Source organism: Phaenicophaeus curvirostris, chromosome 18, assembly GCF_032191515.1.
Source record: "Phaenicophaeus curvirostris isolate KB17595 chromosome 18, BPBGC_Pcur_1.0, whole genome shotgun sequence".
In the NCBI taxonomy this organism is placed as follows: domain Eukaryota; kingdom Metazoa; phylum Chordata; class Aves; order Cuculiformes; family Cuculidae; genus Phaenicophaeus; species Phaenicophaeus curvirostris.
Window position 1 is genome coordinate 4703609 of NC_091409.1, and position 288358 is coordinate 4991966.

At 38.0% G+C, this 288358-nt stretch overlaps 4 protein-coding genes across 8 annotated transcripts; 2 read left to right on the forward strand and 2 right to left on the reverse strand.

Moving 5' to 3' along the window:
- The first annotated feature begins 19334 nt into the window (after positions 1 to 19334).
- On the forward strand, positions 19335 to 124772 carry PHACTR3 (phosphatase and actin regulator 3). Of its 3 annotated transcripts, none has more exons than XM_069871975.1 (13): positions 19335 to 19516; positions 75704 to 75865; positions 76725 to 76802; positions 80852 to 81034; positions 85712 to 85915; positions 89667 to 89931; positions 90878 to 91125; positions 96407 to 96560; positions 116519 to 116574; positions 120741 to 120802; positions 121632 to 121772; positions 122363 to 122439; positions 123859 to 124772. In XM_069871975.1, exons 1-13 carry the CDS (start codon positions 19408 to 19410, stop codon positions 123872 to 123874), a joined length of 1755 nt encoding a protein of 584 aa, XP_069728076.1. In that variant the 5' UTR covers positions 19335 to 19407; the 3' UTR covers positions 123875 to 124772. The 3 variants fall into 3 exon arrangements, with proteins under 3 accessions (XP_069728076.1, XP_069728077.1, XP_069728078.1); XM_069871976.1 differs by having other exon boundaries at positions 19337 to 19516; positions 89670 to 89931; positions 123859 to 124770; XM_069871977.1 differs by lacking the exon at positions 19335 to 19516 and adding an exon at positions 49633 to 49795 and having other exon boundaries at positions 123859 to 124771.
- Positions 124773 to 124818: 46 nt separating this feature from the next.
- Positions 124819 to 151678, reverse strand: SYCP2 (synaptonemal complex protein 2). The gene is made up of 45 exons (XM_069871982.1): positions 151545 to 151678; positions 150701 to 150841; positions 150335 to 150465; positions 149353 to 149455; positions 148766 to 148790; positions 147764 to 147849; positions 146849 to 146937; positions 146396 to 146430; positions 145632 to 145774; positions 145499 to 145551; positions 144943 to 144988; positions 144619 to 144714; positions 144083 to 144143; positions 143305 to 143453; positions 142412 to 142486; positions 141858 to 142013; positions 141153 to 141252; positions 140673 to 140791; positions 139819 to 139914; positions 139616 to 139688; positions 139455 to 139512; positions 139014 to 139144; positions 138612 to 138709; positions 138013 to 138131; positions 137204 to 137234; positions 136843 to 136907; positions 136684 to 136741; positions 135947 to 136002; positions 135367 to 135415; positions 135079 to 135253; positions 134661 to 134728; positions 134250 to 134429; positions 133092 to 133278; positions 132430 to 132677; positions 132141 to 132311; positions 131303 to 131393; positions 130574 to 130735; positions 130122 to 130249; positions 129432 to 129526; positions 129243 to 129342; positions 128366 to 128424; positions 127944 to 128022; positions 127438 to 127494; positions 126923 to 127026; positions 124819 to 126072 (listed from the first exon to the last, which is right to left on the reverse strand). Exons 1-44 carry the CDS (start codon positions 151566 to 151568, stop codon positions 126955 to 126957), a joined length of 4338 nt encoding a protein of 1445 aa, XP_069728083.1. The 5' UTR covers positions 151569 to 151678; the 3' UTR covers positions 124819 to 126072; positions 126923 to 126954.
- A 2840-nt stretch (positions 151679 to 154518) lies between these two features.
- PPP1R3D (protein phosphatase 1 regulatory subunit 3D) lies at positions 154519 to 158608 on the reverse strand. The gene has a single exon (XM_069871858.1). The coding sequence runs from the start codon at positions 158014 to 158016 to the stop codon at positions 157093 to 157095; it is 924 nt and encodes a 307-aa protein (XP_069727959.1). The 5' UTR covers positions 158017 to 158608; the 3' UTR covers positions 154519 to 157092.
- An 809-nt stretch (positions 158609 to 159417) lies between these two features.
- FAM217B (family with sequence similarity 217 member B) lies at positions 159418 to 167457 on the forward strand. 3 transcript variants are annotated; one of them, XM_069871690.1, is made up of 4 exons: positions 159418 to 160252; positions 161350 to 161452; positions 161548 to 161633; positions 162014 to 167457. In XM_069871690.1, exons 1-4 carry the CDS (start codon positions 160233 to 160235, stop codon positions 163197 to 163199), a joined length of 1395 nt encoding a protein of 464 aa, XP_069727791.1. In that variant the 5' UTR covers positions 159418 to 160232; the 3' UTR covers positions 163200 to 167457. The 3 variants fall into 3 exon arrangements, with proteins under 3 accessions (XP_069727791.1, XP_069727790.1, XP_069727788.1); XM_069871689.1 differs by having other exon boundaries at positions 159419 to 160252; positions 161344 to 161452; XM_069871687.1 differs by having other exon boundaries at positions 159420 to 160257; positions 161344 to 161452.
- The last annotated feature ends 120901 nt before the right edge of the window (positions 167458 to 288358 follow it).

The window sequence follows — 288358 nt, forward strand, 5'->3', positions numbered from 1 at the left end:
CACTGTGGTAAAATGGTAAAATATATAACTTCATCTAGAGATTAAGTACAAATTTACCTCTTGGCAAATACCTAACCGTTTAAGCATTATAACAGATTTATTATTGGTATTCAGTATGCATATTCAAGGCTAACCTTTAGGCTCAGCTGCTTAAATTACCTAAATATCTTTAATTAGGGACAGTCAACAGGTCCAGGCTCAGCTACAGAGAAGCATGTTCCACTGCGTAACACATGAGGTGTTTCCCATAAGTCATGGTGAAACGCCATACCAAAATCAGCATGAACTTTAGATATTGACTCCATCAGGGTCAGGATTTCAGTGCTCTGTTTTCAGCAGCTCAGTCTCTACTTCCCTCTCATTCATGCTGAAGAGATAACGGAGGTACAATTCACTCCAGCATCGTACCAAATTATGGGAATCCCTATACAGTTACTACAGTGAAGAAAACCCAAGAACTTATGCATGTAATATTCCTTCTCCCTTTGACCTGGGAAAGGAATAAGAAAGCACAAACAGTCTGAATGCTTCTGCTCTCTGCGCAGTGTGCTGGGTACATCTTTGCAAAAATCTAGACCTCAGTGATTCATGGGAATTATTCTCAAAAAGTAATTCAGACCAATGAACGGCAACTTACTGTAAATAAAGATATTTCTACCTCCACTTAATGGCAAAGGGGAAACGTTCTTCTGGAAAAATGAATTATCGATATTATGAAAAAGAGGTACCTCTTAGTGTACTGATATTTATGTGCATTTAAATAAGAAGAATGTGCAACACTTGCCCCAAAATAAAACCAGTTTAATATTTCAAGAGTGAAAGGAAAAGGGCAGAGGCATAGAACACATTTGGCAACAGATCATTAGCCAATACAGATCGCTGTCATTTCACAACTCAAGAATTATTTCGACGCATTTTTACCCTCTAAGGCTACAGGCATACCTGGAAGGAAGTATCTGTAATATTTTCCTTCAGGGTTAAGATCCTATCTAGAAGGCTTTCATAGCCAGAAAAAAGCATGTTTCTCAATCAGATAGAAAAAGGCTAGAAATTTTAGTTATACTGGAACACACGCGAGCAATTGTCTGCTTTGAAAACAGATACAATAAAGTAGGCTTAGAATGCATTGGAATGAAGTCAAGTAACATTCCAAGTATATAACTGGGTAATAAATGGGAAAAAAAAAAAGAAAAGTTAGGTAACCAGACCAAGGTTAGATAAGCCACATGGATTAATTCAGGGCTTGCTGTAATTTTGCTAAATTTTAGCTATACAAAACGTTACTGACTTTTCTCATCTCTCTTTTTCAACTGGGGTAATCTTGTTTCATTAAAAAATAATTAATAATTTAACTGGTAATCTCGATATACGAAAAAAATACAAACAAAAACCTGTAAGAGTGAGAAACAAAAATATTTTCTTTCAAGAGAAGAATTTAAAATTGGAAGGAAACTAATTTTGGAACAAATTCAGTTTAAAAGACTTAAGACCTTAATAAAACAATTTCCATTCTCTTCCAAACTGGATTAGTAAGATCTTTGCAGACATGCAAGAACTCCAGCCAGAGGCAAGCCGTGTTGGGACAGAGAGAACAGACATTCAGAAGGAATGCTGCCATCCCACTTCAAACAGAAAATTTTTCACAGCGAGAATTTTGTTTTAAGAACAGATACGGACAGACAAGAACTGTGAACAACTAGACCACTAGTCAAGTAAGGAAATGTTATGGAACAAGGCAGAAGACATGACTCAAGTAAAAAAAAAAAATAATTTGGAGAAAGAAAATCCCACAGGTATTGGAGGATAGAATAAAAGTTACAGGAACTAAGGGAAAGGAGAACATTAATAAATATTTCCTCTAAAAATACGTCTACTTAAGACAAGTGTGGTAACCAAATACATAATCTTGCCAAAAGCAATTTACAAAACATAATTTAGAATGCCAATTTTATTTTATGGCAAAATAAATTAAAATATTATGAACAGCAGCCTTCCTCAGACAGTAATCTAAAGAGTTTGCAAAATAAACTGCAATGCTATGGCCTCGTTGACTAGAACAATAATCTCTTGCTGGTTTATCTCTCCGTTATATTTGAGACATTTCCAAACACTTAACAAATTAGTGTATTTCTTTCAAACCTAATAATTACTTCCCATGCGTATGAGCAGCACAGGTTGCAACTCAATTCTCCAATATAATACCAAAAAGCATCCTCTCCTCCCCACATGCCAAACAGTGGAGTTGTCCGCAAAAGAAACAAATAAGAAATTAGGTTACGGGCTCAGGATTTCTTGGAATATATGAATGAAATCCCTTCCTTTACAGTCAGGTCGACACTTTCTAACCCAAATCTCTTGACTGTAAAGCAGAAAGAAACACAAAACATGAAATTCTATAGACATTATTAGCTTAAAATGCTGCGAATATGCTAGCATCATTGTTCATCAAAAAGTAGGAAAGCCAAGTTCTGAAAAGCAATGAGCACAAAATTAAAAAACTTAATTATTAGCTAGCCTAGAAAGGTGCTCTGACTTAGGTGCGATTTCTACTGCCTTTACTCTTTCAGTCATAGCAATAAAGACTTGAAAACAGATAGAAACGAATCTAATAAGGCTGGATTAAAACAAACAACCAAACTACAGAATTCAACCAATTTTTATTTTAAATATAACAGAAACTACCACAGTTTCACACTTCCACAAAAATACACCTTTTGACAATAACTGGGAAAGAGTGATTCTGCCAAATTGTGCTTCTGCACAGGTAGGCTCTTTTCTAGGCACTCAGCTTTATCATATTAAATCTTTCAGATTACAAGAAAGTACTGATAATTTACAATACAAAAATAAGGTTTTTTAAAAGGAGTTGGATACTTAGAAACAAAAAGAAAACCCCTCCTTTTTTTGGTTTTAAACCCTAACTGAATTATTTACAACCATATAATTATTAAATCTCATTTGGTCCAAATAGAAACCATACCCAAACAAATACAAAATAAACTTAAAATGGAACACACCCCTCCCCAAGACAGTAAGCATTTAGATGCCTCGTCATGCACATAATCAAAAGATGAGAGGAAAAACATCAATCACAATGAAGTTAAAGCATATTAAAAAAAATATACCATACCACAAATTCCTTTCCAGGCTTTGTGTGCAGCTTAGTTAGCCCTCACATAAACTCACCCTGAAGCCTTGCTGCAAGGAACACTTGATGGTGCACACCAGGCCATCCTAGGAAAAGCTCTACTCCATGCAGGCTCTCGGTTAGCATGCTTACTTTATGCTTTTAGCCAGCTCTTTCCAGAATTCCTTTTCAACTTCACTTTGCAGGACATTTTCTTCATTTCTTCCCCCTGTTTTTCCTTTCTGCCTGCATCGTGTGTGCAGGGCTCTGCTGTGACTACTTAATTGCTGGATCCAGGTGCTACGTGAACCAAATCAGAGAGCTGATTGCAGTAAGAAATACAGCTGGTCCCATTCTCAAGGGAGTTAAAAAAACTAGTAGGATCTTCAGTTAAAATCACAGTGATGAATAATTCTAACCCTGTCTTAAATTTAAGATTTCAAACTTTTTAGCACTTCATGAAGCGTTTAGATGAGATGATGGCATTCATACTTCCATTTTCATAAGAATCACCCCAAATCCTTTACAGCTTGAAAAGTTTCCAGCTTGGGGTGGACTCGCTGCTGTAAGACTGTTCTGTTAAGAAGCTGCGTGTTCTCCCCCTCCCTGGCTTGTGAATTCGAAGCGACCTTGCCATGGCAGGCTCAAGCAAAAGCTCTCCCTGCCAACTTGTTTTTCTGCCACAGGTTTGCCAGTTGCTCACTATTTACAGTGTACACGGAATCTTCTTTCCAGGAAGGGCTGTCAGGATAAGAACAACATCTCCTGCCTAAGACACAGGCTTTGGAAGGGTCTGTGTACCACTTCTCTTGTCCTAGATTGCTGCTGGATGGTACCTGTTCCACTGAGGAAAGGGTCAGATTATACTGGGGACAGGAGAGAGAAAGAAAGAAAACTAGTCTTTTTTTTTTTTTCTTTTTTTTCAGCAGCATAACTTGCTCTACCCAAGCCCACTGCACTCTCCAGGGGTAATTAGTTATGCCCTCAGGTTTCAGACTGTGAAATTGAGGTTTGCCCACACAGCTGAAATTGTTTTCTTGCTACTGCACTAGAATGAGCACAAACAAGGCCACTGTTTGTCCTTAATGTTCTTGAAGGATATGTGCTTAGTACATAGGATAGAGATGAAAAAAATGGGAGAGAAAAGAAACCTCAGGAACTGGGTTTTCTGTAAGATCCATAGGTAAGCTGCATCAGTCTACACCAGTGAAAATTTACATTTCTTTAAAAGCAAGGCAGGCAATCAATGCTTTCAGCACTGCCTTGGAAGTTTCCACTGACTGATTTTCTGCTTTGTGGCTTCTCTCTTCTGCAAAAAATAACCAGTTAGGATCAGTACAGAACACTGACCAGGCCCTTTCACTGGTCTCTTCAGGAACATAACCCTCTTCTCCCTGGAAAACGTAGGGAAGAGGGAGAAAGCTGAAAGGGCTAAGCAGGCTGAGACATGTTATGCATGCCCCTTTTGCCAAGCAAGCAGTGGTCAGGCACAACATGAAATTTGAGCTGATGAACAGCTCTACTTCACTGAAAACATGTTTTCCTCCTTTACTAAGCAGACTCTGAAAGAAGAATAACTAGCTAGAAGTTTGAATGCGTTATTTTATCCTAGTGGGGCTAATCAGCCCATAAATTTTGGTGGTACCCAAACATTATCATGTTATTTTACTTTACATTTTATCTTACATTTACACATATGCAAAATAACAATGCAGACATGCAACTGGTACTACTGTGAATTATCACTCAGACCTAAAGGCTGTAGAGCTATGCCAGGTTCAAGACTATTGACACCGAAGGGCAATGAATTCTAACTGTTCATTCTCCTTGATACAAACAGGGATGATTTCTTCTAGCACCTTTCATTAAAATTTTCTCTCTAGCAATTCCACTAAATGGCAGCATCAAATCAACAAATGCTCCCTGTGAATATAAATAAAGCAAACATCGATAAAGACTCAGAAAGAGCTAGCTAGTCGGATGTATGTGGCTATACTAATTGCCTTTGGCATAATGTTTTGCCTGTACAGTTTTGCAAGAAAGCTTGAAATTTTAGCAGCTGGAGAACTAGGCTCCAAATTATATACAAAACCTTTAATATTCAGTGTAAAAAACTGATGGCAGTAAAACTTCCATTACTTTACTCTTAGTCAATATAGGTCATACATGTAAGACTAAGAATTTTTGTGATATAAATCTTAATGCAATCAGAAATAACTATTTTTTAGAAAATGCCTGATTATCCTTAACTGAATTTCCTAATGAATATATAATTTTTTAAAGTATCTTTTTCATATAAACCTACAAACTGAAATGCCAAAGATACTTTATGGGACACACCACCAGCACAGATATGTAGTTAATGTAGCATCTGCCTTACTTAACATTTGTTATGGATAGAAAAAATTTGTAGGCCTTCGGTTGGGTTGCTATCAGATGCTTCCCATCTCTATTATTTTCTTCCTGCCAAAAAAGATTTTTAAGAAGGGTTCTTATAAAAAGGAAGTAACATACGTGATGTAAAAACTTCTGCATCTCTTTTCCAATAGCTTCAACAGCTGGATGGAGAAAAGAAGAAGGAAATATGGAAAAGGAGGGTGATGAGTATTAAAGTAAACAATTTAGCTTTGCAAAAAGTAGGTTTAAATGAAACTGCTTCATCGTCAAGTCTTAAAAAAGGCCATGTGAGTAGTTGTCTATACTATCACTTATCACACAGCTAAGCACTATAGACTATTTTGGCCCAAAGTCATGATAAGTTGTCTTAGGTCATGAGAAAAGTGTGAACTTTAATATATTTCACCTCACATGGCAAAAACTTGTGCTGCAGAATTTAGGCCCAGGCAACTGTATTGGAAACAAACTCAATACTTAAGTCACAGCTACTAGTTTATTCGGAATTGTTTTTCCCAAGTTGTTTAAACCTCCATGTTCTAGATCTTACCCCACAGAGGACTGGAAAAGACTGAGTCATAAAGTTTGTCACCTTTTACTGCAGCAACCACATCATATACTAGCATTAAAAAAAGAAATTTTTTGCTTGGTTTTGTATTTAAACTTGAGTTTTTCAGTGTTGTTGCAACCCCTCTGGTGTGTGTCCCTTATGTTTCTACAAACACCATCCAACAGCTTGTTTGGAACCCTAATCACAAAACAAGACCCTTTAAATCTCTCCTGGAAAATGCTCTTCAATTCTTTCCTCATTGCAATAAACCCACTGCAAAACCTTGCCATCTACAAACATCACACAGCCCACATGCTAAAAACTGCAAATAAAACAGCTCTCAAGCAGTAACTGGTTATTCTATGATTCTATGATTCTATGAAATTAACTTCAGTGCATCCAAAGGGAAATCCATGCAAACGTGAACAAAGTTTGTAGACCTCAGAATTAAAAAAATAAAAATACTTGGATAATTCCTAAAAAGCTTCAAGAGTTCCTAGAAAAAAAATAGGAATATTCTTACAATACTCTCAGAATTTTTAATAACACTTTTCAACCTGAAATACTGAGAATGCCTGAGGAAATCCCTTGCCCGCTGCAGGATTTCTTAGCAAAATTCTAGACACTTCCTTTCTCCAAATTCCAAGAATGTCCTGGAGAAATCAACTAAATGACAGGGACTCACAGGAGTAGGGCAGCTGCAGAAATTCCTAGAAATTCATTAAACACTAGAGTCCTTCAAATGCCCCAGGGAATTCCCACGAAATTCCATAATCTCCTAGAAATTTCAAAAAAGGACAGGGAAGAGTCCTAGACAGCACATGAAAAATTCCCAGAGAGCATCAGGACATTCTCAGAGAGCACCCAAAAAAAAAAAAAATCCTAGAAAGTTTTGAGGAAATTCCTGGAAACTTCCCTAGGGGAATTCCTAGAAGGCACTTGGCGGCATTTCTAAAACACATCACAGAAACTTCCAGAAGGCATCGTGGAAAATCCACAGAAAACTGTCAGAAAAATTCCTAAAAAGTACCTGTGCAAAGTCCTAGAAAGCAAGTGGGAAAATTCATAGAAAGTAATCTAAATGCAATTAAAAATATTTCAACTGACCATCCTTTCTTCCCCTAATGCAGCATTTTTCAGAGGATGGGAAACTTCTTCCTTTCTGGCTCTGTGAGGGATAAAGCGTCACCAACAAAATCCTTTAGACTTCACTTGGAGAGCTACTTCCTTGGGAAACTAAGGCCAGATTTTAGGGGTTTTTTTAAACCTTTGTGCATTAGTGGATTTCACGTATTTGCCTGCACACCTTAAAAAATGAAGAGCTCCATGAATTTCATCTATGTATTTAGGAGTCTAAAAGATTAATTGATTATGAATTCTGAAACAGATCACAATTTTGGTATTTTCAGCTACTTCTGAACATAAAAATTGTTCAACCGACTTCTTTCTGCTAAAGCTAATCCAAAAGAAAAAGAGTTAAATACAAATTTTTGTTAATCTGCATGCAAATCAATGCAGTTGTACAAATCAGTCACCCAGATATATGCTCCAGTCACTAGGGAATATACAAAAGGTCCCTTCTGAAGGTGTGACCCTCAAATCTTTGCAGGTTTATTAACTTCTATGAGAGTTTATGGATTTTAATAAAATGCTCACACTTCTTCAGTCATTCAGACTGTAAGCTGAATGCTGTTTATGCTAACTTGCTTAAACAAATTGTTTAAGTTTTACATTTCATCACTTGATTTACAGCCAGTAGCACTTTTCATACGGCCAAATGATGTCCCAGCTAAGCATTCTGGTACTGTAAAAGTAAATAGAAATGTAGTCTCTCTTATGAAGTTTCATCATAGCTGGTGAAGAACAAGTACAATAAAGAAGAAATACACAGGAACACCTGTGATAGTAATTTTTTTTTTTTTTTTTTGATAGGTTGGTTCAACTGACATAGAGCAACGTGGGCTTTGTCACTAGGTACTTCAAACCAAACCTGCTAGTTAAGTTTTCAAGTTTAACACTGGTATAAACAGGCTGGCAAACTAAGTTGAGGATCTGCAACTCAAGTTAGTTTTTTTTCCAGTCTGGTCTGTTTAGCTTTTATGTGATGCCATTATCGTGGGTATGGCCTTCCACACCTCCATTACACAGCTGGCCCTAATATTTAATCTCTTCAGAATCCAGTTTACTCCTGTACAGCTGCTCTGACTCAATAATGCTGACAGAAGTAGTAAAATTTCCCTTCAGTATCATAAGTGGCTCTGCCTCTCAGCACCAATTTATTAAGTAAGGAAACACCATTCTGCAACAATCCCTTTGCTGACCACAGCTGCACTAATCACTTGCTGTAAACACAATTGTGGACCTGATGATGAAAACTTTAGACTTCTGGGCTGTTCCTTATCTTCTGAGAATATGCTTTCTTCTACAATCGCTGCCAAGTTATAAGCTACAGCCTTTCCACCTTCTGCTCATACCACAAGCTGCAAAACACGAATGACTTACATGTGAAAGTCCTCTCAAAAAGCACAGAAGAGCTTTAGAAGGACAATTCATAAACATGCCAAGGTCTCTAACAGTTAATTTTGGAAGGGAGGGGAAAAACCCACCTCAAGGCACGGGCACTTCAAAAGAAAAGAATAATGCAATTTTCTTTTCTGGAGGAATATGAGAAATGAGCCATATGAGATCTACAAAAATAGTGTCTATCAGACAAGGAAGCATGAAATACTAGGATCAGAAAGAAACAAGCAGATTCATTCATGCAAGCATTTTCCCTTTAAATCACCACATTAATCCACCCAATTCATGGCTTGCTGAATCATAATGATTTGAGGCAAAAGTTTATCTAAGAACTAAGCTAAAATGGAATCAGATTCACCAAGTGTTACCTATACAGCTTATATCAAAGTATCATCATTCCGTCTTATGGCAAAACCAGCCCATACATTAATTACTATAGAGGTCTTTTCCCCATGCAACTCTGCTGAGCAAGAGATAAATGTTGATGTAAGAAGTCCTTACCAAGAGTAATAATTGCATAAAATGAAATATTGGAGGTGCTAAAATCTTTGCTCAATATACTCTATTTTGTGCAAAACATAAGAGGATTCTTTAGAAATGTTGTGAAAAAAAGCATTTCGTATTTAAGTTTACATATTATTTCTCTATTTGGCTACCACACCCTACTTTGAAGCTCTAATCACATAGTGCTCTCTAGTGGCTGTCAGTCAAGAAAACCTTTGAACGTTTTAAAACATGGAAAATAATAAAAATATTCAGCTGCCTCTGTAGTTAACCACAACTAAGTGAAAGAACAGCTCTTCTGACAAGGAGCATCAAATCTGGTACACAGGTAGCCCTGTCTGCAACAGCTTGTAGAAATGGGCTTGGAATGCCTTCCGTTACAATTCATCAGAGCTGACATTTTGAATGTGAACCAGAAAGTTAAAAAAATCCTGTTTAAATGAGAATAAATGTGGCATGTTAGTATATCTCCAGACAAGTTGACCTTACATCCTGAACAACTGACTGAGGAGTAAATAGTGACTTCAGGCACAGACTCAGGTAACACAGCGCAGAATAAAACGAGAGTAACAGATTCCTTCTCTCCCCTTGCTGAGTGTCACCACATTCCTGCATGTTAAATAAATTGTTGTGAAGCTGTTTCAACAAACTTTATTGCCTTGTCCAGAAACATGAGCTGGTCAGTGGATATGAAGAGAGCTGGCATCACAGTTCATAAAATTATCTGTTAAGAACTTATCAAGTCTTGGGAGAGAGAAGGCACTTGGTTTTGCTTCAGCCTTCTGCACTGACCCAAGTCTTGTTCTTTCTTAAGGACTCCATAACACAGCTGTCTGGAACCTGTACACACCACCCCCTGCTAATAACAAGACAAAAAGTAACTGTTAAAATAGCTTACTTGAATTTTTACTTTATGTAGGGATTCCTTTAAAAAACACATTCGGGCACATTTTCAAAACTGAATGGCCAAATATTTGTCTCTAAGTATTTCATGTTGTATTTCTTGAGTGCAAGGTGTACAACAGGCCAGAACAGCGCATCCAAGCCAATTATACTTTTCATTAGTGTTGAAATATAAAGCATCCCAGACAACTAGCCCACATTCCATTTCAGTACCAAGTCAGAATGGGAGTTCAGGGAGACATACTCAAAAAACCCCAACAACCAAACCCACCCAAATTATTTTTAGATTAGTGTAACTCTAAAACATAAAAACTTGTGCCGTCACCAGTGTTGAACTTAACCTTGTGACCAAGAAAAAAATAAAATCAAGGAACAATCCAGTGTGATTTATTCCTAATATATAGAACATTATTTTCTTAACCATTCAGAAAGCTTTTCTCTACAGCTTTTTAAAATGATGCTTTATTTCTTACTACATTGTAAGCTTTGTAATATAATTAAAAGATGTGTAAAATCCAACATGAATAGGTATTAAATCTAGTCTTTAGAATCCTAGATAAAGTAAAAATGTGATTAAATGTGCCAGTACTTCTCAACCTCCATTATCACAATAGAACTCCGTAATAGTCTGGGAAATTCCTGGATATTAATGCAACAGAATTACTTCTGTCAAGAGGACTTTCTCAAGACCTCTTGAAGTTCTGGTATACAAGAGTCTGACAGGAGACTATTATCCTCTGCCCATAATAACTGAGGCATTTCCATAACCATTGGCCTGTTGACACAGCTGTTGTAAAATATCTTAGTAAGATAAATGATACTTCAGTATTTGTTACTTTAGATGCATAAATAAATAAAGGATAAATAGCAAAATTGCCCTTTAAAATAATTACATAATTCCTATGGTTCCCTGGTAGGCACACCAATAATTTCCTCTATATGATAATGCTTCATCAGTGTATCCTCTCAGCCCTGTCAGATATTTATTCAGCCAAATAAAGCACAAATTGCCGAGCACAAAACCACTACTGAGCGTTTGCAGTATCATCCATTAGCTCCATGATTTCCTTGACAGCACAAAGGATAGCAGGCTGCCAATTACAATTAAATAGAGGTCCTTATGGTCTCAAGCAGAGCTCCTTATTGCACTGGGTAGGAAAATGCAGGTTAAATCTCAAGAGTAATATAAGATGGACCCAAACCTGGTCCTAGTAACTATCTTTTACAGAATTGGAAATATCTCTTTAAACAATATTTGCATGACATTTGCGTTGGGCAGAATACAGACAACGTGACTTTCTTACCTTGTCAGCTACTCTTCTGCTCAGGAAATCCAGTAGGAGGCCCACGTGAAAATTTAAGAAGTACATACTGTATCATTCAGATGCACATATATAACATCTTCACAAATGGAGAAAAAGATTCACTTTGACAGCTTTGGTTCATAACGCATAAATAGACACAATTTTTGTAACAGCCACAAAACCAAGGGAGAAGACAAAATATTAAAAGAATTCATGACTACTGAATGATTTTTGAAGCGAGCCAGCCCACTGGCATCTTCCCTGACTGATCTAATTATATTGATTTCCACTTTTATTTTTTCTGAGGGCAAGGGAGTGGGGAACCAGGACCTCCCCCACCCCCCCAAGTTTGCTAGCTCACTAAGCAAGGGTGTAATTACCTAATTATAAATGTTGTGGGTTATACAATCTCATAGCTGCATAGATATGTACCTCCAATACACATGCCTATGTACGGCTAGCAAGATTTCTAAGAAACACTGGAAGCAGCTGGGGCTGTTGTCCTTGCTGTGTACAAGTTCAAAGCCATATCCAATGCCCTTCAAATACATTGGTAATACTTCCTTAAATCCACTCCTCGCTACAGCATTTCTGAGTGTTTCCTGAATTCACTGGTGAGTGATGAGACTGCTTTGTTAGAACATCACTTTCAGTGTAATTACATGACACCAACAAACCCCATAAAACATTCTGGCACAACACACCCCTGCTGAGCTTGTAATTCTCAGCCCCACCAGCTGTGCTGCTGCAACTCCTCATTTCACCATACAGGAGATCCGATCACTGACATAAGCCAGGTCAGAAGAAGCACTAAAGAAAGAGGACTGGGTGGTAACGTCCGTCTTTTTATTTGTTCAATTTATACCACAGTCCTACAACCATATTGGCACAATGGAGATGGCAAACTACAAAGCACAAAGAACAAGCAAGTCGAAGTAGAACTTCTCAAACCAGGTTACTGTTGAAGTCAGCATGTCATGTAACTCCCAGACTCTTGTGTTTTAATAGATGCAGTAATCCTAGTGAAGAAAGAAGCCTTTAAAATACGAATCAATTAACTTGTACGTGCTTATAAAATTTGGTTCAGAATTTGGCCTTTAAGAAGTTTATCAGAAATAGTGTTTGCAAAATCCTACTTGCACTTTTCTTCTAATGTGGCACTTGGCCTAGAAAGGGGCTTTGTAACAACAATCTGAATTTTGACCTCACTGGAGAATTATGACAGGCAAATTCTGCATTTTATTGTTGGATAAAGATGTTAAAGGATTTGTTTCCAAAATACATAAGATGAAAGCTTCAGAGTCTGAAAGTGATGACCTGATTACGGTCTACTGCTGTTTGGAAACCAGGCTGGTAAAGGGTATTTTACACTACAAAAATTTCCATGATTGAATTGTTCCGACAATAATAGCAACAATAAAGCAACAATAATTGTTGCTTATGATAATGTCATAGTCTCCAGCTTTAAATTCACATAACAGAAGATTTGTCTAGATTTGTCTTGGGCTAACTTTTCAGGTTAAAAGTTTACTATTAGAACTGATCCTAGAAAAAGAATCACTATCTCTGTCCATCACTTACGTTGTCTTTAAATTAAGAAGCCTGTCCTTCCAAAATTTGCAGCAAGATGGCATCTGCGCCATTAAGAAACAGCACAGTAACCTGCAGTACAGTAGATAAGCAGATTGTTTTAAGATTGCTTGCTGTCATGGCAATATACATAACTGTCCAAAAAATAAAATTATTCTTAAAAAAAAAGAAAATTAGCTCAGTTTTTTTGCTGAAGAATGATTCCTCAGGAAGACTATATCTGCAAAAGAGCAGAAACACAACCTCCATGCCAATAATCTTACTGCACATCCATATTTTGCCTAAATGACGATGCAAACAACTACATAAATCCTTACTTTATCTCTTAGAAAGCAGTAATTTCACTATATAGGAGTGGTATTCAGTCCCCTTTTTCCTTAAAATAACCCAAAAATTCCTGGAATTTATTTGTCGCTGTTCTGCTTCCCCTTTACAGTCTTGCTTCAGGAACTGGTGAGCAGGACATGGAATGGATGGAACCATCCCAAGGTTTACTCTATCTCAGACACATCTAACACTAGGTAACGCATGGAAACACTTGGACAAGTGGCCACTGCATTCCTCTCTGGGGAAGCTAAACCAGCAAGATAAATTATCTTAAATCAGCTTCACCAACACTTCTGTTACACTATGTAGCCCCTAAGTATGTGAACTGGAACTTCTGGGGAGTCATGCAATACACAACTTCAATCTCAAAACAGATACTGTGCTGCTAAGCTGGTCCTTGCTTATTATGAGTTTTAATCAATTTGATATTTCATTCTTCTATCTTCAGTTGCCGATCAGCCCTAGACTTCCTATTTCCCTCCCACGAAGATCAGCCCAGCTTAGGTTCCAATTACATCAGGTTGCCTCTCCTGTGAGAAGCTGATAAATCCTGACTATTATAGTCTTCACTAGATTTCAGGTCCCCAAGAACTCCAAACTGATCTACTGAAGGAAGCTCTGTCACTATTTTCACGTATCCTTGGCCCCTGAAGTATTTTAACTCTCCAGCTGCAGAATTTCTTGTGTATCATGGTCAGTGTGTGAAATACCAGCCAAACTCCTGTGTCACATAAGAATTGAAACTGATACACAGATTACATAAAAATGCCATTCAAGTAAATGTTGAAACTTATCCTAACATGAGCTGCATCAAAATTTTGTCCTGCAACTCTGTCGAAGATTTCTCAGCTCTCATCCAATTAGCACAGAACACAATTTTTCTCTTTCCAGTTCTGCTGACAACTGAATGATCTTTGCTATTTGAATGAACTTGAAAAAATTATACGTCAAAGTTATTCCTGATTTGGTAACAGCAAGACAAGATCTGAATCCGAATGTACTGTCTGAATACAACACATAATAAAAAGGACATATCTGATAAGGGTACAATTTGTCTAAACTTACCCCTGAAAACGTGAGCTAAGTAAAATACAAACACTTCCAACAGCAAAGCATAAACAAAACTTTTCCTATATATTATAAAAATATAATATATATATAACTATATATATATATAAAACTTTTTCCTATATATTTTATATGGAATATAATGGAATTTAAGTGCTCAAAATAGTTATTAAAATGTCTACTTCCTTTCTAAGCAATTTATCACTTGCAAGGAGAAAGCAAACACCACTGCAATGATTATAATATACTTGTCTTCCTTGCACTATACTCCCCTATGACTGACCCTCTGAGAGATGGAACCTGAGATCCAATGATGTGAGATATCTGGAAAGCAAAGGAGCTGCTGCAACTTGCATTCTGTCTATATTCTAGTTATACTGTATATGTTCATCTTACTGAAATATGCTGATATAAAAAAAATAAGCACATAATATACTAAATGTAGGAGCGTTATGGTGATTACTAATACTTGAAACACACATCTACAAATATGATTTACTTATCAAAAAGAGTCTCTTTATTCCATAATATAGAAAATATGGAGTATGTTGAGAAAGGCCTAGGCTGCAACTATGGATAAACCTAAGTGATGTGTTATTTTCTAGCATCTATGTAACCATCTTATCCTTACATAGATGGTTACTGTTTGTCAAGAAGACAGGCAGCTGAACTGCCTCCCTTTACATTTTTTCCTGCCTCTTTCTTTCCTGTTCCTTCACTTATAAAATGACAGAGCAAGCTCTAGAGCCGTGAGAGGAAGGAAAGATGAAAATCAGATGGGTGATTCCTAGCAGAGCTCTTGAGTATCAGAGATGTTAGAAGTGAACGCGTACATGAAGCCACCAATAAACATGACTTGATGCGTATTCATTGTTTTATTTGCCTTTCAGAGTAGCAACTACATCATCACGCTTTCAAGAAGACATCTTTCAAGCATCTGTACTTACAACGTTGTGACTGCTGGATGATACTTACATCTCCTCTCAGTGACATGTACTTATCTTCTTGATAAATAATGGCTCAAAATAGGCCCTAAGTCCTCTTTACCAAGAAAATACAAAATACAAAAAGTAAATAGAGACAAGAGCCTGATTTTGAGCATGGGAATGCTCATCTTTGTTGTTACTGTATGCATACTGAACTCCAACAAGCTGCCATAAGATCTAAAAAACTAGGTTAAGACTCACAAGCAAAAGAACAAATGCTTTCTGTTAGTGCAGCTAGCAAAACTCCTGTGAGCAGGGCTATTTGTCCCTTGGTCATCAAAACAATTATAACATGAAAGCTGATAGGGTCAATCCAAATGTATCCTGAACTCATTTTTCTAAATAACAGCACAGAAAAAAAGATGAAAGTTATGCTCAGAAATCACATATAGGCTTCAGATTGATGAAAATGAGGTTAATATTCTGCTGATTCAAGAGAAACAGCACTGACGTGACTCACCTCTTTTCTTCCTCCTCAGAAAATTATTCCTTTCTAACAAAAGTTAGGATTTATCTTTCTAGAACTAGATCATGAAATGGGAGTTCAGCTGTCTATCAAACAGAAAGCAAGTTATTCAAATCATGCATATCACTTATATAATGGCATTTAAAAAAATTTTGTCAAGGGAAGGCATATCAAATGGACATGCATTGCTTTGGCTGTGGAACATGCATCAAGCTAGATAAAATTCATTTTTTCTTTTGTGCTTCTTGTGCGGATATTTTATTACAAGCAATATTTTTCTGCAACTGAATAGAATCCAATTGCAGAAGTATTTGCCACTAGACTAGAAAAATCTCATCATAACTTTTTGTCATAAATATCAAGGGCTAGAAATCCTCCGAGAAAAAAATAAACAGATCAGATCATTGTTCTTGCTGCAAAAATCTTGCAAACTTTTTTTACCACATGACTGCTACGGTGAGAAAATAAACCAAATAAAAGGAGACTCGTGCTTCTACTGAAAGTTATTCCGATCCTGCAAATATTTTTGTTTGTGACATTTAGATAATTATATAAAGTAGTAAAGTGGAACTTAAGGGCATTCTTTCAAGTGCCAAGTACCCACAAGCTAGAGCCAAGTTTAGTTCCATTCCAATTTCAGAGAGATTTACAAATCAGTGTATTTACAATATATTGGTTGCCTCCATCAGCTTCTATTTACTCCTGTGAAAATTCTCCATGCCTTTTGGCATTGGTCCTTCAACATGAAGGAAAGACTTTGCCTCACATTTATGTTCCCTGTCAAAAGCTTTGCCCCCTGAAGGAATGCAGGGCCAGCTTTAAGGCATCAAAATGAAAACTGCAAATAGATGCACCATCATCATTACACTTGATAGTACAAGATAAGCAATGATACTTTTTATGCAAGAGACATTATTTAGCAACAAAGGTCTAAGTAATTAAACAGAATTATTTTTCTTCTGGCATCCTCTCCCCCAAACCTGATGACGGTTCATTGGGAAATAGCAAGGTGGCCTAAAGGCAGCTCTGTCAGCTGGCAGGCACCTAGGATTTATTCCCAGACTGAGTTGCTTGATGCTTGGTTTGGCAGGAAGGGGAGAAAATGAAATGTTTTAACAAAGTTAAAACAGCAAGGCAGATTCCAGCCTTGTTTGGCTGATTTCTATTAGACAATATTTTAGGATCCAAAGGAAGCGTCTGATGTGTCCTCTATAGAGGCAATCCATATGTGAATCGGTTAAAAATACATCAGTCTCATCTTGTCTGCTTCTATATGGTACTAAAGCTGTCTTGGAGATATTCTTTCTTGGGTTGAAAGCATTTTGATACACTTAATCTTGTACAAATGCTTAGATTTGATATGGAACTTTTCAAATGTATGTTTTATACAAGAAATCTGTATCATTCTTCGCTGCAGAAAGCAGGGACATCAATTAGTAAAAAGAGACTTACAAAGAATTCACTAGAAACCATCAGCATTTTCTAGTATGACTGAAAAGCTATATAGAGAAAAAACATTTAAGACTTGCTACTTCCTCTCTTTTTAGGACTAAAACCAGACTTGGTTTATTATTTCACTAAAAAGGGAAGATTTCTTACTTGAAAACTGGACCCAGTACCTGTGTCAGATTGTGCTATCTGTTTGCATGGAAAAAAAATCTGTCATAAGCAATTGTTAGAGTTCATGACTCCCTTTCAAAGTTGAGTCATGGCAACTCAAAAGCTTGACTCGAGGGGGAAAAGGAATACAAAATACATCATGATCTCTTCAAAGCATCCCTTATATAAGTGTTTTGGATTTCTTTGTTTGTTTCCTTGGGAGTATTTTATACCATGATAAAAAATGGTTCATTTAGCTGTCTTTTTGGAATGATGATGTGTTGATTGACTGGCAAGACTTAAAAGAAATTACAAAAACTGACACTGAAAATGTGTCAAGATGGCCATGTTAAGATCTCAAAACCCCCATCTCACAGAATGCCCTTGCTACCTTAATTTATTCCACTGCATTATGATACAGCTTAGATCACACTACCACATGCTACTTTTTGCTTAGGATCTACCTTATACTCAGTAAGAAGGGATAGTACCCATTGAACAGGAATCCTTTTCTTCAATTTCTGTTCTTCTGACAATATTCAAACTCACCATTAGATGCAGCAGTGTACCCCAGCCACGAGCAGATGAGACCAGAACAGCCATGCTCAGGCCTGGTTTAAACAGTCTCTGAAGTACTTTCTCACCAAGCCCTATGCCAAGCACAGTTCCAAAAACTTCTTATTTTTGAAAAGGTCACTAAAGCAACCAAACCACAGGGAATACATAGCCCAAAGGTGACTTCCAAATGAGATGTGTGCAGGTGGCTAGCTTTGAAATGACTGCTTCAAGAAAAAAGGTGCATACGTTTCTCAGTGTGACAGATGTGATGAATTTTGGGTTTTCTCCTCCTCCTTCCCCCCCCCAAATACAGCAAAGACACAACCCCACAGAGCTGTGTCATTTTACAAGGCTGGTAGTGATAGAGCTAGAAGGTATGGGTATAAACTGGAGAGGGGCAGATTTAGACTAGACATAAAGAAGAATTTCTTCACTGTGAGAGTGGTGAGGCACTGGAACAGGTTGTTCCATCCCTGGAGGTGATCAAGGCCAGGTCGGATGGGCCTTGGGCAGCCTGACCCAGTGGGAGGTGTCTCTGCCCAGGAGTCGGACATGGATGATCTTTAAGGTGCCTTCCAACCCAAACTGTTCTATGATTAGCTCCTGCTCTCAGAAATTGCTAAACACATTTGGTTTATATAAGATATGCAAAATGTTTCCCATGTATTTCTGTAAAAATAACAAATGAGTGACTGCATTAATGGAAAATTTTCCGACAGAGTGTTTCATCCCTAAAATTTTGCCAACTTATACCTGTCTCATGATGGGAAGTTGGTCAGCATCACCTGTAAGTGTTGCACCCGAGTTGCTTGTAGGTACCTCTATCCTTAATGCCTGTTTCATGGAATGGCAAAAGTGATGTTGAACACACACTCCACAACCCTGCCCCACTATAACACACGCCAGGAGAACCCACAGGGTCCCAACAAGCACCGACGGAGCGTTGTGTAGGACTTTACTAGGAGAGCGATCCAAAAGCATCCCTGGTTTTCACAGGTCACAACTCCAAGAAGACCCCGCCTGCAGTCTGGGTGCAGCCCAGCAACCCCTCTGCCGGCACCCACCGCCAGACCGGGAGGACTCACCCTTCATTTCAGGAAAAGCTCGTAAAACCCGAGCCAGCGCGCCCCCCGCGCACACCTGCGCGCCCCCCGCCTTTGTGCGGTGCAGGTGCGGCTCCCCCCACCCCGCCCGTGACGTCAGGCGGCCGCTCGCGGGGCACCATGGGAGAATCCCAATGTTTTCCAACGGATGCGCTCAGCCCCGCGGCGGCTTGAGGCGACTCCGGGAGCGGCGCTCGGGGGGGCGTCCCGGCAAGGGGCGTTGGGGGGCCGGGCGGGCCCCATGGCTGCCCCCCGTCAGGCGCCCGGCGCCGCTCCCTGAGCCCCCGCGCGTCCCGGGGAGAAGATGCTGCCGCGGCTGGTCCTGCCCGGCTGACGCCCCCGGTCCCCATTGTCCCCCCGGCTCCATGAGCGCCTCCCCCCGCCTCTGAGCTGCCCGCCCTCCCCCTCATGGCCGCGTCGGAAGAAGGGACCGGCTGCTTTCTCCCGCGAGGCAGGTCGCAGAGCGACCCGAGCATCCTCAGCGACCCCGCGGGACCCGGCGCCGGGCAGCACCCAGGTAGGGCCGGGCGGAGCGCCGGGATGCTGCGGCGGCTCCGAGCGGGGGGCTCCTCCGCAAAGCCGGGGGGCTGGCCCAGGGCTCCTCCTCCTCGCCCCGCAGCCCCTTCCCCTCGCCCCCAGGCCGCCTCTGGCTTCCCCCGGGGCCACCGCTGGGACCGAGGGTCACGCTGAGCTAATGGGTTTCTTTGGTGGGGCGGGAGGGGAATAAGGGCTGATAAAGCGAGCTGTTTGCGTGGGATCTCCATGGAGACAGGGGAAGCAAAGTCATAATTAAAGGATTTCTCCCCACAAGAAGGCAATTTTCACTTAATAGGGAGAAGCGAAATCTCCTTATGAAGTGTAGGCGCATTGGGTGCTGCCGGGGGACGGAGTCCAACCGCTGGGACATAAACCGCGTATTGTCATTAGATTATCGTCTTCTTTAACCGTGGCTGATGATGCTTTCAGCCTAACTTCTATTTGAGGAATAATTCTGAATATCTGCGGGTTGTGACTCAGTAATTTCAGATGGCCGGAATCAAAGCAATGATGACCCCTTGAGAAAAAAGAAAAGAGATAACTGAATCACTTTGATGTGATGTGATCGCACGGAAAGGCACAACAACAAGCTGGAAGCAAAGGCTAAGAATCAGTTTACTCTCAGTTTATCTGAATATATGGTCATACAAGAGCTGGAAGGTTTCCTTATGAGAAAAGCAGTAACCAGATCAGTGTAATGATGATCAATGGGGTGTTGATCATCACTGCTCATTATGCTGAATTCTAAACCTAGAAATGGGTTTGGGGTTTGGGTCAGGCGCTGTCAGCCTGGAAGAGATAGTCCCTGCATGGAATTTTGAATTGAAATTTGGTTCCAGGCTTTTTCAGATTACTAAGTAGATAAAATATTCCAGGCTCTTTTCATAAACCTGCTATTCTGCTTCCTTCTGAACCAAAGAGGATATTGGTATTTGTTACTATTTTAGGTTCTTCTGTTTATTTTTCTTATCAAGCAATTCTGAGCACTTTGCTCTGGACTGAAATACAAATTAAATTAAGGCAAACAATAGATTATTTATCTCCGATGTCAACTGTTCTGATACCCTAAGTAAAGGGAACAAAGGACTCTTCTAACATGAACTGCTCTACTCACTCCCAAAGGGGCAATCTTGACTGAAAGAGGAATGTATGTTTCTGCCATTTGATTCTGGAAGCTGAAGTGACTAATGAAAGAAAGACATATGCAATCTCAGATTCAGTTCCTCTGTATTATTTTCTGCTAATTAGTTATTTTGACCTTTGTGAAATATACAACAAAGAAAGTACACAACATGTCTGACGTACAAAGATCTAAACATTATTATGCCTTTTGTAAGGAGAAAAAAACCTAGTAGCTACCTACTAAGTAGCATGTTTTTCCCCCTAATACAGACTTCATCAGATAAGTGTCCCATTGCATAGCAGAAGCTATAGTAATACAGTAGAAAAGATGTTTTTTATGGTGTTGTGTTGTACATAAAATACTTTGAGAGAAACAAAAGGTGATAAATACATGTGTTTTTTGTCCGGGTAGATATAGTTCATAGTAGCGTTAGCACATTTGGTAAGCTTTTGGGGTTTTAAATTGTTTATCAAAGAGTACTGAATGGCTGTTTGCTTCAAAATGATAATAAAATGAACATAAATGACTTAACTGTGGTCTAAAATATTATTTAAATCCGGTAACCACTTACTATGAGTAATTTCATTCAACCAGCTACTCAAAAAACTGAAATACAATTTATACTACTGTAAGAATTATGTATGCTATATGACATAATTGTATTTTAGCTTCTTTTATTATTATGGAAATAATTATATCCTTATCATTGTAATACCAACCATCTATAGACTCTTAAGTCAAAGGGAAGTCTCAGGAGTGCAAAGTGACACACATTGAGCTTGTGTTTACATCCCAGCCTTGCTCGCATACAAACCATGCAGAGAAGTAAGTTTGAACATGTAGGATTCTTTGTTATTTTAAAAACTAAATTAATTTTCATTAACTCTTAAGTCATGTGTTTAATTTATACCGACAAATAAGCCAATAAAGCAATACAGATATAACTGAAGGATCACTACACAAACATTCCTGCTTTTATATGGCATGTGAGTTATACTATATTCCTAGTGGAGATGCACTCTTGTTTTGCAGTATTTTCTTGAATGCATGATGTGGACAAGGATTATTCTGCACCAGTTCATTTGACTGTGTCTGCTGTAGGAAAGTATATTGAGGTAGAAAATGTGGTAAAAGAGGAAGCCAGCCTACATTCTAAAGATTTTTCTGGTGTTGATGTAGGTTTGTTTAAAGACATAATTTATATTGCTCTCCTTGACCTATACAATTACAGTATTTTTTTCAGCCTAGCTTTGTACAGGAAATTTCCATGACATAACTGAGAAGGTAGAGATGGCAGCATATGGTTTTTCATGTATTTACCTAAGAAAATTCTCTGATTCAGTGCTTCCTTTTCCTTTGTCTCTTGAAGCACCAGCTTAACAGTCGCATTGACCGTACACAGCATGGTTACAAGACTTTCTGTCTCTCTTGCACAAGTTCAGAATCTTCTATCACTGGACCATATAATCCCTTTTTAGCTGATACTGAGTAGTGTAATCATCAAATTTGTGGAACCTTGGATAAGCAGACTGCAGATGGCAAGAGTTAGTTCAACTTCTTATTGCTTTCATTTGCAAATTTTTTTTATGAACTATTGCTTGAGGTCAAGTCTCAAAGGGAGTTTCCCATGTGAGAACAAAACTGTTTTGTTTTGGTTTGTTTTGTTTGTTTGGTTTTTGGGTTTTTTTTAAAGAGGACTTCCTCTTCTTCCAGACAGATCAGGGAATAACTAAGTCACTTGAAGGTTTGAATATTGATTTTTTGTTGATTTTTGAGTTCTGGACACTTAGAATCCTGATTGATGCCAGCAGAAGTTGCAATTACTCCAAGCCTTGGACAATCAGGGCTCACAATAAAGCTTCTTATCTAGTGCACTTTTCTTTACAAAGCATTCACAAAGCATTATAAAGCTCGTTTATAACCTTAATTTACTATAACAGATGTAATCTTTGCAGACTACAGTGAATTTTATCACATGTAAAAAGCTTAAAAAAATAACACGTGCCACTATGATTGTATTAAACATTCCTGCAGTAAATAAGATAAACAAGGTGTCAGTAAACTAGACTAGAGGCAATTAATAGCCACTTATTCTAAAAGAGAGATACAACTTCACTGATTTATATCCTTCATATGCAACTTTAAATAAACAGCAGCTTCTCACAGTGATCAATTAAGACATCACAGTCATGGTCTGTGAAGAAAATATGGACTTCAGTATCTGTGTAGGCTCTACTGACAAACAGATAATTTTATCCAGCATCTCAATAGTACATATAGTTCCTATTGGCAGTGTAGAGAATACTGGAAATGGTATAAGAAAAATAAGAAGGAATGACTGTTTCTTTGTTTTAACCGAATCAGTTATTTTCTCATTTAAGACAAAATAGTGCATTTCAACCTGTGGGCTTAGCTCTGAGCTGAAAGACTGCTGTAGAGAATACCACATCCTGCTATAACATCAAGGAGAATTTTTTGAGGCAGTTAAGAAAGTTTAAAAATTATAAAATACTAGTTAAATTCTAATTTAAAATATTAAAAGGTAATGGAAGTTGATTTAGATGGCAACAGACAGCAGTCACTTAAGAAAACATAATGCAAAGAGGGATTTCATTAGTTCCAGAGGTCCTAGATTTTCCTTTCCCTTTTGTCTTAACCTTCCTCCATCTTTCCAGATCAAGAGAGAAAGAAAAGTCTAAAGGGGACATGCATGTAAAATTCAGAACAGATTTCAACTTCACCATCTATTTGAGAGACAGTTGCAGGAAACCAAAATATTGCTCTCATTATATCCTTCCAGCAGTCACAGGGCATAGGAAAGATGTCAATCTCATTTGATTTGTAGTCATAGAAGATAGAGCTCCACAGACTGTGGAAGAGCACGACATGTCAAAACTCTGTATTATTTGAGGAGATACAGACAACCATGACAATGTGTGAAAATGTTGTGTCCCCCCCGCTTAATTTTGAGATAATCTGTTTTAATTTGTATAAATGTACATTTATGCCATCATGTTTTGCTCTCTATGCTGCTACTTTTCCTCCCTGGAACCATGTAATTAAAGGATGCTTTTTCAGGATTGGCACCACTGAGTTCTTCAGTGGATCCTGCCAGTGGTTCAGCGCGTCTTCCTTCTCCTCCAGTGTAGCATCTGCACAAAGACAAGGAGCTCTTGTGGTGCAAGCAGTATTGTTAGCTATTGTTAACAGCTATGTTAGCATAATCTCTTAGCATTCTTGTTGAAGGCTGATGAAGGGGGCTTCTCAGCCTCTACACTCTTTGCTCTGCTGTTCTTCAAGATCTGACAAGTTAAAGCTACTTCACAGTAGATGTGCTAGAGATGTACAATTGTGTCGCTGCCAGACACTTATTCCCATTTTATTTCTATTGATACCATTTGTAATCAGCAGCACTGTGCACTGAATTAACTCAAGGAGATTACAGCTGCATAAAACTTAAAGCTCCTTTGTCACTGTTTCTAGTTATCATAATTCAAAAGTTTTGTAGAGGAAGCATTCTTGTAGGTATTCTTCTAGGACGCTAAGATGAGAATTTAAGTGTTACGTTCCTTTTATAGTGTCTCTCTTTGCACTGATGGATGACCTGTAACCCAGGGGAGCCTCACTGGCAACATAAGGACATCAGCCATCTAAGTAATCCCTAGGGAAAATCATAATGCAATAAAATATCAAATATAGGAATACTCTATACTAGGGCTTTTTTTTTTTCCTCCTTTTTAAAGCGCTAATCTACCCTGTGTCGCTCCCTTCATATGCCTACCACTGATTTCTCATAACTGTTCAGTGTTGATTTATGCTGCTAAAGATTGTAGTTAAACACTTACTACTGGTATATTCGTTCTTAAAACAAGTTTGCCCAGTTGGAGTATTGTGCCTAGAATAAGGTGGCTTTTTAGCAGTTGGAAAGCTATGCTCTTCCCTCTTAATTATCAGGACACTACACTGGTAAACTGTATGATGTTGGAAGCTACTGGCAGGGGATGTTTGAAAACTCAAAAGCACATTAAAGTAAAGTAGAGTAGGCTTGGGTGGCAGATGCTTAAAAGGAACAAAGGGAAGGCCCTTCATTGTATTTCTTCTGAAACAAGAAGTGTACCAGGTCTCCTACATCCTTTCCCAACACTATTAGTTTATGAACAAAATCAACTAAGCTAGTCAGTGCTTTTGGTCTGGTTTATGACTCAACCCTATTTTTCATATATATTAAGCTTTGTGATATTTTGAATTCCTTCACTCAAAGTCGCAGTGTTTCTGTTCAAATCCAACCAAAAGGCTCCCAGCAGAAACTTTCTGTTCCACATATATTTAGTTCCTTGTGAGATACCATGGGGAGTATATGCAGGAATACTCAGTAGAGGCGAGAGACATGCAGAGTATTAATTTAGATTCCAACTTAATATCCCATTTCCTTTTACATTGGAATCCAAGTTTCAGCCTATAAGGCTCCCTAGAACTTATGTTATTTGTGGGAATGTACAGTTAGTGCTTTTTATCACATAGCACGAGAAAAATCATGACCGTATTATGAAGTACTACACTGCTAGTTATCCTTTAACAAATGGGCCACTGGGCTTTAGGGAGGGTCTTTTTCTCTCATCAAATCCCCAGTCCTTTGCTGGTCTGGTCTAATTGTATCCGAAGTCCCTGTGATGCAGGGAAACTTTACTGGAAGGGCAAGCTCCATTGTTTTCTCTCTCCCTCCTACCCCAGCAGCTCTCCTCCCTGGTGCGTGACTCACCTCGTAGGCACAACAGCTCCTCACCAGCATTTTCCTGATGGGGAGATTAATCTCCCCATTTCTGGAGAGGAGAATGGGCACAGTGCACTTGGGCAGGCTGCACAGATCTAGTCTCACTAGACGTAGATTCTTTTGCTCTCAATGCATAATTGTGGTACCACACATGTTTAGATTTGTGACAATGGCGTGGTGTTACGTTGCATGTTACTCAACGCGATGCACGCTTAACAAAAACTGCTTTTTGCTGGTTGCCTGGGTGTTTCAGGTACTGAAACTCTTAAGTATTTAGTTTACTTCTTGGGATTCCAAAGAGAGCTTGGTGAACTTATGTTTTAATGCTACTTTTGCAGCACTTAAATGAGATCTGTTAATAAGTGTGCTATTCATGCTGAGGGCTGGTTTTAGGCTTTTCCAGGGTTTGACTGTTCCCAGTGTTTGAGGACTTGTATTTAGCCAAATATTAGAGCTCTGTAAATGAAATAGAGACCTGTAATAGAGAGAAAAAAGTGTTTTACAGTTCTCTCCTTCTCCTAAATCCTAGGTTGGCAGGTAGTTTGAATGTTGCTGAAAAGATTCTTAAGCCTTTCTCCAAGAAGTGGAAATACTGATTATACATCATCATAACCCAGACTGGATTTATGAGAGTGAGGTCATTATATATGAAATACCTGGTGGTGTTTTATGAACTTCTTTTGCACCTAAAGTTACTTCTGCATCCTTGAGTATTAACCAAGGGTAGTGTTTTCCTCCTAGCTTTACAATCGTTGTCTTCTGAGCAGAAGGATTGCTTTGAAAGATCTAACTTTGAAATGCAGAAGCGTAAGGGACCGTCACAGTGCAAATGTGCGCTCTGCTCCCACACTACAGAGAGCCAGCACACTGTTATTCTGATATTCCAGATGCTTGTTGATTCTCTTAAACTCAGTGCTACTAGCAAAACCTGTGGGACACATAAAGGACTGGATCTAAACTTGAATATCAGAGTTAGAGTAGCTAGTGTATCACATATCAGTGAAAAGCTTTTCATTAGCTTTCTAATCTAACAGTTTCTAATATCCCTTGCTGAATCACAATTTTTTAGTTCTAGAATGTCTTAAATAACTATATTTCCCCTAGTTCCTGGGAATTCTCTCACATGCTCGAGAAAGAACCTGGTTATGTGTGCACAATTTCTTTCTTCACAGTCAAGTTGGCTGCAGCAACTATACTCTGGCATTAAAAGCTGGATGACATTGCATGCTGTGCAAACAATGCAGGATTGTTTTTTAAAAAAATTATTTTTATGTTGATACCTAAATAACACATTTGCATCTTATTTAAGAAATTCTTAGGTCTTACGTACACAATCATCAAAGGCAGCTGTATGAGTGAAAAAAGGCTTTTTCAGAGTTGCAGTATCTCATACATCACACAGAGAAGTATTACAGGTCTCTTGTATGCTCTCTACAAAGGGCGTTTCTGTTTCCCTCCTTAACTCTTCAAATGTTTTCATGCATCATAAAAGAACTATCACAGATTACAAAAAAGGATTCAGGCTCAGATTCTCCAAACAGATGTCTAGTCTGAGAAGTACCTATAGGCTAGATCTGAAATAATGCATGATTGTGCCACTTGCTGTGCAGCATATAAAGAGAAACTGTTCCCACTTTAAGTAGTGTGCCATCTAATTTGAAAGAGACCAAAAGCAGTGAAAAAAGCCAAGTGTTTCTTGTATTTTACATACAGGGAATTGAGCTGTAATTAATTGCCTTCTCTGAGTTTCTGTAGGAAGCCAGTGGCACCACTGGAAGTTGACTCTGTATTTTGTAAGGCTCAGTCCCATATCTTAAGCACAGAAACCATATGTAATGCTGCTTATGTATCTAGGTGTTTCAGAGTCTGCTAGTCAACTCATGGGAAAAACTGGAAGGAGGAGAATATCTTGCATAGAAAAGAAAATCTGATCTCCTTTTAGGATTGGATAACTTTGATTTCATATGTATTTGTTTTTAAAATGTAGCTGCAGTTTTTTGTTCTATGGCTTTCAGTGTTTCATATTACTAATAATGGAGAAATTTTAGGCAAGTACGAGGAAATCTGGTGAATTAAGGGGAAACAAATTTCTGAAACTCTGCTGTTTGCATTATATTACACTAGAACAGAAGGGACATGGTTCAGTCAATCAGCTTGTCTACTGAGTACTGAAACCCTGGCTTATCTTTTTCTTTTGATGTTAGAGGCTTTATTTTAAAACAAAAGTAAACTCCCAATTTGATCGCATACATTAAGTACAAATACTCTGACCTAATTTGCTCACAATAATTTGTGTACACAATGAGTTGATACTCTGTTCAAATAAGGATAAAATCATATGTCTGTCAATTAATAAAAAAATCTTCACACTTTGGCTATGAATGAAGATGGTTTATGATTAGTGACTCAATGTTCGTACCACAATTTGAAGATGTAATGAGTTATGTAATGCTTGGAGTCATGTTTATCTTGAAACTTAACTGTTTATTAGTTAAGTAACAGCATTAACCTTTCAGTCTTTAGTTTTGGAGCTCTGTTTCAAGACTGCCCAATTCGTGCTGTAATGAATGGGCTGCACCATTTATTTATTTATAAAACTACAGCATTTTTTAACCAAATTTGTGGCTTTGTATTTTTAAAATTTAATACATGGAATTGATTACTCTTTCTTCTCTAAGCAGGCCAGATCTATAAATACCAAAGAATAAGTAAAGCTGAATCTTATACCTTCATTTTGCTTCCAAATATATCTAGTTTGTATGCTAATACAATGGATTTTTCATGCCCATTGAATCCCATGCTTTTGTTTGAAATTCGAGTTGATTTATGGTCTAATGTATACACAATTTATAAACATCTTGGAGAGCATATCATATAAGCACTTGACGTGGGTCAATAGCTTCATGCTCGAATCTACATAAATATTTCAGTGAGATGATCTTAATCAAATGGTATCTTACCTTGCCCTCTGTAGTACAGTAATATCCCGTAATCACACATGGTTCATGCACGCGGACCTGTGATTATAACTCAAGAAATGAATGTCCTTATGCCTGAAGTACTTCATGTTTTTTGCATATAATGAAGAGATGGGTCATGTGTTAGCTTCCTTATTCTGTTTTTCTTTTTTTTTTAACATCCTCAAACTGTTCTGTTGCTGCATAACCTGTAACTGGACGTAGATCACTGTACTGCATCAAACCAGTGAAGGCTTCAGCCTTTTTCAAGGGCTGCTACATCCCTCAGGCCATGCAGTCTTCCTTCTGCCTTGCCCATATTGATCTACCATGAATGTCTGTCACATTCCATTCAAATGCTCACAGAAGCCGGCATATTACCTCTTAACTAAGCAGTCTGTGCTAAGGCTTGTTTTTTTTATTCTTATGAGAACTTAAGAAATGCTGCACTGGACCAGAATTGTGATCTATCAAGGCTAGGACAGTGTTCTTGACAGGGCCAGTAGGAGATGCAAAGCAAAACAAAGGGTGGCTGAATGAGCACATGTGAACACCAAATTAAGTATTCAGGGTCAGTCTTCTCTGTTTGACTTCTAATAACATACACAAGTGTTGATGTTTTGGGCAAGTTTGCTCAGCATCTAGAGCCTGCTCAGGCAATACATTAGTAGAAATCAGTCTCCAAGAGAGTTTCTTAGCTCCTATATGTACTTTTTAGTTATTTTGTCATGAATGATATCAATCTGTGTGAAATATTTAGATAGAGCAAACATTCTCAATGAAAAGTTAGTTACTATTCTGCAGAATTAGACACTGTTCCCTATTTCCAGATCTTGCTGTGTAAGCGATGTGATGAAATTGCTCTGCAAAAAGCGACTGTCTAAGCCAGAATACCTCAGCGTCCAGAGTTAAAAATGCTTTCAGTTATGTATGATGGGCAGAGTTGGGGAAGATGACAGCAAGTTTAGGACTGGAGCCTGGAAAGTTTTCCACACGACACTTAGTGTCACAACATTATTTCAGCTGGATTTGAGAACTGAAGTCAGGGAACAGAGAAAGGAAAGATGAGAGAAAGATTTCTTCTCAGCCAGCACACATGATGGTCAGCTATATAACAGCCACTCCTAAACATCCACATGAGGGATCACAGGATGACTGTAAGCATTACAATGACTCATTCCCTGCCTTTTGAATAAGCGTGGCAGTGCGGCAGGAGGATTTGAGAACCTTAAATCTTGACCGTCCCAAACTGTTCCAGCAGTAGAGAGAAAATGACAGTACAAGCGAAAACCACACTCACTCAACAGTATGCCAGGGTAGGAAAGTTGCACAGGCAAACCTTGGAAATCACAGTTGTTGAGAATGTTTGACAAATTCGTTTCTGTAAGCTTACGTTCTCTCCAGCTATCTCAATTTTCAGCCTCTTCTGGGTTGCTCACAGTGCATGATAATGTATTTAACCCAGATCAATTGGGTTACTCTGAACTTTATGCTTTGCAGATGGGACTTGTATAATTTTCTAAGGTCTGCATTTATGATAGAAGAGTATTTATTTTTAATTATAGCAGCTGTGCAATTTGAGTAGCAGCTTTTTGGGATTGAGGAGAAAAGTGTCATATTTTCAGATAGAGCAGTTCAGCTGAACTTCAGCCAAAATGTTTACTTCTGTAACAGTTGCTCATTTGACTTTGCTTTATGTTACAGTGCCTAGAAGCAGAGGGTAAGTACTCTTGTCAGAATACCGTGCAGAGAAAGCTCTAGAAAAACTAAAATGGAGACTGGTCTTTCACTTATACAAATTCTCCACTTGTTCACCACAAGTTTAAATGCTTAGTTTCTTGTTTAACTCAGAACATTAATAGAAAAATCAGAACTGAGATAAACTATGTCACTTAAGATTCCACGTATGAGATAATTAACTCCAGAGAACCTAGCAAACTGTAGCACTTCTTCCTGGAAGTGAGGAACATATGTGAACTTACTGTCATCTGGGAATCCCCTATATTTAGTAACATTACAGAGGTCATAGAATCATAGAATCCCCAGGTTGGAAAAGACCCACCGGATCATCAAGTCCAACCATTCCTATCAATCAATAACCATGCCCCTCAGCGCCTCGTCCACCCATCCCTTAAACACCTCCAGGGGAGGTGACTCAACCACCTCCCTGGGTCCTGAAGAACATACTATTTGACTGTAAACTCCTGATACTAATTCAGAATTGAATGGCGTGATACAAAAAATTACATCCTCATTAAACTTATGACTCTGCTAGATCTGTAATAGGAGCAAATATCAGGAATTGCCTGAGGCTGGTTTACTAGAACCCTCACAATAGTGGTTAACTTAACAGATGACATGATCAGATGCGTATTTTCTTAATGCAAACATAGGGTATGTGAACAACAGCTGTCAAGATAGATAACAAATAGTCTTTCGAGTGTTATGGTGTACATTTTCTGCTGTAATTCAACCAGAAGCATAAACTGAAAGGAAGCCAAGTCAAAGAGGTCATTTTAATAAGTAGAAGTACAAAGAAGCATTCTTCAAATATCCGTAATATTGTGCGTAGATGGAAACCTTTCAAGAAGGGGCCCTAACTCATAATGGCAATGCACCCTGTATTTCCCTTCTTTAGACTAAGAAAGCATTTTTGAAGACAGCACAGGCAGATCTGGGAAACAGGCATTCCCCCATCTCATTGAGTTGGTACTTTTGTACATTCTCTTTTTCTCTTGTGAAAGAGCAGAGCTTGTGGCAACATTTTTACTTTTCATTCTGTTTTTTCCCTACAATTTTTTTTTCCCTTTTCTGCCGTTTACTCTGAGTTCATTCTGTTAGCTAGCACTTTTCTTCTGCCTTAGCAAATGCAGGAGCTTCCTGCTCCAGATGGCTTTCCCCTGAATTATTCCTCTGGAAATAGAATGGGTGTTACTAGTGTAACAACAAAGAAACCGACATGCCTGCTTCCCTATAGTTTCAGCATTTTGAGCCCTCAATTTGACCTTGAACTGTCAAAAGTCTCATTTATGACCTATGACTTAAGATTGGATCCTCTGTTGTCTAAAGAAGTGTCAGGCTGAAAACTATTCCCTAAGGGCAATCATAGTGTCTCTCCTGCGTGGATGTTTTGGTGCGTAAGCAAAACTGACCTCACAGTGAGACTTTCCTACAGGCAATACTTAACAGGGTCACTAGTGTCTTTTATTCAAAAACTACCCCGTGTTGAAAGTTGCTCGTAAGCTCAAAAATTATTGTGGGTGACATGAGGTGAAAAGTGGTTAAATAATCCTTTATTCTGGAAGAAAAACCTTGGTAACAAAACCCAGAAGAAGGTATTTTCAGTAACTTGCTGTTCCATTTATATTTTTCTCACTCTTGCTCTCATAACACTACTTCTAGGATGTGTTTAGGTTTTATTCCAACACACCAAAGGTCTCTAGTTCCACCAATCTCTTCAAAAAAACCTGAACTATGACCTGGGGCATTATTTATCTATCTTATTTGGGAGATGATGTTTTATAAAATCAGCTCTCATGTCCTGGATCTGCAGGAAATTCATTCCACTTCCTGTCCTGGAATGTAATATTTATTCCTCTATTTCTTTGTCTGTTGAGCATTTTAGGTGTATCTTGCAGTAACTTATTAAAAAACAACAACAAAAAACCCCTAATACCACCCAACCCAAACAAAACCCACACTGCCAAGAGTTTATGCATTTTGAGGTCACGGTTAGTTTGGTTGCTCTAATGAAGTGATTTTTAAAAGAGTTAAGTTACTGAATATACTCTGAGCAGCTTAGACATAATGAAAATATCAGGAGAGAAATACGCCCTAGATTTTTGAATGGGTGTGTATGGGATAATGTTTTCACTCTATCTGAAAGGATAGATCTCTCAGAAGGAAAATACACCTTTATATATAAGTTTTTCCTTCCCCCCACCCACATTCTATTAAAAGAAATGGAAGGCTACTTCTGGTGGGTTTAATTAATTAGTTTTTAATTTAAATTCCCCTTCCATCCTCCCTCAAGAAATTCCCCTGCAATTTGCCATCACAGCTTTGCAGAAACCTTTTTTAGATCTTGGTAGCTGATGTAAAGTTGTCTGAGAAGAAGACCTACTTTTGAACAGGTTAATCTAAATATACATGTCCAAGTAGAAGAAAAGCAGAAGTAAGTACCCTAGGTCTTCAAAAGTGACTTTCGTTTTAAGTAGTTTCTTGAAGAAAGAGGAGAAACTCAGGTATTGCATCATGTATTTTCAGAAAAACTGAGTTTTAAACACCAGTAAGCTTTTTTCCCCCCTGCTTTATGTTAATTAACTGATTTTTAGCCTGATAGTGTCTGTTAAAATGAAATTGTACAGACTTAGAAATATCTTTTCTGACAGAAAGAGACAAGTCTAAGCATATTAGGGCCAACGGGAATGCACGCAGTTCAGGGATTTTGTTGTTGTTACAGATCATAATATTCTCATAATGCAAGAGAGCTTACGGAAATATGGCATAGTCTTATTTTGTCTGACGTTGTAAAGAAAGAAAGATTTAAAGGATTAGTCTTGGTAACGTATCTGTTACTTTGCAACATATTGTGATATAATAGAAAATAATGCAGTGCATATCCTGAACATGAAAGAGAGCCTCTGGTCAGAATCTCGTTAATGCCAGAAATGATTTAAAGCTAGCTAACAGTCCCAGTTTTCTGTCCCAGAAATGACAACAGACGATGTGACACCGCTTATTCTAATGCTCCATAAGATCATATAATGCGTTTGATTAAGATATCATTCAACATGACTAATTCCTCAAGATTCACTTCTCTTCATTGTTAGAAATCTGAGCACCACACAAAAAAGCAGGATTAGGTTTTAGATGGAAGCTACTACTTTGACAGGGAATGAAACTATCTAACTACTTTCTTTTCCCGTGTCTGTTGAGAGGAGGCAAAGTGAACTGTTTAAGTAAGCTAAGCACCTAATTTACACATTCATTGGACACAAAGCTTCACTCCCTGTGCTAACAAATCACCGTAATGGAGTGTTTGCACACCCACACACAGTTATACACATGCTGTTGCTCAGCTTGCACCTGCAATGATGGTGAATAGATGTGTAATTGCATGTATAAGTTGTTGAAAGAAGAGCTACTAGGCAAGGTCTATATCGCTGTAGTAAGTGGCTGCTTTTTCTCCACATTGCTGTGGTTGGCAAGTTTTGGGAAGCTGTTTTACCACATTAATCCTTCTTTTCTATTATACAACTCTCAACGACTTTTCCTAGGAGCCTGTATCATCAGCTCTACAGATGTTGGTATTGAGTCATGAAAGTGTTGGGTAACTGCTCCATGGACTCTTGTCTCTTGCAGAGTCAGAGTTGTGAGTCTCCAGCTCCTATCTGATAGGCTCAGAGCAAGGGCAAGTGCTAGAGGGCCGAAGTTCAAGCACACTGAGATCTTGCAGCTAGAGGAAGTTGTGGGTAAGAGGCCAAAACCTGGTACTAGGGGATTCCTGTGAGACTAACAAATATTATGTGCTGAAATCTGCAACATTTCTAACATTTCTCCTAATGCTAACGAGAGTCCTGTGTTCCTGGCTTGGTGCTTCCTGTGGTCCCTAAATACCACAAATCTTCAGGAGGGGCTAAAATGCTGAAGTCCTAGCACTTCATTAGTATCCAAGTCACGTTCCAGACTTTAAAATCATCACTATTATTTGCAATTTTTAATTATACCTTGTCAAAATCAATTTTTTTTGTTCCCGCATCTCCCATGTAACATACATCTACACACAAAATAAAATCATTGATAACTCAGATGTTTTGTATCCTCCAGAAACAGCACTGAGATTCCTTTGTACACAATTACACATTTTGCCATTGTGAGAAGCCTGACTGACCCAGTGCTCCTGCTCTCATCTTCCTGTTTCAGTAGCTTTCAGAAGGTATGACTTCAAAGCAACTGTTTCAGAATAGTGCATCTGGAGTGCTTTAAGCAGCAGCTTTATTTCATTGTTGTTCTGCCCATAACGCACTCTGCCTTCTGAGATATGAAGAAGGCTTCATCTATTCAACTGCCATCTAAGTCTACTAAAGGTGCCGCCCTTGTTATTTAGGATTATTTCTCATGACGGATGGGTTATTTACAGCAGTTGTTTCCCAAACATGTACATAGGGCCATTTTCATAAATTGTCAGCAACTTTGGGATTACCAGTATTATGGTTTATTTGTTTAATCTTTTCCATTTCTCTCCAAATCCGGGAATTCAAAGTGGCTCCAACGTCAGAATCCAGAAAAAGTGATGTTTGAATTGCAATTATTTTACTCTTTTTAGATTTTTTTCTGAAATTTAACTATATATTTTTAATGGGCATTTCATATCATTGTTCATCTGTCCATCATATCACTGTCCATCAGTTTGTTTGAGGATAATGGAAACTCACAGTTGCACATCTAAACCAGTGCATCACTGCAAAATTATTTGCAGTATTTAAATTTATAGACACAAAATCGTGATTCTTTCTCAGGTTTTGTGCTGTCACATAAACTGCATCCATTGAAAAACAATTTGATATGCATAGTCACAATTTAACTGTAGTATCTCCTAAGCAGGCTATTTTATATAAGTGAAAATAATAGTGTAGGACAAGTAGATGTTTTTTTCTAATAAGCAAGCTATTCTCATTACCCAGTCTTAATAGTATAATTGCATTCTGTATGGTCTCTCCTCAGCAGTAATTCTGGTAATTACAGTCTTTGTGTGGTCCAGGTCTTGATGGGAAAGAAAGGGGTCTGGGGTTTTGCTGTTGTTGATGTTGTTGCTTGAATCTGAATTTTAAAAATATGTAGCTAGATTTGTCTGCACTGCAGCTATGGTCAAATTCTAGGATAGGGGAGGGGAGCCATTGGGTATTATTAATTTTTCAATTTTTAGCATTGTTGCTGAAAAAAAAATTGGAGTCTTTATGGGTGGGGGAGGTAGGAAAAGGAGAGGTAACGACAGGATTGGATTTGCCACCCATTTACCTTTATATTTTGTTGTCTTTTCCTGTCAACTCATTAGTTGAAAAGCACAACCCAAAGGGTAGTCTGTGTTTCCCACGTTTTCTTTCTCTTCGTGGCTCATGTGCTGTCACATCCTCAAACTAGCTCTGTGTGAGCTTAGGAGAAGCCAATTTAGAACATCAACTTTGGCCCTAATATCCCTATGTAAGAGCTTGCTCAAACTTCTGCTGTATTTAGGAGTGAATTTCAGCCAATAAAGTAAAACTGTAAGAGCTGTTTCTTTAAAACAATTCGGAATGCAGAGCCAAGAATGAAGCCATTTGGTCATCACAAGAGATAAGAACAAAGCTTTTAAATTCAAGTGCATTTAACTGTGGAACAGTCTTGCACAATTGCTTGGGCAAATATAGTCTGATAGTCCTTAAGAAGTATTACATAACCATCCTAATTTTCCAATTTTTTCCACTAAAAATTACATTTACAGTTGTAACACCTGTTCAAGTTCCAGAATATTCTTCTCTTCCTTTTCCTGAAAAAGACTCCAGAAAACCCAACTTCAACCAAAGTTTGGCCCCCTCAAAAAATAGAGAAGAGCCAGGAAATTATGTTTGTAAGTAACTTAAGTTATTGCTAATGATTTTATACAGAAAGTGCTCAAATATTCAGACCACAACCAGCATTAAAACACATATAACTGTCCTAACGGAACATCCAGGTTTTGAAGGGGCCTGAATAAGCAATCGTCATTGTGTTCCTAAGCCCTGATGGGAGGGACTGGAAGGACAGTTTCACTGCAATTGCATGTGGAATTCTTTTTCTGTGAACAACAGAACCTCATTGCTTCTGGGAATACTACAGCCACTTCAAGAAAAAATATAGTTTGCAATTTGTTGGTTCATGATGTGCAGTTTGTTTACTATACAATAAGAGATTTAATGAAATGGCTTGGGAACTGAAACAGAATTTTTCAGCTATTCATAATTTTGTAGCTGATTTAACCATTCACCTAGAAATGCAGAGCAAGTAATTGCACATGTTAATGGCAATTACAATAACTAACAGGCATAATTAAGTGGTTTGCATATGCACTCATGGGATTTTTTGTGCATACAAATGATTTGTGTATTTCAGCATCTGATTTTACAAATTTTCTTCATTGTATGTAAAAGAACTCTCTTTTATATGTTGTCGCCATGCCTGTTTCATTTTGTACAATATATTATACTAAATGTTCAAAGCACTTACGCACACAATTACCACTTAAATGTATTTCAACCAAACGATTGTAATTGATTGCTTAACCAGATTGGATGAATAGTGCTTTTTTTTTATTTTAATCAAAGACTGATTCTTATGTGTTTGTCTAGTTTTCTGGTAGATGAGGACTGTCTTATTTACTAGAAATACACAAATTTTAGAACCATGAGTCTCCTTTTCCTTTTTTCCTTTTCCTTTCATTTTCCTTTCTCTTCTTTTTTTCTAAAGACTGAATAAGTCATGCTACTAAATGATTACCCCATCACTGCTCTTTAAGTTCTGATTTCAGTTTCTCAACAGTCACTTCATTTAATCTTGTCACAACAGTTTTAAATGTGGCAAACAGACTGATTCTGAATTGGTAAAGATAGGTTATTGCACGTTAGTTAAGACAGGGAGTGCTTATTCTGGAGTTGCATACCTGTAGGGCATGAGCATCTCCTTAGAAGCAGAAAAGAACATAGTTGTTCCCATTTACAAAGTGTCAAATTTTAGTTTGAGTTGCACCTGAATGAACGAGAAGCAGAGGAGCTTATCTGCTTTCACTTACTCATGGTTTCTCCACACCTAAGACTTGACAGTTCCTTTCCAGACTAAGCCAGGTTGAGTTCTACAAGAGACCATGACTGATGTGATGTTTTGTTAGGGTAAGGGTTTTTCTCTGTAAATCTTTACTTTTAGAAAATTCTCCTGAGATTAGCCTTGAGGTATCTGCATAATCCATTTCACCATGAAATGGAAAAAAAGAAATGGGAAAGGATCCCTCAGAGAACCAGCTTACATAGGAGGACAATCCAGAAAGTTTTAGCTGTATCAGTTGTATAGTTTGGCAGTTTGATAATGTCGCTAGACTTTTTTCAGGGAGCAGAATCACTCATAGCAGAAGAGACAGAACTAGTGACGGTTGAAGAGATCTAATGATGACTTTTGTCATACAAATTAGGTATAAATCCATTATATTCTGCTTTCATTTTATTAATTAGCTATTGATTACCAAATACACTATCAATTAAGCCTGTCTCAAGAACTTCTTAATATCATCCTGTTCCTTTTATTCATAATAAATATAACAGTCTCTGATTACATACCTGAATCATTAGAATAGATTTAGAGGATACAACATAGTCTACCTCTTTGAAGTATGACCCAAGGCTCTGATGACCGAATCAAAGCATATTCTAATGGACAGACCAACTACGGACATTGTGCATCCTCAGTCATCTCATCCAAAGTCATAATGGCTATGGTTCAATGTAAAATAAGTCTCCAGGAATGTCTTAATATGCATGTGTCCCAGAACACATAGAGTCAGCCTGTGCTGGAGTGAAGCGTGGAATAAAACCCAATAGAAATCCACGTTTGTTAAAATCACAAATTTGTATTTCAGAGCATTATCAAATACATAACATATTTAAATTCTCACAATCATGGAACCAAATGGTCGTGTTAGTCTGCAAACACACTCAACCGATTCAATCTATTTGGTTAATTTCTCCTAAAAGTTAACACGGTCTCTCCCATTTAACAAAATTAGGCAGCATCTGTACAAAGCAATATTTGAAAAACCAAGCATATGTTTTGCGTGCATGCAAATAAACTTAATTAAGAGTTGCACTCAGTCATAGAGTGAACTGACATGAGGTATTGGACTAGAATTGAGCAATGCCACTCATATTTGGCTGCTGAACTCACACAACACACATTTTGAACACTGCAGAAATAATCTAGCAAGTGCAAGTTGATGGTAGTGCCAGGAAAAGTGTAACAGAATCAAAGGGAATATGCAGATAGAAAGAAAGAAGCTATAAATATATTACTCATCAAGAATTGTTTGTTCAGCTATAATGGATATAATTTTATTCAACTAAAAAGCAAGGGCTGTTGAAACAAATTTGTCACTCTATAACCTTATTTAGTAACTACTAACCTTCTTAAACTTACTGACTTCTCACCCAGACAACCCCTCCAGATTTTTGCCTTCATTCCCCAAGATGACTTGTAATAACTTTCAGATTGCATTTTACTTAACTGATGTGGACTTGAAACATGAACGATTTCTGTCCTCAAAAAAATACAGAAATAGCTAAAAATGAGAATTAGAGAGAAAGTCCTCCTTCTTTTTATAGTTACAGTTTGAATTCCATGCATGGCAGTAGCTCTAAGGCATTGAAGCTATTAGATCATTTTTAGGTCTACCTATTATGTGAGCTGTTTTAGAAGAGAGAAAAACCTACTCAAATATATTTAAAGATAAAAGCAAAACATGAAACAGCATTTTGAGTGTATGCCAGCCTCTGCATCAATGACATTCATGAGCCAACTGCATTCTAAGACAAGCACACAGAGCCTGAATTCACAGCCCGAACCATTACAGCAAATACTGCCAGATTTAATGTATGCAGTTGTTTAATCTCCATTGTAGTATTGAAAGATGGCAATCACACATCCTGGCTACAGCGCTTCATTTTTTCATTAGTTTACACTAGTTTTTACCAGTCACAGCAATCTAGTGCAAGGGGTGGCTTTATGCTCAAATGGGAGAAAGTTCTTGTGAGGGGAAGCCAGTTACGTGCAGTATGACGGGTACCAAACATACTTGGCCACTGTAATTCCTAATGGGCTAGATTTTCAGCTACTGCAAAATGGCTTCTTCGGTGGAATCGAGATAGTTAACTCAAGCTGAGGAACTGGCGTGTTCTCTTTTCTTATCTTTCACTTTCTCCCACATACACCCCCACTAACATTAAAATGTTTAAATTGCTCCTGCTGGGCAGAGCAGGAGAGGAGAAGCAAGGTAGCTTCTTCTCAGAGTTAACTGCTTTATTCTCCATTTTAATTGAGCAGATAGGTCAATGTACACTCACATTTTGGGAAGCAATCTTGAATGCCTGTTGAAGAACCAGCCTGGAAAAATCATGTAAATATGTATAATGAAACATAAACTGAGCAGAGTACATAAAACCCTCTAGTCCATTGGTTTTGCAGAAGACCATTAATTCTTAGAATGCAGTCGTGAATATCATGTCTACATCTGAGTTTGAAGCATTGCAATGCCTGCTGCACCTTCTGTGGAGGTCTGGGGTAATAGGACATCCCCCTGCAAATGATGCTTGGTAGTACAAGCTCTTGGGTAGTGGAAAATACCTGCATCAAATAACAAAGCTGCTTATTTTCTTCCCATATTCTAGAGGCAAATATTTACCTAATGAAGAGGTAGAGAGACAGCCTGTTATTTTTTTTTCCCCTGAAGTCGCTAAGAGTATCCAATTATGTATGTTTTTCTATGATATTTGTGCTTCCATTTATTTCAAAGGGATTTGGGAGTGCTTAGTGCTTTTCAATATTTTCAACACTGTGTATAAGAACAATATGGAATTCAGTCTTTGGAAACCACTTCTGCACAGGGTCTTATGAAACTCTGTGAGATTAGAAATAACCACTGCATATTAACATTCTACTAAAAGGACTGCTTGTGATCCAACATGCTATTTATTTCTTTTCTTAAGCTTTCATAACCTTTGAGTATAGGGGTCATACATATATAAAATATATATAATATATGTACACTGACTACTATTTTTAGCCAAAGGTATTTCTGCTTCAAGAAGCTCCCATAGCATTCTGTTTGGCTTTTTCCTCTGATCTATTACAACCTCTGGGTTGACTTAGGGCAGCAATGATGTCTTCCTGAAATACTTCCTTTAAATCACACATCTGTGAAACAAGAAATTGAAATGTACAGGGACTCTAGAATAAATCCTTATCTTTATTTAATCTTTCATTACTGCTATGCAAGTGAGAATAGAGAGATATTTTTGCCTGTGCTCTGCATCATGTGATTTTAGACACAAAGACCTTCATGATGTAGATGTAGTAGAAAGATACTTAAACAGATTTCTTGTTAAAAAAAACCCCATTCACTGTATTTTTCTAATACAAGAACATCTGTGTTTTCAGGAACAGAAGTCACGTGTTACTAAAGTAAAAGCTGGTAAGATCCTGTCATTTCCATTGAAGAAAACACTTGAACTTCCATTTACTTCAAAGAATCTCTATATGTACTCCTGGCCATTTTAATGGTTCTCTCTAGTAAATCTGAAGGCTAGAAGATCAGTTGTCATGGGAACTGGCAACATATGACTCAAGAAAACAAAATTAAATGTTGGCTTGATGTCAGCAACTAATCTAGTGCCCTGCCAGCTAAAATCACAGTTAACATGAACCATGCCTAACAAGCTGTGATTTGAACAGAGTTGCAGCCAAAGATTAAGTTTCTCACCCCATGAATAGGAGAACATTTTAAAAATTGAAACTAAAGAGGGAACCCAACAAGTTTGGGAACAGTGAAACTTAAAAAAACACTGTTGATAATTGTTAAGTTAGAGCCTTAACAGCTATAAATCAGAGTTTTTTCTTGGACTTCAAAATTACAATATCAAATTAATTACCATTTCTAGATGTCTTAGTATTTTCTGAATCCATAGGATTGATTTGTTCTGGGACACAGTCCAAAAATTGTTTCAAACTGTGGTTTTAGTGCATCTGTTATCTAGAAAATCCAATTCTTATGCTATAAGCTATTTTGCAAAGGAACATCTTTAAGCATATCATCTTCAGACCTGGAATTAAATAAATACTCTTTTTTCCTAAAGAATCATATTTGGCTTCTTTTGTTCATTATCAGTAGACCTGAAGGCCTGAAGGGCTACATTAAGGACTGTAATTCAGAGAGTATGTAAAAAATTGTGTATTCTACACAGCGATGGAGAATACAGTCTTAGTTAAGAACAATCCACTAATACTTGGCTCCTCCTAGTGACTGTTAAATTAGCCCATATGGCATGTAATTGAAAATATTAGTCTTGAAATAATATAAGAGTGTGTTTAGAGCTTGTTTACATAAACAAAGATTATGAAAATCCATGCAGTTACACTTCTGAAAGTACAGTGGATTAATTAACTATTAAAATCTATGTGGACACTGTGTCGAGAATTAAAGTGAGCTCAATTTAATTTAGGTTTATTCTTTTCCAAAGTAAATGAACTTAAATTGAATTAAGATTACTTTAATTCTAAGAGTGTTCATGCAAATGGTTTAATTAAGCTACGCCGAGCATACATGGTTAGATAATTTGGATGAGATTTTGTAAGAGCTGCCGTGTAAAAAAGCCCTTAGATTCACATAAAGGACAACTTTTAGGCTGAAATGTCTTTACGTGCACTACTGTATCTGTCTGTTTACTTAAGTAAATATACAGTGATTAACTCTTCTCTTTGTGTTGGGATTTCCCATATACAGTATGGACCTGTTCCAACAGTTCCATATCCTTCTTATGTTGAGGATTCCAGAACTGGACACAGTATTCATAGAATCATAGAATCCTAGAATAACCAGGTTGGAAGAGACCTACCAGATCATCGAGTCCAACCGTTTCTATCAAATATTAAACCTCAGCACCTCGTCCACCTGTGCCTTAAACACCTCCACGGAAGGTAACTCAACCACCTCCCTGGGTAGTCCGTTCCAGTGCCCAGTGACCCTTTCTGTCAAAAATTTTTTCCTAATTTCCAGCCTAAATCTCCCATTTCCTCTTGTCCTGTCCCCTGTCACCAGATGAGGTCTCACAGGAGAGGAATAGGGGGGCAGAATCACCTCCCTGGATCTGCTGGCCTTGCTTCTTTTGAGGCAGCCCAGGATACCACTGGCCTTCTGGGCTGCGGGTGCACATCACCCGCTAATCTCTAGGTTTGTGAAAGACTACATACATCTGTTTAAGGGAGTGAAAATGAATGCCTGCCTCTGTCTGCTTACAGGGGGGTGTACATGCATTGTGTTACTTATGACATCTTTCTTCTTTGGAAGATGAAGTTGAGGAGCAGACAAGAAGGAGAAAGAGATAAAAGCTTTTGTTGTAACAATGCAGCGTCCTGGTTAATGAGTGCATTCTGAGACATTGCAGACATGCTATAGACTGCTCCTGAAAAGTTAATTTGTGGCTGGCCTATCTTGAAGCGAAAAAGGCAATTGTACTACAATATCATGTCTTCTGAGATTGTGCAATTTATGATCTTTGTTCGAGACTGTGCCTAAAGGCAATATTTAGCCCATATTTTGTACATAGGCAATTGAAAGAAAAATAGATGCAAGTGCAATGCACAATTCATCTGGCTTTTCTTCCACCACACATACAGATAACTATACTGTGCTTACTAGGAGGAAATAATGTTACAAACTGTGTCTCACAGCTAACCATTTATGTTATACTCCACATAGAATGTTCAATGAAGAATAGAGTTAATGAGTAAAAATTACAGTTTAGATGATTTTTCATAAAATCTTCTCAATCAGGATTGCTTATTTCCAACAAGCATTTTATTAATTCAGGATTTCTCTATATTTTTGATAGGAGTTTTGACTTTTTAATGAATCAGGGTCCTTTTTTTATAAGTTTTGTGTAGTCCTGAGCTGACCTTGGTGCTGAATATTGGAGTGGCCTTCTCTGGTACACGTTAATATGTCACTGGTACTTCCAGTGTATTGCTATGGGGAGATATATCATGTTGGTATATCTTACTCTTAGCTGATTAATGTAGAGCCAGTTTCAAATTCTTACAGCAATTTTTGAGAGAGGCTGATGAAGAGAGGCCCAAACCAGCACTTCATGAAAGCGTTATGAGACAAAAATTCAACAATTCATGACATGCTGATAGGAATCTCTGTATATGCATAAAAATATTAGCCAGTTTTAGTCCTCAGAGCAGTGAAAATATGGTTTCAAGGCTACGGCCTGTGCAACATACAGTGTGCTTATATTCAGTTGTTTAATGATGTATCCTGTATATAGAGGACAAAAGTCCATGTTTTCAGAACTAACTGCAAACAAAATACATACTTTTATGCAGTGTGTGAACTGCCTTCTCATTGATTATTCTTCTGAAAGAGCATCATGACGTCAGATGAAAAAAGCAAGATAGCCTGTGAAGTGAAGGTTATATAATATAAGAAACAGAACAACATCTTAGAGTGATTTACCATCCAGTGTTACTGCTTTTTTCACTTTCTTTTATGTTGGCCGATGAAAAAATGGTCATCCATGTTTCAAGTGATATGCTCTGTGGTGGTGAATATTAGAAGTTACAGGGATCTTATTTTAACAGGCAAGAAGAGACATATGCATTGTATGTGATATTAGGTAATGTCTGTAAAGCTTCCCTCAGAGATTTAGTTGGCGCTCAAACTAGCAAGTTCAATTCAAAATACAAAAATTCACCTAAAGAATCAACAATTTTTCCACTTCTATGGTTTTTTTTTTTTTGTGCTGAGACAAAATGAACCTGACTTACCATTTCTTGTTTTACAAAAGTTGCTCTAGCAGTCTAGAATAGTGGATAATTTATAAGCTTCTAAGCTTTTCCAGCTTTGGTCAATTGGAGTTTTGTATCGTGCTTTAGTGTTTTTGCCTGAGGTCTAAGACATTCTTTTGAGACATCGGTAAAAATAGAGGTAAATAATTGATGGTTGTGGACATGAATTTTATTTTTCAGGGCTAGATAAAAAGATCATAGGATCATAAGGTGGTTCAGGTTGAAAAGGGTCACAGAAGATCATGTAGTCAAATATAAAGGAAGAGTTTCTGGTTTCACAAAGGATGCAGTGCTTGGAAAATAACCTGAATTATGAAGTTATATCTTGTGATTGCAGAAACAAGTGTATAGCATGATAACATTTCTTTATTCTGTCAAATACCCTAAAATGAGCTCTTATTCCTGCAAAAATCAGTGCCAATTAAATAAATGCAATGTTAGGTCTTTCACTTCTTTTGGAGTAGTACTTCTGTATAATCAGTTTAGAGTCATATCATCCAGCTTCATTCATAGATTAATGCTCACAACAATCGGTAAGATAAATATGTATGTTTCAGTGATGCAAGTGAGTAATACAGGCAGAATCTGCTGTTTGCATTCATTTTACTCTGATCCTCACAATTAGAATAGCTGCATATACTGTCACAGTAGCTAATAAGCTTTACCAATTGATAATATTTCATGGAATCATAGAGTGGTTTGGTTGGAAGGACCTTAAAGATCATCCAGTTCCAATCCCCCTGCCATGGGCAGGGACACCTCTCACTGGATTAGGTTGCTCCAAGCACCATCCAACTTGGCCTTGAACACCTCCAGGAATGGGACTTCTCTGGACAACCTGGGCCAGTGCCTCACTGCCCTCACAAGAAAAAAATTCTTCCCAATATCTAAACTGAGCCTCCCTTCTTTCAGCTTAAAACCATTACCCTTCATGCTATCCCTATAATCCCTGATTAAGCGCCCCTCCCCGACTTTCCCACCCACAGTATTAATTTACAGGATTGTAATGAGTATTGATTGAAAGCCCTTGAGTTCTGACATCAGTGGAGCTGGAATACTGCATTTATCTTTCTTTGCCTATGCTGTTAAGACCAGAATTAATGATTTTAATAATAGCTCAGCATTGCACTGAGTGGCTTCTGTTTCAACAACTAACCATGAAATGGAGCTAACAATGGTATACTGTTGAAATCATAATTTCAGACCTGAGTAGAACAGATATGGTGCTACATATTCCCATTGGCTAAATTATGACTCTAGTGTCTTGGCTGTGCTGGAAATAGGCAGTGAATATCTGGTCCTGACCTCTCAACATGAGGTACCTAATCTCCTCTTCCCTCTTACACTCAAAAGATAACACCAAGACTAGCTCTATACGATCACATATAAAATATATAAATACAAAAAGAAAACATATTTAAATTCTCAGCCTTTCACCATTTTGCAGTTTCCCCCTTACAGTAATTTCTGGGTTGGACAGGATTTTATACAATTCAGTTGCATAACCACCTTTCAGTGAACCATTAAATTGCTTACACATACAACAAATTTTTGTGACAGATGATAAAAATAAAAAATGACAAAAGACCTTATTAAGAAAACAAAAGGAACTTGCTTATTGGCACATTTAAAAACCAAAATTATCCTAATTAAGGCTGATCAAGAGACACAGGGATAGTGATATATGAATTTTGTAGCTTTTGGTACTATTTTGTAGGATATTTTAAAGATACTTCCAGCAATTTATTGAAATATCTGGTCTCTCTTTTTCTATTAACTGTAACATTAATTCCAAATCAGAAAAGGTTACAAATGTTAAGTATTGAAGTAGTAACATAGTACTCCAAACATGTTAAGTGTATTCAATGGAAAAGGCTTCAAAATGAGGGACTTCTTCTGGTTCATGATAACAGGAGAATAAATGTTTAGTTCTACAGTCTTTCTAAATCTCAAACTTTCTGGTTTAAAGAGTAGTTATTTCCAATTTTTATGAATGTGCCTCTTCTAGAGGTATTCATTAAATCTCATAGAAGAATGTTTCAAAATTGAGTCCCAACAAAGCTTATGGGTATATAAGAAATACTAAGTTATAGTCCTAATTTGACCTATTTTAAAACCAGTTGAAGAGAGATTCTTCAAATGCCAGTTTTTCTTCAGTGTGAGTGTTTCAAAGAGTCTAGTGAAGCTATTTGAAGAATTCTAAAATTAGCATTCAGCACTTTGATACACAGACAAATTTTCACATGATCATTTTTTTCTTGAAAAACAGGAATCAGAAGGAAAACACTGTGGATTTTCAAGAGGTAACCTAGCCAATTTGTCCCCATACACTTCTTCTTCAAAGAGGAAACAAGAATTCCAGTATCTATGTAGGGTTTTGTATGCCAGGTTTGTGCTATATCAATTGCTCAAGTCATTACCTGGTAACTTTGACAATTTAATCTCTTTGTATTGAAAGGCTTATAAACAAACTGTACAATAAAGCCATGGAAGATGGAGCGTTGCCCAGATTTAATGAAAGGGTTCACCGTTTAGTACCAGCAAAGAATATTTTACATTTTATCTGTAATCAAAAGAAGATCTATGTTCTCAGAAATAAATGAATGACTTCTAACACGGAAATACACTGACAGCTGAAATGTAGAATACTATATCCAAAACTATTACCACATGCACACAATTTTAAATGAAGCATTAAGGATGCTTTACAGACTTCACATACTTGAAGTATATTTGCTAATAAAGGCTTAAAAAATTTAGTTCTTCAGCACATGGAGAACACCACAGTGTATGAATGGACTTCAGATTATTAAAGAGATATTTTAAAGAGACATGAATTCACTATAGAGATTATTTATTCCTGCATTGTGAGTTGCCAGAAGTGCTTCATATATGGAAGTGTAAAAATGAGAATTCTGAATCTCATGCAAAAAGGCAAGATTAAAGTCTGGGTCCTGTTAAGGAGGAAAACCTCTTCTACTTATGGCAATGGAAAATCTGAATCCGGTGTTAAGCCATTCCAAGCTTTTGGGGACTTTTTCCCATCAGCAAGAGTACAAAACATCAAATTCCTTGATATGTTCATTCATTTGTTAGCTTAGTCCTCTATCAAAAGTTTCAACTTGCCTTGGTCGATGCAGTCAGCCTCAGAAGCCCTCCAACATTACTGGTGTCACCAAGACACAACTCCATTGATTAACAACCAGTTATGTTGGCCTAGAGAGTCTTGATTCATATAAACTTCTAAACCAGAAAAGATCTGTTTCATTTCTTCAGCTTTTGCCAAACTTGTGTGCCTAAATTTCAAGTATTTAGAATCTTAGCAAATGTGGTTTTAAAACTCGAAGAAGCATGTTGGCGCATAAGGCATCTCACTGACAGATGAATCCTATTAACCTTGTTAAGACCACATACTTAAATTTAAGCACATGTTTGGGAACTTTGTTGGGTCAGAGTCTTTAATTTTTAATAGAGACGTGCTTAATATTTTTTATTTATATTTGAAAGTTAGGCCTTTGGTTGTCATGGCTTTTTTCAGAACTTCAGGAAGCAGAAGGGATGAATTCTGTACACAGAATGGTGAGATAGTAATTTTTTTTTTTAACTAGCTTAGGACTTAAATACAAGCAAGGAAACACACTTTTAGATGTAAGGATGTTTTTCCTTTTCCTTGTTTGAATTCTGTCTTACATTTTTCCCTACTTTACCTAGCTATCCAGTATTTTGATCAGAGCCTTATTTATCCACACAATTTTAGGAATCTTAGAAATTCTGAATTCAAGAATCTTTCAGAAGATGCCAGTCTTGGCAGCAACAAGGTGAGGAGACTTAAAAGATGACTCAATATCCTTCTTTCTTTTATGATACAACACAGAAAGATGATTAGACTTTGCAGCACATGCCTGACAGATTATAATAGGAAGAATTTACTGAATAACAGATTAATAGCCAGATATTGACTGATGTATCAGGATAATGCTCTCTAGCAAACTTCTACTAAAGAGAGAAAATTTGAGAGAAAGAATTGAGAATATCTTTTTCAACTTAGCATTGCATTTAATCTCTTGTCACATTACAGATGTAATTACATAAAAACAATCAGGAAATCCAGATTTAACAAACAGCAAAGTTCTCAGATCTCTGGACTGGCTTTCCCTCCAGAGAGAGTCAAATACTTCTGAAATGCAAAAGTCATACTCAGAAAACGCAAGGAAGTCCTTAGCTAGAGCATATATCTATATCTGTATTTTCTATATAGGTATAGAAAAAATTTTGACCTAAGTTATGTAATTGACATTATTTAAAAGATTCCTAATTATGTTAATAGTCATTGAAACAGTATTTCATTTGACTTGTTCCTTAAAGTATCCCTCAGGGAATAAGAAACAGGCTGTCCATTGTTTATGACTGAAAGCCTATACCTGTTTTACATACGTCTGTTGAATTAAAATGAATTATAACTTCGAAACAAGAATGTAATGTCCAACATTTCAGTCTACTAACAGATGTCAAATAATACTGCTTGATAGTAGGGACAAGATATTTCAGAGCAGTCAACAAAGAGCGCAAGCAGCTGCAGAATGAGATTTCAACAAAGAACTGTGAATAGTGATTATATTTCTAAGTGTATAAGTATTCCTGTCCCTGTGGTTTTGGCCAGTTCTGTACAGACACCTTGCAAGCAAAGATCTTCTCAAACAAGAACTGTTTTTCAATTTGATCTTATTTTCTGGATCATCACCACAGAATACTTGAACAGAACAGTCATTGTGGTTTTAAGTCTGCTTTTGCCTTCATGCAAGAAAACCAGTGTTTTTAAATTTAGATGGTAATAACACGTTCCCAGAGACAAAATAATGTAAAAAACCATTCCGAGATATGGCTTACTTGAAGCCAAGAGCAATGCAGCTGTTCACTGAGAGTCCTCTCTTGATTCTTTTAAATCTAGAGCATCTGCCTTTCCAAAACACTTCAGTGTTAAGTCTCCCTAATGAAGGCATTTAGGATTGCAGGAAGAAAAGTCTGTTTTCCTGTATTCTGGGAAGTATGGTTAGGACTGGGTGGAAAATAAGATGGAATTTAAATATTCTAGAAAAAAATGGTGAGGGAAAAGCCCAGAACTACTGGGCTTTTTTCACTACTGTAATTTAAGCTGGAGTCTTTTCAAACAGTGCTGAAGCTGTTTGCTGACAGTGCCGTAAGCAAAATTGCCTTGGGAGAAATGAATCACAGGTTTGATGTGGTAGCTGACCAAAAGTTACAGTGGGGTTAAAGGGACTTTAATGACCAAAACATCTCCAGTGCGTTTGTTTCTGGTGTTAAATGAAGTCTAGAGGTCTCCTCCAGCATTTCCAATGAAAAATCCATATTGGTTAAACAATGACTTACAGCTTCTTCTACAGGGGACAAAAAGAGAAACTTCTGCAACATGAGAAGCTGATTTGCAGGTTTTCATCTGGTTCTGCATTTAGAAACCTGAGCCCAATTCTGAGCCTTACATGAGTTTTCACAGTTGCATGCAGTATACTATTAATGATCCAGGCGCCTGTCAGTGAAGACATGATTTTCGTGGTTAAAATTGGAAATGCATTCATCTGCTTTACATAATATAAACAGCCCTGGATAGAGCCCAAAGGGTCCATCCTTGTTTTCCTGTGCAACTTGAAAAGAAAAAGGTGAAGGAGTTTCAAGGGAGAACAGTAACAGAGGGTGGAAGGAAATAACCGTCTTCTTCCTTGGATTGAGCTGCTGCATTCTGAGTGCTCCGAGCAACAGCAGCACTCAGAGGTAAGTAGCAAGGAGCAGAAGAAATGAATAGGAGAATGGATAAATACTTACTTCCTGCTACTGATGCCTTGTTTTGTTAAACTGATTGATGGTTATTTACTTGGAGTTTTAACTGAGGTGAGTGGATATTATGTACCATAAAGCTTCGGGCATGTTATTAATATTTCTGACATTATGTATTGAGGGTATGCAGCTAGCTTTTACCATGAAGGAATTAGGACTTCTATGATATTTTGCTTGTGATACAGTATGCAAGAATGTGTTATTTCTGTGATCATTAGGAATATAGAAAAAATTCCACTGGCTGCCTTTTAGCTGAAAAAGTAAGATTCTCCTTTCATACTTTGTGCTCCAAACCCCATACATTTCATAACCATGGATGTATGTGAATCAGTGATGGTGCTGGCAGATTAATTGCATAACTGTCTGTTACGTGTGCTTCATTTCAGTATTGATATATACACTTTTTGATGGGGAGAAGGATTTATGTCTACAGTTACGTTGCAGAGAAGCTGCTGGGGGGGAAGGGAAAAGGGAATTTTTCCCACTGCAAGTGTCACAATGCTTTTTAGTTTATCTGTGAATTGGATAGCTTGTCTCTTACCTCCTGGCACAGATGAGAGAAAGAGTTTCTCTAAAAAAACAGCAGTGTGAGAAAGTTTATTTCTATTAAACCTTTAAATCTGGTCAAGTAATCTAGCAATTGTCCAGTACGGATTTTGCTGTATAGTTTGAAGATGCAGAATGATTTCATGCTACCTAGTACTTAAAACATTGATGTATATTAATCTTCAACCTACAACTGAAAAAAACCCTCAATTGAAATGTATTATTCTGTAAAAGATGAACTTTTCTAATAACATATAAAACAACAGATTGAAGTATTCTGAAGGAGATTTTTTTTTTCTTTAATAAATTTGGGTGTGCAAAGTGCCTGGTGAAATTAAATTCACATACTTAAAAAACAGTCATCAATTCCCTTCCTCTTTCACTCTTCCTACACATTATTCATCTGGTATGTGAAAAGCTGTTCTGTGGCTTCCACACAAAAGGAAAGCAATAAGAAAACCAAAGATGTTTTAGTTAAATAATGATTATTCTTCAGGATACATTTAACGTACAAAACAAAATGTTCTCTAGATACCGAGAAAACATCACATACGTGGTTTCAGATAATTACATGTTATATACCGGAAAGCCACTATATTAAGAGCACATTATTAAGATGTTAAATGCAAGCACTAAAAACTTAAGAAATGCCAGAATTATCATTGTTTATGCAAACTTCGTTTGGTTCCTTGCACATTTGCATTGTGATGCAGCCTTTAAGTGCACGATCACACACATTTTCCTCCAGTAATCTTAGAAGGCAGAAGTATTAACACATTCAGAAGATTTTTTATAGTGCCTGTCACTACAGTACTGGCTCCAAAAAGCTCTGAGTGGTGTGGGGCTGGTGTGTCCACCTTATATAGTTGAGAAGTGTGCAGAGCATCAGGGAGACTTAAAAATACTTATTTTGACTGCTTCACTTGAGATGTATATACTGGGATATTTCAGAACTGTTAGGTAAGGCAGCATTTTCTATGCTTAGAGAATAATATCTGCTAAATTCTGTGTGGATTCTTACCTGCCTGGAAATTTACTTGTCAACCATAATGTCAAGATGAGCACCCTGTTTAAATGACTTATTTCTTTTCCCCACAAGCAGCCTGGTAGGGGCAGGAGAGAGAATCCATTTCTCCAAGGCCTTCTCCATCTCCCTCTTCCCACAGTTCCCTGGCTCATTCACAACTTTTGCAGCAAAACCATCATACAATTTCTCAGTGAATGATTGTAGAGTATTACATTATATAGCCAACAGCGTGAATGTACGAGTTCTAGTAAAGACTTTAGAATATAAATAAAACCAGCCCCAAACCAGAGCCACACAGATCAACATCACTGTTTTGTCAGCAGTATTTCAGCCAGTAGACCTGTAGAGAATAACAGTGTAACTGAACTCAACCAGCAGACAGGAATAACGGGGAAACTTTTACCAGCACCCATCTGGTATTTTCCAATAGAGAAACAGCGATCTGAAATCTTGGGTTTCATTTGAGGTTCTGGATGACAAAGTGTTTTGAATTTAGCTTTTTTCTTTCCCTTTAAGTCTCTCCAGCTGAGTTTTGTCTCTATTGAAATTTTGGCTCCAGATATTTCTCTTTTGTATTTCTAAATCTACGGTTCACCATTCCTAGGCACAGTTTTTCTTCTCTTAAATCTGAGCCCAGGAGAGACTTTTTGGGACATGTACTTTGAAAGAAAAGCCAGTAAAGAAGTTGTCCTGCCTTTAGCTATTTGTTTCCATTCCCATATGTAGTTCATTATCCTTCATTCAGCTGTTTGTTCTTCATTTTTGCCCACTAAATGGCTTCTGAGGCAACGTTGTGATGTGTAGCACTGAAATAACCCAGGTTAAGAGCATCCTTTACAAAAGAAGTTAAATTATACACATGAAAAGGTTAAGGAGACTTTCTGACACTCTTGTGCGTGACAAATTGTTAGTAAACCTAGATAAAATATTTTAATCTCCCTTTAAATGAACAATATGGTTTTTGCCAATGGATTTGTATTGTTAGTCAACAGGTTCAATCTAGATTCAACGGATTCAATTCCTAGTAGCACCAGTCCTTATACCTGTAATAGTCTATAGTGGCTATGTTGTAGACTTCAAATGTTACACACAGAACACGTTATGAATGCTATACTATTATTTATATAAGGAGTTGATAAATTATATGTGATCAATTCATGGATCGCAAATGTGTGGAAATATTTTGTCTACCACCAACCCCTTGTTTCTGTTGGAAATCTGATACTGTTTGGCAATTATAAAGCAACCCTCAGCTAACAGAATGAGATTTATGTCGTTTTTAGAGGGCTGAAAAGGAGTTAATTTATGATAGACCTCATGTAAGTAGCATCATGGTATTACTTCAGCATGGTCTTGTCACAGTGACAACTGCCCAATACAACTTCAGACTTGTGTGACTGGAACACTTTTTCTTATTCTCCTTATAGTATTAGAGGTGAACAGATCTCAGCTGCGAGTGGGTAAAAGATTTCTGATTTTGCATTAGTATTTTTCTGTTCTGTGGTTTTGACCTAAACACTTAACCGGCTCTTGTGGTAAAGGGAGAGAGTAGAGTACAAAGCAGTTTGAAGGGAAAAAATCTCCTAACCCAGGGAAATAGAAACGTTTTTCTTAATGAATGGATATCATCTGAAATCTGATTAAGCACATAAGGTATGAAAATCTCAAAGGCCCCTGTGGTGAACCGAGTTAGATTGCTATTTGATTTGTAGCAGTTGTTTTACCTTATTATTGAAGTTTGCTTTTTCCATTTTTAATCTCCGAAAGCAATGTCTGTGACAGGTAACTTTGCAATGGTAGAACATTTTCCATCCTTTTCGTACTTCAGAATAAAGACTCACTTTTCACTAACGCAGCTGGTAAGGAAACTAATAGTGAAAATGCTTTAACTGAGTTAGGTGAATAACTGATCTGATTTAGACAACAGTTCCTACTGTGACCAGGGAAGATATTGCCTTCAAGAATTGGAAAAAAGGTTCTAATTTAACATTAAAAAATTGAAAATTATTGAATTTCACATGGTACAAGAAAACCTGTTACTATTTCTCACGTCTGTGAAAGTACTTTTGTTTGCTGTACATTTTTATTATTTAAGTTATTTTTTACTAGAGTCCTGTGGCAGATCTTCAGATCAACTGATTTCATAAGAGGTGTAACAACTTATAACACTGATTGTAAATCTGTCCTTGAAAAAGTATTTTTGAAAGTGCTTAGTTGTCTGTGCTAAGAAAATGTTTTGTGGTTAGGATACTGGACTGAAGAAAGGATCTGTTCTATATCCAGTTCTTCAAAACTTTGGAAGAGTCATTAATATCTGTGCCCCAGTCTGTCATGTAAAACAGTCTCTTCAGAAAGTCACCCTTATTTATTAGTTATTTTCTTGGCTGTTTTTACAGCTTTCATCTTGGAATTGTTATATGGCTCCAAAAAAATCACCTGCCCTGCAACCTTTAAAACAGTAATTTTTAATTCTAAGAGGCAAGTTTAAAGATAAAGAACCCTCCTTATCTCACACGATCGCAGAGCCCATTGCTGTAGATAAGCCTGAGCCATTTACAAATAGGGGCTGGTTTGCTGTGAGTAGTGATCACACAATAATTATGTTATGACAGAGATCTAAAAGAAGAATGAAGATGTCAGAGCTACCTAGTAGCAAATGTAAATTTAATCTTAAGATAAAAGCATATCAAATATACCCAAGTGGCTTATTGCCAAAGATGCTAATTAGAAAAAACTGTATTATGTGCACAGCCATTTGTTCCAAATGGCTCTTCAGGGACCAGGTTAAGGAGTCGTTTCTCCTTTGTGGTTTGTTCTTGTTTGGATAGGTTGTTAATGTTTGCATAACCATCTCAGTGAAAAAATGTGTTGAGTGTATAAAACAGACTTAAATGTGACTCTGAAAATGGTAGCTTTTCATGAAAAGGCACTGCAAGACTTGAGGAGCTGAAATTTTAAGGAAAATCTGTAAATTGCAGGCAAGTATCAATAGTAGAAGATTTCCACTCCCCTCACATAGCCTGGATCACTGCCTTCAGGACAAGGGATAGGGATAAATAATTTTTGGACATAGTAAATGACTGCTTCATCAAACAGCTAATCTTAGAACCCACAAGTAAAGATAACATTCTGAATTTCTTCTTGAATGGCCCTCAGGACTCAATTCAAAAGGGTTTAAGAGGGTTACAGCCAAAATGCAGCTGTGTGGGGGATAGGAGGCCCAGTGCATCCAGCATACAGATAGTTAATTTCTAGAAAAGGGACTATATAAAAACAAGGTGATTAGGTAAAAAAAGAAACTCTAAAACAGACAGTCAAAAAAATAAGATGCCTACAAGATGCCTTTAAGTTGATAAAAATATACTTTGTTTGAAGTCCAGGCGGAATAATTTTCTCATAACTCAAGGTAAAGCTATCCTAAAATACCATGAATGGCAATGGGAAAGGTAAGGAGGTACCTCAGGGGAAAGGTTGGCATTAAAAAATTCAAGTTTGCCCATATGAGGAGAACAGGATCACCTTAGAGACTCTGCATCTTTCTCATTTCTGTTCACTAGCACTGCATGACTGTAAAGCCACCAGATTTCTCTTTGCCTCAAGTGGCACTGAATAGCTCCTGTCACAGGGAAGGCATCCTCCTGCCAAAGCAATTGCCAGGAATGTCCCCTCTGTTAAACAAACATCCATCCATTATCTTAAGAATCCAATGGACATTGCAAATGATAGTCATACCTTTCACAGTAAATTAAATTACTTGTATCCCTTTTGCTCCAAGAGGGTAAAGGAAGCCCAGAGGGAGGAAACAGGTTGCCTAAGGCCACCAGACAAGGTAGTGGCAGGGCTACACTGGAAAAAAATGAGCAATACTCCTACATTTAGGATATCTTGGCCCATGCAAATAGACAGTCATTATGTTTCAGTTCTAATAGATTATCTGACAATTAAAAATACAAGTGTGGAGAGAGTCACTAATATATGGAGTCTGGGGAGCTTTATTTTGGTCATCTCTGCCTCTAGCTTCCTCTTAAAACATTTAATAGCAGCTTCGTTACTCTTGGCTTCTATGAAGTGGGGCTTTTAATTTATTTATGCTGATGAAGAACTTTTCAGTATCCTCTTCCCCTCTTGTTGCCATTGCAGAGAAGAGGGCAATGATTTTTGAAGGAAACTGTTTTTTATCTAGAACATGCAAAATTAAAAAGATACTGGAAAGTACAGCATAATTCAGACTCACAGAACTCTAGAGACCTAGTTAAAGAATACCTGTTAACGGAATTAATTTTTCATGCTCCACATACACAGAGGAGTGTATTTCAGGGAATATATAGGCCTACAATATAAAATCAGAGTAAATTTCAAAAGTAATGTAATGAAATGGTAGAAACTTAACCTGATGAAAGTACTGATCCATTTAAATACCCCTTAACTTGTTAATTGTACAAGTGCTCAGCTTCACCCACTGAGCAGTGGTTGAAGAGGAAAATGCCACATGTGACTAATCTGACAGTTATTAGTAATTTAATGCAAACAGCTCCATCTCGACCTTCCGCTTCTGGTTAATCTATTTATTTATAACTTTGCTGACAAGTGTTACTTTAAAAATGAAACAAAGGACAGGATTCAAATATGAAACATGGGTCACTGCCATCCCATCTTCCCTTGAGGCTTCTTGTGCCAGCTTCCTCCAGATTTTGTGCACCAAAATCCTTCAGATTGACTTCCCCAGCCCTTCCCTGTTCTATAATTCTTCCTACAGAAAGTTCACCTCCCTCCTGAGAAAATCTTGAGATTTTCTTAAAAGTCATGTAACTTAAATTAAACCATGGGGTTTTTGAGCCTTGATGATTCACTTTACCAAGCTCTTCTGAATAACTATGTGGGCCACAAAATAATTGATTTCTATTGTCTAATTGCAAAATCTATTAATGTTCTTCAAGAAGAAATAAATGCTGTCACTCACAGAAAACTGAAGTATCAGACCTTAATGTTATTTTTGCAGCACTAAATTTTTCTCTAATAGTAGATCTCAGTCTATTACGAGATTATCCAGGCATGACCACCAAGCACCATGCTACCCAGACAGCACTTTAGAAGATGAATAAATACATTCAAGTATCAGAAATTTTAAGGATGCAGATTTCTGATTTTCACTTTTGGAGAATAAGTCTTAAAATTTTGATCCATATGCATCATAACAGTTCAAAAACCAGACAAAGAGGTCCCAGAATTTTCTCCCTTTCCCCTGTCCTCCTTCCATGGAAAAAAATGCAGTTTTCAAGACAATGTTACAATTCAGACACGTAGCAATATTAATACAGGCAAAGGGCTTTTTCTCTCCCTACGTCAGCAAGCCAGAAGTCTTCTCCCTCAATTTTAATGCCAGAGAAATGGGACTGGGCCCATTCATGATACAGGTCCAGTGCCCATTGTAGACTATAACTGCCATGTCACACCTGTGCTGCCACTGGAAGTCACCTATAAACAGCAGCAAAATGTAGAGAAAAGCAGCAGGATCTTCTCAGCTCCCCCATTACCCCAGATAATGACAACTTTTCTTAGTTTTTCTTATTCCCCTCAGGCAGAAGGAAGATAGGTGATAAGAGCCTTTCAATACAGCATTTAACAATCAGCTGGTAGGCAATAAATGCTATACTCTAGCGAGATTAGCACAGAGACACCCAATTATAGAGAATAAAATGAGAGAGCAACTGCAAAAATCTGCAAATCCAAAGATTTTTGGAGCTGGGTGAATAACAGATATGTTAGATATTTTATATGTTAGATATTTTTGGTGGTAGAGGGTAAGGATACTTTTCAAACCAGAGGTGTCACTGAAAAAATTCATTGAGAATATTTTCTCCAGCTCTAGCTTTCGTTGTTTCTAATGAACTGATGGCATAGGTAAAAAGCTTTTGGACCTGCAGAACTGTCAACTAGTGTAATTTTATAGTGAGTATCACGTTTGGAATTTGGGATTCTAAAATTTTGGAATCAGGAAGTTGCGAAGAATATTCAGTTTTTGTGTAAAAAGCTGAATGTCCTTTCAATCTTCCTGCTACAGACAGGAGGTGAGGACTCTGAGAGAGTCCTTGAAGGCAAAATAAAACACAAAGTCAATCCTTCAGTCAAACCATTCTTGTGATTCTGGATCTCTGACTTGTGATTTTAAACAGTTTGCGGTGAACAAACTGAGTTTGGCTGTAGTACAGATGTTTACTTTGGATATGCATTCCTGTGATTATTCAGAAGGCAACTGATGCCAAAAGACACACCATATTATTTTCTTCCAAGCATACAGTAGCACGGCACCTTACCAAATGCCCTTAGGAACACCATTTACTGTTACTTGCGCACGTGTCAAGATGCAAACGTATCTCTGTTGTTCCACGTAGCTACTGAAACACAGGTTGATGCTTTTCCTACTGAGCTAGGTTTTTTTTCAGAGTATTTCATTATTCAGTTACTCTGAATTCATAACGTATTCCTGAATAACGTTTAGATTTTAGGGACCATCTGTAAGTGAGGGGCTAATATATAAATTACCCACAGTGCAAGTGTATTCTGATCGACATAGGTCTCACTTTTCTCTCAACTGGGAATGGACTTGGATTCATAAGGAAACAAAAAAAAATGACCCTCCCCCTGCCCTGAAAGACAGAACCCTGTTTTAGAGGGGGAAAGTCCCATGAAACTTGCATTGCTTCTCAGTATACAGAAGAACATTGCTGAAGCTTCAAAATAGCGTTTGGAAGATGCTTGTAAAGTTCTTTGAATGAAATATTGAACAGGGGTCTAAAAATGAACTCTGGTTATTCAAAGTAAATACCATAGAAAGAAAATGAGTATTTTGGTGGAGGAGAAAGGAGCTGTTTACTCTTGATGTTTCTGCTCATTAAAAGTGTGATTAAATGGAAGGTGAGGTGAGATAGACCACGTGTCATGTATTTCCACTGAAGACAGCCAGGCAACATGATATTTGACTTCAAAATAAATTCCTCTGTATGTGTGCATCCTAGTAGAGCTTGATTTTATTAAATGTCATGCTAGAAACTATTACTTTGCTGTGTTTGTATGAAGTAGCTACTGGTGCCATCCCATCTGTGCCTTAACCCTCATTAGCCTCTGCTCTCATTTTCTACAGAGATTAATCTATTTTGAGAAAAATCACAGCAAGAAATTATGCTTATATAGCAAAGTTTTATTCTTCAGATTGTGAGAACTGTGAAGTCGTCCTTCTGTTTGCACTGAATCTAAGGCCACAATGTCAAAGAGAGATGATTAAATGAGTCTGCAGAAAGGCGTATATTGGCAATCCTTGCTTTTGCTTGTGTAACTGAGTGGTTACATGTACGTAGTCAGAACTGGCCAAGAATACAGCCATTATGAGTCATACATACAGCTGTGGCAGCTATATCTCAAATTAGGTCTAAATATGCACATACTTTATGTGCAGCTCCACTATACAATCACTGAAATTTTTTTTCTGTGACTGTTGGTGCAGTCATTCTGTGCACCATTCAGGTCTGTTCAAGAAGAACAGGTATGTTATCCATTTGCATACCTTTGGCTTGCACTCACTCACATAGAACTGAGCTCACAGCTTCTGAATTCTTTCATGCCCATAGCAAGGTAATATCTATCATGCCACTGCCCAGCTCTGGGGAACTTCCTCAGCCTGTGACTGCAGTCAGAATGTGCTGGGCTGCAGGGTTTAGCTAAAGCAGCTAAAAGGCCCAACGTTCAGAGGTGAAGGTTCTCTTTCCAGCACTTTTTCAACCTGAGACAAGTCACACACTCTATTTTAGCTTTCTTCCTTTGTAACCCATTTGCTTATATACTTACAAAAAGGTATAATGTAAAACTCAGCTGTTATATTAACATAACAATTGCAAAACATGATACTAATACATGATGCTAAGCTATTTCACATGGGGTTTTAGCACTTTTTAATGACCGCAGAGTATCCAGGTTAGTTTGTAGAACACGATGCTGAGGACCACTTTACTGAAGAGTTTGTATGTCTCAAGGGGGTTTACAATTGCTATGGTAAAATTTATTTGCTGAGTGCCAAAGTGTATTGTGGAGGAAGAGAGTTGTTTTCCTTCTTAAATGGTCAAAACGTTAAGTTAAACCTGCTTTTAGGCTGGCTCAGCGTACCCTGCAGCCACCCTGGAACGTTTTCAATGAAGAAGTAGTTTGCAATTTTAACAGGAACGTTTGGGTGTTGTAGGTTTTTTTTTTTTTCCAGCTGGCTTTGCCAGTTTTGGCTTGGGAGATTTTTAACTGTCAAAGCTTTTCACTTGTAATATTAACTAAACACTAAATACTGCTGCCCTTCTCCCCTTGCCCTTCTGCCAACTCCAGGGGGGGAAAAAAGAACAAACCCAGGAAACACAAAAATCAGAGGAAAAGACTGGAGGAAAAAAAATACCAGGAGAGGTGAGGAAAGCTAAAGAACCCTTCAATAGTAACTGCAGTTCAACTCCATTCACAATCTTTTCACTGTACGTTTAGGCACTGAAGCATTGTAAACATTCAAGATAGCATTGTAACAGATGCCAAAATGTAACTTCTAACTTGTGCCTTATCTTGTTTTGTTTAAAGTCATTGTACACGCTGCTAGGATGAATTAGGTGCATTATTGAGAATGGGATAGAAACAGCCTGGCGGAGCTAGTCAAACTTTGCGCTGGGTTCTGCTAGGGCACAGCAGCTAGGTAAGCTTAGTTGGATTTAACATCACTGATGCTGACTATGCCACCCTAAAATCAAGCTTACAAGCCTTCTCTCTCTCTAATGTACATGAGAAATAGCTATTTTATAATCAAATCCATATTACCAGCAGACACCTTGATTTTTTTTTTTAGATTTTTTATATGCAATGATGGAATATACTGTCTAATATTGAATGCACACAAATATACTGTACAGACATACTATGCAGATACAGAAACACTATAAAATATCTACTGAATCTGGGAAGGGTGGATCATGCATGCATTTGTAGTGCACAAGCAAAAAGCCCAAAGCCAAAACCAGAGAAAAGCAAACACGAGGAAATGTTTTGCTCTGAAAATGGAGCTGTTCTGCATCGCTGTGCAGCCTTGCACATAAGCATCGGCTTATGCCCTGCAAAAATACTCTCCTTGCTGTTGAAAGTTGAGGTCACTGGGCAGAAGCGATCTATACAGAGGCTAGAACCACCAAGCGATGTCTCATTTTGCTCCTTGCCACCCAGATCTCTGTGCTGGAACAGCAGGCAGAGACGTTCCATTAGTTTTGTATCACCTTCTGGCACAGACTGACTCTGCCGTCCTCCGAGAGGTGAATGTTAACACCAGATCTGCGCACAATTGTTTCTAACAGCAGTACAGGTTTCATCCAGATCAAGCATGGGCAAATGTTCATATTTCTGTCAAATCAGCCAGGGCTGCGATACAGAGTTTATGCCAGCTCTGTGTTTTAGGCCAGATTGATGCCAACTGTGGGAAGACAGACAATGCTTGATATGGCATAAAGTGCAAATGGCACAGAGAAATGATACCTGATCCAGCAGAAAGCTTGCAGGAACAAAGTCGACTGATCAACATTTTGTGTACGCATTTGAGATGGCAGCATGAATTTCTGCTGGATGTGCACTTTGTATCCTTGTGACCATGGTGGTTTATTTAGTAAACTAAGGCCTATTTGCTTGTATCTGTGTCTTCTAAGGGCTTATGTACCTTGTGGAAGAGAAGTTAGAGCATCAGAGCTCCTGTATCTAATTCAATGCTGTGCACAGATCATGGAAATACATAGCTCCTCCCATCCTGCATCCTGCTAACTGGCTGCTTCTTAGCTCTCCCTTTTAGAATTCACACCTATACAAATCCTGTAGTGGTATTTATGCACCCTGGCTTGTTTGGGTTACTCGGAGATTTCTAGCACAGTGTTTCACTGTGCATTTTACAAATAACTTTTGTTTCCATTTCCTTATTAAACCAAAGAAAGGACAAAATCGTAAGATGTGTTTTGATTTTCAGCTGTAAGCATTCTGTTCTGGTTTTGGTGGTTTTATTGTGAATCACATGTTTTGGGTAACGTACCCATGTGTTTTTGCAAACATGATCTGCGCGTGATCCCACCAGCAATGCACAAGAAGCGTAATTCCCACAACTCCTGAGTAAATTGCTAGAATGGCACCTGGGCTGCGTGGTCAGCACGTGAACAAAATCACTGGGCGCCAGCACATGTCAAAGAAGAGAAGCTTGGAAGCGAGATATGAGCTGTTTGGTATAAAATGTCCTCTTTAAACTGCTGTGGGGGGTATTCTCTTTGCTGATTTATTGTGACAGGAATTCCTAGTCCTGTGCCCACACGAAATGTCATCACAGCCAGTATCAATTTCATACCTCAGCAGGACAGTCACGGGGACGTGACAACACCTGCTCTGCTGCCCACGGGCCACTGAGGTCAGGGACAGCCTTCTCTGGTCAGCAGTGTGGGGAAGTTAAGCTGCTTCATTAGCTGTGCCCATTTCTGTGCATGATGAAATCTGTGGTTTTCAGTGCTGGGAATCAGGTATATTTAAATTTGCTTCCCCCAGCACTAAGGGACAAGCTGAGTGGACTTCAGGTATGCAGCCACTGTGTACGACTGTGTGGGGAAAGGGCGTTGCGTTGATCATTCTGCCTTATTTCCAAATAGATTTATATATTTTAGAGCTACTATCTGAACTCATCATCCAAAGGCTATGCTGATAGCCAGATGTCAGAATAATTTTTTGTTCTTTTCCCCAGTAGCTTTAAATAGAAGATTGAATTTTCCACAGAGAAAGAATCTTCTATTAATAGCATTAGATAATTTCAGCACTTGAAAGGAAGAAATTAGTTGAGGTTTCTATGGTTTTTTTTTAATACTTTTAAAAATACCGTAAGTTCTTTTGCAGGCAAGAGTGTCCGCCTTCAGAGTTTTAATTACAGGAGAAAAAAATTCTCTCTCCGAGTTAAAAAAACAGAAATAGTGAATGAAACTATGTGAAATGACTTAAAATAAACATCTTCAAACAATCTGGTCCTATATGTCAGTTCTTCCTCATGCTTTGATAATCTCATCTCAGTTGTTGAAAACAGATTTGCACAAATTGTATAGGAGGCTTGAAGATGATTGAAAGGACTTCTGCTTGGCCAGTGAATTGCCAATAAGAGGTGGTGTCCTAAAGGGCAATCTCAACAAATTTCCTCACTATATTTTCTCATAATGGAGAAAATTTGGCCAGTTACACTTCCATGATCTCATATTCTAAGATCTCTCCTCATTCATTTGAGAAAATGAGAGGCAAACAAGCCGTAGGCTTCTCTGCATTTTCCAAATAAACTTTGTTATCCTCTTATGTGAAACACCAAGAGGATATTCTAAGTGGCAAAGAGCTTTATACACAGCTCCACTTAAAAGCAAAAACATAAAACATGTTTTGTTCTGCAGTCACAGAAATTTCAGTCATTTATTGTAATGAATGGGCAATGTCAAAGGAACATACGGTATTTTTAGCTCTGCTTCATTACCCAGTGTGGTAAACCAATCCTGAATACTTGTAACGCCTAAAAGCTTTCTCTGAGAAGAAACGCTTTTCCTGCTTAGTCTTGATTAAAGTCAGACTGTTACTGTCCCAAGGATCAGTAAACTGTACTGAGCAGAAAGAGAAGGCTGCCTGCAGGACAAATAGTCAGGTCTGTACAAATGGTGAAATGATGGTGAAAACAGTTTGATGTAAAAGCAGAATGTGGGTAGAGAAGAGGAAAGGTAGCCCAGTGAAAGAGGCAGTAGGCTTTGATGAGAAGATGTAATTTCAGTGTGACAGGCTCCTTGTCTGACCTTATGTTCAGAATTTAGGACTGAAGCTCTATGTTAGAGGCAGATAAGCTCAAGTTAACATGATTCAAACAGGGCAGTGTAAAGCATAACGACATATGCCTATAAAGGCAAAAGAGCTGACAGGCACATTTGATACTAATTTCCTCTGTTAATGTGTTTCACAACTTTTTTTTTTACTGTCACATTTGCTGTATGAATCCATTTGACCTGCCAGTTATGCTTGAGTAAGTTGACCTTCCTTTCTGTATCCTCTCTTACTGCACAAGATCCTTGACCTGGTTTAATATGCTCTGGTTTGTCTAGATGTGAGGCAAAGTGTGAGGGATCTGGCTTGTTCTAAATAAAGTTATGGGATTTCAGAATAAAGAATGGTTTTCTGCCATAAGCTTGCCCTGTTGCTTCTAAATATAATATTGTAGGTAGACTCAAAAAGAGAATTACACTGCTTGGGAAGGAGCAGGCAATGATGGACGTTAGTCTGGAATAGCGTGGATCAGCCTGGCAAGCACTGAACACTCTTCCAGTTCTCATAAAAGCCTGTGGATTTTAGAGTTTCTTGGAACATCACAGAATCAAATCTAAATTCTGCCTAGACTGGTGAAATTCGATACCATCATTACACGAAACAAGCCACAAAGTCAACAGCAGTCTGAAATCTCTGCAAATGCTGAAAAACAATGGCATAGATTTCAAGACAGACCGATAATGAAAACCTTTAAATATCATAGATTCCATTGCACTAATAAGTAATCAATTCTGTCACTTCCTCTATGAGACCCACGTACCTTTCTGGCACAAAGCGTTTCATGAGATTTTTGTGGCTTTTTAGTGGTATACCCCAAAACACACATCGGCTTGCTCATGAGGAAGCAGTTATTATAATATTGTGGGGGGGTCTTGTTTCCAGCTCTCCATGACTCATGCAGGCAGCTGAGAACACAGTTAAAATTTGAAACCTGAAAAGAAACTGAGAAGAGGGAGTAGCTATTCCACTTTTCTTTCTCTTGGAAAAACTGAAAAAACCATAAATTTAGGTGAGACAGTGTAAAAATATTCCATGCTATTTTTCCTTCCATGCTATTTGGGCTTTTTGAGACTTAGGAAAACAGGCCCAGGATATGGTTGAAATGAACAAGACTACTATATACTTGTTTAATAAAAACCTCATGCATTGGAATTGAAATTCAGTTCTTATTCTTTAGTGGCTTTAATACTAAAGTTTTGTCACAGATCTAGTTATCCATTTTGCATAAAAAAACATAAGAAGAAATAAAAACCACTTAAGGTAAAATAGGAAAAAGTCCAACTATTCTTGCTGATGAAAGGCAAATGTTAGAAAAACATTCATTAGTTGATTCCTTCTCAAAAAAACATGATCCAAATGAAAATTAAGAGCTGGAGACTAAAGAATTATCTGGGATTGTTAGTCTTACATAAAGAAATGTAAGTTTAAAATCTGTTGCCAGTAAAATTACCAAAACACAGTCTCCTGACATGTTGTTAATTTTGAAAATGGTAGTCATTTTTTGTTCTTTTGCACAAGCACTGACCAGCAGAAGTATAATCAGGTGCCCCCTATTCTCAATATTGTAGACTCTCGTATGTATGTTTTTTTTTATACAATTACATTATAAATTAAGTCTGTAAATGTAGAACCGGGGCAATCGTACCTGTTCAGATAAAATGTACAGAACAGGATCTTTATCAGCAACTTGTAAGGGAAACACGGTACAAAGAGGGTTCATTATACCAAGGCAGATTTAAGCACCTCCACATCCACTATGCCGGCCCCGACCACTAAGCCTTGACAAGGATATGGGAAAATTTATTAGTAGGAAAATCTTCTGCAGCTCAGAGTTGCTGCAGCCTCTCCTGTTTCGTCTGCAGGCTGATCCAGGTTGAACAGACAATGCCTCACGCGTTAGCCACATGGTGACACTTATGGAAACTTTCCAGGCACTGAAAGAAAGATCTAGAGAACCTTTACCCATGCTGCTATAGACTTTTACATGCAAATGTTGGTAGTAGACTTTTAAAAGATTAAAAAAGCCATTACTCAGCAGTTATAATTAACATTTTACTTTAGCTCATGGCAGTTTTTGTACCTACTCTGAATATGTTTGTGTGCTGCTTTCTTGTTCCTCTGCTTATTTCAGTTTAAGATAGGTCTTTCCAAGATGGTGCAAGCAGTGTAGTCATTAAACATTGTGCTTATGCATATTATTGCCTAATATTTCTAGAGACCAATAAACATCTGCAAACATATTGTTGAGGTTTACTATGTGCCCTTTGCAGTTGTTATAAGTAGTAAAAGTTAACTAACCCACCAAGTTTCTCCTTGAAAAGTACATGAATATTAAAATGGTATTTAAGACATTTATCTCCCCTTCTTTCAAATGTAACCATTTCAAGAAATTATGATGCATTTTCTTACTTGTTTTTAGCAACAATTGTCTAGTTTGTGTGGAAGAATATATTATGAAGTCAAAATTGAATACAAAACTCACTACTTGCACTGAACTGCATAAAGACTCACTCCAATGAATGAAATCAGTAGAATTCTGGTTAAATGCAAAGCCCTTTCTCCATTCAGTTCAGTGCACTATAAATCTTAGAAAAGAACAGGCTAAAAGAAATTCATCCATGTGTTCATTAATTTGCCTTTTCTGTCGCTACCATGGCATCATTCAAGCAAGTTTATAATTGGCATTGTATGTATTTTGTTAATTTATGCATAGCAGTTTCATTGATGCTAAAATGTCTTGCTGAAGGGCTCTAGAAAGATACATGTCATTCTGCATATAAGGATGTATAACAGACAAGTGTAGTAAACGGTCATTTCAGATAAGCTCTGATATGGGCTGAGACACATTACAAGGGAATTTTTACTTACCAAAAATTTAAGAGCTAAACACTTAATGAGAGTTGGTCACTTCCAGTACCAACAACTCATAGGAATTTGCATGTCTCTTTTGGGGCTTTTGAGTCTTATGATTTAGTAAGAGAAACAATAATCGTTATCCTTCCTCTGGAAATAAAATACAGGAATTCTTAGTTCATTTTGGAAGGATGGTTGTTTAGTTTGGTTGGCATTTTTATTTTAAAGAATCTTGTTTCCTTTGCTCTTTGTAAGGTCATTTTCTGTCAAGTTAGTCACAAGATCAGACTACTTAAGAACTGCTTATTCACAGATCCACTTCTAACAGGCTGCATTACTTGCTAACGTACACACAGCCAAAGGATTATATGAGCAAAAGGAAGAACGGTTACTTTCATCACTCTCCCTGCTTGTCTGCTGGGTGACATAGAGAGTTGATGGACAGAGGTTGCTGTCCAGAATATTCGTTACCATGTGGGACATTTTCTCCATTCTACTTCTTAAACAGGGCAAGGCTTACAACTCAGTAGTTTATTTTTCCTAGGCTGTATAATGCAAGAAGAAAACGGCATGGAATGGAATCATTCCAAGAGCTGCAGAGGAGACAGTTTTATGTATTTTGAGTAATTTCCATGCTCATTCCTTGTCCTGAAGATCCTGCTATTCCCACTAGGAATAGATTGTGGTCTTTTTCCAGACAGTCATAATCACTACAGCAAATTCGGTAAGCAATTATTCCTTTTGGCCCTCAACCAGTAAAGAATTTCATTTCAGAAGGCATATTGCTCTGTTAGCACTTAAAAGATTGTTAACTAGTGCCTATCTATTTGGAAGCTGAATCTCAATTTTTAGAGTACAGACCTCCTAGCAACTCATTCTTTTTTCAAGTTACTCAGATCTTTACAGTTAAGCATGTTGCAGTTTTGTTAGATTGGTGCTTTAAAGCCTTCGTCTGAGTCTGAGATAGTGTCATGGTAAGGAGGAGATAATGTTAACTTGAACACAAGGTTTAACAGGTGAGAAGTGCCACTGCCCATAGAGACTTTGGATTGTCTGACCCTCTGCCCTGTGTGTGTGCATATATGTGTGTGTCTTTTCAAGGATGCCAAGGACAACAGAGGGTTTGTGGTACTGTGTTTTGAAGACTGCGGGGTATTTAGTATAATTGCCTTTTTGGAAAATACCAGTAGACCATGGGACAAATGGATCTTTAAAAAAAATGCCCTCCTGAAAGTATTTCCTACATGTGTCTCGTATTTATAGAATGTTATGTGCAGCAGACTAAGACATCTCTAGAAAATATTTAACCATTCATTCAGGAGATGTGACCTCCTAAGAAGAGTTTAATCACAATTTACGTATCAACCCAACACAGAAATCACTGGCAGTTTTATAACAGTTTTACAAGGAGCCAAATTGAATGCATAACCTTTAGACAAAAGTTTAATTCAGTCACTGTGCCTGTTTTCTATCTACCTTTCTCTATAGCTGTTCTGGTTTATGTCATATTTTTGTTGTCTAAGTATTTCTTCTTCCAAATCTCTGTCCTCTGCTGTATAGCAGGCCTGGCGCATGCACCAGAGACCATTGATTAATGTGTGTTTGTTGCCAATGGCTGTAAGGAAAGTGGAAGTACAAAGCAGCAGGAGTGAGAAAGGGGGAAAGGAAAGGCAGATGTTCTTATGTTTCACAAAGCAGAAAGAATGTTTTGTATCTGCAGTAGTGGCATTGAACAGCATAAAAGTACTTAGGACATGAGGATTTGGTTATTTCTGTTATATATGAGGATGGATATAAAGTGAGAGCTGATTGTATATCTGATAGACGTAGACTCCTATAAACAGAAGAAACTCTAAACAGGTCAATCCTGGGGCATGAATCCTAGAAAAAAAGCAATGTGTTGTTCCCTGTTAGTAAGCAGGGTGCTGTTACACTGATGACTTCCCTGGATGTTACGTGTCCCTCCAAATACAACTGCTGTATGTGATAAGCTGCAGTGAAATGGATTTGAAGGTGCCTCTTGGAGACTGCGCAGGGTGTGTTTCAGTCTGCAGACTCCCTGAGGAAGCTATAAAAAAACCAGCCTTTCAACAGGTTTGCAGCAAGGCTACAGCTAATTAAACAACTGCAGGTGATGAAACACTGGTCCTGCAGTGCAGACAACAGCTTTACTACGATGAGTGCATGGAAAGCCTAATTCAAGCCATTCCTGTACTTCCTCGGCTTGGTCTCCTTGTGTCCTGCAACACAGCATCTCTCTGAGAGGCTTGGGGAAACGTTCCAGTCTTGGGAATTTGTAGCACACGTGTGTGGGGTACAAACCCCTCTGCAGCTGCAGGATGGATGAGGCTAGGTGCACAAGCTGGCTCTTGGCCCTCTGCAGAGGCACTGCTCATTTGACTTTATTTGAATAGATTTTTTGTGACTCTCAGGAGATGCTGCCGTGTCTGCTGCCTGAGCAATCTCTTACTGGGAGAGAGGCATGTAAATGTCAAGTTTCCCCTCTCAAAAGAAGATAATGTACATGCTCGGGTAACTGAATTAAGTGTGATTATACAGCAATCCTTCATTAGTCTTATTTTCTTACTGTTATTTAATTCTTCCTTATCCAGGTAAAGCATGTTGTGGGTTCCTTTATGCAAACACTGAACAACTTACTTTGTTAATGAACTGCTAATGTCACACTGAGCATTGTAAATCACAGGAAGTGCTATTGGGACTTGACACAATGATTCAAAAGAATGAAAGGTTCCTGATTAATTTCTTTGCACCTTGGCTCATATGGCGCTAATGCTGTTAGGTGATATGTCAACTTTCTGAAGGAACATTTTCTGGAAGAAATCACAAATCTCAAGCATATAAAGTGTATTTTTATCTAAGAGATTTAGCTGGAGTTGGCACTTCCCCGCTCTCTTTCCTTTGATAAGTATAATCTGTTCCCCCGTTCATTTCAGCTAAAGCTCGTTTTAAAATCCAAATACATTGAAGGGAGGCTCAGCATGACAGAATGGAAATAAACTTCTCTGGCAAGCTCGGCCTGCTTCTACCACCCACAAATTATGTTTTGGGTTGTTTTTATTTTTTCTTCTTCAATTAAGAAAAATGTTAAATTATAATTTATCATACTAAAGAGCAGTGGAAATTATAGAACAAGGATACAAGGCAAACATTTGAGTATGAAGTGAAAATGGAAGCTCAGACTCTGGAGACCAGACGAAAGGTAGAAAAGAAGGCACAGTAACTTGAATTTTCATGGAGGGAAGTATAAATACCTTATGAGGATTCATACTACCTGTCTGAAAGAAGGGTGATACAGCCTAAGGACAGTCTGGACTTGGTGGAAACTGAAACCATAGCTGTTTTGGGAACGGTGCTTATAAAGGACTCTATTCCCCTCTATCATTCTGCCATTTATCTTAATATTTTCACTCTGCCTTTCTGTATCGCCATGAGTCTGAAGTCTGCACAGATTTACTATGCCAGATTTTCCCCCTAAGGTAACAGTGAATGACGTAGTTATCTTGTGGATGAACCTCAGCCATTATCCATCTGCTTCCTTTTGGGATTAAAGTATTGGATGAGACAAAATGTAAGGTGGGAAATCATGAACATAAAGGATTACAATGTTGAGGACAGACAGATAAGAACTCAATCCTTTTTTACCTACATTGTTGACCACACAAGCCCCAAAAGTTCCGGTAGATAACTGTCTGAATTTGCACGTCAATACTGTAATTTTCTCTATTTTGTTTCAATATTTTTCTGGTGTAACAAATATGATGTGTCAGAGCAACAATCTATGTCGCCTCAGCAGCTGTACATCCAAAATCAACTTATGATTACATTCAATAATGTAGTACAAGTACCTTGCCTTTTCTACATAACTAAACTGTTAGGAACTCAGTTTTCTATTTTACAAAGGATCCTGTATAATTTTTTTCAAATCAGCCCAAAACAATATTGAAACATTCACAACTCTGAATACAAGTGAAATCCTTCAAACATTAAATATATTTCAGGTTTGTCAAAAGCTTTTTTCTAATTTCTATCAGTCATTCAAAATTGGAAAAATCAAAATACTATGCATTCAAAAAACTGGTATAGAAACTTCAAACTGGAACATTCCACTGCAGTTTTCTTTCAAAGAGAGTCAAGAAAGAGAGCATGTCTGCAGAAATGCAGGTGACAGAAAACATTTTTAGAACAAGGAAGAGCTCTCTCCATCACAGGAAACATCTAACTAGTGCAATAAAAAATCTCTTCAGTTTGAATTCTGCTTGTGTGGGACATAACAGAAATGTTCAAAGGCTCCAAGCCACAAACAATTTACCCCTACCCTGCAGATTCATTATTGTGATCAGTTCTTCTTGGGATGCTAAGCTAAGGAAAAAGGCATTTGTTCCTGGTATTAATTTTCTTTCCCAAAGCTCAGGATAGACCTTACTCTAAAACCACAACCACCTTTCTGCCTTCTTTCCCATGCAGGTTTTTCTCACTTGGCAAAAAGTACCATCTGTATAGGGCACCCTTTGAATAGAAGAGCTTTCTTGGCTAACCTCACAAATGTCTGGCTTGCATGATTCAGGACTGACCAGTGGAAGACACGAACCCTTTAAAAGCTAAGTTCTCCCCATGACATCCTCCTTAACATCCTTTTTAGAGGGAGATGCTAATTCTAGACAGCACTGAAAGTTAGTAGTGGCAAAGGCACCTTTATCCCAAAAGCCAAAAAGGTCATTTTGTTTCCACTCACTGTCTCTGCCCTCCTGAGTGAGCAAAAGGTAGCCTTTTCCCCCTTTTTAACCCTGTATCCGAGTTGCAAAGAGGGATGTGGTGACACTGAAGGGGAGAACATGCAGAGCTGCATTACAATCCAATTCATCAGAAAACAGAGCACGCCTGCCTTACAAATTTGCCTGCAGCTCTTGTCTGCTGTGTTATTTTTAAACTGCTTGCAGGTTGCAGATTTTTCAGTGGTCCTTCTCCTAACTGTGTACACAGAGGATTTAGCAAGGCACAACTTCCACTACCATGAATTTAAGCTACCGAAATTCCCAGCACATTAAAATCAGCATCCTTAATCTTCCCATGAACTTCTTGCTGCAATTTGGGTATTCACGAGGGGGCACCCTGAGTCTCATACAGCCTTTCTCTGTGGCAAGGTCAGTATAACTCAGCTCTGTATCCCCCATGTTCCCAGCTGCCATGTATCAGCCTGCAGAGTGCAGCCCGCAGTTGCTATAAGCAGCAACCCAGGTATCAAGCTACAGACTCTTTGGCTCATCATAAAAAACCCAAGAAGACTGACCCAGCTGACTGAACCCAATGCTCAGCTTCACAACACTGTTATCAGCCAGACGTGATTGTCTCACCACTGAAAACATCTGTTGTACAAGTAAAGGCTCTGTGCAGGCATAAGACACTCTTCCATCACTCATCACAGTGCTTCCAGCAAACCTGCCCCACTCCTGTGGGAGGCTGGGTGGCATAGAGTCAGGACTTGACATCTATAAATGAGCAAGTTTCAATGTGCAGAGAAACTGCATGATCTGTGCACAATTCCTACAGAGGAAGGACTAACAGGAAAAGTCTTATCTATTTATGTCACCACAGTATTTTAAAGAAGAAAGCAATGGGGCATTTTTCAGAATCACTGATCAACCACAACTGCTGCTTATGTAAACAGAAGCTGCAGATACTCAGACTTTCTGAAGGGTCAGACCCTGCAGGCAAATGTAATGAATATCATGGTTTGTTTCCTTCTCTATTGCCTGGTTTATTCTGCAGCCCAGAGCACTACTGCAGAGCAATACCCATCAGGTCAGAACCTCTCCCCTCATCTGATTTTGATGTCTCAGACAGCAATCCATTCACACTGTTGACTACTATTAGGAGCTCTAGAAACTGCCACAGCTAGCACTGTAAGAAACTCGCCCAGCATCATCAGCAGGGGCACAGCCACATTCATTTCCATCCCTTTGACACACACAGAGGAGATAACACCTGTGCGATATACAAGGGATTTGGTTTGGATCTGGAGCTCCAGCACAGGAGCCTTTGCCCTCAACAGAGTACAGCAGAGACTTGAAAGTAATTTCTGTATAAATAGCCAACAAGCTTCAGTCAGAGAAAAATGTTGTGGCCCCATAGGGCTGACAACCATCTCCTTGGGGGACAGCGTGGAATTAGTTGGTCTGTCTCAGCAGCGATGGCCAAGCAGAGTGTGGCCTCTCTGTGTTGGGCAGGGTTAGGTTGCTGTGCTGTGGGTTAAGCTTGTGCTTGCTTGACCCTGTATAACAACTGTCCCTCATCCTTCCATGCTACACAGCTAGTTAAGCTGTTGCTTATTTCTCCCTGCTGATTCGGAGAGTCTTGATTTGGCTCTTGACTGTTTATATTTTGCAGACATCCTCTATGTAATTACATGGCCTGGCCCCAGGCTATCAGGCTCTGGAAGAAATAACCGCATTATTCCACAGAACAGTTCACATAATTAAAATATTGACTGCAGATTAAAAAAATGTGCTGAATATTTCACAGAGTGGTTGGAGGGTTGGCAAGACTTGGCAGCTTGCGGGCTGCAGGAACTGGCTGATATTTAGGCGTGCCTTCTCCTTCAGTATTCACTGCTGTACGTGGGAACTGCTTTTTGTGCTGTCAACTTCTTATCTCCCCAGCAGCCAACCCACAACCAAGAAAAAATGAACTGACTGGAAATGAGGAGCTTCAAGGGTTTTCTTGTGATTCTTTTTGCCAGTGAGACCATTTCCTTGTTATTTATGACTTCAGGACATCTGTCTTACTGTGTCTCTATCTATTTTTATTGGTGTCCATCTCTCCAAATGCACAGTGTAGGAATATGGTGAGAATGGACCAGGTGATAAACCCACTTGCTTAAGAACTGCCGGTACCATATGAGAAACATTAATAAAGTTAAAAAGCCCACAGAAACCTCCACCAGAACATTTGTTTTAGTTCCTCTTCCTTTTTTTTGACATTTGATATTTATCTGTATTTCATCTGTAACCAAAGTCTAAGCCATAAATTTAATTACATTCCGAAATCCTTACATTTCCACAACCAGAGGGGATGGAAGAAACACAGCTGACAGGGCTGGCAGAAACTACAGAATCATCCGTCACTACAGGGCACTTCAGGAATGCTTAGTGCCTTTGCTGTATCTCCCCTTTCTCTTTCCTAGGGTAATATCTGAGATAATAAACTGTGCTAGACGCATACAGGTTTGGGTTTGAACAACCTCCCGGTTCTGTCTACATCCCCTCCTATCTGGCAAAAAAATGTAAAATGATCTCATGCTACAAGTGTTAAACACGACGTGGATGATGCCTAAATCACTTTGCACACACCTACATCCTGAATAAAATGCAGTAGGATCAGTAACTTGATAAGGTACTGCTTTAAATCAGCTTCTTATTCGATCTTCACTTCCATGCTAGAGAAATTTCTGGAATGGTAGGAAGTATTTGAGCAGCAGTGCAGTCTCACTAGCAAGGACCAGGGACAGCTGAGCTGAGGCTGTCCTGCTCCTCTGTGTCTTCCAAGGACAAGGGTGTGATTTACAATCTGACCTACAGCTCTTTTGAGGTGAGCTAATTTTGTGAATATTTCCATTCCCACACAAGGGGTGTCACAAGAAATGGCCAAATGCTATTTTATGAGGCTTCTATTACAGCTTTAAAGTAATCATAATAGCAAATTAATAGCAGATCTAGTCTGCCATCTTTCCATTCCTGTTGCCATCTCTGTAATCAAGAGCAGTTCTGCTGCGTTGTTTCTGGGCTGCTTCTCATTTTTGAGTACTCAGTTAGGAAAGGAGCAGGATGCCTTGGCACTCCAGCCATGGTCTGTAGGCTAGTGCCCTCCTTCTAATTTAAACTCCAAGATACACTCTGTGGGATGTGATAAAATATGCTCTAAAATCAGTACATACAAAGAGAAATTCACTGAGCACGTACTGTGGTGTGTGTGAAATTGTTACTGCCTTTTCTCTGTTCTGATAGTTCACGTGGCCAAGTTTTTAGTTTGTCTCCACTGAATGATTCATGTCTATTACTGGTATTTTCAAAATTAAATGGAAGAGGAGGAATGTGTTCATTCTCCTGCTGTGTTTAATAATCTTCCAAAATTGTTTCCTGTTTACTTGGAAATCCCCACCTCCATGCAGTTAAGTCACATATTCACCCTCTTAACTCAAAAAGGATGCCTAGAAGATGCTGTATAGTTTTTATCTTGCAGTTATAAAGCAACTTATGACAAATGTCATTCTACAGAAAAATTACTTGGAAATGTACGCATTTGTTGCTCCACAGTTGTTTGCTTAAATCATAACGGATAGTTGAAAAAAAATACAAATTGTCATTCATGCAACATCTGACGACTGATGGCAGCTTCTCTTTTAACAATTAGTGTATTGGTGCTCAAATACAAATTTCAATAACGACAGCAATAACCCCATTTATTGAACTAGGCTATGTTCTTCCATGGCACTGGCTAGCACAGAACTGTGAATAGTCAGTATGTATTGTTTTGTGCAAGGCTTGTCTATAAGCAAAACTTACAGTGTATTTTCAAGACAAAATATTAAAAATACCTAAATTGCTTTTCCAGCTGAACAATTATCTCTGATTCCTGTGGTTTGGCTGGACAAAAGGGAAAGAATTTTCCCCTTAGCTTCCTCAAGGAATAAATTTACACAATAAGTCTAAGATTTTACTTATGTAGCACATATCAAACAAATTATTCTTATATAAAAGATTTGTAATAGCTCGCACAAGTCAGTGTGTTCTGTGTTAGCTTATGTGAAAAGAGTTCATTCAAAAGGCAGCAATATCCTGTGGCCTGAGAACAGAACTGGAAGCTGGGAATTCAGAAGGGACCTGAGCTTTCTCACACTTCTACTCAGCTTTTTGTAAAGGTCTAAATTTTTCTAAATTAACATTAAATTTACGTGATTAACTGGAGGCCACATGGGCCTGATTTACAGATGTGTTAAATTTCTACTGCTGTTATTAAAGCTGTTGGGAGCTTTCAGCTCTCCACATTTCAGAGGGCTGTAATGCAGTTACTTGCAGCCCTTGGGATGGAGAGTAATACCTTGTTGCCTTGGTGAGTACCAGGCATGGACCAAGGTAGGAAAGTGATGGAGTAGAGCATAGGGTGTACAAATTCAGCACATCCCTCTGTCTGTGGGCCTAATAGCCCTGATTAATCAATGAGGGACAGCAGCAGTGGAGGTACTGAAGTGTCTGGCATCTAGACAGGTACAGTGCAAGACCAGAGTCAGAAGAGCAGCTGGTAGAAAGCACTGGACTGGCACAGTGAGGTTGAATGTCTCTGGCTGGCATCCCTCAGCCTGGCTGCCGGCTCCAGCAATTCACAGACTTTCTTTCAAAGTCTTGCACTCCTTACCTCGGTGACTAACTGAATGTTTGCTAGCTGCTGAGCCTCTGTTTGACTCCCCTTTTTAAGTCTATTCTGAAGCATTTTATCTAACAGGTGGCTTTCCTCTCTTCCCCTCTCAGATGAGATGGAGCAGTCCCCTGCAATGCGTTCTGACTACTTGGTCTCAGGGATTCGAACTCCACCAGTGAGGAGGAACAGCAAACTGGCAACACTGGGCAGGATCTTCAAGCCATGGAAGTGGCGGAAAAAGAAAAATGAGAAGCTAAAGCAGACATCTGCAGGTAGGGTGAGAACAAGAGCATGATGCTGCATAGAGGAAGGCTTAGCTTAGATGAGATTTGTTTACATAGGAAATTTTAATGGTGGCCTGATCTAAACCTTATGCAGAGATTTCACATGTTACAGAATAATAATGTTTAAGGCTAGAAAGAGCCCAAATATATTGAACATTTAGAAGAAAGGGTCAAAATACGAGAGTGAAGCACAAGTGTCGACACTGACTGTGTTATGTGGTCTGTCCCTTCTCCAAAACAGGCTACATTGATGGCCCCAATCATCGTCACCCCTTTTATTTGGGGTGATGTTTATATAGGTCACAGTAACTTTATGGAAAGTGACAGGAGGAAGCTACAGCATGTAAAATGCCTTCCCTCAAGCAGCTGTCTCTGCAGTGAAGGAGCCCAGCACACAGCACTGCATGCTCTTGCTAGGTCTCCCGGGGTGTCCCAGGAGATCAGTAAGGAGCCAAACTCGCTTGCCTTTCCCTAAGATAGGCTGGTGCAATTCCCTCCACTTGCCCTGATATCCTGTGGAGTGTCACAGTGAAGGACATAGCTCCAACGTGCTGTATTAAATGGTATGAAGGCTTTAATATTGCCATTACTCTACACTCAATGTGATCAGACATATGTTAGATGATAACTCACAGCTCTGCCTACGGGTGAATTCATAGCTGTTTTAACGAAGGAAAGGGCACAAACAGGCTGACCAGTCCATACTCCCCAAACCAAAATCCTTGCATTTCTTTCCAACCACACAGTAGTTGAGACTATAGGCGATTTCCACATTGCATCTTTCTCATTCCATTGTATGAATGTTCTGTCGTTAACTGGTGCTGTGCTATGCTACTACTTTGTGCAGTGCTGGAGAAGAAGATGACAGCACGACAAGGTCGGGATGAACTCATTAAGAAAGGCCTTCTGGAGATGATGGAACAAGGTAAGAAAGATGTTTTTCATCTTTTTTATTAGAGTCTTTTTCAAGACAACAGAGATAATTGCAGAAGAAGAAACCTAACAGGCAAATTAAAAAGGAAAACCTTCAATTCAAACAGAGAGGAAAATGCATTATCTGAATTAAGCATGTCTGTCTGCAAATTCCTCCCTGCTGCAATCAATCCATGTAGGTTTTTTGTTGAAGCTTTACCATTTTGGATGCAACTCCATCTTCATTTGATTTTGATGGTGCAATCTGAGCTGGTCTGTATGTTTATGCAATTGCTCTGAACCTAGCTAAATCCTACTGCCAAGGAAGTCAGCTAAAACTGGTATAAATATAAACTTAAACACGCAGATGCATTCAGCTAACATGTACAACCCATTAATCCAAATCTCATAAAATGATACTAATCTGATGTTTTCAGCTGTCTTTCCGGTAAACCAAGTTTGTGACAAAGCATATTACCATTTGGCCTGTTTTTCGCTCACATGGGAAAGTGAAGCATTTGGTAACATCATTTTAAAGCTTTCTGGAGCGCAAACCCGGTTCAGCAGAAATCATTGAATGAAAGATGGTAAAGTGTCAGAAACATGGACAAAGGACTGTGGTTCTGTATATCCTTACTTCAAAGCCTTGACAAATGCTTAGGGGAGACAGAGATCTGGGTGACTATTCTGCAAGATCCAGTGAGCTTCCAATGTTGTGGACAACATCCCAATTGCCATTTCCACCATAACAAAGATAATAAAATCCATCTCTACTTTGAAAATTTAACAGCAAAAAGTACTCTCGTGATGAAAGATTGGCCTTTGGGGAGTTTGACCAATCTGATAGCTAGAAATTATGTTCTTTGAAAGTAATAATTGAGTTTCTTTGTATAAAACAAGAGCCATGCCTATAAATAGCCTGTGGGACAATACTCAGTGATGCTATGCTGGAGTGTAACCGAGCAACTGAAGAGTCAGAAAAAGAACATTTTAAACAGATTTTTTTTTCACTGCACTAAAGCTATTTTCATATTATTGTATTGGATGTATTTTAATATGGATTTTATGTTCAAGTTAAAAAAAAAAAAATCTAGCAAACCATCAGTTTATTCTAAAATGGAAGTTTTTAGAAAACTCATTTTTAATTCTCTCCATTGAACTCTTTGTGTTCCTCATAATTCTAGATAATTAGTTGCCCTATTAGCACTACGAGATAGAAAAATACACCCCATTTCTGACAGGAGTGTCAAAGTTCCCAATAAGCCATGAATTTGAAGAGACAGGTATCGAGAGCTTTGCCAAAGCACAGTAAAATAAAACTTTACCTGTAAAGTGCATTAGAAGGTAATAATAATGATAATAATGAATAATAATAATGGAAATAATGAAGCACTTGTACTTGTGAAGAACTGGCTGGGAGGAAAACAGGTGATGCTAAGTTGCAAGATCATTTTAACAAAACTAAAATAGTTTAAATAAATATGTGTAGTCCGGTGAGAAGTGATGACAAGCTGTGATTTCAAAAAGGCAGCTGCAAACAGACTGCTTACCTGTCTGCAAGAAAACTCCATAGAGCTCCTATAAACATCAAACAAATTTTGAGGACCACCTTGCTGCCCAGAAAGGAAAGGAAAGGATGGCTGACAGTCAGTTGAAGGACGCTGCAGCTGCCTGTGAGTTATTTTTCTTTACAGAGTGTTGTGAATCTCCAGGGTTATTTTATTATAGTATTAGGAGAAGGAGCTTATTAACTGGAATCAAAAGTTGACCCAAATAATTCTCAGTAAATGATTAGTGCCCTACTTGGACTGAGCTGAAGTGGCAGCAGTTTCAAGGCTAAGTGCTTGTTTATGCAGTAAGTTGCAATTGTTGAAGCAGCAATACTGTGCTAAAAGACTGCAGTAAATCCTAGCATCCCTCTATTTCGTCAGCCTCTAGTCCACTTTCAAAGACCTGATTCCTGCTCTCTTTCATTAAATAGCCCAAACTGGGATGAAGCTGTACTCTGAGAAATCTCCAGATCTGCTTCATACATTTACAATAGCTGTGTCACACTCCAGTTTCAAAGCACAAGGTCTGTCAAGCAGCATTTTGAACTGGACTGTTTGGCTCAGAGCAAACCACAAAGGTTGTGCAGAATATGCATCAGTCTGTGAGTAGCCCATGGTGAAATTGCACTGTCCTTGCTTTGGTGATGAGTCATCCCAACAGGTTATGTCACCCTGTCTCCTCATACAGCCCCAAAACCCAGGCACACCACGCAGACAAAGCTCCACAGCCTGGGCCTCTTCGGTCTTCTCCTCTCCAGCTCTGCACACAGCTTTGCTCTAAGGAAACAACTTGCACTCTGTAAGTGATTACAGGGTGCAGGGTCTGACACACACTGGGATTCATTCCCAACTAAATTACAGCCCTACTACTTCTGATTACTTTGCAGCAGACAAGACTCTCTGCTGCTTTCCTTAGCAGTGGATCTAATGCCTGTGCTTCTGTGTCTGGGCTGTCTCTAAAATACAGCGTTGGGACCCACTGCCAAGCAAAGCTGCACACCCGCTTTGATCTAAGCATAAGCTGATAATTTCTGACCAGGAACATCACTGTTGTGAGTCTCAGATGCTCCTCAATGGAAATTCTTCAAAAGAGGTGACTTCTGCTTGTCATTACTTCATTAGTCATTCTGCTTTCCGTCGGCTGGGAACTGGAGGAACTCATGTGTCTGACTGCAGTTTCGTTGTGGCAGAGCTGTCAGCAGTTTGCCTTTCCAAAGGATGTGAGGAATGTGCAAAGCAGAGTTACCTTGAAAACATTTAGGGAAATTCCCTTAATATTTCTTCCCATTGTGAGCACAAAACTGACCAGGTGTAACTGCACTTAGAGCAGTGAGAGATGGGGGCTGCCTCTCAGATAACGCAGGCAGCTGTTAATACACTGATGATTATGTATAGGCTGCATTCACAATGAGCTGAAATGTAGGAATGAACTTTTTCCCCTTCCCTGTATCATAGCAACTGTGCTACTGCAGGGGCTATTTTAAGAACAGTAACTTTTCACCAAACGTGATTATGAGGCAGACTGAGTGAGCTCAGCGTGCAAAAATACTGCATCCCTTCCGCAGCATCTCTGGGCCAAAATTTGATACCCTTACCCAAAGGGGCAATAAATAAGTGCTGTTGTCCAAATAGTATTAAAAAACTGTGAATGCTAGCTATTTTAAATCAACATTCAAGAAAGTTGCCATGATATCATTGCAAAAAAACACAGCCTTGTCAAGAGCTTCCAGAAAGGAGTGTCTAGGGCTGAGAAATACAAGGTAGGAGGTCAGGAGTGGATATCGGACATGTCCATCAGCATGGAGCACTGGCTAGAGTGGGAAGTAATTGCTTTGGTTTGCAACAGTGATGTAGTTCTTGTAAATTCTGAGAGAACCATGAAGTAAAAGGATAGTTTGTATTCTGAGGAGTCTTGCCTGAATAGGAGATTACTAGAAAAGCTTCAGTCATCAAGATGCGTACAGCTGCAGGGTTTACTGGCACAAAAATCTTTCAGACTAAGCAAAGGGAGCAGTTTCTAGGTCTGCATGAAGAGAGATTTGAATTTCTGATCAGCTCAATCACACAAGACACACTTTTCAAAGCTGAGTAACTAAAACTATGCCCAAAACCTACAGCTTGGTAGGGAATATTAGCAGCCTTGTCTTCGTTAAGGCTCTGGCGTGACTGCTGGGGCAGCTGGATGGCAGCGCATCGTGCACAGAGCCTGACACGGCTCACGCGTGTCAGATCAGCCTGTGCGGGCACTACATCACGAGCTCTGCTCGTGCAAGGAATTGCCTCCTCCCAGAAACCTCTGATTTCTCATGCTTCTGCTTGTCTCCCACATAGCAGGCGCTTCCATAGCCCATTTGCCCAAGTTTAGGGATGCTCCCAGAAAAAAAAGTGCCCGTCTGAGAACACAGAGTGGATATTACCATCTAGCTAGGCTGGGCACTACAAGTGTTGCATTACAGATGCTCAGCTTTCACTGCTCACGGTTTAGTTAATATGAAATGGTTTGGTGTTTTAGACACAGAAGGCAAAGCCTGCACTGGTGATGATGCCACGAGAGCAACACAGAGTGACTCTCCAGCTCCTGCGTGCCAGACACTTGCCTCAGAAGAGGTGCAGCAAGAGAGTACAATAGCAGCCACAACGAATGTGACCTCGCTTGTTGAGGAGCTGCATTTGGATGAGCTGAAAGAAGATGCAGGTAATTGGATATGAAATGTTTTCAAAAAATATAACATGTTAAATATTTCTGCTACAGCTGCTTTATGAGGAGTCAAATATGTCAATGCATTGAAGGGTCAGAGCACCTTGCTCAGCTCAGCCCATATGAAACTGGCAACCAGTATGTAAAAAACAGTAATTTCTGAGACTGCTACCAAACTGAGGGACCACACAAAGCTCTGCATAATGGGATTAGTAGTATTATGAGACGATCCAGTCTTGGCATGGTGCCCCTTTGGTATTAGCAGTGACTGCTGTGAAGATGAAACAAGCATCTCTTAAAAACATTTTTTAAACTTCTGTGCCAAGCCTGAAATTGTTTGTCCTGGCTTAGGACTACAATGTCAATACACAGCCCACACTGCCCATCTCATCATTGTGCTACAAAATGTTGCAAATACAAGTGAAGTTCCATCCCAGGAGCACAGATAAGCTAACCCAAGCTCCTTTCATGCAACTGTGCTCCGGCAGAGCTCATCTGTGACAGCAGTTCCTTGGGACCAGGGCAGCCAGGCACAAGCAAGCAGCTGCAGGGTTTCCATTCACTTTCTGACAACCAAGAAATGCAAAGCTGCATAAATAATGCTTTATCCTGGTTTGCGAGGAGCACCATGCAGTGATTACAGATGAAGATCTGCCCCCTGGTCAATCTTTACATCTTCTCCCTCTGTCCTGGTTGCCTTTTGTTCTCCATCCTTTGCCTTCCTGTCCTGCTTTCTCTGGGGTCCCAGCCCCTGGCCACTTTCACCAAGCCCACCCCTGCCAGCTGCCGTTTGCTGAGCAATGCTGCCTGCTTATGGCCTCAGCCTGCTCCAGCAGCTCAGGATGGAAATAATTCTCTGAAGCATTTTCAATTTCTTTGCTTTATCCTTTTCCTCTTCCTTTTCCTCCTGTCCTTTCCATCCCTGTGACTCATGCAACTCGTACCCTTGTGCTGTTTTGCTTTTATAGAATATTGCTCTTCTAGCCCATTTGTAGCTCTACTCCACTCTTAATTACTTTGACAACAGAAACTCTTCTGTCATTCAAAAAGTATCTCTCCTTATGTTTGCTCCTCACGAGGATGTTTTTTGTAAGCCTAACACCACCATTCCCTCACCCATCACCTTCTTTATTTCAACTACATGTATTATTTCATCAAGAAATATCCCAAAGCACCGTACGTGAGCTTCTAAAGATTTATCCTCTCTCTTTTTTATCTTTTAAAACGGAGCCAAAATGGAGAATTGGATGTACACAGCTTCTATTAATACATGCCCTCAATGCTATTTTCCTTTCCCTTCAAACTCTTATCCTTTATGGCTGTGTTTGGTTTTGTATCACTGTAAAAATTAATTGAGGCAAACCCCATTCATCTCCCTGTTCTCAGAACAACCAGATCAAGATCTTGACCCGAATCCTTCAGGCACTGCTATTAATAGCAATATTACTCTTTTCTAGATTGTTTCATTTCATATCACTATGGAAATTTCTCTCTGATCTTCTAATTCTTATTGAGACAGGCTATACTGGAAAGATGGTGCTAAAAATATATCATGTATTTAACCATATGGCTTTGTAAAACCTAGTACTACGATTTAAAATTTACCTTACACTGTGTTCAAAATTGTGCATTGAGGTTTTCAAAAACATCCTGATTTCCTCTATGTTTTCCTCTAATCCTAGTTCCTTTTATTGCCTCCCTGGCACATCCTTTCCTCTCTTCTGTGTTTCTTTTCCTCCATTTTTTGAGTTGTCATTTTTACAGGTTCCAAAAAAATAACAGTGGGATTACCTTCTCCTATCTCTCTGGTCTGCAAGACTCCACTCCTATTTGTTGGAAATCTTCCTATCTCTTTCATCAGTGGCCTCTGGCTTTTAAAATAATTATTGTTGATCTAGTCTTTATGTGCTAATTTATCCCTGTCTGTTCATTCTAGCATTCCTGTCTCTAGTGAGTCCACTTTAAGGAATTCATTGGGTGGGAAAGCTCTTCAAAATTGTCAGAGTTTATTGCTAAGTTTATTATCATAGTGAGTTTATTGTAACGTTCTCCTTGGGCTTAATCCAGCCTCAGTACAGTAGGTGTCTTTCTACAAATGCATATGGATATTTAACCAGCTAGAAACAAAATTAATTTATTTGCTGTATACCCAATATGTCATATTTCATCTTGAGGGTGTGGGATGAAGGCTGGTTAGGGGAAGAGGAGGAAACAAAATGAAATATTTGTAGACTTCATGTTTAGTTAACACACAGAAATGAACAGCCTGGGCAGAAAGAGGGCAGTTTTTCCCACCTAACCTCACCAGGGGGCTTGGGGACAGTCCCAAGGGAGGATCTCTACCTAGTATTAAGATGGCATTTTGTCAAGTGGCACTCCATGAATAATTAGCTACTCTGGCAAAGAGTCTAGTGCTGAGCACTTGGAATATTTTCAGCGGGATAATATTCACTCTGCAGTATGAAATCTGTTAATAGGTTTGTGTACTCAAGACTCAGGTCTGCCTTCAGACTGAGTCAAACGTGTTGTTTGTACCAGAAACAGCCACAGAAAAAACCAGAAACAACCGTTCTTTGCAGGGAATATAAAATGGACATTCTTTAGGCAACAGCACACAATGGATGGAGCTCAGAAACCAGAAGATCTGTTCAACAGAGGATGAGTGTGTTTCAGATCCGCTGTCTCTGTAGGAAAGGTCTCATTTATGGCTGCTCCTCTGCATCTGTGCAAACAGCACTTTATGCCACGGGGAGGTCTACTGATTTCAGTGAAGTTACTGCCAGAAGAGTATCGCTTCACTCAGGGAAAAGCCCTCAAGTCTGACTAATTTTCCTACCAAGCTACTAATGTCTGCTCAAGCTCTAGATCTTTATGTAACAAAACCTGCTAGTGACTTAATTTTTCTCTTCCTCTATTCCAGATTTTCTCGTCTATGCAGTAGGTACAAAAATATAAAGTGATGGCAGTCTAGAACAAAGCATTTTGTTAGAAGTATATTTAAAAAGAGAATTATTTTCTTCTAAAATTCAGGCAATTATCAAACAGAGCAGCTTTCCTACCAAGCCAAATTTCACAAGAATTCCTATTAATTATGCATATTTATTCTACTTTCCTGTCTTTTTTGAATGATAAATACTCATTCCTCCTCTTCTAGGCATACTCATTAATATGTTTGTCAACAAATTAAATGCTATTATCTTGCCAATGCTATTCTTTCCAACCGCCTAAGTGCTCTGGTGCCTCCCCATGCACTCTGAACACAAGGATGTTGAATGTTCATTAATATAGAGAATTTGTATTCCAAACAAGATATAAAACTGAGCCAGGAAAAAATTTGTGACACGGCAGCTGTGAGTGCCCACTGCTGCAAGTTTTTAGGAGATGCCCTAGAATTATTTAGAAGGAAAGGTAGTTTGTTTAGAGAGTCCAAAATGCTAAAAGTAGTGGGTTTTGCCACTTATTCAGCCCAAGCAGTTTGAACCTCTCTCATGCCGAGACTTGAGCACTGAGTTCCCCATTTGGATGAGTACTTCAGCTGCTAGTGTAGGAAAAATAACCCTCATGACTGCTACTGAGCTCATAGTGGCTGGAAATGCAGTTTGGAAAGAGCTTGGCTGTGGCTGGGGTCCTAGATCACTCAGGCTCAAGGTGAGTCCCCCTGTATGCCAAGGCAGAGATCAGGACACGTAACAGAGTGTGAAAGTCAAACAGCGAGGCACTGCGTGAGTTTAAGCACTGCCAGAGTCAGCTGGTATCTGAGCAGGATTGAAGGATGTTAATTTTGGACTTCTTCATTGGAATTCCACCTGTGTCCTGTTTCAGCTTAATGCCTTTCTGGATCTATTCCCCTGTGCCCTCATCACAGCCAGGTCAATTTGATGAACTGCTCAGTGATTCAGCCTGCACTGACTTCAGGAACTAAGTGCTTTTGCCGTCTTTCAGCAGACAATCCTGAAATGAGCACTGCTTCACCATTTCAGATTAAGGCTTTGGAGATTGAAGTTTTTCTTAAGTACTTCACTCATTCTCTGTCCAACACTAGTTGCTGAGATCCACTGGCAAATCTTTTTTTATGGCAGGCATTTCTTGATTATCTACTTTAACCTCAGGAATAGCTCGAGAGTTCTGGAGTCAGGTACAGTAAGTGAAGACTTGGAAGGAAAGTTGAAGTCATGTAATAAAATAAGATAAAAATCAAGTTGGGAAAATAAATGCGTACAACAAACATTTAGAAACAGCTTTCATGTAATATTACTGATTTGATGCTCTCTGCCCTCTGGCTGCGTGCCCTTAGCACATATGAGTGCTCGGTAACTGTGCCACTGCTGCTGTGCGCTGCAAGAAAATTCAGTGCAGTTCTCAAAAATTGCTTTGCCTTGCTGTCTTCATTATAAAATAAATACAAATTTCAATAGGCTTTACAGAGGTAAGGGAATCTCAGCAGCTTTCTCAGTAACATCAAAACTAACATTTCTTCAATATTCTTATACATTTTATTTTTTACCTATCTTGGCTGGCTGTCTATTTCACACAATAATTATTTTCACTATGGCAAAGAAGTGCTTCTAGCTGTGTGCCATGTGTTCTGTTCTTCTGAATGTTCCTGGCATTGTCCCCTGGCCTATCATTAGTATTAACTTCATGTTCCATTAATTTTACTCATCTTCTTGCTAGCCAAGAAACCTTCAGCACCCACGGAAGAATTAGAAGATGCCAGCCTGCCAGCATCTGAAGACAGTCCACAAGCCTTACTTGTATCTGAATCCACAGATTCCCCCCAGAATCAGACAGAAAGAAACCCAGCACAGCTTCCCAGCCCTCCATTGGTCCCAGCTCCACCACCTAAGGCAATCTCCAAAATCACAAAGAGCGTAACAGGTCAGTCACTACTGGTCAGTAAAGAATTCCAATCCCTGATATGTTGTTTGCCTACCAAGCGCTGTATATATTAACAATATTTTTCTTACATCCTTTTTTAAGCTCATTGCTGCAAACTGCTATGAATCAGGCTGGTTATACTGAGTGAACAGAATGCTAATGATTTCCATGAACTGAGGGGTCCAATTGCCTGATAAAAACACACTGATCTTTGTACTTCATGTATTTATCTGAATCTCTCAAGGGATTATTTGTTGCACTAAAGACATGTAAAACAAATCAAACCAACGGCAAGCATCTGCTGAATCAGATGCTAATATTTATGTCATAAAACACAAGGAAGATTTAAATGTTTTCATTACCTAGCCTCCCACTGGATAACAGTAGAACAGCCAAAACCAAGTTCAAGTCAATAGGTTCTGTAGAGGTTTCTGTCTGAAGGGTTTGGTCTCTTGGGTAGGTCTGAGCTCAAGCTATGAAATCTGATCTAGTTACACAGAACACACGTAAGTGATACACCTGGCGCTCACAAAGCAATTCTCCCTGCCAGACTTCATTGAATGTTTCAAGAGCAATTCCCCTGGGCCTGATTTTCTAATGTATTGCCAATGTTGTTACATTTTCCAACATTCTGGCACTGCAGAAAGGGTGTTAAAGTGAATATGATTTTAGCTTGTTCCAATTTTAGGGCCCCTACATATGGTAAAAGCAGTTAAAAGGGCCTTATTGCAAATTAGAATCAAGTCATGACATCTAAATGTCAGACCTGTTGGATATTTAGACTTTTAAATGACAGCCATTATCTCAGCCCTGATTTGCATCCATACTTATCTGCTGGCACACAGAATAGGGTTTTCAAAGTCCACAGGAAACAAAATATCAGAGAGGCATTGTGATCTGACCACTGGGGTTCACAGAAAATATAGGAGGGTTCAGTCTTTTTGAGGAAAATTGCAAGTATTTGTTTCTCATGGAAAATAGCCATATTTTGTCCATGCTTAAAAGCCATAAGAATTTAAGCAGGAGCTGGAATCCAAATGGGATTATAATGCTCCTTGGAAGCTGCTGTTCAAATTGCTTCAACAACCTCTGCTATGAGTCAGGCTCTAGCCTGCCCCTTCCACCTTGCAACATGACGAGGCACAACCAGACAACCCTTTAACTTTGCTCAGCTGATGAGAAGGCCACGCTCTGCGGGAGATGTGGACTATTTGGAAAACCTGACCCATAGATGGGAACAGATTACACGTCCACAGGCCCTTGATAGCATTTTGAGTCTAGATAATTTGCTGCTTAACTAAATTCTTCCCTCCAACATCCAAAATACTTTGAATTTTGTTATTTCATTCTATCTAAATTTTCCACAAAGAACACCTCTTCGTTTTCTCAATAACTCAAATAACTGCAGACCCTTTTTCAACAGTAATTATACATTTGTTTTTGCGTGGATGTGGAGGCAGTGGTAAGTGAAGACTACTGTCAATGAGTGAAAGGGAATACTAATATATGGGGAGAGAGAAACAAAGAGCGATTATGAAAGAAAAAGAAGATGAGGAAGTTGAAAAGTTCTTTGTGTTTATTTTTCCTCCCCTTAGCCGTGTTAGAGATGCTGTTAGCAGAGGAGCGAGGAGTAAGCCAAGCACCAGTTAATCAGAGAGAGGGGGAACAGGGCAAAGTGCCAAAACATCACTTTGCAAGATTATTCACTGAACAGCTGTCATTAGGACAAATAAGGTGTGATCTAAGGAAACTTTCATCTCTCAATATTGGCTCAAGCTGCAATGAGGACAAAACTGGCCCTTGACCTGTTCCAGGAACAAGCAGGTAAAAAGATAAAACAAAGTCTCCTCCCTTCCTGCATTAGGGTTGCGCTGAACCTGGGGTTCTTCCCCTGAGAAAACATGGACACCTTCACTCACTGTGCAGTAGTATAAAGTGACTTAAGAGATGTTTTTTAAATCTGCTTCACTCACTGTGCAGTGGTATAAAGTGACTTAAGCGGCGTTTTATAAATCTGCTTAAGCCATGATTCAGCGGGCAATGATTGATCACAAATATCCTTTGTGCATCTCCACAACAGCACATAATCAAAATCTCCTTGACTATCGAAACCCTGTCTTTGCTTAGCAGAGGTTGGCTATCTCCTGGCCTCAGTGACCATCCTGATCAGCACAGGAGAAGCCGTGGGGTGGGAGAGTGTCTCATTGACAAGACATTGCACACTGGGCACCTTGACACTTGAGGAAATGCCCTTGGGCTTTCAGACAATTTCAGATTTTAAGTAGGGCACTTGTGAACTAGCTTGACCCCCGTTGTTTGGATGCATAGAGGCATGCACGAAGCTCTGGGCATCAGGTAGGGTCCTGGGTTTTGAGGGAATGAAAATGAAGAAGGAGGAAAAAAACCCAAACCAACTGATGTTTGATTTTGGTTATGACGATGTGAGCTCTCCTTCCCACTTGTCCTTTTGTTACTGCCTTCAGTAATTCCGCTCTCTAGATTAGTTGTTTCCAGTGCTGCCCTTATGGAACTGAAGCAAACTTTCATCAGTGAGTTTCAGAAAAGGCACGCACCAGTGTAGCTGGCAAGCACAACACAGGATGATAGGTCTGAGAGGAAATATTTAATAACAGAAGTTAATAAGCAAACCTATTTTCATCCTCTCCAGTTTTCTGTTAAATTACCTTCTTACATGGGTATTTCAGAATATTCCTGGCTTGAGCAGAAGGTTTTTCTCCACTGTGAAGGGAAGGATTTATCTCAAAAGTAAGCGAAAAAAGTAAAAGCAATCTGTGGAAACAACTTTGTACAAAAGCTGTACAAGCTGTGTCAGTTTAAATTCCTGTTTAAAACACTAGGTGGCAACAAGAGAAAAGAAATACTCTTTCATATGAGGAACTTGCATTGCATTTTTACACTCTTGACTGAGCTACTGGTGTAAACAACGCGATATGCCAGAGGCTTGGGATGGAGATGCAAAGGCGAAGAATAATGCAGAACAGAAAAACTCAGCAGCATCTTTCTCAGGCCAGATATTTGGTTATCTTAAGAGTATGAAACTATGAAATTTATAACCAGGGAAACGTCCACTGTGTTTTTGACTCAAGTGCTAGTATATTGAAGTTGAATTTCCAATAAATGCTTAGATGGCATTAAATATATCTGAATCTGGGGGTAAAAGAAGATTAGATTGCCCCACCTTTCTTTTCTCTTCTTAGTGCTCAATACCACATTTTTCATTTGGCAAGTTTTGTTATGCGAACATTATCCTCCTATTATGATTTTGGCATGTCCTCAGCTGGCATATGAAAGACAGTGGTCTAAGCTTGCAGCAATCACAGAGGAGCAGATAATAGATACCGGTACATTTTGTCCTGACTGAGAACCACAGTGCATAAATTTTAATAAATTCTGCCAGAGTCCAGCAGAGAAAGTGCTAGATTGGAAAGCCACCACAGTAGAAGCCATCAGTGGTTAGAAGGAATGGTACTGGCAATCAAGGACACATTGGTGGGCTGGAAAAAGGAGAATCTGATACTGTGGGAAAGAAGGGAAATGGGGAAGGCATACATTTTAATAGATCTGGATCTGTGTAGTATGAGCCTTTTGAATCAAGACAGTTACTGAGCTTAACCGGTCACCTTCTAGCAAGAACAAAACATCACCATTTTCCTCTCTTCAACACAACATGTTAATTTCTGTGTGCAAAAAAATAAGAAGCACAACCTCTTATCCTCTTGTGTTTTGACAGCAGGAAGCGAAATAGATGACCCAGCCATGAAATCTCCTCCTTCCACCATCCTGAAGAACTATGTCATTGTTGGTTCCTCCCAAATCTCAGGACAAGCTGCCTTCTTCCATCCCTCTGGCCAGAAAAGTTCAGATCCCCATGTCAGAGGACAGGTAACAACGCCAACTGGTTCCCCTCACCTGGCTGCCGTCCACCTGCCTTTACCTCCCAGCAGAGTCATTGAAGAACTCCACAGGGCTCTGGCCACCAAACACCGGCAGGACAGGTATCTACAGCCTCTTGGCTATATGGTGTATGAGGAAAGTCATCCCACTACTTCATTTTTCTTAACACATGTCCCTTCCCTGTTACTAGCATTTTATCTACTCCTACAGCTTGGGTTTGCCTTCCTTTTGATGTCACTACTTTGAACATCCACCCCTGGTTAAAATGCTTAATTTGGAAGATACTTCAAAGTATGTTCTTCCTTTATAAGTAGACTGCTGTGGCATAGAAGTAGGTTTTCAAACAGGTAGAATAATTTGATAATCTTTGACCTATTGCAAAGAAAATCTCCCCACAAGGTCCCAAGATAGAGTAGCAAAGGCAAATCCTGCTCTAAATATCAGTACGCTACATGTGAGAAATGCTGCTATTTCAGCACATGCCTCCTGGCTTATACGTGAGCATATACAGTATCCACTTCTAATACAAATGATTCTATGGGACTACATTGAATACTTGGTCTGATTTTCATTATAAGCCCTCCTGTGTATTAGAGGAGGGCAGAGATAACCTTTTCCATTACAGAGCTTTGGGGTTAAGTTGGTGACATTTCTCAGTTCCATAACGGCTGTTGCCATAGGGAATAGATTCATGTTATATTATCACCAGGCCCTGTTAAACCTTTGTCATGGTCATAAAAAATCTTAACAATAATATTTCATGCCATACATGTTTTATATTAGAAAGACATGCTGTGTATTTTTATTTTAATCAGCAAAGTATTGCGTGTGGCTGTATAGCAAAGAAATACATGAGTCACTACGCTTCTGTATCTTATGTTTATGGCAGAGATAGGAAAGTAGATCTGCGTTAGCCATTCTCAACAGTCTTGAGAATACTATCCCATGTTATCCCATGTTGAACTCTCTGCCCTGCCCTTTAGGAGCTTCTGCTCATTCTCATATGTGCCTTTTGTGAAAACTGGGCTGTGCACCTTCCACCCACAGCTTCCATGGAAGAGAAAGCAAAGGCTCTCCAAAAAAAAGAGTGGATGTTCGTCCATCCAGAACATCAAGCATTGAGCGCAACAAAGAAAAGGAGAACTCACTGAGTTACAGCAGTGATTCAGAAAATAAGCGGAACTCAGTTAAAGAGTCGGATGAGAACAAAGAAAACATGATCATGAACTCAGAACTCAAGGAAGACACTGTTTTTTATCAAGATGAGGAGGATTTGAATGACTCCATTATTTCTGGTAAGGAAAGTCTCTTATTGTATTATAAAGATGTACTATCATGGCCTAATGGAATGCTCTAAACAAGACAGCACACAACAGAGAATACTGAGCAGTGTAAATTTCTCTGCTATCACATTAACTTTTTAAAGTTAAACTTCAGTTATAGTGACTGCGCGTTTGTCTGGATGGTTACAGTGATGCTGATAAGTCAACACATTACCATGCTTTACCCTTTCAGTTACTAGTGTGCCCTTTGTACTCCTATATAGGATGACAACACTTGCAGACACATCTGACTGTCAGGAGGCAAAGCTTTCTGTAAACCCCGTGCCATGGTGTGGGTGTTCTGCTACTGCAGTGTAGTGATGGCACAGTGAAAAGTGGAAGAGACCAATGAATCTAGGAACGACAAACATCCAGAGAATAGATCTTAAAGTTGCTTCTTCATTTGGTCCATTTTAACCTTTCTTGAGACATATGGGGAGTGCATCGCATAATCCCAAGCAATTATTTGAGTCTGCTGTGGCACAATAATCATCTCTCATCAGTAAAATTAGTTTTCATTCAAACTTTCAGTATTTTCTGCATTAACAGTCTGTAATGAATCCGCTGATCTCTTCATCAATGCATTAAGACAGGAAGAGAAAAATTCATTAAAAAATTAAAAAATAAAAGATGAAATTTAAAATTTGATAAAGAAACCCTAGATGTGAATACAGCCCCTTCTTCCATGCAAAACGAAAATAATTTTTAGGAAGATTCTTCTTTCATTCCTTTATTTTTAGCTACACAGCCTTGTTCCTTGTAATTAATTTATCTCACTGTTTGGCATTCAGTTCTCTTCACACCTAAATTTCAATCTCTGTACCAAGAAGCCCATTCCATACACCCCTAAAACTTACCCAAGTCATCATAAGACTTGAAATTTGTGCATATCATTTTATTTAAATGGATGGGTACATGGCAAGCTGGGCAATGCAGCTGCTTCAACCACAGATGCCCTGGTGTGGGCTGGTACAACCACAGCTGCAGAGGAGACAGCAGCTCTGGGGATACGACTGCTGCTCATTTACTCTGTGCAGGCTGGGACGTAAGCAAAGCATTTCTGGTCTTGACACTGGGTGGCACTGCTTGTGCCAGCATTCATTCAAATGCACCCATCTGCATTTCAGAGAGGAACGAGAGAGAGACGGGGACAGCACCTGAGTAATTCCCTGAAAAGCTCCAGATTCTTTCTAGTTAAAAATGTCTGGGCTGGTTTGCAAGTGGGGAGTTAAAACTATTCATTAATTCAAAGTTGATTCACAGTCAGCATGCTGCCTTAGCATGCCACCAGTTTTGCCATTGCCACTGTGATGTAGAGCACTGCACCAGTGCAACAACCCCATGGCTACAGGGAGATTGGCACAGGTCTCTGATAACCCTGGAAAAAGCAAGGAACTGTACCTTGCCTTTGCATTAGCACCTTACTCAATAAGTCATACGTCAAAACCTCTAAAAACACAAGGCAAGACAGTAGTCTTGTGCACAAGTTTATAAAGTAACATAACTAGCATGTAGACCACAACTGATAACTAGTGCAAGGTCTTTCCATCAGTGTGCTGATTTAGGATATGCTTGATAGAAAGAACAGTAAACATACAGGAAATTAAATGTCATTATTCAACTGAATTAAAACAGAACTTTTGTCAAGAGCCTGCAGACCACGCATGAAAAGGGTCTGAATTTTCAAAGCATTTATTGTTGACCTAGCTGAGCTGCCGTAAGTCATGAAACAAGCCACAGCCAAGATCCTGCTTGAGATAGCTCGGTCACAGGGAGACCAGCACTGAGCATGCCTTATTGACCAGAAAAATAACCCTTGCGGAAGAAAATACTTAAATAAGGGTATTTGCCAGTTCACTTTCCACTGAGATAGTGATCAGGAAGGAATTTGCCTTACAGTGCTGAAAATGGATGTAGGAAAAAAATAGTTTGGGTCTTTATTTCCTCTTTGTTCTCTGGTTTTGTTTAATTTATTTGTTTATTAATTCGGAAACATCAGATATGGGTTCCTGCAGGAGGTGGAATAACAGAACTGGCCATCAGTAGACCAGTCAAGATGAAAACAGATGAATTACATGGTATTTCCTGGCATGTCTTCCTGAAGGGAGTAACATCATCTCCCTATTTTCACTTTGTCATGCAGGTATTATTTTTCAGGAAATATCCCAGTTAGTCAGTCATGAGGAACGGCTCCTTAGGCTGGCAGATCAGCTTAATCCAGATCTCTTGCATTTTTATTTGGTGAAATACCCTAAAGATTAATCAGTGCTCAGTGCATATGGACCATGGGAGTGGCCATAGCATAAGCCTTTTAGAAATCCAGACATCTGGATGAAGCGAGCACAGCTTATCCTGAGTGGGTTGCATGCTCTCCACTGGTCTAATACAACAGCAGGATTTGGGTTAAAGTTGAGATTCTTCAGATATGATTTGTGTTTTTAATTTCACAAAGTAGTAGACTCATTCCTAAGTGTGTGACAAAGCAGCCTGGGAACAATCAGGGCCCTGAACAGCAGCTTCATTTTACTTTGTTTCCAGCAAAATATTGCATTGTTACATCTCACTGTGAAATACAAACCTCTTGGGCATACACTGAGCTAGCTTAAGCTAGAATCTTCACATAAGCTTTGAAACCTGACTTCTTGCATAAAGGTCCAGTCTTTTACCTGCAGAGCATTGGTTTCAGCTGCCCTTCAATGAAATGAGGGATGGCAGAAAATGAGCCCTGACCTTATCTGAGCAAATAATCACTGTGATTCTAGCCCTTGTCCTTGCACAATTCAAAGATCAGGTATAGTATTTTATGGCAAGTAGTTTTGTAACAGCCTGAAGGGAGTAAGGATAGTCCTGCACGCTCATACCTTAACTGGTGATTGGGACAATAACCGTTCAGGGTGCATCTCCAAAAAATAAGTGTTGACTACACATGTAGAGCTGCCTTGTTTTCTTCCTTCAAAGAGGTCTGGACAGAGATGTACACATGTGCTGTACAGTGCATACATATAGTGCTTTCAGTGCACCCAAGACACACTGAACTGCCTGCAAATGCACTGTGTAGCTTGCCAGCACATGGCTGGTACTTCTCTCATGTTCTGGAGATACTGGGCTTAATGGAGATGTGCAGTGTCTCTGTAGAAATCTCCCGACACGACCAAATTCCTCTTACTGCCTGTTTAAAAATTCCACATGAAAATAAGAACACGTTCCAGGATACCAGGGGGTTGCTAGCACCAAACATGCTTCACGTTGTTTCCGGCAGGAATTATGTTGGTTCCTGTGCTGTACAAATCAGGCACTTCAAACACGCATTTTACACCCAGTCCCAGTGAGGCGGAGACTTGAAAATACCTGACGAGTCCCAAGCCTGTGGCTTCATGAGCCAAATGCTTCTGGCGGAGTCATATATTCAGTTAGCAGAAGGCTCTGTGTGGCAGCAGCCAAATCATTTAACTTTACCCATCTGTTAAATGAATACCTACTACTTCAGAGGGCTGTGTGATTTAATTTAATTAATGTTTGCAACAGACTTTGAAAGCATTAGGAGGGAGGTGCTAAACAAGGGCACAGCTTTTAGACTCTAAGTGGGGTTTTGAGCTGATTATGATTTCTAAAAAGTTTAATTTTAGACCACTGCAACTATCAAGAGACTTGTCCCTGCTTACAAAGGGAGACCATAACTATCCTCTGCCCCAGACTTCCCAAGATGTATATATGGATGTGGCATAGACTCCCTCTGCATAAAGAAATTCAAGATCAATAATGATGATAATAACGTAGGCTTACAGAACCCCAGCAAATAAACCCCCAATATTTTGGAATGAGAATCTATTTAGGATTTAGTATCTTGGTTGCTGCAGTCCTACCAGTACGACTCAGCAGCTCACTGGTCTTAATAGTACTTTTCTCTTCCCCCCATCAAAACCAACCTGCCTCTCATCAAATTGACATCACCTCAGACCTTCTGTCTGCATTTGAAAATAAAGATGCCTTTTTACTTTGTAAGTTGTTTAAGTTTACAGCCATTTTATTTGCATACCTTTACAAACACATGGCAAAATGGGTTTATAAGCTCAGGAGTCCACTTTTCATTTGTAAAAATTTGTAACTGAAAAGTTACACAAGAGATACAGAAACATCCAAGTTCAAAGACAGTTCCCTCTAGAAAGAGAGAAAGGATATTTCTAATGTCATCAGGGGGGCAGCATCAAGTGTCAACATCCAGCACAATAAAGAGCAGTAGACTTCTACTCAAAACAGTTGCTGCATGTTCTCCTGTGAACAAACAGTTCTTTTGTAACAGCAATGTTTGAGGTTGTCTGGTTTGATGGAAAACATGTGTTATTATATTTTTACAATAAGTACAACAGGACTTGCAATCACAGTAAGTATCCACGTATCTTATTGCTCGAATGCCCAATTCAGTTGCCAGAATTCTGCAAATTATCATAAAACCTGGCTTTTTCTTTCACTCCATGGAGTATTTGCCCCTGCACTCTTCAGAGGGAAAGGCTTAGTGTCAACAGTATGGTACTGATCATTAAATGAAATTCCAATATGACACACTGACACACTGGACGGGATGTAGCCACACATAATGTCTTATATTTAGTGTAAGTTACACACAGTGTCTGAGCACAATTCTAACTTTCTGATTTCTAATGCCAGAAAACCAGAATGACATTATTAATGTGTATATATATGTTTTTATATACATATGTGTGTATGCATTCATACAAACACACATGCCTAGCAGCAACATCAGTTGTTTCAGTTACCATTATCTACTCCTGGTTATGTCTTGTGACCCAGAGATGAAGGTGTCCATGTCCTGGCTGCTCCCGTAACTGGACAATCCAGTCCTTCTGCAAAGGAACCTCTAAATGGTTCAGGAAATAGGGATTGCTCTGGGCTGTAGGGGCACTCGGAGGACTGAGGGAAAATGCACACACAGCCTTTGACTTCTAAAGTAGTGATATGAATCATGTCTCAGCTGCAAATAATTTTCACCTGAGAGCAGTGCTTACTTGTAACGGGTAACAAAGATAACAGAGAAATACGATTCCTCTGCATTTGTAAGCAGTTTTGTGCCTGACCTCTGCACAACTGTAGTGCTGCTTCCTTGCAGTGCACAACTGCTCACAGCACATTAACGCACAGATCGCTGTCACTCTGTAGGTTTCCTGCCTTTCATATGTTCATGTTTCATCTCCAAGAGCTGTCTTTCTAATAACTTTATTTTCAATGCACGTCACAGGTACTTTGCCAAGAAAATGCAAGAAAGAACTGCTGGCAGTAAAACTACGAAACAGACCAAGTAAGCAGGAGCTGGAAGACAGGAATATTTTCCCAAGAAGGACAGATGAGGAAAGACAGGAAATCCGGCAGCAAATTGAAATGAAACTCTCCAAGTAAGTCTGTCTAAGAACTGCGATGAACCTCCCTTTACAATGGGGTGTCCTCAGAGTACTGTTAGATGAGACACTGTCACGCACTCCCAAGGCCATTTCCTGCAGTGAATCGTACACAAACTAATATAGCACATTTTCAAATATCAGTCAGCCACATGAAAAAAAAAATCTTAGTCCCCTCTGCAGTGATTCCCTTGATTTCAGTAGCAAACAAGAACAGAGGTCAATATGGGAGACAATTCTGCCAAATCTACCTGCAGCTGTACTGACATAATCAAGATTTTGAGGGGCTTCAGGAAGACTAGTACTTCAACAAAAATAATAATGGAATTATTTATTAACCTGGTTTTGCTTTGTCAGCACTAGCAATCGTTATAGGTGCATATTTACTTGAACAAGGGAAAGCTGCTGTGTGCATTGGTGGCTGTATTTCTGCTTTAAGGTAGAAGCAACTTTGACAGCATTGCCCTCGTGTGGGCATGGTGGTTGGGTAAGTCCAGCTGATGGCTGGCAGGGATGGTCTGGTTTTGATCAGTAACCAAGGAAACAGGGTAGAGCTATGAGAGAAGTAGCATTACTGCGGCGTGTAGCCTAAAGCAAAGATTTAATGTAACTGTGAGGCTCAGACTGCACCATTTGGATTTTGTGTGTGTGTTTTTTTTTAAAGCTACATTTGGATATCTGCAAACATGTATATTTTAGATGAGACAAAGTGGATTGTTAAATAATCTGTGCTGTGCCTGCCCACACTGGGGCACTGAGCCCTGCTTGCCACCAAAATGCTTGGAAGCAAATTGAGAAACATAAGCAGAAGTTCATTTTCAAACCTTATTAAATATTAAATATCTCAAGCCTCTCCTGCAAGAAACATTTATTGATATTTAGGCTAGCTCATTCATGTGTGTGCATCTGATTAAACGTTACCTCAGGGGACAGGGAATGAGAAGCAGACATATGGATCAGAGCATGAGTCCTAATGGACCAGAGTTTATGGAGGAAAACATTACTGCCATTCTCATACTTGCCCTCAGCTAAGAAAAAAGCTGCTGAATGAACGTAGCTGAGATTTTGGGTACACTTCATGAAACCCCTGCAATGCTGGAGATGGAATAAACACCTTCCTCCAGTCTCAGTGATGGCTGTTTATTCTTTGTAGCATGGTAGCACTTTACACTCAAAGCAGAATAGTTCATTATGCCAGTGACTGCAAAAGACAGAGCAGACAACAGTCCCCATCACAAAACACGTCCATCACATATAAGAAGAAAATATCACATTTACAATTTACATTGAGTTCCAAGAGTTACGGGCAGAGAAGTCATAGATGTGTCACATCAATACCTGTCATCTTAGGAAGGAAAGTGTCACGGACCTTGACCATGGCATTGATCATCTTGAACTTGCAAGCTTTGCGTATTAATTTCAGGGAAATATTTCAATCTGCGCTTTGATATTTTTAATTCCCTTATTTTGACCAGTCAGTTGCTCGTGAAATGTCTTTGTAGCTTAGGAGCCTAATTTTATGGCTCTAAAAAACAGAAAAAAATGGTTTCTATCCCATTCCACCCCTAAAACTAAGTTAGAACATCACAGACTATCCTCTGAGTGAAAAAAGTATCTCATATCTCATACTGCTGAAATACCTAAGTTATATCTCTTTACAATACAGCCTGACCTCTCTTAGTGTTAAAGGTCTAATGGAATTGCAGTATCAGGTGATGTTACTAGAGGCTTTATGCCTTTCTCTTCATTTACCATTTATTATAGCTTGCTTAATAATGAGCCTAAAGTACTATATTAAAGGAATCATGCCTGCAGTCCAGTGTCAGTACAAAGACTTAAAAAGGGAACTGCTCAACCAGTGAAGAATAGGTCTGGTCATTACTAGAAGCTAGGACATTGCTATCTGTAGGTAAATGCAGAGAAGGAAGCCACCGTACTGTCTGCTACGGTCTTACAGAGCAATCTGTAGTGCGGGCTATTAGTCTCATTGATAATGTCTAAAGGATGGCTAAAAGCCATCTTTGTTCCAAGTGCTGTAAGACAGGCTTTCATTTAGCTTCTTCTTCCTGGAACGTGGAAGATTCAGGACATCTTGGGGAACAGACGGTGCAGAGATTGCTGGAATAGCCAGGAATGGCAAAACAGATTGGAAGCAATCTCCCACACAACTTCCAGCACATATGTGCCCTGGCAGGGCTCAGCTCTTAAGTCATCCACCAGAATAGAACATGACCGTGCAAACAAGCTCAGGTGGGGGATGCGTGCTAGGACTGTCTAGGTCTCACCCCACGAGACCTTGACCACCACAGATTCCTCACTCGGCGCACAACCTGGCAGTAGCGTGGAAAAGTAACCACACTGGGCAGAAGGAGAGCCTTGCAAGAAATGTTGAGGACTTCAAATCCATTTATTTTACTGGTTCTTGTGCAGCATAGCGTCTTTGTGACAATTTGGAAGTTTATAGCTAAGGAACATACCGCTAAGCATTCAAGTGTGAAGCACTGACCAGAAAATGAGATGCAATAGGAATGTATGTTCTCTGTATGATTTTTGCTACTACCTATGCAGATAAGAGCACGTCGCTGCTGTTGCTGCTCTACTAGTAGCACTTTGGTAACAGCCATGGGACTTGCCAGCTCTGTTATGAATCCACGTGTACCATCAGGCTATAGACTTGTACTTTAGCACACAGAAGTGATTAGTGAGTAGTTATTTGATGGTTGTCTGCATAAGAATGGCAAGTAAACAGGCAGTTATTTTCAAAATCCATATTTTTCAGCACATTTGTAGGCATTTGAAAGTCTGTAGCTGTCTAGCAAATTGCCTCAGTCCCACAGCTAACAGCCTAGCTCTGCACTCGGAAGAAAAGCTGTGCTGACGTATGTAGTGTGCAAAATATACTGAATAATAGTGTCTGTTTAACTTCACAAATGTGGAGATGAAAGAATAACATTTTCTCAAAACTGCTGCATCTTTTTAAATGGTTCTTGTTCTAATACATTTCAACAGTAGTTGTGAACCTGCTGAGAACACCAGCCCTCTGCTAGTATGCTAGTTAGTGTTCATGCAATCAAAGCTAAAATTCTTATTTGTTCTTCACTTCCCCACTCATTCCATATTAAAAGAGAGATTGAGGAATTCTGTTGTATATTTTGGACCAGATTCTACTTTTACAGCAGTGCGAGTCCACAGACTTCAGATTTATTATTGACTGACAGCAACAAGATTACAGATTCAAGAATTTATGTGCATTCCTGTTTTTGAAAAGTGCATTTCCCATATTTTGTGCTCCTAGCCGATTTATTCTACCACTTGTTGTTGTGGAAACATGCACTTGTCCCACCTCCTCCATCCAAAATGGCAGTATTCTATTTTCCCCAGATTTTCCTTTCCAGCATTGTTTTCTTTTACTAATTCATGTATCCCGACTGCCCCAGGCCATGGTGTGCACTTGCAATGTTCTACTGTGCATTAGCAACAGGGCTCCCAACAGGTCTCGGTTCCCATTATTATGTGTTCGGAGAGCAGATAATAAGGCCTCAATGGAATTCAGTGAATTGAGAGCTTTTTGTGTCAAGAGGCAGAAGAGACATTTGCAAGTACGATTACTTGCAACAGCTACTTTCTGCCTTACAGACTCGCTTTGTTCTAGAAGGGATTTAAGCTGAAACCTGGAGGAGTAAAATAGTTGCTAGACCGAAGAGTGACACGGGAAAAGGTTGTTTAATTAAATTTGATATCTGATTATTTAGAATGTTTGAACTGCCTGGGTGGCTGGCACTTCTTAAGTACGCCTGGTATAACCACAATTAAAGATGCTCCATTATTATTTAACGTTTCAATGAAAACATGAATTCCTGGAACAGATTATACTTGTAAGTTTAACTTCCTATTCTGTTTCACTGTCTTCAATATTTGCCTAAGTAGACACAATGCATTAAGCGGCACTTAAAAGATTATGGAGACAGGAATTCAGGTGCAGTAACGGGGGCATAAAAGGAGTCAGACAGGAAGAACAATGGCTTTGTGAGCACAGAGTGGAAGCGTAACCTGAACACCTAAAACTGATCTTTACCACACTGAAAATCTTGGCTTGGCTAAGTGGATCATGCTGGGGCAAGGCTTCTCGGGAATGGAAATTAAAAAGGAGGTATCTTTATTCCATACTTTACCACATCTGGAATTCTGTAGGTCTAGTGCTGCCCTGAGCTTCTCGGACAGGCATGTATGAGTTGACTTGCCCAGAAACTGCAGACGTAGTTAAATGCACACCCAGATTAGACTCAGCCTCACGTAACAGAGCGTGAAGTTCACAGTGCTGCGGGAGACAGAGCAATACCAAGCAAACAGCATTTCAGATTTGCAGCCTAAAAGCGTAGAGCGTGACAGCTCAACACTAAGCGATCGCAAAGGAAAATTTCACCTATTCACAGAACAAAAGCTGTGCTCCATTTCCCAAGAAAGGCATGTCCAGTGCCACTTCCTCACGGGAATGGCTAACTGGAAAGGCATCAGCTGTCCAGACCGAGAGATTCAGTGGGAAACCAGGCTGGGTGGTGGCTTACAAACTACTAGCAGCCCTAATGCAGAAGAGAATTAAGTAGATACTGAACTGAGCACAGTTCAGAGTCTAGCTTAAATTCACCTGGAGAGGATTTTTAATGAAGTTCTGACTGTGCTCAAACTCCCACTCACTGAACTAGATTTCAGGGAACTGCCCTGATTTCAGAAGGCTGGGAAGACTTGGCACAGAGACAGAAAGGCAGGGGCAGGCACAAAGAACAGATCAGCCGTCACCACTAATTAGCGGTGTACAATTTAATGCATTTCTTTCTTATTTGGCAGGAATCATCCACCAGGTAACCTTGTCACTGGTGCTAAAAATAACCCCAGCAAGCACAGGGTGTCTGAAAGCCTCAGCTCCTCGCCTGAGGCAGGAGCTATATATAGAGCTACAATTTAATTCTGTGGGTGTGTGTGTAAGCCGAGGGAGTCTCCCATTCTCCTTGCTCTGCACTAGACAGCAAGATGAGATGCTGGCAGCAGGGGCTGTCTGAGGGGTTGCTTGCTGGAGATTTGCATGTAGCTGCAGTATTTTATTAACAGCTTGCACTGTGCCCAAGTGCTTTTTAAACCTGCTGCTGTGTGAGGATTTGGATTTTTTTTTTGTTTTGCTCCTTTTCCATTAAGGCCTCAGCTTGTCAAGCTACAGAGAAGAAAAATATTGTGGGGAAGGATTGGAAGAATAGGGGAGGTGCAGGTGATGGCTGAGGTGTTGTGGAGCTGCCTCCAGGATTTAGATGTCTGGATCCCGTATACATTAGTATTCCCTATGTCCTTCCTTGGTGTGGGGCAGTGATACACAGTTGGAAACCCTGTTATGTATCCAGTGACAGACTGCACTGACCCTAGAGTCAAGGGGACTGAGTTTTGCTGTTTGCTGCTGGAGTTACCCTGAAAAAGTCATCAAGGATGAAAATTAGGAGGAAAGGGAGAAAGCTTAAGTTTTGTCAACATCTCCAAGCAATGAGTCAGTTTAGCTTCCTGTTTACAGGGCTTTTCAGGTCTAAGGGAGACGCAGTGCAGCTCGTGTATTCGAGGATGTTCAGATATATCTGTACATGCCATACTGTGGCTGTCCTGTCCTTTTCCCTTAAAGGCTGAAGAGCTTTTGAAAAAGGTAGCTTTTGTTCCCTTTCAGGTATTACACTTGCAAAACCAGAATGAACTTCACTAATGTGAATCCCTGGTCAGCAAGTAACAAGAATAACCACTGTGAGCGTGTGATTATAAGGGACCCTCTGGACAGAAGCTCTTTAACCAGAGGTGCTTGCTTGCTTCAGTGATGAAGCACAGTGCATGCACAATTAATTATGGAGCACCCTATCAGCTCTGGACAAGAGCCATGATCTGCAGCTGAACCGGAAAGAGCAATTTGCTGCCTCAGACCAGCCCCCAGCATGTTTGGGTAAGGAATTTTGAACACGCTAATTCATTTATAAAGGGCTGCAACAGAGAGGACTTAGTCCTGTGTGTTAGCTTTAGAGGTGAACAACATGCACGTGACTCAGAGCTGCTCTCAGTGCAGGTTTGTATCACTAAAAATTCAGCATGCACCTGCTGCTGAAAATGTTGGGTATTTACTTTGTGCAAATACGGGAAGTGTCATTGCGAAGGACAAGAAAAAAGTTTCACATGTCGAGGGCACAACCGAACAGAAATTGTCTTCTGGGAAGACACTAACTCCTTGCACTCCCTGTTCTACTTCCCTGGCTTCAGTACCAGGAATTCATAATCAAACATGTTTTCCATGGCACAGCAAAAGCAAGGGCAGCAGGGCAGTGCACAGCAGGGAAGGGAAGAGCAGAGCAGCAGGTGTAAACACAGACAGGAGCATGCAGGCTCTTTTCTGGGACACACAGTCAATTCCTCGAAAAGGTATTCTAGCATAAGTGGCACATGTAAAACTATTAAAAAAAAAATCAGGGTTCAGAAAGCTGCAGTGTATTACAAGGGAACATAGTTATGTAAGTAAACTTGCAGGAAAACTGCTAAAGCAAGTGTAATTAAACAAGGACAAAACATCTAAGGGAAGAAAACAGTGCACTTGTTCTGCCCTGCCAAATAGCCTGCAAACAGCAGCATGTGTTGAGGCTCAGATCCTCTCTCAGAAATTAGACATCTGCAAATGCCTGAAGATCTGGGCCCTAGACCTGCAAAGTATCAAGCAGACGTAAGCCCAAATGGAAATCTGCAGAAAGCCAATAACGCTCTGTAATGCTTCACCTTACACTGGATTATTATTCTGGTCCTTTAGCTAGTTTGGAACTGCAGCACAAGTAATTACAAGAAGAAATTACTTGAATTTAATTTGTGGAGCTTAATCGATAGGGACTAAAGTAAGCTGCTCTGATTGTCACGGCCATTTGTGCCGTTTATGACAAAAGCCTGAGGAGAACAAGGTGCTGTAGCAGTTGTGAGCTACGGATAAACCAGGGATTCAGCAGGGATTCAGATGTTTACAGTGCCAGCCCTCACCATTTGTGGGGATGGTCACTGTGCTGCTGAGATTATTTAGGATTAGTGGTTTTCTTTTAAACCTGTTCATGAAATTCTGGAAGAATGCTTTATACACTTAAAGCCAAGCACTTACGTCACTGCAGTTGAAAGAGAAGCAAGATAGGATGGACTCTGAACTGGCATAAGCAAAAATCTTAGCCAGGGGTAGGTTTGGCTACATGTTTTTCAGTTTTAACATACACAATTACGGACTTGCCACTTGAAAGCATATCAGAACAAAAAAGAGAGACTGAAGTTTCAATGTTGTGTTGGTTCTCCTCCCCACTCTCCTTTTAAATCTAATCAAATTTATATGTGAACTGGATATAAATGAGTTTTGCCATAACTGTATCTGTGACTTGCCTGCAGAATACCTAAGTGGATAGAATTCATTTCTCCCACAAAATTTGTACTGTGGCTTTTACTTTGGAGAAGAGACAAATCTTTCCTACTGTTCTGCAGTCACATCTGCAGACACCAAACCTGGAGGGCATGTGGCTGTACCACAGTACTATGTTATCACTGATTTATGGGATGCTGTTGTCAGATGAGTCATCTGCACCTTTGTGTGAAGAGCTCCAGCATGGTTTTGGATTCTTTTCCAAGAACTGCCTCGCCACGTGTGATCCAAGGAAACTGCAGTAAACAGTTGCTGGCTCCCCAAATACTGTTAAGAGTTACTACAGTTTCCTTCTCCTGCGGCTCTGAGTACAACTTCTAGCTTGGTTCATTCAAGATTTTAATTCCTCCCAGGAATCAGAGGCTTGGGCTTGCTGCTTTCACACAGAAAAACTGGGTCAGTCTACACAGTTTCTACTTTTGTGAAATAACCTTAGAGAAAGCGAGGGGGGTGAAAAAATCAAGGAAACAAGTATTTAGAAAACAAGGACAGGGAAGGAGAGAAAACGAGTCAGAACAGAAGTAGTTTTTTTTAATCAAGAGCTACTTAATAAATACTGCACAGTCATATCAATTATCAAAATGTAGTTCTAAGTGAATATTTTTTACTCCATTGCCTGTGCCCACCTGGCATGCTGCAGCTGTATAATCAGGTCTTGTGGGGTTTTCCTGTTTACTTGTGTAACTTGGGAACTTCTTGGGTCAAACAGAACACTGCAAGTTTCCTTCAGCATCTGTTTTTCAGGATAGTTAAATCATCCAAGTGGTCAGCACACTTCCTTGATCTCTCCAGACTCTGGAGAGTCATTTTTTTCCTGGAAAGCACTGCCAGTTTTTATCTTTTTCATCGGCTGTCACATGTAACACACCAAAAGATAAAAAAGAACTCCCAGATTTATCAATCCATGCTCAAGTATTTATCCAGCAAAATGAAAAAGAAACGGACAACACCTTTGGAGGCTGAGGATGTCCTTCTGTTGAAAGAGCATAATGCAGAGGACAGTATCAAGGCAAGCAGGAAACACACCTGCTTGATGAACTAGCACATTGGTAAAATCCAAGTCTTAAATCCCACTAGAAAAAGGTTACTTCAATCTAATTATTCCACTGTTGCACAAAGATGTGACATTTTGTTTTGTTAAAACTATACAAAATACTCCTTTGTCAAGAAAGAAGCAACCAAGTGCCTCCCCACTGAAAAAAAAGCCTTCAAATTGAAGTCTGCATGGCTCACAGATGAACAGCCATTGTCATTCACTTGAGACAATCGTATTCATTAAGCAAATTAAATTTTGAATGAATTAATACTTCATATATTTTTCAGAAATAATTTTTTTTCAAAAAAAGAGCAAGACAGAATCTCACAGTCTCTCCAAACGGCAGCTGCTCTATTACAAAGAGATCAGGCTAATTTGAGGGTGTCTGCAAAAGCCACATTCTGGCCAGGCTATGCTGCAGCCTTATTATTGTAATTATCAGGGAGTGGTTACAGTACTTCTAAATACTACTCAACAGGGGAAAAATCCTCCCTCTCAAAAAAAGGTTAAACAAACCAGTACTAATGTGGCAAGGGCAGTTGTATTTATAGGCATGATGCAATTAAGTTTACAGAAACCTTTTGGCAGGCTGTTTACAACATAAAGGAAAAAGATAATGGAGAATCATAGGTGTGTGGAAACACCAGGCTTAGGTCTACAAGGACCATGAGGGCAGGAAGCTCGGGGTTAGCAGGGACTTTCTGGTGGACCAGAAGCACAGTCCTCCAATGCAGCATTACCTGTGACTTGCTGTGCGTCAGCTGCAATGAAAATGCCTAGAAAATGCCTACAAATGCCTAGAAAATGCCTACAAATGCCTAGAAAACCAGTGTATGGTGGAGATCTTTTGCAGAAATCGATGCCCTGTTCTAGCTTTGATGAATTCACTGCCGCTACTCATTGCTCTGCATAGCTCCCCCCTGTCCTTGCAGCCAGACAGCAGCTCTAAGGAGACCCAGCTGTGGTAAATTTGAATCCTTTCCCAAGAACACGGAGACCTCACAAAGTTTTTTGTCACAGCCTTGCACTGCAGAAGGCAGCTTACGCTGTACCACAACAAATCATAGCAGTCATGTCAAAACTAAATGCTTAGGTCAATAAGAAATGTTATATAATTAAATTCCTACATTTTATTCAATTGAAGAACACAGATAGCAAAAGCTCAGAATTTTCTGTCCTGACTGTAATTTGCCAGCAGCCTCTGATGGGATTTACATTGCCATGACTAAACACAGGGTCCTGAATGCAACTAAGGAGTGTCCCAGAAAGCTTTGGGGAAGAGCAGACAGAAAATGAGGATGACATTTTTAAATTAAAGTCCTCTGCATTTTCATGTCAGTCAGCCTGTCTGTAATGCTCAGTGTCATGATTTGTGGTATCAAGTTATAACTCCTACTCCTCACACAGCCCAGTTTAAAAAGAAAGAAAACCAGAGTCACTAAAATATCATTTGCAAGGGGAAGTGAATAAAATCCTTGGAGGGTCTGTAAGTCTGGTTTTCCAGACAAGATGCTTTGCCACATTTTCCTATTCTGTACAATAGAGAGAACTATACAGACTGACTTTGCAGAGCATTACAAGATCTGCTGGTGAAATAACTATAAATAAATGATTATTCCTGTCATTGTGACCTGGGGAACTCGCACTCCTACAGAGTCCTTGAGCCACATCTTTGAATTGTCAATGGAATTTCTCATTTCCCTCTGCATACTGATAGCAAGAACACTCTTTGCATTGAAAATCAACAGATAACCTCAAGAGAAATCTTGAAAAAAGCAGAAGATTAAAATAAAATAATTGAGAAAGCAGTAAAGAAGCAGGATTTGGAGCACGCTGTGAGCAAAGGCTATGTGGCTCTGGCCAGTTTTGGTTAATGCCAGCATGAAGACAAGCTGCTGGTCTAGCTCTGTGCTGAAAAATGCTGGGCTAACAATAGCAGGCATGGGCGAAACAGAAAATAGTACAACAGATGGTGATATGCTATCTGGAGGCAGGGATATCCCATCCCGTTGGAGATGCTGTGTGGGTGAGTGACAAGAGAGAACTAGAAAGTACTTGCGTTGCCAAGGAGAGTGTTCCCAGAGAGATTCCTGCAATTGGATAGCAGGTGCGCAGTCATACATATGGTCCCAGCAGGGACTGTCTATCCCAGAACCATTGTAACTTTAGGAATCACTATCATTTAGGTTTTTTTTTTCTTTAGGGATTACACAAAGCCAGGAAAGCGCTTAATTTTCCTTGATTTACTTCAGTGATTAGGAAAGCTATCCCTTGGCACAAAGCCTGACATTACAACCAGTTTGTGAAGTGCAATGGCCACTCCTCTTGGGGTGTGAAGCTGCCAGGTTAATAGGCTCACACAGCTTGATGCCACCAGCTCTGGGGTAAATCCTTGCTGTTGCTTTATGCAGCATCTTTCAATGGCAGATACGCCTGCAGATGTTTATTTGTCAGTTCACAAACTGTGGATTGCCAAAGGGTTCTTTATATAAAAATACAGGTCACAGGGAGCAGAGGAGTGTATTCTCTAGAGCTGATATTGTTGGGGGGAATTCTCAGCAGCTCATACTGGTAGCAAGAATAGCCATTCGCAAATCATTTTGCATTTAATGCGGAGGTGGAGGAGAATTTACATATAGCCAGCAGAGGCAGGCTGACAAGCCATGCATACCAATATTTCTTTGTCTGCTTTCTTCAAATCCAGCTGTGGTTTCTTCCAGTGACCCAAATCCTACAGTTGTACATCGCAGTGGCATCTGTTGGTAGGGACAACTGTTTATAGGTTAAGTGGACAGTATTGCAAGATCTTAAGGCTTGCTGTGCAACAGTGAGCATCCTAGCTGAATTCAGGACATCTGGGGACACTTCTATCTGTGTAGAGTATCTCTGATGGACTCTGAAATGTAGCCAGTGCTACAGTTCAAACTGACACATCTTTCTGTCCTCCTGTCCCTATTCCCTATGATTGTGGTGGCTGGAATTGCATTCCTGGCTGCCCAGCAAGTTGAGCCATGAGCCTATAGACACTTCATTTCTTACAGGGCTCAAGGGTGTCTGGCAGCCCTGCCTCAGTCTCCCTGGAGGAGATCAGGCACAAGCACTGAATTAGGCGTCGCTTATACAGTGAAGTTCAAACCTAACTTCTTTTTTCTTTTTTTTCTTTTTTGTACATACAACTGTTTCACTAGGAGTAATGGAAAGTCTCAGTGAAGTGGCAGCCCCACCACTGGGCTAAGACTTGCTTCTGGACTACTAGTGATCGACAGATTCCCTACTGTTGCTCCAGTACTTGCTATCAGAGTTGTTTTTAGTATCACTTCAGCAGTGGCAGATGTCTTTATTTTAAATAATATGATTGTAATACATACATAATTGGATAGAACTAAAACCCTGGGATTTATGCAATTGATTTTGTTTGCTTGTTCTTAAGCATCAAACCCACAATATTCTCAATTTGCCCAAATCTGAGATATGAGACATTGCTTTTGTACGTGCGTGGGAACACAGGGCTCCAGAGTTTTACTCCTGCTTCAGAGGAAAAAAAGAAAATAGAAAAAAGTCTATTGCTTTTGCAGAGAAACATTATTCACCATTTTCAGTGACCTGCACAGTGCGACCCAGATCATACCCAGCATGTTGTTTTGGTTGGAAGACCCTTCAACATACATTTTAATACACAGCCTTAAGCTCTCATCAGCCCTCAGTGGAGGAATTGCGCTGGGAGTCTGCACCACTTGTACTATTATTTGAAGAGCATGTTCTTTCAGCAGTTTTCATTGCTGAGCTATTTTTAGCTTGAATGTATTCCCCAAACCAGTTCCTTGCCCTGCTGCAAGGCAAAGCAGAAGCAAGATCAAGTGGTAGAGCTGCTCACGCTGACACTGCTACCAAAAGAAACACTCAAACTACAAACTCGGAGCATGAATAATCAGTTGCAGTTTTGTTGCTCTAGTGACTAAATATTCTAATTCATTACAAACAGGACAGATCCACTATCTAGCAGCAATGTTAAACCACAGGCTGGGGGAGCAGATGGAAGGGAGAGGACAAAGCTCCTGTTCTCAAATAAGCAGCTATTATTACATTTACACCCTAATGTAGGCGTGTGAGTTCTTGTCTATTAGCAAAAAGCTGAACTGAAAATGAAAACCCTTGTGTTATCTCAGTCCTGGGATGTGCCACAGCATCCCCCAAGAGTCCTTAACTGCAAGTTGAGAGTAGTATGAAAGCAAAAGCCTCCTGAAGGTGATGGTAGTACGCTCAGTGTCTTCACTGAACTTTTTAGCAGGCCTTTGAACCAGGAGACAGACTCTGCTGTCCCACTGTGTCTGGCCTTTCTTCTTCACACACCAAGAAAACTACGAAACCAAAGGTCAAATGCAGCGGGACTTTCACAGGTGGTGAAAACAGTGACTACTGTAAAGCCTTCACCCTCTGAATCTTCTCACATAATTAGATCCTGGCTCTGTTGGTGTATTTCAGCCCACACGGTGCTTATCACTGAGTAACACTATGCAATAGCAAAGCTGTCAAAAGGATGTAGGTTGTTCAGGGACAGTGGGTTATGGTACAAGGATCACGCTGGGCAGGTATGGAGCTTCCATTCCAACTGAAATCTAAACTCCCCATCGCAGGGCTTATATCATAGAAATTATAATGATGGACAACTGTAATTGCCTGGGAGATGAGCGACAGTATAATTAACTGGACTCTTGCTGATTTGCAGCCTTGAAAGTCCAGGCAGAGCTAAAGGCCAAACAAATGAGTAAGATATGTAATTAAGGCAACACATATGGCCTCTTCATTTATCCAGTGCCTTCTGGGCATTGATAGGCAGTTTTCTTATTTGGATGCAAAACCTAGTTTATGAATGAATATAGACATAAATATGTGCCAATTTTAAAACAGTCAAGTTCTTGCATGCAGCTCGCAGAAGCTACCATACCAAGTCACCCTTCTCATACAGCTCTTTAGCCTCCTACTGTCAGAGAATGGCAGCAGCTAATCTTAACCTGTTAGGGGAAACACTGGCACGTCACTCAGCTACCACTTTTCACATGCTCCAGAAGTACCTTGGGGTAAAAACAAGTTTGTGTCTCAGTGTCTGCCTTCTAATTTTGTACAGCCTGTAAAAGGCAAGTCCCTCCTACCAAGGATTTACTACTACCCATAATTGTACAGTGCAAGCAGTACTGCACTGCCACAGTGCAGCGCGTGGGTGACTCAAAGCCCTGGCACACATCCTCTTCACAGCTACTTTTAGGAAGGATGAAAATAAACTTCTTGTTGAATTGAACATGATGTTCTGGTAACAGGGATGCGAATTTAAGAGGCATGGTTTTTGCCCCCTGATGGGCAGCAGACAGAAGCTGCTTTATGAGGAGCAAGCACAGGGCACTTCCATTTCTCCTTCCTTTGCCTGGACTGGAGCTCTCTTGCGAGAAGGATCCTCCCCAATTCCCACTCTCCCTCCCACTCTGTCTGAGAAATCACCTGTCAGAATAGACAATCAATACAATTGCTGCTGGCTACAGCTCACTTACTGGAGGCTGGATTGATTGCTCACTTGTCAGTCCAGAGTCCACAGGCTCATGCACGTGTCCAAGCCAATACGATCTACCCCTCCCTTTGTAGAAGATTATCAGGATCACATGGATCTAACTAAGCAAGAGCAGAAACAGGATTCCAAACTATGTCTTTTGGCTTTGGCTACAAATCCAAAAGAAATCTAGTTTTATGACAATCGTACTCACACATACTGTGCAGCACACTCTATGCAAAAATGTATTTGGGAAACAAAGGAGCACATTCCGGGGACAGGTAAGAAACACCACAAGAACACAAGCTGTTTTGCACTGGATTCTGCTGGAAGCTTGCTAGAGTCTTATCAGGCAGCTGAGACTGCAGACCTGTGAGAGGAGCTGGGAAGTCAGCATAGCCCTATACACACGCAGGGGGGCTGTACCCATTTCAAATTTGTTTCTCATCAGCTGTTCTGTGCCCGTACCTGCAAGCCTGCAGCTTCCTGTTGCTTTGCTGAGATGCAGTTCCCACAACGGACAAAGCAGATGCTGCAAAGATTAACTCTAAGGACAGAGAACTTGGCAGCGTCTCCTGCTCGTGGGACGTATTGATGCATTGCCCATCTGATAGCAGACCCTAGGGTCCTAATGACATGCAAATCCTCTGACTGCTAAGGATTCAGAGCCACCTGTAAAGGTCCAATACCATCAACCTTGGTATAACGCTGGTCCCAAGACATTAATTCCTTGAATGTGAAAGAGACAATCTGACAGTGTGAAGTAAATATTGACCTATTGATCAGTAGTCACAGGCACATGTGAGAGTTACTGTACTCAGAAACATGTGACCTTGCTCTGGAAGGGATGAGCAATTTGTGGTTTTCACCTTGAAGCCAGTTCCAGTGTCTGCACTTGTGGCTGTGCCAAACACGTTCACTAGCAGGACCTCAAACTGGACTCTTGTGGCTGCAGCCCACTCCACCAGACCAGCCAACAGAGACCTCTCCACGGGTTGGCAAGGGCAGTAATCATCATCTCCCTGGGCAGCCTGTTTTGCTACAATTACACACCACACATGTACGTCAAAAGAAACAGCCAGACACACACAGGTTTATTGTCCCTCTCAGAGCCAGCGTGGAGCACTCATGGACACCACAGGGTCTCCATGTGCACATTGCCTGGAGAAAAGAAATACCTCGAGGCCATGTGCAGACTCTCAGCACCCTGGGTGCTTTGAGACCAAGAGCACACATGGCTGTATGTGCAGGGTGTTCACAGGGCGAACCACAGGTGACTGAGCTCACCCACAATGACCTGCTCCTCTCACCCTGAGGAGTAACACTGCAGAGGACAGAGGAGTAAACAAAGTCTTTGGCTTCTGAGAGATGGAAATATTTAAGTTCATCCAGTTATCTTTCTGACCCCAAATTACTGGAGAAAACATTGTAAAGGTAAGCTGAGAATACCCCCCGAACACTCCCCAAACTTCAAACAACTGAAGATCTCCTGGTGTCTGAAGGGTTACGCAGACTTTGCACAGAACAACAATAACACATAAACTTTGCTATTTTTCTGAACTTAAGAAACAGCTGCAAAGTGCCCTGTGTCCACATTCCCTTTGTCCCCTCCGAACTAGGATGACTGCTTTAGCATTATATGAAAATATCCAGATTTTAGTCTTTATCCACACTTGCAGCATCACTCGTGCACGTACAGCAAACTCTGTCTGAACTGTCTCTAAACACAGAGAAGCAATATTGGTGCCTCCAGTTCTGCTCAGATTCCACACAGCAGCTTCAGTCACCTCAGCTGAGGTGCTGCGGGTTCAGCTCCGCTTATTTGTGGTCTTGGCATCCCTTGGTTTAAACTAACAGAGAAGCAAATTCCTGGACCAGACACTCTTTAACGCGAGACCATGATGATACCAATAACAGTCCATGCATTTACACCATGGGGATCTGCACAGAGGGGCTACAGGTGTGCAAAGTACTTGAGGGTTTTCAAGGAGGTTGCAAGGTTTTTCCAGGAATGGCTGGCCCTGCAGAGATGCTCGGAGGGAGCACTCCTGTTTCAGCAGACACCACAAAACCACACAAGCCTAGATTTTAATATTGCCCGAGAACGCAACAGCATTAATTGAACGCTCTTCCCAAAAGCAAGGAGTAGATATCCAAATTTAAATCAACTGAAAAGAAGCCATTACGGTGACACACCAGAAGCAGCGCACTGCATTAATGGAGCTCATCGTTGTCTCGCTGAGGGGCAGCCTACGTGGTAGAAACAGAAACACAAGACTCACCCGTCCACGTCGCAGCCGTGCTGGAGCCTCGTGCCCACCTCAGACCTTCCAACAGCTCCTCCAGCCAGAGCTGTGGAGCAGTTTAGCAGCCAGGCCAGGTGCAGGCAGGTCCCCACCTGGAGCCCTGCAACCGCCCACGCTCAGGTGCAGGGAATTTGCTATCACCACAGGGAACGGGCCAGGACTCTGCTTCAAAATGGCCTGCAGCTCTATCCTACAAAATCCTCTCTATGCAAAGCTTGTGGAAATCAGCCACAGTCCACTGAGAGGTTTTAGCCTTCACAAGGGCTCCTTCAAGGCTGGTGCCTGCGTCATCCTGTGGGATCACACCCCAGCAGTCTGCTGGTCATCGTTATTCAGCTGGAGTCCATTTCCCTTAAACATGAGGGATTTGAGCATCCCCTTTCTAAAGCCTTAGTCTCAGTCCCCTCTTGCTGGCCTGCACTGCCCAACAATAGTGTGAGGAGACCCGGCTGCCGTTCCCGAGTGTCCCTGGGCCTTTCGAGGCTGTGGTGCTGCTTCTCCCTGGGGCCAGACGGTGCCTTCTGAGGAACCACACCGAGCTCAGTGCACAGGGGGTGCTTTCTGGCTCTGTCAGAGGCAAGGTTTCTTATTTTAACCGCTTCAGAGAAAAATATGAAGTAAATACGCAAAATGGAACAATTGTTGCTCAGGAGAGTGTGTGAAGCTCCCTGGTGTGCTGAGAACAGCTGGACCAACAGAGGCACAAACTCACCTGGAGCAGCTTCTTACTTAAAAGCTTCCTTCAAGAGGGGTGTGCATCTTTGACAGGGATAACCTGTGACTTTCCCTGTGCTGCGTGGAGCTGCTGCCCTGCCAGGAGCTCTCAGAACTGTGTGTGTCCTTATCTGGATCCGGGTGGGTTTTGAGGAAGTCGGTGGGGCTAAGGGGGATGGTGAGTCCCGTTGAGGAAACAGAGAGTGTCTGAACCTGCTTCAAACCCTGTGGGGGCATGAAGTGCCCTCCTCCATCCTCCCAAAGTGCTGGGCAATTTGGGAGAGACAAACCCAGTAAATACCCGCAGCAGCAACTATTTTCTTGCTATGGCAGGTGACTGTACGAGGCAGCGCAGTCTGTCAGCAGGCACACTCCTCCCTGGATGTAGAAAAGAGCATCCTGGAGAAAGGGCCTCCCATGTCCTGATTTACCCAGTGCAGCAGAGACGTGTGGCCCTGGCAGCCCTCGTGCGCTTGGCTGGGTTGTGCTCACACAGCTGCTGGTCCTTGCAAATCAACAGCCCTCGGTGGGGGCATCTGGAGTCCCTCACCTTCACCCGGAGCCCAGCCACCACGCAGCACAGCTCTCACAGCAAAGAAAGCAAATAGAAGGGGTTTCTGGGCAGAGAGAGGCTTCTCCTCAAGAGAAAATAATAGATGGAAAGAAAATGTCCCTACATCTTGGTAGCAATAATTCAGTAGTTTTGCCACTGGTCATTTTTTGATCGTGACTTCCACTGCATTTGATGTTTTTGTTATCCTCAGCTTCCCAAAATCCTGTTAGAACTGTATTTTGAAGGAAAGCCCACATCAAGTTTTGTGACTATGACAAAAATCTTAGAAGCGCGGTTGGTATCTCTGAAAAACTCAGGGGAAAAAAAATGCAACGTCATCTGGTGTGTAAATATACTGTATATCTGCACCTTTTCCTTCTGTGGGGGTAAAGCTAGAGGGTGTGCACAGAAATCTGTGGGCACCTACCATGTACTTATTATGCACTTACCAAAACCAAAAGGGAAACAGGGTTTCAAGTAATTAACTACCATACGTATTATAGCTATATATATATATAAATATAGAGAGCATTCATATACATCTGCATTCTCATGCTGCTTTAATCATTTCTGTTAGGCCTTTAATCCCCCATTTTATAAAGGGCCTCTCAAATCTACTGTATAGATTCTGGGAGAATCTATAAATCTCACATGGAAAAGCTGTAATTAAGAATGGTTTGAGAGGGAGGCATGTGAGCAGCAGGTCAGGTGGACCTTTCATTTGCAGATAAGCTCTCAGAGTAAGTCATTCCTATGATTTATATTATAAAATGCACATTAATCTCTTTCAAACAAAACCTGGTCAGAGCTGTGTAATTCCTGAGACATACAGGAAAATGAGAGGGGAAGGAGGACTCCAAGGGTAACAGGAATTAAATGTACATGTTTAAAGCCTTCAGTAGGGCATTTCATCACCATTCCCATTTCAGTATCTGATTTACTACTCCAAAGGGAAATCCAGAGCCTGGGAGAACAATCTTAGGTGATTTGAAGTGGTAGGTGGGAAAAATGAGAGTTAAGGCTGTAGATGTTTCTAAGCACAAGTTCTCATCATCTGAGTTTTCTGTTGGTGTGAATCTGGTCTAGTAGTTGTGATGCCTTCCTGTTGCCAAAGGTGAGAAGTTTTCCAGTGATATCAAGGAAAATAAAAAAGGACAAGGAATTGCATTCATATTTGGGGCACATATATGAACACATGCGTAGAGAGTATATTTTAAAGATGTATTTGGTAAGGCTTACAAAACAAGAATAAATAAGAATTGGGTACTTTTATAGGTTCATTTACCGTCTGTTAAGAATTACTCTCTTGAGTATTTGATAAAATGTAGATTTTGTTATAGCATCACTTTATAATCATTCCTCTATTTCCTGTATACAGTAGAAGGCTAACTACTGCAGCAGTGGTTTGCACTGTGGTCCCTGTTCTGAGTAATTCTTTGTCTCTGTAACTTCATCTCTGGCTTGGCAACATCTGCCGGAGGGGAGACGATGAGAATCCTTAACGTTGCCAGACTGCAGGCCAGAAAGCATCATAAACTCTTTCTGATCTGTTTGCTGGATTATTACTTGAAAGCTCACAAATGCAGCACGTGTATGCGTGTCTGCCTAGGGGAGGGGTTCAATTACCTGAGATTCTCTGCAGATATTAGCAGTGTCTCGTGGGGAAGTCTCATTTAGTATGCAGAATAAAATCACTACGGTACTGATCATATGATTTGAAGACTCAATCCTGAAGCAGCACTACTGAAAAGGGGAGGTGAAAACTGCACAAGACACTCTGTTCAGACAGCATGAGGCTGTGAGCAGCACACGAATTCTATTCAGCAGGCAGGAGAGCTGCTGGATTGGTCTGTTAGCTGTGTAGTCGGAAACCACGGGAAAGCTTTATTTCTGGCAAGTCTGCATTTTGTGAGGATGCACCACTGGTGTTACTCGAAAAAAGGAAGCCTGCTGCTACACGAGATTAAAATGTAGAAGCTGTGATAGCTACAGAAGATCTCTGTGAAACTCATTCAATAACCACCTTAAATACCCCTCACAAGTGAATTTAACTGTTGGAGATCTGGTTTCAACTGACTGTCTGGAAAGTATGGTGAAAAGGATGCACGTTCTGAAGAAGCATTTCACTCTACAGTAGAGCAAACTAGAGAACTTCTACCTGCATTGCTGACATTTGGGAAAATAAGAAAGCTTTATGGTGTCAGGATTCTTGTATTCTTCTCTTCCTGAGTCCTGAGGAGGGAATCCGTAGACCCCTCCCTGAGAAAACAGCAACCAGAACTCAGAATACTGCAGACTTTCTAAAGAACAGGCATGGTACAAAATGTGATTTTGGTGTTTTTCCGCAGGCGACTCAGCCAAAGACCTGCCGTTGAGGAGCTAGAAAGAAGAAATATACTTAAACGTGAGTATTTTTTATTTTCTGAAGTATTTTATATGTGTGTGCTGAAAACAGTGATTGCATTTCTAGAACGTATTCTTTTTAAAGAGATGATTGAATTTACTGGGATGATTTTCTGTATGTAAAAGTTTTAGTTTTTCACATGTCCTAGCTTTCAATACTGCAGGAATCAAAATTTACAACTTGATAAAGGCATGCAATTTAGTACAGAAAAGAAAGACTTGCTCAAATTTTGTTTTTCAATTAATTTTCATTCTGATTACACCATTATGGATGTCTAAGAGGGAATACAATCCTAGTGTCAAACACTGCAGTGAGAATTAGATCAATATTTTTCAAGATGTGGGCTGTCATGGCAAACCCTACACTGAATATCACCAAGGCTAAAGTGGAATGGAGAAAGTGTCCTTGCAGAGGCGTGATTCTCCTAGCAAATACATTTGTTTATATCATTAGTGAACTTCCCAAAGATGAGTCAAAGAAAGCTTACTCCGAGATATTAGTTATTGGAGGGACAATCCTGTTACAGGTGCTGCCACAGGGGTATGTTCTCAACATTTCTCAAATGACTGCAAGGCAGAAACTGTTTTCCTAAAGACTGGTCTTCTGACCTGGGGATCAAACAAGTGATGAACGTAATCCCTTCCCTTGCAAGTTCTGGGAATCCTCTAAGTTAGGGGAGAGGTGAAAGAGAGCTTTGAAATTGTTCCCACGATGGGTTTCAGACAGGAGAAAGGGGAAACCATCTGCTTAAAGGGAAAGTATATTTCTTCTGTTATTTTCATGGTCTGTTCTTTTTTTCTTTCAACACTAAACAATGTGAACGAAAGTTTGTTTCTCATTAAACAAGTGTAAGCCATAAAGCCTCCTAAGTTTATGTCACACAAGCAATGCTGCCTATGCTATTTAATTAATATTTAATTATTAATGTGATTGTAATTTGCTAGGAAGTCATCTACGTTTTGTTACTAAAATCTAATGTCTCAGAACATTCTCAGTAGCTTTGAAAAATCTTATGCTTTTGCTGTTGAAGTTATCAAGGATTTCATTTTGCCTTTAACACAAAGGAATTCCATAGTCAACTTCCATTTATCTGTGTGTTCCAATGCATACATTGCACATGGTAAAACTAGATATATGCAACATAGGCATACCTAAATGAAAAACAGGGCACATTCTTTGCAAATAGGAATGGATTAATTGGGCCTAAGTTCACCTGTCATCTACCTCAAGAGACAAGAAAGAGCAGTCACCCAACATTCTGAAATATGTGGGGTCAGACTTTAGTACCCAAGATCTCTGAAAACCTATGTCTTTGGGTTGTTTTCTTGACGAAGGAAGAGCTGATCTCTACTGAAAAAATCTGTTCCTTTATGTTTACTTTTTGAAGTGTGTGGGTTACATCCTTAATCTGGGTTAAACTGACCAGCTTTAATAATAAAAAAGTTTGAATGCATTCATATAATGAGCTTAGAGAGAGATAAGGCAGAAAGAAGCTAAAGCAGAATTAAAGATATTTCCTGAACGCCAGCTAAACATACTGGTCTAGATTTGTATCTCATTTAAAGAGCTCCCAGCATGGAACAAATTTATTGACTTCAGTTCAGCTGCTCAGGCTTTATACAGGTTCAGCTGAGATCCGAACCACTTCTATTTTATTTACTTCTTCCGTTATACAAAAAGCTAGGTGGCTTGTAGGGAGCTCAGGTCATCACTTAGCTGTGTCAGTTGTAATCTCAAAAGGCTAGAAAGAAACAACTCCAGTCTTGGGTTTGAGTGAATGTGGAAATTAGTAAAGTCTCTTCTTATAAAGATATTGACATTCTTGTTACGGACTTTAAAAGCACCTGGACTGGGTCTGACATACAAAGCTGGAGCAGGGTAAATGCCCTGCAGTTGAACCACTACAACCTCCTCCAGGTTTTAAGGGTCGGTGCAGTTGAGCTGCACGTTTCCTAACCTCTTAGATGTTCACAGTACATACTGCTAATGGAAGCAATACTACCCCCAAAGCTGTTTTAAGAACTAATAATTCACATCTGTACAACTCTATCAAAATGAGAAGCATATTCCAACTGCCTAAGCGCAACTACTGTTATTGTAAAACAAATCTCGGTAAGATTAAAAGAAAGTGACTTCTTCTCTCCCTTAGGGAGATGGCTCTGAGATAGAAGCAATACTTAGAAAACGTAAAGCCAACACTTTCTTACAGTTTTGTTGATTTTCTAAGTCCTTTACTGTAACTGTAGAAACACTGCTGATTTATCACAAAGCATGAAAAGAATAGGAACGACCCAGGTGTTCACATGTGTGCTTCCTTTATTTAATGGAGAGCTGACATTCAAGAAGGCAGCATCTGCTAAATCACACTGTACAATCCCCTGTTCATTCTTAACATCAGGAATTGTTGTATGTCACGCGCAGCTAAGAGTTCCCCAAATAACTCACAGAGCAGTAAAAAGAATTACTGTTCTGCGCATGCCACTTCATAATTGGGAGCATTGCTCTGCTGAGATTTATAAAACCAGCCCTCACTAATGAATGGATCTCAGTGTGGACAGAGTGATGTTGATGGGAAAATCTCAGTGGTTTGCCTCTGCAATAACACCTGAGACTTATAATGTCCTTGCTACCATTTCGCATTAAATCTTGGTTTATTTTTATAAAAGCAACTATTTCTTTTATTTCTTGAAGCTGGGAATAAGCACTGAACCTGAGTCAATGTCTCATAGAAATGGGTCATGAGAGATGTATGGTATATTTGGAAAAGCATCTTCTAATCAGAAATGTGTATTTGTTTCGATTTAAGAATTCCCTCTGCATATCACAGTCATGTCTTAAAAAGGCACTACAGCATAGAAAATTCTCTTATTTTTATATATATATATGAATTTCTGCTCTAAAAGGGGTGAATTAAAACTGAATGAAGCATTTTAGTACATTCTGGCAGGTGTGTCTGTCTCTTAGAATATACCTTACTTTTCAAAGCCTGTTCTCTTTTTAAACCTTGCAGACTTAAATAGCTGCTCATCCCTGGCAGCACTAATTTTAGCTGACTTAGTCTCTTTCAAATTTGTGTGCCTTGCCACTGAATTGTAATATAGCACGTCATAGCGTTACAGATTCATTTCATTTACATTTCTACTATAGCCAGTTGTGGCTATATACTACTATGTTATTTTAAATAGATATTTCATTGTGATCTAATGAGCATAAAAATAGTGGAGAAGAATACTTCATTACTAAAAATATCATTCTGGAAAATCATCTGCAGTGCTAGTGTCTTTTTGAGACATATTGAAAAAAATCACGTGTGCGCTTTAACACTGGAAATACCTAATGCAAGTAGTATAATTAACTTCACAGTCGTATCCTGAGAATCCCAGAATGGTTAAACATTTTTCTCTAGGTCTTCAGCTTTGTACAGGTCGTGGTCTCATGCCTTAATTTAGTAACAGATAGTACTAGAAATAGAAATGCCATTAAGTCGTTTCCCAAGGCAAAGGATATATTTCACACAGTGTTACAGCACTCTAGTCTATTTTTAGACCCAGCGTGGAGGAGTTATCACGGCTTGAATGCTAATAGGCACAACACACAAAAGCAAGCTGGCTTAGGTTAGAATGGAGCACTACAGAAGAAAACCCTGTGAGGATAAAGAGGTTCCAATGTCAGTGGCAAATCCTGAATAGCAGAGAAAAAGCATGCAAGTCACAGATAAATACTGTAGCAGCGTGACCATCTAAAGATGTGGCCTGAGAGTAAGGTTATACAAGAAAGAACACGCTTTCCCTGGAGCTGCTGCAATAAGTCTTTTCAGCATCTAACAGCAATGAATGGCTCCAGCAATATGGAGAATAAAAAAAAGCATTAACTATGGAATATTTTTATTTTCCTTCTAAAGCTTATAGAATTGGAGAGTTGGTGTGGTCACTGGTATTTTATTATATATCCTTGGAGCTGGAGGTTAGCGCACAGGAAAAGCTGACATTGGCACCAGTCCTTACAAAGATGTAATTGTTCCAATAGAGATGGACTGAACTAACAAAACACACAGCTAAGAACCAGCTACTAACTCTTCTGTGCCCTGATTTGTATTGCCTGGAACTTTTTGGAAAAAGAGCAATCCTCCTCACGAGGAAAATAATCTTTTTATGTATTCTCCACAGAACGAAATGATCAAACAGAACAGGAAGAAAGAAGGGAAATCAAACAGAGACTGACAAGAAAGGTAAAATCTTGCAATACCTTCTATTAGAAATTTAGCAAAGTTACACGACATCAGCACAAAACCTCCCTTAATTTATGTCCTTTTCAGCAGGGTGTAGATAGTGGTATCTAGTACTATGAACTATAAAAATATCCACCTTATCTCAGCTACAGGAGACTTAGTAGAATATTTACATATAAAATTTAAATCAGAAAATGGGAATCTGCGTGTGCAATGCGTATTTTGCAACTACATTGCTAAAGAAGGACCAGTCTATTCTTTGCAGCAATCAGCAGCAGAGCCGACTCCCTGCTGAGCACCAGGTGTGCTCCCACAACAGATTTCACTTTGCATTTCCAGTATTCTCAGAATCAGAACTAGATCTTGTTATTGTTCTGTTCCTAGGAACCCCTACTGGAATTAAAAGCCAAATATGCAGATAACTTGTTAAAGCAAAACCAAAATTCTTACAGGCCCAGTCCTGAAACCCTTACACAGACAATCTACTGCTGGCTGTAGTAGAAAACCCCTACAGTGTATGATATATATAGATGATAACAAATTCTTTATGATTCTTTTACATATCGTAAACAAAACTTATTAGTATCTAGGTCAAAACATTTCCCTCTTTTGTCAATTATAAAGCCACTGTGCTGTAGCCCACAACTGCATTTAAACCATTACAACTCTACCAATGATCCTCTAAAGGATTGAGTATTTCCCTGGAATTTCCAAGGGTTGAGTTCTTTTTCCACGTGCGTAAATGCACACTAAGCTGAGAAGAAGAAAATGTTTTATTGATATGTTAGTTAATAACACTGTCTTTGTTTTGCAAAACTATTTAATACAGCTTAACCAGAGACCTACAGTTGATGAACTAAGAGACAGAAAAATCCTGATTCGATTCAGCGATTATGTGGAAGTGGCAAAAGCACAGGACTATGACAGGCGAGCAGATAAACCATGGACAAGACTATCAGCAGCAGATAAGGTACTGATTTAATTAAAATGACATATTATTGCTTTCTACTTGCTTTGTCAATAATGATACATTAGATTCTGCAAAGACATTTAACCTCTGGGACATTTCATCTCTGTAAATGTTACCATTACTTTTTATACTGAAACCACACTGACCAATGTATGGTGCCATCAAAAAGGCTGTTAATAAAAATGCTTATTTAGCACTATGGAGGCTTCTACCCAGCCCATCAACTGACAGGAAAAAAAAATGTGGATAGAATCTGCCTTAATGCTTCACGGTTGCAACTCAGAAACATTTCCAGCCAAAACAGTGTTAACATTTACCCTCAGACTGAAAGTTTTGTCCCAGGCATGCAAATACCATCCACTATGTTTCTAAACATGCAAACATTTCCTTTCCTGCTCCCTATGAATGTCAAGGAGTACCTTGATCTCACATTTTCAGGAGCATAAACAAACACTGCGTCACTATACTTTGCTATGGCCAATACCTGTTATTTCTATGTTAGAAAATTCCTGTTGTGCTCTGCAAGTCTAATATTTTACAATGCTTGTAAATACTAAATTATTTGTTAACCTTCTATTTTCAATTCCTAGGCAGCAATTCGGAAAGAGCTAAATGAATACAAAAGTAATGAAATGGAGGTACATGCATCAAGCAAACATTTGACAAGGTCAGTTTTCTAGCTATTTATTTCCATAGCTTGCTAAAAATAGTCTACTTGAGTCCTCTATCTTTAGATTTTGCTCTTATGTCCTAGATGTGGGAGAAGAAAATACAAAGGAAGCTTTATTTTAGAAAAAAATGGAAGTATTTCTCTTCCTGTTCAGAACCTGGCTTCTCCTACTTTTTTTGGTGCTTTGGTTGGCGCACACTGAGAAGCCCCCAGACCTTCTCCAGATCATCATTCAGCTTGCATTCTTGGCACTGAAGATTCAATAGCTATGGCAAAAAAATTTTCCCTTTTGTAAGCAGGAAAAAATGAGATGCTGCTTCCACAACCATCCTTACTTGCAAAAAGACCTTGTTAGTTAAAGATTGAAACAGCTACCAGTTATTTCTTAGAATTTCTGAAAGGTCTCTTGAGCAAACCTAGTTGCTGGGAGTACAGTGTACTCTCGCTCTGTCTGAGTGCATCCTCAGGTGTGCTCGCTGCTGAAGTTGCCTAACACTGCACTGACGAACATGGTGTGCAGTCCTTGGAAGGCTCACTTCACCAGCGCCTGGGCCCACATTTCCATGCTTATTTCTGAATCTGGAATGAATTCCAGCTTAACTGAACCTTGGATATTCAATGTAAAGATAGTCTAGGCAAATACACTTGAGCTCTAAATGCAATGTTCATCAATAATTCTACACTGTTCATGCAACTGTTAGGACTCGGACTCAATGTTTATGGCAGAACATCACTGCATTAATGGAATGAAAAATTGGGAAATATTTAAAATGCAGCTAGCCTTTTTTTTTGTCTGCAAGTGAGACATGCCTGCTCTAATTGAAGCTACCTGGGGAATTTAAGTAGATTGTTTGAAATTTGTTCAGGATATTAGCAGTAAACAGGCTTAAAATTTACAATTAGCATTAAAGGTAGTCCCAAATGACTAGGACTTTAGTTAGGTATCTCAGCCAAAAGAACAGGCCTACAGAGCTATTCCAGACAGACTCTTAAGACTATCGTACATTTAACCAACAGCACATCCTTGTATTTTCCAAAGCATCAGCTCAACATTGCTCAGCTCTTACAAAATAAGATCACTGCACAAGAAGGAGTATTTGTACTGACGACAAACTATGGCGTAAAGAAAAAAAACCCACAATCATCCCCGCTCCTGTATTTGCATGTGCATTCCCACATACCTGCAAAGTGGTTACACTGGGCCCTTAGGACTCACTGCACTAGTCATGGCATGTGTGGAAACCAGCTGGTAAAAATTAAAACTTAAAATCACTAATATTCTTCAATTCTGTTACTGAACCTTTAAACACAATGTTTTTTAAAAAATATATATTTTGTTAACATAGCTTTTTTTACAACTGTTTGTAATTGTTTTTATTTCAATGTGGTTTGAAAATGGTCTTTTTTTTCTCCTAGATTTCACAGGCCATAGAAATTTTCTTCTGAGAAGAATCTGTCTTTACTTTTTGATATTGCTGCTGAACACACATCAGGGAATACATAAGTCTTTCCCTAAAGTTCAGTCCAGGATACCTTGATGTTTATGTGAAAGAAGGACTCTGCAGACGAGGTTTCTGGAGCACTTACCTACAGAAAGAACCACCAGAGCTGCACTTCGCTCTGAAGTCAGAAGAGTGATGGCCTGTGGAGTGGGATGATTTGCTGAAAAAGACTGAAGCAAAGCTACTTGAAAGACCCTACTACTCTCCTTTAACACTTGCTTTAAACTGTTTTGCAGTCTATCTTGGAAAAGGAGATGTTGTGCATGTACAGGCTTTACCATTCCAAGGCCTCTGACATAAATGGACATGACACACTGTCATTCAGTATTATGTTGACAAGACATTTTGAACTTACCACAATTAGTTTGTAAAACACTTAAGTTCATGTTCTAAAAACTAATTTAATGTATTATAATTTCATTCTTTTTTATATAATGTCTAACAGAATCACAGCTGCAAGCATTTTTGATTCCTGTTACTTTTGTTCTTTAATTAAATGACTACTTATTGCAGGAAATTAAAACACTTTCTAAAGCTCTTTTTTTTCCCAGGGACAGCTGGGAAGACATTATGATTATTATGCACCAGATCATATCGCTCCTTTATCAACACAGAGGCTTCAAAAAGATGAGCTTAACTAAGGTTTCCCTTATGGTGGAATATCAGTGTTTTGGGACTAGATCCTAACCGGCTTAAAATTGTCATTCTACACTAGTTGAGGTTCTGGCCCTCTAAAGAACGACAATTAAGTTCACTGTGTTCTCATTCAAAACTACTAAATTGGACAACCTTTGGTAATAAGGTAACAATGGACTTTGATGTTTAGCAAACAGATATTTTTTCAATGCTTTCCTGACATTAAGAAGAAAAAAAAGTTACTAAATGCTAATAACCAAGCAAACTGAACTAATTGAGTAAAACAGAAAGCCAGACACTCTAGTAATGCCTGACATCTAGAAGCATCAGAAAATTCTACTCAAAATAGTACTAGAAGGAAGAACTTAGAAAAAAAACTATACACCGATCACTGGAAAGCATGCCGGATGAGATGGGAGCAAAACAACACATACACTTGCTAGGCAAAAATTTCTGTGCAAGAGTCTTAAATGCAGTTCTTTTAGGAAATCGTTTAGTGTTAGAAACTTGAAAAAGGCACTCGAAATTGTGTAGCTTCATTGAGATGATCTTCATGAAGCGTAGAAATAATAATACATGGTATGTAAAACTGTATAGCCTACGACTAAATCGCTGCTGATGGTGAATAGAATCAATGCAAACAGAGGATGGACTTTCAGTTGGCCTCTGCTGCTCAGTATGGGGATGAAGAAACAGACATACAGTGCTATTCTTTGGATAAACTTAACGTTTAAGAATGGAAAGTAAGAACACACAGTGCAACACTTCAAATATATATCAGTAAAAGCAATACTAGAATAAACTGATGAATCATGGGAGATGTGGTATCCAGGACCAATGAAGCTCGCTAGGTAGCTGTAATTTTGTACAACTTCTTCATGTTTGACTTAACATGACCATCAGCTGAAGACTTGAATTACCCAATTCCTTGATCCAAAGATTTTTTATTTTCTATTTCTTGCAATTTTATAACTTGCTGTCTTTTTGCAGAAATACAGGATGCTATAATTAGCCTTTTAACATACTGTTAATTCTATTTGCCAATAATTTTATTAATAATAAAATACTATTAATTCTAAACAACAACATAATGATACTACAGGTGTAATATACAAAAAGGGTAAAGAGAAAGAAGTGAAAAGTTTCTTCAGCAGAAGAACTGTTTTTAGCTTGAGAACTGTAGATGACCCACTGTTAATTACAATCTTAGCTAATAATCTATGAAGTAACACTCCTATTCAGCACCGATGCATACTTTCACTGATAATAAAAATGTTGTATAAAACACATTAAAATGATGCTGAAAAATATAATACAAAAAATATTTTAAGGATAACTTAGAGCAGCTTTTTAAATTTCAAACAATGCCTGTGAGCTGTATTGCTAATGTGACCTAACCATCTTGTCGTTATGCAGCAATAGGCTTCGCTTCTTCCCTATCTTCTCAGCTGTCCACCCCTCACAAGGATCCCAGCCTTTTTTCTGCTTCGGTCTGGTAAGAGACAGAAAGTTGTGATTATTTCAGAGCTCCACATGATCACTGTCAGCTAACTACTGTCAGCTTACTGGAGGGTAAATCTGTTAAGTTGTTTGGAGACTGCATGCATTCCCTGGGCCATTATGCAGCTACCGCTGGAAGTTAGGATGGCATCCACTGAAGGCATATTTAGCTTATGGAGGCTATTCTTGTGCCACTTCTTAACAATGCCAAAAAGAAACAGGCCTGTAGAGCAAAATTCCTATCTCTTAATGACCTGGGTTTGAATGACCCGGGTTTGAATGACCCCTGGGGCCAAAAGCAATCTCCCTATGCTGAACTTGGTCTATGGGAACACTCCCTTGTGAAATGCTTCACACTTTTACATATGTTAAATTTGATCATGCCTGCTCAAAGCTTTTAGTAGTTAATGGGGTGGGGTAAAGACTGATAGGTGCATAGTAACATTTCATCCTTCTATTTTATCTTGAGTTCTCACTAAAAATAGCAGTTCTAACGTTTTCCCAATGTTCACTCACTGTAAGAAATGAATTTGGGCCTTTCATTACACTTTTAAAAATCTTACACAGTTAAAGAGAAAAATATTCTTTCACATCCAGATGAAATTAAATTAGACTAGTAAAAGTTCAATATCTCATGAGGTCCATCTAGTGGAGATGGCAGCGATCACGGGCCCACAAAAACCTACCAAGCACAAAAATCAGAGGCTCAGAAGAATCAGAAAAGCATTAAGCACGCATACATAGATGGGATGAGTGGAAAATATGCTTTCATTACAATAGTTGCTTTCAGTCTAAAAAACAAGAGTCGTCAAATTTTACATTACAACAGAGTTTATATTCACCTTGAATTTCAAGAAGGTACCTGAAAATATTACTAGAGAATTCTTCCTTCTGATGGAAACAATGCCTGCAATCCTCTGCGAACATTACACAGTTCCTCTTCTTGCTGTGCAAAAAAGCATTACATTTACCACATACCTTAAATAAAATCTCTCTTTTCTTTTTAAAAATATTGTAATTCTGGTGCATATTATATGCTGCTTTTAATATATTGAATATAAATCTTGTCCACGTCAACATTCAACATACTAAGACTCAGAATCAAAACAGTATATCCATATCTACCTGCTGCTTTTATCACCCAGATAAGGTTTAAAGTAAAACATGTCAGCAATACTTGGGTTCCAATTAATTTTATTTTTGACCACAGAATCACTAGGTTGGAAAAGAACCACTGTATCATCGAGTCCAACCATTCTTATCATTGATAGTGGATTAGAAATTGCAATTTCAGTAATTAAGCATTTAAAGAGCTATACTTAATAAATAAAAACAAGGACACAATAACTTCATTTACCATTTCTTTAAGAAGTTTCTCTTGGAGTCCTTTTAGGTCTTCTTTCATCAGATGCATCTACAAAAAGATACTGAATGCACCTTTTCTCTACTCAAAATGGTTAACTCATTTTCAAGAAGGCAATTACATTCCTAAATGGTTTATAACCACCAAGAGATGCAGATGCACATGCATGCACCTATCTAAGGGAAGAGATGTGTGTTCTAAATTTGTCACTCTTGGATGATGAACACCAATAAACAAAGCCACAGAATAAATCCGGCAGTAGTTTTCCAGATAGATGCACACACCTGGGTTAAATCTAGGCCTAAACCAGTGAATATTGTTACGTTAAAGGATATTTTTAACTACAAAAAAAAAAACCTACAAAACTACAAAAATACTTATGTGGCACTAATACAATACTGAAGAATAAGACTTCCTTTGGAAAAAAAAGTCAATACTGATATCCGTTGGTAAAACTGACGAAAAATTAAAAACAAGAAATAAATAGAAGTTCATCATACCTCTGAAGTAAAAATATGTTCTTCATAGTCAACAGTATGATAGATGTTCTTTTCAAATGAAGATTTAAGAATCTGGAATCTAAAGAAAAAAAAGGCAGTTCAAACAACCTTGCTGCATATGAACTTTCAACACACATTACAAATATATCCTATTATTTCTAGTTTATTTGTACTTAAAAGCGTGGATAACTATTACCATCATTGTTAGTACTGGAATAATCCCTCAGGTATGTGGAGAAATTTAGATGGAGAGTAATTACATTTTTCCTGTAATAACAGAACATTTTAATCTCATTTTCTTATCTCATCAACTATCTCTATTTTATGGAAAACAGAAATTGTACAGAGAATAGCAGCTGGCCTAATTTATACCTCAAACAAACGGAGCAAATCTTATGCCAGAACTAATGAAGCCTACTAACCTCTGTTGCTCATTTTTCATGTATGTACTAAAAGTATGTGTATGTTTCTTCCAAAAGTTCTGGAAAGAAAAATATCAATAGATGATAATCAGTAGAAACTAATATGTTCTGACCTAAAACTGACTCATATCTAATATGAATAAAATAACCCACAGACACAGACTCAGCAATGAACGAGTAGGAGTTACACAGTCACAACAGGACTTTGGAAAAAAGAAAAGCTTAGCTGGCAGTATGAGACACTCAAGGAATTTTATTTTCATGGAACCAGTTTCACCAAAAATCACACATAAGTTTCATAATTACAAGAAAGAATATGAATAACATTTTAATCAGACTTTCTACATAGAATCACTTGGTTGGAAAAGATCGCTGAGAATATAATAGTAATACAATATACTACACTATAATATAACGTAATACAAGACATGCCTTCACAATAAAAATAAAAAAGCCAATATATTCCTCTGTTTACATAAATTGATTTTTACATTACAGCAAGCAGCAGACCCGTAATGTCAACTGGCTCATCACAGAACACACAGCAAATCAAGTTCAAATGTCTACGTGCTGATCCTGAACTACAGGTCAGCTGAAAAAAAGGCTAATCAAATGGGGTAAACAGCCCATTAAAAACAGTATTACTATTTTGTTCTCAGAAGAAAAACATACAATGGTGATCTAGAAATTGTAAAAGCATAGCATTAGCCAAGCCTAATGCCTCCAATTAATTACTTGAAATTTGATTCAACTTTAAGGAAAATGATAAAGGGTTTTAAAAACACAATTAATGATCTAAAGTTAAAGATGATATGAATAATCTATAGGTTCCATTGGAATTGACTTTTCTCCACAATCAAGCAACTAAAATACAAACCAAGAATTCTTTTTCCATGTTTTTCAGGGACCGAGAATCTTTTTCAAAATTCTCAAGCTCCTCGAGGAGAGCAAAATGAAATTTGTCCAGAAGTCTGATCCTACCAAAACAAAGTTAACTACTTTTAGAAGGTATTCACTGTGTTTTAAGGGTGTTTAAAAAAAAAAATAAATCTTCATTATTACACACCTGCATTCATGAAGCTGGTGACTCATTGCTGTCATACGCTCATGGGCAGCTCTTAATGTCTGCTTAGTAAAATCGTCCATTTTCTGTGAACGGCTCTATGCGGGTTTTTTAATGTTAAATTCAGATTACTCTCACTTTAGAAAAACATTCCTGTAGTAAGTTTAGTACTCCGATTGCTTATTATCACAGATCATACTGAGCAAATGCCCTTGTTTTAAATTTTCTTTTGATAAAATCCTACCTAACTTAATTAGAAATACATTATTTGACGAATATATTTCCTCAAAATAAAGAGCACGTGGAATGAATGATGTGCTTACAGCTGTCCTAGATGAATAAATGCATTATTCAGGCTCATGTCTTCCTTTCTGCAAAATAAATTTCATTTGCAGGTTTGATAATTTGAGAAAAATCAAGCACAGTAGTAAGGTGACTACTTTAGGTAGATAAGCTTGTTTTGAAATGACAGACAGGATGGAAAAAAAAAAGACCTGGGAAAGAAAATTACTGGAGAGTTAAGTATACCAAAAAAAGGCACAAGAGGAAACTTGAATCCTGTCATTTCTTGAAGTTCTACACACATAGCTATTTTCACACCCTTTTAAGCAAATTCTGTGGCATCAGACAAGCTACCCTTCACATGCACAGATACCCACAGAGACAATTAATACTGTATATGAAATGTCTTGCCTCAATTTTCTTAGTAAATTCTTTCTGGAGCTTCTGACATATACTGATAGTTGAACAGCCAGGTTCCCAGATGTTGCCATCCAAAACAGACACTTCATTTACAGATATAGCAGATACACTTTCAGACACTGAAGAGAAGTAAAAAAGAATAATGTCACAATTCAGTATTAAAAAAAGTATCCTAGCTGAAGTTTTAACAGGGCCCAAAACAGCTTTTCGGTATACATAGATTAATTTCATCTACTAGATGGCTGAGTTCAGTTTCTATTTTCACAACAATTTGCTGACTTTTTAAATGGATAAAGCCTATCGATAATTAGCATTTCTGAATTTTTCATTTAAAAAAAACCAGAGGTAAAATTATATTTGACATTATTGTTTCTTGCTAAAACTTTTAATTTATATTATTTTAGACTTTTGCACAACCACAGTCAACTCACTCCATAACCAACCTCTGTAATTAACAGCATCATCTGTTTTAAATAATTTTCTAGGCTGTAACTTCATTCTTCTGTTTCCTTTCTTTTTGTCCTTTTTGCTTGTTTCTGCATCGTCAGAATTGCTTTCTGTATCACTGTGGTACATTCGTTTGTGAGCTGTCTGGATAGCCGGCCCTGTAATAAACATGAAAAAAATGCTTAATTTTAGAATTATTTAGAACAATGACATGGGACGATAAAGAAGAGTTTATTGATCCTTTGGTTCAACCTCTCAGAATATGGGCCTCGGCTTTAAAGCCAATAAAAATTAATAAGCATTATCTTTATGGAGGGCACATTCAGTTGATACGAGAACTTGAGGTAAATGAACAACCACATTTCAATGGAACACAGAACTCTGAAACACGCGAGACTTCCTCATTAAAGAGATTCACCCTAAGTCCTCTTTTTGCTGACAACACCATTATACCCACTTTTCACCCAGTATCAGCAGGAATGCTTTTAACTCTTTCTGAAGAGCACAACTAACTCTTTACAGTAACTGCATTTTGGAGCCCAATTTTGGGGGTTTTGAGGGTATTAAAACAGCACGAAATATGAGAAAAAGAATAAAAATGGGAAAATATACGAAAGAAAACAAGATTAGTAAACCTGGGCAATATTTTTATGCCAAATAAACATTTTTCTTAATGTTTACAAAGAAACATAGAAAGTTTTTTGCTTTAAACTAAACATTCGTACCTGACTCATGTACAGGGCAATAAGGTTCCTCACTCCAAGACTGTGCTTTATTTCCACTGGAAACAGACAATGGAGATGGTGATATACAATCCTAAAAGAAAAGTAATTGATTTATTACCTTCCAAATTAAAGCGCTTTTAGAAGTCTTTGTCAGAAATCCACATTTATGCTGCTTTTCATAAAACTAGAAACACTAACACAGCTACAGCAAGAAAAATAAAAAAATCACTGCATGAATCACTACTGAGTCGCAGTAGATGAAAATAAACAAATTCTCCACTGTTAATTAATGACAGCAAAAACTCAAATGACCAATAAGGTCTAACCATTTCTCGCAATAGGAATCAAACAAAACTATTTGCTAAATGAGTCATTAGTGCTTTTTACTGCAGAAAAAGTACTTGGGAGAAGTAGTTTGAAGGCATACAGCAGTTAATATTAATTCGCCGATGCTACAATAGTTGTTATAGTGAGTAGCACATTAATGCTAAAACTATGAAAACATTTTTCACATAAAGAATTTTTCCATGTGGATGTCATGATTCTATAATGTGTGAAAAATAATTTATCTTTTAATGAAAGTAAAGAAAATATTTACTCCTTGATGTTTTTTAAGATATTCATCATAATGGATCTTGTTGGGATACAATACTTTCCATATCACAAAATATGCAAAAATTAACAAGTAGGATTCTCCAAGAGGTCACAAGTAAACCTGGTTTATAGTGCTTAACATTAAGAAAGATGCATTTCCCTTAAACTTCACCATCTGCAAAGGCGATAAAATAGATGAAAAGCTGCAGCTCTCTTCTGAAAAGCCAAGGATTTATTAACATACCTTGTCTTTCCTTTTGATGATAGGCTTAGTGATTTCTTCTAGTTTTCTTTTAACAGAAGGCGTGTCTGTAAAGCAATGTCTAAAACCTGAATGTTCATTATCATCACAGGCTTCAGATCCAGATCCCTTTGCATGCTTTCCACTGACAGTTCTGTATGTTGTTAAGCTGAGCTATGCATTAACAAAAAAAATCATTACCGAAAGGAGACGCAGAAAAGCATAAAACAGTTGGCAGCTGGATGGAGATACTTCAGTTACAATAACTGTAGAATAACTTTAATATTCTTACCAAAGACACTTCAGATAAAACTGGTGAGGACCTTCTATTTCCAAATGTTAACCTTTTATCGTTCATCTCAGGAGACTGATTTAGACATGTACTTTCAATATTCTTTTTTTGCGAACCGTAATTATCGAGACAGATTGCTGCCTCAAAGTTTAACATTTCATTTTTTTCTGGTGTTGACTCCTGAAGATCTGGTGATCGTTCACTATAGTTATGCTCTTGAATAATATCTTCTGATGTTCTTTCAGCACCTAGAAAAAAGTTATCAATACGATGAATGAAAGTTAAAAAAGGTAAGTTAAAGCCTCATATTGCTAACTGTTCCACCTCTAGGTATTTGCAAGCATTTTCCTTTAAGTGTTAGCAAATGACTTGCTGCACTTGCACTTTTTGCACTCTTTGCACTATTTTAGTGGTTGTCAGATTTATTCTAACAATTATGGACTGCACTTCTGTATTATGCCGACATTAAATAACTGTATCTACTATAAAAGTGTTACTGACATATTAACATAACTCCTTAAATTATGCAATATACACTGGCAATCCAGAACTCTTATTTTAAAAGCATATAATAAATGTAAAGTTGTACTACTGTGATAATCCTCATTTAATCCCCAACTTCTGATACAGTATTGTTATAAATTAAAAGTCAAAATACCTACATCTCATTTTCTCAAGAGATGCAGGACTCCCAGGTGAAAGTATTTCAATTTCATTTTGTTTGGCAGAATTCTTTGATACAATAAATGCTTTATGCACATAGGTAGGTACTGTCTTTGGCTTTGTAGACAAAGTAGTCTGCAGTTCCTTTTGTGGATTATCATCCTTGTTTTCCCCATTCCTGTGTTTCTGTCAAGATAGAAATTTTACACATACATTAGTTGTAAACATACAGAAGTGTATATAGATATATGCAGGTAAAGAAGATTATCTGTATGTACAGTTGAACATACAGAAGGTCCAAAAAGTTACATCATTAGAAGTACTTAAATTCATAAAGGTAGCAGGTATTCCAGTATCAATAAGCACTGAATTTGTTTAATTCTGTACCCAAACTTCTATTCTTATGAACTTCGTAACTAATGACGGCAATGGAGGCAATTACTAAAAGTTCAGGATTTAATCAGTGAAGTTTATAGACCTATCCATATACACGGAAATATTATGCTAAAAGAATGAATATGTTCTAGCACCCAATATCAATGCTTGTTACTAAAACTCCTATTTGAATACTCAGTAAATATATTGACATATCCACTCTATTAAGTCAGCAGTTTTTATTGTATAAAGGATAAGGCATAGCATTGTCAAAATCACATTATCTAAAAGAACAAAATTTGGCTCACTAAAACCTGCTACTGACATTTTCAAAAGATCGTTAAGTTTTTAGAATAAAGGATACAATAGTTCTTTGCAGCACAATAAATTTCACAAATAGAAATTGAAATACTGTTATGACCGAGAACATTATTTAGGATTGCTTTTCTTATCAGCCAAAGAGAACATTTTTTCACGGAAAGAATTTTTCCAAGTAGATGTCACAATTCTATAATTTGTGAAAAATCATTTATTTTTTATTAAGTCAAGAAGAAAACATTTACTCCCTGATATTTTTTAAGATATTCATCATAACCAACCTTGTTAATTATTAACTGATCTTGCCACTATTAAAAGAGAGCATTATTAGAAATAATAAAATTTATTTCAACTTGCTCATGCTAGGCATTTAAAATTCAGTAATACCAAGTGCAAAGTAGATCTGAGCTTACTTGAAAAATATGGCAGAAGTCAATTTTTAAGAATAAAGTGCAACCGTATACCTGTGTTTTTGATTTTGCCTCCCCAGAGGTGCACGCTGAAGCTTTCCTCTCACACTCTGACTCTGAGCTGGATGGCTCTTTGTAATTTTTTGCTAATGCTGCTCTTCGAGGACGTTTTTTTCTGGTGGTTTGTTCTATCATTTCATCAGTTCTTGAATTCTGTCTTTTACATTCACTTATCTTCAGAAGAATAAAAACATCTTCAGTGTGTATCAGAGTGATTAATAAAGATGTAAGAATAAATGGCAGGTAACTTGCTTTTATTACTTGAAAACCACTATTTCAGAACAACTAAAGAAGTTTAACTTAAAGAAGTGGCACGTATTAATGAAAATATTTTAAGCCAGTTTCTGTAGTCAGTTAAGACATTTTGAATGTGTATTACAAGTCTAGATGCAAATTTACATTTACCTTTTTCTTACTGGCATTTTTGCGTTTAGGTTTATCCACATGGCAAGCAGGTTCAGGGAATGGATCTGCTGTTATGACATACAAAGTTAGAAAATCAGCAAAACATTCAAGTGTTTGACATTTGGAGCATTAGCTCTAAAATCACGGAATCACTTTCATGCCTGTAAAATTTAAGATTCAGTAAGCTGCTTTCAGCATATTATTTTCAAAAGCTGACAACAACCTCCACCTGCCTCATCCTCCAATAATTTTCCATATTAAAATACAGACCTTTTGGAAACTAACCTTTATAAATGATTATAAAATTCCTTAAGCTTAGAAATAAGACAGCAAAAACCATATCGACAACATGGCAGTTATTATCTACGGACAAACACTGCAGCACTCTTGAGAAATAAAAAGAAAAAAAGTTTCTTACTTTTGTCTGTGCTTATTGGTTTCCCTGAGGTTTTATTTCTACTGTAATCAATTAACTTGGGTTTAGATTTTCTATTCGATTGTTGTAGCCAGCTAATGTCTGTCTTGCTGTCATCACATCTGAATTCCGCTTCTGTGTCACTAAAGAGATGCTTCTTGGTTTGATTGTTCCCAGTCTACAAAACCAAAAAATTCCTTAAGTCACTGATTCACTTCAATATAACTTTTACTTACATAATTGTTATTTAAAGGCAAGGTATATACTGATCCACAAAAATCTGAGACTTACTTTTTTTTTCCCTTTCACTTCAGTGCTAGTTTTACTGTGATCTGCACTCCTTTATGAGAAAAATAAAAAAAAAATACTTTAAACAGTACATTTAAAAATATTTGTTCTAAATCTTTCTACTATTCATGCGATATGTAGACTAAAGACTCAAACAAATGTACCTACACTTGTTTTCACATACATTCTGGAAATATCTGTTTACCCCAAACCCTAAAGGATGTGCTTATTTGCTAAAGATCAATAAGAACACACAGTAACAATATGTGTCTCTGCAATCTGATCATTAACAAAAAAATACCCCACTCTGATGGGGAGTTTTTATCCCTATAGTATTACACGAAGAGAACACTATAGTTATTTTCTTCGTTAAGCATATTCTTTCCTTTTTATCAGATTCCCAAAGAAAAATCACGAAACGGCCTAGGAGACCAGCAGCTATGCTTATTGCTTGAAAAAAACAACACAGTTAAGATACTGTCACGCACACATTCCCTGGATTTTCATAATGAAAGTTTGAGAATGCAGACAGTATTATTCTTGACTACAATTAGCAGACTAGGACACAATGTAACATCCCTACCCTTTTTTGTTTGAATCTATATGAATGCTCAGATCAGTATCACGCAATTCTTTCATCTAAAAAAGTAAATAAATAAGAAACAAATGAAGTTTTTAATTTTTTATACAATTTAAACACAAGTAAACAGGCAGTAACAGCTATGGGCTTTCGTCTCATTGTCTAGACTCATAATTTAACTTATGATCATTAATTTCTATCTTAGAATTTATTTAAGAACAGAGCTATTAATTAAGAAAAACTGGAACTGACTGAAGCTTTCAACATCTAAACCTAATACATTAGTTTCCATCCAATTTCTATTCAGCAGACTCCTCTGAGCTGTAAGAAGCAAAACTATCTTTTGCTGTCTTTTGCTTTCATCTTGGCTAGATTTCTTTTTTTCCCCAGACACCTGGGTAAAGATGTCTTCACAACAGTGATTGGAAAGATGGCAATAATGCTTTCAGGATAACAGGATAATTTAAAAATAATTATACTGGTAACAAACTCTTTTATTCTTAATTCCAGAAAACATTGGCTTAGCTTTAAGTGGCCAGAAACTTAGAATAGCATATATCACTACAGATTTGAAAGTGATGGAAGTATTTACATGGCAAACTTTTTTCCCTATTTAGTTCAGTGATATAGTTTGAATTTTTAGATGTTAACTAGATGTTAACTTTAACTAGATAGTATTTAAGTTGACTGAACCCCTTCACATTCTATTCATAATGTATCGGTTTCAGTTATATTCTTACTCCAAGCTTTATTGTAGGCTCATCAAAACCACTGATGTTAAAGTTGTAGACATCGTCCCTGTCAAACAGACACAGATCAATTTTGTGATTGAATTAATGAAGGTTTCACAAAGTCACAGGTAATCAGAAATTTTGTTCAAAAATGTTTTAACTACTTACATAATATGACCAGCAGTTACATTAAGAAAAGCAGTAGTTCTCAGGTTTTTACCCTGAACTTCTTCCTGTACATAAGTAAAAAATTAACTCATAGTCAAATTTAGACTATGCATTCATACACACTGTCAAAAAGCAGTTTCTTCATCATGAACACAGGGAAAACTTCGCAGCTGCTGAGACTTCCACTTGATTAGTGACAGTACAACACAGCAAAAGGGAACAAGAACTAGTAGAAACTAAATCTTTTAGAATTTATCTTATAAGGATATCAATGAAACCTCATAATCATCCACCCCCCACTACCATCATATATGTACATATATCTGTTATGAAAAAAAAATTTCAACAAAAGCAATATTACCTTAGAGACAAAGGATTTATTTAAATGTGGCCTAAAAAATAAGATAAATTTTGTTAAACGTTAATTAGAATTTATGCATTAGAACACTTCTTACATAAATAAAACTCTTCTCAACCACAACAAATTTATTCAGGCATTTAAACGGAAAACCAAGTGGATTAAAAGAGAACAGCCCCTTTCATTTTTGTGCTCTAGAAATTTCATTCCAGGTCACACAGCTATACTGCAGGTTCTGCATGTCTTCCAAGTCCCTATCCAGAAGGCTGAAAAGATGACACAGCCTAACTCTTCCAAGCCTTTTTCATACAACTGCAACCTACAATACCGAGCATGTAATTATATGTAAAGTGTATCTCCAAGCATCAGTTCCAGCAAGGTAAGACTAATTTTCCTATTTAAAACATTGTTAAATATAAACTCTCTAACAATCAACTCTGAGGGAGAACTAGGAACTTTAGATAATCATTAAATTGATGACTGAACTCAAGTATGACCCCCAAACTATGACAGGGTGGAGATACCCAGCACATGCAGTACCCATGAGCTATCCCTGTTAAATTCTGTCCACAAGATGCATTGTGAGTAAATGACTGAGAGACCACTGAATGAAGTTTCTAACAGCCTTTGTCTTTATTTCGACTTCTGGAACTATTTGACTACTATTCTCCAGCTCTTTGGTACAACAGGATTTTTCAGAAGTGGAAAACTCAGATGAAAGCAGGATGCATAATAACTGTAGACAGAGGAGAAGATCCCAAAGCCACACACACAAAAACAATAAGCACAAATGTAAAGAGCTCACATCCTACCTGTTAAAACCCAGGGAGTCTCTTGTTTTGATTTTCTCATCAGTCTTTATTTTATATCTGTCACTGATTTTACTAATTAGTGATTTTGTTGCATCTGTCACTTCTTTAGAATTTCTGTTCTATAAAAATAGAGTTTAATACTCAACTTTAAACTCATTCAACAGAAGAGCAAAGCTGCAAACAGAACACTTAAACTTCATTAAATGCCTTCTAGACATATTAAATCACATTCCTTGGAAAAACATTTTCCCTTGCATTGCCCAAACAGTGAGTGATAGAACTTCAGTTTAGCAGTTATTTTCTTTTAAACATGGTTTTGTGTACTATGATATTCAAACGTGACTTAAGCGCAAGTTGGTGCTTATTTAGGAAACATTTTTTTAAAAGATAATTTTTAAAAAGAAATTCAGAGTAAACAAATCCTAAACAGCTCACACTGTAAAAGTAAACAGTGAAGCTGACACTTAATTCAGTTGGTATCAGTGGAAAGCCAATTAAAAATAAATTTATGACTAAAGGAAAGAAAACCACAAAATGTGAAACACTGAAAAACTGACAGATGTCTTAATTGCAACTAAAAGAAGGTAAGAAACTCTCACCATCTTAGATTGTTTTGGATTCTCAGTCTCTTTTCTAGAGAGAACATCAGGTTCCTCTTTTGTAAAATCAGAATGTAAAGATGTTTTGGACACTCTAGCTGAAAGAAATGTTTTAAATAATGTTTTAGTAGCAGTTTAAATATTTTTTCCCTTCTGTATTTAACAGTTTCAGTTCCAAGTTATTAATACTCTCTCATTGTATTAATATAATTTTTTCTTGTTTCCTTCTCTTTCTTAACTTCATTTATCTGGAGAGATACTTAAAAAAAAATAAGTAAAAAGCTTTTTGTTTCACAGTTCTTTCACTAACAATATAAACTAATGGGGCAGGGGGAGCACAGCTGTAGGTCAAAAATGAATCTGAAACATTTTTAACACTAACAGTTAAAGTGTGAACATAACCTGGATGGGATATATGTGCCAATGATAGATTCAGCTTCTGCCTGTCACCAGTTGCTATATTCTTCTTAGGAACAGAGCTTTTTTTGTGTGTATTAGTTTTATCAAGAGAACACTCCAAAACACCAGGCAACCTAAGAAAGATATAATCTTATTATCAGTGAATTACAGAAAGTGATAATAAACATGCATCACGAAGTAGAAAATACATATGAGGGCACTGGTTTGGTGCCATGAACTTCAGAATAAAAAAATAAAACAACATTATAGAAGTGACCCAACTTAAAGAGCCAACAGTTCTCAACGCTACTCTCGGGGAAGACAAGTCAATTAAATTCTAGCATTTTCTGAAACTACATAACAAAATTTCAATTCTGACAATATGTGAAAATACTCCCCACAAAGAGTGACAGCAGTGATTTGGTATTCTTCTCCAATACTTACAAAGGTTTGTTGCTTCTCCCTACTGGTTGAGAATCGGGAACAATATCTAATGCTTCATCTAAATGAGACATTAATTTGGTATCAATTACTATTACAAAAGAAATGGACAAAATTAAAATAATTTCAAATGCAAGGACTATCAACACTTGTAAAATACTTGCCTAAGGCTTGCTTTTGCGTGGCCCCATTTTCTGCCTCTTGCATCATTTCTAAAACTTCTTCAGCACACACTTGCTACAGGGAGATAACACCCAAATGAAAATATTAGCAGACAATTATAAACAGTATAATCTCACAAACTTGTATTTTCTCTAATAAAATATTAAATTCTTTTTTCATGTCATAGAAGTGCTGATCCTGGTACCTGTCCAGGTAGTTTTGCCTCATTTCTCACGTTTGACTTCCTGACTTTCTGTTTCATTTCACAAAATTCACTGTCTACTATACATTTTTGCCCACTCTAAAAGACAAAATAAGTGACACTAACAATTACAACATATAAAAGCAGAAATAATAACCTTCTCCTAGAAAGTAACACTTGAAATATTCTAACCTACACATTCTACATGTTGAAGCCATTTTCTAAAGCATGGCTATACCAAAAAAAGCTTCAGAATCCAAGTCTGGTATTTGGCCTGAATCTGACTGAGAAAGGCATTTAAAACCAGAAATAAAATAAAAATGCTACTTTGAACGCTTTGTTCAACTGGAACAGAAGTAAAAATGCACATACTCTAAAGCAGTTCAGTGACACCTATGTATTAGTTTTGTTTGATTTTAGTGAATGTCTAATCAAGAATGCACTGACACCAATGCTACAACTGCTATTACCTGAAGAAATTAACATTTCACAACTATAGGTGAGTATTGTATGTTTTTAAAAGTTTTCAGCATTGCATAATCAATTTGAGATTCTCTGCACTGTTCTTATACACAAGAGAATTGTGGTTCTAGTAAAAGCAAGTTAACTGTGGGGTTAGAAATGATGAGTGAATATAAGTTTTGGCTAATTTTATTAGAGTTCAGTTTGACTTCAGAGATATTACACCTGAAATCCAGAGGACAAGAAAACACTATGCAATAAAGTAAAACACAGTATCTTCTAAAAGTAAGTTGCTGACTGCAAAACTCTACCTTTAAAGTATGAATTATAAACAGATTAAAATAGAGATTAATGTTATTCTAAGTAAAAGACTTAGTTACAGATGATATGCATACTCCATTAGGTTCTTGACAAAAATTCTTTGTTCTGGTCCCATTTACTGCATTATTGGTAGACCTTCCAGCAGAGCTAATCATTTCCAAAGGTAATTTAAATCGTCCTTTACAAGGAGTGGCTGAAAACAAACCAGAGACATGTTAGAATTCTGTGATTTCTTCTGTTATGGTTATTATGCTGTTTGTTACATCAGAGCTTTGACCACAATCTAATCTATTCCACAAACTTTAAAAATAATTGGCTAGCATTGATATAACCTGATTACGTCTCTTTTATAATTCTACTGACGGCCTTCAGTTGTAGCTTCTATCCTGCATCACATCTTTGGACCTAGTTTAAAGTTCTCAAGTTTAAACCCCTGCCAGGGAGATTTTAAGGTCTACTTTTCATTTCCAGCTCTGCAAAAGATCACAGTTCATGCTTGTATTTCAAAGACAATTTATAGCTTATTTTTACCCTGAAAGTACTTGGAAACTTACACATGTTAACAAATACTGGTGGACTCCTAGTGGAAAATCTTGTAGTTGCAGGAATAAGCACAGATGCTTCAGACACTTTCCTTTTACAAGACGCAGTTATCTTTAGGAACAGAGAAAACTTGACCATAATATACAAGTTTTAGAAAAAAATCTATTTCCCAAAGTCCTTTGACACTTTCTGTTACTGAAACGGCAACCGTTATTGCTGCACACAGGGTTACATGATTTTATACAGCTCCCTTTTTAGAGAAAGCTCACCAAAATACTTAAAACTAATGTTTTTAAACTGAGGTCAGTGATTATTGTTTTCTAAATTAATTCAACAAAGCACGGACAAATACAGTTCCCAATTAACACGCAAAGTAACCAAGATGATTCGCAGGATTTTCTGTAAAGCTACCACATAAGCTATAAACCAGCAGAGCCTCAGGAACAGGTTCACAAGACTACTACTAGCAGTCCATGCACTGCAGGTCTTTTGCACAATGAAGACATGGTGATACTGCTTCATCTTTTCCCCCATGCCCAGCACACCTGTAGTTAGTCCTACTATAATCATAATATTGCTCCCCTTAGAGCAGGGCAAAAGAAACAACCAGGATTAATTAATTGGGTTCCTCTAAATTTATGTCATAAAATATGATAAATATGTACGCTGACTAGTATTTTTGATGTAGGCTTCTCTGTTTTGATAACACTACTTACCATGGAGGAACTACCTCTGTGTTTTTCTTGGCTGTTATTTTTATTCTGAGTTCTTGATGTTCCCAGAAGTTGCTGGGTTCCACACTTCCTGACTTTCTCCTCCTCTTTAGATTTTTCATCCAAAGATGGTGACACCTGACTCTCTGGTACTAGAACCTATATAATATATTAGATTTTTTAAATTTTTGTACAGTATTTGGTTTTTATTATGTTCTACATTTATACAAACACACATAGAGTAACTTCTTTACCCCAAGTAAGGCATTCCACACTGTAGATTTTGATAAAACTTCAGAGTTCATATACTTTTGAAAAGCATCCAACCTAGTTTCCCCTGCATATATTTTTCTGCAGTATTCTATGATTTGGATATTACTATCTCCCAAGTATATAATACATACTTACGATGTAACACTTAAATGGTTTTAGAGTTATCTTTACTTAGTGGCATTTAGAAGTCTTTGGTTTTATTGTGAAGATCATACTTTAAGTAATAATCAGACTAAGTACAAAACCCAAGAAAACAACCATCTCAGCTTGCTGAAGGAAAATACCTGTGATCCACTTTCGTCAAAGATGACATGTACAGTTGTTTTGGCAACTGATGCAGTCTGCTTCTTACTAAAGCCCTACAAAGTGAGTAATCATCTATGTAAAACTTTGGTCACTTTATTTTATTTTTAAACAAGAAACAGAAAGAAAATATTTAAGCTCAAGATCACAAGTGACTGAAATCAGGCTATAGGGGAAAACAGTTACTATCACATGGCAGTTCCATACCTCATTAATTTCTCAATGTTCAAGGTAAAGCAGTTTGTTGCAAGCAGTAAGGAATAAGCTACAGCTTGCTATAATATTTCGGTAAATAAGTAAATTTGTAAGAGTGGTAAGCATACTGCAAAAAGAAATTGCTCATGAATCATTTCTGAAAGATTTTCATATTTGTAAGCTTCCAAACCATGGAAAATTATATATGCAAAACTTGACATTAAGCTATAGTGGTCCCTTTGCAGCCAGTTAATTTTGTTGCAATTAATTTTAAATCTTAAGAGTCATAGACTCTGGTTGGCAAAGACCTTTGAGATTATAAAGTCCCATCGTTAACCCAGCACTGCCAACTCCACCACTAAACCATGTCCCTAAGCAGCACAGCTATGCATCTATAAATCCCACTAGGAACAGTAACTCAACCACTTCCCTCTTCCAATTCCTGACAATCCTTTCAGTGAAGTAATATTTCCAGATGTTTAACCTAAACCTCCATTGCTGCAACTTCAGGCCAAGCCTAACGCATTGTGGGAGAAATGTTGTTCTGTAGCAGCAATGTAATCAGAAACTCTTGGAATAAATAGATACCAATAATCACAGCTGTATCAACATTTATATAGCAATAAGACATTTCTTTTGAATCACTAAAAAACTATTCGAAAAGGTGTTTAAATCTTACCTTACATTTACTAGATCCATAAATCTTTCTGGTTACATCTTTGATGTCCAAAATAGAATCAAAATATAAAGAAAAAGTCTTTCCTTCTTGATTACCCACATTCACTGGGCTTTTTAGATTGATTGTTAACAATTTCTTTGAATCTTTTTCTGGACAAAAACAAAATTTGAGAAGTAGTTTCATTACAACAACATCACATATGATGTTTGTATATAAATGAAATAATAGCTGAACTGAAAAATGTGAATAAGATGTACATTTTGTTTCATTCCGTCTAACCCACAATAAATTTTATTTGTCAAACAATTCAAGATTCAGTATTCTAGAAATACATATTCTGTATATTATCCTATAGAATTTTCTTTGAAGGTTATTTACTATAGCTGCAGCCAAACTATATTTACCAAACTACTTAAACTAGTTTAAAAGGAACACTACTAAATATCACAGAATCACACAGAATCACAGAATAACCAGGTTGGAAGAGACCCACCGGATCATCGAGTCCAACCGTTCCCATCAAACACTATCATTGCTGTATGTCTTATTTTGCATTGAAATAACTATATTATTTTAAAATTACTTTTATAAAATCACACCTGCATGCCCAAAATGCAAATGTGACTGCAGTGCAACTTTATCCTTGACAAAAACAGTACCTATAGTATTTTAAATGGGAGTTCTGCTTTACTGAGAATGGAGTCAGTACTTAAGGACTTATCAGTTTGAAAATCCAAGTTAGCATGTAACAAAAGGTCACATTTTAGAGTGCCGATACCTTCAAGTCTGTACAAGTCTACCTCTTCTTCTGGTATAATGACTGTTTCCCACTGATGATCCTTTATGAAAGATAGATATTTTTGAAGTTAGAAAAGCATTATATTACAATTGAATTAAGTGCAGCGATCAGAAAGTTATTCAGCAAGGACAAATTTCCAACTTTTTAATTCCTCAGTTACAAGGAGTGACAATGAACATACGCTTCATTGATAATAATAAACAACATTTCGGAAGAGCTTTACTAGAGACATTAATCTGGACAGCCGAGTCATCTACCAAAATTTTAACTTTGATTTTGTAAATGGCTTTTAGTTCATGTGTGGCTATGTTAAACTGTTCACAATCAGTGTTAGAAAGTCATTACTTTGAAATTGTTTGATCGAAATATGTACACCAAATCTAGGGTGTACACTCCACACTACAGATGTACACAACTTCTGTACCATGATGGGAGGAAGCAACTTTGATACACTTGAAAGCACGCACACCTACTGCCCCAGAATGATCTAGTATGACAGACAAAAAATAGCTTACTTCATCATCTGCTGCCACATAGAAAGATATACTGCTGCTACCAACATTGAAATCAATCCAAAACTCTTCAAGATTTTCATCCAATGGTATCTGTAGCTAAAAAGAAAAAAAAAAAAAAAAGAGAGTATGACCTGAGAGCAATGATTTATACCGGCTAACAGATTTTGTGTTATGGCCTGACAAACTTTAAATACATGCATGTCTGTATACTGACGTAAATTATTTTCATACTTGATTTTTATTTTTTCTTAACTAGAAGGCAATGAAATTTCTTCAGCTGCATAAATAACAATCTGTGGATATATGATTAAGCTTGTGACTTACCTCGTATTTATCAAGAGCTGCTGATAAACATGGATATGTAAAAACCCTGTAAGAAAAGGGTATTTTGTCAAGTATCCTAAAACGCTATAAATAAATTTTGAATACCTTAACACAGCAACTGGACTGTGTTTTGAGCACAAAGCCCTGCACGCTTCAGAGATTAAGAGGTCACAGCAATCAAAACAGCAGTCACTTGGACTATGCCTCTTCCCCAGAGGGGATAATGTGAAATTTTATGTATCCTTACAATTAAAGCAGTGCAATGGTATTCAAACTGAATACCCACCTGACATAAAGACATACCAGATAATTCTTTGCTACCATGACATATAAAAGTAGTATGCAGAGCATGTGATCATATAGATAAGAAAGAAGCTCACAATGTTTTTGAAATATCTTAAATCTGTGTGTTTCCTTGACTTTACACCACAGCAATATTAGCCCTATTTGCTTGTATGATTTTACCTCAGGTTTTGTGATACAGAGGTTACTTCCAACAAATCGGCATAAAATCCAAAAAATGAAAATAATATTAGGTTTAAAAATTCAGTTTTACCTTCTTTTGTCTCCAAGCATGCCATTCACTTGGTTAAGAAATTTTCTGCAATCCTATTAAAACACAGAAATTTCTTACAGCACTGTAAACCAAAAATTTACTTCCCCAGAAATATTTTTCATGACTGACTTACCGTTTCAAACTCAGAATCTTTAATTCCTTTAAATGCATTGGACACAAACTCCATGGAAAACCACTCACATGCCAGTTCTCCTCTTTGTTTCTCTGGTATCATTCTGCATAAGGCTTCAGTAATAGCTACTTGCAGGTCATAGTCTACAGCACAATACATTTACAGGAATAGCAGTTTTAAAGATACTACTGATATGAGAAAAATATTATTCTGTAGGAAACACGTAACCAGTGCTGAATGTTTCATATTACATATCACATTATATCCAAATACATAACGCATAAAAGGTATAGATAAAGAACCAGGAGAATAAGGATGACTAAACAACTTAAGTTTCAAAATGAAGTTTCAATACAACTTTCAAGGAATGCCAGAGCAACATTAGACATAGAAGAGATAGGAAGTTTTTGACTTTCCCCTGACTAAACCAGGGAATTGCCAGATACCAAAGTGATCCCTGTGAGAATTTACAGTACTACTAAACAGGAGTAGCAGTTTACTGTCTTCAAACACAGACTTCCTTATGAGCATTTGCTATTTTAAAACTTACTAGGGAAGGACTGAAAACTGCAAAGAGCTAGCCATAACCTACATATATCTGAAACATTCCTGTTTGCAGATTGTTTCCATGCATATTCCTGTTTTTCAGAGGACTGCAATCACAACATCCTACATCTTCTAAATGCCTTCTCTGGATTTTTTAAAGGGTCTGAGGACACTTTTTAAGAAGCACAATACCAAATTTTTTCAAGTCCCATGCTCACCTCCAGCATCCAAAATTCTCCTCCCCATGTCACTCCTGCCAAGCAAAGTAACATTTAATCAAAACATGACAGTAACAGAAAGCACAGAGGAAAAGTTTATTTGATTAAAAACTTTTAATGTGTGAGATGAAACCCCAATTCCACTGAACTATTAAGCTTCAAAGGTGTAAGGTCTGTTATGCTAAGGACAGACATCTGAAAATAGTACCGTGGTAACAAATCACACTGAGATGAGACAAACCCTAATCAAGATCAGTAAAGAAGTAAATTTAGGCTTCTGATAGAGAATAACTCATGTGAATACCTGCCCGCAGCCGCTACCACTGGCAACACAACAGTAAATGCAAAAACGAGTTAAACAGGGAACAAAGTGCATGCATGCCTTAGTAAAAATTGTTTTTCCAGCTAGACAAATGATGTAATGATACAAAAAATACACTGAAGATTATTTACATGACAATTGACATCTCCTTTGTAGAAAACATCTTCTTCCTAGCATCTCGAGGTACGTTGTTAAGCATCAAATTAAGCTTCCTTATTACCTAAGAAGAGTAAAGAAAGGGAGTAAGACTAAATACAAAAGAAGTTGTTTAAGTTATTTTTATTGTGAGCCTTTGAAATATATTTCATGCTAATGAAGAAAATAGCATGCTTAAATAATTGCAAATTAAGGAAAGATAATGAATTCTACCTGCCCTTAAATGGTTTTTATCTTGACATAACTAACCCAATCTCTATAAATTATATTAGCTTTAATGTGAACGTTAGTTGTTAAAGGGTTGTGTTTCTTATTTGCAGATTTAAACATGGAGTAAAAGCATTCAAAGTTAGAGGTCTGTCTGCAGTTGAGTGCTGACCTGAAGTGCACCTTAAATTTACATTAAAAAGGCTTTCCTTTGCCTATGTAGACTTTGCAGAAGAAATTTTTATAACTTACTTTCTTTAGAGAATTAAAAAAACCCAACTGACAACCCAAGGTTGCTATAATAAATAGAAGAAATTTGCAGTATACTAGAAGGCATACAAATTTCCTGCTAATACCTAAAGAATTTACAACAAACAATATTAAGCCTATTTATAGCAGTTATGATAGAGCGTATTATTTCTTATATTCAACTTTCTGACCAGAACCTTAATACCACTACTTTGTAATTTACTATCCAAACCAAAATTACAGGTTAGTAACCTGGGAAAAAACCCTGACATATAAGCAACAAGCATTCCCAGAGAAACATTAAATCACCCTTCTGGTACTAGAGCACTGCAATACCCTTTTTTTTTTTTTTGTACTATCTGTACAGTTAAATTACTATCTTCACAGAGTCTGTTAAAACACTAGCCAGAAAACTTAGAAAGAAGAGTGTTTACCTCCTGCTTAACATAAATACTAATTCTTTCATCAGCGATGAGGGTGCATGTTCTCAGAACAAAGTTTTCTAGTACTTGCATTTTACCTAATGAAGAGGAGAAAAAAAGTTATCAAGAGTGTATTAGGGTGCCCCTCATCAGCACTTGAAAAAAGGTTCATCTTATTTAGAAACAAAATACAGTACGCATCACTTCCTGTACAGGACTACTGATTTTTAGAAATAAACATCCTCAGCTTCATGGTTAAATGCAAGACATAACAGTTACTTCAATTTATAGCAGTACAGCTTTTTGTGATGTTTCTATTGTTATGCATGACTGCAGAAGTCCTCTGGGCACAAGATCATTACTTTAAAAATATAATCGGACTGATTGAGATATAATCCAGATCCTGGAATTTATCTTCCCAGGGACAAAGAAACAAATCTTTCATTTTGATCATCACAACATAAAGGTCTGTAGTGATTTTCTACCTATCAGTGCTCTGAAAGGTCAGAGTAGCAGGATATTTGTGATAACATGGTCACTAAAGAAGGACTACTGTGCTGTGCTGAGTTATGACAGTAGCTGGGAAACAACATTCTTTTTAGGAAAAAGTTCCATTGCTATCACTGAGGAGGCTAGACTAGCCTGTTATGTCATTGCTGATACTGGCAAGTTACAAGAAAATTTGTCAGTAGAGAAACCTCAAATAAAACAAAGTTACAATTGATATTCAAGCTTTTTCACATAAAAGAAAAATGTAGTCTTTTGTGCACGGAACAGATCTCTTGAGGATAACCCCTTTTCTGTTAAGAGTTTATTAGCTGAACTGTATAGATCTAGTAGTACATCTATGGTAGATCAAAAGCTTTGTACCACCCTCATTATTCGTGTTCTTCTCAGAAACAGTGTGTCTTAAGATGGCTCAACAAGTAATATGAGTTATTTTAACACTGATAACTTTTTACAAAGTCTCTTTGAGAACACTATTATATCCAGCGTACACTTTTTTAAACTCACCTTCAGGTCTGCTATCGCATATAGCCTATAATAAGAAACAAAACAAATCTCATCCTTTTGATACTGTAAATATTACAGCATAAAAAAAATCAAGTAATCAAAAAGCATTTAAGACTTAAAAATTATTTCCTCTTCAATGAAGAATACAAAAGACTTCCTCTAATACCAAGCATGGTTCCTCAAAAACTAAATTTCAGTTAAATTTATGGAAATCATTTCGCTAATGACAAAAAATTTGCATGAACAGAATAAAACTCAAAGATCTTATAAAAATAAGAGTCCTGGAATTAGCATACCATTAGTTTATGCAATCAAAATTAGATCAAGATGATTTTTTCTTTATTAGAAATTATAATTTTGGAGATTTAAAAATGTTATTACACCATGCAAATAATGAACAGGAAACTAGTATGAAGACAGGCAAACTATTTATCCAAAAAGATTTATAATGTATTTCAGAAATCATTGTAACATTAACTTGAGAGGGATACGAAACGAAATACACTTGAAAGTCTTTTTGTTGCTAAGCCAGTAATAATTATTTTGACAAATACATTGCTTGTATTTTATTATCAATATAGTTTTACCAGCAAGATACTGAAGAAATCTTCAGCCAGATTTGTAAGCATTTCATTCTTTTCATTTCCTCTGAGGATAAAAATTCCTTTTACCTTTTCAAACCAATTAACCATGTAAAGGGGAAAAAAAAAAATATTTTAATAGCATGAAAAAGGACAATAGTTTCTACTATACTTAAGAAAAAGCATCTAAACTACACAAAGATCAAAACAATAGCAACAATGTGCCACTTTGCTGAATCTACTTCATGCCCAAACTGAAATTTCTCATTCACACTAAACAAGTGCAGCTGATTTTAAGCTAACATAAGTAATTTCTGTAGCTAAGTTTCCAATACAAAAGCTAAAATTCTACTTTTACAACTGCCATCACAGAAAAAAAGAGCAGAAAACAGATAACGGCTGAATGCAAAACTGTATTTGGAGGTATGAAACTAAGCATGAAGTTATCACATTATTTTTAATTAAAGTAGCTGAAGGCAACAGAGTAACACTCAGATGATATTTTCTTCAGTGAAATCTCTGGTGAAAGCAATAACAAAACGGTGTCTATTTTTCAGTATATTAATTATGTTTGGTTACAATTTATTAATTCATTTAACATGCAGGTTGCAACAATACAAAATAATCAGAAAAACACTATGATCTTTTGAAAGAACAGGTACAATATTTCTTTTTGTAGTAACAAAACCATCGCACCAGGAAATGCCAATTTCTGACTCAAAAACTATGTAACAAACTCATATAAAAACATATCACGTTGTTGTAGTTGCTGCATGCACAATTTGCAAAACCTTCATTGTGGTACAGCAGCATCACTTTATAGTGAGCCACTTGTCAAAGAACATTTATAACTGAAAAATGTTTGTTGCAAAGTTACGAGTAATTCTTAGTTCATCAAGGACTAAATCAAACACTAAGTTGTTCAGCACTGAAGCATCGCTTATGCATGCTTTATTCATTTTTTCATGTATGCTTTATGGTTTTACTTATCCTTCCAATAAGACCGTATTTTATCATTGCTGGGAGCCCATCTTCTCCTGCTATGCTGATTTTTTCCCCACATTTCTGAATAGAATTTAGTAGAGTGGAAATGCTTTTGACTTCTTGTTTGCCAAGTTCCTGAAATTGAAGTTATAATATCAGCTTTAGTATACAGTTCTACAAGAACCTGTGTTTAATTAATCAGAAATCTTTGTGTTCTCAAAAGCCACCACAATTGCAGCTTAAAGTAAGAGATTTCATTCTTAAATCTTATTTCAGTTTTTCAAATCAACTGCTGGTATAAACAAAAAAAAATCTTTTTCAGACTATTACAATAACAGTGTAGATGATTCTGATGTTGTGAGTACATTACCTGACACAGAAGCTTGTCTAATTTGTTGATAAACTGTTTGCTGCATTTGTGAGAGACATTTTCACAATCTTCTGTTGCCAGAAATTGTTCTAATAATTGGAAGTCTTTTTTTCTTGAAGCTTCATCAATTAACTTTTCAAGCTGTCAACAATATAAGGGAACAGAGTAACTGTATTACTGTATGCTTAACACTGATACTGTTTCAACAAGCTTTACCATAGATTTTACACAATCATCTGTTGCAGTCTAAGCAAATATTCACAAACTCATTACATGTAAAATGTGAAGTACAGAACACCATATCTAACAAAAACATATTAATAATACAAACAATTCTTCACTAAGTTTTTCATTCTTTGCCAGTTTTCCTTAACTGAATGTTTTTTCTTTGCTCATATTACAGATAATCACTTACATAAATGCTCCTTGTGCTAATACCCCTTCATTAGTACATACATTTTGCATTTCTAAGTTATCTATTACCGACTTTAAAAGATACATTAATATCTTTGAAGACTACTGTACTTCTCAGGTATTTTGCCACTATGTTCCTTCTAAATCAATTATAACCAGATTTCAACATTTTCACCTGAAGTATTATCCCAACTGATTAATGTACGTCAAAATTTACTTTTACTTGCTTTACAATGCTGTACTTTTATCAATAATAATTTCCACTTACGCTTGCTTTCTATCCAGCTACTTAGCACTAACCTATGTCAAAGGAAGATTTCTTACCATCCAATTATTTGACAAACTGCAAATTTTATTTGTAATTAAATACCAGAAGGAATGCTTTAAGCTATAATTAAAACATTCAACACTCATATTTCGGTCCACATACCTGCATCTCCTTCTGGGCTGCCATTTTTGCAATTCATCTACTCAGCTGCATAAGAAGGTAACAATTATCACTTGACCAAAACAAAATTCACTGACATAGACTTCAAATAGGTTTTGCGAAGGCATCGGTAATCAGTCAATATACATTACAAATTCCAAACTTTGTCACTACTATAAGCAGTATTTAAGAATTATTATTTAAAAAACCAAACTAACTGAGGATATAAGGAAACAGATGGATAGAGAACTGCTGAAATTAAAAAAGCAAAAGGAATGATCAGCAACAGAGGAACAGACGGTGCTGCAGTGGACCCTCAGTATTTCTCAGCAAGAAGAATGCACGAAAGTGGCCAATTATACTTAAATAACCTGGTGTTGATGCTAAGTCAACAGCAGAACTCCAGAAAGGCCTCATTATAAATACATGGTAAGTGCATGCATAGAAAAAGCCTTAATTACACATACAGAGATAGGCTCAGAGATGACCATTACCACCAAAAAGTAAGATCTCAAAATCAGTTTTCTGAAAACATTGTCTTCATACTCAAAAGCAGACAAAAGGCTTTTCTTTTGAGAGTCTGTACATATAAACCACAATACACCAATGTACACCAGCCAACCTACCACGTGCAACGCTGGTCTTCCCTTTCCCAGAAACTACACAGAGTAGGCAAAGCAAACGGAAATAACGAATAAAAACAAGGAATGGTTTCTACAGAACTGGGCACGCACCCCAGTCACTTCTGTACTCCTCAACAATACAGAGAACCAAGAGCAGGGTGAGCGATTTACTACTCTTTTTCCAATACAAGAATGCAACGGCCTATGCTGCAGCCTTTGCTGTCGCCTCACAGGCCTCGTCTCCTCCCTAGTCAGAGCACAGAACGCTCTTCCAGGTGCCTCCTTCTCGATGAAGGAGCGAGACCTCCACCCTCGGAACACCTTTAATCGCGGGCATTCTCCCCCAAGAGCTGTGTTACTGAGAAGAGAACACCCCGCAGCACTCCGCCGCCTCAGCAGCGAGGCGCCCCTCGCCGGGACACCCGCGGGGCCGTGAGGCACCGCCTCACAACATGGCGGCCCCACCTCACCGCCGCTTCCCGCCCACCGCCATGTGAGGCGCGGGAAGGGAGGGGGCGCGGCTTTGCTGAGGCAGAGGCAGGTGCCTCAGCCCGCTCGGGAGCAGCAGAGCTGGGTTTAAATTAAATCAAAGAGTTCCTGCGTGTGGCTGTTATCACAAAGACAGGTGATCAAACTGATCTCGTATTCCAGCGGAGCAGCAGCATCTCCGTTCGTACCTAGAGGAAAAGCAGCACTAGTGGAGCATCTAGGAGGTGAATCGCCTTTCTCAGCAGACACGCCTGCAGCAAGTGGAAATAAATTAACACCGCTGACTTTCTAAAATAAAGAAAACAATGCTATAAAAGGCAAAAAAGCTGTACAGCAGGTATTTGAAGTACCACCAGGTGTCACTGTGATTCAAGAAGATGACGGGTGGTTCTCCCTGTACTACCCCGCCCTAAAGACAGTTCTGTTTTCGTTTTCTCTGATTTTTCTTTTCTTGAATGCATAACTCGAGGAAAATTCTGCTTCCTGTTGACCTCCCTTCTGCCAAAACCAAACCCGTGGTTCTGACAGGAGCGTCTCCCCAGAGGAGCCGGTCCCACAGGAGTGGAGTCTGCAGCAGGCGTGTTTGGCCTCAGGGATTCCCTGCAGCATTAGTCCCTGTCTCTGCTTTGTTAGAGACAGAGGCGGATCTGAAGCAGATTTGTAGAAGCACAACTTAACTCAGAAACCTAGGGACAGAACTGTACAAAGAACCTGGAACATCCATAAAACTGAATTCTACTTTTGTCATACGAAGCAGAGGTAATAAAAGGTAATAGGCATTTGATGCTTTCCCTTACAATCACATTAGCATATACACAGGTTTATACTATCCACAGATTTTCAAATCCTGCAAAGAAAATTATCTTGTGGACTCTACAGCAGAAGAAAAGCCAGCTAGAGAACGGGAGGATCATACACTTTCCCTCCTGCACAAGCTATACGGACGTGACTGGGAGGCTACTGTGGGTAGAGTGCAGAGACAGCTCAGCAGCGTTAATGCCAACAGTTTTGATATCAAGTGTCAGCTCAAATAATTGCAGATTTGCGATCGTAAGGAGATGTGACTGGGAGACTACCATATGTTCACTTCTCATACTCTTAACATCTCTTTTGGTTTAGCAGAAGGGAGGTCAACAGAAAGCAGAATCTTCATCAAGTTATGCATTAACAGTCAAACACTCAGTGAAGTTATTTGCACCATGGATATGGCAAGTACACTAAAAAAAATATGCAGGGAAAACGAAAGCAAAACTGTCTTTAGGATAGTGTAGCACTAGGTACAGGGACTCTTTCTTCACTGCAGCAGCAGAAATACTTACCTTCATTACAGGTACTGGAAAACATTGCATTGGTCAATACAATCAATTTTTGGAATAGCTACTCTTGTATGTAGAGCTGAGAAGGGTCAGCAGCATTGATGCCAACAGTTTTAATATCAAGTGTCAGCTGAAATAGTTGCAGATCTGAGATCATAAAGAGAAAGTCAAATTAGGAAGGAAGCCAGTACTAACATTAGACTCATGTTGACAAATGACTAACCACTTAGACTTGCTGGTCTGTGTGTTTACCACGCAATGCTGTAAAGTGCATATAACATTGTATTGAGCACTGCTGAGACACTAAATTAAGTACTGTAGTTACCATTCATCATTAGCACATTTCTATTACTACAAGTTGGAATTTAAGTTTTTTTACTTCTATGATAAATATGAAGAAACTAAGAATTTGAAACAAAATGTAAAAATAACACCTACAGTAAAAATAACACAAAGTACCTGTAAGTTCCCTGATTACATTGTTCTGTAAGTGACAACTCAGCATGAAGCTGCCTTGTGAGTTCTGTTAACAGGAGTACAAAAACAACATACAATTGCGAAAAGCATTTATTACAATCTTTCGTATTATAATAGCCATAGTTTTATTATTGTTTTAAAAATTAATTAAGCATTTTGCAATGATACAGCTCTCCACTAAAACAAAATGACCTGTTGTGTAGTGTATGTGCTTCATGTCAATGCTTCATTGATATACTGTGTAACGTACTTTGCTTTGGAAAAGATATCTGATCAGGAAAGACACCCCCTTTTTTGACATGAATTTACACAAATTCCATGTGTCTTTAAAACATGTATTGAAAAAACCTTGAAATTGTGGACTACTAGACATTAATTTATTGTATGACTAATAAATACAGGTTTTTAAAAGTGCATTATATGGCAACAACACTTGTGAAGAATTTACTTTTACAAAATCCTCATTATAAGGGAAGTGCTCAATTTGAACGCAGTGCAAGTCAAGTTGTCCTGAGAATTTTTAAAGGTGGTGAGAAGTTTATCTTCCCAACAGGTGTATTTTACCACTACTTAATGGCTTAATCCTTTAGATGTTCACTAGTGAATGTGACAGGAAAACATAAGTGCATATTTCATCTTTCATGTGACAGGTGCCAGTACTCCTGTGAATTAAGAGCCTAATGCAGAGATCACTCTCCATTCCATTACAAGGCAGGGCTGCTCAGCTCGCAGTCAGCCGGGCCAGACAAGTGTAACAGCTACTGTCCATTCTTCTTCAGCAGCGCAAGACAAGCAAAAAGAGAAAAGGCAAACTTGGAATAATACTTCAGCATTCAGATTTTGCACATACAAACACCCTGAGAGGTTGAAGAATGAAGACAATACAAGCCAAATTCATATTGCTGAGACATTGATTTCTCACCGCTCACTGACACTGTGGTACGTATGACATTAACCTTTAACTGACAGCCTCAGCTTTCATCATCTGTCCCTGCCTGCAGTAACACTCAGATCTGACCTTTGCTAGCACATGAAGGAGCTTCTCCTAGAAGATGGCAAGAGCATCTTTCTGCCAGCAAGCCAAAGATTACACTAGGCTCCAGCAACATCCACTGTAAACTGGTGTTGCTTACAACAGTGATTTTAAAAACAACTTGTGATTTTGGTGAATTAAGCAGCGATCCAAAATAAGATACCCAAATTAAGTGGCCTAATTTTCATAGTACAAGTCCTAAAAACCAGCTCTCCTAATACATTCAATCAGCCATTTTTGAAAGTTTATGCTACACATATAAAGCTGAACATCACATGCAGTTACAAATATGCAAGAAGAAAATCATGGACAAACTTTTACTTAATAGATTTTAGCCTGTTGCCAATCTTAAATCACACTAAGTCCACAGAATGTAAGTAGTAAAGCAAGAAGTATTGGAAGACTGTGTGTTTACGGTGTTCTCCCTGCTGCAGAAGTGTTTACGGGTCTACATATGTTTACGAGTAAAATCATCATTTTTTGAAGTTCCTGCTTTGTGATGCAGTCTCGGAGCTCAACTGGTTTATAACAAGTAGTTGATTAAAGAATTCCAAGGTACTACTCCAGTACTACTGGGATGCTGGGCATCAGGGATCCAGCATTCAGTGTACTACATCAAGGTTCTGTAACTGGCTCCCTGTGTTGTCTTTTTTTTTTCTTTATATGTATCTGTCTCCTCCATTTCTTCATTTATAAATAAGACCGTTTCAAGTAACAGTGTAAGATCATTAGTATTCATATAGTGCTTTGACATCTTCAACTGTAATTGCAACACAAGTGTAAAACTGCTTGTTTCCCTTAGTAAAAACAGGTGCCCAAGGAAAGGACAATTCCTGTACCTAGAGAAAAAGCCTGCTTGTGTGTCACCTGAGAAGATGAGCACTTCACAAGAAGAAGTCTTACACAAACTTCGGTAACCATTATTCCTGCTCTCTATAGCAAACACCGGTGATAACAAAAGGCACCTTTTTTTTTTTAAGGGAAACAGATGGGCTGATGGGACATTTTCATGTATGTTTTGCTCATACTAACATTTAATTTTCAAACCAAATATTAATGGAAATATTTTACATGGTTGCAGTTTTAATAATATATTTATAGAAATCCAAGTACTCCCCTACAGTGTCTGCCATCCAAATTATGCATAAATGGAGCAGTGCCCAGACTTAGTGAGATAATAAAAACAAAATTAGAAACAAAACCATAAAAGCAACACTGCCCGTTAAGAAAACAGACATTATAAAATGGTAAAATAGATCCATTAGAAATATTCTGTGCAACCTAGAATATTGCTAGCAAAATGAAGCATCTTGTTTTGCCCTCTGGGAGTCCAACAGCATTCCCTGGAACCATTCTGCACCAATTCATACATTACGAGAAACAACACGGGCTTTCAATGAATGTAACTCAATACACATTTTGGCCCTTTTTTACTTTCTGAGAAGTTTAGAACAGTTTGTACAGGTCATTGGCTGCTTCCCTGCCCGGGAACACTCTGCCAGGTTTGGCATGTTTCAGAAAGGAACCTGTTGCTATAGGAGCAGGGAGCTGGGCCAAGGCCTGGAGTGTCACGGAAATTACTGACAAGCTGCTCTGCATGCACTTCCTTTTGTTCAGATGAAGTGGATCCAGCTCTCCTCACATTCTCTAGGCATCTTAATAGGATGAGTCCGGCAGGTAAGACTGTAGTTTTTACCTCTGTTGTTATCCCAATATTCCTGGCCGTTGACTTGATATCTGGCTGCGAATTGGACCACAGAGGACAGCTGAAGGAGGAAAGGAGGCACAGGAAGAAAGAAAGTGAAAACATCAATCTGATCCTGCCCGTTTTTCTCAGGGATGCTACTGTGCCAATGAGCACACACTTCATGGAGGCTTTTCCACTGGTTGAAGGTGTATCGCACAGATACCCGCTTCTCAAAAGCCACGTTGCGAACCTGGATGGTGCCACTGAGCCCCAGATCTGAACTGGTCACTCGTTCAAGACACACCTGCTGCTCCTGAAGCCGCGAGGAGAAATCCATACAGTCCACAGGCTGCTGGAAGTCAGGGACCAAGCACTGCATGGTGAACTCCAAGTCTGAGCTGCTGTGCCAGAGGTCTGAGTTTATGGAAAGCCTGGAAAGGACATGCAAGGGGATAGATGGATCCTCCCCAGTCTGGAAGACTTTCACTTCAGTGAGCTCCAAGCCCAAAGCATCAGCAAATCTCACCCGGTTCATACGACTCTGGCATCCAGGAACTTGACACTGCACCGCTGCCCGCTTCCTTCTTTCGGGTGATGTAGGCAACGACCTCGCTCTGCGGCGGATAATCGGCCGCAGTGCTGGGTCACAGCTGGAGGAACTGCTGCTCTGAGGCTTATTCGCCTGGGTTCCCCCCTTGGCTGGGGTGCTGATCCCAACGGTCACGCTGCTCTTCGTATGGACTGCTGGGGGCTGCTGCTGCCCTCGTCGCGGGGCTTCCTCGGCCCGCAGCATGTTCTGATAGAGATCAGAGAGGTAGCTGGGGTTCCTCCGAGGACCGCGGATCTCCATTCTTAACCTAAACCAGCATTAACACCGCAGGAAAGCACGAGCGCTGCCTCCCTGAAGCAGCCGCGGAGAGGATCTGAGGTTATTGCACTGGGTGCGTCAAAAATCAACCGGAACAAGGCAGCCTGCTGAACGAGGGGAAGAAACCTCCGGCAGTAGCTGGAAGCGATGCAGAGGCTCTCGCGTTGCCCGGGGCAGGGAAAGGCTCAGCTGGTGGCGAACTCGAGGCCGCTGTGCCGGCTGGCGGAGCCGCTGCTCAGGCTGGCCAGGGACTCCAGGCTGTCCCCCGGCACGCTGGACACCGACCGCAGGCTGTCGTGCGGGACCCCGGCGGGCTCCAGGCTGTCGGAGAGCTCGCTGGACGCCAGCGGGTTGCAGCGGCGCCCGCCGAAGCCCCCCCGGCCCCTGCACGGGGCGAGAGGCGGCTGCAGGCTGTCCTCGCAGAGGCTGAGCGACGCCGGGCTCCCGCAGCAGCACGGACACTCCAGGCTGTCGCACTGGAAGCTGGGCGAGTCGGGCAAAGCTTGGAGGCTGTCGGGCTGCACGGAGCCGCTGCGGGGGCTGGAGGGGCCGGAGCTGCCGGGGGGCGCGGCGGGCTCGGGGCGGCGGCCGGGGCTCGGGGGAGCCGCCTCCGGCGAGCGAGCGGCCCGCATCGGCGGCGCAGCCGGCCCTCCCTCCGCCCCGCACCGGGAGAGCCGCCCCCCCCTCCTCCCTCCGCCCCGCCCCGAGCGCGGCTGCGCGGGGGCCGCTCCGCCCGCCCCGAGCGCCTGCGCATCCCCGGGCGGCCGAGGCGGCAGCAGGTAGCGGGCAGGGGCCGGGGGGCAGCGGGCAGGGGGCAGTTCCCAGCGGGAGGTGTCGGGGCGTCCCGAGAGGGCACAGCCTGGCACGGGGAGAGCGGCCCCGGCGGGACCCGAGATGAGAGATCTGGGATGCGGGATCCGGGATGCAGGATAAGGGATGCGGGATCCGGGATGCAGGCTCCGGGGTGCAGGATCTGGGATCCAAGATGCACGAACTGGGATGCTTGCTGCGGGATGCAGGCTCGGGGATCTACGATGCAGGATCCAAGATGCGGGATCTGGGCTGCAGGATGTGGGATCCGGGATGCAGGATGTGGGATCCATGATGCGGGATCAGGGATGCGGGATGCAAGATGCAGGATCTAAGTTGCAGGATCTGGGCTGCAGGATGTGGGATCCGGGATGCAGGATCTGGGATCCATGATGTGTGATCTGGGATGCGGGATGCAGGATCTAAGATGCGGGATCTAGGCTGCAGGATGTGGGATCCGGGATGCGGGATCCAGATTGCAGGCTTCAGGATGCAAGATCTGGGATGCAGGATCTGGGATCCATGATGCGCGATCAGGGATGCGGGATGCAAGATGTGGGATGCAGGATCCAGTATGTGGGATCTGGGATGCAGGGTGCACGGTTCTAGTGACAGAGGGTCCGCTGTGGACTGAGAGGCGCCAAGAGTGGGCAAACATCCTCCCCAGTGACCCCTCAGGGATGGAGAAGAGGAGGTGTTTAAGGAAAGGCACTGGATGAATGTAAATGGGTAGCGATGTGAATATATAAATAGCACTGCAACAAACCTGAGGGCAGGTGAAGAGAGGGATTTTGGTGCCTGTCGTCTATACTTTGCAAATTGTATCTGTGCAGCCTGGTACGGGGATGCAGTTTCTGAAAAATAAAAGAATGCTGCAAATTCTGAGTATTTTTAGTAGGAACTTCAGAGTGCTGAGGGATTTGGTTTGGCAGAAGAACAAAATGTAAGCATTTGATACAAAATTTGCATATATGAATATAGGACAAGCACGTTTTCTGGCACAAAAAGGACAACTCAGCATGTGGAGAACATAGGTGGTTGATCATCTGTTCATGTTAAATTAGGAGCAGAAACGCCCACCACGTTTGACTGTGTTACTGGGCTCCAGTCAATACATTAAGCTCTTCTAACCTGCTGGGCCGGTAGCTGATTAGCTTTCTCTTACCAGCTTAAGAATAATCACATGGTGTTTGTTTACTGCATTTCTAGGACTGGTGATGTTTGCATTTGATACACTGTGTCTTAAAAACTCAAAGACTGGACCCCTTTGGAGATCATGTAAAAACAAGAGTGGCCATACCCCTTGAAGAAAGTAATAATGGGACCAGGCATTCAAGAACATCCGTTATTACTGCACAGGGAGACGCAGAAAAAGGAAAGCCAAATCAATGAAAACCACAAAGGAATGGTAAAGTAAGGAAATTATTTTCTGTCTCTCTAGTTACAATAATCTCCACACACTGTAGATGAATTAGTAAGTGCGTGGCTGTACTGCTCAGATTCTCATCCTCTCTGATCCACGGAAGTATAAATGATTGTATGATCATGCTGGTCACAAAGGGACAGAGGTGACTGCATCGATGCTGGAGGCATAAGACTGATTTTCATTCTTTTTTTCAACCTCTTCAAGTGGTGAAATCATGTTTTTTATGACAAGGTCTGGTTATACTGAGCAATACGTACAGCCTGACAAATTAACTGAACTGCAGTCAAACTAGATTAGATCGAGAGGGCAATTTGCTTATTCCTGTTATGATGTTTTAAAGCATTCCTTTTTAAAATCAATAATATTTCTTGTTGGTTGAACTGACACTGTTTTCTGCTTCTTATGGAATACACTGATTTAATGATTCTATGTGCTTACACAGAAATGTATCTGATTTAATTGAGGAAATCTATCTTTTAGTTTTGTGCTGTCCAGATCAGTAATGCCATTCTTTTTACTTGTGTATGAGTTTTTCTATCACTGATAATTCCACAATCTCAGTAAAAGATATAATTATTAATTTTTTTTGTGTTAATATCAGAGTAGACTGTACGCTTTTTGCTCACTTTCACTACTTAAGTTCATGACAGTAATCTTCTAAATTTTATTGGGCATGTGCATATGAGAAAGGCAAGCAAGGTTTAGCCTCCAATGGCCTTAATATTGTACTTTATAATTAATTCTGTTAAACTGCAATAGGACCTTGTACCAGGTACTACAGAAATTAGAAATTAGTAGTTACATGTTGTCTGTAAGATTTACTATTTGTTAACCCCAATGTAACTTTGGAATCTTCTGATAGGGGATTCTGTATAATGGACGAGGTCTATTATATATGTATTCACTTTTGCATTAGTAGTATAAAAAAAAGTGACCATGACGTAGTTCTGATGAACTTTAAGAATCGTTGCAATCAACTTTCTCTCTTTTTTGTGTTCAATGTGTACAATTCATTGTTCTGATGATCATATATGTGGATATTTATATGTGATATTCTGTTTAATCCTTGCAAGTTACAGCAATGGAAAAAGCCATCCAAGCACCAAAGGACTAAATAAACCAATTTCTCATGTGAAATCTGCTGGAAGATTAGGCAAAAATATACCAAGTCCCATTGAAAGGGTAAATAATTCATTTTTTTGTTGCTGTTTACAGAAAAAAGGTACTTAGTTTACGTCAGCTTCCTGTTAACATCCAATATTTTCCTGTCTTTTCAGACTTCCCGTGACACCCAAGATGGTAACCAACCAAGTATATTTAAGAAGGGAAAAAACCAGCTGGATGACAATACTCAGTCAAAAAAGTAATTTTGTGTTAAGATCGTCTGTTTGACTTGTAGACATTTCAAACTGGTACATAAAGTGCTTGCGACAAAATCATGGCTTCTCTGTTTTGCCTTTGACTTAACAAGTCCCAGAATTCAGCGTTTAGGAGGACAAAAAAATTAAGTTATCAATATGGAAACTTAGTGAGTTCTCTGGCAAAATAAGCCAAAACCATCAGTAGTAGGCAGTGTCATCTCTGCTAGAAAATATTAATTTTATCTTGTTTCTGAGTTTTCATCCTAAATCTAGCTTCATTCACATAGATCTTTGTCCTCAAAGGAGGTAGCAAGATCTTTATAAACTACTATTCCAAATGAATGAATCATTCTAACAGGATACGATCTTTCTTTTTATTTAGGATCGCGAGTGTTTGCACATCACCGCACAGAGCACAAGGACCAAAGAGGAGTCTCCCAGAGAGAAGGCAAAATGAATGTTTTCTGCAAAGGAGCCCTCCTAGCATAAAGGGCAGCACACAAGGTAGTTTCTGTAGGGTTAAAGATGTCCCAACGCAACATTTTTATTGCAGTAAAAAAGAACAGTTGGAAAAGAATCGTGAAGAACATGTTGCTGGAGCCAGTCCGTGCTCTTCTAAATGGCAAGAAGCATCTGTAAATGAAATGTTTCTTGATTTTGAATCAGTGCAAATTATTAAAGAAGATGCTGAAGATGATAGTGCCAGTGATCTCTCTGATTCAGAAAGGATTCCCATTCCCCCGTCTCCCTGCACGCCACCAGAACTCATTCTCAGAGCTGAAGAAATTGATCCAGTTTGTTTGGAACATGATATGGGTTTTAAAGAATCAGAATATTACTACCCAGACTTCCTCCCACCCCCTTTCAACTCATGGGACTTGAAGCAACTGGCCTTCTTTATCAATGTGGAGGGCAAAGCTGAATTTCGACCAAAGCCTACAGGATTTCTTGAGAAATACATCGATCGCCTTTTGCAGCTGGAATGGCTGCAAATGCAGACTGTACAGAACGAGAAAGGTAGAGCAGCCAAAGTCAGGCCACAGACCGCTCCCGGCTCCATCCGTACCCTAAAGAGCCCTGGCAAAGCTAAAGCATTGCTCAGCCCTTTGTCTAACAAGCAGATAGCAACCCAAGAAAGCGTTACAAAGCTGCCCAGAAGCTATTCAGGTCACAGGGGAAATTCGTACTGTGAAGAAAGTCAACGGTTACATTCTCATCTGCGTGACTTGAAATTTTCTGAGAGAATGGGCTGTGCACTGTCTTCTCAGAGACAATCTGGTGAAGTCAGGAGTGAACTGAAAAAAAAGCCAGCTGCAAAGCAACAGGTTCTCAATACACAGCCCTCTGAGAACAGTTCTAAAATTCAAAGTGTTGGTAATATCAGACCCCCTAAACAAACTCCAGCACTTCATGGCTCAGCTGCTCCCATCAAAGGCTTAAAATCATATGCATATACAAATCCAAAGAAAAATTGCAATGTCAACAATTACGTTCCTTCTAAAAATCCAACAGGGGACAGGAAAATAATAACAAATGGCACAAAGCAAACAACACGCAAATTTAAGTGAAGAAAAATACTTTAGGAACTGTTGATGCTTCTTGACTGCTAGAAAGTGTTTGGCCAATGCAGAAGGGTCATATTTTCTGTATAGGAATACCTTGAGAAAATATGTTCTTGATGCATGGTTCTAAGTCAGCACTGTTCATTTCAATACATTTGATCTTAAGCCAGCAAAGCCAGCAGGAAATCTTATCCCTGAAGGCAAGCGTCTTCCACTGGTCTTTCCTCAAAATTATTTACAATTGTTTAATGAAGATAACAGCGAAGTATGAAAGTGTAGAGAAATACCTAATGTCCTGTTTGCACCAGCTGAAGTCTGTTGAAGTTTGTGGTGTTTCTTATGCTTCCCTTGGTGTATTTGAGAGAAGAGAATGGATGTGCTATTTTGTGAGACAGGTTTGATGGTGGTGTTTTCTGATGGGATAGGATCGACTGTTTTTATAAAATAGTGGAGCATGCTTATCTATGCAAAGTCAAACTAATTCTTCATATAAGATGATGAATTAGATTTTTTATATTAATTAGTTGTTTGTTTTTTTTTAAGAAGAATGGAGGTAATGTTCTGAAATATTTTATTGCAGAAAGGATTCTTTTTAAGACAAAAAAGTAGCAGAGAGCAGGCAGCTGCAATAGTGACAGATTAAAAAAATAGAATGCATATTTTTATACCCATGAATCTTCACTGTGTTTACTGACAGCTTTCCCTGAACTTCATTTTGTAAGCCTTGATGCATTCTGCCATGTAGAGGAAATGACCAAATTTCATATTGCACATGGATATTTATGAATAATGCAAATTGATGTTGTTACTAGAGACTCTGTGGCCTAATTTTCAGAACTGGTAGTGTCTCAAAACACAAAACCAGACTCTTAGGGATTGATTTAACGGCTATTGTGAGTTGGAGGAAAGATATATTTTGATACAAAAGATACCTATTTTTGAGTCACCCGAGATGACTATTATTTATCCCATGGTCCAGTCTACTTTGGTTAGCTTGGCTGCTTGTTTCAAGGTTTAGCGAAGTAAGATGGGGAAATACCCTACAGAGAAATTGTACAACCAGGATCGGGTCCAGCCCTCAGCCCCTCTGTTTTCTCTTGTGTCTATGAGATACAAGAGAATATGAAGGAGAGTTCAGCGAGTATTCAAGTGTCAGTTCAGCTGTTACCATTTCACATTGGTGACAGCAGCTGGAGATACCATCTTGTTAAGATGAAATTCTAGTGAATGTTTAGTACTTTACTTTTAAAACAAAATACTGAGTAGCATTAACTTAATTCTCAGCCACCAGTCGCAGGGAACTGTTAGTGAGAAGTGAGCTGAGCTCTGATGGACAAGTGAGTCCTTCGCATTGTGACAGAAAATGAAAAAGTAGCAAATACTGAAGAGTAATTTATGTATATAGCTCAATTGCACTTCTCTTGCTGATCTCGTCCTGGTTTTAAGATGCTTAGCTGTTTCTATTCTTTCATTGTGCCTAACAGATCTTCAGCTTTGTGAAATTCCAAAGCATGGATTTATATGTAGTTTAAATATGTGAGAATCTTAATAAATATAGTAATAAACTAGAGTATTTTACAGTGCGTAAAATTATTGCTCAGGAATAGTCTTAAGAAATATTTTTAGTGTTTTTTTCCTAGTCTACTGGCGACCAAATGTGACATTTTAAATTGATAAAGATAACAAATGTAATATAAAGTATTATATTTCCATATTCAGTATCTATGAGGCTACAGTTAGAATGAATTGTAGTTGCATGTGCATTCAGCTCTATGCAATCAAAGTGAAACTTAGTCTGACATGCTCAAAGGTCGAATAAATTGGTTGTGTCAGAGGTGTGGTCAAACTTCAGAGGACGGCATTCAACACCAGCAACTGCAGAGGACCAGCACATTCTGTTGTTGTAGTTTCATCTTTTTGTTTTGTTGCAGACTCATCATATATTTCAGCTTTTTTTTTAGATGAAAGGTTCTTGCATCCAGTGCTAGAAGTTCAAGCTCTGGCCATATTCTGCAGGCATTCGTTCGTCGAGTTTTCCTGATTCACATTAACAGCAGTGAAAGTTAGTGGAACTGCTCTTGCCAATAAGCACTGCTTTAGTGCATGATTTTAGTACACTGTTGTAGTGCACTATTAAAAGCACCAAAACCCAGCGTGAGCAGGATCAAGTCAATAAGCAGGCTAGCATTTTTTTAAATAAAAATTATGTTAAGTGCAGTAATTAATTTAGCATGTTATTATAGCACTGAATATTAGTGTATGCTAGATTTTCCTCTGAAATATTGCTCTATATTGATGCTTTCCTAGGTTCCAAGGAGGGCATGTAGATACAAGCACGTTTTGCATGATTAGTTCTTAAAGAATAAATAAGTAGTGTTACAGTCAGCTTTGACCAGAGCAAGGGTGATTGGCATTGAGAAATGTTTTTCCTCACAGACTTAGGAAAATCTCATTTTAATGTAGTGCTTGTGATCTGATGGAAGTGAACCTGAAGTTGGAGACTAAGAAGCTAAGTAGGAAGAGATGGTGATGCCACTTGAATGCTTGTTCATCATTAAGCTCTGGCTGTGATCCAGCCAAGTTTGTTTTGCATGATAATCACACAAGTCTAATTTTTGTTCATTGATCTGAAACTTCTAAAGAGTTGTCTCTGTTTGCCTCAACAACCAGTTCTCAGCATGTGTAGACCTGCAAGGGTTAGATTTTATCCTGCAGCACTTTTCCTTCCATTTTAATTTGAACGTGTTCTGGGCCTACAGATAAGAAGAGCCTCTTTTGTGAAGAGGACTGCTGTTTGTGTTTCCTTCATTTTGTATTGATGGATATTGTCTTCAGAAGCACTTTTCAATATAGCAGAAAAGTTTATTCCATCAAATTAATTCAGTTTTGAATGAAAATACTTCTGCAGCCCAGTGTTTGTGTGGCTTTTATATTTTTTCACTATATTTAGCAATATGATCATACGTATGTCTAGGCCTAGCATCGGCGATGGTTCTTGAAGAGCAAGTGTACTGTGATGTGAGATATTTAAACAGAGTGATTATTTTTTTTTCCTAGATAATTTAAAGATTTAATGTTCTGCAGTACTATCTACAAAACAAATCAACTCAGGTTGCATTTTAAATGAATAGCCAGATTCTACTTCAGTTATGAAGTAGTAATGCTGTAAGGTATTTTTTAATGCGTAACGTGAAGAGTTTTAAAACAATATAGTTTTGCTCATGATGTGTCTCTTCTTTTCCCATTACTTGCATCTCTGCAGTGAAATACTGCGATCAGTTTAAATCTTACACCCCTGCACACCGCACATGGTGGCAGCTCTCAGTGATGGGCAGCAGCTCTAGAGTTTCTGCAACTTACCTCCAGCTCCTCAGGCTGTTAGCAGGACAGATACCAAGCTTCTGCAGTTACTCACTCAGAATTTATGCTCCAAAGAGTGGTTATCACTGTGTGAGCGATGTGTGCCGTTCTTGGAGAAGGGGCTTCTCACCTGCCTCCAGTGGAGGAGCCATGCAAGAGAGACTCAAATCAATCCTTCCTGCTGGTCCAGTATCCTGAATCACTGGGTGGCCACTTGTTAAGGCTGGACTGTATTTTTGTATATTTTCTATTTTCTGGTACAAATTTGGGGTCATCAGGATAGTGCTTCTCAGAGCACTTTTTCAGACAAAAAGGCTCAGCTGTGTTCTTTCTGAGAAAGTTGAGTTTAGAACAAATGGGTTGCAGGCTGCAGGAGATGGTTATACTTATTTCGCTGGTCTGAACTGTATTGTTTGACTCCAGACTGCTTAATCATGCCGTAACCCCATTATTGCTTATGTCCTTTCTGTGTTTCATTTATTGTTTGAAGTAACTTTTGTGTTTGCTATTGAAAGAACGTTGTTAGAAGTCTGAGATATTTTGACAGTTCTTTCAGTCAGATGTGACTTTTTTGGAGCTGATATTGTAGTTGAAATCTCTACAGTATGAAATTGCCTATAATGTAATATTTTTTTGCCTTATTTTAAAGGTATTGAGCCTTTGTTGCTTCCATTGGCATAAATGGGTTTTCTTCTGAAAAATAATTAAATAAGACTACTCTATCTGGAAAGACTGGAACTCGACTGAGAATTTGGAGCCCAGGTTTTGTTGTTAGTAATCATATGTTCTTATTTATTTGAACTTTTGTGGATATTTTTGCTAGTAATTTCATTGGAAAGTGATCTTGTAATTGACAGTTACTGTATATTTACTATATTAAAAGTGAGATACTGCTCATTTGTTACTTAGTTGTATTTTTTTCATCATCCACAAGATGGCACCTCTGAATTTTTCTTTTAGAAACTGTCTTTGCCTCAAAGAACAGCAAACGTGGGTAGATGCTTGCAGAGAACCATGTTCTCATGTTGATAATTACATGGATAAGTATGTTCAACTTCGTGCATGTTCGTATGTTCAGCTCAGACTAATCAAGAGGAAAATGAAGGAAGAGGGACTCAAAGAGAAAAAAATGGCATTTCCTATTGCTGAAAAGCCTTTGTTTTACTGTTTCTGTAGTCTTTATATTAAATACTACAGAACTCCTGTGTGAGATAGCACACAAGAATTCTACAATTGGAGTGTTCTTGCTGTTTGAGTTTCCTGATGCCTAAACCGTGCTATCCTGTGCTGTTATATAAGCCTGTTATGTTTTGTCCTGTTGATGCTGAATCTCAGAATGTCCTCTGCGTTCCTTCCTCCCCACACTCGCTTTTCTTTAAAACATTGAGCCCTATTTGACATGATCTATTGCTTTTATTCTCCCCTGAACAGAAGATCAGTCCTTCCCTAAGTCTTCCTTTCACAACTTCCAGAACACTAAATTAATTTTCCAGTTCTAAAAAAGAATAAAGCTCGTTGTGCCCAGTAAAAGCAATACAGGAGAACAGAAAACAGTGTAAAAGTTCCTCTCACAGAAGCCAGGACCTTTCCCAGACTCTGCCACTCAGTCTTCCTTTTACATGGCTTTATAAGAGTTAATTTTTCATTTTCATCTATAAGCAAAGCCATTGTTCTGCCTGAAGAGGGTGAACTGACTTTAATCAACTATAATGAAGAGAGCAGAGCGTCTTTGTCTCAAGTAAGTGCTGAAGCATATATTCACATTACTCTACTAGTGTTGTGCAGCTGAATCTGATGCCAGGCATCTCTTTTATTATGTTCCCTGTGGTTTTGTTATTGAGCGAAATAGAGCTGCTTGCTGCTAAGCATATCTGGGAAGTGGTGTTCTGCATGGACTGGATAATACTGCTCTGGTGACAGACTATTATCACTCCTATCACTGTTCAGTATCAGCAGGACCTTCCCAGGTGCCTCATCCTACTGATGAATCCAATGGATGAGGAGGCACATCATCTCTTGTTACACTGCACGTACTAGTGTTTTCAATGAGGAAGTAAATGAAAGTGAAAAAGGGAATAGTCTGCAAAAAAAGTGTGATCCTTCACAGCCTAATTCAGCTTCTTATTAGTACCATTCCTCTCCCTGTATGCAGGCTCAGCTGGATGTTACAGATCATGCTGCTCTACCACCTGTGTCCGTGGAGGCTGGAAACGAAGTGATTGCTGAGGTAGCTGCCTCTTTCCTTATGTAAATGCCCTTTTTTATACCACGGAGTCTGGTAATCCCAAGAATGAGGTTTGCAACTAATAACGGTGGAAAGAATAATACAGTATAGTTGTCTTAGAAAGTAAGTGTCACGTGTCGGAGATTCCACTGTTTTTTTAAAATACTGCTTACAACTGACAGCTATCAGTTTGAGACTGGCACTTCTTTTCACTAGTTATTGTTCTAAATATTTGAAAGTGTAATTTCTTCCAAAATTCTTATCATACTACCTGAATTCATATGCACAGGATTTTATTTGGTTCTTGGTATAAGTGAAATGGAACCACCATTCTTCCAATAGCTATCAAAAACTTGTTGGTGACCATTTTCTACCTAACATACTGTAAAAGCGTGGGCAGGATTTATGAGTATTTTTATGACTATAACATGTACCTCTGGGGGGCTGAAGACTTTTCAGTTTGTTCTGTTGATTTTTGTGCTGTATTCTCTAACAGATGTCTACTTCTGCCTTGTTTGTACTCTAGGGGAAGTTTAGGCTCTGCTGCCTAGGCAGCTGGGAATTTCAGTACAACTTTTCCTGATCAAAGGAGGACTCATGTTCTTCAGTGTAACCTCCCAGCTTACCTGCCTGATTTGCATACCATGAATTCTTTTGCTTTCTGAAAGGGCAATAGGAGCTTCCATGATGACTTGAATTGTTTCTTCCCTTCTTTAGGAACTGTATTATCAAAGCACACTGGAAGATTACAGGACCATCTATGAACCTTGCAGATATGCAGAGGAAGAGGAACTAGTGCGCAGCGACTCCTCCTCTGTCTCCATTAGCAATGAGGACTTGCCTGTTGACTTTTTGAACACCCTGGGACCAAAGTTTTCTGCTCTGGAAGAAATCTGTCAGAAATTATTTCCATCATTCAGTTAATTTTAGAAAGCTGTGACTACTTTATGGTATTGCTTGTGTCTGACAAAAGCACTGACAAATTCAGAAAAAAAGAATCATCTGTACCTGAAAGCATTAGAATATGTTTGCACCACGAGTACCTGGCCTTTTATTCTTCCTGCCTACCCTGTTCGCATGCCTGCAGGCAAGAACATGACATGTCTGCAAGGTCCAGTCTGCTCTGAGGAGATGATGATGTGGTTTTCGCATGCTCTGTGAAGACTTAGACAAATAGAATATTTGATGTTAAGGATCCTCACTTTAGTATGACAAGGAAAAAAACCTAGATCTACTAGGCTAGGAATTCCAGTTAAATTTCCGTATGTAAGTCAGTTATGAAAAGAGAAGACAGTTACCAGCTAGACCAGCAATATAGTCCTTTCTCTAGTAATCAGCAGTCTCTTTAAATACAAGATTAAATTCAGTACAGTTCCATGTGGATCTGACTTGATGATCAGGTCTTTTGTTTCAGCATCTAAGAGAAAGTGCTCTTCTACTCTTAGTGTGACTGTAACACAAAATGACCTGAGAGATCTGCACCATATTTGCCTTTTAGTATAAAACAGGCACTTATTTAGTGCCTGTTTGCTTATGCTGGCATCTGGTGGCAGTTAGTATTATTACAGTATTGTAAATACTGCTTTAAATGCTAAGAATTTGTTGACAGAGGACAAATGATGGTTATTCTTTTCATTTAAATAACTACCTTCTTTAAATTAGCCACAGGTGGCCATGATGAAGAAATTAATGTGTTTCCTTAAGCATCATTGGTAAAACAGATGATGTGATAAAGAAAGGATGGTATCAAATTTCCCTATATAGAATCATAGAACAACCAGGTTGGAAGAGACCCACCGGATCATCGAGTCCAACCATTCCTATCAAACACTAAACCATGTCCCTCAGCACCTCGTCCACCCGTCCCTCAAACCCCTCCAGGGAAGGTGACTCAACCCCCTCCCTGGGCAGCCTCTGCCACTGCCCAATGACCCTTTCTGTGAAAAATTTTTTCCTAATGTTCAGCCTAATTCTAACGTTGAGCCATAATCTCCCTTCAGGCTTTGCACCTCAGAATTGCTGTTACCCTGTCTCCACTGACAGTGAACTGTCAGACTCCCAGCCACCGAGGGAGGTTTCAAATGTTCACGTGAAGGTTGGTGCAGGATCCCAGTCTGACACCCCCCAATTCTCATCAGTGCTTTCCAGCAAACAGGCTGAGGGACCGGACCTGTAGGCAAGGTAATTTGCCACAATTCTTCCCAAGGCTTCTCTGCTTGTGCCTAGTGCCTTTCATCACTCCAAAACCAGGCAGACAGCTCATGTATCACCTGCAGAACTGCCCAGACACAGCTCAGGGGACACCACCAGGGCTGGTGTCAGAGAAGCGCCATCTGCGCTAGCACAGGTATGTGGCATCCACGGCCTCAGCTCATGCTTTGCTCATACATAATGTCAGAGGATGTGTGTGAAGCCTCTGGTTTGTTCAGGGTCTCCTTTAAACGAAGTACCTTCATGGCTTGCTGTTTTGTAAATGCTGGTGATGGGCTGTAGTGTTTCAATTACCTGTTCGCAGCGAGAGGTCTAATCATGATGCCTGTGAATCCCCATTACTTCTGGCCCCTGCTGTGCCCCAGTCAGTGGGGGTCCCAGCAGCACAAATGTTTATCTCCTCACAATCTTCATCTCTGTCTTTGTTTTGCCTCATTTATAAAAATGTTAACTTAAAAGTAAATGGCACACAATCAGTAAAGGGGAAATTAATCACACTGGAACGAAACTTCTGACGTGGAGTTTTAAAGGAAACAAGAGAGACAGATCATAGGATGGTCCTACAGAGAGCAGATGTCAGCATGTTAGCAACAAAATCTTTTCTTCTCAGACAGAAAGCGTTTCCCCCTGTCTGCTATTTCCTCTACTCTGCTGAGCAATGGCAGATCCCCCGGGATCTTTAGGCTGCCACAGAAGGAGCATAACTTTTAATCAAACCTTTCTGTGCTGGTCTGGGGTCATTTTCTCTCTTCTGAAGGATCCATTTGTCCTGATTAAGGTATTGTAAGAAGTCATTTAAAGGACAAATAGACGACAACAGATTTTATAAGTGAAGGGTAAACCCCATGCTGAGTGGGCTATAATTAATGCCTTCTATTAATGCCTTAGGTGTTGTTGTATTTCACAGTCCTAATAATTAAATACTTAGTAGCAGAGTGTTGGATTAGTGTTTTTAAAAAAAAAAATAGGCCAAGCTGGGGACTTTTCTCAAGGTTTTCTGGGAGCAAGCAGGGGACAAGTGTTGTAGCATTTGTGGTAGTGGCAAAGGTTCTCGACTCAGTTCAAAAGCCACAGTCACCTTGAGAGAAATGGAAGATGGGCTTTTTCTTTCTTAACAAGTGCTGATGCAGAAGACTGAGAATAAGGAGAGAATTAAGCCATTCCAATGTGGCTTTCGGTATTAGCTTGTAAAAGCATTTGGATGGGAAAGCTGGCTGTTGGGGAAAAGTGAGGGAAGTTGTGTGCAAAGCACAGACAAGCAGATCATAGAATCATAGAATAACCAGGTTGGAAGAGACCCACCGGATCATCAAGTCCAACCATTCCTATCAAACACTAAACCATGCCCGTTTCTGCTTTTCGCTCTCCCATTTTTTTCACACTTTTCAAAAGTGATGAGAAATCTTTAAATGGGAAACCTCTGCCCTCCTGTGCTATCCCTGCTAGTGAAACACGGCACACTGCCCTGGATCTGACCAGGACACTTTCTTGATGGTTACAACAACACAATTCACAATGTCTACTGCAATTACTTAGTTCTACCCTAAAAACACGTCTTAGGGACTGGCACATTTCTCAAGAAACTCAAGAAAAAATTGAATCTTTAATATTTCAGATGCTCACTTTGTTTTGCTTAAAACTTGTGGTAGGACTCTGCTATTTCCAGTTACCCTATGAGCTGCAAACTGACACTCAAACTCACAAATCATATTTTACTCTGAAGGATAAATCTCTATATTTCTTCTGCTCTGACTATCGTACCTCTCTCCTGTTGAGGATGCTGCAGTAAACACCAGCTTACCAAATAAGCACTCTATAGTGTGGAAAATAAAGCAAACTGAGGATACAGAAGGCATTGGAAACCCTTCAGCCTTTCCTCTTGTCCCCTAGACAGACGTGAGATTTGGCAAGAGTGATTAAATGAATAAACAGAAGACCAAAGTTAAAATTTCCAGAAGCTCATACATCATATGCGCTTTGCAGTTTCTTCTACCACTTGCATCAGAATCGTAACAGTGTCACACAGCACAGTTAGCTCCAATAACATGACAAACACCCATTCTTTCTTTCTACTTGTCCTCAGAACAAGTCTTTCTTTCTACTTTCTTTTGAGAAAATGGTGCTATCATTTTTAAAATATCAGTATAAAAAATATCAATATAAAATGTTTTTCTTACAAACATAATTTCACTAAATATATCAATATTGTTGCGACCACACTTGAGAAGATCTTTTAGCACAGTCTGCTGATTATTCATAATAGCTGAATATGATACGTTATTAATAATTCAGCAGGTTTTGATTTGTTCTAAATTCTATACAATAAGAAAGAAAATTACTTCAGGGATTCAATTAGCACGTTATTTCAAGACACTGCTAATTATTAATGTTTCCTGTAGCTTTTCCCATGTAAAGGCAGTCCTGTAACTATCCAGAAGATGGCATAAGAAGGCCATTATCTACCTTACAGTACCGAGACATAAAACCAACGAAGGCATATTAACACCCTATTTCAAAACAAATCTACGTATAAAAATGTGTATTTTGATATGGTCAGTAGAGAGGAGTTTTCTTTCTTAAGAAATAACTCTTTCTTCATCAGCATCATTCAGGGAAAGCAATTAATGGCTATACAACAGTACTGAGAAAAAAGAATCCAAGGAGGCTAATATGGAAACCTGAAACAGATATTTATAATATTTTTTGGGGGGTTAGGCTATGCCCATTATATAGAAATGTCTCTATTTGTCCACTGCTTCTTTTGATGAAGAGACTGCAACAATGACTGATAAGAAAGATATTGCTGTGCTTTTTTAATATCTATTTTACCCTGCCTAGCTCATTTCATTCTATTTGCTTTCATAAAGGATTTTATTCAAATAATTTCTGAAAGTATAGGGCATACGGGAGGATCCATGTACGCCAGCAAATGAACACTTCAAGCACAAATAGGGGATTTAGGCTTGCCTTCAATGCTTAACTTTCCACATGAGCAATTGGCATATTCAAATGTATAGTTTGAGCATTCAAACCTATAAAATCCATAAACAGAAAAGGTGCTCTGCACACTGTGGGAACTGATAGTTCAAAGAGGAAACAAAAATTAGAGGAGATCACTTTCCCTCCCTCCCTCCCTCCCTCCCTCCCTCCCTTCAGTGTTTTTAAATGCCTAAATCATGGCTCATGCAGACAGCTGCTAGCATCAGACTTTAGTAGTTGACAATATAAGTGTATTTGGGATTAGTATGACATCTGCTAACTCAAAATCTGCTGTGTGTCACACTAAGGTTGTTGTCCAGAAGCAAAACCATAGAGAAATGCAATTAAGCAAGCAACCCTGCTTGGACCTTGGGTCAAATCCTGATTATGCAGTTGTTGAAAGTGATGTTGATAGACTCTGCATTCACATATTTTTTTCTATGTGTTTGTAAAGTGCCGCAGAATATCATAGCTGAAGCCTCCCCTTGTGAAAGGCCATGGTCTGGGTCAGTAGAGTTGTAGCAAATCAGCTCAGAGATGCAATAGTTCAGTTAGGGAGATTTGTAAAGAGCTGGGAAGGTAAGCATTACATTTCTAAGTTCTGAATTAATTCCAAGGAATCGATAAAGGCAAAATGTCTATGATCATAAACAAATAAAAAAGATTAAAAAATATTAAGCATACCTTTTTCTTTCAGAACTGTAGATCACCACTGGGCCACCCCTCCTGATATCTACTAGATCTCAATGAATCTCAGACTATACATTGTATGGGCAGGTGCTGTCTTTCATTCATTGATAGAGCCTGAAAAAAAAGGGGTTTTAGTCCCTAACAATGATTCTAAGATGCTTTTGAAATAGAAGCACTAACAGACACAGAATCACTATTTGTGCTTTTGATTTTTTTTCCCAAATGGTTTGCAGTATATATGTGAAAGGATATTTTTTTATCCTGTAATATTTGCCTCCTGCCTGGAATACCTTCTACATATCCAGAGATAGTAATTTTACATTTAAAAACATCTATGTTTTTGTTTTCAAATATTTAGTTTAAGAAACATCAGATGTGGCCAGGACTATTGTAAAACAACAAGTATTTAGTCCACTTAAGCTTGTTATGTTGTGAAGAACACTGCTTAGATCAATTCAATTAAATAGGTAGGTACTGTTTGTACTAAATTTAGAAGAGATATAGAAAAGAATAGATGACAGTTGTGGAAACTGTACCAAAAAATCTTCTAAAGAACATGTTACAGATTTTTATATGAAAAAAAGAATAACAAATGGCACAAGCACTCACAGTTGTTCCTAGCAAAAAGTCAACATAAAGAAATGGCTTTTAGTGTAGAAGCTACAGTGTATTTTGGCTCCTGAAAAGCTGCTGACACAGGCCATAACTGATGGAAAACCAACAGAACCTGTCATCTCCATGTTATAGTACTGACAGTATAAAGTATTTTCATTTAGAAATTCATTTGAAAGCAGCAGTGACAAGTGAATTCCTATTTCCATCTACGGTGGAAAGAATTTCTCACTCCAGTGCCCGATCCTTCTTTCTGTTACGTTAGGGAAAATCAAGAATGACTCTAGTAAAGCCAGCACAATCAAAGTGAAGATGAGGCCCCATACATTTCTTGGTCAGACCATATGTCTTGCAAAGAGAGGACATTTTGGAAAGTATATGTTCAAAAGGAGACAAACTTCTGGAATTTGTAAAATAACAAGCTAAATTTTCCCAATGATTTCAGAGGATACGAAAGCTTGAACTGTGGAATCTGGGCAATGCCTTTTTCAGATATTCTTAGAAATCACAGTATAAAACAGTATATCTTCAGATCCAAACTGGCATAAAGAAGAATAAAGAATTCTGCAGTAACTAAAGCTAAAAAGGCTTAACATTGCCTGTTAGCAGAGCACTGCACTGGGAAAGGCGTGATGCAAACCTAGACATAATAGTACTACAGAGGTGCTGCGTCTCCAGAGCAACACCTTAAATTAAGGAGTACTCAGACAGCAAAATCTCTCTCCAGATACAGCAGTCTCTTCCCAAGAAAATCAGGACCTCAGGAGGAGGAGACATTTCCTGTTTGCATGTTGTTCCAAGAGAACTGCAGAAGGTAACTGGAGCATGCAGCCATCACAGGAGCTGGGAAGCCCTGCCAAGGCAAATAATTAAAATGTAATCTAAGTTTTCTTGCTTGAAGATCCAGGTGGCTTTCTCCAAAACAAAGTCAGAGAACAAGCTACCACTATGGTATGGTGGATAAGAGGGAAGTTTTGGCTCAAGTCTGAGCTGAAAACATAAGCTAATATTGCTGTACACACCTGCTACTCAAAATAAAGTACACTCAGCATGAATGGGAACTCGTGAAGGTAGGTGTCCCAACAGGTTGATTGCTGATCTGCAACTCTGAAAATCATGCTTCATGAAATTCCTCTGTGACCCTGGATGAGTTACTTGCAGCCAGGTCTTAACAAAGTATTCATCATCTGCCTCCACTGGAATTAGTGGAAATTAAAAGTCATAAATCTGTGCACTACTTCTCTCCAGCTGTGAGGTGGGAACAGTCCTTCCTGTCTCAAAGAAATATTTGCAGACATTATCAACTGTTTTGACAGGACAGTAATAAGAAATGTGTAAGTATCCTTAACAAAACCAAGAACTTCTCCATACCTGATGCTATGCTGGTGTGCTGAATAGATACTGTCTTCAGGATTTTTGTAATATTCAGGTTTATGAGGCAAATGAAAGCAAGGCATGGATGATATTTTTAATTTTAAATAAATATTCATCAGGATATGCATTTTCTTAAGTTAAAGATCCAGTATTATTTATAGTCTGTGCTTTCATGTAGAGGAGATAATTTTATCAGAAATGAGGAGGAAAAAGTTAACACCCTGCTCTGGAGATGCTGCATATTTGTTAACAAAACCTTGATGACGGTGAAACAATCATGTACTTGGCTTGAATGGAGAGTTTGGGAGTTCAATACCTACTGAAAAGTGAGATTCATTTTGGCATCTTGTTGAACTTCAATGGTTAACTTTAGGCACTTGAATAGTTCATGTAAAATACTTTGTAAATATCAGAGTGAGGCGTTGACAGAAAGAGGCAAAACCCTCAAACCCACATGCACCTACTGGTTTTAAATCCCAAGATTTTTCAGTGTAGGTGGTTTTAACATGGCAGAGAAACGTCACTATTGGAAATTTTGTCTAGCACTCAAGAAGCAGACTAAGCTCTTTGCACTTTCTGGATTACTGGGTCAGAGAGGAAGGTATGTTTGAGCAGGAGGTTAAGTGTTTTCTCTCTTTTACTAGATGATGGCAATCCCTACAATAAACAAGTGGCAAGTCACAATGGAAGGAACAGCATAGTTGCCAGTTTTCCTTTTCAGCTGTCACCTGGTTCATGGAAAATTTTTAGAACCATGTTCTGGGAATTAAGGGTTTAATTCCTTACTTAGATTGGAATATATAGAAAGTCCTCAGGAAATGTACTTCCAGCTTGTGATTTCGGTTTATCAGGAAGGCTTATAGCAACAGCGTCTCTCCTTCCCCCATGACTACACAGAGACTGCTCTCAGAGTCTATGTAATTGTATACATTCCAGCATTATGTGCCTCTAAAAATGAAAAATAGGTCTAAAAATTGCAAGGTGAATGAGTTAATACATAAACCATTATCATATTCAAGTGCTGTAGAACTGAATATCTTCTATTTAATTATGAGGCAGTAGAGTCAGTACAGTGTGGTGACATTAATCATTACAATACTGAAACTTTGTTACCATGGTGTGATTTTTAAGAGGAAACTCTTTTAAGATGTAAATTAAATTTGTCTTAGAATTTCCCTCCTCACACCCTCAGTCAAGCAGTAATCACTGTTTATAGGCATTGTGTCAAAAGGATATGTTGAGCTGCTAGAGCAACTCAGAGACCTTATTAAATATTCCCATAACAGCTACCACCATCCTTGTTTTGCCCCATTGCAAAGATGTTCAATTTCCTCTCAGTCTCTTTGCACTTTTCAGCAGACATTTTAATAGCCAAGGAACGTTATGCAATGACAGTTGTAAAGTTTAATGTCCTTTGTCTAACATGAAGAATTGCAACAGAGGCACTTGCCCCTGCTTTTGGCCAGGAGAACTGTTGGGACAGCAGAACATTTCTCTAAGCCCTGTTTGCTTCTTTCTACAGACCTCACACCAAGTGTAGCTCAACTGCAGAGGGGAGTCCCTTTTGTGGAGGGAGAGTCCTTTTTTGTGCACATACAGACATTAATTAGAATTTACTCCTGCAGAACCTACCTATAAAGACCCCAAGACAAACAGGATCCTTCCCTAGCTCTTGGGGTTTTATGACCTAACACGTATGTTAGTCTTTCAGAGCTGGGCACCAGCAGTGAGATAATGGACCAGAGTGTTTTCTGGAATCAGATCAATCTCTGGGGAAAGGGAGTTAGGAATAAAGTCTGTGAGACCTTGGATCACACCCAGGATGGAGATGCTGAGGAAGCTTTTCTGGGCTGAAGGTCTGCTTGGATAGAAGTAGTCAGGGAGGGAAGAAGTAGATAAGAGGGAAGGTTTTGGGCTGTGAGAAGCTGGAGCAGCTGATAACATTTTTCAGGCAGTAACTTGTGATTGTAAATCTATAGTAAAGTCAGCATTCCCACTTACATAAAGCTGAATTTTCCACCGAGGTAAACTGTGTCAATTATCCTGATTCTAACCACAAAACAGTCCCTGGAAGGCACACTAGATTATTGTTATGGCTACAAAACAAATACTCTGTTGTTGTAAAGGGCAACCATTTTGTGCTTTCTGAACGGAAAGACTATTGTCAATAAGTTACGGTTAGAATTCATAATAGAGCCTGAGGGAGTCAGACACTCAAATGCCGTTGAACTTCATAAACAGCTGAGTGCTTACATCCTCTAGGCTCCTCTTATAAATCCTTCCCCTAAATTACAAATCTGGCCTATAAACACAAAAATCTATTAGACTGAAAGAAAGGTTTGCAATAAAGTATGGATCCACCCTAAATCCTTTGTTCATAAGATGCTGATCAATATGTATTAAATATACATAGCTTTATTGTGTTAGCTCATCACTTGTAAAATCCCTTGACCTTGAACTGTTTTTACTTCTTAATTTCATGTTTTTCTTTTGTTATTGCCAACTATCTGAACCAAAGCTCTCTGAAACAAGAAAAATAATGTTATTAATTCTATTGTCATTGGCTCAGGCTCCAAACAAAGTATGCAAACCTGTATTTTTTTGCTTATGGGCAAATTCCTCTTGTAGAACACTTAAAAAGTTTTTTGTGTAGTCATTTGAAGTACATTTTCAGTTCCTAATCTCCCACTGGAATGAAATTCAAAGGACAATGGACTGACTAGAGTTCCTTTCTGGAATTCATTTTTATTTTAGTCAAACTTCAGTACTTCTGCCTTTTGTCTGGAACCACTTTGTCCTGTCTTCCCATCAGAGAAGTTGTGCCTATCTCCTTTGGCATGGAGATATCATTTTGCTGTGAAAAATAAACTGCATGCAAAACGGTGTGCATTTGTACCACCTCTTTGGTAATAGCTTGTCAAGTAAACCTCTCAGTATTTTCCCTGAGACAACAGTGCCATTTCTAAGGAATGCAAAATGATAGCTCTGCCTGGCATACTACAGATTCTTAAATATGTTATTAAATCCATCTTCTCCTAATAATATTCTTCCAGTATTTGTCTCCACACAGTCACTTAAGTACCTCCACAAAGCACACTTCCTGAGAATTTCCCATGATGTGTAATTGGTAAGGAATTTTTGACAGGTGCCTTATGATGCCTTTGTCCTGCTTTGGTTCACTGGGATGATTATCAGAAATATAACCATGTTTTACTTTTCTAAACATCAACACTGTCAGCTTTTCCAGTACTTTTACTTCCTGATCTTAATCAAGGATTCACTACAGCATATCTATGGAGCCTTCAGAAAAAAACCACAGTGTATCAGTACTGGGAGGTGTTATGGTCACAGCTTTTCGAATCCCTGAAGATCTTGACCCCTATTTATTAAAAACTTGCACGACCATGTAGGACAGCTGATGAAAGAACCATTACTTACCGAATTTCTATATACTTGCATGCAATTTTCAGCCTGTTTCCTATCTATTCTGTGACATGACTTATGTATGCTAGGTTAGAACTAAACATTGGCTCAGAAGAAGCAGCACCTTGTATTACTGCAGAATATTCTCTTTGTTCACGCGTACTCATGTTATGTTAAGAATTCCTGGCAGTTCTGCAGCAGTGAGCGTACAGTAGGTGGCAGTCAATGTCTTAAGGAGACAGACAATACCTGTGCCTCTTTAACTAGAAAAAAAGAAAGCAGCCTATCTTATCACTTGCAAAATTAACAGCTCAGAATAGGTAATCACTAACTGGATCAATTTAATTAGTGTCCTGTCAACGTGGGCAGTCACCCTTTCAATCTGTATCTATATACATCTATCTGATGTATATATTTTATGGTTTACACACTGAGCATTAAGAGAAGAGGAATCAGAGTATCTGATTGAAGCCCTGACTGTGCTGGGATTAGGGGTCATCAGTCATGTTAAACTTATTAAACATATATGCTCTTGATGTTGTATTATTGCTCAAACATTAAAGTCATTCTCTGTTACTTGTCTACCCTGTCAGAGATACTTTCAATAAATGTAGACACCACCAGAATCTAAAAGGATAAGAGCCCTTCGTTCAATATAAAGTGTGTGCTGTTAAAAAATCATTACTTACCAACACACTGCTGGAAACCTGTGGAGACAACATTTAGCAGTGTCACTTCCCAGTTTGAACAACTTTTGATTTAAGCTACAAACACCTCTGTATTTTAGTAATCTTTGCCTGACAGCTCTTAGAATTGTTGGAAAAACACATCAGAGATCAGTACCAAACTCCAGTTGCTCACATCTAGCTTGACTTTCCAGGAACCTAAGGGAAAATCTGAACTGTATTTTGTTTGATAGGTTAGCTGATAGGCTTGGTATGAGAATAGGTGCAAACAGCTGTTTGCTACAAAGTCATAACAGAAGTCAATTTTATAAATGCTGCATACAGGCCTGATCAGAATGAGAGTTGATACTGGTATTGAAAAGCTAGTATCAATAAAACCAGATTAAATCAGTCGGCATAGTGTGATTTAAGAGCAATAAACATGATTTTGTTTCCCCCAGAATATCTTAGTGAAAATTTGAATTTTCAAAAGGATTCAATTGCTCAATGTATTAAAATTAGTAAGAGCTAGATTCTAGCAGCTTTAACTGTGTTTACAAATGCTATTAGAGCAGCTGGACATGCAGCATATTTGTCAAAGATGAGAATGTTATTCATGCACTGTAAATACAAAGTGTAAGAACAGTAGAATAGGCATACTTTAAAATTCACACTGAACCTAGAAAAAAGTATCTGCTTTATTATCTGTCCAAAGAAATTATTTTAACTTCTATTCTATATTGAGGGGTAAACCATTAATGCAAACCAATGAACTGTCAATAAACTCTTCATTAATTTCCCCACTGGCTGATAGCCTTGTGCTCCTGGCTACTCACACGCAGCCTATGACAGTTGAACAAGAAGGGACATGGATTTTCTGAGCACTCTTCTCTCCTAAAGAAAAGCTTTTGTAGCACTGGAAGACCTATTCATCTCATTATTTATGATATATTTTTTGAAATGGAAAGTTGGACCAAAGTTATGATATAGAGAATAGGATGAGAAGGAGTTACAACCTAGGCATCATACAGCATTTATCTTCTCCAAAGTTATTTGGGAGCATCTTCAAGTGACTGAAAAATAATCAATTGCATTGTTGGGTGGGGAAAGGAATCCCCTTTGGCGAATACCCAAGTTCTGATGTTTTATAGAAACCTGATTATATTGTCTGACAATATGGATGCTGACAGTAATTGTAGAGTGAATTTGGAGAGATTAAGTGTGTATATAAGGGTATCGTCTGTAATTTTTAATAATCCTCTTCTCTTAGATTCTGAAGTAAAAGAAATGATTGTTGTGGATGTATTAATGGAATATGTCTGTCAAAATAATGAAATTGAAAAAGCTTTTATTGGGTATGTATATCATAGAAATGTTAGCATTATGTATGTCCCTTGTGCCAAATGTATTACCACAGCAATAAGCGGAGAAGCATCAACAGGAACAGAGTATATAATGATGCTTAAAAATCCCACATATATTGACATTGATATAAAACTAACCAGGTCAATGACCCATATTCCACCAAATAAGCAGCACTTTCTATTAGCATTTAATATTTAAACTTTTCTTTGTTTTAAGTATTATTCTAATAGGAAATCATTAAGAGGTCTGGAAGGCCAATTCGAAGTCTTTGATGTCAGGCACAGCATTACAGTACCCATTTCCTCCCCTAAAGCAAATTTGATGATGTGAGACATTATATATCATATAGCTTTTCAGATCGAGGCTGAGATTTTCAATGAATGATTGGCCAATCAGATAAAAGATAAAGTTAAGATGAAATCTAATCAAATAATTGATAAGTATTATAGTCAGAAAAGTATCTAACAGGCATCATAATGCAGAAGAACGGGAATTATAGTGGACCATAAATTATGTGGCAGTCAATCAGGTCATGTTAATGGAAAAAAATATAAAATAAATACAATTTTGTTACAACACGGGTAGTAATTATTTATTTCCAGCCAGAATTAATGCTTAAGCTGAAGTACATTATCTCTGGATCTGAAATTCACACTTTGAGAAAGTTGTTGATAAAATGAAGAGAACCTAGAGGGAAGGTACAAAAATGGCAGTAAACAAGAACAGAACACCTGGGCTTTTTGACGTCTTTTTGATGTTCCTTTAGCACAAAGAATTTTTTTCATTGGTAGTGGACTTCATCCTGCTAGTACTGTAACACAGGTTAAATAAATGCTAGGAATCAGAAATTGTTGATAGGACAGGAAAGCGGCAACAAGAATTTTCTTTTAACTACTGAATGGAATTTTGTGAGCAGTAACTCAATTATTTTCCATGTTTTTATTGTACATACACATAAATCAGATCTGCAGGAAAATTACATGCCTGAAGGTGAAGGATTTCATGTCAGTGCTAAACAGCATGTAATGTACGACACCACCACCCTATCTTCAGAATTTTTGTTCTAGTTAGGGAGGCTATGATGAGGAAACTCTAAACGATGCAGGAAGAAATGAATGTGTCAGCCCTTAAACATCAGGTTAGTGAGTCAAAGTCAGTCTTAGTAAGGTAAGAGACACTTTTTTCTCATAAGACACTTCTGAGAAAATGAATTCAGAAGTTTGTGCTGCAGCTGTAAATTGACAAGTTAAATAGCGCAGTAGAGCTGCAGAAAGGCAGGAATGGAGGGGTAACATCTCTTTCATGGCACATCACACAGCCCAGAGGCTGCTTGGAACAAGAACCCGTGTGAAGCACTTACTAGTGTTTGCAGGTGGGTTTGTTCAGAGACTCATTTATTTTTCTTTGCTTCCAAGAATGATAATTTTTCTGTCTTTTAAATGTAAAACAGCTGTTGCTCCTCTTTTTTTAATGACATGATGGCAGAGATCAGGGCCTGCAGCCGCTGTGGGACAGGCTCACGGTGTGACTCCTCCTCATACATACAATCATAGAATCACCAGGTTGGAAGAGACCCACTGGATCATCGAGTCCAACCATTCCTATCAAACGCTAAACCATGTCCCCCAGCACCTCGTCCACCCGTCCCTTACACACCTTCAGGGAAGGTGACTCAACCACCTCCCTGGGCAGCCTGTTCCAGTGCCCAATGATCCTTTCTTTGAAAATTTTTTTCCTAATGTTCAGCCTAAACCTTCCCTGGCAGAGCTTGAGACCATTTGAGACCGTAGCACTGTTCCTGCTGAACCTAAGCAGCTGTGAAAGTCACTGCAATGGGAGTACGCTTGACTGACTCTGGCTTCCAAGCAGGAGAGGATACACGGGCAGATCCTGAAGCTTTCCACTCAATTAGTGAACAATCCTGCCACATCAAACAGGAACGAACTACTGATGGTACTAAAGAGCTAAACTCCGATGTCGTCGTGCCGTTCTCATACACGTATAGTGATTTCTTCTTGTGTATGTCAATATTGCAGAAATGCCTAGAATACTTGAAACAGTTGTTCTGCCTCAGCCTCGCTTCAGCTGCTGGCAACCATTAGACTGTTTGTCTCGTCTTTGTTGAACTGGCATTGCTGGGAGCAACACCACCGGCGTGACACTGATTGACAGAAGGTGCTGCGGAGAGGCACTAATTGGGTGGAACAGGAGCAGCAGCCCACAGCTCACCGGGCAGTCTCCAGGAAAGGTGAAGGGACAACGTGTAAAGCGACCTGCGCTCCCTGCTGATAGGGAAAGGGCAAGGCATGAGGGCTGAACAAGAGGGCAAGGAAATGCTTATGTGAATTGGTCACACCGAGCTTGTGTTTTCAAGTCCTCTCTTTCCTATGGAAGACAATGATGCGACTATCCTTTTTGGATTAAAAAATGAGACTGACTGTGGTTCCTTAAAGCGTGAGAGACTTATTTGCATGCTCCCTCATCTGGAACATGTTTTCATCCTGGGAGCTGTCACATTTTTCATACCATGGTTCAGTTCTTACTAGAGAACCTTCTGATGGATCACTTATTTCTTTATTTATCCCTGTATGGACTACCTTTTCCCTTCCTATTGGAAAGACACTATCCAGATGTCTCTGACAATTACAGCAACTGCCTAAAAGTGGCCAAGACGTAACCTCTTAAAATCCAGTTGTTTCAATTAAAGAATCAACTCTTTATTTCTTTGATGAGTAAGAGTGTACAGAAACAAAGTAAAATAATACCATCATCAAAGGCAAGGCTTTGAGAACCTCTATACCACCTCAGTATAAATAAAAACCTAAATGCTTGGCTTGATCTCTGTAATTGTCACTCAGTTCATTATAGAAATATGGGCAGGTAGTTCTCTCTGGCTGTGAGGGGAGATGTACAACACAGGAGAAATGTCATGTTCTCCAGTACTGGCACCCTGATTTTCCTTCTATGCAGACAAGTTTTCCTTCTGCATTACCGCCATAATTTCTTTATTCACTTCAGATGGTAAATGTTTTGCAGCAGATATTGCACCTTTGTACTTGCTAACAAGGTAGCAGGACAGATGGCTCACCTGAAGCGTACCACGAGACATATGTTTTTACGTAAGTACCTGAAGATTTTCAGTACGCAAGAATGTATATTTATTTTTATTAGTAAGAACTATATGTGAGTATTGGTCAGCTGATGATCTGGCACAGCATCTATAGCAATTTATTAGATAAAATTTCTAAATTCCAAATGGCTACCTAATTTCTTAGGGCTTAAATTAATGCTAGCTGTGCTACTCAGGAACAGCAGATTCAGGAGGCGTTTAGGGTCTTGCATTAGTAGTCAGAGCCATACAATGTGATTCAAAGAATGCAAGATTCCTGTAAATAATTGGTCTATAAACAATGAAATAAGATATTTAACCTTGCCAGTCAGAGTTCAAATACCCCAAGGTAGCTGAAAAACAAGAAGGGCAGAAATTCTGTAAAATGCATTTATGGCTGAGGATGAGATAGTAAGAGAGGGGAAAAAAATAAAATGAACCAAAACCACAACATGCTTTCTGTTGGGGAAAAGATCAAAGGTAAAGGCAGTGCAATTGCTTTTGGAACTCTCTTCAGGAGCAGCATTTCATGCAGACACATGCTGGGTGCCGTCTGCTGCTCTCTGCAATTGTACAGTCTCTGCCAGGGAGGCTTTTGGGGAATGTTTACAAAAATGTGCGAGTTGCTGATATAACGTACCACAAAGTGAAAAGTTTAGTTGTTTTATTTACACCAACCTTTTCTTTGCATGGATCACGTTTTCCTATGTACTCACAGCTTATCTGGCATATTGGAGTCAGCGCTAGCAGAACCTGGGAGTACGACTGCAGTACAAGTAGTGACTCAGTAGAAGTTTTTCTTCACTGATTCTTAAAATGAAACTAATGCCTTTCAAAATGGCCTTAATGATCTCCAGGCTCTTGACAGTTTAGAAGTGGAAGATACTACAAACACTAGCTAGAGTCACTGGGATTTCAGAGAGCATGAATCTAGACAGGTTTTAGGTACCTATCTTCCAAGCAGAAAGTAGAAACAACTGTGGAAAATGTTACTAACATCTGACATCTAGAGAAATATTTGACCCTGATGACTAACAATCAAAGTGGCAAAACTAATTTGTCTTATATTTTCCATATGCCTAGTTTATTCTACTATTCAAATACAGAATTTTAAACTAAAAATGCTTAGTAAGAAATAGCTTTTCGATTGTTCTTTATCAGTGTCCTGATTGTGATTATTACACAGTATTTTAAAGACAATGTGAGATCTGGATTTTTTTCAGCTCCTGGATGAAATAGAGACACTCTGGAACAGGGGTGGAATGTATGAATATGAAAGCTCTTTTAAATTATAAAACAAAAGCTGGCCAAGCAACCAAGCCTCCTTTTCATCTTCTTGTCAGTCCAGCTCAAGATGTAAATACCCTGTGTGAGTAATACATCCTTAGAGTGACAGCACTGGGCCATCAGTCACTTGTGAAAGCCACACAAAGTGTAGCTCGATTGGCTGCAAGAGGAGATTGAAGCACTGCAGTTCTGCTGGAGGCAACGCAGTAAAATGTCATTTGAAGTACAGAGGAATGAATTCACAAAGCAACGCTAAGAGTTTCAAGTCTTCACTTGGAATACCAGTGGAAGGTGTGGGAGATATCTAAATCCACCAAAAGAACATGAGGTGCTAGTGGTCTGATAACAGGAGGTCTACACTACTGAAATGTGGCACAAAAGGAAGAACAAAAGGACCTTAATTAAATATGAATCGTCTTTAGTGTAATGTATTAAAGTTCAGGAGAAGACATGGGATTATATATTTTTTAATACAATTGATTGTAAAAATACATAGAAAGGTCCAATAACCTATCCATCACCTGCTGCTATTAGAATCTATTCGATCACAGAATATAACACTGAGCACTCTGCCTGTTGCTGAAGAAACCTCTTATAGCAGTGATGCATATTTCTTCCAGCTGGTCTTTGTTAGAACAATGTGACACAAGATTTATTTATCTGCCTTTTCGAGGACAGGGCTTGCCTGGGTGCACACTACTCATATCTCTCACCGCCACAGTAATCTCAGGGTCTGATGTGTAGTTTACGTCAGACCTTTCAAAGCACCAGAATTGACCTGTAATGCTGCAGAATATTCCCCTTTAATGACTTACATGAACAAAATTAGTCAGGGCCTAAAGGAACTCTTCAAAATAGATGAGATTGCTCTGCAGGATTTGGCTGTAATTGCACAACTGTCATTAAGCAAACTTCTATCCAGATTCAGATTAACCAGCTGATGCAGACATCAGAAAGTTGAAAGGTATTTACATGATAGATAGATTGCTTGTACACAATTTTGGCATCTTGGGTATTTTGCTATTTTTTCCTCTCTAAAAGTAGCATTGTAATTCTAACAATCACAGAAGAATTATCTAAACAGCCGTATACAGATCTGTGGGCCCCAATATCTTTCATTCCTTTTGCAGGGATCTGGCATAGCCCCTCTGTCTCTCACACTTTTAGGGTTTATACAGCTCCTTCTTGCTTCACTGAATAGTCTCACCATGCTCCTTTGCCAGCCTTGTGCTCCCATTTGTCTTGCACATTTTGGACTTCTTACCAGAGCAGACTAAGCAGAACAGCTGCCTCTACAGAAGTCAGATTGATGCACATGATTACATGGACTGTTAACTTTGGTTTAAAAAAATTATTTACCTGCCAACACTCACAGACACCTTCACAAACCACTCGCTGATGACACTTCTGTTCACCTTGGAAAGGACATGAAATGAAGAACATGGTGTGACATTCTTAATAGATCGCCTAGAATTTACTGCAGTGCTCGTACTATATGACTGATGTCATGCCTAAGATATACAACTTTTCTAAGAAACCAAAAACTTTTACTAAGGAAATAAAGCCTATATGTTTGTATCATTAAAGAAGTTACGTATCTTAATTTTATAGTGCTTCTCTCAACTCCATGTAAAAAACACAGAAATTTTCAAGAAAGTAGGAAAATATCTACTCTGCAGTGCAAAACCACTTATGACTCAATATCCACAGATATTGTACAGTAGTTTAAAAAGTACAATTTTGGCAAATAATGGGAAAATTTATATTTTCTTATTATGATCTGTCAGTTCACACTTTTATAAGTGCACAAAAACTCCCAGAAAATTCAGTGGAGAAATAAGACTAGCTGAAAGAAGAAATTATCCATTTTCACTGGGAAAGTACTCAGAAGTCTCCAAATCTTTTGAATTTCTCTTAATCGAGGTAGCATCAGCAGGTAGTACTACCTGGCTTGGGAAGTGTTTCCTGACTGAGACTAAATACCTGAGAGCTTCCCTATGCTCTCCAAACCTCCTGCCTAGTCCTTCCATGAGGAAGAAAAAACAATGAGCATTTAAAAACAAACTTCATCTTCACATTTTTTGACCATATGGACCATATTCTCAAAACTCTGAAACTGTGAAGATCAGATTTTATTTTTTTTTTCCATGAAAGCTGGTAAACACCCTACTCACTTGATCCATGGGACTGGGATTAAAAAAACCCAGAAACAAAATTCTGAGTCTCTGTCATAGTGAGAGTTGGTAGCCCTGGCTATTCTTTCAAAGCGGAAATGTAGTTGCTCACATGGAACTAATTTTAAATAAATAAATAAATACTTGTAAGGTAATAGATGTTCCATAAGCTAATGAAGAGGAATGAATCAATGCTGTCCTCACAAACATTGTTCTTGCTCTAGTAAGTAACATAAGGGAAACTCAAAGATATTGCACCCTAAAGTGAGAGCTTCTGCAAAGAACAATTTCTACAAAGCTGAAGTAAAATATTATAGAAGGATGGAATCTCTGTTTTCCAAGTGCACTTCATTTTTAGCACTGTTTTATTTAGATGTTGTAAGGAAGAGTTCTATTTATGGAAAGTTAGTGCTCTTCTAAAAATGGGATACGTTCATTTGCTATCTCAGATAAAATGTGCCATGTTGGAAGATAAATGTCTAGGATCTTTCTAAGAGAAAACAAACAAACAATTGTTTTGCCTTTTGAGAACACTGTTTCTTTGTCATAGAGAGATTGAGCTCTGTGGATCTTTTTAATCCCCATGAAGAATTTTGCAAATTTTTGCAAGACATCAAAAATAATTAGACAAAAGCCGTTTCACCGTCTCTGGTATAAATAGTATGTACATTGTAGAGATCAAAGGACTTCAGTTCCTCTCTTGTAAATCTAAAAGAAAAAAATTTCTTTGAAGAAAAAATAGGAAAGAATAGTAAAGAAAATAGAATGCAATACATTCATCTATCAGAGTAACTGATGCTGTTAAAACTGTATCAGAAACAGGTCTGGATTAAAGGAAGTTGATCTCAAACATAATGAAGTGTTGAGCTCTGGCAGCGTTACTGTGTGCACTGAGTTGTGGATTCTTAGCAAATATTTAGAATCAGCCAAGATTTGTCTATTGATTCATCTGTTCAGGGTTAATATCGCATGATATTCTTTGAAATTATGCTTGCTGCTAGGAAACATTTCAACAGAAACAGAAATGATTAAAACTGCATTTCTTTCAAAAGATATTTCTGTTATGCTTACAAACAATATTCACCGTAAATGAAATTGAAGAAGGAGAAACTATCAGTTGTGCCTGTCAGCTGACTTTGAACCTTTGACAGCACTTTGTGTCTAGCCTGTCTCATCTTGATACTGTGCAGTCAGCCAGATTCCCTCTGTTTGTGTAGGACACTGCAAGGCATCGCACAATATAGCCCCATTTTAAACAAATAGCATCACATTGTTTATTATTGTTCAGCGAGGTACATACCATTAAAAAAGACAAAGATAGTACAAGGGCAATATATCTGAATTCCCCTCTGTTTCTACCTCTTCATCTCTCTATCTCCTGCCTGGTCTATCAGTTTGCCATTTGTTTCCATTTAAATTTATCAAAATATAGTTTCTCCTCACCAAGACGTGGCTGCTACAAAGGCTGACAGTACACTTGCTGTCCTGTTTCATTAATCAAGACACTGAGTGAGACCATACAAAAAAGTGGTTAAAAAATATACACTTTGCATAAAAAAAAACACGAAGAAAATTCATGTGAAACAAAACAATATTAACATACTATACATCTCTGTTGGGGGACATTGGCTACTTACAGGTGTCACATTCAGAGCACGTTATGAAGGAAAGAGAAGACTTGCTTTTCTTTCTCTCCCTGATCCATGTTCATATTTATGGAAATCAAAGGGGTGTAGTCCTCTGCTTAAACTAGGCACCTAAGTGTTTGCAGGAACTAGACCTCAAACTAGAAAGAATAAGCAGCTCTTCCTACAGCTCATTCAAGTTCTCAGCCAGACAACTCCTGGGTGACAATCCTCACTATCAAAAGTATCTTATTACAAAAATATTGAACTGCAGTGACTTTCTAACGCCTCTTTCTGCCACTAATACTCATGGTCACCATTGTATATTTTCTTTGTCTCCTGTGTATGGACAATCTATTACTGTTTTTTTAATGGAACATAATCTCTTATGTTCTGAGTACTTTGAAAATGTAAAGTGCAATTTAATTGCTAAGTATTACCACAAAATATAGAAACTTCCAAGTGCCTACAGCAGAATATGCTAATTCAGATACCACCCATTTAAGCAACGTTAATCATACCCACATCTCTCAACTCATCTTCAGTACATGGGCGGAGATATGTCAAACCTGTCAGGATGGTAATTTACTACTACATCTGCTCTACTTATTTTCTATTAACTCACCTATCACAGCAACCTTGTCAAGATAGAACAGTCTTGATTGCAATATCCACTATTCACTTTTTATTGTCAACAGCAAGTGAAGGACCCTTCAAAAGCCGTAGGTATCTGAGTAGCACGGGTCTAATGTTTCTACTTTTAAAATACAAGAAAACAAGAGAACAGAAGTGAAGGAAAGAGCAACAGGAAAGAAAAATATCATAGCTCTCTAAAGCCTTAATAAAACTCAGCAAGAAAGAAGCTTCATTTTACAGGAGAGGTAACTTAGGCAGAACATGGTCTGTTGGTGGAGCTACATAAACCACTGGGACCTCAAGGCTCTAACTTATCTTCTCCTCCTAAACGTTCACTTACCTGAAACATTCAAATACATTACATTGCACTTTGATCATTATACTCGCATGCACAACTGGGATATGAGGCTACGTTTTAACTCTAGCTAGAAAATATCCAATTCGCAATGAAGAGATGGGCAAACCATGTGAGTAAAAGAAGGGATGGTAAACATTGTTGAAAGTACCCCAAAGACAAAAATGCTTCCCCAGTATGTTAATGTAGCTTACAACAAGTGATATTCTCAATCTTATTCCTCTGTCACACTCAGCTGAAATTGGACTATGAATATTTAAATCCATTTATTAGGGGGTCAGGATTACTAGGGTCACTAGGGTTCATGCGCTGGTATTACCCAGATATGACGTAGTTGTATTAGCCGCATTTCCTTAGGAAAGCCTCACTGAACATTCAAGTTTAGTAGTGTGAAGAAGTAATGACTTCATGGTGCTTACTCTGTAACAAGGAGGAGAGAAGTTCTATAGGCAGAAACTGTGACAGAGTATCTGCTTAGAGCTAATATAATCATACAAGTTATGTTCTACCTGTAATTCAAAGAAAAGAATTGTCAATTTAATGACATAACAGTATCTTGAGAACACAACAGGATTAAACGAATGCAGGGCATACTTGGCAACTACATGCAACTACTTAGCAACATTTACAAACGTTTATGGAAAATTCTCACTACGTGCACGCATGCTCATTTTGAGTCTGTTCATTTATCCACACCAGGTTATGCCTCATGCTGTTCTAATGAATGTGAGTTTGGCTCAGGCATGACTAAGAAGCAGTGCAGTAGTAATGATAATGACTCTCACTGCTGCCCTTAGCTTTGGCATCTTAATTTATTTCTACTTGGTGAATTTTTTAATAGTCGTGTAGACATTGACATCCTATCTTGACACACGACTAAAGCTGTAACCGTTGGTATTCCTTGACCTCTATTTTTCCTCTTGTTTTTCACTAACACTTCCCTTCTCCTTACATCCTACAACCATTTAAGTGAAATTCTCTTTCTGTTCGTGAATGGTATTTAAATTGGAACTGAGAATGTGACCCTGCACCTGTGAAGTCACTGACTAGCTCCTGTGGCATCCATACTAAGAAGTCTGAAGTGTAGGTCAGCAGGCAGCTGGTGCCATCCAGAAGAAAAGGGAGAGCACTGTGATTGTGTCACAATGTGTTCTGCCTCTCTTTCTTCTAGAGAAGAAGTAAACTCTGTGAGGTCTTCACCTTGTGAAGACTCCTGGGGTGTTCTACCCTCTGGATATGAGGCAAGATCAGACATTTATTTTAGAGGTAATCTTGCACTAATGACGAGTAAAACTTATGGAATTTTCTTCCTCTAGTTTTCTTTTAAATGTTCATGATTTTGTTTCATTTGAAATTTCACATTGTTTTTTACAATGATATGAAAACTGTTGATTCGAAAAGCTTGCTTATGCTTTTTCTCAGTGCTAAGTAGCACTGGTGATGCACAGTTGCATGTTCCAGGGACATAAAAGATTAAAAAAATTGCTGGAAGAGATGCATTACACCGCAAAGAAAACCTTGCTAATATATAGATCTGCCTCAAGTGATTTTCCTGTCCAAATAAGTATAATACTGCTGGGCTTTCTATACAGGTGTCCTCACCAGAGATTGTCACCAATGCTAAGTTAACTGAAATTATAACTCAGCTGTAGTTCCTTATTTGGTTCCCATCTAAACAAAACATGCCTAAGCTTAAGTGTTTTTGACTTGCATTGATTGACCTAAGATAGGTTATGAACTAAAGCCTCATTAAGAACAACTTCTCATCTGTTTACATTAACATCAAGCAGACTAGACCCAGCCTAGCAGCATGCAAGCGCTCTGGAGGAAGAAGAGGTGCACTGCACCGCAGAGACTACAATAGGAAGTAAAAAAGCACAGCAGAAGAAACAGCAGCAGCCATCCCTAACGCGTAAACAGAAGAAGAATCTGCAAGCTTTATATTCCAGACCATGTAATATTTAACCACGCTACATGCAAGACATTATTTTCTAAATTCAAGGACAATACTTTCTGAAAGTGGCTACAAAATTCCAGTCTCTTTTCATAGAGACATAGAATATACACAGACGTACTGGAAATGGATACTGGAGTTTTGACCCCTGGCAGCAAGAGTATATCTGCCTGTGGAGTGATGGGCACAAATCTTTTGGGTGGCAACTGTGTTATGCTCTTTATCGTGTGTGATGACCCTCTGCCCAAGGGATTATAACCCTCTTCTGCAGTTTAAGTACTGAAGATATTCTTCTGACACTATCCATTACCTTGTAAATTAGGTTTTTTTTGCCTTTTGAACTTGTTTTGTAACAACCCCCCTTACCATAAGCAACCTACTTTTGAGGTTTATTTAACAAATTTGGGAAGTCAGCTACTAACAACATTCTTCAGTACTCTTTTCCACTGATGTCCAGTTTCTGGATCTGTGCTTATGACAGTGCTGAATACTTCTCATTAACACTGCACAGGGAATTTCCAGCTAAGACTTGTAAATTGTGGAAGGGTGGGGGAAAATGATACTCCGTTAAAGTAGCAGTCTCTAAAAGATTATGTTTCCATAGTGACATTCCTGGTGTAATCTATTAAACCTTTAAAAAATGTCCTTTGTCTACTTGGGTAAGCAAAGAGAAAACTGGAAGAGTGTCATGGTCACAATCTGTTCAGGTTGGGGATATTTGTCTCTGTTGAACACATCAATGATATAATTTGAGAGCTTTAATCAGAACTCCTAAAGAGGTGGCCATGTAAATATTATGCAGTGTCAAACTAATCACAGAGTCAGAGATGAACTCACACCATGGTGTTTGATCCTCCAGGGCACATTGCCCTTTCAGTATGAATTTATATCCTATAAAGGATCTCTGGTGTGAAAACAAGCTCCCCGGATTCTTTCCAGTCCTTCCTTACATACTACAGTTGCTGTAGAACAACTAAAATTTAGAGAAGTCTTTATAGGATTTAAATGTCTTAAGAAACCATCTCGATATTTGGCAATGACACCCCCCCACACCTCCCAAAATTGCTTAACCATCTACTGATTGCAGCATTTAGAGTTGGCTTTAGTTCTCACTCTTTATTCAGTCAATATCTTAGCTGAGGCGAACACAAAATATAATTGTCTATGCTTTGTTAGAATTGCCAACATAGGACTTGTCTGTGTGCAATGGTCTCTAGCAGTATGTGATTAACTTGGAACAGCTTTAAAGTTAACCTGTCACCATGGCACATTTAAATTGTACATCAAGGCAAAGTGGGATGGTACAGAACTTGTCAGTATGAGAACAAGCTGGAACAATGTTTGCACTGTAAATAATACTGGTCATTTAATTTTTAAGGCTTTTCACTAAAATTTCTAAAGATAGGGACTGTAAAGACACAAATACATAAACTATGGTCTCTGCAATATTTCCTACCTACAAGTATCATTCACTGTAGAAAGCAGAAGCAAAAAGACATGGCACCCATTCCAATTTACCATTCTAACAAGCAGAGGCCATTTCATGCTAAATAGTCTCCAGTTTTCAGGAATCATCAGTATAATAGTAGTGGATGTTGACTAAGAGAAGTAATGCTAAAGCAGGTACATCTATTTGTATCCACTGTAGCTTATTACTGAGGTTGAAAGATCATTGTGTTAAGTAAGTCTTGCAGTTCTTTAGGGAAAGAGAGCTTTTTACCCATATCCATCACAGATCATGGGAAAATATTCTAAATAAGCCAGTGACTCTGCAGGAATAATCAAATTCCTATCACAGTTTTATACAAACAATGTCTCCTCTCAATACTTCTAATGCTAGGTAAAATCTCACTAGCATTAATACATTAGCTGTTTCTATTTAAAAAAAGCAACGAGCTTCCTAATTTGATCATTGTAAAGTAACATTTAGTGATATCTCTGTTTGCTGCCCTCCCATGAATAGTTACCATATGTTGGAGTTAATAGAAACATTGCATCATCTTTTATGAGTGCATCAACTTATCTGCAATTAGTTTAGACTGTCTAATAAAATTCTCTGACATTTTAGCCTACAGTTTATTCCCCAGTAAAAGGCTCCTGTGAGTGTTATTGCCGTAAGAATTCATGTAATGACTAAAGATAAACCATTTTACTTCAGGCTGGACAGATGAATATGTCAGCAGAAAACAAAACAGGTAATAGATAAATACACAGTCAGTGAGGCAACTGTGGCAAGGAACTCTCTGAATGAAGTTCAGCCAAAACTGCACAACCTGAGAAGCTTCAGAATTGTTTAATAATAAAGGAGAGAAATGTATGGAGTTAGCAGTTTTAGCTCTGTGTTGCTCTTTCTTTCTGTAAAAGTGCTTACTCTATACGACAGAGAAAAACTATGAAGGATGAAGAATTTACTGAAGAAGGGCTCTAATTCTCCAGGCAGTTTAAGAACTGTTGTGTCCACACCATTAGTCGTAACAAATGACAGACTACGATCTTTAACTTAGAGTTCAATCTGAATTCCTATGCATTTGGAAGTTTGTTTCTACCCTGAAACTAGTTTCTTGGAAAGACTTACCACAACCTGCCACATCCAACCTACTTTGAGTTGAAGGTCCATTGAAGACTACGATTTCTTTTGGCTCCTGCCCAGCTCATTAAAAAGTGTGCACGTGGTGTTTACTTTCTCCGAACAGAGCACTTAATGAGAATGGGTAAATTCAGTGTTCCAGTCAATCCCTGGCCTTGTTGAAAGCATTCCCAAAATTGCTAAATAATGTTTATGCAGACAAAACACTATTTCTGGATATGGATATCAATCATGGCAAGAGTCCTAATTCCTCTAAGGATATTTAGGCTCTGAAAGCACAGACTGCTGTAACAAACCGTTCCTCAGCACTGTTCACTCTCCGATTTAAAAATTCTTTCCCTTTGCTGTAAAATTTACATTAGTCTACCTTTTTTTCTGAATGTCACATGTTATTTATTCAATTTAAACCCCCTGTCTTCAAAAAGAAAAGGATAAGAGAGGAGGAAACTGCAGTTCTGGAAAGGTTGATAGACAAGGATGGATTGCAGCCAAAACCTGCTTGAAAAAAAAATCTGTCAATTCTCCATTTAATACTAAAAGCAACTTTCCAGCTGAGGATTCATCTTCAAACATGAGCCTAGTTCTTTAATGAAAAAGAGAGCAAAACACACTTTAAAGAACTGTCCTGAGAGACTTTCAAACACTTTGAATTTGTCACACCAACCTAGATTAACAAATGTTATGGATGAACCTTTTGTTATACGACAGAACATGTGCAAAATCCTCCATCATTTGGGGTTTTTGAAAATCTCTCTGAAACTGTTTATGAAGCAAGTTCATGCATAAAATATCCTCCTGGTCCTCACTCAATGGCATTTTTATTTTTACTTTAGACACCATTGTCAAACTTGTGGGGAAAGGAAAAAAAAAAGGACAACCCACTACAAACACTTCAGAATCAGTTTTGCTGTGGTATGTTCTTCTGAATCTCAACTAAATTGAAAATAAAATTTCAACATCATGTTGGAAGTCTGCATTAAACAAAAGCAGATATAGGTGTGAAGCTTTAATTCATGTCACTGTGTTCATTACTACTTTGGCTCTAGAAATACAAATAGCCATGATACAGGTTATTTTCCTTTGAATCAGCAGAATGGAAATGAATGACCCTCTCAGGTCGCTTCACATCACATTTTCTTGAGAATTCTATCCTTTTCCCTGCTTTCAGGAAGAGCTACAGCAAAATGCACATTGTTTTGTATGTAAATCTTGAGCTTTCCTATCCAAAATACGTTATTTGAGACCTATATACTAACTCACTGGTATGTTGAGAGTGGCACACAAAGACTAAGGTTTTCCTAGCTCTAGTAAAAATTGGTGACTTAGTCATAGAATCATAGAATGTTTTGGTTTGGAAGGGATCTTAAAGATCATCCAGTTCCAACCCTGCTGCCATGGGCAGTGACACCTCCCACTGGATCAGGCTGCTCATCCTACCTGGCCTTAAACACCTCCAGGGATGGGGAATCCATGTCTTCTCTGGTTAAAGTTAGTAAATGATTTAGAACATAAATGCTGAATATGCTGTTGTGTGAATTATGAACACATTTTGAAGATGGAAACTGTATTGGTATTTATCAAGTCCCTTTATAAGATTTCACTGTAATTTCATTATATATATGGCAATTCCTAGAAGCCAATCATGTCAGTGCCACCACTGCTTAACTTCTTTTACAAATACTTATATATATATACTGCTCCATGGAAGGGAATAAAGTGAATCCAAGCTTATTGCAATAGGAGTAGTTAGAGGAAACGAAACAAAGCACAATAAAGCCACAGCCCCTTTGTGAAAAAAACTTTCTATCATATAATTTCTGACAGTGTTGTGATTGGAAGTATAGACTGCTCTTGAGACACTTTTTCAGGAATGATATTAAACTCCAAAAAGATGGGCAAATATGGCTGGCATTAAAGGTTCTCTTTTCCCTCTTTCTGCTTTTCCATAGCACGGCATGGAGAAAACCACACCAGAGGCTGCTCATTGATTCCTTCACGTGCCTTCAAGAATAAAATCATCCAAGAAAAAAAAAATAAAAGGAAAGTTACATTCCCAGGTAGTCTTTAAATGGAAAGTAGATGCAATTTTAAACTATCTCTTACTTGAATGAAATGATGTATTATTATGTATCCTTGTAGGTAATTTAGTATATTTACTTTAATATGGCATAATAGCTGTTTGAATCAGATATGCGCTTTAATAATATTTGTTAACAAAAATATTTACAAGGTGTAGCTATTTAGAGGGAAGATATATTAGCTGTAAAATTAATAGACAGTCCCTTCCCTTTGCCTTATTCAATAAAAGATGACAAAGAGAGCCTTCGTTTAGTTCTTTATCTGAAATACTCTGTTATTCAACTTGGAATAATGTATCCAAATGATTTTTATACAACAATGAGCTGCATAAGCCTATCACTAATATTTAAAAGTGATGGATGTAAACGACCCGTCCATATTTCATCCTCTTGCAATATTTATTCAGCAGAAAAGAGATGCGGAGTGGGAAATGAACTTTACAAAGTAATTACTTTTGATCTTGACAAAATCTATTCAAAGGCCTTCAGGTAAACATCAGCTTGATGGGTGCACTGTGGTTTGTAACAGTTACGTGTCATGCTTAATGGAATTGTGATGTATGTTAAAACTAACAGCTGGTCCAGGGAATTACAGAAAATATTTAGAAAAAACAATGTGAACCACTTGTAATCTATCCACTGGAAAGTCAGCAGGAGTCGCTTTCTATTTGCTTTTATTTCTGTGACAGTAAATGGAAGGACTTAAAACAATAGGAATACATCAATTCTGCTTCTAAATATAACTGATAATAGACAAGAAATACATGAAAATATAAAGGACAGGTAGGGCTAGATTCCACAACAAAGCACTTACCACATCTAACACACGCCTGTATTTAGACCCAGTGTCTTGAAAAAGAATTATTTATACACTTGTGTATAACAAATGTTCAAATATTTTGAGAGAAGTCCTCTAGAGTTCTAGATATAGTAGTTTCATAAACAGTAAGGAAATGAAATTGCTTTTAATATCTCCTGAGCCCCTTCCCAAACCAACAAAAAATGCTGTTGATGTTCAGAATATGAGCAGTTCTCAGCCTTTTTGAGCTGAGAAAGTCCTTTTTTGCCACCACTCTTCTTAATATCTCAATTAATTTCCATAGCTCTGCCTGCTCGTGTGAATACCAGATCACGTCTTAGGGAGAGTTTACAAAACTTGTCAGCTAGATATGGCTGTTAGAAAATCATGCATTTCATATAATAGCTTCAGCAGAACTCAATTTTTTTACAAAGATAAACAATAAATCTACACCAGAGTGACAGTTTGCTCATATTCATTTTATAAGAGAAAATAAATACCATAAATATTACTTTTTCATAAGGCCATAAAGTGTATTCCTTCCACCCCCTAGCCGCTCTGGTACTGGAATTCTGCACTAGCATTGTTTGGAGTGGGATATCCAGATCATGAGTAGTGAACTGGACTTTAACTCCAAAAACATGTACTGTCTGTTTCCATTGTAGCTGTGTCTCAGCACTCACTATGCATTTACTGAAGATTTCACAATCGAAGGTGAGCAAAGTCAATCTGTCTGCTGGGGGATCATGAGAAAAAGACAAGGGTGCTGTAGGAAGATGTTCTGGTGATATTCAGACAGGAATATGACCATTCAATTTCTGAAGCAGATGCTAAAAAAGAGACTTTGCTGCAAGTACTCTTCCAGGCAGATTGACAACAAATCCAAGCCAATCTAGCAGTTCTCTGCTCCTGACATGTAGAGTGTGCTACTTCTCCTACCCTGGCTCCTGGCCACATAATCAGGCTCCTTTTTTCCTGGCTTCAGTCTTTAAGTGACCTTTGGTGAGTTAACTCAATCCTCTTAACCAACAGAAAATTATACTCATTTTTTTTTCTTTTGGGTTTGATTTTCTGGATTAACTAACTGAATGTGATTTGCTCACAAAGATGTAGACAGGCAGCACATGCAATACAAAGGCAGCACTGCTGGAATATGTGGTTAGGAACAAAAAACTGTGATTAGTGAGGTTTCCGCTTTTCTTGGCAGTGTGGGAGTTCAGTCCTTGCTGTGAGGTCACACCTTCAGTGCCGTCACCACTAAAGACTTATTAGTACTTCTATTAGAAAGGCATTATCTTGGAAATTACGAAGCTTTATATCCATCTTACAAATATCCAATAACACTGCTACTGGATATTCATTTTTGGTTTGAAACCACGTATGTAATGCTGCTGGGTGCTATCAAATAGTACAACAATCCACATGAGGCTGGCTGCATTCTACATTTCTTTCTATAAAAGTCTGAAAAGCACATTTGGATCACCCAGAATGTAAGGCATTCTGTAAATGTGAGTGATTATAAATTGGTGCTGCTGAATTTGAGTAAAATTTACGGTGAACAACAACAGACTTTACATCTCTTTCACACATGCAAGCACATATACATGCAAAGAAAACTGAGCATAATAGAGCATTCTAAGGGGAATAATTAGTGTCAAATAAGGCCACAAGAAATGGAAAGCTCCATACTAGAGTAAGCAATATTGCAGAAGTTAGTAAGAAATGTTTTACATGCATATTTTCCTTACTATACTTTAAGCTAGCAAGAAAAGTAAAGTAATTTTTGTTTCAGCAGTGTAGCTGGTATGGTAGGTTTTTTACTATTGTAATGATTTTATCTTCTCATTTTTTTCACAGATAAGCAGCAATAAAGAAAAATTGGTCAATAAAACATTACTCCTTCATTTTTTTGCATATGTTGCCTACTCGAGGTTACAATCTCAGTGTTCCTAAATAAGAATCTTCTAATTTAATGATCTCTGTTATTGGTTGTTATGTGAGGAAACAGAGCTGAGAATTCGAGAATGAAGAGTCTTCCATATGGAGCTTACACATTAACATTTAATATTTATGACATAGAAAGGCCACCATACAAAAATTTATGCCAGCTGAATGAAAAGAGAAAATGTAGAGATTTGGACTCACTGATGCTCAGTTCCTGCTGTGGATGTTGCAGTCTGGGAAGGGAAAAGTAAAATTTGGGTTCCAAGGAAACTGAAAGAGATTCACTGGTGGGGCAAACATTTCAATGAGATGTTGTTTAACAATGAGCTGCGTAGGAAAGGTCGGAACCTTTTTAAGAACTACAACATTATGACACATGCTGTTGTATAACTATAGAGAAAACACTTATGTCCAAGGAACCCACAGTCGAAATAGTGGATAAAAGAAATAAGTAAAGACAGATGGATGGCAAAGTGTAAAGAAAGAGTAAACCTGCCATTCAGTAAGAAAAGGAGAAGACTATACTTCCTGGCTATCTACACGGCATCTCCTTGTTTGAATTCTTATCGTATGGAGAAATGAAGTTCCCCCCTTAAGACCACAGGTGAGCCCCCAGAGACTTATCTCCTCTGCAAACCACCAGATTGCAGATGACCCCAAAAAGGAATTTTATAGTGTATTCTCATTCTATACTGAAACAATTGCCAATCCTTTGATCTATTTAGTTCTTACGGCTTGAGAAGCCTTCCCTCTCTGCCAAAATAAACAAGTATTGATAAGATTTTGTCACTTTCTCTGTATCAAACCTACGAATACTCGGAAGGGCACGTGAAACTTCGCACCTTCATGCTTGCTTCCCAGCACAGCAACACCGAAGGGGCATCGCCTGCATATCACTGCAGGTGAAGCAGCGACAAGCCCCATAGGATGCGCTGTGCAGAGAGGTGTGAGAATGAATGTCACAGCACGAAAAGAGCCTTTTGGTAGCAGTGAGAGCGTTTTGGTTTAACAAGTTTTTGAGATGCTCTTAAAAAAGGTGAAAAACATTGTGGCAGCGTTTCCCAGCAAGCAGTAAATTTGCATTTATCGAGTGCATAGGAACATGCAGATGATGTGTGTAAACTTGTGATATGAATTGTCTGTGCACACAGCAGGATGTGCCCTATGAGGTTTGGGAACAATATTGGGGATCCTCTTTTGCTACAGAGGGAGTGGGAGTGTCTTGGAAGATATCAGGACTGTAACAGAGTCAGCAGTGCAAAGGAGGGAGGAAGGAAGGGAGATAGAAAGGAAGATCCATACTGTAAAATTACATAATAGTCTTGTCATTAATTCATAATTCTAAAAATATACAAACATTATCAGACAAACACTGCAAGGCAATGAAAAGCAAGGCATTCTCAACTGTCATTTTTATTACCAGGCCATCTTGATAATCTAGTTTTCACTATTTGCTGGCTCAGAAATTTGCCTTTTCCATTTAGTATTCTCTTAAACCTGGTATTAAAAAGGAAGGACATACATGTTTTGCCTTTCAGCTAGATTCAGAGCTCTTCAAACAAGAAGATAGAGTTTTCCCTACAGACTCACTTTTTCAGAAGGGTAAGACTTTGAAGGATAAAGAGGTTTTCTCTCTACTGGGGACATAAGAGCCTTGCGGGTAGAAGCTGCAATGTGTATGTGATCAATCAAAGCATTCCCATGCTGGCCCCCAAACCAGTGCTACTTTAACCTCCTTCTTCTGGACTTTCTGTCTTGAATGCTCCTTTGTTTCAGTATCATAAAAATGAGAATATGGTCTTGTGGACCTGTAATCCTCTGACAGAGGTGATTACAGTTATTGTCATTTTCACAATCTACACGAAAGGCCACAAAATTTCTGATCATGTGGTTAAAAGAAAGTGTCTGGGAGCAAATTTTATATCATGAAACAATTCCAGTACGTGCAGATGTCCTGCTAATGCCATCCTTTCTGCTGTTTAGACACCCTTAGAAAACAATTTTCCATTTTAATGGGTTACCTGGTATGATTACAGAGGGCTTTTGGGAAATCAATCACATCTAAAGATATTTGATGCTCTTGTCATAGTTTGTACCTAAGATAATGAACTCAGTAAGCTCCATTCAGAATTGATTTCAAAATTATACAGTAAATCAATCGATAACTTGATTGCAGTCCTCTTCTCCACACTGACCAACATCAACATTTCCAGGTTATATTAAAGTGTGCATAGCTCTGAGTATACAAAGAACAGCAATTTTGGCAACTACAAAACTACTTTTGGCTGGCAAGTTAAGGCACAGCATCAGCCGAGGCCCAGGATCAATACAGCAGTGTTAGTGAGCTGATATAGATAACAAACTGCTATGATATCCAAATACAAAGCAGCCTCATTTTCAAAAGATAAAAATACAAACTACAGAAAATAACAACAAAATATTAAGCTGCAGTGCTGCTCTATCATATTGACATGACGCTTACCTCCCCTTTTGCCCATTTGCCACATGGTCAGCTCTGAAGTCAGACACTAAAGCACTGAAAATTTGGACCCAAGTAGCGTGAACAAAAATAAAAATTAATTTTTTCAATATTCTACGTTGAGTGAAAAGTTTGATTTAGGGTCAGTCCAAGCAGAATTTATTTTCCCCTTCAGTTCGGTAGCTGAATCAAAGAAAATTCCGTTGTTCACAGAACACCAAGAGCCTTGCTGTCACCACCAGGGAACAGTGCTTCACTAACGATTTTTTTGAGTTATTTTGGTTTAGTGGTAAAAAGGCTGCATCTGAGTTGAGCCAAAAGCCTTTTGTAAGGTTTGTGTGTCAGCATCACACTGCCTTTATTTTCTCTTCTCTAAAGTCAGATTGTTTGAAGCCTAATACTGTGATCATTTATTTACACATAGCCCAGAAGGAGGCAGTTCTGGTTGTTTAATATGCAACACAGATTTCTGCAAGTGATTGTCTGTGGGCTGCATTTTCCACATTAGACATATGCTGTAAATTTGTTGTGCAGAAAAGGATGTTGCTTCACCATGAGATTATAATTTTGTAATGAACTAATTTTCATTTTAACCTACTCACGGATGATCTATTGCTAGTGGATTTAACCATCAGGCCCTTCTGGGTTTTTCTAGAGCTACTGCAAGAGCACTTTACAAGTACCAGGACTGCTGTTTTCATGTGAACTGTGATAGCAGAAAAATGAATACTGGAAGAGGAATAAATCACAATACTTCCCGGGGGGGAAAAAAAGGGTCTTTTTAAGAAACAGAATAATCTGAAGATAAGAAACTGTAATGAAACATTCTTAAGTGGTATATGGCCAATATTTTATCCAGTATATGCTGGAACCAATGGAGATGTCTTTTTTAATTTAGAATGCAGAGCTGAACCCCAAAGTTACTACTCAGTCTGGATGAATAAAACAGGCCATGAGATGCTGCTGCCACTGGCAAATACCAGCATTGTACACACTAGTGAACACAATTAAGTTTTGCTGCAGAAGATATTCCACAGATAACACACAAGAACTCTTTGCAAGGACCCATTTATCTATATTTGATGTTTACATTAATTAAGAAAAAAAGATCAGTGAAAATTTCAGTAGTTCTTTAGCCACCAAATAACTGACTATTATGGAGCGGCATGCTTTCTCTGAGTTTTGTGCTTGATAAGATTTGGGTGCCTTACTTTTTTTTTTTCACAAATGCAAATATTAAGCCTCTAGCCCAGATGAAAGTCATGGTTCAAGAGTAAGACCAGAGAGATGGGTTACCAGAATGAGTAAGAAGCTATGTAAAATCCATGTATTACCTTGAATTGGGTAATACATGGATTAAGTATCTTCTGGACTCTATGAAAGCAGTTGTAATAATTAAAACTATAAAGATCATAAAACAGATCTATGCCAGCTTTGTGCACTGAAATCTGGTAAATCAATCAGTTACACAGTCTGAATATGCTTCTTTGCATTATATATAGACACGCTAGGAAACACGAATTTGGCCAGTAAGCTGAGAAACTATCTTGAGAGTAGCTGAAAAAGATGCCTTTAAAATTTTGTGCTGTGTGTGGATTAGTGACATAATGCAGGTTTTATTGCTGTGTCATTGGTAAGATGTGCTAATTTATCTTGAATCTCTTTTTTTGTAGTGCACTTGTCTTACGGTATTTCCAAATGCAAAAATTGTCATAGCTGATGCTTGCTAAATGCAAATTACATGCAAGCTGTTAAAACAGAGCCTTAAGGCACGCATCAGGGTTGTACGTGTTTCATTTGGTTTGAAAAAAGGGAACAATTATGTATGGGATTGATTCAGTTTATATACTACACTTGATACAGCATAACTGACATTTTATCAGCTATTACAAGAGTGCATCTCACTAGTGAAAACAATGTAAATTCTAATCCCAAATCTTATCTGCTTTCACTGGAGTGCTGAGTAAATCCTCTGAAGATTGTAAATTACCTTTCTTCTTGGTGGAGTTCAGCAGTGCAAACTGGCACTGAGATAACTTTTCTAAGTAGCCTCCTACCACTGAGGCCACAGAGAGACCAGAACAGTATGTAGTAAAAAAAAAAAAAAAAGCTTTGTGGTCTGCAGGAAGAAAGTGAAATTAATTGGCTGTTACAGGAGTGCTCTGGAAAAGAACTCTTTTTGTAATTCTTTCTTATGTTCATCTTGTGTCTATAAGCACACTGTGCTTGGACATATAAGCCTAGATAAGCATGAACATGCTTTACATAATTATATTATAAGTTGGTAAAATTATAACCTTCATAAACCATGGTTTAACTTAGGAATATGTCAACTCCCTGCTAGACATAGCCAACTAACGTGCTTCCTAGAACTGTGATGCTGGATGACTTCAGCGTACACAGTGTTACCAGTGATTTAGCAAGATGATCAAAGTCATAAGACAGAAATCAACTATTGAGCCCGTATTACAAAATCTGCAAGCACTTCTAGGAAACATTATGATTCTGAGGTGAAGATTTAGTTCAGTCTATAGCCATTCTGATAGTATTAATGGCCACCTATTAAGTGATCTTTTGCTAGTTCTGGTGCAAAGTCATTATTCAGTTTGTTTAACCATTTCAATACCATTTTAGTGCATTAAACCTACTCTTTTCCTCACTTTATCAGCCAAGCCATGTCAACCCCTCCATCTCTTTTCCACCCATGCCAAACAGTCATTTTGACACATATCTGATGAGGATCTGGTTCTTTATCTCCTGAAGAACATATTTTTTCTCAAATGACAAAACAGAAGCCAGCATGCTCAGCTGCTCTGCAGAAATTTGCAAACCAATGGACCTTTCACTCTGGAAATAAAGGACTGTGACTATTTTAATGCAGTTAGGAGGGTGTAGATGATGAACAAATGAAAATGATTCATCTTTACCAACAAAGAGTAATGCTGAAAGAATGTAGGGGGAAGCTCATAACTCGTTTCCATTTTCATCAGAGAAGATACTTTAATTCCAGGATGTCTGAACTAAAAGAGTTTGGGTATGTAAAATTTCCAAAAGAAATTTTTAATGCTCATCTACTATGCAAGTGAAATGAAGGGTGGTTTCCACAACTGATATTAAGAGTACAACAAGTTGGATGTAATTTTGCTGGACATTTAAAAAAAAAATTCTATTTTCTTCTACAAGTAAATTTTTAACAATTATATTTAGGAGCTTTCTTATGCTAATGTCTTCCAGGAGCAGCATCTTTCTAATTTCCCGCTCTGATAAGTCTTTGTCATGGGATCTCCTGCCCATGAAATGATTCATGCTGTATGCTGCTACCAGCAGGCTTGGTGTATCATAGCAACGACCATTAATGTGGAAAATTCAAACAGAAAAAAGACACTTGACAAGCATTGAAGTGATAAGAAAGAAGGCCTCATGCGAAGTTCCTTAACTGTTTTTAAAAAAAATCCCAAACTACTTTAATAGAAATCTTATGTCTAAACTTTTAGTCAAACGTCACTCTATATCAAGAATCTGGACACCAGGGACTTAATTTCAGTGCAGAACAGGGATGCGAGAGAAAGAGGAAATAGGCTTCCTGTAGCTGAAGAGCAGTCCGTATGTTGGATCCCATAAGAGCATGAGCCAAATATCTCAAAGATCAATTTAATTTGGTGAATAAGTTACAATTTTCTCTGCCCTTTTCACTGTTCCAAAAACCATACTCAAATTCTACAAAGTTCAAACAGTTTTTTGAGTTTTAGAAACTTAATCAATGTTTCTCCCTTATCTTTTGCACATTTTTATATCTCATTCTGAAATAAATTTGAGCACAGGTGTGCTGATGTACAGCCAAAAGAAGGATTTCTCTATGTTACTTATCATCTATGTGGCTAAAAGTATTTTCTTCACAATTAAAATGTGATTTTTGGTACTTATTTCTTAAAACCTCACAACTCTTTGAACCCACTAGCATTCAAATGACTTCACTAGTGCTAGGAAACTGGCAAAGACAGAAGTGGAAATCTTTCCTGTAGTTCAAAATTCCAAGCATTAAACCTAATGCCTATCCATTTTTTCCTGACTCATTTTGTAGACTTTACATTCCTGATAATTTTGTAGTGATTCAGAATCCAGCCAGCAAGAAACAAAGGGAATTTGTGACAGATGCTGTCAGCTAAGACAGCAAATAGAGAAAGAAACACAGTCTTTTTCCAAAAAACTCTTGCAGCCATGTCTCGTGTCATAAATGTTTCCATGACTGATTCACAGCAGTCCAGCAGTAACGAGACAGACCATAGACCGCTGCTGCAAAACACAAGAAAATGTAATGAGAGACTCTTCTCACCAGTGCACCATCTGTTCTTTCTGCACAAGGATATAAAATTGTTTTGTTATTTACATTAAAAAAAAATCAGCAAAGACCCAAACGATGGTGATTTGGATTTACTAAGATCTGATGTATTATCATGGGGATTTTCATCATAACTAGAAATGCAGATGCTCAAAATGTACTTTAGAAAAAAGAGAGCCCTAGACGGGTCAGGAACATGCTGCACAGAGTAGAAAGAGTCATTAATACATTTGGCTGGTTTTTCACTACAATATGCTGGCTAAATAAGCTTGTTTATGCTTCATTCCTTTTTAATTTAGTAGGGCTTCTTTCCCAAACATACAAATGCCTTTCAGCTGATCTACCATGGGTCAATACTGTCAAGTGGCCAAAAGCAGAACATGAGCATACTGGGGCTCCTGTGTTCCTTGGACTATTTTGTCTAATTTTTACTCTCTCTAGGATCCTATGATCCTAAATCCTGAAAATGCCCTGAATACTAATGAAAAGAGCTACAACTCTATTTCTAGGCTTAAGAATTCAGCATTAGAGAACAGAATGAGTTTGTTCCTCATCCCATAGCTAAGTTTAATTTCTCATGTTACTGCTATTTTGATAAATGAAAATACATGCAGGATTTTCCTGTTTAAATTTTAAGACTCAGGAAAGTTGTGGCAAATTGAAAGTGAATACCTCCTAATGTTTCAAAATCATTTATCATACACACATTTCCTGGAAAACAAAAGCCACTTATGTGCAGGCAACTTTTAAAATGTTGCTTGTTTATCTAATAAACTACCCTGGGGCCAACAAGTACATTAGCATTGCACAAACTTTCTGACTTATTCATCATCACTATTTATTATTAAAACTTTATCTGTTTCAACTTAGTGAATAGCTGCCTTGGGATACACTGCTCAGAGCAGAAGCAACAAAATAAAGTTTACACAATTTGCATAATATTGTACAACGGATATTAACTTAGAACAATATGAATCCCCTGGATCATTTGCACAGCCCCTTTGGTGTTTAATGTTGGTAAATATTTAAATAACAGCAAGCCTATATAATTATGAAGATTCCTCTTCCTAATCCGCACAGATTGTACAAAATGTTGTAAATTATATTAGCCAGACTAAGAACAGGGAGATGATTTAGATGTGCTTGTTGCCTTTTTGGGAGTTTTATGACCCAGTGTTCAACACGTTGACTTACAAGCAGAGCATTCTATGTAAAACTGAGCGCTGCTTTGTATGTATACTGCATATGATTTAACGGGATTGATTACTGCATGCTTAGAAACTGAATATCGTCTTCTTCAGTGTTCTGTTGTGGCTTTTTCTTTATTACAAATCACGTGTAAATCAATGTTATTCAGATGCATAAGAGTTTTACACTCTGTATTAATTTTGTAATGATGTATGAAGTGTTGGATAAAATGGAATAGGCTGGTGGTTTTTTCACAGAACTGGGATGACTCGTGGAAGGGGATTTCACTATGCAGTGTAGATTAAATTGTTTAGTATTAGGAAACTACTGTTAGCTTGTAGATACACATTTAAGGCCATGATTCTCAAAACTGCAGAACACTTTAGAATTCACGATGTCCTGAGGAATGGCAGAATTCTTGTAAACATTAAGGTTCTTCCTGATACTCTGATTAGGAAACTCACAGCCTTCATAAATCACTTATTTGCACATTCATATATTTTTTCCAAACATTTCTTTCTATGTTATGTTCAGTTAAAATCAGTTCCATCCCCTGCTGACCAAAGGCAACTTCCACCAACATCACTGAAGCTAGGGTATTTTCTACACTAGGTAAAATGCTTAGTATGTGCCAGGATCAAGCTCAGTTTTAAGGTCTTCTGAAAGTGTGGTCTGGTGGGTGATGTACTGGATTAAAACATATGAGACTTGGGATCCATCTCTGACTCTGACACCCATCCACCTGTCAATCAAGTGATCCTTACTTTCTCTATCTATGGAACAGGGTTAAAAAGTATAGTTTAAATTCCTCAGGTAAATACACATTTTTGGGTCTACAGATAGTTGAATACATCTCTATTAATTGTACAAAAACTCCCAAATTGCAATCCAATCAAGATAAAACCAAATAAATTCCTAGTGTGTCAGTGGATCAACAGAGCTAATTTGTAATCCAGTTCAGGAAGCAGCCCAACATCACCATCATTTTTTTGTGATGGGTGCAAGATACAAATAACTATTTTTGAAACCCAGCTTCTCTTTTACATATCAGTCGGTGGTTCATCTCAGTGGGTTTATGTTAGTTCAGCAGACAAACCTGGCTAATCCACTGTTTCCATCACAGCATTCATGAAAACAAAAGTAAAAGAAAGAGAGAAAGAGATGTTTTGATGTATGTAAAATATCTGTCAATCTTTCCCTGTAAAAGCACACACTGGGATTTAAACAGATTTTCTTTTTGTTGTTGTTTTAAATAGACTAAAATGAAGATCTGTGGAGTAAACAGAATATCTCACCATTAAACAGTCATTATGATTCTTTCACTCGTGAGAAAGACCTTCACAAGTCATTCATGCCTGCGGGTTATGGGTCCTTCACACTTTTGAAAGAAACATAATACTCACTCTTCATGGATGATGTTCCCTATACGTATTTAAATTGCAAAATTAAGGTGTAGAGGTTTGAAGGCATATTCTACCTACAAAACATAAATGCAAGTGCAGAGTGTTTTGCTCTTCTGTTTGAAAGGTCTATGAGATCTTAGGAGAACATAGCAATATATGATAATGGTACAGGCTGTGTTGTATGAAAGATGAGGAGAAATAAGAGTTAAGTTTTGCAATCATCTATGCCAGCAGGATACACTGTTATAGCCTTCCTAGCAATGATTTATATGTATTTCTTTTATACTTCCTAATTACTAATAGAATATGAGAATTTCACCTAAAAGTATCAGCATCATGACAGCAAAGCATCCTGATATTGAAAAAACTTTTTAAGGACTAAAAAGAGCAGGAATTGATGTGTAGAGGAGAGTGAGGGTATATAACCATGTAATAAGCCCTACACAGACTATGCAAATATTGGACTGAAAATATTACACAGGAGCCTCACTTCATTGAGATATGAACACAGTTCACCAAATTTCCTCCGTGTTCTACTTCACATTTACAATTAACTTTTAGTTAAGCATCACATGGCACTATTTAATTGCTTAAATTGGTACACCATCCTTCAAGCTAATTCCTCAAAGCCCTTGTAAAAGAGGAAGATAACAAAAACCTGCATTTAAAAGATCAGCCCACAGATGCTCTACAGACACTTCACCATCGTTGCCTGTTTTTCCTGAGGATTTAAGGTTATATGGGTGTCAAAAGTATTTAAAAGTAATTGTTCATTGGTCCTACCATTGCAGCTGTTCCAAGAAAAACGTACACCATCCTATCCACCAAATACTTGGAGGTGGTCCAAGACTACGGCTTCACACAGATTGAGATATGGGCAATCTTGACACTTTAGTGAGGCTCCAGGCAAGGAGAAAGGGCAGACTGTGCAGACCTCACTGCCTGAATCCCTCTGTACAGCCATGGAACCTGTTATTTCATTATCTCCTAACCTGTAATCTCATGTGACTTCATTACCCTGAACAGCTTCACTGATGTCAACTGACAGAAAAAATAAAATCCACATGGCAATTAAGCACGCATGTAAATATTCGGAGAGCTGTCCAAATGACATTTTACTGTCAATAACACACAGAAATGTTTTCTTCAGATACAACTTGACTGTTTATCCCCTGTATGCATCACTAATCATTGTGGTGCATATGAAAATACAGTATGTAACCAAGTGACAAATGAGCGCTTAGACAGTTTGGAGTAGGAGATGAAGGAAATATAAGGGGACAGATGTTGTGCAAAAACATTTTTAATACATGGACAAAGTGTCACAGTAGAAATAGAACTGTCATCTTAGAAAGATTTTAGATTATAGAGAGAGAGCAACAGTGAGACTACCCAAGACATACATAGGCCAGCCTCACATGTCTGGGAACATACAAAATGTCATAAAAGAGTGGTGAGATCTGGAAGGAATTCCAGTTTGGAAATAAAACAATTAGAAAGAACAATTAACTCATCCATTTTGTGAAGAAGTCTCGTCAGCACATAGCCCGACTAACATTAAAATGGTAGTTAGCAGTAATTCTAATATATTAAGGCACTATAGAATAATTCTGTTTTATTGAGCTCATTACTGCACTTCTGTGTTACGAACACTTTAATCTGTTACTCCAGAAAATATTAATGCAAGCCTTCAAACTGAGGAAATCAGCATTGTCCTTTCCTAACAGCCTTAAGTCCTCCAAGTTCTCGATGTCCATGATAAACTACAGGATCTGTACCAAGGCTTGGCTAAAGGCATAAAACACAATGTATCTGGGTAGTCTCAAGCTATGACACATAGTTGTGGTCATAAGTCTGTACACCAGAAACCAGGAATCTCTGCAGCAAAATAATAATGAATTAAAGGGCAGTGGGGGAAAGTGAAGCAAAGAAGAGAACCCAGATTCTGCTGGTGTTATTCAGAAAGGGAACAAGGCAGCAAAAGCTCTTTCCCCCATCCTTATAATCAGAGAGAAGAGAAAAGATTAAATACTGTATTTTTCAACCTTTTATTTAATTTATTTTGGTTTTAAACAAGAGATGAGTCAATGAGGGGCATCTCTTTGTGGTGAGATAGGGATAGAACATAGGTGGTGTCATAGAGATTAATTAACTCTCTAACCCAATAACCTCCAATGCTCTACATAAAAGATAGTAAACATAGTCTAAAGTAGTCTTCTGTGGTCCACTGATGGTAGAAAATAAAATGTCTTTTCACTGAAGAGAATACTGATAAAAGGAAGGAGGAGAAATGGAAGCATTTGAGGAGAAAACAATAGAGCGGGATAAAGTTAAATGAAGCAGAAATAGGCATTTCTTTTCTTATTTGCAAGGAAAGAAAGGCTACAAAAACATTTCTTAGTCCTTGTAGAGTGCCCTGTTTAACTGAGCAGGATGGACTAGTGAGCTGAGATGATCAAGATCTTCTGATTTTAAAAACAGAAATTGTTTAAGGTGAAGGCAGGTAGACTATGGTAGTAATCACATTTAAACAGGAAGGCTTTTGGCTCACAAATTTTCCAAGTTTTGTAGAAAAGCTTAAGACCACCACATATTATATAGAAAATGTATGTGATTTTTTTAAGTATTTACTTCTCAAACAAATTAGCAAAGTTTTCTGTAAACAGGAGAAACAGCAAATGTTGCTTTGGCAAGACTTGAAAGAAAATGTTTGTGATCCAGAAGCTTCTTTTAGTATATCCTAAGACTATAGCAAGATGCCTTGTACGCCACTTAGAGATTACTGTTACCTAAGATATTTTGCAGCTTAAGAGAACCCGTGAAATAGTTGTTTGGTCTCACCTCTTGACTCTTCCTCTGTTGTCTTACTATCTACTCTTTCTATATGGTAACTGAGACAATGTTCCTTTCACTAATCTTCCTCTCGTGTCCTTGCTTGAAATAAAAACAACAATATTGTACAGTAAGGAACACATTATTCTCAGACATAGATTAAAGCAGGTAAAAAAAGAGACATTCCAGAAGAACTGATCATTTTGTACAACATTCTATCTGTAAAGATGCCAGAAGCAACTTCTTCAAACGCAGAGGCAAGTAAGAAGTTGCCTTTCTCAAATAAAATTTACTGTTTCTTCCTGAATACATTAAGAGAGGTTAATAGCATCATCTGCCTTCTCTGTGGGAAACGACTCCTAGAGACTAATTCTTATCTTTTTGGCTTGTATATAGCATCTATATTTTCAAGCAAGTGAGCCTTTTTAATGTGCAGAGCAGGTGATGACAAAAGTCCTATATCCTTGTAGCTTCCATACCGAATGTGCTCTTTAGTACCATGGCAATTGCATTTAAAGACAGTGGCTGCCCAGAATCAGAAATCTACACCATTTCTAAATGAAGCATAGGGCAGGGCATTTCAAGAGCATACTTGGAGGTTTACATAGGTAATTATCATCAGATTTTTTTTTATAAATTTGTGTCAGAAGTTCTGGAATAATTTGCTCACTGAATAAAACAAAAAATTTGAACCTAACAGAGAATTACTGGGGATATTTCCATCCACTGAATGACTAAGAAATGTGAATTCATGGATCCTTTTATCCTTAATGATTTTTTTTAATACATCAATTTTCAAATTTTCTTTGAAAATGTATACTTAATAAAAATTATAATAACATAACTAGACAGTTTACCAAACAGCAAGAAAAACTAAAAATATACTACAAAAAAAGTGAACAGAAAGATGTTGAACAGCATCGATCAAATACTTTGGTGTGATGCAGACATTTTGCTTTTCTACTCAAACAAGCAAAAATGCTGGCATGGAAAATCTCATGAAACCATGAAAGAACAGAGTTGAGATGGGAAAGATGTGTAATTATATCAGTCCAACAGTATTTGTAGTGTTTTAGCTGTATCTGAATGTGAAAAATAAGCCTGGGCTTCCCTTTCACTGTCATCCATGGCTGCATTCTGAAACACTTGGAAGGATTTGCTCTGAAAACGGCAGGTCTGTTCTTACTGATTGAAAACACCTAGGGAATGCAAAGGGCTCACAAAGATTAAGAGGTCGAGGAAGCTAAGCACAGATGAAACTTTGAACACTTTCATCAGACTTCAGAACAAGTGAGAAAAAAAATCATGAGCCTTTTTTTTTGCGTTCATCTTAGTTTTCTGCAAAAGTCTAAGGGTGAATTCACATGCATCCTCTATCATCTTTTAGTGAACTTCCTTGACATATCCTACAATGAAGGGGATGTTGAGTCTGTCCTAGAGATGGCACTGTTGCATTTCTGTGGTTACTGGTAGTTTCCTAATGGGAAAGTCCTGACTGGAGCAGGGAAAGCAAATTGAACTATGCATCAACTGTCATGTTACAGTATTTTTAATGTTAAGTTGCTCCTAAAGATCAAAATCTCCTCAACTTTTTTCCTGTCAAACTCAGATAACATTGTTGGTCTGCCTAAACTAAGAAAAAAAGGAAAAGATTATAGTTGACTGTGCAACAGCTTACAGCATTTTGCTCTTTGGGAAAGCGTTGCTTTGTATAATTTTTTAAATTAAATTTTTATACAACAAAATAACTTAGAACGATGAATTTAAATGCTAGGACTCTAGTAACATTTCTGCTACTGCTTTAGACATTACATTTTATTTTTATGCATGTGTGGGAGTGGACATGTAAGTGTTACATTCTGGGAGCAATATTGACTGAGCACACTGAATGTGAACACCAGGAGCTTAAGCTTCCAACCTTGGTGTTGTCGTTTAGTGGCTGACAGAACAAGATGTAAAGCAAATACACGTAAAATTTCAGTTCTTAAAGCTCACGAATCCCAAACTTAAGTTTAGATTCTGTGAGCTGCCCAGTTTTCTAGAGTTAGAGAGTAGGCTTCTGCCTGGTGGGGTACAACACAAAGTCCTCGCTCTAACTGAGGTGATACGGAAATATTCTCATAAAGTACCTTGCTCTTACACCCAGCTTGTACTCCAAAGTCCTTCATAGAAGGAACAGGCTGATTAATAGATAAGGCTAAGGAAACATGACAGAGTTAGAAGGCAGTGAATAATAGAAATGGTAGGGAAGTCCCCAGGCCAAGCTAATTTCTCAGAGAGAGGAAGGATCAAAACCAGACCTCTGCCTCTTGGCTTGTATGAATAGAAGCGACATAGCAAACAACCAGAAATGTGAAATCTTGCTTTTGCCTGCTTGTCTGGAAAACAACATCTGACCTTGTGGCTTGTCTGTTGGTTACCTTGATAAAACTGAGTTCATTTCCCAAGTAGAAGAGATGTATTGTGGGCATGAATTGATCAGCTCAACTGTCTCAACTCAGCCAAGCTGTCTGAACAGGTACAGTTATTTCAACAACTTTCTTTCAATAAAATGTACCATTGTAGGCTTATATTTAGAAAGCAATTCAGTGATGAGGTGACCTTGTACAGCCAATTCAAGCATATAAACCTCTTAAGAGTATTGAAATCCTTGGAGTACACACTTTTTCTTGCTCACATGTGCTTATTTTTTCCCTAAGTATGATTTAATGGGACATTTACAGACTGATACAGCTCTTTGTTACAAGTCAGTGTACAATAATTCAATACCTGATTAACTGCTCTGCAGGACCAGATCCTCAGTTTCATACTATTTCAAAAATAATACATCTTGTGGAGTAAAGAGGTTAATTCAAAGTTTTATCAAATTAAAATTTTGCTTGTAAAATCAATAAGCTAGAATTAAGCATGATTTGTTTGTACAAGTTTTAGCATACACCTGGCACAGTAAATCTGTGTAGTGTTTTAAAATGATGGCACTACCAACCGAGCAATAGGATTTTCTGCCCAAACAACCCAGACAATTGTATGAAAAGTACAAATTTGTGCAGAAATGCATCATGGAGTAGGCAGCTATAGGAAAGCAATCTGTGTTTTTTGGCAGAGAGAAGTAACAGGTGATTCATCTGTGCCCCTTATCTGGTGTTCACGTTAGAAAGCAACTGCATTACAACATCAGATGTGGACTCTTGAAGCCTCTGAAACAGATTGACAAGTTCTAAAATGTAACCCTGACATGTTATTCAATATGTTTTGAATACCAAGGAGAAGATATGCTTACATTATAACAAATTTTAAAATAATATGTTTATAAGTTCTTACTGAATGGTGTATCCTGCCAGGAGCATAGAGAAGCACATGGTCCTGTAGAAAACACAGTCCTATGTGCCACGAGCAATTGTGCCCATGTACTCTTCTTATGGGTGGAACAGGGAAGACACACAATATATACACTAGAAAGCTTTGTGCTCTTTCCTTCATATCCACAGATCAATGAATGCAGTGCTTGCATTTTAGGAGAGCTTATAGCTGGAGTTTCATAATTAATTGTGTAAGACACTGTGGCTGAAAAGGCATTGCCTTTAAGGACAAAGGCAGATTAATAGCTTCAAGGCATTCTGTCCCCTCTAACCTATGTCCCCTATTCCCCTTAATGCTGTACACTATTTTGTCCATAACAGATAAATACAACAAATTTGATAGTCTTAGGAAGCAAGCATACTTCAATATCCCACCTGTAAACAGCTATTAATTTCTATAGCAACTAATGTTTGCCAGTGTGACCAAAGAACTCGCTTTATTATAAAAAACCCAAACTGAACAGTAGAGGGAAAATCCATTATTGAAGAAATACTCAATTCTAGGTAGAAAGGTCAGAATTGCTCCTGCATTCTCAACACTGGATGCACATACCTTTGGGTACTTCAGCAATCCACTGAAGTGCTTAAACTGCATTATTTTTATACCACCCACAGGCTGCTACTTGAAGAAAAAATTTTTCACAGTCTTATGAAGAATGACATTAGACTAAAAACCAATGGACTGTAATGACCATGCAATTTATTTTCCCTCCTTAATGTTTCTGAGAATCTTAAAAGTGGTAAAACCACAACTTTCATTAAAATGTAGTAAGATAGCCTGTAAATGTAAAGTTTTGAGCAATAACTCTCTGAGAACCCCTCATGGGCAAAACCCTGACTGCCTTGGTTGGATATCATTCTAGTCTGGTGGCACAAGTTATCAATTATGATCCCCAGCACTTCAGCTGTTCTCAACGTGGTTGCCATGGAATTCAACAAAGTGCATACTCAAGTCAATGAAGAAAAGCATTGCTTTTTTTTTACACATGAAAAGCAATAGGGAATGTTTACAGGTTGAGTCCAGAATTGTTAGAGGTCCAATAAGAAAACCACAATGGCACGACAGGTTACTCAGTTTGCCTCTTCTGTATCCAGGACAAAATGCAAAGTACATGAAACACAAAGCGCGGGTCCTCCTAGTTCATGCTAACAGTATATATTGCTTCTACTATTATTCATAATTATGCCTTATCTATTTCCCACTCCTGTTTTACTTGGAAATTGTCTTGATTAATCCAGTTTCCTTCTTGCACCATACCTTTTCATGGAAAGGGGCTTTCATTGCTGGGCTGAGTCAAAATGACATTACAAGTCCCTGCCTAGAGACTACGTATTTAGAAGGCATTGCATATAATAGATGTGAATAACTTCCAGCACTTTTTCTACTCAGGATTCAGCTTAAGATAGTATTTGGTAGGAAAAAAATAGGACAAAATTTTCTGCATTGTCACAATCCGGCAAAGAACTGTTGATAAATTAGCTAGGCAGCTCTCTTCAGAATTGTCTGACCCTTACAGATTTGGGCATGGCTTTTGTTGCTCAGTCCCAGTGATCCTGGAATATGGAGGCAGAGGGCAGGGCTGGCGCTGTATATTTGAACTGGAAGTAGCCTCTCATTGCTGAACTAATGACGGTTTGTTATAAATTGCTGTATGTAGTTAAATCCATTGTCTTGTGCAGGACCCCATGAAGTCTCATCTGATTTCAGTAGGACTATGCACATACCTGTACCTTGCCAAATATTGTGGAGTAGCTACAAAAGCAGTACAGTTAAGTCAGCACAGTGTCACTTAGCAGGCTAATTTCTCCTATCAAAGTTGTCATCAAGTACCATCCTTGTGGTATTTGAGCTAATTTGGAGGATTGTGACACAGAAATGCTTTGCACAGTATGGAAAAATCATACACATACACATTTTGGAACTAGGAATCCAAAGAACACAAGCGTTGAAGGGTTTGGGTCAGTTTTCATGTTTACTGCTATGAAGAATTTGTTCAGCAGTCTAAATGGTGCACAGACATTCACTGCAGAGGAAAAGCTTCCCTGCAGACAAGCCAAGCGCTCACCGAGTGCAGGTACAGTGTAGACTAGGAAAGTCAAAGCCTATGATTTCTGAGGTAAGTAAGACAACAAGGCTCAAAATCCAATGTTCTCAACTCTATTCACATCTAAGAAATGGTAGTAAAGACAAAATTCTTAAGATGAACAAAGGTATATAAAGTATTCTTGATTAGCTATGGTGAAGGATAAAACATTGGACATTACACTGGAAACAGTTTATAAATAGGCTATTTCTCAAATGCAGTCTGCAAATGTTTCAGCAGCAAATACTTTGGCTGAGATTTTCAACATCGTTCAATGCTTTAAAAAGCCAGTGGTTCTGAGTAAGTTCTGCTAAAACTGATATTTGTACTAATTTTAGCATATGATATCTCCTTTACTAATAAATTATGTTTCAACTGTAGAAACCAGAAATAATTCCAGTCTAACTGAAAATAAATTCAGAATTTCCTAGCTTTATGATAAGAAACCATATTACAAATAGCCAAGAGACAGAAAAAAGCCCTAATCCTTCAGTGAAAAAGTACACAAGTTGTACTCTTAAAAGGCATTCCCATGAAGAACTACTTTGTTTCTAATACTGTGCAAATACCCAGCATCTGGATCCATATAAATTGCCATGAAGATTCATCATGCTCTCTTGAAACGTCCCTGTAAGAAACTGCAGTTGTACGACTTGTCTGGTATGAGATACTGCTACAAATAAATCTGACAAGCAAACAGCTACAGCAAAATGGATTGCATCTGATAGAGCGTCAGCTTGCTCACTAATCTGTGGTCTTTTGTGGCTGAAAAGAATGCAAGAAGAAAGAGTGAGATAGCTGATACAGTTGGTACTTCGGTACAACTATTCTAAAGCACCCTCAAGTATGCAGTATGTTCTTAACTGCCTGGGCACACAGTATGATCAGTGAATCCTAATACTGAGATATGAGGACTAAGATCAATCTGAAAGATCTGGGTGCAAGTCTGGGTTTCCTGAACTGTTTTAGAGAATGTTCTAGAGATACAAACCCACCACTCAATTAAACAAAGTGATACCTAGTGTTTTATTTGTAATAACTTCCCAAGAAAGGCAATTTGAAAATGTATTTTAGACTATTTATTCAAGTGAGCTTAAATTTGCTTTGGGCTCAGCTATAACTGGCCTTCGCCCACGAATGAAGGCAGCTGCCTTCTATTTCTTGTGACTATTTAGATCATGTGATGCTGATGTGTTTCTCATTATACCTCAACTTTAGCACAGCAAGGCAACAATCTTGGATTAATGTTACCATACTGTAAACAAATAATACTTAAATATACTAGTTTAATTGAGCTTGAAAGTCCATTCCAATATTAGAATTTATGTAAGAAATTGAATCTGTGAAAACTTTTTCCTTTTTTTTTTTTAATTCTTTCTTTGTGGGATTCTGTGTGCATCCCACATATCCACCAGTATTAGAGTTAGCATTGTGACTTTGATGTTGATGCAACGGGTTAATTTTCCCTCTGTATAACAGAGTAGGAATATAAGAGTCTCTGGAAACATTAAGATTGCATTGAACTATGACAACTGTTCTTGCTAACTTTGCTGCTTACCAGTACTGAGGCTTTCTACTGAGCAGAGAATTAACATCTGCTGTCACAAGCTGATTCCAGAAGTGACAGTAAGTTGCAAACTGAGAAATGTTGGCATGATTTCTCTGTATCCCTTACACTGAAGGAAAGTTATGGAATTCACTATGTGCAAAGGAGGCAGTGTTCAGCAATTAATGGCATATTTGAAATCTCTGGCATAGATTTGCATTTATCGCTAGAGAAAGACTAAGATGACAGCATCTGGGTAAATACTAAGCAGAATTTCACACCCACAGAATTCTTCTGTCTCAGTAATCTGTAAGCTTACTGTAACCAACTGAAGATTATATTCACCTCACTGAAAAAAAAATCATCTTTATTAAAATATTTTCTGACATTTTGTGCTACTCTACTTTTTTTTCCTTTTAATTAATCAATTTTAAATTCAGAAAAAGAATCTAAAAGTAGATTATAACCCCATCCTCAACATTCAGGGATGGCATGAGGTGGAGAACTGGCTGATTCATCCTTTGTCACTTTTTACTTATTTTGAAATCTATTGGTGGCAAGTAGATATTATCAGTTACCCATGAAATTATTAGGTTTAGAGAGGGCAAAAAAGCCTTTACTTCTTTCCAGGTGAATACCTAATATCCAATTAAAACAGAAGCAACTTAAATGATCAATGCCCAGAAGCAACAGCCAAATTTGAAGAGTGACATGTTTGTCTTACTGCATTTGGCTCACTCATATAACATGATTGGATCTCTAGATAACATTAATTATTAAGTGAAGAGAGTTATCTGTTCAGCTGTCTATAGGAAATGAATCAGTAACTTGAGCCCAGCTATGACTCCTCATAACATCCACATCAAGCTTCTTTAAAAGAAAATGAGACAGTTGTAACACCAAAAGGCTTCATAACTGTGTTAGGAATGCACAGGTGTCTCATACCAGTTATTCAGCCAACTTGGACCACACATGCAGGCAACATCAGAGGAAAAACTAAGACTAAATCATATCTCCATGGCAAGTGTAGTATTCCTCTTTTCTGGAGTTATTTTAAGAATATTATGGAGCTCACAAGGAAAAAAGAGGGAAGTCCAGCTTCATCTGTTTGCTCTCAGAGGACGTGGTGGAGCTGTCATCTCAAATCGTATTTTAAATAAGCGTGTGGGAGGACGTGCCAGACGGAGGAAAGATAACAGAATTTACACTTAGATAAGACAAAGACGAGCTCTTCATTTACAAAACCTATTCTTTTGTTCTGCCTCCTTCTCTCTGAAGTTTCCACTTCCTTTCACTTGTTAATATTTTCTACAGCCTCAGGTAATACACTCTGGCAAAATGCTATACTAACTGAGTTCTAAGCTTTTAGACACACAGAACTCATCGGTAATTTTACACAGGAAAAACATATTCAGCAGGCAGCCTCCAATGATAAGTAACATTAAGTAACAGCTTTTGAAACCTTCCTGCTAGAATAAAAAAACCCGACTGACAATTCATTCCTCATACTACGGTAAGATTGATTGCCTTAGAAAGCCTATGATATCACATTCACAGCAATATTATTTGAAGGCTCTGTATAATTCATCGACCACCCTGTCATGCATTGTGCATGTGATGTTATATTTTGGACACACTGGGAAGTATTAGATATAAAATTACTTTGTATGATGCAGCTGAGACGTAAAAAAGTGCATTCCTTGGGACTACATGATTCAGTGAGAAAATATAAATGGGAAATTACTGGAGCTGAAATTTTATTGCTAAGTTATTTATCTTTGTTATTACTTTCTGAATCCTTTTGTGCTTATTGTTCGCTACAACAGATAGAGCAACTCTTACTTACACTTTAAGCTAGGACTGTGAAGATGGAAGTAGTCACTGCATACAAAAAAAATTCACATGTGACTCAAGTTGATGTTTTATGACTCAGTTTGATTTTTTATATATATATATATATGTTTACGTATATACACAAGCTCTCATAAACACACGTATCCATTCAGTCTGACTAAACACTTCCAGAATTGAGAGAGATAAATGTGATGATTACCTGATTTTAAAGAAAAGGAAGGATCCTTTTTGATTGTGAGAAGAAATTATACATGAAATGCCCTGGCTCTCTAGATCTCTAGTTAGAAATGCAAATGTTTGTGAGACAAAGTATCAATTCATAAAGGCAAATATATCTATATGTCTGTATGTCTTCTGCTTTTGTAAATCACAGAGCATTCTTCCAATTTCCATCATTGTAATGCAAGCCTGGCTGAGGATTTCAGTCGAAGTGCAGTCCATGTACAATTCAGTTTCTCAATCTGATTTCATGTTCATGTGTGTAATTAGAGCACTAATGTTACAAAATTTCACAAATTGGCTTTTACTTGCATTCTGAATGTGACCACTGATGGTCATGACTCTACTTGGAAATCAGTCATATCCTAGAGCACTGTGTGACCAAGTGAGCCACTGGATGCATGTAATTTTTAACTTTCGTCTATGTCAACTTTAGTTTCTGATTTAAACTTCTGAATTCTCTTTTCACAAGACTCTGACAAACTACATGCAGCAAGCTTGAAGAGAACAAGGAGTTTGCAGTGAAGAGACAATGAGGCATCAGCTGACTGTGATATGCCACCATAAAACATCTTTGCACCACTAATTCCAGAGCCATCCTTATTTCTCTTTTATAAAGATTCTCAGAATGTGATCCATCCCGCTGGAAGAAGACAGAAAGGAAAAGGACATTCAAATTTAAATATCATCATCTTCAACTGGATTTCACTACTGCTAAGACTAAGGGGAATTAGGGATTTACAAAGGAGGCTTCAGCACCATGCACATCTCCAAAGGCTTGGCCTTTGCTCCAGCCACTTCCCCAGCTGAAGCTGAGCAGGCTATAAGTCATGCTGGCTTAAAAGCATCTTCAACAAATATGAGAAAATGAATTAAAAGCAGGACATGGAGAATCCCATATGATGCACACAGCTGAGTTCTTTGCATTATTTCTTATTCTCTGCGGTCAGAAAGCATTATCATAATGCTAATTTTAGTGAAGCCTCATCATGACAAGTTGAGAAGGAAGCATATGCCACATAGGTTTATGTGGCTATAACAGAACTTTCATTAGCTCATAAACAGAACCTAAAGATTCCACAAAGCACATGGCTGATTATATAGAGGAGAACAGCAGAAATCCTCAGATGCATAAGAAACCATATTTATCAGAAAGTGGTAAATATTCTGGGCAACACAGGATCACGTAAGCATGTAAAACGTGAATACAATGAAAGAAGAAGCCATAGCTGTAAGTTTTAAATTAGATACTTGGAAAGTTGTACACGCTTTTAGCTTCACAAATCAGAAACCTCCAGCTGGCAGCTTTATCATATATTAACCTTTGCTCCATGCATTGGTCTTAATTGACATAAAATGAGAATGGTGCTAATTAAACGATCCAGTAACTTATCTTGCATAGGTATTTCTAAGGATTAACGTACTAACACAGAAGTGCAATTGTGTTTCTGATAGTGAGGACTTGGAAATAAATCTAAAAATTTTATTAAAACCTTACAGGGAAATCTCTCACCTTCAGGGAGACAAGTTTTGAGACGTTCAGAAATAGGACCTCCCCCCCCCACTGAAATGACCAATATGTGGATTCAGAGTAGTTAATGAAAACCTAAAGAGATTCAGCATGTAATTTTGGAACATCTATTTGGTGTGAGAAGGTATTTTAAAGCTAAAGGGTAGAGATGGAGAGAATTGTTGATTTGAAGAAGGTTATATTACCTAGTGCTTAGTACTGAAGAAAAAGTATTCTAGATTTTCCCTTGCCTGTCTTTTTTCCCTGTGCATCTCAAGTTGTGTGCAAGCCTACATTAATCAGCTATAGTAAAATCCAACTTATAGAACTGGTATCAAGTTATTTCTGTATGCCCAAAGAGAAGGTATAGGAACTACAAGTACTGCTTTTAATCAGGTAACACGTTCATATTGGCTATTAAGTGATGTGATTTACAGATTTACAAATGCATTTTCATTGTCCCAAATTCAAGTGATATATAAAAAGGCAAAGAAATTGCTTTATTTGTTTAACACATATAGTTTGCTCAGCTCTTTAACTGAGCATTAAACTAGAATATCTTATAATTCAATGCCACGCTCATTTTTGTTCCATAGCTTATCTCAAAAGTTTTAGTCCTGCATATATCTGCTGGAAAAATGCATTAGTACACTGTGTAAGGGAACTATTTTAACCTTTTGTAAAATTAAACCTATTTTCCAAAGGTTAGTATTTAACATGGAAGGAGTACTGAAGATTTTACCCCAACCACTGTTAGCAGAGTGTTAAAAATCATTTTTTTCAGCATGAAGGGATAATTCCAAATGACTAGGCCCCAGGTATTCATCTAGTTATTTAACTAAATTCTTCCACCTAACTTTACTGAGTAAAGAATTGAAACATGGTTGCACATGAAGCCATTTAATAGAAGCCTCTTCGCAGTGGTGGATTGCTGAACCGGGGCTTTTCCCACTCATCCCATACTGCACCTTTATGCTCTTGCTGATATAATTTTTATCTGAAGGGAAAGAAAATACATCTCCAGATCAACTTAACTGTTTATTTCGTTACAGCAAACTATGCTTTAATCTCCACAGGAAACAAAATCTGGACCCTGCATGGAATTTCCAATACTGTAAATATTCATTGCAATGTAAGATTAATTTGTTTTCTTTGCCTGTACACACAGAGCCCTTCAAAGCACATTCAGGCACCATGCAGCTAAAAAACCCTAATTTCTCTGTACCTTTCCTCTTTAGACTAGGGTTTATACTTTTCTTCCCTCCTTAAAAAAAGGTAATTATTATTTGATCTATCTCTCTTTTTCTCTGTATCACTGCAGCCAAGTAGTTGCCTTATGAAGAATTAGTCCAACCTGACTTTGTGTTACTTTCCTTTGTATCATCATCTAGACTGGCACCTTAACCTGAAGAGGCATGTCCTCTAAATCTGCTCTTGCTGTCGAGCTTTTTAAAATACTACCCTGCACAGCCAGCTCGGTAACGTTCTGTTAAACCCCATCTAGCTCAGACAGACAGCCTCAAAAACTTTAACGGTTTTATGAAAAAGCCCCAACTTTCCATAATCTATCTACCTAATCTTTGTTCACAAAAAGGAAACTCTGTATCTATAATTCCTATATATACAAGAGGTTTTTTTGGTCCATATCAACTTGCACCAATATTTTGAAGTAAACAGTATTTGGAAAATACAACTAAAATATTTATGTAAAAAAGGATTCCTTTGCAGCATTGAAAAAATTTTCTTAATTTTATGATTGTCAAGACAAGACAAGAAATTGGGCTCCGGGCTGTACTTCTTGAGTTCACTGCCCTGTTTGTGTCTCTGGCCCTGTTTTAGCAGCAAATCAAGGAAACAATTTTCTTTGTCTGCAGCTCTACTTTCCTAATTCTGAAACACTGATCCAGCAAGAAGCCCTAATTAAAACTTTGGGAATCTCACAGCAAACATAGTCCAAGCTACCCATGCGTCTTATACTAGGCAGCTGTGACTTGCGTTCAAGACATTATGATTTTATGCAATGAAAAGCAATGGTTGCTCTAATTCTGCTCTAATTAGTTCATTATTGACTGCAAAGGAGAGTGTATATGTCTGTGCATGCACTCTTCTGACAGGCATACAAAACACCAAAAGAGAAGAGTAAAAGTACAGAATTTTCAGGTATTCCCAGACGTATGAACCAATATATCGTTCCAATAGATTTCACTTTTGAGATGAATATAAAAACTGAACATATTCTATAGAATAGGTCTAGACAAACTGCCAGAAATAAAGACATCCTAAGAATTCAGTGTTTAATATATGATCACATCCCCAAGTATTATAAGTCAGAAGTGGGAGGGTACTGAGGGAATGTTAAATGTAGAGTATTATATATTAATATAGTTTCTTTCTTTCCCCAAGGTAAAGGATATTTCTGCTCATGCAGCCTTAATTTAGTTAGCCTGTCAAGCCCTCCTTTCTGCAGTATCATGATGAAAGACACTGATGTGGGCCAGCAGCAGAGTACTGGGGCTTCCCAACTATTACTGTACAAATGCTAAAGAATCTCCTCAAATAAAATGCCCCAGGAAATTCCATCATCTGGACCTTCCATGATAACATCCATAAATTATCCATTTGTTTGCTCATGCTGAATCTCAGAACATCTTGGGATCTTCTGAAGTCAAGAGAAGGACTCACACTGATTTCAGAGGGTGCTGCAGCATCCCTTCATGCCTGGATCCTACCCTCAATCCATGTTTGTAAATGGGTTTGGTATTAAAGTCCACAGGATCTACCTAAGTTCAGCGGTTTGCTTGTGTGAAACCTAAGCAACGACAGGAGATCTATGGTGAAATGGAGATGAGTTCAGCTTGGACTGTGCACACCCAGTCTAGCAAACACACCTGCAGGGCGGTCCCTCGGCTAAGGGCAGGAGCCACATGTCCAGAAGCAATGAAATTCCTGTGACACTGCTACTGATTTTCTCAATGTTAGATACCTGGAAAGCAAGGAAACCACCAAACAGCTTTGGGTGTAGTCTGTATGGACTGTGCTGTCACCAGGAAGGGGCTGAGCAGCACTCGGGAATTCCACCAGCACTTTCCATTTCTGTACAAACAACCATTGGTTTGAGGAGTCATAATCCAATTTTGCCAGCACTCCTGAGAAAGCCCAAGCCTGCTCTGTGTAGTTAGCAGTGCTGATACACTGAAAAGCCTGCCTTTGCCTTCAGTTGTGATTACACAAGGATATTAGAGTATGTTACAATCACAGCTTTATTTTTCAGAGTAGACATAACCTGATGTTTTTCCTATCATTTCGCAGTAGAAATGTGTTGGCTTGACCACCCTAATTAAGCAGTTCTTTTGTAGTTCTTTTGCATTGCCACAATACAAAGCACTTTTAAGCTATTTTACAAATAAAACAGTTTATCATAATTAACTGCATGATAGGATAGAGCTCCATAAAGACAACCATAAATATTGCTTCCTTGCCACTGACAAGCTGGCAATGAGGATTTGCCACTAGGCAAAATAAACACCTATCTTTTACTACCTCAAGTAACAGTGTGGGCTAACGAACCAGAGCAGTAATTGCACTGATCGTACTCTTTGCCTATTGATTTTGTTGTGTAGAGAAATATGCTGTGACATCTCTCCAGAGTGGTCTCTGCTGAGCAGGATCAGCGGTGATGCAGCAAGGACTGGAATGTTAATAACTTGCAGTAAAATCCACCTATTTATGTCCTCATCCATCACTATCCCCACAGATACCAGAAATGCACTAAAAGAATTTCCATTGAAAGACTAGCTTTAATTAACTCTCACCCTCATCCAACACAGGAAAAACCGTGCTTAATTCAAACTGCTCCAAATGTGCTTTCTTCTGCCTGCAAAGTGGTTTGATTTAGCAGTGTGCATGTCTCAGGTGGCACACGCAGACCAGTTTTTCCCAGCTGGGAGAGCCACAAGAAAAATTCAGAAGGGTCAAGAAGCTTTGAAAGTTTTGCTGTAATCTAAATCAAAGGAAATCATGTTCATCCACCCTCTTTACATCTTTGTACTTCAATGTCAAGTATTTTCTGTAAACTTTTCCAGATGCACACAGAGAAAAAGACAGAGGCTTATCCTTGACACAGAGCCACTTTAGCTCTCCCATGGTAAATGTAAAGAGTGCAATGAAAAATGCAAGGATGGAAATACAAAGATTGTGGGATCTGGATCTGGGGTGTTCAATCAATGTGAAACATAATAGCCATTTTCAGTGCGAACAATTTCAAACTGCATCTCTCCGATTGTCAGCACGTTCATTTTCAGAAGAAACTGAAGCCTGATTCCTACAGGATCTGGATGCAATGAGTACCTCTGAAAATGAAGTCCATTGTGCTCAGACTAACTTCTCTAAATGGTAACTTCGAAAGAATAAAGAGATGTTGTGATGCAGAGCAGTGAACTCAGTCCCAGACAATCAGGAACAGCAGAAGAGGCAACAGGTCTGGTCAAACCACAGTGCTGTTTTATCTCCATGAGAGAAAACAAAAATAAAATCTTAAGAATGAAAAAGCCATCACACCACATGTTCACTGATTCAGACCCTTTTCTTAGTTTTGTGCTACAATCCTTAATCTCTGGTGTCAAGAATCTCATCTAATTCTTTCATCTATATCCTGATGCTTCTTGAATATATTTTCTTATATTGTTATGTAGAGGTGCATGCTTTATTACTTGCTACACGAACATGCTTTATATAGTTTGTATTTGACTCCTGATTTCGTAAGCCTTCAGATTAAGTCCTCTCATTGTTAGGTTCTTTCGGATCAACCTTATCAAGATTTTATTTCTTCCTTGAGTTATTACTTTATTAAATTTAAATCTTTAATAAAGTCTTCTATCCCCCATGACAATAAAACTTAACATGAATAAACTTTTCTCACAACTTTTGCAATTTTCCAAACCTATTATTTTCTCCTTCCAATCTGAAAGATTTCTACATAAGATGCATTATTTCTTTCATGTACAAAGGAAAAAAAAAAATCCTACACTAGAAGCATGACAGACGGGTGAATTTCCTATCTTCAGCATACCATGCTCTAGGATTTACACTCGACATCTGGTCTGTTACTGTAATGCCTGTATAGATTAAAGGCAACTACATATCTGACAATGTGATTCCAGTACTTACTGCTTATATACAATTGTATAAGCAAAAGCCAGCTCCTCATTTTTTGTTTTCTTATGTATGCTTTCTTGCAGAGTCCTGGCCATAGACTCTAATAATTGTGCTAATTGGCAATGGCTTTATTTAGATTGTGATAGAACAGAATAAAATAACATCCTGAGATCTTTTTTACCTTCTCTACCAAATAATGGAATCAGGCTTTGTTTTGACATATGCCTATTCCTTAACAGCATCCATTCACACAGCACAGCTGCTTGGCTGCTGTGTCAGGCAAAGAAATCGTTCTTTAAACGGCAGGCTGCACTTCAGCAGCAGAGAATCCATGTAAGGCCACAGAAGTAACACTTGTGGTGTTAGGGACTCCATTATTCTTTGGCTAGTTTCCCATCAGACTCGCAAGTTAACCTCTCAAGCATAGGCTAATTAGAAATCGCCCATGAAATTATCCAGACTAGCACCTCACATCTCCGTATTATTTCTTCAAGGACTCTTGAGTGTATGTTGTCTAGATCTAGTGGTTTGTCAATTGGAACTCAAGACTTACTGTCTTTAATTAGGGATGCGCCAAAGTACCTGAGTTTAATGGGGATGCCTAACAGACAGCTCTCCCCATTCCACTCCTATTTTAATGGTTTCATTACAGATGGGTGTCTGCAGTGATACCCTGCACACACTTTACGGAACAGCCAAACTGTTGAAACGCTGCTGGTTTTGATTTGGGTCCCTGTGGTGCTGAGCCACATTACAACACTTCAAAATCGCTGTTATGCTGAGCCACACAGAGAGCTGACGTGATATACCGTGGCGTGACACTGCATAAGCAAATTAATAGCTTAATAACATGACACCTGGTGTCCACAATTACAATGGCCACTGTTCATAAGTTTGGCTCCAGGAAAAGGCAGGGATAATGAATTATTCTTCAACTGCTCTGACCATCATATAATTCAGTACTCATACCTCTTGCTTTCAATAAGCCTTTTCACAGTTATTTGTAATCACACTTTTCTTCATAAATGCTGAGTAATTGTTAAATATCTCTGCCATTTGTTGAATAAACTGGAGATTCTGAAAATTAATACTTACTAATATATTTGCATTATATTAAGTTTTTAATATACAATTGAAACTACAAGAAAGAAAAAGGAGAGAATATCACTAAATGAGAAAGCAAGAGGACCTGGTCAGAGGGTCAGAGAAAAATTAATGGCTTGACAAAGAAAAATACAGATTTGTTGACATCAGTATTTCTTATAAGTCAATAATATAATTGCATTCTAAATATGAATACAAAATGCAGTGGCTCATAGTCACAAATTAGATGAAATGTTGATGCCCTTTGCTTTAAACTTCAGTAACTATTGTTTAGTTGTTTAAACTAATACATCAAAGTGAAATAGGATTAGTAACTGCTACATACACAGCCCCTGCAGTATATTCTCAGGGCCAGTTTTGCCATGCATATTAGACCAAAATATACTAATAAAATATCTAAGTAAAGGAATATTGCATGGGGAGTCTCATAAAAGTTAGAAGCAATTTTATTCCAGTTCACTGTAGCTGTTTCTATGCTAATCTTTGATGCTATTGTGCCTCTTACTGTATACCATAAGCACATGTACATTGAAATGGAGATCTCTGGCAACAGGAACTGAAGCACTACCTGCTGCGCTGAAAATATGTTTTTGCCTTTTGAAAACCATGTTCCTGCTGCCCTCAGTCGACAAAGAAGACATACAAGACAGTTCCAATTCATTTAAAAATGCAGTTTTTCAGCTTTCTTCCGTCTTCTTTGAATTCCACATTTAAGCAGCTACTTAAGTTACTGTTTTCAAAGTCACTGGCAATATAAAGTCTCCTCTATCTTGCCGTATTTTGTTCTTCGGTATTGTGTTTAATTCTAGGTCTAATTTTTAGCATCCCAGCTTCTCAATATTTGTCAAATTCTACTGGTTATGACCTGTCCTGGGTCTAACTTCAAATATAAACCTTCATTCATAGTCCATGGGAACATAAGATAATATTTTCAAGTTCAGTATGCTTTGGATTAAGGTCATTATATAAAATAATTTAAGTCATTTAACAATTCATAAGTTTCAATGAATAAGAACTTTGACCAATTCAGGCCTGACAATAAGAAGTTCTGAGAGATTCTTTCTTGCTTCGAAGTCAATAGATGGCACAGCAGCTCTCAGTCTCTTTTAATTTGATCCAAAAGTAAGAGGTTAAGAATTTGACCTCATAAGGGAAAACATTTTCTACATAATCAATATGCAAGACAACATTCATATCCAAGATAGCTCTGCTGCCCCAAACCTTGTTTAAAAATTGTATCGGTGTCTGTGCTGTAGATAACCTCAGGCTCTGTGGAATTTCAGGAAAGCAGGCGGAATTATCAAGTATAGAGAAATGATTTTCAGAAATGATAAAATTGAGTTTTTCCTGAATAGGAACTTACTGCAATACTGAACTATAAATTACTGTATAATAATATCTTCCCAAAGACAGCAGCTCTCATTACTGGGTGTTTGTGGCTCATTAGCTCTGGTACCAGAATCAATAATGTCCTATCAAGCCTAGGAGAAAAAGAAGGGAATTTTCAGGACCCATAGCTGAACCCTTTTCAGGATGACAGCGTTTACTTTCTTCTATGACAAAGTAATAAGGTTCTCTACATTGATGCAAATGCATTCCTAAAGGTCACCTCAAGTTTAAAAAAAGTGTTGTGAGGAAAATCTGATTTCTCAGTGCTGATTCAATAGCACAATGTGTTAGCACTTTCACAATGCGCTAGCACTTTTTGGAAGACTTTGCCACTGGCACTTGCTATTTTTATCCACACACCAGGCAGCTCAGCAAAACCCAAGAAACAATTTAACTTTGTTCGCTCTTCCCCCTTGTGTATATAGTAATATAGGAGGAAGAAATAAGAGGAAAACATAAAGTGATCATTAAAAATGAATGAAATGAGTGTGGATAGAAGAATTATGGGTAACCGGACTGTATCCTCGTTGGTACATGGCATTTACTTTGCTGTAGGTTAAACAGAATATTAACTATTTGCTCTGATTAAAGTACGTTATGTTAGTGCACTGGATGAAGAACAGAGGAATACATTCTGAATAGGAGATCAATACCATGGCTGCTGCTTCCCCCCTTGCTCTAGCAATTATAATTATGCATTTTTTGTTCCACAACCTACTTCCATTCTGTGCTAACTCTGTTGTTACTTAGCATATCAGGTGGAGCTATGACTCTCTACTGCTTAACTGTCTGCCTGCTTTTTACTCACCCATGAAAAACATGCACACAGGAGTACAGCATGTTCTTTGAAATCTTCTTTCATGCGCGCAAGTGTGCAGCAATTATTGGCTTGATTTTAAAGCCAGCACATGAGAAGATCACTGTTTTTCCATTGACTTCTATATTACATTGTGGAAGTTTACTATTCCAATACTAGTATGACCAATAGAATCTCTAGCTAGCTAAGAACATAGTTATAAAGTGTGTAATTTCAGCTGAAGAGTAGTTCTGCTGCCATCTTTGGGAGCATCAGCATCTTAAATTGCATTCTGAGGTTATAGAAACTAATCAAAAAAAGGAACACCAGTTTGGAATAGCCATCCCAAACTGAGCAACAGTATGAAGACTCCTGTCTTTGAAGGGGGAATTAGGACATCCACATGAAGCCTTAGTGTCCAATATTTTGTTCAAATTCAGACCTAAGCTTCTTTCAGAACTGCTTTCTCACACAGATGAGCACAATCCACAAAGGAATTGAGGCAATTCTGTAACAGAGTTAGGACATATGTAAATAAAGAGCCTTTATTCAAGGATGCTTTTAAGATGATACCATTGAAAATGCAAGAAGCTACACGTATCTTAGCATAGAAGACTTGACAAAGCAGGAGAAATATGAATTTTTACTCCAAGTGCTCTGAAGGAGACAGTCACCAAATGACAACATATTTTGCTTTATTTGTTGTTTGCTATGGGACCCTTGACTACAAATACTACAGCTTTCCTAAACTGATGTATAGCAGGAATTCAGGCACAAACTCTAAGCTAGGGAGCACAGGGAACATTTCTAGTTCAATCTGTTCTATAACTGAATGATCATACTTAACACTTAGCCAGCATTTAGTTCTACAAAGTGACCTTGCCACAGCAATTTCCATGGTGTTCACATGACACTGATATTAAAAAATAAAATTGCAATTCATGGAATACTCTGGTAGCTTTTGAAGGCATTCACAAGAGCAGTGTAACAGTGGAGCAGCATTGTAGAATACCAAAACCCCCTTTAAGGCTGTTGAACTGTAAAGCTTTAAAACTGCTTTAACTCCAGAATGATACTGAAACAGCAGACAATTTAAAAACATTATCCAGAAGTGTATTTAGCTGGCAAAACACATTTCTTCACCCTCTCCTGCCCACAACTGAGCTACCTTCTGATCAACTTGAAAACAAAGCTAATTGTAATATTCCAGGAGAGCCCTTAAGCAATACACTACAGACCAATGTGTTTATCAGGTGTGTTCACTAATGAGAAAGCTGTCACAAGCCGCCTTTTTCTGCATGTGAAGTAGGGTCCACACTCCTGTACTGCAGATCACACAATATTAGGTCACCTCAAAACATCTCAAACCGAATGTGGCCATCGGCCCGTACAAACTACAAAAATGTGCTCTTTGGAGAATTCATGCCCAAGCACAGCTCCCAAGAAAAGCCTGCAGGAATGCAGCAGTAGGATATGGACCATTACTGCCAGATGGCAGCAATCCTATGTCTCAGAAACAAGTGACCAGAACTGTTTGATGTTAAACATCTCTATGGATTATGCAGTCACGAGGAAAACTCCCTACTCTTCGCGCATTTGTTATACTTGTTTTCCACAGAACAGCAAGAAGGCATGTGGGAGGGAAGAACACATTGTTGCTTAGCAATGGGATGCTCATAACGTGATTGATTTTTAAAAGCTTTTTCTAAATATACATGTAGAAAACAAAGAAATCCATTCAAAACATAATGGAAAAGTAAAAATAATGGAGTTACTAGGACCAAAAATTCCATTTCTCTCTGTATCCATTAACCAACAAAGTAAATACTCAGAAAAAGAGTTTAAGAAAGTATGAAAAGTGGTCATTTTCCGTGGCACACTCTCTTAATTATGTCAGCAGTTTCAGGACTTGCTGAGCAATAAAGCGCATCCTCATTATTACTGAATCCTCACGCAAATATCCTCCATTCATTCATAGTGCAGTTATGCAATATGTTGAAAAGGCTTCCTTTGTTTGTGTTAAAATGGCATCCTAGTGATTTCATTTTCCCCTGGCTGTTCCATTGTTCCTCGTTCACCTTCTCCTAACTAGTAATTCAGACATTGTACCCTGTGGCTCAGGGCTTGGGCTCAGTCACGCTGCTGGGTGTGCGGAGAGGATGGAGGAACGCAGGAGCGTCTCTGGTGCAGAACCTTGGCTGGGACCTCCAGCTGTGGGACACTGGCAGCACCACCAGCAACTCCAGAGCTGTGATCTGACTCCTACACCTCCCAGCAAAGCAAGATGCAATATTTTCCTGATCAGCTCTTAATTCAAAAGTACATACTCACAGACGGAGAAAATATATAGAATTGACACATATAATTTGCTAAAAACCCAAAAGATCCTACCAGATGATCATGCCAGTTGCAAAGTATATAGGAATGTCAGGTGTGGCAAACTAACAATAAAATTATCTATATACAGAAATATCTGCAATATTTTCTCTTTTCTATAAAATTAAACAAACTACATAATTTTTACTTAAACATACAAGAAAATTCGTTTATATAGAAACACGTAAGATTTTGTTCCAGTTTGTATCTCATCAATAAAGTTTTCTTAAAAAACTTAAAGTCAATAGGATTTACAAAAAACTAAGTTCATGATTCATAATATGTTCCATAAGATTCTTTTCTGCTATGATTCCCTAATATTCATGCTGATGAAAGAAAATGTTATCTACTTTTTTTCTGCCTAATTAACGTCTGAAGAATGCACAAAAAATGAAGAAATAATCAAGCGTATTTTTCTGGTTCTTTTTTTGCTGGAATAACATTTTGAGAAGAGGTCCTTCTTGTTTTTACGCTATTAATAATCCTCCATTTGCAAAATCATCAATGTCTGCACAATTATAAGACTGTAATTTCAATTACTGGAGTATGAACAAGCGGGATGAAAGCATGAGTTATGAGGGAGAAACACTACTTTTTCTTCAACATTTCACTATTAAATCAGGAAACTAACAATCTGTGAGTGGTAAATGGACTTATTTCTAAACAGAACATTGGGTAAAATTAGATTACACAGGCAAGTAATTTCTGAAGCTAAGCAGATTTGAAGTACTATCAGCTGGGTGGACAAGTTGCACAGCTGGTGCTCTTAAGGGAGATACTAAGCACTGGCAAAGAAGAGAGACTCAAGTGAATGTACAGTGCTTCAAGTATTTTGGCTGCTACTCTGCTGTGACTTTTCACCACATTTTCTGGCCTCTTTGATGGAAAGAGGGGAGGTGAACCTCTTTCTTATATAGATTAGCAAAAGCCATTGTTACAAGTAGGGCATAACTGCAAGCGGCCTTTCTTTAGAGCTTAAACATCTTTTCTACAAACAACAACAAATAGTTGCCATCTAAATCACAGTTGTACACAAGCCTTTTTTTGTTGGCTCGCCCAGTAATCTGAGGCTTTTCTGAAGGCCTGTAGTGATAAACACAAGGGTCTGTGCACAGATTAGCGGTGACAAAAATGTCCATCTTTTAGGATAAATAGGAGAAAATCTAAAGAAACTGTTAGAACAAACCAAAACACACCACTGATCTCTCTTGATTAACTATCAGAGTTACCTATGGGTGGAAAGAGCAGGACCATGAGAAACTAACTAAAAATATGTCCTGAAGTGTTGAGGGAAACATGGTTTTTATCACCTCTGGAAAATACAAAATATGGTATCTGCAAGACCTCTGTTTTTCTCTGCAAACAGAAAAAATTTTGTCTAAGGTTTGTTATGAAGAGAATTACAAATCTCTGGAACTGTAGGAGCTCAGAATAATATAAGAGGTGATAAAAAATATTTGATTTTCTGTACGTAACCCAATTTCATTTGATAAGGATCTAAAATGTAGTCAAGCTACAGCACCCAGTTTGCTAGTTTTACTTATTTTTTTGCTGCAGCAACTTCTGAAAAAGAGAGGACAAATTTTATTTTGGAGTGCGATGAGCTATACGCTCTCATAATCAAGCTCTCTTCAAGGCAAACGTCTCCTGTGGGCAATTTAAGAACAGGTAATTTGAATAGCATTTACATCTCAGACTTATGATCTGTAACTGTTACAGGTCTTAACAAGAGAAAAAGGAAATGACAAAACCATTCATGGTTGTAAAATTCTGCCATTAGCAACTAGAATTATTTACTGTAACTCATTTGATTTATAGAATCACATCTTAAATACTGAACTATACTGGAGCAGCTGGAGCACTCTGGGAACTGTAGAGAATTTGGCTGGTTTTGGAACTGCTACCTTCAACATCAGAGAAGTATTAATTTCGGCAGAAAACTGTTCTGAGTGTGATTTTTCAAAACAACAATCACCAACACAACTACTTCAGTCAAGTACAAATTGACAATATATTTAGCACACAGAAATCTATTTTGCCAATTGCCTCACAACATTTTTTACTAAAGCAAGAATGACAAAAAATTGACCGTGATGTACGCAGGCAAAAAAAAAGTTTTATCAGGTAGTTCAAATATCTCCAAGACACACTTCACAGCATAGCGGTTGGATTATCAGTACAAATAAGCTGTCCAAAAAAGAGACACTCTCTCTTCAGAAATAGGTCAAAAATGTAAAAAAACATGTTAGGTACATGCTTAGTACACATACAAACAACAATTTTGTTGGCCAGCACCTTCTAGGGCTCTGCCTCACAGATACTATTGTCACCTTATTTTCACCTCCTTGTGCTACCTTCCACAAGGTGATGCAATATTGTGTTTCCAGACAACAAAAAACAAATTATAGACCTTGCATGAAAACTGACTATATGGGATGTTCCATTTTTAAAATGCAGTCTGAGTTTCCCTCCTCTAATCAATAATAATAATGGACAAAAAATAGTGTTTTTAAAACCATGGATATACGTTATAATAAATGTTGCCTTGTGTAAAAGTTAGGAGGGGGAAGCTACTCATTTCATTTAAGTGGAAACATCATTATTGTTAAACACTGGTCCTAACAACAAAACTTCCCACGTTTTAAAATGAAAACTGCAGCTTTGCAAAACTGAGCTTACAATTTCCAGCCTTCTAAATTCTGCTTCTTCTCTCTGCAGTGTTAATAATCACATAGAAGACAGATAATTAAACCGTAGAAATCACTGCATTTCCACCTCCCATCTCTCTTAGTTAAAAATGTAAGAAAAACATAGCAAATGAGATTTTGTCTCAAGTGTTTTTCCCCTGCTATTAAAGATTCTTCTCCGAAAAGAGCACTTGCTGGTTTTATGCTATTAATAATCCTCTATTTGTGACATCAGCCCATCCCCACAGCAACACACTGTGTTTCAGCTACTGGCTTAGATCCTCTGGTGGGATTTAATGAGAAGATGGACTACAACCTCAGAAAGTCTGGTGCCTTTTGTATGCAAGGTCAGAAGTTCAGCTAGTCTGTGTTTTTCTTCAGTAGGTTAGTTTCATTAATAAAGGAGTGTTCATCTATTTAATGAAGAAAATCTGAATAAAAGTTTACTGATATGGTGCCCATTTGTCCTCACATAAGCAGAGATTAGTTGGATCAGCCCTATCACTTGCTGGTTAATACTATGTGTGTGTGTAGTCTGGTAGTAGCCATGGGGAGAGGATTGATGTGCCCAAGTGGAAATTTGGACAGCTTATCATGTGCAAACCTATTATATTCTCTACAAACCTACCTCTTGGACAAAAAAGAAAGGAGAAATAAAAAAAGAGCAAGCCCCTATGTGATATTTAGTCTATTTTAGTGCCACCACTTTTTAAATCTCCAAAATACTGCGTTCAGGAGCTCTCATTGACATGGATTTTAATGGAAGATATTTGTCTGAACAGCTAACTTGTTTATGCTTACATAAGGCTGCCATTTACAACAAGAAGTATAATAGCATCTTTGAGCTTTTTAATTAAAAATTAATTGGGAGATTTAAGAACAAACTCATTGGGGGTTACTGTACAATAACATGTTTACAAAATTAGGTCTGGGCTTTTTGTTTTTGTTAAGTGTTTCAATCAATTCTGTGTCTATTAAATATAATTACTTATGATGCTTCCTCAAAATTATAATGTAGCATTTAAAGAGCAGCTGGGAAAAGTCTATAATTTTAACTCCAGAACTCGGGTAACCATTAAAATGCAAATAGGTGCAAACAGCAGTTTGTTGATGAAGAGAACCCTCAGCATAAAGATTTTATCCATTAATCTTAAGATCACAAATATTCCTTCTCTTTTATTACTGCTTACTACTTTTGCCAGTTATGTTTCTTAGAAGATGTCAGGTTCCCTCAAGAATAAATCACTGTTAGGAAAAGCTTGTTCTTACTACATAGGATAACACTGATATAAACACTTACTTCTGTACACACGTGTGCTAAGAATATGTTATATGGAAATGCCTACAGCAAAATAAGCAGAAGAAAATTAATCCCCTTCATCCACGTGCTCTGCCCTAAGCATGTACCGGTCAACTGATTCATCCTAATGTATCTTTTCTGCTTTCTTTTTACATAAAAGTTTACTGTAATTATTAGATTCCTTTTTATGCAAAGATTAGGCATGGCTCAACAAATACTCTATCCCACTACCATATCATGCCAGGCTATTCATTCTTTGAGAGGTCATTTTCTTGAATGAATTGCTTAGACTTCTGATATGCGAAAGCTAAGTGAGGATTGTGCAGTGAACAAAAAGCTTAATTAGTCAGCCAACCACAAAGGATTCACATCTTGTTTGATAAGTTTGTGACTCAGCCAAACAATTCATTAACAGACAGATGTTTATATTAGAGGTTTCTAAGGGAAAATGAATCATTATTACAGTTATAATGGCAATGTTTGTCTTAAGGCAACGAGCCTTAAAAGTTCATGCATTCTAGAAAACAAAATTTTTGGAAAGTTAGTAAAAAAACAAATATAAAAATATGGAGTCACCCATGTGTTGAAAGTACTTTTGGTTCTAACTTGCTTATATGCAATAATGCTGCTTTTCAACTGGCCATAGAACTGTACTTTCTCAGTACACTAACCTTCGACACCAGCTTTCTTGCTTTTCTCTCCAAAATAACTGTAAGGCAACACCATCAAAATGAAAAGTTCATAAAATCTTGATCAAGCTACAGAAGAGGGTAAGTGAGAAGAGGAAAGAGGAGGAAGAGATTATGTGTAGGCCTTGTGCTGTGTGAAGCATGTATTTTGTAATGACCATTTTACCCGAGGACGGGGCTTGTTGTTAAACATTCCATTTTCAGTGCAGTATCTGTAAACCAAAGCTGTGCTTCTCAAGGGTACTGAGTGACTTTGCCATATAGTCAATTTAATTTGTCACACTTAAGTAGCTATCATAATTAATAGTTTAATTATTATTTGTAGAACCACAGAACAGCAAGGAAAAAACAAAGTTTAATAGTTTTGCTACCAAAAGGAGATGAGTTTCAGCAAGTGTTCAGCTGATACAACCTGTTATGGGAAAGTAGTCTTCTAGAACAAACCACTGCATGCAGAAAATTCTACAGTGTTCTTTGCTGCAATTCTGATAGTGTGTGGGAGTAAGGGAAATAAATCACAAAATTTTGCTCGTTAATGTAAAGGCCAATCAATCAACATTTACTGAATTAAATCAGACTGCAGCGGTTAAGTGACAGATCATAGCCTGTGATCCTAAATAATCACAAGCACTATCACACCCTGGGCATGAAGCAGATGTGGCCTCCAAGTCTAATTAGACATATTTTAGATTGAAAAGTAAGATTCTATCAGATGATCAGAAAATACATACACCTACACAGATCTGGGACATTCAAGGAATTTTAAAACACAAGTTGCACAACATGTTAAAAGAAAATGCTCCATCTTTTACTCCCCCAAAGAAAATAATTTTAACTTCTTATTTTCTTCCCCATATACATTTCTGGGCCCCACCATTTGTTTAGCACTATGGCTGCTCTACTAAAATGTTCAGAGTCAAGTTGTCAAAAAGATCTTTTACGCTTCATCTCTAACTTGCATTTATATTTTGGGGACAGGGAGAGAGAGCATGAACATTAGTCAGCCTAGTTAATGTTCTGAAGAAAATGTCAGTCCCAATGAAAATAAGACTGCCACCTAAATTTCAGCAAAGAATCTGTGAAGATAGAGCTGGTCAAGAGAAAGGTATTTTTCACCTTGATAAACTGAAACTTTTGGGAGGAAAAGGAAAGCAAAGCCTACCAGGAATAGACTTTTATTATGTGTTGAAAACATTTTGTTAGAAAAGTTTACATCTACTTCCCCTTCCCTGATGCTTGTGCCCCCCTTTTCCCGAGTAAATAATTCTGGTATTTCATAATTAACAATTTTAACAACAAGGCTGCAGATGCAAATTGGCATAAGTACCAAACCCACATTTTACTTGAACAATATTTTATATAAATTTTACTTCCTACAGTTCTGCTATGGGTAAAAACATTGTGAGGTTAGAAGAAATTAATTAAATACTGCAGTTTTATACATGCAATTCATATATTTAGATGTGCTTAGTAAATGGTAGTGCCACTGATGTCAATGTGAGGTCAGTTCATTTGAGGATCATAGAACTGAACTGCTGAAACACACCATGTACATAATGATTAGAATTCTACCAAACTGTATTTCCTTGAGATTCAAATCTGAAGTGTTCAGAATTTATTATTGGTAACACTTCTCCGCTAAATTCCCATGGGAAGAGTTTATAGAAATCCATCAGAAAAATTATCCAACAGAGCTTTAAATCCTTAATAAGCAACAAGAGCTTAACCTACATTCAAACTCGAAGAGCAAGTGCAGTTACCAAGTCATTCCGTTTAGCAAATATGCTGCTCAGTTCTTTCATCTACCATTTTGAGACTGCCACCTCCGAGTTCTCATGCCATTTCCACACATGAGGAACATTAGACGAAAAATTTCAGGATGTGAATTCCTGCCTTCTGTACTTCAAAGTATCTGAATTAATGGAAGCTACTTCACATATCTGCCTCTAGACACTGACACATGGTTGACCTGCTCATGTGGCCTTTTAACCATTATCTTAGTAAGAGTTACCAGTACTGGTAATTTCAAGACAGACCTACCTGGTGCTGAATGTATTTGCACTGCAGCAAAATGATGAAGGAAGAATTTCATCTCCTGAAGTTCAAAGCAAGCATCCTGCTAGTTGAGCTAAAAGTACTTGCTAGGTACAGCTGTGAGAAATGATTTATACTTGATCTGCATTCAATTTCTCGACTCCTGCAAAGAAAAACAGTAAGGATGTAAACTAGTTATAAAAATAAGAGTTATACAAACCAGCTAATTATCTAATTTTGACTCACTGAGACTGTTAATGAGAAACATCATGCAAATAGCAGATCTTTTACCTAATGGTACCTCCTTGGTAGGAAATTTGCAACAAAAGAACTATGACAATGCCATATACTGCAATTCAGTAGATTATTCAAAATCATGATAAATAATTAAGAGGAAGACCTACACAAGGCAGACACATTTCCTCATCTTGTAGCACTTTGTTCTGGGAGATGACGTAACAATGTTGAATCAGTCGTCTTAACAGGTGCTCATACTTATTGTTAAAGGAATAATTTTAACAAGATTTGAGTTTAATCTCTGGGAGTCCCAATAATAGTCCACTTTCAGACCTAATGCAGTCTAAGTATTTGGAAGACTTAGTTTTCTGTAGCCAAAATATTGCCTGTGTTTATTATTTTTTTTCTTTTTTTTTTTCTTGCCTACAATAAAAAAATATACACATAGCATTGAAATATACAATTTATGGCAACACATAAAAGGAACACATTTTCCTAGGAAGTCACTGGAGTTTAATTTAGTGGTGGAGGGCTAGATCAAGGAATATATTTTAAACCCATTTCTCTCTTCCTTGAGATTTATGTATCCTTTTCTTTCTGGAAGCAACCATGGTCTTGGCAAAGCTGTGTTTTAACATACTATACAGAGCTGGAAAAAATTCACGCAACTGCTTATATTGTACCTGGGACAACTTTATGTAGTGAACTTGTACTATGGATGCAGAGCTTCCATAACATTCAGTGCTTAGAATTTAACTGTAAGAATTCTTTTCACCTAGAAGCATTAGAATGATGGCATGTGATTATTCAGTTTTGAAGATTTTGATGACTTCTTTCCAACAATATCATGTGAGGTATGGTAGTTTCCAAGTTCAGCTGTAATCTTTTCTAAAACTTCACTATTTGATGTATACTTTTTTCTTTCCCACTATGTTAACAGAAAAATATGTTCTACATGTTCAATTGTAGAACAACACAGAAGGTCTATAGGAGGCAGATATTCCAACCAAATGGCTCTTTCAACAGACTCTCCATTTAGTCCTCTGCATGAGAGCAGCCTAAGAAAACAAACTTTGCTGTGCTGTAACCAAATCTCAGGGGATTCAGAGAAGCACACGCTGCTTTACGTATCTCATACTTAGTATTGTCCAAGCAAGGTAAATGAAGAATGCGGAAGTTCCTCTTTTCACCTTTTACCTCTGAGCACATTTCCGACAATTGCCAGTACAGCTCCTTCACCAAAATTTCCAAATAGATGTTTTACTGCATCAAAGGACATCATGGCTCAGCTTGCTCGGATGTATCCTTGAAATGCCACTTTACAGATTCTTGGCACTGTAGGTTTTGTGAGTTCAGTCCATAGCGTAAATAAGCTATTAAACAGATCATCCCCAGGACAGATTGCAAAACCTTTCAAGTATCCATTAGGGTATATTGTGTCAATCTGCCCTGCCATTTAAAGGCCCTTTTGCAGAGTACAATGTAATAGCTCCTTCAGGGAGTGTAAAAATGAATAAGATTAGCCACAATATGGAGTCTTAGGTATGAAAAGGTAATATATATTAATGCATTATGATGAACTACCATGGAGGGAAAGCGGAGAATATGCAAACACAATTTGTTTTATGTTATATTTTGGAAAAACATTCTACAAATATTAATAAAATCACCCATTTACTTACACTGAACTGAATCCTGCTTTTTGGGGTTTGGATTTTTATTTTTCTTTTTTAATAATTTTCTTAAAAAACTACGATTTTGTTCATTTTTTTATACCTTTGTTATCACCAATCAGAGATTAACTAAGACACATGGGGGGAAAAACCAGCCCATACATTTATTATGTCAGCCAGTATCAGACTGGTTTATTCAAAGCAATTGAGTCAGTAATTACAATGAATGTAAACAAAGAAAATCATTATTTGTTTGCTGTAAAAGCTTCTGGCAGAGGTCTTCTTGAGACAATGGATTAACTAGCAGTTAAAAAGAAAAAAGCTGCAGATATTGGTCGACTAATTTTTAATTATGGTTTCTGTATGCCATACAAAATTCCAGAGAAAGATGTTTACTTTGGCTTTAAGCTTGCTCTTACTGAGATGGAGCTTTTTCTCTAGGAGATTTAGGCATGAAATTCAAACATGGTAAAAAATTTCCTTTTACAGTTTATGTGAGCCATGTACAGAAACCTACATTTTCAGGTGTTAACATATTCATACATATTTTTAGCTTTTCTTTGGATTTAGGGGAACGTTTTCAAAGCTACAAGCAAGTCTTGTGTAAAAATCCATCCAAAAAAAGCATCATTACATACTAGTTTTGGGGGGTTGATGCAACAAGTGACATGACAACATCTTTGTGTGAAAGCAATTTAGTTTGAGATATTGCACAAAATTTCCAAAAGCCAGGAAGATTGTGCTTCTCTAATACATCATAAAAATCTGTCCTTGAAGATGCAATGTGGAAGGGGGGAGGGGAGGACCTTCCTATACAGTAGATGAGGTTAAAACATGTTGCTAGATGCTACCTAAAAGTACTTCAGACATAAGACAAGTGGCAAAGGTGAAGCCTCTTCCCTTTCCTCTGCAGAATCATCATGTAACATTAAAACTGAGAGTATGCATTTTCATGGAACTGACAGACATTACACCTACTGCTTAAATAAAAGGCTCCAAAAGACATGGAGAATCTCATCAGGCAATCTATGCCTGAGTAGGTTTTCTTTTAGGGTATTCCCTACCCAAAACCAGATCTAGGAAATATTTCTGCTGAGAACAGGTCTTAAACAGGATATTTCTTAAGGGGAGAGACTAGCATGACAGCCAGGGAACTAGCTCCTCTGCACCCACTTTCCCCCATCTAAAAGAGCGAAGAAAAATGACAAGAGAATAGGATGTGAAGTAACTGAAAAACATTAACAGACATTGTCCTCTCTTACCTACACGAGAAATTATGTACAGCTCTTCCAAGAGACATTTGTACAGTATGTTTTGAAAAACACATCCAGTGACAGAGAATTCATAACCTTTCTGCTGAGGTCATTACTTATTTATCCTTAGCATTAAAAACGCTTTTCCTTACCACAATTTAAGTCAATTATTTCTTGCCATTTCCACCTTACCTGTGGAAACCTGTTTATTTCTCTCCTTTATACAGAATGTAAAAGGAGTAGGACTGAAGGATCCCAAACCTTTCAGGCTTTTCAATATATTTTTTGTCATTCTTATTCATCTCTGTACTGTCTACATTTTGAAGTGATATGGCCAATTTAGTCATATTACCCTAGGTGAGGCTTTATTAAAATAAACCCTATCAAAGTGCTGTGAGTATCAATATATTAAAAAAAGAACACATATGAGAGCATACTAATGTTATTTTTCCTCCTTGCTGAAAGCAGAGGCTGGGGTTGCAGTAGACAAGGGCAAAACCTGCATTTCTCCACAGCGAAATAGGAGTCTTCTGCTTTAGAAGCACAAAAGTAGCACGTACTCTGCAGAAACTAGCAGCTTCTGCTGATCCAGATCTCCTTGCAGCCTGCATCTTATATTTCAACCTCCCCACTCTTTTGCTTCCTGGGACACAACTACCATCCCAACACTTCAGACCTAGCCACCTGCGTGCTCCTAAATGCTGCTGGCAGCCTGAGTCCCCCCTTTACCCTCTCTTGCTGCTGTGAAGCTCTCATCTGGCAGAGGTGTGCCAGCAGTAGGTATCTTTACACTCTTCAAGCAGCAGAGATGTAGGCTGTTCCTCTGTCTGACACAAAATCTAGTACGAGTTGCAACAGAATAAGCTCAGTTTCTATGTCCTCCTGTCCTTTCATGGTCCTGTTCTAGTTTGCTTTGCTCGAGTATGCAAATGGGCACAAAATGAACAAACTGAAAGGCAAGCTAGACTGCGTCTGTTTATTGCCAGAGCACTTTCTACCTGTATGGTTTTTCTTAAAGAAGACAGCAAAACAGCAAAAAGTAGCCCTCATATACATGCACCTATAACTGACTTAACGCTAACGGTTACTAATGACTGAGTTACATGCAACAAGTTCATCATTAGGACCAAGGGCTACAGTCAACACAGTCTTCCTCTAGCTACAAATTAATTCATACTAAAATGAAGCATTTATGTGGGCAAAGTTACGTCAGCTTAGGAACCAGTGTAGCCACTGTGCCACACAGAAACAGAAAAGCAAACAATGCCCCATTATTTTACTCTCAGTAATACAAACAGTCAGATAGCCTTTACATTTCCTATAGCTACAATTAAGCTGAAGGCAGTCAGGGTGAAAGATATCTATCCCTGGATTGCTACAAATTAAACAAAAATCACTTACAGAAAATTGTGAACAGAGCCCTGGAGAGCCAAAGAGCAGCTTAGCACATTTCAGAAAGTAATTTTCTGTGAGAATATTGCATGGGATAATAAAACTGCAGATAAGAACCCCATTTTAGCGCATATCTTTTTTCCTCTGCTGTGTTGTTACCTCAGGATTATGGTAGTGTTTTGGGAAGATAGGAGACAAAAAAGAAACCCCAAAGAAGATATGTGTCCTCATTACTCAGACACTGTGATGAGGGGTGACATAAAAATGCCTCTACACACTGAATGAGGTACTCAGTAGAACCCTTCTGCCAGGTGTTGTCAGGTTCAATTACCTGGAGGCTCCAGCTGGAAAGATTAAACAACTCTGGCATGAACCCCCACCAAGTAAACCTGAGAGAACTAAATTACCTCCCCTAGGTGCCCTTGACAAATAATATTTCTGAAAGCTCTGGCTTTACTGATTTAAAACAAAGCATTCTGCATTGAGAACAATAGAAATTTCAGATAAACTACACTACAGATGTAAATTGGTGGTTTCCCCTAGGTAAGGCCCAGATTCCCTGGAGTATCCTGCCAGCAATTTTAACTTCCCCCCTCTTCTCATGCTCTGGAGTATATGATGAAGTAATGCTAATAATGGTTGTTGCTCTCTTGTCACACCTTCTCATGCTGTTTGTTCTCCAGTACTGCACGAACTCAGTAGAGATCTGGATCAGGGAAAATGTACCTCAGCTAGAAGTTATCTGCACTGATAGAAATCCACGTTGCTTGATTAAGAAAGGCTGGTGCTCCAGTGGGTCTAGGCCAGGTCTGTAAGCCTGTGTCTCACCTCAAAGGCAAAAGCCTCTCTCTGTGAGAGAGGAGGAAGCTTTGACCTGTTTCTGCTCACAGCTGTAGAGTTTAATTCTTGATTCCACTCATATTAAAGCTCACAGCAAAGGTTACAGTTGTTTCAGGTGTGTTGAATCAGACTCTAATTTCTCCACTTAAGAGGCACCACCTCTAAGAAGAAGATACACACACAAAGAAATTTAGAATAGGAGTGGGGAAAAAGGTGTGATGCTTGCCTCAAAACCATAATATGGAACACTATTAAGAAAAAAATGCTTTTTCTATTTTTTCTTTACAGGCTTTCTTCCTGGTGGTTTGAGTTGTGATTCAGTTGTTGCAGTTAGTGAACCATTCAAGCTTTAGTGAAATACAGTTTATAGATAAAGCATGAGTCCAAAAGTATACAAAGAAGTTGGACTGTTTATTTAAAGTTCCTACACAGAGTTTCCCACCTGTAAGATGTTTTCTTCCTTTGTGGCTGTCTTATTGGAGCCAAATCCTCACATCACACAACATGATACGTGAGCCACACTAAACTTGTCATGTTTGGGCTTGGATAGTGGATTTTGCCTGTTGGTAGTTTATAGTCATACGTGTAATCTTGAGTATCTAAACAATGACTCTGAAAATATAAATCTTACAGTACTGGCAAATATTATAACTGTCCTCAAATTTTACAAAACTGAGCAACTATATTTTCTGAAACAAAATTAAAAGCATCCAACACACCTTACTATACTTGCTTTTGCAACTATATTACAAAATTATAAAGGAAATGTAACCAAATAAGTTTTAGTAACAGTGAAAGCTCAAAAGAGAAACTGTCTCACACACGCACCAAATCATCCAATTTTTATTGAAAGTAATTTGATTTTGGTTTTAGTAAAATGAGGGACACCATGGAAATCTAAGCTTCAATTAAATGGCATATCTAGCTCTTGCTAAGAAAGTCTTAAAAACAGGATAATGAAAAAAGGATAATCATAAAGCAAATGAACAGAATACAGAGAAAGGAGAAAAATATATATAATTTAAAGTAAAGCTTAGGATCTAGGGAAAATTTGGCTGGGATCATTAGCTCATTTCAGCCATGTTGTGACTGCATAGAGCAATGCTTTAGTGTTTGCAGAGGAAACTACAAAATCCATGCATGGAACAAAGCTCCAATCTGGCAATAAATAATCTTGCTGGACTTGACAGAAATTTATAACCGTACAGCACAGAGCTCTGGAAACTGAGCATATCTTCACTATCCCAGTAATAAACAAAATGAACTGTGAGACCCAGGCTACTAGTTTCTTAGTCTGAAACACAAAACCCAGAGACTTTATGCAAGTGACATAAAACTCTTAGATGGACACGAGAGTCATGCTGTGGCCAATAAATAGGGCCAGGAAAACTTGGTCCTGTACAAGACCACAGGACTTCGTTTCAGGTGATGAGAATTCAAATTCAGTGAGCAGTAAGATAATGTAATGAATAAAGGATTATATTACAGATTTAATATTTTCCAGAAAAAAAGCCTAAAAATAATATCCCGTGCATTAGCAGACATCTGCTTTAATTTTTATGAAATTAAATACATGCTAGATTCAACTGACTTGATCTCCTGCTTGCTTTGAGAGCTGCTTAACTGATAAGAAAAAAAGTCATTTTTTGCATGTCTTCTGGCTTTTTATCATGGAGTAACTTATTATGTCAGGTTACATTGTAACACATCTATTGTGTGATTCGGTACAACAGATTGCAGCTTAATAAGGTAAGTCAGGAAATTCAAGATATAGGTAAGGTCTTTTGTGATTTGGCAAGGTCTTATCTGCCAAGCTACTGCATGCCTGAGATGAAATAAAAATGACAAGGAGAAGAAAAGCGTAGGACAAAGGTACGGTTTCCATAATGCTGATTTAGTAAATATCATCCCGCAGATTACTCAGGAAAAGTCATTATTATCCCCAGGAGCTGTAGGTTAAGTTTGCCGAAACAGAGAAGAAAACCATGTTGCTCCTGTTGCTGCCCGCAGCTAACAGACAGGCAGCATCAGGGATTTTGTCTGGAATGAAGATATGCAGGATACCATTCGCATCATTGCTGTGGGCAGGGGAACAGAAAGAGAAGGAGATCTGACCAGCTCGTTCTCCTTTTCTCCTAATAACACTGAGATATCCTATTCCCTAACACAGGACTGAACGATGCTCCTTGAAGAACAGGAGCATTAGGGATGGGATGTCCTTGGATGTCCATGCAGCAGGAAGCCCACAGGCTGCTTCAGAGAAAACAGAAACCTTCTCAGAAGCAGTATTTAGTTGTGTGACTGAATTCAGTATCTGCCAATGGATAGATCTTAAAAGGACAGACATATAGATTGAACAACTCTCTAACACTCTAAGGTATTGATTCCATGCATTTCCTAAAATTCTTTATGGTTACATTGGTCTCACCATTATTAAAGATTAAATGTTTCTATCTCTCACAATTTAGAGCCTTTTTTCCTAATGTGCACTAATTATTTATTTTTATTTATTAAATATTATATATTCTATGTGTGACATATCAACATACCTAAATAAATAAGTCAACTCTAGCACATATAGCAGTCTTAATGGAAAATGTTTATTGTGCATGAGAATATAATTTCAGAATATGCTTTAAAGATACCCTGAATAGCATTTTACTTTCAATCTAAGAAACACATGTTCTTGGTATAAATTCAAATTAAGATTAGTGACCAGCACTGCCAATAAAATAAATGAATAGTTAGGGAATATTTAGATCTATCAGTGGAGCGCATGCAGTACTGAAACAATATTATGTCCTTGCAGGTATAGAATTTTAAATCAAAGTAACATTATTATCAGTGTCTAGCTTCATGCACTTCTGGCTTCACAGACACTATTATGCACTGAGCAGCAATTAGTGAGTCACCAGGGATACCTTCCTAGACTCTTCAGGTCGGAAAAGCTAATTAACCTTCCTCCTGTATTCTGAACAGACTAACAATAATCAGTGCCAAATCTTATCCTGCTTATTTTTCTTTAAAAATTCAAACAAACTTGTTTTAAAAATATGGGTGGCAAATCAGAAAAAAAATGTAAAGAGACTGTCCTAATAAAACCAGAAAATCCACTAAAGAGGTCAAAGAGCTGAAACTGTGACCCAGGTTTGTTTGTTTATACCAGTAATTCTATGTTTAATAGATTTTTTACAAAGCTCTGTGAAGGCAATTTAATTAACTATATATTTACGCACAGGTAACAGCAGATACACAGTGGTAACCGACGTGTGAAAACAATTGTATTTTCTTTGACATGGTGTGCAAATGCAATGACATTTACAGTCACTGCCCTTGGAAAGACACAGCATTTAACCACTCAGGCTAGTGATGCAAAGTGACAAAGGTCTTGTCATGCGTCAATATGCACGATGTTATGATGGGTCAGGTGGGACGACACTGCTGCAGATGAACTAACTCCATGCAATGCTGTCATGCTGTACCTGCTGGTTTAAAGAATATAGTATTATGTGTTTTAGGGATTTACCAATAGGTTAACCGACTGCAGCAGCCAGTGCCTCCAAACGGGTGCCCAGAATGTCACTTCTAAACTGATGGGAAATACTGATTATGTGTACTGGAGTCAAGTGGAATGTACATAGTTTTTTGGTAGATTAATTTTATGTTTAATACCTCAAGAAATGAAATACAGTTCAAAAGTATATTCTTGCACATAAGCAACTACTCCAGAGAAACAAACTGACAGCCTGTGCCTTCCTCCATATCGTGGCAGTATGATTTCCTTTGTGGCCTCTTCCCTTGCAGTTTGTTCAAAAAATGATGACAGATTATTTTTTCTTCTATAGTTGCTGCTTGGGCCACTTTGCAGTCTTTCATTTAACCTGTGCCCATAATATACAATGATCTTACTGACACAAGAAGGGGAAAACAACAATGCTATGCAACCATAAAAAAACGCCTGTGTATGAGTCTCATTCTGACCATAATTTCAGCACCTTTCTTTACTTATCTTTAAAAGGCAGAGTGACGACTCAAAGCAAATCTAGCAACGCTTGTTTGTAAGTCAACTTTCTACTAGTGGGCTACCATATCTGGTATGGATGAATGCCAGGAAGAGTTGCAGTTTTCCCTTCTTTCCTGTGATGTGAAAGATCTGTAAAGAAAACCGTTGCTTTTCACTGCAATTACATTAACCAGATCACAGCCATAGGTGGATTTAGAAGGGTAAAATTAATACATAGCACATCTCTCGAGCAGGTAAGAGGGTGTTGTCAAGATCTGGACAAAAAAGGAAGGAGGAAGTAATGTATATGTGGGGAATAGGTTAGAATAATTACTCCGCAGCATTTAAATACAGGAAAAAGTCTTCAGATCCCAGGGAATGTGCCAGGTGAACTTAAGTAAAAGAACTAATCTAATGTTTCCAGTGTCTTGCTATGCATCAAATAGCACAAGTCTCAGGACTTGAATTATATTAGAACAGCCTGGCATATCTGTAAAAGTAATGTTTCAGACTCCTGTGTGATAAATTAAAATCATTCCACTCGTCATACTGCAAACAACTAGCTGTTCAGAAGCCTTTGAAAAAGTACTTTCAAGATAAAATATGTGCTTGTTGTTTCTGTGTCTTTTAAAAATATGCTGTAACTTCTTCACAGCTACAGTGGTAGAAAAACATTTCATGTAAAATGTGTTTTTCTCTGACATTTAGATGTCTTGCAAAGTGGTTTATTATAGATCTTGTGGACGTCTGGATATTTAATTAAATGTCAGAAACATATTCTCTCTCCTCATATGAATGAATATGAAGAGTTTATTTATTCATAGTCTATTTGTTATTCTTTTTCTGTTTCTAACACTAAATTATCAGTTGGAAAGTAAGTCATCAGAGACACTTAAAATTTTTAGGGTTCAGAAATCTAATTAACCTCAGCAACTGTGCTTAAAATGGTGAATAATATTAAAGAAGTTCTTACAGGAATCTATAGAACCATTCAGTCTTAGAGGTACATTTGCAGCTGGTTTTTCAGCTGACCTTTAATGTCATTTTCAAAACATCCATAGAAGAAGACATGATGTAAGAAGCTGAACACACAGAAACAAGACTAGTATTAATTTTATTTCTTAGCAAGCGCATTTAGGACTTTACACTGCTGGCCTTAGTCTGAATTGGACTATTTCCAGGAATAATCCTGTTAAAGTTAGGGGGCAATGCTGTAAACCCTGCTAACAGCAATGAGTGTGGCACACCTGAGAGCTGTCAGTAACCCGCAGTGAAATGAGATGTATTCGTTTTTTTGTATTTAATGAATGAATGAAAGCAGAGGAAGCAATAAGCTGTAGAAGACTGGAAACTAATAATCTGGGAAGATTTACTTTTATTTATGTTAGGTAATTAAATGAATTAAATTTTCTGTTTTGAAAATTTGACCAATTTGAACAAAACCTAAATCCTCTTGCATTGCAGAATGTACAATAAACATTCCTTTTATTTTCTGTTTTCATCATAATTGATTGCTCTGTAATGATGACATTGTTTGAAAAATATTGTAAATAGTATACAAAACTTGTGTCAGAGGTCCTGTATAGAAAGACCATAATATTACTACTAATACAAAAAGCCAAGGGTTCTTCAGATTATCCGGTTAACATTGCACTATGTTTTCTATATTCTTGAGAGAAAATTTCACTGAAAAGAATTTCCATATTAATCCTGCTTTTTACTGTCTGTAATAAAACAAAATTCATTCTAATTTATGCAGCTACACCAAGAAAAAGCATTTGAAGTCTGCTGGGAATAGTTGACTACTTTTTGTATTATTTTCAATAGCACATTTGGTAAAGTTTACAGCACAGGAGAAGACTGAATTGTATTGAACGTTAAAATCTTGTATATGTTACACTAAAATCCTTATTGTATTTTAAGAGAAGATAATCCTTCAATATTTGTATATGTGTGGAGTTTTTTTGTTCTCTGTGGTACAGTAATTGTTTAAGACTGACAATTTTTAGTACTTGTTATTTTTATTATAGAAGTACCGAACAAAAAACAGTGGAGGTAGGCATGCAGCTAGGAATAATTTTGTTAATTCTCTTTTCTACAGCAGCTGATGAAACCGTGGAAAGTAGAATTCTAACCAACCATCTAATTGACTAGGTACTGGAGTGTGTATGTTTGAGGAGATTCAACAGCAAAAGATAAAAATGTACTGCCTGAATTCTGTTCAAATGGGAATTACCTATCTTGTATGATTTGAGCTTCCGTTATCTTTCCAAGGGTAGTTAAACCTAGGAAGTTTCAGGCATGTAGGACCTGTGATCTGAGTAAAGCTGAGGATCAAAGGCTGAATCAAAAAAAGCCTTCTGCAAATTTTACTTCAAGTCTTCCATTATCACAAGATATATCTGTTATAATTTTACATCTCCTATTGATGTGGACACCAGATTTATACCATTGCTTGCTTCTCGCTGAATATTTCAGATAATGACGTTCACTATTGAACAATCAGCAAAAGCTGTAATGTTGAGTGTTACTAAGGAATAGTGTTCACTGTTCCCTGCTACTTTCAGATGTGAAAAAACCCCATTATATAGTTTAATGAAATAAGTAAAAAAGTATTAGATAATATTGATATGAGTGTTTTAAAAAAAATCAAATCAGATGCACACATTTATGTCATTATGCCTGTTCTTTGCCACTGTAGCAGTGCCTGTGCAGGTTGCTCTGGCAACAGGATGCACAGGCAACAAGATTCCACTCAAGGCAGAAAGTTTAAGAGGGAAATTTTACCTCTGATATTTACAGCAAAAAATTTAAGCACACACTTAACTTCAAGCATCTAAGCAGTTACCATCGATCTTAGCATTCCGTTCTCACAATACTGTTCATCTACCTTGACTACAACAGAATAGAAGCCACCCATGAGAAAAATTTATTCTACTAAATCTAGCAGGCTGAATATCTAGTTAGAGAGTGAGATTGCCAGTGGATTTTTTTTTAATGGGTTAATGTTAGGGCCCATTTTATTTAACATGTTAATTACTAAGCTGACACAAAAGCTTGGGACAATGCTTGTGACATTTGGTGCTAAAATGTAGTTGGAAAACATCATCAATGTGAAGGAAGTGTGTAATACCCTACACGACAACCTGGATGACATTTAGAACTGGAATAATGGAAACAGGCTGAAATGTAATAGCACAAAATGCGCAGTCATTCACTCAGGGATGAATAAGAGGAGTTTGTGTAACATCCAGGGAGCTCATTAGGTTGAAACAACAGAGGTGAAGAAAGACCTGGGAATGCATGATTAGGCTACCACATCATAGGTATTTCTTAGCAAAATATCAGATGTTTTGCTAAAATCAATTCACTTAATCAATTAGTTTTCTTTTCCTTGTAAGGATTTTGTTTTCTTTTTTCTCTGTCTAGCATAAATACTCCAAAGGACACACACTTCAGCTGTTTTCCACTTAGTTCCTAGCATGAATTCCAAGATCATTTGTGTTATATTGTGGTAGCCTGTATTTCCTGGTCTTGAACTGGGACCTTCCTTTCCTACGTAGTGTGCAGAGAGTGCAGAACTCATGGTCTTTACCTCAAATCATGCCAGCATAAATTAACCTTCCATAAAAGCCCTTTTCTTGCTATTTTATGAGCTTCGGCACTGCTTACTCTGAAGAACAATCACCTCAGGGTGTCTAAAATGGGGAAACAACAATATGTCAGATAATGTTTTGTGAGAATGTTTACATAGAGAGGCTAAATTGGGATGGAAGATAGGAAAAAAAGGAGTGTAATGGAGAGCACAATATCTTTAAATTTGGGGGATGAGAACTGTCTGTCTTTGTATACAAATATTGGAATAAACGTGAGTGAATGTCTTATGTACTCCATCCTAGTAATTTTAACTCAGAGAAATTGACTGGAAAATCAGCTTGTGTAGTTAATTGGGTTAGCAGACAGTAACAACGCAAATTTTAAATGTCTTTCATCATTCTGAACATGTCTCGATTACAGCAACTCTGGTTTCACTATAATTATAAATCTGCATTTTTTTTCATGTTGCATATTGTATTCTGGATTCTGCATTCAGAATTTAATTGTCCCCTGAACTCTTTCTGAGGGAGTTAGTGTGAAAATCGGTTCTTTCCTTTCTTCCTGCTTATTGATGATAGTGCTAACACTGTGAGTTAAAATTTTGCCTTCTATACAGTATATGAGATAATTGTATGGACAGCATCAGATCTAGCAGGACAAAGCACCAACTATTCCCACTAACAGGGACTATATATTCAAATCTTAGAACAAAAAATTAGGCACCTATGGTGATATCCACTGGGATTTTCTGGCAGTAACAAGTCTATCTAAATACATGGATATAATTTTATTTAAAAAGCAAGACATTTGTTAATGCTATACAGCACTTGAATCCTTTAACATTCTACCGAATTTTGATAAGTGTCTGTTACATTTTTTTTTTCAAAACAAAGTTTAATTCCAGACACACACATGTTATTACCAAGTCATGGACTAAGTTTTAATAGGCAAGTTTTAAGGCTCTGAAAGCTGGGATTTATGATAGAAATGCAGACTTAACTGCCATGAATAGAGCAGATATAAAGGACTCTTACTGAAGGACACATAATTTTTATGACTAGCTCCTTATTTCAGCAACTTTTTCTTTTTCTTACAAGTATCCCTTCTATAGTGGAATAATTTTGTATTCAGCAGTAATCTTCAGAAATTCGCTTGGTATTCATGTAGATGTCACATGTATTTCCACTGATTTTCCACTGCTGCTTAGAATCAGCTAATGGGCAATTAAAATAGAGTGTTAACCCTGTGGGAGTAAAATAACTTCAATCTTGGTGCACAGGTTTCCAAGTCAAAGTATAAATCATGACATGATATTGAGCACAGCTCAGTCAGTTGTTGGCTTTTCAAATAATATGCCAACAGCCTCTTTATAAAAATAAGGGGAGTATAAGTGGAAAGATAGCCTTTTTATCTCTGAGATAAAAACTACTTATGAATAAAATAGTTGCTTAGTCTATAAGTAGAAGACTGTGAATAATCAGTCTGGCTGCACTGAGGTCAATGAAGCTATGTTCATCTACAACTATTTTTGAGGATATGTGACTCTGTGATGGTTAGTCTACAGGAAATTATCTTTTATGGGGGTTCAGTCATTTTACTAATTTTCTACCTTCTTATTAGTCTGTATTAAAGTGGTAGCAAATATACTTTATAGCCAAGAAAAACTGTCTCACTTGTGATTCACTGATTAGTTCTTATAATCTAAATTCAAGCATGCTGAAGAATTCTTACAGGCAACTCAAAATAACTAAGGCAGATAAATTTATCTCCCAACACATTTTCTTAATAAATACTAATAGTTTGCCTCAAAGTTTCCACTCTTCTATTGAGTGGTACAGAGGGAAATCAACACACCTACTATACCCTGACTACCTTCCTTTGGCTGGATTCTGGTTTTTGTTTCCACCTTAAGCGTCACTGCTGATGTGAATAAGCAGGATGGGAAAATATAACATTTATTAATGCTTTGTGCTGAATTTCAAACGATTCCAAGGAATCTGGATGCTAGGTACCCATTAAAATTAATAGGAATTGGCATCCACCGACTCTCTGTGGTTTTGATGTCTCAACTCTAAAATTCTGTTTGTTTGTTTGTTGGCTTGTTTGAAGAGAGTGTACCCTCAGCTGCATACTGCTGCTAAGATCTAACATTGTTTTCACCAAGACATGATAACTGTTTCTGTATTTGCACTGATCTTTTCTTTTTTATCACCCTGTACAACTTGGGTCAATTCTACTGCAGGAGTTCATTTCAGACCACAAGCCTTTTAAGCTGACTCTGTTTTTTTGCTCCAAATAGAGCAGCCTAAGGAATGTCACTGTCCCAGTGTTTTGTTACTAGGATCCTGTCATAAGTTTACACATTTGGTAGATGAATCTATGGAGAATTGTAATATTATTCATATTCACACCCTGAGAGATAAAAACTGCAAATTGAGACAGGAAACCTTGAAAGCTCTCCCAAGAGGCAAAATCACTTATTTTTGCTGCTGATTATAAAGAAGATTGGCTGGCAGATGTTAATATTGGCAGTTACTCTCTGACAAATTTTCTCTAGGTACAGCTAATCAATTTTTGCTGCATGGAATGAGAAATGGAGCTTGAATATTCAGATGTCTAGACATGTAAATACATTACCTTTATAAATAGATTTAAGTGATTAATATCTATGAAAAAATAAACATGAAAAATGGATAAACTATAAGTGTTGGGTGAAGATTCAAGGACTACTTAGATGGATAGTAAAATTTGTCTATACCTTAGGAGCATAAAATGACCTATGCTGTTATCACATATATATTTATAGACAACGCTGGTCTTCATAAAAAAAACCCTCTTGACTTAAAAAACTCTCTGAGCCTAAAGACAGTTTAAGGGCTGTTATTTGAGACAGTCCTGTTCTAGACAGAGACATCATTAACATAATGAGGATAATGCAATTTGACGCATTAACACCATAGAAATATATGCTTTCTCTGTGCAGGGTCCTGCAAATACTTAAACTAATTTAATAGACCCAAATGGGATTCTCTGAAGGCTAAGGTTTCGAGGAGTGGCAAAAGTGATCCCATAATTGCAACATGATTATTTCATTCATAAATGCTTTTCATAACAATTTAGTAAAATTCTCAGGAGGAAAAAGATGACATTTCCTCCCTAGAGATTAGCTGTATCATCACAGGGACCATTCCTTGATGTGTTATTAACCGCTTTGGTCTGCTCATGGGAGAAACTTATAATACTATCATGCGTCCCCACCCGAGATACACTGATAGTTTTCCACACCAAATCACACTCAATTCCCATAAGTGCCTCTGACAATCCCTGGCAGGCTGCCACAGAGCAGTTGTATTAACTGCAGGTAACACAGAAGTTACTACCTGCTTTACTAGCATATCTGCTCATTTAACTATGGTAACGGATTTAACCTTATTATTTCTGAATCAGTCCACTGTGGCAAATGATGAAGCACCATATGGCTTTCAGAGAATGAAAGCAACAGGTTTTCAAGGTGCAAGAAATTCTTCTGGATGGGTATGTGAATTATGTATTATGATTCATAGTTAAATACCAACCTGAAAGAAAATTCTTTCTATGGAGACTATTTAGACTGTTTCTATATTTTATAAAAGGCAATGGATCAAAGAAGAAGTCTGAAGCGGCAACACGCACTTAATGACCTGTTCCAAGGAGTAAATTATGGCTGGAATTGTCAGGGTATTAAACTTAGTAGAGCAGAGCTGAAGCAGCAGGCATGGAAATTTTCAAAATATAGTTCATTCTCTTACAGTGACACAATAGTAAAATAAAGTAACCTCTGACAATATGATTTATTGAAGAAACTAAACAAAAGATGTTGGAGCTGCTGTGTACCAAAGTTATTTAGCTGTTCTATTACTTTTAATGAATAGCCAAGATCAGTGAATATATTCAGCAAGATAAGGCTCAGTGCATTTCTGATAAGGGGAGAAAGGGAAAAAAAGAAAACTTGCATCAATTTTTCATTCAGAGATTTATTTACTGGAAGTTTATATATATAAAATCCCAAATAAGCAGCAAAATGAAACATCCTATTTTCTTTCTGGTCCTTTTATCCATTTAGAACCACAGTCTGACTGGAAAAATACATTTGTGTGATAATGTTTCAGGAAAAGGTCAGATAAAAATCAGATGAAAGTTTCAGAAATTCACAGGTGTTTGCGATATGTTTCTCTGTTCTCAATGGGACACAAAGCTAAGACAAATCATGGCCTTTGCTTGTAGCAAGCAGCTAAGAAAGGCATTTTACAGCAATTTTACTGAGCTATGACCTATGGGTTGATCAATAAAGGCCTATCATTTTTATTAGGGCTAAACCTTCAGTGACTGAACAAGCCTGACTAAGTAGTCTTGCTGTCTTCAAATTGTGCTGCATATAAAGACAATAACGGCATTTACAATCTTGGCTTATTCTGCCAATTTAAACACTAGCTTTCCCCCACTGATAATGAGGGTGCGAACATGGCCTGTCTCTTTCCCAAAGGTGAATGGATTATACAATTTTTTTTTTGTGGGGACTTGCTTGAAAGTGGGACATCCATTTCCTTATACTGTATTTTCTTCTTTCCCTGTGTGCCAGGGAAATACCTGTCACAGGTGCTAGGGAGAGCAACAGAAACGAAGCATTTCTGCTGCTCTTAGGTGCACAGCTGCATAGGGTGTTCCATGAGCTGATTCAAAAATTATTAACAACGAAGTTTTTGATGAGAGCTAAAAAAATACGTATGTTAGAACTCATTTAGGCCTCCTAAAAGTATCTGTGTATAAATACAGTACATTAATATGTGGATTTAATCTGTCAAAAGACATTGAATAGGACACTGATGATTACTTTAATAAACTATGACATACTATTAATTTGATGACTAAAATCAGCACTGATCACAACTTTCATAATATATAATAGTGCTCTTTTCAGACTGAAACCACAAAGTCCCACAGGTACTGTACACTTATGTAATGAAAGATGGTCTTTGCATAAAGTAGAAGAGCGACAATTTTAAGTAAGAGCAAGGGGAACGATATCATTGTCAAGCTCTTTACACAGAATCATAGTAGATGCACGTTACAAGGAAGAGTTAGAGGAGGGCACTGTGGAAGCTTAATACACTTTCCCAGGGATCACATTCCAGACATGTGAGGAAACAAGAAGATGCTTGTGGGAAATTCTACCAAAAATCTCTTAAAGCTGGCACCGTTGGTGAAACAGAAGGAGAATATGATGACAGCATGTAAGATCTGAATAGAATTTATTAATAATCTATTAAACAGCCTCATAAATATAAAAAGAGCTATGCAAGACCTAGATTAATACAGTCCTTCCTCCAAAGAGATCATTCAAAGGTCTCAATTCTTCTTCTAATCTAAGTAAATGACAAAGCTTTCATGACTTCATACCCAGTCAGAGACAGAAAAGCCAAAGCATGGTACAGTGTTTTTGAAAGAGATAATACTTTATTTTTTTAAAAAAAAAAGTTGTAAAAAGAATTCTTGAAAGCCAGAACACCTCAAAATATATCTGCAAGAAGAGAGGATGAGGTAGACTTTCTGAATAACAGGTCTGCATGAAGGACAGATCCAAAGGATATTCTGAAAGACAGGTTAGGAAGTTAGAGTGTTTAGAAAATCCAAGTTCTATGATGCCTGCAAACTTCAGTGTTAAAATCTTGACTAACATTCATTCTGGAAGAGATTTTTTCTGTCACTATGAGACTTGAGATCAGATGTTGACCAGTCTGATGCAGGATCAGACTATATTAATTCTGCCTGCTTATAGCAGTTCTCTTCCTTCAGCCCTCCAGCCCTCATGAAGGAGGCATTTTGATTATTGCTGTGTATCTGAGATCTCTGTGTCTATACTTTGCTATTGATCCAGAGCTCTCATTGACATTAATGGGAGCTCCTGTTCATCATGGATAGAATACCGTATGTGTCTTTCATGAATCTTGCCAACGACTTTAAAATCTCTTTAAAATTACAGCAAAAGAACAATAAATAATGTATTTAACAAGCTATAAAATTAAAAAAAAGACAAAAAGACAGGCAAGTATTCTATCATTTATACTTCTGTGTCATGAATTACCTGAACTTTATAATTAATCTTCACTTTGCATTGAGAATTGACATTGTCAAACAGTTTCAGGCAGTTAAATGGGAAAGTAGAGTTTTCCTTTTGTTAGGAAAAAAGTCTGATAAAACCAGTGAGGAAGAAAAGGTGTAAAAGATGTGCAAGAGATAGCAATTAGCTGTGGTGATGCCCTTTTAACACTTCAGTGCAGGGGCTTATCCCTCTCACAGTTAACAGGTCAGCAAGCGGCCTACATTCTTCAGTGACTGGAAGTTCAAAGCCTGTTCTGTTGTCCTCAGAGGTGAGTGGTTTAATGGGTGACAACAGCAGGAAGCTCAGCATCAAGATACTTGTCTACGCCCCTTCTGCCCAAGTACATCTCTGTGACACTGAACATGGGGCTCCACTTCTGATTAAAGAGACACCCAAGTTTAGAGCCAGTTAGGAAACAAATGAACTGAGGACTCAGTGAACAAGAGAACGTGCAGTCTCTTAACTTGTCAACTTTCCCTTAAAAAAGGCTGACTTAAACAACGCTGAATGCAGCATATGTAGAACACATCAGCTGGAGGTGCTCGTTATTGGCCCACTATTTGCTTGGCAGCTCAGGAGGTCTCCCTTAACATCACTCAAGTGCAACACAGAAACGCGATACAGTTGGTTCTGTTATACATTTGTTTAACAGCAGTAACACACACCTCCTCTGCAATCAGATTTGTAACAAGCTGTGGTGTCTTTGGGAGAATTTGGGGTATGTTTGCAATTTACCCAAGTAGACCCATTGTTCTGATGCTGTGAGTCTTCAACTTTTTGAACCTACAATGTCCTTTCAGCTCATATGTCTTTGTAGAACTGCCTGAACTGTTGCCACCAATTAAGGATAGCTAATAGGTCCCTGACTACTGAGAACACTTGAAGCCAGTAATTACAGCCTGTTCAAACTCCTCTGCCCTGTAGAAGCAGAGCTGCTGCTGATTCTGCTGAGTAACATTTTATGACCCCTTTTAGAGACCTGGGATGGCGGTGATCAAGTATTTGAGAAAACATTGATCTAGTATTTATAAAAAGGTACTTTGTAGGAGTGTGTAAGACGTGTTTTGTGTCTGTTTACACTCCTGCATAGTACATGGGCTGAACCACAGTTTTATTTTTAAAAGAGAGTTTAGTACATTTAAACTATGTCTCTTTTCCCCCTTTTTTGAGTGCATCAAAATTATGCATCAGTGTTGAGAGGCAATATTTCTCATCATTGAAGAAGGAGAGGAGGGGAAGCTCTAGTTCTCCTTTCTTGTCCGCTTTAAAGCCAGATCCTGAACCCTGTAGTACTGCTGTACTTGTTAGTAAAGTTTTCTTCTTGTCCTAAATGTAGTTCTGTTGTGATGAGATGATGTTTAAAGAAGGAAGTAGATTGCAGTTTTAGTAGCCATCCTCCCCAAAATGGTAGTCATCACAGATGGAGTAGTAAGCAACACTACATGAGTTACTGCCAGAGCTTATTTCTCCCACTACTTCACAGAATCATGGAATCACATATTGGTTGAGGTTGCTATCAGTTATCCTCTCTTGAATTTCAAAGAAGTATTGCCCAGCTATATTCTCGTAATATTATGCACTGACTTCACTCTCAGTTGCGTCATTACTAAATCAATAATCTTAAGAACGTTGTACAGATTATAAAATATTGCCTCTGTTTTCCCTTTCTCTGGAGATAAGAACTTTCTGGGCATTAGGAAAATACTGCCCATATGCATTTATTTAACATAGGTACAGTCAGGCCAATAAAAGCAGTAGGTGTCCCATTTCCAATTACCCAAACATGTTCTGCCACAGAGGGCTTTACTTCCCAACATCAGACAGAGAGATTAGAAGTCCTCAGGCTTTCAACAACCTTTCATTGCATGCTCCTTTTCCCTCCATGTAATTACATGCTCCAGCAGCCACAATTGCGGTGACTGTGAAGGGAATAAGTTTCCTTCAGGGTTATATTTTCCTGCCTCTGGATTCTAAAGAGAAGAAGCAAAAGAACAAAATGTGTTCTCTCTTATGATACATCTCTGCTGTCCATCTCCATGTTGCCCATAAACTCTGGTGTCCAACACTACAACTGTTTACAGAGAAAAATAAGTTCTTTCTCACCTTGTTTTTTGAAACTCTGGGTACAATATCTTCAGGACATGACAGGCAATAGTTAAAAGTCAGTAAGTACTCTTGTAGAAGGAGAAAGACCACAAAAGTCACTTTCAGTTAACCAGAAGAATTAGCAAGTGACTCAAAGATATTCACTATAAAGAAGTGATCTACACTGAGGATACATTTCTTGCTGCCTCAGTGCACATATTTCAGCTTCACAATTTACAAATATAGAACTCTGGGTAATTCTAAGTACAGAGTAGGCTACTTCTGATTTAAACCATTTTGGCAGATTTATGCTGACTTGCATAGATGTAAACTTCGGAGACTAGTTCATAGGTGAAAAGGCTTTCAGGAGGTCAGGATGTTCTTGGAGAGGCCTACAGAAACAGATAAAACTTAGAAATAGTTTTCCAGCAAGACAGCACAGCAAGGTGCCTCTGGGTGAGCAGACTAAGTATACCTCTCCAGTAGTTTGTCAGGAGGGATAAGCTACCTTTCTTACGTGACCCTATTTTTAACGAAGAGACAACTCTATTGAGGAATCGATAACAGGATAATTACCATTTGGTCATCACTGCTTTGCACTCATAATAATGATGATCAAAACTTCCTGTAGTCTGAGTTATACAAGATTCCTTAAAGCAATTCTTTTTTGTGCAGGAGTTCTGTATGTTTCTGTGCGATTGCTCTTGGGACTGGCTACCATTCAGAAAGCACCTGCACAGTCTAGCCTTACAGTATCAATGAAGCAAAAATTTCAACCCTTTTACTCCAGAAATACAAGCTCATATGGCTGTCTGAAGAAGAGATATATAATCAGACAATTCTAATTTCCATTTGGTGATGGCAGAGGTATATATGTATACATAAACCAGCTTTTTTACTTCCTAAGTGTGCTGGTGCTCCTGAAGGCCAGCTGGGATGGGAGAGACTGAGTATCCAGCCTGGAGCCTCCCCCAAAATTCAGTGTTTCACAAGTGCTATCATGAGGCACATCAAACCAGTATTTGATGCGTTAAGCTCCCTGGAATTGCATTTCTGGAACAAGGAAGATAAAATCCCACTGTCTGGATTTATTAACATAGTTAATAAAGTCATCAAATTGTTTTATTTTCTAAAAGACTAGTAGCAAATCAGAAACAATTAGTTCTGAATCACCAGAAGCTGAGCTTTCTCTGGTAAATTCCTATTTTAGCATTTTGTGAATATTTCTAAATCATATTTACAGAATATCTTTGTTTATCAACTTTTCTGTCCTTCACTCCTTTGCATACCACTTCTGTTGCTGAATAGATGCAACAGAAATCATTAGCAGTTAAAGTGTTAGGATTTTTACTTCACATACTACATTTATCCAGATTCTTGAGTTTCCTAACAGACTTCTGCACATAGTGTCTATTCTAGGGAAATGGTTTCTCTCCTTCTACTATTAATAACCTTCTACGCTACTTATTCTATAAATATCTGTGCTTTTATAAATATACTGTAAAAAATACACTCTCAACTTGTCAATTTACAGGTTGTCTGTTTTACACTGTCTCCCTTATTCTGTGAAACTGCGGGTAAATCCGCTCGATGCTGTGTAGCAGTGGGGGAGAGGCAGCCACTGCAGAACTGCAGGAAAAGGCTCTTTCAATGACAGGAGCCAAATTAACTTTTTGTGGGTCCATGTAAATTGACTGTGACATCGTCTCAATCCTTACACATAGTTTACCTGTGACTGCTGCTTAACATCAGAATAAGAACCACCTCATTGTTGCCTCGTGTGCTCACTGCATCATTTTGTTATCCAGGGTCTGCTAGGAGCTTGTAAATAGGCTGCACGGTCATCTAGTGATCTGTTCCATATTCATAGCAATGCTTTCTACACCAAGACACTGGTCTCTGGCTGCTACTCACTGCAAGCAAATAATAATTTCTAGCTTTAAATTGTACAGAATAAATAAGCACTATCATCTATGGAGGAGTTGAAATGTGGACAGAGCTGCAAATGGAGCTCATCTGCTGCAGAGGGAAGACTTGGACAGTTCTACCTCCTCCCCTATAGCAAGGTAAAAAGACAGACAGTGTGTTTCATGGGGAGATTTGTTTTCAGCTCCTCCACTGCCCAAGTGCTGTGTACTGTTTTGTTCAGGTTAGCAACCAAAATAATCTTTCAACCTTTGATATATTTAAGCCAAAAAATATCAAATGTCTGCTTTACAATGCATATTATTTTTCTTTAACAAGCTCTTAGATTACTATTTTGCAATAGAATTTCAAGTACGTAATAAGACCTGAAGCAGGGCTACTTTTACATCATTTAGCCTACAGAGAAGCTGCTATGCAAATGTTTTACACAGGTCTCCTCCCAGTCTTAGTGATAGATTTTTATAAACATAACATGTAGGCTTTTTCCTATGGAACCTGTGAGAACAGATACAGGAGATGAATCACAAGTATTTTCCGGGGATATCAAAATGTGTGTATCTTTGTGAAACTCATTTAATAAATTATGTGAAAAACAACAGCTTGGCTTGCTAAATGCAAATGAAAGTGGGTCTCAAGTTGTCTCTCATCTAACAGTCACTTATTTCAATGATGCACAAATGAGTAGTTCCCAATATACAAAATTATTGATTGACAGAAAACCTTAATAAAACAAGCTACTCTATTAAGATGTCTAGGTACTGTCATCCTTGATGGAACTGTTGATTTGATTTCCCCTTTTTAGTAAACATTTTATGATAATGTAATGGTAACCAAGCTTGAGAGGTTTAGATCATTACAATTATGAGATCCCATACCTTCTTGGCTGGAATCAAATTCAGCCACTCAGTGATCCCTAATATAAGGCACCTGGAGAGCCAATTCTATCAATATGACTAAAAATCCCATTCCAGTTTATTTCTGTGTACTAAAGCCCTGTTTTGAGGAGAGAGACACTTTCAGAGAGAGGAAATCTACTGTAAGGGTTAAACAATGACTTAGTTTAGAGCACAACTTCTTAGCAGAACCCTAGAATAGCCTAGGGAAGGAAAGAGCTCAGGCCACATCGACATTCTAATCTACTTGGTTTAGAAGCAAGTAACTTTCTGTTTTCTTACACTGTCTCCAAATTAGCTTGTCACTGAAGGTTATTGCATTCTGCAATGGGACCAATGCTCTACCTGTTCCTCATTCATACAGACAGGGGTTTGGCACCTGGTAAAGTTAAATACGTGCGCGGCAGGAACACATACCGGCTACACAGGGCAAGGCACAAGGGGAATTTCTTCAGTAAGAAATTGGATAAGATTGAAGCACTCTGTTTTACTTTGCTTGAAAAATAAAACATTAGTGCTTTCCAATAGGCAAGTCTTCTATCTGCATACTTTTTGGTTTGGTCCAGTAGGAACAGAAAATCTGTGATTTCAAGCACCGCAGTACAATCTTTTCTTCAATTAAAACTTCATTAGGGCAGTCTTTGTCCATAGCAGTTACAGAAATACACAGCTTCTCAGTCAGGATGTTTGCAGCAGGATTAGCCATTACATGGTGAAGGGTGCTTGACAGAGGATCATCAAGAATCTTCCTCAATTTCTAAGCAGCAATTTATCCACAGGGCTGATTGTGATCTCTTACTTTGTTTTAGGAAGAAAATCCCTCTTTGAAATATTGCATGCTTGCTGGAGCGCATGTCATCTTGTCAATGCATTCATCAACATTATCATATTCTACTAAAAGATTGGCAAATTTGTTCAGCCGTGTAAGATAGATGTTATGGCATTTGACAGATGATTTCAGTACTGAAATGATTTTTTTTTGGATGAGCTGTATACTTTGGCACTCCATTATGCAGCACAGGAGTGAATTTTCTCATTGTTATCAGACAAACAAGCCTTGAAAACTGGGAGTCATCAGGGAAGAATTATTCTTAAAGCCTGAAAATGGATTTTCTGAACACTATGATTTCAGTTCTAATTCCCTTGTTATCATACACTTTTGGTCACTGATTGCTCAAATTCCTATTTCAATTGGATGGAAATAAGCTTAAGATGATGTCTTCCCCTCTTCTTTAACTCTCAAGAGAAGATGTTGTTTGGGGAGAACGTCTCCTAGCTCATCAACTCATTTCCATAATGGGATTATGATGCCTAATGCAGCTAATGAGGAGCAAGGAGAAAAGGAAAATGGTAGAGAGAAAAGCCTGTAAAGGATTACTGCTCGTAAAAAATCCCTTTTCACTATTTCTCCTGTTAGAAACTGGAGAAAGAAACTTAGCTTTGTATTAACTAAAATAGTTTTTATGATTGAAGTCTCACATAGCAGTTATACAGCCTTATCAGAGCCTCAGAATCGGCAGATTACAGTTGATAGAGTGGTTCAAGTGACAGCTTTCAGACACCAGAATTTAATCTTTGTTCCGCTGGAGATTCCTTATACTTCAGTTACCTCCTCTTTACTGGGTTTAACACTGCTTCCTTGCCTTACTAGGATTTGTGATAGCAAATACATTGAACATTTAGTGGTGCACAGACACTGTGATAAACTGCATGGACAAAAGATGGCATAAATATTGAATATCTTCACAGTAATTCTGTGAGGCAAGTTTATTTGATGTTTACTGTAGATTGGGTAATCACCACCTTACTTGCGTGAAAATGAATATGTGACAGTCAGAAATGACTGCCAGCTTCAGGAACTAGAAATTTGGCATTAATAAACCAATGTGCACCTCTAGAGTGGGGAGAGACATCTCACCTCCCGTATGTTTTGTCTTTTATTGAGACAAATGAAGGTGCCAAGTAGTTTCGCTTGAGACTGGAAGATGCAGGCTGGACTTGGTAAGAGTATTAGGTCATCACCAGCTTTGGGATGAATCTGATGTAGAAGAAAGGTCCATATATGTGATGCTTCTGTCTGAGCCATCTCATCACATAAACTACATCTTTTAATCATAAAGTCGTGATTACAAACCTCATGGTTTTTTTTACAGAGAAGCAGCCTTTTCCAGAAGCAGGATGTATTTGGATGTAGGCTGCAACTCTGATATCTTTATTTTGGTATGATCTGTTACAGAAAAAGGAAGTAACATGGACAGCAGATGTTCAGCCTTCCTGTTAGTACCTTACATTTTCCAGTACAGGGTGCTCTAGCTTAAGTGATTCTTCAATTATTTTCAAGACTGAGTGCTTTGTTTTGTTTGGTGTTTTCAGTGTTCCAGTAATTAACGAACGTGGCAGAACATTTGTCTTAATTGCACAATGAAAGCTCCTCACAACAGTAATTGCTCTATAGAAGTCCCATAAAACAAATCTACTTGTCTTGTGAAAAAGCACCCTCCAATAAAAAAGTGATGAAAAAAATTTTTAAAAAGCCCATGTTCTTATTAGAAAGCTTCTATGTGTAAACAACAAACCTTTTTCAAAGAGGACAAAGAAAATGCGGTAATGAGAAAAAGTGGGTAGTAGGATAGAATGTGAAACATAACAAGGATTTGTCTACAAATGTTTTATAGGATGTCCCCAAATCATAGTTTTGTAGTCATGAAATAAATCTGCTTGAAAATACACCCTGTTCTAGGGTAGAAGTAAAGACAACAATGGAAAAAAACCTCCCACAATGCACAGAAGTTGAAAATAAGAAAACTGATCACAAAATGTGTTCAAAAAAATGTGATGTTACCTCAAATGTATCTTGAACTCAAAAAAGGTCCCAAGAATTTTTGGCTGCTCTAAGGGATGATGTATATCACAGACTCCCTGAGGCTGCAAGGAATGTCTGGATAGGTCTAGTCCTATATTTCTCATCAAAGAAAAATTCCATTAAGCAAGTTGTTCAAGACTGTATCCAGTTGGGTTTCAATTCTATCTCAGCATGAAGATTCTATGACTTCTCTGGGAAACCTGTTCCACTGTTTGACTGGCTCCACTGAAGAAAGAAATTTTCATTGTACTGTTTGAATGGAATTTTACATATTTCAGGTTTTGTCCATTGTTTCTTGTCCTTTGGGCACCACTGAGAAGAGTCTGGCTTCATCTCCTCCTCTACCTGCCTCCTTGCTTGACCAACTAGTCCTTCCTAAAGAGCCTTAAAATATCCCTCGAAGCATTCTGGTTATATGAGCTGTCCCACCACATAAAAAACATTGGTCCTGATTTGAATGTAGCACAGCTTTCCTGGGCTAATGTTTAAAAACAGGCTTTCTTTATTTGTCCCTTTAAAATTACAAGTCATATTTAAATATCCTCCTAAGTTGGTTGCTTCTAATTTTTCACCAAAGATTTGTTGGCCTAACTTCTCTAACCTTTCTTTCCACTCAAAGATAAGAACATGAGGAGAGACAGCTGGAACTATAGATACTTTTTTTTTTTTGGAACATTTCCATTAAGAAAGAAGAACTATACTTTGTGTGATTCAAAGAAAATATATTGGGTGGAAAAAAAAGTGATAATCTTTACTTATAAATGACCTCCTTTTATTCTGACCTCCTTTTATTCTGTGATGCCAGGCTGCCAGGATGAATCAGCAGAACTGCTCTGCATTTGCGTGTGCATTCTTGAGCAAGACAGCCTTTTAGAGGTTTCAGAAGTTGAATGACTGTACACTTCCCATCTTACAAAAAATCACTACAACTTGCATCTGTAAACTAAGGGCTGAGAGCTGCTACCTCTAAAACATTTTCAGGGAAGGAACGAGAACCATATTGAAAAGGGAAGGAGATCTTTTTGTCATTCTTCATTGCAACTGGAATTTAAGAAATTTCCTTGAGCTTACACAGTTTTAGATTTCACCTGCTTTTGATGTTACCCACCTTAATTCGTTCAGTGAATTAATTGTAGTGGCAATGACAACATGATGTTAGATGTTAGTTCATAACAAACCTGCTGGTTTTCTCCCTAAAACATCTAACTTATGTATATTTTTTTCACAGATAAGGTGTAAGTCCTCCAGGCCTGAATGGCCTTCATGTTTTCACATGAAAGAATTTCTTCAGATGCATGAAAACTAGTTATCAATTAGATAGCTGCAAGTACTGTAACCCATACTGTGCTTGAAGTATTATCTGGGATGCTGTCTCTTATGATTAAATGCAATTTCAAAACAATTATTTAATATAATTTGTACATAGATCTATGATAAAATATTACCTGATTATGATAATGCCTAACTATAGGTTATCAAATGTCATGAATCGCGATTAAGATGTTTAACACAGAACTGAAGACACGTAACAGACTTCATCTGTGGTACACCTGTTTATCAAGCCAATTTTCCACTTTCAAAAAGGCGCTATATATTATATACTGAGATCGTATACAGAGGGTGGAGATGGAATGAACAAGCTGTATTTTGAGCATGAATTAAATGCGTGGGTAATTTATTCAGCCTCTTTCGCTCCTACAATTTCAGCTGAAAGCCTCAGAAAGTTTCTGCCAAAGTTTTTACTATTGGCTTGAAGAATTACCTAGAAATATTCGCTGGGTGGGGGAGAGATGCATTTGCAGTTGCTATGCACCCATGCATGCATCTTTCAGCATACTCTGAAAAACGCAGCTCCAAATTGTTGATTACTGATTGTACAATACGCAGGTAGAACTCAGATGAGGTGCCATCAAAATTCATGGAACCACTCTATTAAATTCAGTGGACTTAAGATCAGACTTACATTCTATTTAAAACCCAGATGAAACTCGTAGGGCAAACAGCAATTTTGCATTTTATAATACTTTTAAAAAATGAAAATGTTGTCATGCTCCCCGTGATTTTATCTTAATGGCTGATTAGAGCAATAGGCTAGTAATTACGTTTTCTCTTTCTTGCATATTCTGAATTATTTCTTTTAAAGAGCTCAAACTAACAGATTATTCTGCATGCTCAGCCTTAACTAGCTGGGCTTCAGTTATTTTGAATGTCATGAGAACAACATAATTAACAAGCCGAATACCCAAACCTTAGAGAATACAAAACCTGTATTTAGCTTTTATTTACTTTACAGTATGTTGAGTGCATGTTCTTCCAGCTGCTAAGTATGCTCTTAAAAAATTCACAAAGCTTAATTTATATACTTGGAGATTAACTGGTCAAAGAGAATGATGATAGATCAAGGAAGTATTTTGCCTGGATCACACTGGTAATTTGTTCCTGTGAGGTTTCTAGCTTACAGTCAGCTAGGACACAGACGACTAAGTAAAGCAAGAACTAGTCACATATTAAGTATCACATTATTTTAAAGGCATAAGTCACAGTTCCAAAGGACAGAGAAGTAAAGTACTGGCAAATTAAGTTACAGAAGCAAAACATTTTAAGTATAAGAGCAAAATATCCCCAGAAGTTCTGTCTGGAATGAAAATTCCTTAAAATTCGTTATCATTGCCTCTATACTGCTATGCTTATGATATGACTGTAAATACTGCTACAGAATAACTCTGGAAGGATCAAAGTCTGCCACTAACAATGATAAAACTTGCATCATCTTCATTACTCAGGCCTTCACAGAGGAAAACCAAACCATTCTGTGCTACATTCAAATTAGAAGACTATGCTCCTCTATAAACTGTGGAGAAACAGGCGCATGCAGAGCAATACTCAGATCTTCAACATATTCAATACTTCAGCAGGAATGAAGCATTGAATAACAACCTAGAGTTAGATAAACCATCCAACATGAAGTCAGAAACCAAATGAAGTCTGGCTGATTTCTGAAGATTAAAATTAATGTAGGGTAGATTGATTTAAGTATCTTGGCATGACGGCTCTTCTGAAACATCAATTTCTTGAAAGTTGTCAGAGAGTAGGAATAAAACACAATTCTCTAGCTATTTTAGCTGTTGTAAGCATGTCCCGAAGTATAGTTTTGTTAAAAAAAAATCTGCTTTAATATTTATAGAGATGTGTATTCAGCACTGTAATCCCTTCCTAGACCATCAGCAAATTATTCATAGTTAAAAGCCTTGCAGCTTTTTCATGGCTTATTTTCATTATTTTTTTTTGCTGTGACAGAAGGAATTAATCATAGCTCTAATGGTTCTTTGGCAAGTGCTATTTAAAAACAACAAATGCATTTGAAAAATCATTAAATTTGCCTGCCCAGTTTAGAGTTTAAAAAAAAAAAAAAGTAAAAAACCTATTGTTTGGGTGCAGAAAAACAAAAGCATGAAAAAAGAAAGAAAGGAACAATACTGGCCCTTTCTAAAAAGCCCATTAATTAGCACAGTCTCTTTATAAGTAAATTGTATCATTGCAATAGCAGCAAAGTTGACTAGTGAGGGAACAGACCAGCACTGAGATCTCATAGCAGTGTTGGAATTATCTCTGTCTGAATACAAGCAAACATCTTGCCTTGCTAGGGCTTCAGTTTTCTGATCTGTAAATTGGGACTGATGATATTTTCTGTAAAAACCAGTCCTGAAACTTGCTGATAAAAATCTCTGTGCACAGGGCAAACATTAGTGATGTTTCTTGCATTTTTTAGTGTTTATTTGCTTATATTGCATAAAAAAAATCAGTATTTATGTTTACATGGTCCAACTTGCTTTTCCTACTAAATCACAATAACTTTATCTGAACTCCTTCAGCATTCACCAGCATTAACACTGGCAACAGTCTTCAAATAAACCTTCCTTTCTTAAAGTCTGTTTCTGATGCTCCTAAATAATTCTATTCAAATAAGAGGAATGCGAGCTACTAGATTGTGTTTGATTAATAGGGTTACTAGAAGCCTTTACAGTAACATACCACATGAGGGAAGTGTAGATATTCTAGATTTCTCCCTCTGAAAATAAGAACCCAATTTTATTTTTTTTATCTAGTTAATGGATTATGAGTGACATGTAATTATTTTCCCTCTGAAAATCATGTTAATTTTCAAGAGAAAAGGTACAGCAATAGAATTAGCTATTGAAATGTGATAATGTAACACTGTTTATTGGTAAAACAGAACAAGATTTCCTAATCCCCTGTAAATCATTTCCATCAATCCAATCACAGGCGACACTGCTGTATTAATGAGAATACACTCTGTCCTCCAGGCAGAATATGCACAGAAGAGCATTTAGATTTTTGTTTTAGCAACTTGAAACTAAGGAGTTCACAACTGAATGAGGCATTTTGATGAGGACTATCTTGAGGTGGACTGCAGAACTGCAGCAACCACCTTCCAATACAGTTTGGCTTTACATCTATTATGGTCTAGACCTACTGCTGAAAGACTGATGGACTTTCTGTCATACCTTCCAGCTAAACAGAACAGTGAAATGCAAATGCTCAGCATCACGATTCAACCTTGCAGCAGAAGGTATCAGCCCGCTGAAAACATACCTATAATAAATAAAATCCTCTCTCCAAGTCATCATAACCTGATTGCCAATTCCTTTGTTACAGCAGAGAAGAGTTGACTGTAATGTTAAATGTTCTAAAGATATATTTCTGCTGAGATTTCTTCTAAACCTCCGCAAATCAAGATGTAATCCTTTACTGAGCTGTACATGGTCCTTGGTAAACCAAATCATCTGGTGTTCAGTGGTGCCTGTATTCAAAAAGGCCACTGCTGCAAACTCCTAATATGATGGTTTACAGACAGTCCTGGCCATTTCTATTGCATTCCTGTAACATTAGTATATTTTGTTCTTAAATTTAAGATTATAGACTAGAAACAAAATCAGACTTGATATCATGCTGCATTTTATTGATGTGACAAGTACATCAGGTTGTTCTACTGGAATTTTCAATTATTTCATAGGTAATTGTTACAGTCTAGCAGTATAGCTAATCAGTTGAAATAATAATGATCCAGTTTCCAGTTGAGCCCTGCTGCAAGCAATGGTGGGGAATACATTGATTACCATGGTATAATGCACATGTTCTGATTTTTCTCTTTCCAATACTTGTTGACTTAAACAGAAACACAAAATCTGTATTTACTTCTACCCATTCTTATTATCTGATTTAGACTTTTCAGTATCGTTGCTTTGTAGGAATTTATTACATTTTTATATTAATGTTCAGGTTTTGTGGATCCATCTCTCAATCCAAGAACGGACGGAACTCTTGATTGAAACAAACTTATGAGTGAACGTCCATTGTGAGGACTTCACAGTTCTATGGGCTGTCAGATTTTAAAGTGGTGTCCAAAAATCCTAAACTTCAGTTCCTATAAAAAGCATGTTTTATAGCTTACCTTATTGCAAATCTAGATGTCCAGATGAGTACTGTACTGTCTTATTGAGTCTTCAGGCAAGAAGACTGAAACTATATATGATCTGAGCAGTGAAATTTCACATTCATTTTCCTTTGGAATTAACATCATAATGCTAGTTAGTCTGTATCATCTACAAAACAAACCATCCAGCTTCGCAGATACTGTGAAATGGGAGTACAGCTCAACTCTGTGATGATGTTAAAACTAAGTCTACGGGAGAGTGACTGTCCAAATCTGGCAAACAGCCTCCAACACCAAACAGCTGCCTCTTCCTCTAATTGGAAGAAATTCTCCTTACATTCTTTATCATGAGACTTAGGGAAGAGGAGAAATGGAATGCAGAGAAGAGGACAGAAAAGTAAAATGGGTGTTGGAAGAATGCCGAGGTTCCCCATCTACCCTGCTCACCACGAGGTGCCACTTTCAGTCACTCCCCTTTTCAAAATCTCCCATACCATCAGCTGATCCTGCATGTTATCATAACCTTTTATTTCTCTCTCCTTCCTTCTCCCAACACCACAAATCCCCACACAATAGATAACGATGATAACAATAATCTGTATGGAAACCACAGTATATTTCTTCAGGATGTTGAAATTTCTTGTAAACAAGCAAAACAAACTGCCCAGCCCCCCACCAGAGATTATTATGATAGAAAGGTTTTAATGTTCTGTCTTCAGCTTCCCTTGTTCACTGAAATCACAGTGCTATGGAAATCTCTGCTGATCTTCATTTTATGTTTTGTATCATGCATTGAAGAGAAATTTTAGAAAATATTCCTAACAAGTGACTACATGCATTAACTGTTCACAATAGCACAAATAGTTAGAAAACTAATTTCCTGAGAAGTCCGGTGTGTTTTCTTTATTAATAATGGTGCTCCAAGTTGTATATATTACGATTCTTTCTTAAGTGATATTCTGAATAGTATTCTGTTTCTTCATTTTTAGATTTCAATAAACTTGACATTATTGAAGAGTATTCATAAATTTTGCTGAAATTCAATTACGATAACAATTGGTTCTTGCACAGTGTCCTGACTGAGCCACTGGTAGAAGTATGAGGATTATATACTCTCACCTCATTTCACAGGCAATAATGAAAGAGGATGAGATTAAATCCCTTCTACCTACATCTTTATTTAAAGAAATAACTAGGGATTGTGCAGATTTTCTTTCCACTCATAGTTGTTTCTCTGCTTTCAGAACAATGAAAACATTTAAAACATTCAATGCCTAATTAGGAAAAAAAAAACCTCAAAGGCAATATCTTCCTAGATGAACTTTGTGGTTTATTGAAACACACCAAGTGAAATTAGAAACAGCTTGTTCCATATGTGATCATCTAGCTTTCAGAGGTAGGAAACTTTAAAAAAATTCATCACACAATGTCAAAACCTTAAAGCTAACATCCCCCAGTCTCCTCTTCCTTATTACTATTAGCTCCAATCTGCTAGTGCAGGGCAGGATTGAGCATCAGCACTGTGCAATGGGATTCTCATCACTGTTCCTTTGAAAAGGAGTTTACGCCTCTGGCTAGAACACTGTGAGGCTGCTCTGTGGCTGGGGGCAACTTCAATAGTTCCTTTGCCCTCCCAGAGCTTCTTTGGCTCATATGAGAATTTGGGCTAACATTTTTCTGGGTTTGGGAATATTTTTGCCTACTAGATTGCCTGTGCCAGAAAGTACTTTGTCTTCTTTTACTTTTTACTAAGGCTAATAAAAACTCTTATAATTATCCTGCATTTTAAAAGAACTTGCAGAAAATCTATTTGATGTGTTGTTTTCTTCAAATGCCTCAGGGGTTATGATATCAGTGGAAGATTAGAACTGCAGAATTACAATTTCTTTTTTATTAGATTACAGATTATTTGCAAATTTAAGAAACAATCATTTAGACACTGCCACGTCAGAATGCTTGGTTAACAAATTTGTGCTAAAGTAGGGTGAGCTTTGGATCTTGGAGATGGAAACAGCAGTGCCCCATGTAACACCTGTCCTGTAAGTAATGAGAGGAGATACCAGTCTTGGGAGAATGGGGCCTTCTAAGTTATTTTGATAGTAATGAACTGTTTTAATTACTTTCCCTCTTGATAACTTTTCCCTTATTTTATTTGTTAAGAGCAAACACTAATCATAAACACATTAGCTCATTCTCAGAGAATTATTTCAAAGAAAACTGTTACTCAGTATACAGAAAAATATGCCCTAAGTTCATTAGGAACAAGGCAACAAGTTAAGAAAAATAAATAAATCTTTTTACAGTTCATCACTAGGTACACGAAAGTCAGGCCATTATAAGGTATCCCTATAAAGAGCAACAGTTAAATTTGCTGAATATTATGACCTATTTTGGCAAGGAAGATTGGCAGTTTCAGCAGAAATAATACAGACACCCTCAAGAAAATCCTAAACCGAAATCTTTTGGGGAAATACTAAACTGCAGTTAATTGTTATGTATTAAAATACATAATAAATAAAATTAAAACCTAGCATTACAAAGTAAGAGACTATTGCCTATTCTCAGCTTTTGAATTAAATATTAATTTACTGTTCTTATTTTTGACACTAGGATTCATTTTCCAGTACATGTTGGTCACTGGATCACTGCGCTAATTTGGCTGCCTCTAAATGATAACTTTACCATTAGAGGCATAAGGCACAATGGAGCCCATTTTTTTAAGAAAATAATTTTATTTATTAGTAGAACGCTCAGTGTAATATTTTGCTAGAACTGCTTAAAACCTCCAAGATGCTATACAGTACCAAAACTCTAAGAGAAGTTAATCCTAAACAACACATGTATGTGAAACATCATTTTTTGTTTTATTAAATAATATCTATTAACTTAGATTTATTTTATTTTAAATGGTAAAGAAAGTCTGACCTTTCGAAGCCTTTCATTTGCTGCTGTTTAAGAGAAACATTATAAATGCCATAAGATACTGCTGAATAGGAAACACAAAGGATTTAAAGAAATTAAACTTTGATATGAATACAAAAGACAATTCAGGTTGGCATATGTACACACTCCTTGCTATTGTATTAGTTTTCTATCAAAAAGCTGACATTCAAAACATTCAAGAAATATGACTGCCCTTTCAAACTTCAAATCGGGATTTATTTCCTTCCCATGCGATGTTTATTTGACCTTGTATTAATGTCAGACAGCAAAATCATGTTGTGATGAAAATGAAATATGTTATTTGACTTTTTGATTCACATATACAGCACAAATGTCATTAGAAGAAGGGAATGATATTCTAAATTTGCTGATATTGTATAGATAATCTAATAGCTATTTGGAATCTAAAGTTTAGTACACATACCAGTTTGAATTAGATACTTGGGGCTGTAAATGATAATAAACTGTAATCAAATAAATAATAATAAATTTAATTTCTTCAAAGATGTCCAAATGCTTTAAAAGGATGGAATATGGTATTAAACCCATGCTCTAAAGGACACTGCTATAACCATGCTATAAAGATCACACAAGATATACATAGGAGTAAAGTATGACCCATTCTGTACTCTTTGCTTGAAATCCTTAAAGATTTTTGATCCATCTGGTTTTAGAATTTCAACTTTAGATATTCAATGCTCTAGATGCTCTTCTGTTCTGCAGCTAAGCTTTTGACATACTACCCAGGGAGAAGTATTGCAGTGAAAATATATATCACAATCGTAACCTTGACTCAGAAAACTCTCAGTTATTCCTCCTGTTTTCCACTTATTATTGCTTAACAAAGCCATTCATGATGGTTGATAAAACATTCCGTAGGCATTTTTTACTATGTGAACATAGTCATCCCAAACACATGTACTGAGGTTTCTGTTAAGGCTACCACACTGCCACTTAATTGTTATCCATCAGCTTGAAGTTCTACTAGAATAAATAAATGAATAAAAAATCCTGACTGCCATAGGAAAAAAGAAAAATTCCACAAGCTATTTGAAGTATCGAGTTTGCCAGTTTCATCACTTAGGGTAATGAAAGGCTATTCCAGTACTCCTGCTGGTATAGAAGCTCTGCATTTTGATGGCTGGTGCAAAATAATCAGGCCTGTTTGGAATTTATAATTTCTCCGTTAATAGCAGTATGTTGGATTTTTTGCTGCATTTAACCTGAATTTTGTACAGTTTTAAATGTAGGACGTGCCACTTAAAACTAATTTCTTGTTGCTGCATCAGCTGGCCTGTCAACTGTTTCTTCAATTCCATCTCCATATGCCAGGTATTTAAGTGGATCAAATGACAATAACCTCAATGGAAGGTGTTTGAGATGCATAGTGCAAGAGCTATTAATTGAAATTTCTTAATTTGGTACTACTTACAGGACATTATGCAGATGTAAGGTGATGCAAATCACACTTTTTTACAGGAACTATCTAAAGGGCACATTTAAAAACTCTTATTTATTATGCCCCATTGTGCATGCAGCCCTCAATAGTATTCTGTGAGCCATTTCTTCCTTACTGTATTAAAAATTCCAATAATTCATTAAATTCTAATAAATTATTATAATGTAAATTAAAGAAAAAAGAACTTAGTATCAAGTAAACTTGTAATGTCACGGTTTGCATGAAAATTAACAAGAAATGACATAAGCAATTTCTTCTGTTCCTGTAAGAGCAATAGGACATCTTTAGGCACTTAATACACTGCCATAAGGCATATCAGGAATTCTATTAAATAAATGCAGTACTTGACATTGTGTTCTGTTGATCACTCAAAAGTTCTCTCAGCAAGCATACGAGCTATTTATTAGTGAGAGCGCATACAATGTATCAGTAAATTCCAGCATGACACCTGACAATAAAATAGCAGAGATGACTCCCATCAGCTATGTTGTGCATAGAAGCCTGCACAGCTTCCCAAAATTTCTTCTCAAATTCATTTCTTATTCCTACATGTTGTTAATTGACCCTTTGGTTTAGAGGTTCAGATTTTTGAAGTTAAATAGTCATCTTTTCATCTTCAACTGGCTTTGCAGCTGATCAACTATCAGTTCAGACTACTGTATGCTGCATACAGATAATAATGTGCAAAACAATAAAGCCAGAAGAGTACTAGAACTGAGATCTGCCATTGCCTATGTGTCTGAGAAGATCAGAGAATCCATTCTGCACATTTATTTTCCCTGATTCCCACTGTTTCAATGCTCCTGAGAAAGATTATACAACTATAAATGGCCCACCAAATTCATGGCCAAAATGTGCTCCAAATCCCAAAAGCAGTCATGGCTGGATAGCTACTGTCTTTTGCACCCATGAAGTTCCACAATAGAACAAGGTACTCTGTGTAATTTTGTATATTACTCAGTTAAGGTAGTTGGTTTGTTATAGGTTGATTATCTAATCCCATGACTTCTAAACAAGGACTAAACAAAAACATGATCTTGAGATTAACAATTTGCTGGTGTAGATTTACTTTCAGAGTAAAGCTGGAAAGGAACGTTGAAAGTCTATTCCTGGACTTGTCTCATCATCTCTGTTAACCCTTGAAGCATATGTGGTATCTTGAGAGAATGCTTATTGTCATCACGTGCACAGAAGCCTTACAGAGAGACTGGATTTTTAAAGTGTGTAGCCTGAATTTCTCCTTGCTGAAAACTGAGGCACACAGTGGGAAATCTCCAGGATTGTTGTGGAGAAGCAATTAAGCCTTGGGTTTACTTCTGTCCTGAGAAGTTTTAGTGCTGGTCTTTTCATTTTCAGGCATACTAATTTACAACTAATTATAATTCAGCCATTAAATTTGAATGGAGAGGATAAAGAAAAAGTAATTAAAAAGATCTCTGTAGAAGAATAGAATTAAGAGACAGAGAGACATTAACAGAGAGGGAGGCAGAGATACTGAGCTACTGTAAACTAATATATCCTGAGCAACTTCCTAGTCTCTTCTTGGTCTACCTGTATATAATTCATTTTCCATGGAGAAAGTTCATATTCCTTCTGCAATAAACGATACATGTTGTTTATAACAATTTCTCTAGCCAGTGTTTTTTTCCTTTCCTTTTTAAAAAGACTCCATGATCACTGATTTTTCAGTCTCATTACAGTTAAAACACAACTGAATGCTGCACAAGTGCTACCACAATGGCAGAATACCCTCCAAGAAGCTTCAGAATACATATAGATGCAGAGGAGATGCACATGGGAACTTGAGTTGCTCAACTTCAGCATGCTTATCCAATATCATGCTGATAAACTTCAGTAAAAGTGGGCTCAAAACGACAAATTCTTCAGGCTCTGCCAAAAGGATGAATAGAATAAAAAATACTTTAGAAAAAACAAAGGAGCCTTAATCTGCAAATGTATTTTTTCTCATTGTTAACTGCCTTTTCCCTTGAAAGACAAGTTCAAAAAGAAATGTATATTAGAAGAGCAACAGATGAATTATTAAAATATCTTTGGAAACAAAGCGAACTTTTAACCTTAAGAGCTTTAGGATCAATAAGAATGGCTTCAGGACCTTAGAACAGTGACATCAATCTAATTATAAACATGGAAAGAAAGCTCTTTACTTAAAGAGCTACTGACAAAGTTACTCTTTGAACAACTAAATGCATGGAAGTGAAATATTTATTTAAGAAAAAGGACAAGGATTATATAGTAAGAGAAGCAGTGTGACACACTAAGAATCAGCAGGATGGGATAAACTATAGAGTTCTTGGATCATTCTTAAAACAAATAATGTGCTGAAGCCAAATCAGACACCATCTCCAATTCAGTACAGTGCACTGGGGGAACCCTTGACTTCAGAGCATATGAGAACAGCCCCTAAGAGGAAAAATTACTGTAGAGGCAGAAGCTAGCAAGAGCAAACAGAAGAAAACACAGTGCATGCATGACATCAAGGTTCTAGAGGGGGTAATTCTTGCATAAGGGAAGGGGTTTATAGCATGAGTCTACCTATCCAAACTAATCTATACTTGGCACTTCTGCCCTGTTAGAACTGGCATATCATCTTGTCAGCAGGAACAATGCCATGGAAACAGATGCGAACAATATAGACAGCCAAGAGCCTGTGTCTGAGTATCAACTGTATTTGTTGAACACAAGAACCCCAGCCAGCAATGTCAAAAATTGCAATTCAGAATCTCCCTGCGATGAAGGCATAATAGCCTCTAGACACAAGCCACTTCAGCTAAGTTTAACTCCAGTGAATCAGATTAAGTCATGCAGAGGCATTAGTAATGAAGGGTCTGCCTTCCTTTGATTTATGCTGTAAATCTCATACAGAACGCTTTTCTTCATATCAGTGACTGATAGAACTAGGAAACGAAGGGAAACAAAATATCAAAAATTAAAAGAATTGAAAGACATCTTGATACAAGAGCTGTACAACATTAGATCCAAACCAATCTTACTAGTAGACAACATCTTCACCAGGAACATGGATATCCTGGTACAACATAAATATGAAAGGTATGTGCATATTTTTGTGATGTAATACTATTGTATTTCTTGTGATGGCAGCTGTTAATATTACAGATGTTCTTGCACTATTTACTGCTGAAAAATCACCAAAGATTTAGACACAATGCAGATGGTGCTTTTTGTGGTTTTGTGTAGGAAGTGTAAAGAGTATTTTTAAAGAGGAGGAAACTGAGGCACAGTGAGCTGAAGTCACTTACTGAGGTCAGCCAACAAATACTTGGCAGGTTTGGAAAGAAAATCTGTTCCTTTGAAGTCCAAGTGAGCATACAGACTACCAAATTGTATTGTCTTCCTATTGCTTTTATTGATAAGAGAATGGTTCTCAGAAATCAGCAGGAATTAAGACATCCAGAGAGATTTTATAGGAGTGAATTTTACTACAATACCTTGCAAGAAAGGAGCTGGCAAACAGTTTATTTCTAGTGTAGACCTGAGGAAGTTACTGTGGCTGGGTTTGTGTATAAACCTGAAAACATGACATTTTACAGAATTAGGGCCCTGCTTTGCACGTGTCATCTTCCAAAATGCCAGTGGGAATCATGCAGTCCTTGACAGGGTGATGACTGAACAAATTCTACTCCACTTATTACTTAGGCAGCACATTGCAAAAAGATGATTTTATTGGACAATGTGACGACACATTTTTATCATAAAATGCAAAAATAAGTTTAGGTGAAACATTCTGATTAATTTTTAACCAGAACCTGTAGCGGCCTTTCAGCATTCTATCAAGAGTTATTTGGACTGAAAGAATATCCTTCCTCCTAGAAAATGCACAACATGAAAATGAAAATATTTTGATTCCATATCTGAAAATCATAGTTCAATGCACCAACTGTGAAATGTTTCCTTATGATATTTATATATTAAAAGTTTTCACTTAGGTAACCCATATTTCATTTGATCTTAAAAAAAATTTCTTGTTTTAACATTAGGTTTAGAACAAAAAAATCCAATCATTTCACCCAGTAACTTGAAACAGACTTTCTAAAAAACCTATAATTTTACTGGAAAGAAGATAAAAAGGGAGTGAAAATAACAGACCTCTAGAGAAGTTATCAAGAATTAAAACAGCTGCATGTTCTGCAAGGATCATCTGTTGACATAGCACCTACAAAGGAACACCTAACAGGCTGAATAGATATGCTTTAAAAAGCAATAGTGATGGTCCTGAGTGACATCACTGACATTAAACCTTGAATGACAAGATTAACTGTTCCTTGACCATCTATTTTCCAGTCAAGCTTGACCACTTAGGGGTAAAATACAGTTTCTGAAAAAAAATGAGTGAACAAACATGAAGAAAGCCACAAAATGTACATATTAAAAAACCCAGTCATCACTAATAAGTGTACTTGACACCATGGGGCCTTAGAAGACCCACATAACAGTCGGTATTCTTCACATAACCCATGTCACTGTCACTAAGACCTGCTTTTACATAATAAAAATAAACTAAACTGAGCGAAGGCTACAGAGCGCACAAAAGGAAGGACTTTGAAAAGTTTGCAGTCACAAAGATGATGTTTCTGGTTGGTGGAGCAATTTAATTCATAGCTCAAGAGAGTTTCTGGATTTCCCAATCATCCTAAGCTTTCATTCCTTATATCCTTGCACAGTCAATAATTGGTGTGGTACTCCAGGAGAGTAACTGAAATTACATTCGAGCTGAGCTGCTGAGAACTGTACATGTAGATGCGTGTTTGAAAAGGCATAGAAATAGAAGGCATATTTAATTTACCCTTTCCTGGGGTCTAGCTGAAGAACAGATTAAAGAGAGATAATGCATTCACAAGACAAAAATTCTCACCACTGCTTGATAAGGAGGCACCACCTTACTTTGTCTGCTATGAAATTTGTCAAGTGACAGCAGTGTAGTATAAGTGGTAATGAAGCCATCTGTCCTTGAGAAAAACAGATCTCTCAGGTTTAACAAAACCTAGAGGTAAAAGCAAATGTAGAATTTTACCAACTCAAATGCTCTGTTCTATTAATTTTCTTTCTTTTTTAATGGAATCATAGCAAACCCAATGGCTTCCAACTACATACCTTCAGTTCATGTTTATACTCATTTTCCATGAGTTCCCTTGATAGTTTCAGCTCTACTACACTTCTTGGTTTAAAACTGGCTCACCAAAACACTAAATCATAATCAAATATTTAATTGAGAATGCTGATCCAGCTGTAAGAGCCCATGTTTCATCAATCAGGGCATAAATTGGAATAAAGAAGTCCATTCACCTATTGATGTTCCTATCCCCTGAATTATCTTTAGTAGGCTGCAATGAGTAAAAAATGTAACTAACTCGCACTGACATACCCAGATGAGCTTTCAATTAGCTTTGATATGCCCATGTGGCATGTAGTCATGCATTTGGACAGCTAATCTTTATGTCTGGGAAGGAAAGTGTTAAATCTCATTCTCTTGGCATAAAAGAGATATTGAGATGAAAGAATAATCAATCTTTCATAAATAATATACATGGGTGGGTACATTATATATTCAAAGCTACAGTCAAACGGTTGGGGAGAATGATAATTTATTCTGTTGAATTTCTTCAGAATGAATCCTGGAACAGATCAAACAAAAAAGTTATAAAACAGGAATTACAGGTAATGAAGGGTTCCTTGTTGCACAGGAGATCTGCTAGCTCTTATACATAATTAAAATATATGAGGTCAGGGGTAAGCTTAAAGGTGATTATGTCAGGAATCATTTTGTTATTCTTTTATTAAACAATACCAGACCTGTATTTATTTTACCAATACATACATATACAATATGAAATGACTGGGATTGAAATGATATTTTAAATTACCATGTTTTGATTAAACACAGAAGCAGAAGAGTGCTTTAATATTTGTACCTTGTATCTGTAGCAGGTTTCTTCTAGACATCTAAATTATCTGCGTTATTGCAATTTTATTCCAAGAAGTAGCGCTTCCACTAGTAATATTTTTGGGAATGTTGTGACAGATACCACCAAGTTTTCTTTTTCTGCAAAAAGTGTTTCGGCCATTGTATTTTGTTCTGCTGAAAATGTGATTAAGCAACAGCGGCTTGGCTGAATAACAACCACTACACTTCAGTACTTCATATAGCTTTTCCTATATACTTTTTTCAATATCCACTTATAACACTCGATATAAAAAAACTACGATAACTTAGTGCATGATAACTATGATATAACTTGATATAGGATAACTAAAAATGACAAACCAAAATATATGAACTTTATTTATAAATATAGCATACAGATCTGAGTTACAGGCATACTTAGGGGCTGGCAAATATGTGCATATTACTTGTCCAAAATGAAAGCAAAAACTTATGTTTGTTTTTACAACACCTGTTCATCTCCTAGTAATACTAGTAAATGGCTCAGAATTTTTGACAGCGAAGCCTGACAGAGACAGGTAACTGAGAAGTCATCCCCAAGAATGTAAGTATAACTTCCTTGTGGAAACAAAAAGGCCAAAAAACCACAGGTAACATTGGAAGATACTTTTTGAAACAACACATATATCTGGGGGAATTTCACTTGTTGTCAAAACAGTGAAAACAAGGTCTTGAAAAAGCTAGGATCTACAAACTACTGAAGTAGGAGAGAAGCTAGGAAGGCTGCGTGATAGGAGATGGACAAAAGTGATCGAGGGGAAGATAAGGTAACATCCTTTTCTGAATAGTAACTGTCAGGGAAAAGTAGAGACTGTGTGAAAGTTCTACAGACAGAAGCATAAACCCAGGCTATCCTTATCCTGTGGCAGATGTTCAATTGCATTTGAGAGAACAGTACAGTGGTGATTTGTACCATTCAATTTCTAAGAGAAAACAAAAGGAAGAAAAAAGTTTCTAATATGCCTTCTTCTTTTATGCTTTCAACCCAGATTATAGTCTCTTCAAAAACTAGCGCACACTGTGTTTTCCAAACTGTTTTAAAGGAAATATATAAACAGAATTTTTAGGATTTTTATGCTTCTGCATGACAGACTGTCAGAAAATTAAAGCAGCAAATTTAAGAAGGGTTTTGTCTTTGTTTTCTGGTTCTATTTCTTGGCATTCACTCAAGAAAGCATAAACAATTCTCTTTGTACTGGCCACATGCGGATTTTTTTTTTTGTGAGGGAGAAAAAAGCAACATCCAGGGAGATAAGGAGCTTTTGGATCCCTTTCCAATATGAAAAAGAAATGCAATCTGCTTGAGAAACATTATGAATGAGATAGTATCCACCTTTTCCAGGTTTACCTCCACATTAATTCGAATTTCTTACACAAATATTTTATATTTAGCTGCAACTTAAGGGAAGGACCTATCCGCATTCTAGATCTGGGTCATGTTCTTTTGAGAGTCAACTGTTACTGGGCAAACAAAGAGAAGGAATAGGAACACAGGTAGCTGCACCTTTGGAGGCCTTTAAATTATTCCTGAAGTTTTTGGTGTTTCTTGAGTTCTGATGGAAAAATATTGACTTCCAGCATATTGCTGACCGTCAGCATCCGTTCAGAGAAACGAACCAGGAGCAGAGTACTGGAGAAGTATAGTAATGAAGTGAGCAAAAGTAAAAGGTAACAGAAGTGTAAGGGAAGTAAGTGAAAGATGAATGTTACTGATTATTCATAACTACACCTATGCTAGCGAGGATAGATTCTGCAAAATTTAGACTTTTATATCAAAAAAAGTACAAGGAAATCATAAGTCTTGCATGGCACATTCAAACATTTGAGGAATTTCTATTCTTCTTTTTTTTTTGATCTAGACAAAGACTTGTAGATGATCTACTAAACCAGGAAAATAAATTTACTGTTCATGGGAAAACTAGTTTGATTTTATTTCACAGATGAAAGTCAACAAAAAGGTTCAAAGAAAATTCTTACTTGAAGTATACTCCTTATATATCTCATATATCCCATTTTAAAATTCTGATAAACTAGATTTATGCAAAAGCAAATTCCTTTTAAATGTACTTCCTTGAGCCCTATCATACAACAAAGAGGCCAGACTTAAAATATAATTTGCGTCATAGTAAATAAAAATATTTCAAAATATTTTCTAATACTTCTGATTTGGTTACATTTATGGATACACATTCCAACTCTTTTGAATACAAGCATTAAAATAATCTCCAGCTTTGTTTTGAATGTCTGTATTTAAGAACAGTGGCTGAACAATACTGTATAGCTTCTTAATTTTTTTTTATTAATAAGATAATCCAATTAGGAAATGAGGCCATATTAAAACTTATTAGAAATTCTGGGTTTGATCCTAGCACTTTTATGGCATATCCATTAATGAGACCACTTGTACTATAAATGTACAGTTGCAGCAGGGCACCAACAAGAATTTATCCACTATCCTGGCAAGTGTCACTGGTTTGTCCTGCCACACCTCACTGGATTCTGATCTGTGCAATTCACAGAAGCCAAGGTAGATTCAAAACTGCCTAAGACATTTGTTTGAGCCTGATCTTGCAGCCAGCTAGTTTCTTTCTTCAATCTCAAAAAAAAAAAATAAAGTTAGGATAACCAAAGATAATCATTAAGATAATCAAACGTCACAAATGCACTATCTTCTGCAGTACATACGAAACACTGGTATTTCTTTCAGGAAGAACCACCAAAACAGACTAGCAAGACACTAGTCACATCACTCAAAAGTGCTCACATTACTCTGAAACCCAATACTGACTAGTCCAGACTAAGTCTGATACATATCTTAATAGATCTGTTGCCAGAACTACTATAGCTAGGGGGCTTGTTACATTTACAGTGATAGAGATATTAAACCTCAGGCATCTTTCCTTCTGTAGCTCCAATCCAAAGGTTTTATAAAAAGGGTTTCTCTTTTTTTTTTTCCACCACTTTAAATCCACCAAAGTATTAAACAGAGTTTGAGGTTCTAAGCTCCAGTCCGCTGCCTTTTATAAACTCTCTACTATCATTCATTTAGTTTTACATTTTATTAATTTTCCCTCAATGTAATTTGCACGAACATGTGCAATTGCAGGCACGTAAAACAGTGTTTAAAAGGAGGATTTCCTGAATTTTATGGCAGTTCATAGCAGGCTAATGAATTCGGCCATCTTTGGGTAAGAAGCACTGCCAGCCACATAGTCTTTATGTGTCTATCTTTGCAGCTTCAAGATAACTAGAAGGCATTTTTTAGGTAAATGATTCTGTGGTGCTCTCATTGATGATGTATAACTCCATTTACAGTTGTAATCTGGGTAACAAAATGAATAATCCATCAATGTACTATGAATAGTAAATTAACCCAGATAAAAAGTGTTGAACATCCAATCAAAACCATTAAGTAACCAGAAGACTAAGATTGGTGAGGACACATTGGAAGCAATTATAACTAATGAATACATTAACTTCAGGCATGAGAACAGCATTTCTGATATTCTAGTCCGTCAAAATAAAATGAGATTGGGGGTGAGCAGAGACAATATAGAAATGTCTCTGAAAATAAACAATTATCCATGAATATAACTATTTTGAAGAGAAAGCTTCCTACCAATGATATATATTGCATCACAGATTCACTGAAGGTGGTGCTATGTAAAGCAACAGAATAGACAAGCACTAAAGAATATGCTGCAATATGCTAACACATCAGCATCACAAGAGACAGGTGAGAAGGCAAGACAAAATAAGTTACTAACGCTTTCCCATATAATCCCCAATTTTTTAATTAACTTCTATGACGATCATGGACTATGTGTCATACTAATTACATTAGTTAGCGTACAAGGTAGTAACATAGTAGCTTATTGACAGAAATGTCTTCACAGAGTCAGACTGGTTGCCAAACCCCAAAATGTTTAAATGCTTTTGTCTGCACACCTAGTATATTGTGAAAGAGGATCACTGAGTTTATATTGAAAAATGAAGTTAAACCCCTCAAGCATAAAGCTTTTACACGTACATTATCATTTTCTTGTGCTACAAAAATTGCTTCTGGTTATACCTCTATCTGTACATACACCAATTCTCCTACTACAGTCTTGAATCCACCAGTGCAACTGCTTTCCCCCCTCCACGAGAAACAAAGCAAAATCATCTTTGAGTTTGAACAGCAGTAACTGATGTTGTGCCATACATTAGTGGTAGCTCAATTCCAGTCTCTGGTACTTTCAGAATCAGAGAAACCCATCCACACTCAAAAGCAAGGTTTTTGAAGTTTTTTAGAATTTGACAGCCCTCAGTCATGAACCTACACAGGCAGCCAGATCTTCTAAAAATTTAACTCACCTATAGTGCCTAAATAAAACTGGAAGATTTGCAGAAATGTTTGTCATACGATACTGAGTATCTTATTGTAAGCAGCCGTAAACAATTATCTATTCAGTTGCAAAATGTTGTACACTGTAGCATTGTTGTTTCTTTTCCAAGGCTTATTTTTTTCTGAATTCCAAATGAGTTTTACTCAAGAGCCAGGCTGGAATTACCTAAATTGAGAATAACAGTGAAAGATTGATTTTGCTTAGCTGAAGTAACTTGACAACGTCTTCCTGGTAACTGGTTACCTG

Excerpts from the sequence above, each read along its gene's own strand:
- PHACTR3 (XM_069871975.1), top strand. The coding sequence starts at position 19,408 with ATGGCCGCGTCGGAAGAAGGGACCGGCTGCTTTCTCCCGCGAGGCAGG. Across the intron at positions 19,517-75,703 it reads CGGCGCCGGGCAGCACCCAG|ATGAGATGGAGCAGTCCCCT; the intron begins GTAGGGCCGGGC and ends TTCCCCTCTCAG. Across the intron at positions 75,866-76,724 it reads GCTAAAGCAGACATCTGCAG|TGCTGGAGAAGAAGATGACA; the intron begins GTAGGGTGAGAA and ends TACTTTGTGCAG.
- SYCP2 (XM_069871982.1), bottom strand. The coding sequence starts at position 151,568 with ATGGCAGCCCAGAAGGAGATGCAG. Across the intron at positions 149,456-150,334 it reads TACGGTCTTATTGGAAGGAT|GGTTAATTGGTTTGAAAAGG; the intron begins AAGTAAAACCAT and ends TCCCCTTTACAT. Across the intron at positions 127,495-127,943 it reads AACATATTTTTACTTCAGAG|ATGCATCTGATGAAAGAAGA; the intron begins GTATGATGAACT and ends ATCTTTTTGTAG.
- PPP1R3D (XM_069871858.1), bottom strand. The coding sequence starts at position 158,016 with ATGGAGATCCGCGGTCCTCGGAGGAACCCCAGCTACCTCTCTGATCTC.
- FAM217B (XM_069871687.1), top strand. The coding sequence starts at position 160,163 with ATGGGACCAGGCATTCAAGAACATCCGTTATTACTGCACAGGGAGACG. Across the intron at positions 160,258-161,343 it reads AACCACAAAGGAATGGTAAA|TTACAGCAATGGAAAAAGCC; the intron begins GTAAGGAAATTA and ends AATCCTTGCAAG. Across the intron at positions 161,634-162,013 it reads GACAATACTCAGTCAAAAAA|GATCGCGAGTGTTTGCACAT; the intron begins GTAATTTTGTGT and ends CTTTTTATTTAG.